The 288,358-nt window shown below is 42.5% G+C and overlaps 11 protein-coding genes across 20 annotated transcripts in view; 7 read left to right on the forward strand and 4 right to left on the reverse strand.

Moving 5' to 3' along the window:
• The first annotated feature begins 26,362 nt into the window (after positions 1 to 26,362).
• On the forward strand, positions 26,363 to 57,754 carry lnx1 (ligand of numb-protein X 1). Of its 2 annotated transcripts, none has more exons than XM_084548686.1 (11): positions 26,363 to 26,633; positions 31,839 to 32,354; positions 46,749 to 47,002; positions 49,048 to 49,203; positions 50,954 to 51,162; positions 51,248 to 51,670; positions 52,730 to 52,864; positions 54,278 to 54,455; positions 55,506 to 55,752; positions 56,406 to 56,564; positions 56,660 to 57,754. In XM_084548686.1, the coding sequence occupies exons 2-11, from the start codon at positions 31,900 to 31,902 to the stop codon at positions 56,793 to 56,795; spliced, it is 2,352 nt and encodes a 783-aa protein (XP_084404812.1). In that variant the 5' UTR covers positions 26,363 to 26,633; positions 31,839 to 31,899; the 3' UTR covers positions 56,796 to 57,754. The 2 variants fall into 2 exon arrangements, with proteins under 2 accessions (XP_084404812.1, XP_084404813.1); XM_084548687.1 differs by having other exon boundaries at positions 46,749 to 46,996.
• Positions 57,755 to 57,877: 123 nt separating this feature from the next.
• Positions 57,878 to 74,689, reverse strand: fip1l1a (FIP1 like 1a; the record flags this gene model as incomplete). Its single annotated transcript, XM_084549036.1, has 10 exons — positions 57,878 to 58,038; positions 58,182 to 58,301; positions 65,418 to 65,574; positions 66,062 to 66,117; positions 68,588 to 68,642; positions 72,092 to 72,200; positions 72,312 to 72,342; positions 74,226 to 74,302; positions 74,421 to 74,536; positions 74,641 to 74,689. The coding sequence occupies 10 exons, from the start codon at positions 74,687 to 74,689 to the stop codon at positions 57,969 to 57,971; spliced, it is 840 nt and encodes a 279-aa protein (XP_084405162.1). The 3' UTR covers positions 57,878 to 57,968.
• A 2,985-nt stretch (positions 74,690 to 77,674) lies between these two features.
• scfd2 (sec1 family domain containing 2) lies at positions 77,675 to 168,827 on the forward strand. Of its 2 annotated transcripts, XM_084548642.1 has the most exons (9): positions 77,682 to 78,672; positions 78,749 to 78,917; positions 88,586 to 88,713; positions 96,946 to 97,121; positions 120,163 to 120,457; positions 154,573 to 154,718; positions 158,795 to 158,929; positions 164,477 to 164,596; positions 168,487 to 168,827. In XM_084548642.1, exons 1-9 carry the CDS (start codon positions 77,859 to 77,861, stop codon positions 168,577 to 168,579), a joined length of 2,076 nt encoding a protein of 691 aa, XP_084404768.1. In that variant the 5' UTR covers positions 77,682 to 77,858; the 3' UTR covers positions 168,580 to 168,827. The 2 variants fall into 2 exon arrangements, with proteins under 2 accessions (XP_084404769.1, XP_084404768.1); XM_084548643.1 differs by lacking the exons at positions 154,573 to 154,718; positions 158,795 to 158,929; positions 164,477 to 164,596; positions 168,487 to 168,827 and adding an exon at positions 120,538 to 120,952 and having other exon boundaries at positions 77,675 to 78,672.
• A 652-nt stretch (positions 168,828 to 169,479) lies between these two features.
• rasl11b (RAS-like, family 11, member B) lies at positions 169,480 to 172,295 on the reverse strand. The gene is made up of 4 exons (XM_084547654.1): positions 171,984 to 172,295; positions 171,814 to 171,870; positions 171,626 to 171,702; positions 169,480 to 171,086 (listed from the first exon to the last, which is right to left on the reverse strand). Exons 1-4 carry the CDS (start codon positions 172,096 to 172,098, stop codon positions 170,589 to 170,591), a joined length of 747 nt encoding a protein of 248 aa, XP_084403780.1. The 5' UTR covers positions 172,099 to 172,295; the 3' UTR covers positions 169,480 to 170,588.
• A 15,066-nt stretch (positions 172,296 to 187,361) lies between these two features.
• Positions 187,362 to 199,286, forward strand: usp46 (ubiquitin specific peptidase 46). Its single transcript, XM_084548592.1, has 9 exons — positions 187,362 to 187,727; positions 190,295 to 190,375; positions 190,698 to 190,911; positions 193,493 to 193,731; positions 194,185 to 194,261; positions 194,376 to 194,459; positions 194,546 to 194,743; positions 196,162 to 196,240; positions 196,340 to 199,286. Exons 1-9 carry the CDS (start codon positions 187,692 to 187,694, stop codon positions 196,439 to 196,441), a joined length of 1,110 nt encoding a protein of 369 aa, XP_084404718.1. The 5' UTR covers positions 187,362 to 187,691; the 3' UTR covers positions 196,442 to 199,286.
• Positions 199,287 to 210,485: 11,199 nt separating this feature from the next.
• On the reverse strand, positions 210,486 to 214,644 carry spata18 (spermatogenesis associated 18). Its single transcript, XM_084547672.1, has 12 exons — positions 214,526 to 214,644; positions 213,625 to 213,730; positions 213,426 to 213,541; positions 213,179 to 213,297; positions 212,979 to 213,074; positions 212,745 to 212,879; positions 212,409 to 212,640; positions 212,125 to 212,283; positions 211,840 to 212,015; positions 211,451 to 211,574; positions 211,276 to 211,350; positions 210,486 to 211,020 (listed from the first exon to the last, which is right to left on the reverse strand). Exons 1-12 carry the CDS (start codon positions 214,610 to 214,612, stop codon positions 210,964 to 210,966), a joined length of 1,482 nt encoding a protein of 493 aa, XP_084403798.1. The 5' UTR covers positions 214,613 to 214,644; the 3' UTR covers positions 210,486 to 210,963.
• A 1,959-nt stretch (positions 214,645 to 216,603) lies between these two features.
• sgcb (sarcoglycan, beta (dystrophin-associated glycoprotein)) lies at positions 216,604 to 220,432 on the forward strand. Its single transcript, XM_084547655.1, has 6 exons — positions 216,604 to 216,626; positions 217,674 to 217,883; positions 218,018 to 218,203; positions 218,314 to 218,505; positions 218,970 to 219,101; positions 219,180 to 220,432. Exons 1-6 carry the CDS (start codon positions 216,612 to 216,614, stop codon positions 219,378 to 219,380), a joined length of 936 nt encoding a protein of 311 aa, XP_084403781.1. The 5' UTR covers positions 216,604 to 216,611; the 3' UTR covers positions 219,381 to 220,432.
• A 3,030-nt stretch (positions 220,433 to 223,462) lies between these two features.
• lrrc66 (leucine rich repeat containing 66) lies at positions 223,463 to 232,931 on the forward strand. Its single transcript, XM_084547730.1, has one exon. The coding sequence runs from the start codon at positions 224,596 to 224,598 to the stop codon at positions 232,828 to 232,830; it is 8,235 nt and encodes a 2,744-aa protein (XP_084403856.1). The 5' UTR covers positions 223,463 to 224,595; the 3' UTR covers positions 232,831 to 232,931.
• Positions 232,932 to 235,144: 2,213 nt separating this feature from the next.
• Positions 235,145 to 240,911, reverse strand: dcun1d4 (DCN1, defective in cullin neddylation 1, domain containing 4). 2 transcript variants are annotated; one of them, XM_084548013.1, is made up of 11 exons: positions 240,023 to 240,911; positions 238,640 to 238,710; positions 238,500 to 238,539; positions 237,793 to 237,880; positions 237,501 to 237,589; positions 237,324 to 237,394; positions 236,368 to 236,459; positions 236,117 to 236,225; positions 235,628 to 235,732; positions 235,429 to 235,531; positions 235,145 to 235,329 (listed from the first exon to the last, which is right to left on the reverse strand). In XM_084548013.1, exons 1-11 carry the CDS (start codon positions 240,039 to 240,041, stop codon positions 235,274 to 235,276), a joined length of 843 nt encoding a protein of 280 aa, XP_084404139.1. In that variant the 5' UTR covers positions 240,042 to 240,911; the 3' UTR covers positions 235,145 to 235,273. The 2 variants fall into 2 exon arrangements, with proteins under 2 accessions (XP_084404139.1, XP_084404140.1); XM_084548014.1 differs by lacking the exon at positions 240,023 to 240,911 and adding an exon at positions 239,039 to 240,007.
• A 1,852-nt stretch (positions 240,912 to 242,763) lies between these two features.
• Positions 242,764 to 245,747, forward strand: ociad2 (OCIA domain containing 2). Of its 2 annotated transcripts, XM_084547674.1 has the most exons (6): positions 242,764 to 243,257; positions 244,270 to 244,323; positions 244,440 to 244,487; positions 244,566 to 244,704; positions 244,873 to 244,948; positions 245,182 to 245,214. In XM_084547674.1, the coding sequence occupies exons 1-5, from the start codon at positions 243,152 to 243,154 to the stop codon at positions 244,937 to 244,939; spliced, it is 414 nt and encodes a 137-aa protein (XP_084403800.1). In that variant the 5' UTR covers positions 242,764 to 243,151; the 3' UTR covers positions 244,940 to 244,948; positions 245,182 to 245,214. The 2 variants fall into 2 exon arrangements, with proteins under 2 accessions (XP_084403800.1, XP_084403799.1); XM_084547673.1 differs by having other exon boundaries at positions 244,873 to 245,747.
• A 12,258-nt stretch (positions 245,748 to 258,005) lies between these two features.
• Positions 258,006 to 288,358, forward strand: part of fryl (furry homolog, like) — a 53,712-nt gene continuing 23,359 nt past the window's right edge. For 2 of the 6 annotated variants that reach the window (XM_084548425.1, XM_084548426.1), the window contains exons 1-34: positions 258,007 to 258,578; positions 260,441 to 260,506; positions 272,253 to 272,461; positions 272,890 to 272,943; positions 274,517 to 274,656; positions 274,785 to 274,881; positions 275,528 to 275,607; positions 275,937 to 276,017; positions 276,128 to 276,296; positions 276,897 to 276,989; positions 277,098 to 277,196; positions 277,580 to 277,681; positions 279,613 to 279,657; positions 282,068 to 282,171; positions 282,303 to 282,411; positions 282,519 to 282,605; positions 282,688 to 282,859; positions 282,950 to 283,082; positions 283,175 to 283,282; positions 283,400 to 283,637; positions 283,713 to 283,889; positions 283,986 to 284,072; positions 284,164 to 284,432; positions 284,565 to 284,772; positions 284,972 to 285,096; positions 285,301 to 285,358; positions 285,446 to 285,537; positions 285,632 to 285,804; positions 285,913 to 286,073; positions 286,177 to 286,287; positions 286,902 to 287,056; positions 287,154 to 287,253; positions 287,346 to 287,514; positions 288,107 to 288,358. The exon at positions 288,107 to 288,358 is cut by the window's right edge and continues 17 nt beyond it. In XM_084548425.1, coding sequence (XP_084404551.1) covers positions 258,350 to 258,578; positions 260,441 to 260,506; positions 272,253 to 272,461; positions 272,890 to 272,943; positions 274,517 to 274,656; positions 274,785 to 274,881; positions 275,528 to 275,607; positions 275,937 to 276,017; positions 276,128 to 276,296; positions 276,897 to 276,989; positions 277,098 to 277,196; positions 277,580 to 277,681; positions 279,613 to 279,657; positions 282,068 to 282,171; positions 282,303 to 282,411; positions 282,519 to 282,605; positions 282,688 to 282,859; positions 282,950 to 283,082; positions 283,175 to 283,282; positions 283,400 to 283,637; positions 283,713 to 283,889; positions 283,986 to 284,072; positions 284,164 to 284,432; positions 284,565 to 284,772; positions 284,972 to 285,096; positions 285,301 to 285,358; positions 285,446 to 285,537; positions 285,632 to 285,804; positions 285,913 to 286,073; positions 286,177 to 286,287; positions 286,902 to 287,056; positions 287,154 to 287,253; positions 287,346 to 287,514; positions 288,107 to 288,358 — 4,552 coding nt within the window. In that variant the 5' untranslated portion in view covers positions 258,007 to 258,349. Of the gene's footprint in view, positions 258,579 to 260,440; positions 260,507 to 264,108; positions 264,856 to 272,252; positions 272,462 to 272,889; positions 272,944 to 274,516; positions 274,657 to 274,784; positions 274,882 to 275,527; positions 275,608 to 275,936; positions 276,018 to 276,127; positions 276,297 to 276,896; positions 276,990 to 277,097; positions 277,197 to 277,579; positions 277,682 to 279,612; positions 279,658 to 282,067; positions 282,172 to 282,302; positions 282,412 to 282,518; positions 282,606 to 282,687; positions 282,860 to 282,949; positions 283,083 to 283,174; positions 283,283 to 283,399; positions 283,638 to 283,712; positions 283,890 to 283,985; positions 284,073 to 284,163; positions 284,433 to 284,564; positions 284,773 to 284,971; positions 285,097 to 285,300; positions 285,359 to 285,445; positions 285,538 to 285,631; positions 285,805 to 285,912; positions 286,074 to 286,176; positions 286,288 to 286,901; positions 287,057 to 287,153; positions 287,254 to 287,345; positions 287,515 to 288,106 lie in introns of those variants that run through there. The other 4 variants (XM_084548427.1, XM_084548428.1, XM_084548429.1 and 1 more) reach the window with 4 other exon arrangements.

Below are 288,358 nucleotides of genomic sequence, written 5' to 3' on the forward strand. Positions count from 1 at the left end.
TAAAAAGTAGTCAAAGATTTGGCAAACAACTCAGAAATCAGGCCAGACATCTGCAACAGGCAGTTATCAGTTAAAAGGCAACAGGTACGACTAGAATGACTCCATCCCTGCAGCAGCGTGGTAACTTGAACAACCCAGCAACTGCAACGCTAACTGCCCTCCATATATCCCGAGGAGCTAATGAGCAGCCAGCAGCAGCTGTGCAGGCAGGTGGCTGATCACAAGAGCAGTCAGGTGATTTAACAGAGCCAGGGAACTTCTGAAACGGCCTACTGGCAGGTATGGCATGACTGAGTCTTAAAAACAAAGTTGAAAAGTGGCTGTGTCACAGTTTATGGGATGAATACTCAGACATAAAAACTTAGCTATCCATTTCTGAGCCTCCTTTTGCCTGGATTGGACTGACACACTCTGTGTATCATCACATTTTAATGATGGATTAGCAAACATTAAATGACCACATGGCACCTGAAAACTGACTTCAGGTGTTCACCCGGTCACACACAATGCACAAAGGTGTTTCTCGTTTTTGATTTGCTGCAGGTGTTTGCCAAAAAAACAGTTAACAGGACACATCTGGAACATATGGTCAGCAGTTGAAGTAATACGGTATATGTCTGTTCCAGGCTGGAACACAGCCCCTGTCAAACAATAGCCTGTCATTTCACTCTTCTGTCTTTGTACAGATTAAACCAACAAGGTGTTAATTATTTACCTTTAGGGGTGCTGCTATGTGGTTTGTTTTGGTCAGAGGTAGGCTAGCTGTTTCCTCCCATTTCTATAGTTTGTGCTAAGCTAACTTGCTGCTAGCTGTAGCAAACTTCTCATCTAGCTAAAGAATATATATATATATACCAAAAATGTTGAGTTATTCCTATATCCAAAACTCAGATTAGAGCATAAATAATGATAAATTGTATCTAACAAAGGCACAATTGGACTTGAAATGGTAGAAATTACTCCAGATTAAAGATGTAGATAAAACTGCAGTTCACTGAGTGACCACTTGAGACTGACTCCAAAAGTCAATCCCAATAGCCCAGATTTACAGCAATAAATAAATGTTTACAGCCCAATACAAAAAATATTTTCCGTCTCTATAGGTAATTTTGTTATTCAGAACAACTGTACGGGTGATATGTTTTTTAAATTTGAGTCAGAGTCAGTCGTCACTAGCCGCTAGCTTTGGTGTCCCGTCTATTCCTGGCCTGAACTAACGACCTCTCTGCTGTGTTTATGGTTTAGCTTCCTTTTCGATATTTTTAAATACAAATAACACATGTATGTTTTGCTGCAGTCACAAACAGAATATCCAACAAATTTTCCTCTAGGTGTGTGTGCCCAACATAACAAGGCTGGTAGCTGAAGTGGTTAACCAGCTATTTAGAGAGCTAATGAATTAGCCTTAGGCTAGCCTTCCAGCAATGTTCCGGTTGTGTTAACGAAGCTATCAGGAGCTTTCCAAGTTTATCATACTGGCATGCACTGAAGTCAAAATGTAATATAGAAGTATTAGAATTCAGGGTGATGATACTTTTGGAAAATATTAGTCCACCATGTATGGTAGCTAATGTGTATGTTTTGTTGACGTTACTTTTTACATACCATCAATGGAATGATAACATAATGATTGCACATACACTGATCAGGCATAACATTATGACCACTGACAGGAGAAGTAAATAACATTGATCATCTTGTGACAATGCAGTTGTTCTGCTGGGAATCTTTTGGACCTGGCATTAATGTGGATGTTACTTAGACATGTATCACCCTCAATCCATAGGATCCAAGGCCCCCACTAACGACATTCTGTTGCCAGACACCGCAGGACACCCTCAGAAGACCCATGTCCATTCTCTGATGAGTCACAACTGTTTTGGAGGCACAACGGAGACCTAGACAATATTAGGAAGGTGGTCATAATGTTATACCTGATCGGTGTACTGGGTATGACTTAAATTCAAGCTCCAGAATGGAAAAATACCGAAGAAAAATTAGTGGTCCAGTGGAAGAACACTGGTCCCACCTAACCTTCACTCTGACCCAGACTATCTTCTGAAGCTCCTACAGCTTTTCGAAGCTTCTGGTTTGTGGAGAATGGAAGCTGCTGACAGGTAGCTCCCAAGAGCGCCATTAGTGCTGTCAGCAGCCGCTCAGCAGGAAATGCCCAGGCTTGAGCCCTATCAATGAGCCCTTTCAATATTCACACACCCGCAATGTCCGAGCCAGGTAAACAGAATGTGATTCACACCTCCTGTATAAACCAAAATGTACGCTCTCAACACTGCACATTCAGTTACTGGTCCTGGTCAATTGTTTTATTGGAAGGTAGCAAAAACAGAACTGTGATTTTATATGAAGTTTTTATAACTGCACATTCTGCATGCAGCACATGAGAGGAGGATTTATTGTATCTGAGCAACAAAGCCAACTCCACATATCAAGGAAAACATACTTGCTTGTGAGGAATGATCTAATTCAGAAGTCATTTCAGCTCTCACCTATTTTATGCAGAATCAATTGGGCAATTATATAATCATAATGAAGGTAGTGCTGAATTAAATGAGGTAAGGGACACAGAGAGAAGGAGAAAAAGGGAAGGCAACGAGAGAGAAAGGATAAAGAAGAGAATTAATTGAGAACCTGAATTGACAGGGATATACGTACGAAGGTGAATGAACTGATTTAGAAAATATGGAGGGATGAAAACACTTTAAATTCAGTTCACTGTGTTTTTACTTTGTTTAATGAGGAAATTAACACATGGGATCCGAGGGCTTTGAAGTTAGTGTTGATGAAAGTAAAGAGGAATAAACTATGTGTTTACAAGAAGAAGACAAGAGACAGACAGAGGTGAAGGGAGAGAAAAAGGGAGGAAAACATCTCCTCCAAACAGCTGTTTTTCATCATTCTGCTTCATGCTCGGTCCGTCTTCCTCGTTAGGGGCAACTTTCATCAGTGTTTCTCACGTCTCAGAGGTTGGAAAAGGCATTTCTCTTGTGTGTACGCATCCCACCTTTTCATGAGTCACCTTCTAGAGAGTCGTTCACATTGCCTTTTACCCGGTTGATATAATTCAGATCCAAAAACAGCAGAGAGCGACCTTAACAGAGGGTTTGCGTCAGATAAAATATTAACCTAAAACATGCAGGTGGACTTTGAATGTTGCATAATGTAGCAAACCTGTTGAGTTGGTGAGCCTAATGACATGAAGCAGGGCTTTCAGATGGTCTGATTATCACACTGATTCATTCCCCTGTAGGCTGGGAGCCTTTCACATAACCTTGTCTAATCACTGAGCTCCCACATCAGACGTGTCAAGCTGCTCACATGCATTCATGGTAAATCAAAAGCTGGCTCTGGACTGTGTGCTGAATTATAAGTAAAAGTTGCTGCTTCTCCTGGAACAAGGTGTTCTCTCCTTCGTGTTTTTGTCTCTGCCCCGCTTTCCTCTTGTATGCCTGCACCTCACTGTGCCCCCACCTCTCCTTGCAGCTCTGATAAGAAGACAAAAGATAAACAACCCCTCCAGCATCAGCCATCGATCGCTCTGGGGTAAAAGCTTAATGGCTTGGCTCAAAGCAATAACACTCCTGGAGTTCTCACAGCTGATGGGAATGATAGATTCTCTTCTCTCAGGCCAGAGTTGGTAAGCACAGGGAGTATGAGAGAGAGGGTGAAAGCAGGGGCATGTGGGTCAGTACTGAGAAAGATCCAAATATGCATCTCAAATAAATTCTTCAATGAACATAAGGCAACGTCTGTTCTTGATGCAGGGAGTGTATTGTTAGCCGTGCCCTCCTTGATCCAGGTGGTTCCGGTCGCGCTCTAGCATTGTCACTCATCTTGATGAGCCGTCCACGTTGACATGGTGTATGACTTGTGTCTGAGGGAGTTCTTATCTGCAGATGTCTGGTATCTTTGTCACTCGTTTTCAGTTTTTCTATAGATTACTATGACCCAGTTTACTGCCGCATACATGTACACATCCTGAGAGAGTCTGTACAGAAAAATATCTAAATAGTAATAAAACACACATTTCAAGCAAACAAAGGAATCCTGGGGACACAGCCTGGTGATGTGAAACATGATTTCATGGTCCCTTTACTGTAATACAATAAAGACGTTTGAAGGCTCATTATAGAAGACAAGCATAACATCTAATTCAGAAAAACAATTGTGTTCAAATATGCTTTTGTTTGTCGTATTACAGGAAGTCTCTCAGTCCTATTGTTGTTAAGGCCCAGACACCTCACCTCACTTTGTTTGTGCGTGGGCCAAAAAGTTGCACTTTAAACACACTGCAAAGATTAGCATGTGCGTTACATATATGTGTGCATGAGAGGAAATAACATCAGCCATACCATGGCAAGACTAACAACAGGAGACAGCTCTGTAGGTATTTGTTATTCAAAAAAAGAAACTGGAGGACCATACTCCATACTAGCCTCAGCTGCTCTTCAGTTTCTTTTATTGCAGCTGTCATGTCCTTGTGCAAATATTTGCTTATTGGAGTTTTCAGATGTGATAAAAATGGAAAATGAGATTGAGTTTTTGCTTGATTTTGTCACTTTCAATTCTCTTCTGTTGCACTGGTTCGCTAAGCTGAACATCCGATCAGAGCAATCCCTCTCATCAACCACCTCCACTGACAATTCAATATTCTGAACAGTTGCTGACAGAGGTCGGACAAGTACAAACCTTGCGGTACACACCACAAAAACTTGGACCACAGGCGCTCACCAAAGGCCCGACTTTGGCCCACAGCCTACCACTGGCTTTGTGTGTCAGCACCCTTTTAAGTCATGCCTGACTTTTTTCCCTGGCCAGTCAAGTTTGGCAAAGCCAGTTTCATCAGTGAATAATATGTGATTTTTGGCCTCAGACTGTCACTGGACCAACTGTATGTTTACTGTAAGCTAGATGGCAACCGATAAAACCAGCTGTGTGTTCAGAGTTGATCTAAACTGTAGCACCTTTGTTCGTTTGCTTCTCGTCTCTTTAGGCGTATATACTGTAGGAAGATGTTTTAAAAAGTCTCAGATTACTTGCATTACTTTTTCAAGCTGAAATATTGTCAGTTTGTCGGTTAGTGCTCCTGCAGCAGTACTGATCACAGCGGAGTCAAAAGAGTATGCTAATGCACTGAGCTGTGCTATGTCCATGGTCATGAATCAATTGAATAAATTCTCAAAGAGATTTTATAAATAGTTTTATAAATTTATTAAAACTGTCAGGCAATCCAAGTTCTGATCATTATACACCTAAATGTACCTTTAATATTAAAGCCTTTAAGCCAGCTGCTGTGTTGCTGTAATGTCCCTCACAGAGAATCCAAACACTGGAATTAACTTTTATTCCAATGTCCCACCTCTAAAGTCACAATTGCGTTTGTTAAATGATGCTTAAAACAGAAATAGTGGCTGAGTAATGATATTTCTTTTTTTCGAACAACTCTGTCTCTCAGGGGAGGCTGAAAGAGGGACAGACATAAAGGACACTTCTGGTGGTCGGTCCCCTCCAATTTAATGCCTCTGTCTTTTTCCTTCTACATTGGCTCTGACTCTTTCTATAGCTTTGCCATCCAGACTCTCCCACGAGGGAGTGACTGTTGCTGCTGCTCTGCCCAGTCAACATCAGCTTACATGCACTCTGGAGTATTTAAGACATTTACTGGGGTCCCAGCTCACTCCCAAACATATGTCCGACTCCATCATGCTCACATCACCATTTCCCATGTGGTAGTCCAGGCTTAGAGCTGGACCCTTGTGCAGCCCGAAGCTTTGATAGTGACACATTTCTTTGGGATGCAGTCGGTAAAAGTGAAGCTCAGCACAGAGTTTTGGTAATTTAGACAGCCAATTAGGGAACTAATTAGCCATTCAGTCATTACAGTGACTTATTAGATTGAATGGTGTCAGAGATTGAAAGCGTGTCATCTTCAGACTAAAAATAACAATCTTTGCACTTCTCATGACTTCAGCAGTTCATGCGGGCTTACGCAACTTTCATGATCCAAACTGTAACAACTGTCCTGTTGGAGTTAATCTGCTTGTGTTTAGAAGGCTTTCTGTCACTTATTTTTCATTGAATCAAGGATAACTCTCAATGATTCACATGGGTCAAATGCCATGAGTGTGTTGATGAGGTGACAGTGAACAGAAACAAGCCCCCTCTGCTACTGTGGGAACAGGCGGGACCTCTGACCTCTGACCTCACCGCTGAGCTCTCCACGGTCGGCTATCTCTGCGGCTCCATGTGCTGCCTGATCACAAACACTCACCTTGGGCATGAAGGACTGTGATGGATGGTAACCTGTGAGCCATGAGGTCAGCTGAGTCAGCCCCACGCAGAGTCGATTGGCTGACCTCAAATTGTTGTGTATATGCGGGTGTGCATGCCAGTGATTCATTCAGTGATGTTTGAATAAGCGTCTTGGTGTTCTGTTCAAGTTAGATGCATTTAAAAAAAAAAAAAAAAAGAAAGAAAACTTGCAGGGATGGATTTGAAAGCTGAAAACTGCAGGTGTCAGGTGGTTATTGCTTAGCAACAAGCAGAGGCTGCCAGCTGCTTCAGTTCCATTTTGAGGATACTCCTTAATGAGAGTTGATCTTGAAATTTAAGCTCGACAAATCTTGTTAAAATTCAGCCATAAACAAACACCCACGCGTGTCTCAGTGTGTGCTGAGCATTCAGCTGATGGCCTTGAGCTCATCCTGCAGAGCCTCACTGCAGTCGCTCTAGTCTCCCATGTGCATGGTACGGTGATAATATCTTCCCTCTTAATCTTCAAAGTGAGTCCTGACACTCAGGAAAATGTCCCTCGGCGGCAGGCCCGACACCTCCTTGTTCCATCATAAGCACGTAGACGCACGTATACATATGGGAGATGGGGATGTTACATAACTGTTCTATGATAGATGGCAATGGTAGATGCTGGCTTGTCCTGTCTTTGATATCAGCAGGAGGTGGCTTAAAGACATATAGATACTGAGACAATAATAACGAGGAGTTCAAAGAGCTGGAACTCAATCTTTACTAATCTGTGAACATTACATTATTAGGCAGATCACTTTGTAATTTACATTTTCTGGAACCTAGTGCAGTCTAATACAGATCGAGTGTATGATTTCATAGCTGCAGCCATGTAGATAAGTCAGATAATGCTCCCACTTAGGGATTTCTAATGGAGTACTCGTAAATAGAAGGCAATGTGTCCCTCTTAAAGTCATTGAAAGTGTTCCCACTAATGGCAGCAGCTGTCACGGCATAGCACGGCTTGTGTGCAACTTTGTAAATACCCCATGTCAGATAAACAGCAATGAATCCACCTACCTTTCATCGTGAAGGGCTTTAAGGTAATTGCTGATATTTACGGAGGTAAAATTAGACAGTAGGCTGCTCTAAAAATCCTATAAATGGAAGCAGTCCCTTTGTTCTTCATCCAGAGAGAAAGTCACACAGTCAAACAAAGGAAGACAGATGAATTGTTTCTACTGCCAGATTGGATGGGCTTTTATTTTACTGGGCCCTTTGACAAATCTTTATTGATGGCTTCCTGTCATGTGGCCGTCATACAGGAGCTCAGAGAAATGATGTTTACCTACAACGAGTTTAACGACTGTAGACTGAAGGCATTTTGTTTTTATTTCACCTCATGCCTTTCAGGCATCCAGGCTCTACAATCAAAGATGAGCAACCCTGGTCCTTATGTGCTGGCTGGCAGAGGAGTTGTTCTGGGTGGGGGAAAGTCACTGGAGTTAATTATGAGAAAGGTCTGTTCTCTGTTTGGGGAAGAGACTGCAGGCCAACAAGACATTGTTAAGATAAAAGCGGAGGGTAAGACCAAAAAAACAGAGACAAGCAGACTTGGTCTTTACCTCCCTTCAACCTGCAGTGAGTAGCCAGATGAGCCAGAATTGGAAAATGCTGTTGAGAAACAAAGAAAAATATTACTTACAAGAAGAATCTGTAGTGGGAGGTAATCCAAGCGTACAGATGTAGGGAGGAACAAGAAAGACTATCATACTGGTTGCGCAGGCTGCAGAAAATTACATTTTTCTCTAACTTGTAATGAATCTGATGACTAATGATGTACCACAACACTCTGGCCTGCATATCTTGAGATTAAAGTTGTAATCCCTAAGATTTCCGTCCTAGATAATTTGACAGCACTCATGGTTATCACGGCAACAAGTCAAACTCCTTTCTCTGAATAGCTGTGCATTTTACACTAACATGCTATTAGGTACTGAAACCTGTATGTGAGATTTTGTTTAACGCCTGAAACCTTTGTATGACACCGGTGTGAACTGCCTACTATTCCTGGGCAACTATTGTATGATGCAAACACTGGCCACTGAAAATCTCACAGTGCAATGCAGTGAGGATGAGGTTTGCAGGGTACCATGGTTAAATACCAACTGATAAGGGAGCTTTCAGTAGTAATGTGCAGACCAGAAAAATAGAACTGCTTATTCACTAAAAAGTATGTACAACAATGAGTAAGTATACAGCTCGTGTCTTGTTGAGTTTGCCGTTAGTTCCAAGGCATTTGCAAATAACATACCGTATGTGTCTCTCCAGCCAACCTGCGTTTCCCTGCTTCAGTATGAGGCAGCAGACGTAGAAATGTTCAGTTTGCATTAGCAGTGAGGCTTAGTACTGCTCTGGCAAGAGAAATATAAACACTAAAGTTGATATTGGTGAGATAAATTGAAAAGAAAAACATGTTTTTTATTAGGTTTTTCAAGAAATACAACTATTTAAATAGTTTAATGGATGACAATTGTTAATGGATTTAGGGTAAAGGTTACAATTAGGAAAACGTTAGGGTTTAGGGTTACGGTTAAGGGTTACGGTTAGGGTTTGGGGTTTGGGCCGTTTTTGAATCAGTCATGATCTAGCCAACAGGAAACTGAAAAAACACCACAAGAAAAACAGTAGGCAGGTAGGGAGCACAGCAACACACGGACCAGTCATAACAGGTTAGGGTTAGGGGGTTAGGTGTTTGGAGTTTGGGGTTAGGCTTAGGGGGTTTGGGGTTAGGGTTAGGGGTTTAGGTAAGTGGCTAGAGATTGTGTTATGTCAACTGATGGTCCTCAAAACTAACAAAAGACTAACCATGTGTGTAATAAAAGGCGAGTCCTCGTATTGCAATAATAAATGGAAGAGAGACAAATATTTCCTTCCTACCATAAAATGGTGCTGACAAGACAAAATTCAAATCTTTGATCCATTGGATCAATCAGAATAGTCTGTAGACTCCTCAGTGGCAACAATGCAAACCAAAGCAGTTGTTAACTGGACACATTTTTATTTTACCTTTTGGGTGGATATTTCTGGAAAAGTGTTAAACTCAAATAAGACTGGAGAAAGTTCTGAAACATATTTACATGGTGAGTGGGTGTTTGGAGGGAAAATCATTTCACTCGTGGCGTGTCATGCAGTTAAATGAGGTCAAAGACAGACACAGGTATCAACTCACACTCTCACACGCTCACACACATGCAGGCACATCCAGGAGAATAAAATGCCGCTCCAGGGTCCGAGTTGGATCAAAGGTCACATATTGAGTCTGTCCTCGCGCTGATGTTCATCTCTTGACACCTTTGAAGAGGGGCCGTACATCATGGTGGGGAGTCCTGCGTGTCAAACGAAGACCTTGTGTAACAAGGACCATCCTTCCTGTTTGTGCACTTATGTGTGTTTCTCCAACCTCAGTCCTTCCCACATCCTGGATTCTCTCGATATATATCACACAAGCTTTTGACTTTTATGATGTTTTTAGTTGATTTAATGATATTAAGCCGGCGCCAATTTGCATGTGTGTCTGCCAGTGTATACAAACACCCACATTTGTCTTACATCCAAAAAGAGACAAGATGTGCGAGTTTTATTTTAATCTCATGGAGGATTCTTGTTTCTGTTTTTAACATGCGATGTTTTGTGCGTCAGTAAAATTGGCCAGAAACACAACACTGCAATAATGAGAGAATGTAGACATTTTGTATTGATCAGATATAGACAAGACTGAATAGTCTAATTGTAAATAATAAATATTGCTGTAAAACTAAAAAGAAAAAATGAAAATTTAGAGCAAAACTTTAACAGATTTATTTCACAGACAAAAATGTGATGGAAAAAAAGGCTTCTCCAAGTGGCTGTGCCAAATAAATGAAAGCAATAAAACAAAACAACTTTCTTAACTTATACATTTTTTTCTCTTTTTTGCCCACTAACCTAACCAGCTGCTCCATTCACATTACAGGATAAAAATAAAGCTGCTACTATTTTATCATTTATCGTAAAGAAAAGACTGGTCACATGGTAAAATGTTTGTATTAAGTCCAACATCATTGATAATAGTGTTTATGGATGGATGTGCAGCAACACAATCTCTCCCTAATGTTACTCATAAAGGTTAAATAGATGCAAATAGGTCACAGAGGGGAAGAAATATAAACTAGCATTATTAAAATGCAGCGGAGATGTGATAATGGTTGTGTATAGAGGGAATGGATAGTGAAATCAATATTCCCTGCGTCCTTGAGCATGAGTAAAATGCTCACAGAGAGAGATCCAGTCACCAGATGTATGCACATGCATTGTTGCTAATGTGTATTACTTTGATTTGCATCACAATCTTTGGACCAGTACCTACGGGCATTTAATTAGGAGACGCCAGATTATGAGGTTGACAGTAAATATTTTTCGGAAAGAAAAAGTCAAAAGCTGTTAAATCATTGATTCTTTCTGCTGTTCTCTGCTGCAGTAAGTAAAAAGATTATCCCTGCGAGAGCATCAGCCCACTTTCTTTTCCCTCTACTATGTGTCTGCAACACATCAAGAATCCCTGTGAACCAAGGATGAGACACAACAATAATGATGGAGTAGCGATAGCTTCTTCTTTCTGGCTTATTTTCATCCTTATGATCTATAGCACTCTTTTGCAGTTGTCCAGATTTCTGCTACTTCCTGACAGATGAGCCTTCTTCTCTGCCATAGCTGACAATTCTCCAACCCTTCCCTCTCTTCCTTCATCTCTTTTGTCCTCCCTGCGTTTTCTCCTTCCCTCCCGGCTTTCCTCTATCTCCCTTCACACTCTCTCTGTCCCTCCCTCTCAGTGACTTTGTGGATTTTTGCATCTCTGTTACATAATGGCTCTCAGGGGGACGAGGGCACTTCAATCAATACTTCAAACGGCCCTGCCCCAGAGGACTCGCTGCAAATGCCACGTGACGACATGAGAGACTGACATTTGTGGAAGAAGGGGAGAGACAACCCCCGAGATACCTACTGCTACCAGCCGTGCTCAGACTTAAGGATATGACTATGACTGGGAGGACGAAGGAGTGGCGAGAACACTGATGAGAGAGATTAGAAGCCGCTGGAGAGAGGAAGAAATTTCAAGAAAAGTAAGAACAACAGACAGATAAAAACACATTCACTTGGGGAGACAAGCCCAGGGTGATTCATATGTCTCACTGAGATAAAAGCTGTTTGAATGAATAGAAATAGAATAATTCATACTGGAGCACAAGCTGTAGCACAAACTTTATTTTAAAAAGTAGCACGCACTTTGGAAAAACACAGCTTTAGGGACATGTGTGCATGCCTCATCTTGCATGTGATAAACAATATAAAGATGTATCATACATGCAATAATATTTGTCTGCAGATGAATGAATCACTCTGGTTCTGTGTTCCGGTCTCTGGGGCCCGAGCGAACATCATCCCATTGTCGAGCCCTTCATCTGAGACCCGCTCTGCACTCTCAGCCCAGAGGAAGGTGAAGGACCTGGACTCCATAAATCTCCCACGGCTGCCTACGCCACGCTATTTCAGGCCCAAACGGTCCAACAGGTCACCTGGCTGTGATTGTGCGACTCTCTTTGTGGAGGCCTATATTTATTCAAACCACTTCATGTGAAGGCACAGCGTCCTCCACGCGGATTTAATCATGTGTAACACTGTTGTATATTTGTGTGAAGGGCAGATAGAGAGATGCTTGGTGAAATGCATGAAGGCAATCTCATTCGTCCATACAGAGTTATTACAGTAATACATCTATGTGTTATTTATGACGCTAACACAGAGAGAGACATTTTGTGCTTCAGCTTAAATGTCAAGATAATTATATTCTAATGGATCTTTCTGGTAGTGAAGCAGAGGGAGTGGGAGTTAATGTGTGCATGTCACATACAGAGTACATGTGAGAATAAACGAGGCTTCACAATCTGCAAAATGAGAAACAAATGTATTTAATGAAACGTCAGTGTAAGTCATAGGCTGAATTAAAACATATGTTTAGAGGGAGTTCTGCAGTGATGATGACTTGACCAGTTTATTTTCAGGAAGCGCCATCTGAGCATCTCTTTTTCTTCCAGTGTGTTTCTGATTCAGACCTCCGTGTTCCATCGGCAGACCTGACCTGAATCTCTCCTTGACTCCGGACAGGGTTTTAGAAAATAGTCGTGTCCCCAACGATCTAGAGGAGGTTACAGTACCAGAACAGCAGTGTGCTGGGTCACAGCCACCGGGTGGCACACAGCCATGTCTTTGTGTGTACAGAAGAATTTGATCAGGGTAGTTTAGTGAATCAAAAGAAAATCTCTTAAGCAGAGTTTATGCCTCTGCGGGACCTAGACGGTGCAACCTACGCACGTAGCCAACGCTGGTGCGAGCCATTTATACTTGTGCCTTGTCGGTTTGGCTCGCTCTGTAACAACGCCACCCAATCGCTAGTTGGCGCTGTGTCTTTTTCGTCAGTCCGGTTAATTTTTGTTTCTACGTTCTGATTCACTTTCTACAATGGTGACAGAAAGCAGCCGGAAAAATACTAAAGCGGAAACACAGTACTACCAAGTGGAACAATCACAGCTCTTGCGCTCTACATCATCGCTGCACATAGTTGCATTTCTGGCAATGTATAGCCAGAGACATTTAAATAGAGGCTTTGTGAGGTCACTCTTCAAGTTGGTACGCTGGCAACTTTGTTTCATCAAACCTCTCACAATGACGAACCTGCAGCGTGGTCCAGCCTCGGCCCAAGTTAAACGCACTTTACTGCGGCTGATGAATTACTCACACCGAGCTGTTCTTAGAAACATAACATTTTAAATTGCGAATACTTTTAGAGCAAAATAACAATTACCACAGCAGGGTTGCCATTTCTAGAGCTGTTAATGGAGCAATTTTACCTTTCTCCCACAAAGTAGGCGGCGAGTTTCAGATTCTTAGTCACCGCCGTAAAGAGCTCAGGTGGGTGTGATTGAAAAGCGAAGTACAGGAAAAAAGAAAAAATGTCTCGATTGCTTTGCGAGTTTTGAATAATTACACAGTGCTTCAAATGTACAAGGCATGTAGATCAACTACAACGAAAAAGTCAGAGCATGAGTTCCTTGGCTTTCTCTAACGATTTCTCTTTGGTGAATCCATAGGGTAGGATTCTGACTTTCAACGGCCAGAGCAAATTACTATATTATTAAAAATATTCTTTGAGCTGCCACCAACAGAGATCAGTAACCGAGGACGCACATTTTTGTAAGTGACATTTGGTGGTGGTTTATTCAGCAGCAGCGCAGCTCTGGAGCAAAATATTCTGCTCAGGCTAGTCATGTATGTTTTTATCTGTCTCCCAAACAGGCCAATGTACAACAGAGGTAGGCAGTAACGTCACTGCAATGTTGTGTACTTTAAAAAGCTGAAATTGTTCGGGCATTATGTCACACAAACCAACGCATAACCTGATGAGGAACAAACGAAAAAGGAAACAAACTCCTGGTCATTTCCGTGTGACTGTTGCGTGATGAATGCTGTGTCTTGCACCTCTCTGGCTTTTCTACGCCCGTCTGGCCTCATCTCTGTCACACTGACTGAGACTCAGATCATTGGCCTCAGAGGCTGATCAATCACCATCAGCGCTGACCTGCACGGATGCTATCCATCACAGCTGCTTCGAAAGGTGTTTGGGACGGCCTCTTCATCGCTGCACGGCCACATTCAAGACCTGGGGGGGGGGAACGAACCACTTCCTAGAATTCATTTCATTTGGACGGGGACTATTAGGATGATGATGATAAACACTGCTAATCCCCCCGTGCACTTTGTTCCAGGTATTAGAATTGCAAAGTCGATCCATTGATCATTTCTCTGGGGATTAAGAGAGAGTGTGCAGCAAAATACTGAATCTATTTTAGGATCCTCAGGGCACTGTAAGTTGTCTGTTGAGTGAGATAATTTTTTAATTGCAACGTGTTTAATTAATCCTGACTTTGTCTCCCACAAGTCTTAGATTGTTATTTCTTGGGTCTTGAGGGCTGAATCAGCTTGAGATGTAATCATTTTATCTTTTACTCACGGGCATACTGGAAGGAAACTCATGTTGTTTGTTTGTTTCTTAAACTTGATTCTATCAGAGTTTGACTCACATGCCGGTCATATTTAGTGGTCCTCTATGGACCTAAATGTCCTGAGTCACATGTCAGTTCATGTGTGTCTTCGGTGTCTGCTAAACTACCTCCAGAAGTCAAGACTCTGGATTTTAGTTGTGCGGTTAATTATCACGGCCAGTGCTCACAGAGCTGAGGGAGCAGACTAAACTGTTTGCCTGCATTTGGTCCCAGTTCATTTAGCTGCTGCCCGCGGGACTGAAGCTTTTTATTATGAGTGAGGCGCCTCATTGATGTGCCTCAAAGTCAGAGGCTCATTAGAGCTAAACACTGTGTGCTGGCTGTACTTGCATCTTGATGACTCCAACGCAGTGCACTACCACTGTCCTAACTCCATCACTTCAGAGCGTCAGCACCGACGTGTCTGCTCACTACAACAGGCACAACTAAACTTTAGCACTCTGATAGATAGTTATGAAGAACTTTATCAGAAATTCTGCAGATATCCTTTTTATTAAAACCCCTGTCTCTTAACAGGGGAGGGGCACTGAGATATACTGCCTTCCACTTATGACACAGTCTACTGTGGTTTAGGCTACTAATGAATGGTTAGAGCACCACCCACAACTCTCCACCAGTCATTTAGAACTGAAAAAGCTACTTGGATGAGTAGGGAAACATCTTCAAGAGACTTTTACAAGTCCAGTTGCTTTTGTTTCAGCTTTGTGTTTCTGGATACGCCATGACCTGGATGACTGAGAACATCCACAGACATCCACATGGCTCATTTTACATGTACGTCTACTCCTGGGCCTGAGTTTCAGCTGTAGCTGTTGTAAATGTTCCAAACTTTGTTAAACCCTGTGCCATAGAGCTACCACATGTTAGCTCTGTGTGGTTGTCACGTAACTGCGGCAATTTGTGCTCAGTGCTTCATGTCAAAAATCACTTTTTAGCCACATTCACATATTCACCTCCTGGTAGTTAGTTAGACGAGAAGATCAATACCACTCTCAGTAGCTATGAGGGTACAACGGCTATCTGGCTCAGCTCAGCACACTGAGACTGAAGACATGGAAACAGGCTGCCTGGCTTCACCCTAAGGTGACAAAATCCACTGAACACCACATCTAAATCTCACTCTATATTTCATTTGTTTAATTAGTACAAAAGGTGTAAAATGTTTAAGCTAAAAAAATAGTTTAATGCAAATACACAATATGCTAATTCTGCAAAATATCCAACTTAATCTTAACTTTAAACTAAATATCAAAGTTAAAAACAGCAAAGACGGTGCAGTCTATTAGTTAAATAGATGCGGCCTAAGAGACTCGCAGGCTGCATCATTAGGCTCATAGCAGCTCAAATCCATTTTTACTGCATACATTAAAACCTGAGACCTCACCAAAGCTTTACTTACAGCATGTGTAACTCCAATCAATAGAAAGCAATGAGACTTTGCACCGCTAACGAACCACGGCCCGTGTTACAACTGCCTGTAATGTGTCACGCTTTCACCACAACCACTGTTACATAATCAGTGTTGCTCAGTGTTGTCAGTCTGAACAACACCGTTGATAACACTCCATTATTAAAAGACTGAAGCGGAGCATTTCACGACCCCGATTCCAGATGCTCGATTTGAATAATTTAGCGTAATGTGTGTAATGACTAGAAACAGATGCTTTTTTCTCGCTCATAATAAAAGTGACAAAAGAAAATGAATTGAATTGAGTTCTGTACATCATTTCCCACCTCACCAGTTCGCTGCCTCGTTTTTATTAGTCGGTGGCCACTATTTCCTGCTGCCAGAGGAAAAGTTCACTTGATTTCTGACTGCCTAGTGCGTAATACTAATAAACAGGGAGTTGTGTGTACATGTGGGAGAGAAAGAGAGAGAGGGAGGGAAAGTGTGTTTACGGTGATGAAAAGAGGCTGCATGCACACTGCCCTCTTGGGGGTTGTTAACATGTTTATGTGTGAGCTATGTCTCTGTTCTTCTTTCTCCTTCAATTGACTTATCGATCCACTCTTAATTATGTAACAATTCAGTTTAAATATAGGCCCTCGCCACAGCCTGTGTGCTCTGTCATTAGAATCAAGTACAGTTGCGCAGCTCAGGCCATCTATACCACAGGATTAGGAGACACCTAAAAGGGATTACCACTGGTCCGAGGGCCCTTTTGTTGCTCAGTCTTTCACCCACTCCGAGATAAATGAACCACTTAAATTCCAATCCAACATTGGGTCAAAGGGAGAAAATTTCATCGCACACAAACTCTTACGTCGACATGCGGTCATGTGGGTGTTTACTCTCTCTTTTTTGCCAGTGGTTTGGTTAAATGGTTTAGTTCTGCACCAGTTTTAGTCTGTCTCTGTGCTGTGCAGGACTCTTGGCGGATAAAGCAGTCTATCATCCTGGGCAAATCTGAGAGTCTGATTATTACACTTCCACTCATGGAGAGGGAGAGAGACTAGCAAGAGAGTAGCCATCTCAGGAGAGGACATCAGCTCCCTGAATTATCAGAGACATCATCCTCAGCTAAGCTTACAGTAGTTGGCATTGTATTCTAATCCTGCCACGAAAATACACAGAAAACCGATTATGCTAATGCAGTTTGTTGCTAAATACAGAAATATGTGCTTTTATGCTAAACTGTCCATGTGTCAATGTTTGGTAACCATGTCTAGCAGTGTGTGATCATGATAGGTCAGTTTCTATTTATGTCTCCAACCCTCAGTCCCCCCCCCCCCCTTGTGCCTTCAACTCCATCCTCTCTGTGATGCTAACCTCCACGTCTGCTCCACGTCACAGGACCGCCGCAGGGGAGGTCGAGGGATGTGGGGGAGGGAAAGGGATGAGGCGGAGAAGGGTGAGGGGAGCTGGTGATGGAAAGAGCACAGGAGAGGGAGGAGATAGCGAGAGGGGAATGAACGGACGGAACGAGTGCGCAGCTCCAAGTGTGACCTAAGTGTCACTCATGGCCTTCTCCTGCCAGAGAGTGGAAGAGTCTCATTTTCCACACATCTGTTAATCCCTGGCTCTGTTTTCCCCGCACTGGTCTGACCATTTCCTGTCTTCTTCCTCTATATTCAGCGAACCAGCCATTTGGCTTAAAAGCTTTCTGTTTCTTGCAACTCCCCCCATCCTATCCTCCGCGCCTCCATTTATTGCCAGTGTCAGCCTTCTCTCTGCTTTGTGTTGTGAAAGCTTTCTCTTACATTCACATGGCAGCTCTCCACCTCAGTCTCCCCTGCATCATAGTAACTTCAGATTGAAATACTGTCTTTCTTTATCTGAACACGACCTTGTTTCTTCCAAGCCCTTCTCAGGAGCTTGGGCAGCGCTGCTTGAATATCTTATGTCGCCCCTTAGGTTAAGAAAACCATATCATTTCAGTGTGTGTTGCAGATACTGGTAACACCGCATACACTGCACAGTATGGGACACACAAGAAGACAAAGATGCATTGTTGTAAAAGCCTGAGAAAAAGCAGAACAGTGAAGAAACACAGAGTATTTTTATTTATTTTTTTAAGATGGAAGCTGGATTTGTAGAAATCATAGATTATGCTCAGTGGGGACCGATCTGGCTTCAGGTTTACCAAAGTGGACACAGTACTGTGAAAACCTTTACATTATAGCGCCATAGTATGCAAAACAAAACTACATATGTAAAACATATGTTATATTTTTAATTTGACCAACCTATACTTGAGTGTTTTGTGTGTATTTTATTATATATTTCTTCTACAGTGCAATTAACACTGAAAATGCTTTTTACTGTACTGTACTCCAGTTAAAGTAGCAGAGATTCAGATTTCTCAGCAAAGCATGATGGGCTAAATGCATTACAAAAGACTCAAGTACTTAACACTGTGGAAGCAGTTGGCATTTACTACAACTGTGAAATGCTGTTTAATGTAGTCATTAAAAAGCAGCTGGGGTCATTTTTAACAGTGATCTCCTTACGCTGCAAATTGTCACCACTAAAATTCAGCTAATTGTTTTTCCTTTTAAGGCTATACAACTTTCTTTGTTCACTCTAATTGTGTTTTCACCATTTTTATTTAAGAAGAAAAAATGAATTTTACTGCACAGCATCAAACAGCTGACACTGGAGCAACTAACAGCTAAAAAGACAAATATTTCTCTCAGGAGTTGGTGGAGACCCAAAACAGAGCTAAAGGGAAAGTGATAATCATCGCGAGTGTGAGGACTAGCCAAACTCAATACTTATCAGGTGACGCACAATTTTGGATTTCAACCAGTGCGGAGAAAAAATGACCTTTGCACGAAACTGGATAGTCCTGCAACCAGTCGGAGCCATTTTGTTGTTATCAAATTCTCTGTGGCGCTCAGATGACTTGTCTCTGTTACTCTTCCGTCCAACATTGTCCAAAACAAATTGACTGGCCTGGCAGATCTTTGCAGGAGTATAATCAGTTCCCGACGGAGTAACTCCAGACCCCTCCAGGCGGGATGCTGGATTATGTCACAGATGGATGGAGAAAGCCCATCAATATACCCTCTTCTTCAAGTCTTTATGCTGCCCTAAATTAAAAGGCTACTGGCTGTAGCTTCAGATTTTCTGTACAGACCTGAAAATGTTTTCAAACCTCTCAACAAACCCACATGTTATATTGATAGCATTTCCTTAAATAAAAGATTTGACTTCTTTTTCCATAGAAGAAGTGCTTTGTCACTCTCTCTCTCTCAAATATTTGTTTTCCAGTGACAGCTTCAGAATTGAATTAAATTAAACTTTAGAATGATGCCACAATTTATTCATTATATTGTTATACGATGTGGAACTATTCAAGTATAGTTGACCAATGAAAATGTAGTATAAATCCAACAAATAACTCATACCCGTAGCCAGTGTAGTGCTAGTATGAACACAGTAGCTGTTGTAGTAATATAAGAACAGTTACTACAGTGTACAAACAGTTATATCTTTACTTATGCAATATTTCTCTGACGTTGCAGTTGTCCGGGTCAATGTGAAGCTGTAAAGCTGCACCCTGAGGCTGAGTGAGAGCCATAAAGATGTTTCACATCAAGGAATGAGTTGCCCACTGGTGGTCAGCTGAAGAGCAGAGCGGCTGCTGCGACTGGAGCAGTAAGGAAAATGGCAAGAGCAACACATCAGACTCCAGTATAGCAACACAGAGAGACAAGCCCTGTACAGTGAAAATCAATACAACGGGGAAATACTGCAGCAGCGGTAGCGAGGGACACTAAGCTTCACAGACATTCAAAACAACCTGTCAGAAAACAGGGGAGCAAAACACAAACCTGCACTAGGTATCAGTGTGCATGAAAGTGGAAAGCCATTTCCATAGCAACGGACAGGCTCACATAATGACAGTCATAAGTGAATGTAAGGACAGCCAAGCAGAACATTTACACTCTAATATTTATACGTTTCATATTAATGTGACACGGCGCTGCATTTCATGGCAAGGATTCATGCCTCGCGCTGAATGCATAAATATTTTTACTCAACAAAGAAGCATTTTGAGTTTCAGTGTATTCACAAGATTTCCGAGCCCCTTTGGAAATTACAAAGATCTAAGGCTTGTTGGGATTGCAGCTGAGCAATCACAGTAGGAGGAGAGATTTGTGAATATTTATGAAGCCTAATTTGTTCCGCGTTCAACAGTCCTACCCAAAATGATGTTTGTTTTCACAAACACAAAACAGAAACAGGCCCTCGGTCCCCGTCATCTCCCCTCGAGTGTCATAAAGCTTATGCGTTTGCACGTGCTTCCGTGCATTTCTGCATCATCGCTGGCTACATGTTGTTGCCATGCTAGGTTCTCATGCATGTGGATGCACAGTTGCACGGCAGCTGAGCGGAGTGACTGTCTAATAAAAGGATGGGAGGATTACGGCTGTGATGAATGACTCCGTCTGTTCGCATTCTTGTAAGTCCTGGTCATCTGGGCTGTTACATCATAAGCCCAATTTAATCACTTCGAAACACCATGAAATGATTGGAGGAAGACCAACACAGGCCCTAACAGGCCTCTTTTTACTGTACACCGCTACCTGACTCTAGTCTTTATGCAACTATGGAAAAAGGGCAGAGGGGAAATTTGAGGGCAGAGCATGACATTTGTCAGGTGAGGGTTTAAGGTGCTACAGAGGAGAAGTCTCCACACATATCCTGATATAAATGTCATAGAAAATTAGACCGTGGATGTTCTCCAATTGCTATCTATTCCCAGTGGGTTTTCACAGCTCTTCAGTGGCACCGAGGTCCTGCTTTGATATTGAGGACCTGTCTGGGGCAGGGATATAGGGGATTTAATAAATGCAGTGACTGGTCTGTATAGTTTACTGTACCTGCAGGTGTTAAAAACAATGCTCATTCACATAATCCAGTCATTTGTTCGTTGTTGCTTCTAGATTAAAACCGTATCTTTTTTTAATTGTGCATATGCTGTATCCTTCCTCACAGTAGAGGACATGTTAATCTGCCTTCTCCTGCTCCAGCACCTGCAGCCAATCAGGCTTACTGCGTAGTAACCAAAGGCAACTTGTGAGTGACATACGAGGTTGGCAGGGGTCATTGATAGCCTCTCACACCGGACCAGGCTAATGAGACTATCCCGCTGTCAAGCATCTGTGGCCCTGCTCTAGTTTTCCTTCGACACACACTTCCGTCCACGCGTACAAACACATGCACATTCAGGCTTTGGCACAGGGTCACACAGTAGATTTTATTAAAACGAATGTTAACATTTTAGCAGTGGAACCGGTGCTGGATTGATGGCTAATGTGTGTGTGTGTGCGCGCGGTGGGGCTTTATTATGTGTCTCAATGCTAAGATGTAGTTTTGGCAGCAGAGAGATTAAGTGCATTCATCTTCATTTGCTGCTTGGCGTTTGCTCCGTTACCTGCTGGAACAGCAACGCTCTGCTTCCTCCCGGGACCCAGACCACCGATTGAACGCTGAAAACTGAACCAGACACACCACTCATCTCAGATCTTGCCCTCTTTCTCCGACTCTCTTTTCTTTCGCTTCTGATTCTGTATTCTGCTTAGCACCCATCCCCTCTGTCCCACATGTACAAATGTCTCCCTTTTTTTTGTCACAATCTGTCTCGGTGTCACTGTGACATTTGACAAATAGCATAACACATGACACCATCCATCCCCTGTGCTATGAATGATGATATGCACACCAGTGATTACTGCTTATAGAGCGGCTGTCAGAGCTGCACACACACAAACACATGCGTGTTCTGCACTTATGCAAGGCACTTTTCCCTGAGTCAAAAGCAGAGCCTCTTATGACACCAGACTAATGACTTATTGAATACGTCGTTATTTCCCTATATTACATTATCACGGCTGGGAAAATTAAAATCGACTGGCCTACTTCATCACAATGCTTTTTTGTGCAAATGAGAGTAGTAGTAATAAAAGAGAAGTGCAACACTTAGATGAAAATGCTCCAAAAACGCAACATTTCTGATGTCTTGTCTCATCTCCAGACTGGAGTGTGCCAGAGGAGGGAAGGTGGCAGTGGGCCAGCGGTGTCAAGGCAGAGACTAATAGATGGGCTCCCATCTGATGTGTGGCATTTTAGTGCGTATATATGTGAAAGCGAAGTGCGTACGTTCGCATGTGTGGCTCTCAGAGTGATGGAAAGCCACATTTTATTACTGCTGTGAGTGAAGGGCGAGGGAAACAATATGAGACAGGAGCACTTGTGTATTTCAGATGCCACCTTGCATTAGGCAGCTGAGGATTATGTGGAGAAATTGAAAAGGTTTTCTTCGGAAAATGTATTCCTGACAAAAGAAGCACAACTGCAGGTCTTTTTTTTTTTTTTGTGGAGTAAAACGAGCAGAGGTACAGAAGAGAAAAAGCGAGATTAGAAGCAGCTTGAGGGTAAACCAGCAAATTAAATGGCAAATTGGAATGTCACAAATAATGATTGTTTCTCTTTTCTGCCGTACATAAATCACAGACCTGCAGTGCAGCAGCTTGTTGTGTAATTACACAGAATATGACATTCGGACCAAGTCTAAAAGGACCATCTAAAAATAACCACACTTTGTCAAAAAGTCTGAACTCCACAAGATGATTGAATCAAGTTTGTCTGGGCAGAAATCAGGGATAATTCCAAGAACCACAAAGATTTTTTCCATCAGTAACATTTGTAATAATTTCTCCTCCTCACCAATTGTTTTTTCATTCAAGAGTAACATTCATCAGAGCAGGCAGCCCTTTAAGTCTCTCCAAAAACGCTCAATTTACCAGAAATGATCTGACACTTTGAGTCAGATCAAAAGAAAATTAAACTAGATCGCAGCTGTAGAGCTATTAGACTCCTCTATATTATATCAGTGTCAATAACAAGCGTCTACTGCTGTCATGCTAGCAGCCCTGTAAGTTGAAATCATCCACAGTCGCTGCTTGGACTAACGCCTAATGTCAGCATGCTAACATGTTTGTAGCGGCAATGTCGACATGCTGATGTGAGCAGCTTTATCATGTTTGCATCTTAGTTTTGCATGTTAGCACGCTAACGTTTACTAGCAGACACGAAACACAACATTGAGGCTGATGGGAACACAACTCAGATTTGCATTCCCATTTCCTGGTTAGGACAAAATGAAACATTTAACTCACGGTGACACAGTGGCAGTGCCATTAGGATTTATTATCTGGAAATCTTTTGTGCCAATCAGTGAATTAATTGAGACATCCAACTGCCTAAATGAACAATGTGACCGGATGGAAGTGATGGAAAAAAGGTGAGGGGTTTATCAAAGCCACTCTGATTAATCAGCAGTGTACCAAGGATGTCTGCACAGAGCTTTATGTTAATCCACCCAACGCTTGAGATTTTTGGTTTAGACCACATGTTGCTAACTAAAAAAACATAGTTCTGCAGTAAAGAAACTTAACCCATATTCCTAACGCTTCCCTTCTGTTCACACTGGCTAAAATGAGTCACACCCATAAATGAGCTCTCATGAATGCGGCCGGTACTGTAAGTCGTCCTGCAAGTTTGGCAGTTTGAGGTAGATGCGGATATTTCGAGGGGATTTTGTGTTTTGGTTGGACTCAAAGACAGGTTTATGAAACGGTTTCTTTTCCAGTAAGGTGAGTTCCGCCCTGATCAGAGCATTACCATTTTTCCCACGGGCTGCATTTCTCTAATGTAAAACAGTAAACATAGTCACTGCATTTATCCTGTATCGTAGTTCTATTTGTTTATGCAGCAAGGTCTCAAGGTAACGACTTATGTAAATAAAGTCAGTAAAGGATGGCTCAGTCCAAGGTATTGCTCTTTTGGAATCAGCAGAGGAGAACACCTTTAAAAAATTAGCATATGCTGCTTCTTATATTTGCCCAATTCACAAATCTTACTTGTCTCTCGGTCGGATCTCCAATTGTTCTCACACGACACACAGACACGTGCACCCTCTAGACTCACACCTGCACCCACGCACCGTCTGTACAGGACGATCACGGTGGAAAGACAAGTAGCGTGTCATATCTGTGGTGATGTTAGAGGCAGCTCAATTGCGTCGATATTTGATGATCTCGCCTCTGCTGTTTCCCCCTCTTCAATATTCACTCTAGGTAGGGCATTTGCATTGGTAACATGAAATATGGATGCTGTGTGGAAGCGAGGCAGCCGACCGACCTTTCACTGCCACATGAGAATGGATTGAAAAAGTTACCCATACTGTCTTTGTATCAACCAGTTCTTTTGCATCCTCATCCGCAATTTGAATTCAAATCATTGACAGGGACTGTCAAAGGAATGTGAGGCTCAGCTAAACTGAGAGGACATGGAGCGAGCAGGAAAAGTGCGTTCGGTGCGCGTGTGCCTGTCTCAGAGAGAAAGAGAAATAAGAGAAAGGCGAGAAAGCGTCCTAGAGAGACGGAGGAGATTGGTTTCACCTGCACTACAGTGTTTAGATAAACTCCAGCAGCAGGGAGCTGAAGATTCAGCAGAAATGAAACAGGATGCAGGTTCTACTCAGCACTTCAAAGAAAAGAAGTACGAGCTCAAGAAACTCAAAACCTCTGAGTTCACTGTAGCAAAGCACTGTATTTTTGTTTTCCACTGACGAGTCCTGACTGTTAGCACATCCTGCCATTATGCCAAATCAGAGGAGAGAAGAGAAGAGAGCAATTTTTGTGTGAAAAGAAGTAGTGAGCTGTGAAGGTCATCAAGAACCGCTCCACTGTTTCTTGTTTATCAGCCCTCACTCATGCAGTGACGCAGGTATGGCTTACTCAGCCCGCCTTTTCAGTGAAAGTGAAACATGGGCTTGACAGCTATTTTTAACTTTTAGAAGCCAAACAAATTCAACAAAGACACGTTTTAGTTCCTGTCATCAACGCGGATTGTTGCAGCAGATAAAAGAGTTACATGGAAATGAAGAGGGACTAATAACCTGCACCTTCTATGAACATCAAGAAAATGTAAAAAAGGCAAGCAAAACAAACTGAATGTCTTTCTTACCTCATGTCTTATTATCTTTAAATACGCTACTCCTGAACTGCTGTTTCAACCACCTCGCCATTTATTAACTAATGCTAAATATAAGGCCTGATGACAGCACATTCACTAAAGCAGGATCAGTTTTTAAAATGACAAATGTCGTGTAAAATGTAGCACCACGGTTACACAATTGCACTCCTATGACTACAGAGTATAGAAAAACAATACAGTGTGCATTGTACCTTGTGTAATTCATCCCACAGGGAACACAAATGTCCAGCTTTGTACAAATTCCTTTCTGGGGTGTGAGATGCTGCTGGTCCAGCAATAAATAAATAAATAAATAAAAAATACATTGTATAAAATACTCATAGTGTACCTAAAACAAACAATGGTTCATTGATTCGTTCATCTTACTGGAGCCTATCCCAGCTGTCATTGGGCGAGAGGCGGGGTACACCCTGGACAGGTCTCCAGTCTATCGCAGGGCTCACACAGAGAGACGGCCAATTTAGAATCACCAATGAAACTAACAAGCATGTCTTTGGACGGTGGGACAACGGTTATGCAATATATTTATATATTTTAATTCAGTTCTCATCACTTTAAATATTTAGCCAATCGTCCTTCCACGTATGCATTGCACTGCAGTGACAGATGTTGCGTAGCAGAGTAACACATAGCCTACAGTATGTTTGCATGTAGTCCGACCTGTCAAAGCAAATTACAGATGATGACAAAAATGCAGCGAAAGTGCTCCGCGATCAGTGCAGACTAGCGGGTACAGCTCTCTGCGCTCTGAGAAAATTTCCATTATACCGGGTAAATGATTCAGTTCTGCTTGCGTCACAAGATGAGTCATGAGGAATTGTGTCCTGTGGCTGATAGACTATGGTTTTTAAAGAACAGTGTAGGGTAGGAAAGGCAGACAAGGAAGCCACATCTGAAAACGAGGATAACTGCAGTTCTTGTACAAAGCCGGAGTCATGCGCACGGCTTTATATAAGTGGCTATTGTCAAAGAGAAGCCACAACAAAAAACAAAGCCCTGTACAAGTAACAAGCATCACAGTGTGTGTATTGTACACATGTTTGAATCCTCGCTGCACATTATCTAAATTTGAAACATGTCATTTACTCAGATTATGGGCTTCTATTAAAGAGCAGGGCACTGTGCCTCTTCTTTCAGTAAATGTTTCGGTGAAAATCTAATATTTGGCTGATTCTTTAATCTTTATTGTGTTTAAAATGGGGCCTTTTGATTTCCATTTAAACATTTTAGTAAAAAGTAGTTTTGATTCTTCATGATACATGTTTCAGCTGCTTTTCATATAACCATCTAATCTTCCGCTTCCTATGTCCAACAAGAGACTCCAGCTTCTACTGAACCCATAAAGCAGGTTTGGGCAGTTCCCCTTGTTTACCTTTTCTCTAACCCCGCCCTCAGCTCTGCTACTTCCTGATCACCTTGGCCTGTTAGGGGTAAGCAGGTCCTGAGCTCGCAGAGGAGCAGTCCTTCCTGCTTTGGGAGAAAGAATTCCCTAAAGACCGGCAGCAGGGTAAAGTTTCTCTGCTTGAGAACAGGCAGCCAATTGGCAGACTCTCTGACCGGGACAAAGTCCTTTTTGCGGAGTCATTTAACTCTCCTGTCCTTCCCCTCCGCCTCCTCTCTGAATGGTTTAATGTTACTCCCTCTGCGAGACTTTACCTGTCCAGGTGAACTGCAGTGTAGAAAGTGAACTTCGCAAATGAAGTCATGTAAGTATACTTTCCCATTCAAGTTTTAGTCAAAGTGCGGTTGTTGGTTTCTAAAATGCTTCAGTGGTTAAACTGTGACTGACTTTAATGTTGTATAACATTGTTGCAGTGCCTGTCCTGTGGTATTTGCATGGACGTCATTTGGATCAGTTTGTGAGAATGGTTTCACCTTCACTTTACGTGTGAGTGAGACGTAGATCATAACTATACTAACGCTGTATGTGTAGTTTCTATAACCTTTGTGTGTGGGGGAGTTCAGTTCGGTCTGTACTGTCCTGCTCAGCCATTCTGATATTAGAAACACTTCGCAGAGCTTCACATCTGCCTGCAGCTGTTCTCCCTGACTGAGGTGTCGGGTCTGGCTCAGAGTCACTGTGGAGACTGACCTCATGGAATAAAAAGTAATATATACATTTTTGAAAAATCAGATGTAAGATGCATAAAATTCACACATTCGTATTCACAATATACAGAGATAAAATGGTTACAAATAAATTGAAAAGAGTCTGATGTGTTAAAAGTTAAGAGTGACCAACTGTTATAAAGTTTGATGGCCACAGGCAGGAATGTGACATTCTGTGGTACATTTCAGAAGGATAAGTCTATTACTGAAGGTGCTCCTTAGCCTGGCCAGTGTGTTGTGGAGTGGGTGGGAGGAGCTGTCCAAGACGGTCTTCACTCTCGCCAACATCCTCCTCTCTGACATTGTGTTATGACATAAACATTTTTTCCAACATAACATTGAATCAACCATTCTGTTTTGTTCATTTTTCTTTGGAGTTTCCCCACAACACATGTAGAGATGTGTGTGACTCATGGTGAGTCATATTACAAAAGGTTACGGTCACTAATTTGTCCTATTACACTGAAGTGCTGCTTGTTGTTTTGTGCGGTTCCAAAGAAGATGCTTGCAGAAAATTGCTTTCGGGAATTTTTCTGTGTTTCAGGTACGTGTCTGAACACAACAGACGGCGTTGGATTCCATGCGTGTTGGATCCGACAGATACACCTTGTACCTGTAACTCCAAGGTGTCTCGTGTTTATCTGTGCACGGGGCTGAGGTTTATAGACCTATGTGCAACTATTGTGCTCATATCAGCAGGTTATCATTGTACTTATGATCAAATGATTAACTGATTTGACCATGTGCAACGTCTTCCTCCCACTCATTGTGTCTGCACACTCTGATTGTGTGTCTCTTCTTAACGTGAATCACAGATACATTTATGGCCTTGACAATGTGAGACTGCAGGTGTACTCCCAGTCATTTAAAGTTACATAGTGCCATGAGTTGGGGTTATGTCACTATGTTGCAGCACAAATTAAATCTGCAATGATTAACGAGGTAGCGGCGCGAAAGAAGGCTGTGTTTTACGTACATTCTGCACCCTAGTTTATCTGATTTGGCAGAAATCAATCTTAGGGTGTGTATTGTTTGATTGATAAGACATTATTTGATTTCTCTGGTCGAACATGAGGAGTGGACATGTACATAGCAACATGCTAGATCACTGGGGACTGAGAATGCTGATGCAGATAAACCTACGTTGTCACTGGGTAGTTTTTCAGACTCAATTGTCAGCAGAAGGAGCTGACTTGGCGCAGGCTCGCGTCATTATTAACTCGTCAAGTCATCTCAGATCAAAGGAGAGTGAATCAACAGCCCTATTTACATAAAATGTGCAATGTGTGAGGAAGAAGTTAAAGGCTATCGTAAGCAAACAACTCTCCCAGCTCTTAATAGTTGAAAAGGATCAGAACAGCCTATTGAGCCGAGGCTTGACAAAGGAAATACTTTGACCTGTGCTGTTGTGTTTACAATCTAAACACAGCTTTTCTTTGACTTTGAGATTAAAACTGAAAGAGAAATTTAGACTGAGTAAGAACTATGGGACTTGAAAGCTTCACCTTTCTCTTGTCTGGATGTTGGATTGCAAGTGTAGTCATTAATAAATCAGTGATATGTAGTGAGGGTTCAGCCACTCAGCTCTCTTGTATTGTCTCAAGAGAAAAGCAGCAGTCCAACAGGACCGCGGTGGCTTTATTGTCCTGTCACTTGAGGGATTAGGAATGAGCAAGAGAGAGACGATGCTCCTCCAGCACGGGTGTGTCCTTGTTGAATCTGCTTGCCCATAGAAGAGGGTGTGTAGCAGCATACGTCAGTGTGTCTCTGCATGTAGGAACATGTATTTGTATGCAGGAAAGCATGGTTGCTTGTGTGATCCTCATTCCAAACAGGCTGTTCGCGCGCTGGAGATATCATCCATGTTCTTTTCAGACTAGAGAGCAGTGATTTCTGAGCCCTTTTGCTACAGCCAAGTGACACGTTTTGGCACTCAGTGGACAATTATAAGTTATTTTCACAATTTAATATAAAAAAGTCACATTGAAAGACATTTCTCAAACCATCAGATCAATCGAATCAGGATTTGAGATTCCAGACTAGGTGCCAGAGGCAGATGGGACCTGTCTCATTTAAACCTCTGATGTTTTGGCTCTGCTGTTCTCTTTGCAAATGAAACGTGCGGTGTCATCGTGCCAACATCAGTTATTTGAAGTAAATCATTCTACTGGAAGGAGGATCACTTCTGTGTGGTGTAGATGTCCTGCATACCAATTTGGCAAATTGGTAAATTGCAAATTCAGCCCAAGAGCAGACAGTCTGATGCAAAAAAAAGAGATCTCAGAGAAACCCAGGATTGAATGACTCTTTAACTGTTTGGATCAATTATCTTCATTATTCTACAATCTAAAACAGATTCCACAAATTTGCATGGGAGGCGTGCCGTCCAAAAAGAATGTAAGTGCAATATTACAGTTTTTCTCCAGTGAACATAAAGGCAAAGACTAGGACTTCTGGAATAATGCGACCAAAGACAGCTTTTTAGACAAAGATCCCCGTATTAACTTTGATGTATGGTTGCGAAAATGTAACAGTTTGGGGTTGCTCTGTTGCTTCAGGGACCCGGCAGAATGCAGTCACTGATTCATCTGTGAATTCTTCATCATATCAAAGAGTGCTTGAAGATAATTTGAGGCCGCTTGTCTGAAAGTTAAACAGGAAGTGGACATTTCAACAAGATAAGGATCCTCAGAACCCCCAGAAAACCTCCAGGAATGAGTCATAAAGAAGAAAGATTCTCATTAAATGCAAGAAAAACTTCGACCCTCTTGCTATTGCATGGAAAAGCGGTCAATATTCTCAGCGAGCCGATGTCAGAGACTCGTGGACAATTATGCACAACTATTGCTGCATTTTCTGAGGCCAGGGGCGCGCTTACTTTTTCCACAGAGGAATGTTACATCTACTGATATGTTTGTTGAATACATAATGGAGAAAGAAGGCATACTTTTGCTTCTGGTGTTTTACAAGTGTATCATCTTTTTAAGATAATTTGCAGGGACCGTTTCAAAGAGGATTATTCTGTATTTGCTTGTCCAAATATTTCAAAGTCAACAATTTCCATGGGACGTCTGTGTTTTTTCAGAACTGCGTGTTCTTGCTGTTTCTCTTGTAACACCAGTTCCCCAAGAGAAGAGAACACACTTAAAGGATATTTTGTTGGAGAGAGTATCAAAGCGTCTCCATTTTTCATTTTCTTTAACCGTGAGTCGTGTTTTTTTTCATGTATTCGTTTCCATTTTGGTTTCTCTCCGTCTCTCCCCTTGTTCTTTTCTCTCTGTCGTTTTTTCCCGTGCAATGATGAGAGTGCTGTGCCCCATATATCAGGCCAGCCCACAGGTGCCACAGTGTATGATGAATCAGTCGTGTCACCTCAAGTTCTCGGAGGGAAAGTTCATCTTTGTTAAGAGAGCTCAGCCTCTACTTATTAGCCTCCTCCTCCCAGACACTCCAAAGGCTGCCGCACGACAACTTCATACGGATTATCTAAAAATAAATGGTGTCAGCCTGTTTGTTTTCACAACCTGGTGGTCACGTGGCAGATCTGTATATATTCGTACGTGGGGATTCACGTCAGACTCTGTTTTTTTGTTTGGATTATATGAACACTATTTGGCATGGGAGTGCATCGGAAATTGACAATTAAAATAGAACTAGCGCTTGTGTTCTGTTTGCGGTCTCCAAACACAAGTTTTGTTGCTGGTATTTTTTAATAAGATCTGGTGTTTAATTAAGCAGCCAAGACCCAGCAGTGGGTCCAGAAACAAAGCAAGTTGAGCGCCAACGAGATTTCTGTTGCCAAGGTGACGTGTGCCTGACTGAGCCCATCTGTTTGTGTCCATGTGCTCGAGGAGCCTGCCTGTACTGGATATGACGCCATCACTGGCACACTCGCAGCGTTGAGCACAGTGTGGACGAAAAAAAAAAAAAAAACAGATAAATTGGCATGTTTGGAAATGTGTCGCACGCCACGGTGGATTAACAGTGGTGTGTTATTGTCATGCAGCACACCGTGCAGGGGGCCGGAGACTTATCTGTGTCTTTCTGTCCCTGCACTTGCTGCTGAGATGAGTAGTATTGACGCTCCCGCATCCAGAGAAGAAATCTCACCAGCTCGATATCTCTTCTCCGTGCCAGTGGAGAAAATCAAACAAGCGGAGGGGACAAAAGTTTTGGGGGAATGCTGCACACATCGCGCGCCGCAGTCATTTGTGTGTGTGCGAGAATCTCAGCGTTCACACAACTCATGAATAGCTTCAAACTCTGGTTTCTTGAAATGTTAACCGTGGCCGTTGTCTCTCTTTCTTCACTGTTGCAAAGTACATCACTCAAATACTGAGCCGTAGGTCTAATTTGGATGTGTTTTATGTCAATTTAATGCTACTTTATACCTCAAAATAATCACATTTTCACAGTTCTTTCGATGTTGATGTTTGTAGTTTCTACTTATTTTGCACAATTATTAAAACATTAATTATTACTGTTTCACATTCAAAACATACCATCATGTTCAGTTAGCTGTTGAATGTTAAAGCCTGTGAATGCTTACTGAAACCAGTATCAGATGTCAGACGTCAATGATTTGTCACCAGTTCCACCAAACAAAATAACAACAAATATGTAAATTTAATTCATAGTTTTACAAAGAAACTAAGATTATCCAAATAAACAGAACACATAACCTATCCATGAATTATCTCAAGACATTAAGTAATAATATAGTAGTAATATCTCATTACATTAGTTGTAATGAGGTCTTTTTATGCCGTTGTATTTTTACACTGGATTTCTTTTCTTCACAGATCTTTCCTTCTAATGACCACCTTACCTGATCCCACATGACATCCCAAGTTCTGTCCTAAAATGAGCATCCAAGAGGAGAGCGAACAGCCAGAAGTTGCCGTGGCAATGGCTGAGGCAGCGGCCCCACCCCTTTCCCCATCACACTATGAAGTGTTGTCTCCGACTCCTGACCTTTGCGCGTCGTGCGGCCACAGTCACCTGCTGGAAGAGAACCACGAGTACCTTTACCAGGACGAGGTGGACGACGACCTCGTCTGTCACATCTGCCTGCAGCCGCTCATCAGGCCTTTGGACACGCCCTGCGGACATACCTACTGCCAGGAGTGTCTCACCAACTTCCTGCTGGAGAGTGACTTTTGCCCCGTGTGCCGTGCGCCCCTCATGCTGCAGAGCTGCAGGAAGCCCAGCCTGCTGGTGCACAAGCTGCTGGACAAGCTGATTGTGGCTTGCCCCTTCGCTGACCATTGCACTGAAACACTGCCTCGCGGTGAACTGGAAGACCACATCAAGAGCAGGTAGGATGGAGGAAACACTGTTTACACCACTGAAACTAAGGAAACTAAGACATAATCAGTATTCTTATTAAACAAATAAGAACATGCTTTGTGATATTAGTTTTCTTTACCTTCTGATATTAGTTTTCTTTATTTTTTTACCCTTGCTCTCTTCTAAAAACTACAGTGACCTGCAGTAAACACACACTCCAAGTATCCCGCCCTGCGCGGCCTGTTATTAACCCACAGCTCCAGTTCTTCCCCCAACCAGGCTTTCATCTAAACTCCTCTGTTTATATATCATTAAAGGCGCTACTTTGGATTCCTGCAGTCTGGGTCTATTTTCATTAATGCTCATTAACATCCCCATAGCCCAAAGGCCGCTGGGATAATTAGTGCATCTCGCCACACATCACACACGGGCAGCAGAGTGTTTCCTATTCATTTGCATTTAAACTTGGAGACCCGAGTTGCTTAAAACTCCTTTAACTCCAAAAAGAAGCTGTGGTCCTTCTTTCCTGCTCCCTCTTTTTCCCCACCACCCACACATACCCTCATTTCTTATGCTTCTTCTCCCTTTACACGTCTCTTCCACTCTGTCCTTCTGTCAGATTTTCCCCAGTCTCCTCCTTCGCAGTGTGAAAGTTATAATGAGGTGTGGATCTCTGAGGCCGGCTCCCAGAAGGATTCAGCTGCTCTCCCATAGTTAGTTATCTGTAGAGGTGAGAGGCCACGTCCAGAGAGATGACTCTACACACTGTGTGCAAGGATGAGAAAGTGAAATATCCATTTGAACATTTCTATTGTGGTCTGGTGGTGAGGCTTCTCCATATTCTGTGAAGTAAATGTGTCTGTGGTCAAACCGTTTCTGCTGGTTAATATTATTGACCTATTGTTTGCTGAGTTTGTAACAGATTTAACAAACTTAATAATGTGATGTAATTATTGTCTGCAGGCAGGGGAGGCTGGGGTGGCTGAGTGGGTCAGCCAAATGTCAGAGACTAATAATTGCATCTGATTTCTTAATGAACTGTGTCTTTTTACCATGGCCACAAGCTTCCCCCTAAAATTAACCAAGCGGTTATTATTTGAACCACGACTGCAAAGGTCTTGCAACCATGACAGAATAGTAATTAGGACCCAGACGGTGATACTTCCGTAAATTTCATCAAATCATTCTTGTTCCCAGACAGAACCAGACCTTGGCCATGGCATAGAATATCAGATTAGAAAACTGTATCATAGTTTGGTGCAAGGGAGCTACTGTACAGTATATATTTCATCATTTTATTTGGAGAACGATGTGACCGAGCAGATCTGTTCATATTAGTTTAGTGCGCATCGAAATATTCGGTGGAATTCTAAGATGTTTTCTTCTGCAGAATCTATGCATGCATTATATTTAGTTTCTTTCTCCAGATGTGCATGATGCACCTATGATACACTGCAGTGAGAGATAAGCCGCCTGTGCTTCCTGGTTGAGTCAGATTTTCCATCTCACATTTAACTGAACCTTGAATTTAATGGGTATTATTGGGATAAAGAGCAGACTAGCTACTACTCTTCCCTCTGGATGTATTTTGGTGCTAGCAATGGCGGAGTAGACAACTGTTAAAATCTAGCAGCGGGTCAGTGGTTGTAAAAAACTGAGACAGCCACGCCATCTGGTCCGAGCTGATTTCATGTTAATCGAATCATTCGTGACCTTTATTGGCCTTTGGCGCAAGAAATTGCCATTCTGGACACATTCGCCACAATCAAGACGACAATCTCAACTATGTGAGCAGCGGCATTTCTTGCTGGCTTTGTTTCCTGTAAGGGCTTGCTCAGAATTCAGCTCATGGTATTTTCTTTTCTTTTCTTTTCTTTTTCTTCTTCTTTTTTTTTTTTTTTTTCAGCCAGTTACAGGCAGCTACATGTGCATTGCTGTTTGCAGCGCTTGAACTGGTTGACTCACTTTGAATGCCTCTCACTCTCATGTTTTCAGCATTAGTCAAAGTAATTAATCCAGATTTTCATGTGCGTATTGTGTATAACGATGCTCTGCCTTGAGGATGACGATGTTGTCCTCTTCTTTGTTTGAAACGACCTTGTTTTTATTTTTTTTAGTACAATTCTTAAGCTCACCGAGGAGTTCTTCAAAGCTTGCATAAGCGCTTGATGGGAAAGGAATTCTGGCATGCCCTCTAATTTTATTCTGTCTGTGTCTAAATGTGCCAGTTACATCTGAGTGTGACCTTGTTTGTATTAGAGATACAGATACGGACTGAGACAGGGAGAAGCAGATATGGTCTATTTATATTCAAAGCCATAGTGACAAGAGGGTAAGCAAACCTGTATGGACCTGCCCAGAGAGGGGTGTTATGGGTAACGTTAGGTTGCAGAGAGTATCAACAATACGCCATGCAGTCCTATGCTTCTAAACATTTAGCTCTAGTCATGAATCGGGTTCGAAAAGCACGTGGGCGAAAAACTACACGTATAAAGAAACTGAGCAGACCCCATACATGATCGAGTAGATATTCAGAGCACAGACACATACTGTACAATTCAATCTTTAGACCTATGAGTCCTAGCGCAGTTAATGGGTGCGGATTCTGTTCACTCCTCTGACTGAGTCAGCGATATGTTTTTAGGTGTGTTTAGGTGTTTTTTTGTGGAATAAATAATGTGGAATGCGACCTGTCACACCTTAAAACGGCTTCTCCTGCCGACGTGTGACCTTAAGAAGTGGCCTGTGGTTGAAACAACATACTAAGTTAGTTGATTGTTGCAAACATATTACAAAGGCCCCAAATAAGAAGATAAATCCAAAAGAATTGTCTCTGTTTTCTTTTTAAAACAGACAGGATTGTGCCTGTTTTTTTGTTTTGTTTTGTTTTTTGTTTTTTTTAATCAAAACCAAGTTTTTCTCTTCATTATCTCTAACATTTGAACCACTTTAGGGCTATATTACTGCACCTCCAGCTTCTTCAGCTGCCACACTTTTAGCGTGCAGAAATACATCAGTGATTCCACATTATTCATTTCCCCAAACTAGCAAAAAGACAATATTAATGGGGGCTAGGATAAAGATGGACAGCCTTTATGAGTCTTATTCCACCTAGTCATTTCCAGTGTGTCAATCCCTTTCTCTTCATGTCAACCATGGTAATGTATGTCCAAATAATTCCTTTATTTTCTTTCCACAATTGTTAGGTTGTCTTTCTAAAGCAGAATTTCAAGAATATGATTAAATGTGTTGTATATACTGTTTATTGGGGGGGAACACTGACTTCTTGTCAGTATGAGGAATTGGCTCCTGTGAGCGGGAAATGAAAAACAGTAATGAGAGCGAGAGTATGTGTACGTTGGGATGCTGTTTTTGTGAGTGTAAGTTAATGTGGAAGTGTATGAAATGACTCCTGTGGGGCAGACTGGCTTCTGTTCACAAACTGCATCCTGTCACAATCCAATTACTTTTCCATTTCCTGCGTGCCCTGTGGTCTCGTTGCCGTGCGCACTGTTCAAATACCGCAGGACAACTTATGCCTCAGTATGCACGCATGCATGCATTAACACACAGATGCACACACACAGACAAATTCAGCCTGTAACCACCCTACCTCCATCCATGAAATATTCATTCAGACAGGGTATTTACACCAGTTAAGTGTCTTTCTTGAGGGTAGCAGACGGCTCAGCGCTATGAAAATTGGATAACACTGAGAGAAAAAGGTAAGAAGAGGTAAATACGCAGTGGGAAGGGAAAAGAGAAAGAAGATGTTTATAATTTTAGAAGATACAAAGAAAAACAGGCTTGGCGTGAGTGGAACAGCCAAATAAATAATACAGGAAAGGGGACTGCAGGTTGGATCGAGACAGGACGGAATGAAAACAGATGAGATGCTGTGCAGTGTTTTATATTCAAAGTTGTCCTCATCATCTCTCCTTCTTGCTCTGCCTTTACCACGGGGCGATGAAAGACACAGTAAAGGATAAAGCGTGTACATTGGCATCAGCAGCTGAAACGTATCTGCATTTCAAATGAAACCACACCTTCAAGTCAATGCTGGCTGCCGTCAGAAAACACCTAACACAGTCCGTCAACACACACCTCTACCCCGAGTCACTTCAGTTTCCAGCGATCCCTGCACAGTCCCGCTCAACATGTGGTGGTGACAGATGGGTTTAACCTTTGCGATTGTGTCGATTACCTGGCCACCTTTATCTTCCCCTCTCTCCTTGTGTATTGCAAAATTGATTGAATGAGTGACTGAATGAGTGGCTGGATGAATGAAATGTTTACTTGGGCAGTGGATCAGTGAAGACCTATTCCAAATCCTCCCCTTGTTTTGTTTTGCCCATCATTCTCATTCACGTCAGGCAGAATAACAAGCTTCCATCTCTGCAGAGAATATTGATTTACCGGTGTGTTTTGGTCATGCTCTGTGTTTTTTTTTTGTTTTTTTTCTCTCCCCACACATGTAGGCAGATTCTTTTGAGCGATCAGACCAATCTGCTGCACTGGGAATAGTCCATCATTGGAGAAGAGGGGTGAGGGTTTGGAAGGCAACATATTCAATCCCTCCCCCTACCCTCCCCTTTGCTGGCCTGTGTGTGTGCAGGCAGGGGGGAGGTGAATGCAGAGGTTGTACGTGTATGTATACATGTCTGAGCGTGTGCGTGTGTGCGCACTCGTGGAGATGGCAGAGCCAATCACAGCAACACCAGGTACCTCTCCCCCCGTCCTGTCTGGTTTTTGGTCCGCTCCATCCCCCCTCCCTCAGTCGTTTCTGCTGCAGTATAAGTCACAGCCTGCGCCGTTCTCCCTGACATACACACGCACACACAAACACGCACACACAGAGGGAGACAGACATGCACACACGCGCATTCGAGCGCAAATCCTCTTACAACTCACCAGTGCCCAGAGCAGATTAAGGGGCTGCACATCTCAAATTGTATTCCAAATGTGCCACCTTAGTATGGGTCTCCTTCCTCTTCTTCTTGCACTTTCTCCTCTTCCTCTTGTGCCATAACGGGACTTCTGTGCACCTGCTACTGCCGCTGCTGCTGCTTCTTCTTCTTCTTCCTCCTGCTGCGCTCCGTCTTCAACCTCTGGCAACTGGCCCGTTTGCCTCTGCAGCTGAGATGACCAGGCAGCCAGCCTGAGGCAGAGGAAGAAAGTCACACAGACAGAAGTAGAGAAGAGGGGAAGAGAGAGGCTGAAAAGGTAGGGAGTGGAGGTTTAATTCAGGGTCTGAGAGCATCTCTGCAGAAGGAAGGAAGGTAGGCAGGCGAAGGAGAGGGGGTCAGCACGGCCAGGTTTGGAGTATTGGAGGTGGAGGAGGAGGAGGAGGAGGGGGGGAATCGGAGAGAAGACATCTACAGTTCAGAGAGGAGCGGAGAGGACAGGAGGGGGAAGAGAGTGGGGGGAGAAGAGAGGAAAAAAGAGCTGAGCGGTGACCATGAAGGCTCTGTTGCTGCTGGTTCTGCCCTGGCTCAGCCCGGCCAACTACACAGACAATTTGGGTAACCTGCACATCCTCTATTCTGAACTGTGAGTACGGCTCTCAGCCTCCCCCTGCATCCTTTCCACCAGCATCCCCACCCCACCCCCACCACCCTCCATCAACAGACCATGCTGTCCCTGTGCATTCCTTTCACTTTCATCAGCCATTTGTTTTGTTTGTCCGTGCAGCGTCTTCCGGCGTGTCTTGGTGTCACTTGCAGTGTTTACATTTGGATCATCACGTGATAAGAGTCAGAGTGTTCCTCTGTGTCGTGAAGTCATGACCGGCCGATTGTTTCTCTGATGCTTTGGTCACTGGTTGCTGTGGCCCTGGGATGCAGCAGAGCCAGCAGGTCGGGGCTCTGCTGTCCAGGACAGTTTGGATGCTACAGAGCAGCACTGCACCATGGCATCTCTCCCTTTCTCCCTGTCTCCCTCTTTAGTAGCATGTGGGAATGTGTATTGACTGGGGCAAAATGTCAGCGCTCCTTTGATCACAGTTGTAGACTTTAAACACTTTGCGTGTATGTATGTTGAGTCTATTCGAGCATATGGATCATCGTTACTATGGCGTGTTTGTTTGTGGAACAGTCTTCACCTCAGCGTTAAAAATTCATGAGTGCCTGCTCTCGGTTCGCATCTGGTCAATACACGCTACACAATCCTTAATGGAAACGCTATCTTCATTATATCTCATACGAAACAAATCCATATGCACTTAGAGTTGCTCGTGATGTATAAAAAAAACACACCTGTTGGCACACGCTATTTTGTGTCTTTAATATTGCATCTGTTACGTCTCCATTAACACAGACTCCTTATCTGTGTGTCAACATTATTCTTTCCCTTCACTGACAGACTGGTCAGCTATTTTTGTGATTAATATTAATTGTAAAGCATGTCAACAACAGCTAGACCTGCCAACAGTTTCTCAGAGCTCACGCTGACATCTTTAAATTGCTTGTTTTGATGAAAAGTGGCAAATTCTTCTTCTTGCAAATTCACCTAAAGGAATGACCGGTTCATTTGTTTAAAAGCCGGCCAACATTTAATTTAAACCAGTTGTCTTTTTGCTCGTTTACACTTAACATTGCACTGTCTCTCCTCTCCCTCTGAACTGTGCTCTATATTGGCCCCCAGACTCTCCTTGTGTGGGAGTTCATGTTGACTACATTCAGCAGCTCTGTGTCCCTGAGCTGTGCTACTGCTCCTTTCTCCACTCTAACGGAAACGTCCCATAATACTCCATGAACACATGGAACAATGGAGCGCCTCACAAATCCCCTATTTCATTGTACGCTCTCTTTTCACTGAGTGGGGCTTTAGCTTGGTCAGATACCGAGTTGGACAGAATTGGATGCGAAAGACGAGAGGACAGGGGAGAAGGGGGATGAAGAGTGATATTGGCAAATTTTACGAGAGATAAAGTCCTCACATTTGTTTATATACTGAAAGGATGGGAGGAGCAGCAGCAGCAGAGTAGAGGGGAGATGAGAGGAGACAGGGGGGTATAAGGTCACTTCCTGGGCCTGCCTTCCATCTGGACATACATACGGCTGCCATGGCGATGGCGCCCAGAGCAGCCACTGTGTGGGTCCTTCCACTGAGGGCTTGTCTGTAAATGAAATCACCCGATTTCTCTCTGATGCTCACCGAACCCACTAAGTGAGGGATATTGACAGTGTGCGATGGAGAATGTGTCCGCGCTGGTGACAGTCAGGTGGTTTTTGCTGATTATGACATGACAGAGAGAGAAACCAGGAGCAGACAAACGCGGACGTGGTGTTTTTCTGCCTGGCTAGAGAGCAGTGGCACGCCATTTGTCTTTATCCATACTGTTGACAGGAGCAGCCTCCAGCGCCTCCTGCGCCTCAGCCTGCCTCCGCTTTCTATCGCTCCCTCTTTTTTTTCCCGAAGTCTTTCAATTTATGTGATTACCGCATGGAGTTTATATTGCGTGGGAAAAAATGAGAGTGGCTGTAATCTGTCTTACTCACACATCAGTGTGTGTGCGTCACCTCCAAGACAGACTGTGCAGCTTGTGCTACCCTCAGTGTGTAGGGGTAACGTTTGTCTGTGATGAAACTCTTAATATGGTCACGGCCATTGTACTCTGTCAGCACCAGCCAATAAAAACATAGCACTATCACATACAGGAGTAAACTGGATTGTGACAGTTTGCTCCTCACCGCCTAATACACACACACTCACACACAATTAGAGCTAGCTGATTCCCTCCCCCAGCCCACTTGGCCTCCCCTGATAATCACAGTGCAGTTCTGTAGAGCATTAATGATTAATCTCCGTTCATTTCTGAGCCTAGGCTGAGACGTCTTAAACACTATGATTAGCTTAGCTTCCGTCCTTTCAGCCCTCATCTAGGAGGTGTTTGATCACCACGAGCTGAGCGCGCTCCCAGTGCTCCGGACGTCTTCAGCATGGACGCATCCTAACAGGATCAGCCACCCGTCCGCAGCACACTCGCTGGATCCCAGCAATACGAGTCATTTTTTTTTTTTATACGGGGTCAACCTCGAGTCAGAGGCAGCACGCCACGCCGCGCCCTCTTTGGACTCGTGTCCGCGTCAAGTGTGGGGCAGGCTTCACTAATTAGAGTGATTTGTTTGGATTAAATATTAATCCCTGTTTTGTAGTCAGGCAGCTCCCCCTGTCTCATTGTATCTGACAGGCCAGAAATACAGTGAAGACCAGAGGGAGAGTGGCTGAGAGATAAAAAAAAAAAATCAGGCTAAGAGCCCTCTGCCTACCCTCTTGAACAACTCGCACTGCTCTCCAAAAGAGATAACATTAAACCAGCTTAATTATTTCTTTTCATGCGATCCAACATGAAGCGTATCCAGGGAATCCATCATGGGACCATTCGTATGCATGGGAAGACAAAGTCTGCAAGCAGCATCACAATCAAACATGAAAGCAAACACGGGGCAAGGACACATGTAGAGGACACCATGCTGAGAAACAAACAGACTAATGCATAAGTCTCACATTATGCTACACATAAAACGAATATGTGCTAAACAACACGCGAAAACACACATCTGATGGCGTATAATTGAGGCATGCACAGTGCCTGTGTAAATACACAGCCACGAAAGAACAGATGAAATATGTATGCGCTCCTTTATTCATGAGAAAGAATCAGTTGCAGGTCAGAGTGTTTACTTTAGCGGAGCTTCCTCTCAGATGAGTCTCTGTTGGAGCAGAAAGACAGCGCACCGGAGAAGTGTCAGAGTGCAGAGAAGGCTTCAATATGAGTTTGGTATTTCATTAGAAAAGCATTTTAATAAACCAAAATAGGTGTTATATGTTTCCGCAGTGCAACACCCTTCCATGTCTGTGCTGAATCATTTACATCAACTGCCCTACTTTCTTATAGGATGAGCGTATTGTGAAAACGGGTGTCTGTTAACCTTTGCCCCTGACTGGCTCAAAGTCTGGGCCCCCGTCTACGGCTTCTGAGGCTTGACGTGTTTAACATGGAATATTTTCGTGCGCCTCCTGTCTCCGGCAGGCTAATCTGTAGGAGGCGTTCCATCTGAGTGGCCCGCAAAACAGGCAGCTAACAGAGTGGAACTGACAGCAGAGTGGAGAGCTGTGTGGAGTTAACCTCTCACGTGAACGGTGCCCCGCTGACTGCCAGGGCTTTGGGTTGGACTGACCAGCGCTGGCTGCGTTCCAGGCAGTTGTACCGCGTCACGTGGGGGCAGAGAAACCAGGACACTGCCAAGGGCTAGCGTGGCGTAGAGAGAGAAATATAGGCTAAAAGGCGCCAAGAGCGATGTGTGGGACAGCAGCCTGGTGGGGATTCTCTGTGATCATATACTGTAGAGTGGAGGGGATTACAGTGTGCTGTACTACATCGAGATAGATGTACACATAGCATTTGACTGCAGGGCTGGAAAACAGCCACTGTTGAGGTGGACATATGTAAGGTGCATTAGTAAGCTGAGATCCAGCTTGAGTCAGGGCAGAGGATAAATCAGCTCTAGTACTTCCTCTGCTCTTTTTCTGTGTTGACAAAAGGAGTGTGAGATTGACCGCTCGCTTGAAACCAGACTCTGACACAGTAAACACTGCATAAATATTCTTCCAGCCCGATCATGGGGGTCACGGCTCGGCTGATGATCGCACATATTGATTGGCCCGAAAAGCCATGACTCAGAGTTTGGACTGTTTCTAACAGGCTGACTCGACTGACACTGTGCTGGACGGGAGGCCTCTACTCGTCTCGTAAACACTCAGACGCAGCGAGCACGCCAAACCTGCCGAGCCACTGCTCGCTGCACGGTAGCACAATGGGGCTGTTCAAACACAAAGGCAGGATTAATCGGCTGCCGTACTCGTTTACTTTTATTTTTCGGCACGCAAACATCTTCAAAGGTGGTAAGGAGTCACGCCCAATAGAGCCTCACGTCCTACTTGGTGTATTTAGCAGATCTTTTTTGGAAGCCAAATTTTCCTGCTGCAGCAGAGACTGTCCCCTGTAGCTGTGGCCTCACCCCCTCCCCACGCGGCAGATGGGATTACCCCTCACAGCAGGCGGATCCAATCAACACACCGGCGCATCCTCTGATTAACACTCCTCTAGTTCATCATTAACCGGATTACTCTGTCCGTCTTTATGTCGCTCTCTCCTCTCCCGCTCTATGAATCTATCTATCATTCTGTCCATTCTCCCCCAATCAAACTTAACTTTATGTGTTTGGCGTGTGGCCCGAGAGCGTGGTAAAGAAGACAATTGATATACTAATCTAATTAAGGCGAGATATTCAATTCAAGCCTTCATCAACATAAATTCAGTTAATGACCCCCACCCATCCCCACACTGCACCAGAATTTTGTCTACATCGTCTGCGTGCGTTTTTACTAACGCAATACTCAAGTTATTCTTGGGTCATTCTGAATAAGGAGAGGTCCTACACTGAGGTTTTTCTTACCAATACTTAGAAAAGCCAAAACAGAATTCTGTTTTCTTCTTCGTTCGTAGTTCGCAGTTGATTAAAATTATATTTTTTTTTTGTTCACAATGTTGCAAACGTGTATCCAACGTTTAATCTGAGTAAGAAGTTGAATTTATCACCACGTTCATCCTCATATGCATTAGCGCACTCCACGCTCAGCACTCCACACATGCTTTCACTTTTAAGCTTCTCACTCTTCCTCTCTGTACAATATATCACACGTATACACACACACACACTTGCTGTAATCCACATATTCTTCAGTGAGAATAATCAGCACGAGCTACGATTCTTTCCTTTTCTCTGGGGTTCTTGCGTGTCAGGTGCTGCTGGTATATTTTCAGAGTCAGATCTTCTAGGGAGCAAGAATCTGCTGCTGTTTTCACCTTAATAAACAAGCTGGAAGAAGAGAAAAGAGGCGCTTTAACTAGGCTAAGTCAGTCCAACTGTGGGCCACACGCAGGTCGACCACAGGCTGTGCCCGCCCCACACACACATAGAGCTTTACGTTCCAAACCATTTGCATTATTACAATGTTACAGACATGGAAATACACACAGAGACTAAACCCAGTTTCTGTACCTGCCTGCCTGACCTGGAATTGTCGCCTCAGCTGAGGTAATTTGCGCTGCATGCAGAGTGTGGCCCAACACGATTGTCCGTGGCAGTCAGGGAGCGGAGAGAGTATTTGGGTTAGGAAGGATAATCCACTCACCCCTAAAGAGGATTGGAGAATCTCACGGGCTTTGATGAGTCGTGAGCTGGTGTTTATTTCACATCACAAGAACAGGGCTGTTTGTGTCACAGCCAGGGCGCTTCGGCACGACCACTGTGTCACCGAAAGCATCATGGGTAATTGTTACTTCGAGGGAGAGAGTGGAGGAAAAAGAGGAGGAGGAGACGGAGAGAACTAGGGAGGATGAGAGGATGAGAGGATGAGCGGATGAGCGGATGAGCGGCGAGGATGTTTTGCTGTCTTCGCTCTTTATCTCGCCACAGATCCCTAGGTTTAGAGAGATGATGTGATAACTGAGGCTGACCGAGACAAGGATTCTGCAGTGCTAATGAGCCCCCTCTAAGCTTGGTGATCATCCCCTGGAAAATGGCACTTTACAATCGCTTTGCATAAGCACTCAAAGTTCCATCATTATGAACAAAAAGATGTTTGTGCATGTACTGTATGTCTCTGTGGATGTGCAAGCACTTCACCTCTCCGGTGTGCACACTTAATTGGCTCACTTACCTTGCCACTAAAGCTCCAGGACCACCCTGGTGAGAGAGACAAGGGCTTTCTGTCATGCTTCCCTTCCCTTTAACCTCACACAGCGCCGACTCCGGCCTTAACGTTCAAACTCACACATTGAAACTCTGAGCTGCTGAGACATGGCTACGGTTATAAGGCAGCTCTTGTCCCCTTGAGGAAGGAGATTTTAATTAACGGGAGACAAAGTCTTTAATAAACCAGACGCGTGCTAAACAATGGCAGTCTCAGAGACCATGTGTTGTGATGGCCTCTGTCTGGCTGGGACTTATCAAGAACTCTTTTGTTTCCCAAAGCGCTTCTCGCGGTATATTTTTCCTTTGATTATTTTTATCATCTTCATTCAAGCTCTAAAACGCACAGCACAAGAAATGAAGCCCTTAAGATCTTCCACACTGAGACAGCGGCTCACACTCTGACTCGTGTGTAGAGTCCTTTCATTAATCCTTTGGCTGACATCTGTCTAAGATTTTGGGTGGTCTGCGAAAATGTATGTAACTGAATGAACCTGTATTCAACGGTATTTGCCCACCTCTACTGACTCACTGTGGTTTTACATTTTCCACTAGCCATGGTGAAACGGGGGGATGTTGCCTCCAGTTCCATGTAGTCAGCGCGACCCGCAGTTAGGCTATATACGAGGAACAAAAACAAAAGGCAGTGTGCGTGGAAAAAAAAAAAGAAAATAGAGGGAGGAAATGTTTCAGCCAGAAACTACAGTATAGCCAGTGCTGCCACACAAAGCTTTAGTAGGAAGTGACTCTATATATAGAGGAAGATCAGCTGGGAGGAATTTAAGGAGGACATAGAAATGGTCATTAAACATCATTTTTACCAAATAGCCTCTTTTTACATTTCTGTCGGTGTGCAGGAAAGTTTTTCTCGACAGGGTAATTTTTCAGTCAATGCACTGGTGACTTGGCTTCAATTAAAACCAGAGGAACGCAGATCATTGTGCAGGTTTCTTTGAGCCTGCATGTACACAACCCATGCGCACACTGGTATTTGTTTAGGGAGTTTCTGTTTTAACGGCGCTGCATTTAGTTTCAGTTCTTCTTAATGACAGTGAGTGACACGAGGAAAGCTTCTGCTGCGCCCTCCACACCGCAGTGCTGCCCTCTCCTCCGCTGCCGACTGAAATATTGCTCCATTCGCCCACTTCACTCAGATAATTGGCATGTCGCTGCATGGACATGCTTGATAGCATTCAATTTACTAACTGAATGATCAAGTATAACTCACAAGAACAAACCGGTGCACACAGGTGCAGTGTTACTCTGTCACAGCGAGATCAATACGTGCTTCAGCTTTGTGTAAGGCTATATCTGACTGAGAGGCTTGACTCGTGGCTACAAGCGAGACGCAGAACCCACTTTGGGATGAAATGATTTTCCTTGTGAAATATGACAGAGTGCACGAGCCACTCAGACAGCTCTGTTATTGAGACAAAATGCTGCTTCTGGTGATGTGGTGCCATAAGGCCGACAGGCTCAAAGGGCTCACCGGCATGTAATCTTGTTTTTATTTTGCTGCTCTGCAGTGATGTCCACCATTTTACCTCGCTTTTACTTAACCTCCTCCTTTTGGCTTGACAGCCTCCATGTAAGACCTCTCAGCACAGGAGAATGGACGCCGCTCCTCTTGTTTTTCTGAGCTACTGTTGAAGCAGAGCCTGGGCTGGATCCAGCTCATTAAAACCCAGTTAATGTTTGTGCTGATGGCTCCACAGAGACAGCCGGAGAAACAGGCCAGAGTTATTCCTGCCTCTGATGAAGCGTCAGCTCAAAGCCTTTATGGCTTACAGATGGAGGAAAATTCTCCAACAATACAATACCCTGCTCTGCTGGGATATCTTTAATTCACAGACAAACATTCCCAATTTAATATTGTCAGTGTGTAAAGGCTTTTATGGCGCGTACCATGGTACGTGCATGAGTGTGTCTGTGTATGTGAGAGAGAGAGACTGTGGAGTTGTGTTGTGGTTGTGCTGTTGTTGACAGCGTGAAGACATCTGGAACTTAGGAATTACATATAGTTTTGAGAAAAACAACATTCAAAGGATCTGTTTTATATTCTAATGTTGTGTCAGTTACCCAACCTCTCTCCTCGCTAATGGGTGTTTCCTTACATTTGTATTCAATCATCTGTCAGTGATGTTCACACACAGAGAAAAAAAAACCCGACAAGTGATTTCAGATACTGTCACAAGGAGGCAACAGAAACCGTTTGTTCTCTATATTTGAGTAAATATGACATTTCTGGTACATTCTCAGAGAGACGCTATGTGAATTCTAAGTGAAAGCACCAGAAAATGTATTTTGCTTTGGCATTTGTTGCTGTGGTTTATCTCAGAGAGGTTCCTGTTTGAGTGTTAAGGTTAGATAAGCGGGCTTTGTGTGAGGTGGTCCCAAAACAGATAATACAGGTCAGCGTGCAGAAGCTCCACGCTGGAGGCGCCGCTGAAATCTGCTCACATTACTCTTGAGATTCTGACCTTTTCAGTAGATGTTAACATAAATTTGTTGACGCTCGCTCTGACTGCTTCAACATTTAGTCCATTACAGAATCTGGTCATTCATTAATGTCACCATTTCATCAGCACATCTAGTATTAATTGCATCCGCTCTGTAGTCTGAGTTTGAAACTGACCTTTAGATGTTTTTTTTCCGTGTGTGCAGGTGTAAAGGGGCGTCTCACTATGGGCTCTCAACGGAGAGGAAGAGGCGCTCACAGGAGGGCGAATGCACCGACAGCACGTCAGAACTCACAATCGCCACGCTGCCCAACGACGGCCCCACGTCTGCCGCCGTGGCCCTCCTGTCAGACGAACCCGGTCTGGTCAACCCCGCCTTTGACCCCAGCATGGAGGACAACAGTCAGTCAGGCAGCACGACGAGCCTGACTGCTCGCAGCAGCTCCAAGAAGAGTGAGTGTGAGTGGGCGAACGGATGTTTGTGTGTGGTCATGTTCAGTCCTGCATGACATTGCCCTGAACTTATCTGATGAACGAGAGAGGTGGAAGGAGTTTGTTTGGCAGAGTGACCGACTGAAAATCAATATCAAGTAGAGAGCTCTCCAGTTACAGTTACATGGTCTCCCCCTCAAAACCAGATGTGAGTTATGTTCAGATGTGCATTTACACCTGCACACTCCTGATGCATAACCCAGGCGCTCATTCAACCTCAAATACAGTCTTTGTTTTGCCTAATGGCCTCTGATAGAAATACTATTAAGCAATTAGCTCTGCTGCCTTGTTTTCTCACCAATCTATAAAATCTCTCTTTGTGGAAAACAGTAAAGAAGCACAGAGAGAGAAAGTCATAGTAGGGCAGCCACATTATGCAGTCAAGGAGAAATGGAAGGAGAGGTAGGTTAAATATAGCCAGTGCAAGTGTGTGTTCATGCCCGATGACGTGATCACAGCTCTCCCTCCATCTCCCCCACCTGTGAAACCAGGAAGCAGTCACGAGTGTCCCTCTCTGCCCCTCCATCCCTCCGCTAAAGTAAGCGCACAGGCAGTGGGGACACCAAATGACGCTGCTGCACCAGCACTTTAGGCCTGGCCGGCTGAGCACACACCACCACAACCACCACCACGAGCGCCACTACTGCTGAACAAGCTGTCAGCTCCAGAAGCGGCTGGCGCTTTTAAAGAATAATGTGGCTGTCAGGAGCCCTCGCATCTCCCTGGGCCCGCAGAGGGAGGGAGGGAGGGAGGGAGGGGCGCTGCAGAGGCTCGCTGCCCCATTCTCGGTGCAGCCTGGCTGGGGCTGCTGCCTCCTCACTGCAGCCTCCTGTACCTGACAGGAGTCTCTCTGGGAGGGTCTTTTTTTGACATGGTCCACTCAAGTCCACAGTGTGTTACATCACTGCTGTAGTTATGTAATCGTGTAACTATACTCTTAGCGGATTGCATTTATTAATTAAAGACTTGAGAGTAGCTCCTCTACCCACAAAAAATATGCTTCATTTGAGTTTGCAGTTGCCAAACAAAACTTGAAACAAAAGGATAGTCTGAAGGCAAGAGACACTGTCTCCTTATTCATTTCGGTAAGAGACATTGGTTGTTCCGATACACAGGGCAAAAACAAAAACCTGAACCCAAAGATGCATGTGTTTCACACCAAATTGCAGTGCATGGATTCTAAAAGTCCCAGTAGTCTGTTTTGCACATGAGTCCTCATCCTTATATGATCCAAAGAAAATTGTGTACCCATGTAAAAAACTTTGCTCAGCAGCCTTAGGGACACTTTCTCTTTTCTCAGAGTTAGTTCTTAAGATGTACTGTCCAACAACATCAGAAATGAGAGTTTATATTTATGCCAAGTGGCTACACTTGAAGGTCAAGAGGAAAGCCAGTCGTCATTAAATATGGTCTCTAGTCTCGCCAGGAGGAAATTCATTGTCAACAAATATAACTTGTTGAAAAAAAATAATGCTGCACTCCTCGCTCACCCCCAAACAGCTGGCTAGTGTCAGGCAGAAGTGGGTGGTTTGGACAGCCATCAAAAGTCAGACACAGGTCCTCCTAATGCAACACTGGAAATGTGTGAGGGGACAGGGTTTCCCAAGCTGTCCAACTGTCCGACAAGAGGAAAGATGTATAAAGCCTGCTTTACAATAGGGTAATACAGGAGTGCACTCACAGTAAATGTTTAGGTAATAGCCTAATTCGATTAGATTGTTAAAAATAACAAACCAGTTTCAAATTTTTGTTTCATAGTATCACTATGTGACATTTAGAAAACTTAAAAAACTCATGTGTCCTATTCAAACGGGACATCCTGCATCATACAGGTGTTTGCTCTTCTCACCAGCGACTACAGAATCAAGACAACACAGGACATTAATGTGTTTTTAGGCAGCTCTGAGGAGGCTGTGGATTGGCTGAGAGGAGCCAGATCCAGGCATGTCTGGGCATGTTGAAGGTGATGTAATCTATAAAGTGCCTCCCTTTCTCCCCTGACTTCTATGCAGTCAGAAATTTCGACCGGTCTTCAGTGAGGAGCCGCTCCTTCAGGAGGTTGAACCGGGCCTTCAGTGTCCTGCGGAGGACCAAGAGCGGCAACGCAGTCAGCAATGAGACGTCTGAGGAGAGAGACAATGCCAGGAATTCCAGTGTCCCACAGGAAGGTATGAATCACAGCCTTTCTATCTGTTCTTTCAGATCCCTGAAGAGGGTTCCAGAGAGACACGGCTCCATGTGCCTCTGTGTTTCCAAATGTGTATATTTGAGATGCTCCCTCCGCTGTACAAAGGTGGTGACATGACTGAGAGCCCACAGTGCAAAACTAGCATATGTTTCTTTATTAATTCAGCTGCAGATTGCGTAAGTCCTCTGGTGCATCGCTAGACACTGATCAGGATGGAAGCTGGTAGCCTGAGGCACTTTGGATAGGATGGGATGCCAGAGGTCACTGGAGAAGAATCTGATAGAGTTCTCCACCTCCTGTTCTACTCTTTTATCTCATACTCCACTTCCCAGTCTTCCCCTTCCTCATCTCCTTCTCCACAAACCCTATATCCCTTTCTCCTCGCCTTCAGCTTTGCACCAGTATGATGGAGTAATCCCCAGAGAAAGCAGTGTTCTGGACATGATAGATCCATAAGATGTTAGGCAGTGAGGAAAACGTGCTCTAGTGATATTCAGAGTAATAAGTGGAGGAGATATATACAACCACAACAGAGCATAACTTTAAAGTAGCACTGCAGCCTGATGGGAAAAGGAGAAGGAACGTGGTATTGCGTAAGAATGAAGGATGACGAACGATCGGGGACTAGATTATTCTCCGAGGCCATCACTAAGGAGGCTGAGAGAATAGATTAAATATTCATTGCCTGCCGCTGGAGAGGCAAAGATAGACGGGAGGATGGAAGAGTGAAGTGGAGCTAAATCCATACAGAACAAATGGAGCAAAGAGTGGCCACAGAATAAAAAACAATGTAAATAAAGAAATAAATAAAGCCACTATAATGTCCCCATGGACGCAGGAGTGGGTGAGACGTGACAAGCTCAAGTAAGACGAGAGGCTGCAAGGGCGTGTGATGGAGAGAAAGGAGGGTTACGTAACAGCTGCAGGTCTCTGTTAATGTGCTCTCCACTCTTGAAGCAATCTGCTGCGATAAAGACAAAATATTGACTTTGGAATGGAGAAACTGCAGCGTTCAGGCTACGGAGCTAGTTTGCACAACACAATGAAAAAAAAAATAGAAAGAAACAGAAAATTACTTTTTCCTCAGAAACGTTGAGGTTTGTTTGACTAGAAAATGATGCATTTATTGTCACCACAGGGATCTTTGTACTGGTTAAATCGGTTTAGTCTTGAGGTGACACAAATCTGTCACTAATCCGACACATTTTTGTAATAATCATTTTGTGACATTCTTTGAGAACAAATTAGTTTTACTAGTATCAAGAAAAAAATCTGATTTATGCCTTTTTCACTTGACATTTTGCTGTGCAGCAGTTGGACTGTGTACAAAGCTCGTCCGTGTTTTTGTTTTTTTTTCTTGCATCCCCACCCAAGTAATAACTTGGTGGAAATTCGAAATTGAGGGTTTTCCCAAGCATACTTGCTACAGATGTATGTGACTAATGATACAAACATCGCACAGGATAATCAGCCAAGTAAATTTTCCCTCTTGGCTTGTACAAGTTTGTTTAAGTAACCTGAGGGAGTAGAGACAGCTGGTTCCACTGCTGAACCCCTCCACCACGGTCTACCACTCGTTCTCTCTGCTGAAGTGTCTCTCTTTCCCTTTGCAGCTCCCGCCCACTTCTCCTCCTGCTTTATTTGGCTGCTTCTCAAATTAGATTTTTTCTTGTTATTGTACAGTAGAACTAAACTCAGCCTTTTTATTCTTCTCCATCTTCTCCCCCCAGTGCTGTCTCTTCCTCAGCTGCATCACCTGATCCCTGATGGTGAAATTACCAGTATTAAGATCACACGGGTGGATCCCTCAGATCCTTTGGCCATCAGCATTGTTGGCGGCAACGAGACCCCCTTGGTTCGTATCCTGATCCAGGATATCTACAGAGAAGGCGTCATTGCTCGGGATGGACGCCTGCTGCCTGGTGACATGATCCTGAAGGTAAAATGAATTCCACAAAACACCAAGGAAAAATCAACCAAAGTTCCAAATCCCCTTTAAAGCCACATTCCTCTTCCCGCCTCAGGTAAATGGCATTGACATCAGCAATGTACCCCACTGCTTCGCCGTGGCAACCCTCAAACAGCCATGCCAACTCCTCCGGCTAACCGTGCTCAGAGAACAGCGCCATCGCTACCGCTCCCACTCACATAGCCACATGCATGGGCACGGCCATGATGTCGCCGGAGGCCACCAATCTCACGGCCTACCCCACCATCCCATGAGAGATGACAGCATCCACGTGGTCCTGAATAAAAGCACTCCAGAGGAACAGCTGGGCATTAAGCTGGTGCGGCGGCCCGAGGAGCACGGAGTCTATATCTTCCACCTGCTGGAGGGCGGCCTGGCAGCACGTGACGGACAGCTGTGTATTGGCGACCGCGTGCTGGCAATCAACGGGCACGATCTACGTTACGGGGCGCCAGAACACGCTGCTCTGCTTATTCAGGTCAGTCAGCAGGGGCCAAAGGAACGACAGCAGGCTTTAACATCATAGAGAAAGTTCACAGTTGTGACAATTTTTGTCCTCATGTTGTTGCAGACCATAAACAACTGAGCTCTATTCTTACTCCCTGAGGTATTAAACATAATTGTGGTGATTCAGGCTAATTGTGTTGTGCTGTGCTGTTGTGTCTGCACACACTGCAGTTAATAGTATTTAATTGTAGTGACTCCCTGATGGACCGGGCCATGCGTCTGCCTCTGGTTCCTGGTTGATGCCAGTCAATGATGGTGTGTTTTTGGTTAATAGTGGTTAATTGCAGTGTGTTTGCGGCTGTGCAGGGTCTCTGAGCTCAGAGTTCCTGTCTGAGCAGTCTGACTGGCTCTGCTGGGTCTCTGTGGAGCCAGGATGGCCTCTCAGAGCAGGCGCTTTCTGTCAGAGATTAAGAACTGGCAGGGAAGAAATTAAATTAGTCCAATTAAAGCAATAATGGGCTGGACTGGCTAATTCAGGACTCAGCTCTATGCTAGAGAGACCTGCAGAAATCTCCAAGGAACGAGAGCACGCAGTTAGCCAGTCTGTTAGACCACTTGCATGCGAATGTGTGAATGAGCGAAGCTGGACCTGCGGTAGAGAAGTAGGAGTTTGAATCAAAGAGGGAGGAGAATAGGTTACTACTGCGTGGAAGTGAATTTCAACTATCCTGAAAATTTCACCTAAAATAAAACAAACATATTTTGATAGATATATAAAAAGACTGCATTGAAATACTGAATAAATTTCCACAGATTTTTTGTGGGGTAAAATTGGCAATTTGATGAGATTTGATTGTTTTTTACACTCATACAGTATCTGTCAGTTTAGCCTAGCTAAGCATAAAGACTGATTTTTGAAAGGATGAAACAAATACGTACGTTTGTGTGAAGTAAAGCTAAACTAACCTGTGGCTGATTGCAGCCTCATATTTAGCATATAGCCGTGAGAGTGGCATCAATTAACATAAACTTTGAAATTTTCAGAACTGCTACCTTAATACACATGCCAAAACTCTGTTGTTTTCTTTAGGCGAGCGAGGAGCGAGTTCACTTCATAGTGTCTCGTCAGATCTGCCTGCCTACCCCAGACATCCTGCAAGAAGCTCCGTGGGGCATGGATGGGCCCCCACCATATTCCCCTGTGGATATAGAGCAAACACTGCTGGTGAGCAGCACACACAAACCCATATACTCAAGAGAAAAGAACAGTGCTGATACACAGAGCGGAGCTTTGTTCCTCCGTCACCCCTTTCCCATGATAAATGCTCCCTTTCAGGTGCAAATGATCCATGGAGGTATTATTCTCCCCATCAAAGCTGAGCGTGTCATTCAAGAAGTACAGCGGGGAACTCTTCTCCTCTGGCTGAATTTTTTAATCTGTATCGGCTATCTCTGTTTTTTTTTTACATCAGACTGAAAACATTCGCACTCCCCAGAGTTTTTTTCCACCATCCTTCCCCAAAAGATTTTTTCCAGCTCCATCGTGATCGTGATTTCTCGTGTTCTAATTGAAGAACTGAATTTTTGTTTTAAACTGAATGTGTAAATTTAAATTAACTACGTCTGTAGATCATTACTCCTAAAAACTGTCTTTTATGTCAACTGTTGGAAAATGCACCATGTCTGGACGGTAAATATGACAGTGTAGCCAGCCTGTTAGCCTAGCTTAGCATAAAAGCTATAGAAACAGCTACCATGTTGAAAATTTGAAAATCAAATCAAAAATAATCAACACACAACTGAAGTGCAGTACATTGTGTAGGAAGGCGGCGAGTGTGGACATGTTCCACGCAGCTATAGTCAGAGCTGTGCCCTGAGGTCGGTCATGTGACTGCAAGTGATCTCCTGCTGTGAGCGCAGCAGAAATGTGTGAATGCAGCACATTAGTGAAGCAAGCTGCATCGCACCAACCTCAATGTGTCCATGTGTTATTCATTACTACTCCACTCTCCCTCATCTGACTCACAAACAAACTCGCCATAAATAAAATCTCACTCACTTAAGCCCACACACAGCCTCCATCACCCAACCAAATGATGCATCGCGACATCCATGAATATGTCAGCTTCTCTATATGCTGTGGACACAGATTGAGGAGGCACTCGAGCTGCATGATGTCCTATCCCTAACAACCTCCATATATTATACATTACCAGTTATGCTAATTAGGTCATTCATCAATTAGCTGTTAACTAATGTCTCTGTTATTGGACTCGTGTTCCCATGCCACAGCATGGATGGCATTCATGTGACTTATCCTACTATTATCGTGAGTCTCAGGAAAAAAATGTCTTTATTATTATGCAAATTAGCTACTCAGAAATTTAATTAGGTTGTGCAGTCTAGAGAAGGTGCCCTTGGTGTAAGTTCATATCATGTTTGGATATATTGTGTCCATAATAACTGGCAAAGAAAATACGCAATGATAATTTTCATAATTTTCAAAACATGATACTGGAGCAAAGAAAAAAAACAACCCTGTTGCTTTTAAAATCAGGCTCTTCAATCTATTATTAATGTACCCCACGCTCTCTCTCTCTCTCTCTCTCTTTCTCTGTGCCTTCTGTGCCCTGTGAAGGACTCTTGTCAGAAGCCTGCATGCTATGAGAAGACCGTTACTCTAACGAAGGAACCCTATGACTCCCTGGGTATGACGGTGGCAGGTGGCATGTCCAGTCGAGGGTGGGACCTCCCCATCTACGTCACAAACGTAGATGCTGATGGTGTGGTGGGACAGGAGGGCTCCATCCGCAAAGGTAAGATGAGTATCTAATTATGTAATTATTGGAAAATTACTCATATCCTCTATTGCAAGGAATGGACTATTTGTAGAATGAATTAGTCATTTTTTTTATTGTTACTAATCAGTGGAATGTTATGGCAGGCATACTGCTGCAGATTTGGCTTTGTTGATGAATACTTTGTATATAACGAGAGTGGTGACTGATGAACACTTGAGACTTGTGTTTCATTATGAAGGTTATTCATCCAACAGAAAACCCTCGTACTGCTGCGGTACAGTGCTCCGCAAATTGGCTCTAACACACTTAAGTAACGACACAAACAAACATTAGCATAGCAATGCTCAGGACTTATCGTGTTCCAGAGGAGAATTTGTCAAGTACTTAATTATTTTGTTATATAAAATCAGTCAGGTCTGAAACGGCAAAACATGGAGAGGCACACAAACTGAGTGCAAATGCAGCAGTCTCGATATCCTATAATGCAGCTGAATGCAGGGGAGTCAGACATTTTCATCCCAACTGCTGATTCCAGCATATCCATCTCAAAACATAACCATATTAAACATGCCATTAAGCTCACTCTGTTTATGATAGGATTGAGAGAATTGTGTAACGGTAGTAGATCTAAAGACTTCATAAAAACAGAAGTAAATTGAGTCTGTTATTCCTGTGTATGGTTCAAGGTGCATATTACTGTATTCATGTGGGACACAGCAGCAGCAGCTGTCTCTGTTTGTGAGGTTATGAAACATGTTTGTGTATTGTAATGGAGTATTAATTGGCATTTGCATATTCTCGCAGGGCAAACGTGTCCTTTGAGTTGCTTACTAGCAAGCTGGACCGTGCTGTCTATTTATCTTTGCAACACTTTCATCACTGGGAGGCTTTTTAAAGCACAGGTGGTGCTTGGTTTCCATCCTTTTGTGCTCTGGCAGGGAGGTTGATGAATATTAAATAGGCACATGATGAGTCCCTGTCCTGTGAGGTCTTTTATAAAGCTATTATCAAGCAAGCAACCCCAGGGCAGAGAATGAGCTGAGGTGTCCACCTCTTCCCCTGCAGGTGACATTTTGTTAAACGTGAACGGGGTGGATTTGACGGGGGTGACGCGAGGCGAGGCCGTGGCCAACTTGAAGAACACCTCCTCTCCTGTTGTGCTCAAGGTCTTAGAGATGCGTCCTCCTGAAGAAAGCCCGGAAGAGTGCACGTTGCCACCTTGTCTCACACCATCACCCACAGATAGCACCAAGAGCCCGGTGCCCAATGATGATTACTCCCCACTGTGGGTGTCATGGCTGCAACTACCCAGGTAAGCGCACACGTGTGTCTTTGTTTCTTAATTTTTACTATTTTCTGAGCCCAGTATGATTTATACCCCTCACATTGTTCCCCTTGACCCCTGCCAGCTGGTGCAACTGACATTTTGGCAGAGCCAGCTGGGATAAGAGTGCTCATTATACTTTATAAACTTTTCAGCATAAATATTGATTCACCACTATTCTATCAGTAAAACTCCTGAGAATGAAAAACTTCCTCTCTGTTTGCAGCATTTTTATATATTGCGGTGTTCTCAGAAGACAGCAGGTCACTGACAGCAATAAACAACTCCTGCTCCTGCTTTTATGAAATAATGGAAAATAAAAATGCAGCAGTGAGTTGAATATGAACTGAAACATAGTACTAAGTCACTGTGGAAATGTAGACCAGCAGTGCAACTAAAAAGATTTAAATGCAGTTTTCATTCAGCCCAGGGGTATATGTATGAGACGAAGATAGATGTCCAAGATCACATTCCTGGAGATATCCACATCTCCAGGAAGGAAAAATCCTTCACAATCTTTTATCTCCTGAGCTGGATGGGCTACAGCAGCCCAGCTACTGCACTTATATCTAGAACAGATATACAGTACATGTCATTTATAGATGAGAGATAGTGTGGTTAATCTCCCTCTTGGCATGCAGGCATCTCTACTGCTGTAAAGACATCGTCCTGCGGCGGAGCACTTCAGGCAGCCTAGGCTTCAGTATTGTGGGAGGTCAGGAGGAGGTCAACTGCAATCAATCCTTTTTTATCCGCTCCATCGTGGAGGGAACACCAGCCTACAATGATGGCAGGATAAGGTATTCAGCCAATGAAAAAAGACAAATATCGTGGTGCGTGTGATGGGTGAAACAAGTTGATTTCAGTTGCCATCTCTCTTCCTCTCTTTGTGCAGGTGTGGTGACATCCTGCTTGAGGTTAATGGAAAGAGTACTTGGGGGATGACCCACACAGCCTTGGTTCGCCTTCTAAAGGAGCTTCGTGGCAGAATCACCCTGACCATCGTCTCCTGGCCAGGCAGCCTGCTGTAGCAGCGCTCCAAGCCGTCCAGCACAGCTTCAGTGGCACTGACCAAGGAATGTGAAAAGCAGAGCTTTAGACTGGCTGACCACCCTAAGCTTGCTGTGTGGGAGAAGCTTAGAATAGTGCTGTAGCTGTTTGGATACCTCACTTCTGATGGACAGCTATGACTTTGCCAGAAGTTTGGAGAGGGGAAGGACTGGATTGTAACCAGAGGTTAACATGCCCCTCAGAGAATGCTGAACTGGGAGGATTCATGTTCTAAATAACATGCTAGGCGTTATCGGTTAAGAAGATGCAGACATTCTCTGGAGCAGCATCCAGTGAGTGGGGTGGGAAGAACGAGAGGAGACACAACACGTTGCCAATTCCAGTAGTTAAATATTAGGATATGCGTTAAGTTGGACTCACATTTCTTTACTGTAAATGTTGGGTGTCTAAAAAAGTACCGATCCAAGCACTTGTAATACGTTTCTTTTGTTTGTCGTATGGCCTTTAAATGTAGGCTTTATTTTGTTTGTACTGACAGTGGTTGTCATGTTCATCTGTTGACCTGAGGACACGTTGCCAAGTAGTAGTCTGTGAGGTTTTTTTCAGTTATTTCAGAAGCTATGGCTAAATTATGAAACCACTGGCAAAGAAAATATATGAAAAAAAAAAAATAATAATAACAGATAGATGTGTTCATAACATATTAAAAAGATAATATTTAATTAGGTGACATTGTGGAGGCCTTACTAATTTTCTTACTTTTAAGAAAAAAAAAACTGACTTGGTTTCTGTGTATCAGTGGATGGTCTGAGGCCCATCTGCTGTGGTTCTGTGTGTCACGCTTCGGCCTGTATAGTATATCTGATGGTACATTTGGTTAAATGATCAATAAAGTCATTTGAAAAACAGAAAAGTCTGAGAAAGCTGATTAAAAGCACAGCTGAGGCCTTCCTGCACCTCAAAAAACACTAAAAGGGATACAAGACATATTGTACAAATGATGAAAAAAAAAACAGTAGTTTTTCTAATAAAATTAAACTCCAGCTTTGTAATAAATATGTTCAAGACCAATTTATTTTCTGATGCAACATACTGTAAGATGCCAGAGGGCAGTTATTCTCATTAAACGGAAAAGTCAGTCAGACTTTAATTTCCTTTTTTGGTCAGCGGAGAACATCTTGTTGCTCTACTTCTTACTTCTCTTGGCCTTTATGTTTGTGTCTACTGTCCCTGTCCTCACCATCATCTTTCCTATTCCTGCTGCTGCTGCTGCTGCTGCTCCTGCTTCTGCTGTTGCTGTTGAGGACATACATGACAAACAAATTGAAAATGATAATCCTGTTGGCTTTTTTTGTTTCAAAAAGTGTGTGTGTGTGTGTGTGTGTGTGTGTGTGTCCCTGTTATACCTTTGTGATGTTTTGTGCCATCCCTCACTTTTGTGTCTCTTTTCTCCACTGATTTTTTCAGAACTACGGCGTTTATGCCCTTGCTCCGCAGTGTCCCTGTGCTTCAATTGCTCCTCCCCACTAAAAATATACATACAGAACACACATGCAGTAGGTTTTTTTTCCCCATTTGTTATTGATAGAACTGGGTTTTTCATTGGAAATAAGAAAAAAGAGCATGTGGCTTAAAGAAATTAGACTCTTCCCCTTTATCCACTTGAAGAGAGATAAGTCAGGACTCAAGGGACTAAAATCTCAGCCACAGTGCCTGCTGTTTGCCTGCCTGAGCTTTTGTAGCATTCCCCCTGGTTTAGACTTTGGATAACAAAGAGTCCAACACAAGTGGCATAGCATGCCCTCTATGTTAAAGCCAAGCAGCCATGCACAGATATCCTCTAACCTACAAAAAAATCTATTACTCACTGTAGGACCTGCAGTCCTGTGAGACTACAGGACTGATTCGTCATTACTTAACATCTTTTCTTTTTCCCTCTCTCCCCTGACCTCTGAAGCACACATGCAAAAACATATTTATGCAAACAGGTAAGGTGACCGTGGAGACATATTGGTTCGACTGAATCCCTGCAAACACATATAGTGCCAACTATATTTCACTGTACATTTATATAATATTTCACTTTAAGATTTTCTTTTTCAGTTGTTTAACAATTGAACTGACAGCCCCAATGATTCTATGATTGCTGTTAATCCATCAACACCTTACTGTTAGCCACTTGGGGGACTGCTCCCTAACTACCTCTATGGCTGACTATATTGAGTATATTGATCACAAAGTGTCATCTGCTTTTCCTTGCAAACAAGCCCTAAAGTCAGCCATGCTAAACTCCACCTGACAACATAACACGCAGAGCATGCAAATTGACAGTGAAAACGCAAGAAACTTTACAAAACTGAAGAACAAGACTACCAGCTGCTTAATTCACAACTTCACAAATTACACAAGTAGACTAGTGAAATCTCAGAAGGCCTTTGGTCTCAGATTAGGTTCCTGAGAAACTATTTTCTACTCAGCTGGACGAATCAACACATGCAGCTATTACGGCTCAACTGATTGCCTTTGATTGCCATCCAGAGAAAGGAAAAATACTGTAGGATTTTTTTTTTTCTTTTGCAAAGACATGCCTGGAACTACCTTAGGTGCTGCATTCATGAAAACCTTGGACTGTGCGGTTCGTGTTCGTGTGTAGTGATCATGTGGCAGCGAAGGCAAGGAGTGGAGTTATTGCAGGGATAAAGTCTTTCAACCCAAATGTCACGATGTTGTCCTTTGCCAAGCACTTGCATCCAAAGTTTTGGAGCCAGTGCGTCACTCCATATTGAACACAGTTACAAGCTATCAACTATAACTCAGAGAACTGAGAAACTATGTTGTAGCAGATGCATGGTCCTATAATTTAATTCCACAGTTAGGGGGGACAGTAACACTTAGTAGCTACAGTAGGTACTTAAAACTGCCTACTGTATATTGCTCAAAAGCATAATCTTGATGTTACATAATGCACATTGTGTTAACTTTTCAAAGGGAGCAATAACAGTGCTGGTGTTTTTAACCTTGTTCAGTCAAATACAATTTGAGCAGTTTATGGTCCTTCCTTCGCTTCTTCTCAAAGTAATACACACTCACGTTTGGATGATGCTGGTTCAGACTACATAGTCATAACAGGATGCACTGTCGCCCATTCACAATATGCTGAATACTGATCACATTGTGGATAGCTTGTTAGATCAAACAGATAATCTTACCCACTGCTGAGGGTGAATCGGTAGTGTTTAAAAAATACTCTTGTTTTTTTCCGTTTTCATCTCTTTCTAATTTGCACACCTCACCACCCTGGCACAGCTTGCGGTTTGAAATTTTAGAATAATCAGCCTGACCTTTAAGATCCTCGCACTAAAAGCATCTCTCACAGCCTCTGTAAAAGTGTCATCTTGCTCAAAAAAGTCTAGAGGAAACAGTGAAGAGACTGCACTGGTTATGCAGACACTCAGCTCACACATGGCTGGAGTAATTATTGCCATTCGCTCCCTCAGCACAGAGACAAGAGAGAGCCTTAAGGGTCCGAGTACAAAGCTAAATATATTCAATATTTGGAGACAGCTCTTCTGTTAGCAGCAGGGATTAGAACCTAAGGCCCACATTTGTTCTTGCTCAGAGCCATTAGTTTTAACATAGAAACCACCAGCTCACATAGCACCAGTAACAGTCTCCCAAAGAGACCGTGTTAGCAAGAGTAAATTATAGTACAGAAGCCTCAGGATTTGCTTTAACATTTTATAATTCTATTTGGTAGTGTCCAAGCTAGCAGTATCAAAGATTTCACTACCTACTTCAGTGTAATTTTGCTGTGGATATATGTGAGCCAATTTTGCATCGGACACAATTAAAATGAAAATATTATCTACAAAAATAAATGGGAAGTGGAGGGAGGGAATGTGAATATAATGTTTAATGACCCATGAAACTAAATTATTGTGAAGCTTAATTCACCAAAAGAAATGTGTGCCGGTGAACTTTAGAGTGCTTTTCTATAAATGCAAGTGTTTGTTCTTTTTTAAGATTATAGAATAACAAGCGTCAAACAAGAGTATGACCCAAATAACATAGTATACAACCTTGTTTTACTCTATTGTCTTGCCCTCTGCCTTCCCTATTTATTTTTGCCATTCTATTCTGTGTTAAGCATACAGGATATTTACATATTAGAGCCAATCAACACGTGACCATGTCTGATAACTAACCCTAACCCTGACAAATCCCGTGGTGCTGTATCTAAAACAGCCAATCCCACTGAGAATGAATTCACCTCATTTGTATTACGCTATCTTTCTCTATGCATGTCCAGACACCACATGTAAAGACAGTGTTGTTTATGGTGGATGCCAAATATTAACATGGAGGCATTTCAGTTAAGGCACAAATGGGATTCCACACCTGCTCCCGTGGTGCCACGAAAGGCAGTGACAGACTGGCATGTTATGAGTCTCTGTTTCTTAAAACCCTTTGTTTCAGTTCTTGGAAAGCAACAATGAGAAATGACTGTTTTTGGATGTAATGCGCAGGATTGCTTAAATGTGCCTCCCTGGATATCTGGCATTACAAAGCTGGTTATAAATTGGCTTAACTGTGGTTTTGTGGGTCTAGCTATGAGCACGCTCAGAGTTAATTACAAGTGGCGTAATCAGAACAAGGAACGGAATAGGAAGAAACAGCGACATGCATGAGAACATTCTCTTGAACTAGAGGTTTGTTTTTTATCCCTAAACAAATACAGTGTTGTCATTGTTTTGCTTTGTATCAGCAGCAGTTCACACAGCAGGTCACCGTGTGAACTGCGGTGGTGTAAAGACCCCAATTCCAATTCCTGTTTGCACTCGAACAGAACAAAGGTACTACTTAGAAACAAGCATATCCATGAACAAAGAGTAAGTGAAAAATCGTAACAAACTGAGGGCTCAGCTCAGTCTAAACCTACAAAAAGAAAGAAGAAAGAAGTGGAATCTGACGCAGTGCGTTTAAGAAACAATCACACTTTGTAAAATATATCCAGTGTGTAATACCTTTTGGAAAGGAGAATTAACCCATACAAATCAAGAGAGTGTTGCTGGTTATCTGCAAATAAGAAGAAAAGAAGAAAATGCAAAGAAATGTATGGCTGCTATGCGTGTAAACTGTAGAAGTAACACTGAAATATATGAGGGAGAAGAAATTAGTTCCTTGCATGATGTTGAGGCAGGAAGACAAAAGTATGTCACATCAAGGGCTAAAAAAGGTGGAAAATGAAAACAGATGTAGGTGGAAGAATGTACAGACCCCAAGACAGATCCCTAGGCCAGGATAAAAGTGGATTCAGGCACAAAAGCAGATGAGAAAAATCAAGAAAAATATGGATTTCACTGTGCCCCTCTCTGCCTACGGTAGAAGTGCCAATTTGGATCATGCTGTGCTGCCTAAGTCTAAAACAAAAGTTTGCAAGCAGACAGGGCTGTTCCCCCAAATCACAAAACTGTCATCAAAGTTGCACCTAGAGTTATTTTTCTCCAAAACCCAGGCAAAACTTTTAAAACTAAGAAAGGGAATCACTGTATTGTGCATTAATGAAAACTCAATGAAACTGTTATTGTGGACTGGTTCAAATTTGTTTAAAGCTGTAAAACGTTATTGCCACTCTTGCTGTTCTGAATTAGTATTTCATTAATCTGGGTTCGCTGCATTATATTACAACAGCCTTTTTTCAATTATCAGTTCCTAATTCAATTCAGAGACAGCTACACCCTTTGTATAACTGAAATTAGACCTACAGCATTTTCTAATGACACATTTACTGCAAGATGAAGCAGGAAGATAATTGGTGTTTTAATTTCCCCATCACAGAGGGATTTGGCCATTCAGTTATCATCCAGTTAACCGCATCTTTTGTCAGCCTATAATCAGACTACCTGAGGGGTCTTTCAATCAGATTTACGTGTGTTTGAGTGAACTGATGCTACATGTGAGAAATGGACCAAGACAAAAAAGTGTGCATGGAAATGGAGATTATGTCTGAGCCAGTGCTCGCTAGAAACTGCAACATTTATCATCCAAAACTGAGATTTGCAGTAAGGGGTAAAGTGTCGACCAACCGATCAATCAACTTTTCAGCCTGCACCCACTAGAGAAGGTAAAGGGGATCTGAAATGTATGGTGTATCACTCTGAATAAATACATGGGTGGAAATGTGACTGCCTCATGGAATCTATTAGTGGTGGTGGTGGTGGTGGTAAATCCAAGGCATGCTTTCCCAACCACAGCTGATAACCAGTAGCTGATGCCTAGAGGGCTGCCCTGCCGTCCTCTGATTGTGAGTGACTCAGCTCAGGACGTGTGGGCTAGCAAGTTCCTAAATGAACAGCACAAATCACAACGACCTGGTCAAGGAACAATAGGAGCAGCCAGGAACAAAGCTATGGAAGGCTCCATCTGTTTTTCTCTCCTTCGCACACACACTAACAATGAATCCCTCTGGTTCCAGTCTAAAAATAGTCCAGGGCACAGTCATAAATCAGTGTGTAACAGAAAGCATATAACCTGTGCATATGCTTGTGTATGTGACAAGCACAGTGTGAAGCCTGATCATGTGATCAGAATGTAGGGCAACACATCAACAGAGCCCAGAAGGTGTGAGCAGCACACACTGGGCCACTGGAATAAGTCCTTTGTGACCATGGCGCACAACAAATCTGTAGTGTGAATAGCTAAATCTCCAGTGCATTCCCTGTGTGTCTGTCACACACATGTGATTCCTGTTCTTCCTATCTGCTGCAGTAAGCTTACAGTTTCCCAGCTCCCCCCATGTCCCACTTCCCTCATTTGACCCATAGGGCAGTCAAGAGCTTTACATATAAACCCAAATTCAGTCATCTAGTGCATAAATAAACCAGAAAAAGCTCACCACTTCAAGTAGGAAAAGTGCTGAAAAGCAGAACAGTGTATGAGGATATTTTAAAAGAGCACAGTACAGTAAGAACTTCAGTGTGTCACTTTTGCCTTTTGCACTAACTTCTTTGCAAGTTAATTAACAGTGAGGCTCCAGCAGTAGCTGATACAGGGATTCATTGCTATCAAGAGCATAACAGCTTTCAAAACCACAGGCACAAATTGGGAAATTAGTTCAAATTTCCAATGTGCCGTTGTGTCCATGTACGTATTTGAAGTTTCAAGTCTTTAGGGGCAAACGGCAGTGACAGTCTAATGTAAGACCCAACACCAGATATGAGACTGTTGTATTGTTTTAACTCAAGGGTCGAACTATGCTCGGTAATGTAGATTTATTTTGGTGAGAAATGCTTAGTCACAATAAAATGGGCAAACAAAGTCTTACAGTATGAGCCTCAGGTCACCTGAGAAGTATGTGAGGAGACGAAAAGAAGTGCCTGTGTATATTATAGTTGGCAGCTGTCTGAGTTGATAATAATTAAATAGACATCTGGCAAACGGTCAACACTGAGCGTGCGGAGGAAATGTAGGGCAGGATTTGGCTTGTGCACACATGCGATGAGTGTCTGAGTACACATACAGTACAACAGCAGTGTGGCTGTGAGTCTGTGGGCTACTGGGGCACTATGTGAAATTTGGAGTGGAAATCAGATTGGCTCTCATGATCTGTGAGCTATGGGAGGAAGGAACCACTCAATTATTTTCTGGCAATAGCTGGGAAATGCATCGAGTTACTCCCTCATCTCACTGCACCAGAACAAATAGTTCTGCATATGCTGGCAATAATTTATTCTGGTCTTGCAATAATCTTGATTTCTGTCACAATAGCCTTATGCACTTTTGCAATAGTGTGCATTTCTTCACAATAGCTGTGCAGTTTCTCTCAACAGTCATAGTATTTATATTATCAACTGTCGAGCTGAGGGGGAAACCACGAACAAGCACAAACCATTTTGTTTTGCTATATGGAAATAATTTGGATAAACTCATACATGCTTGTCAGGCATTAGATTTTAGAAAACCACATGCCACATGCTGAGATGCAGACTAGGTTCCAAGTTATTTTGTGGACTGTTAAATTAGTGCAAGGCAACTCAAAAGATATCCATCTCAATTTCAGTCCAATTGGACCTAGTGCTTTGGCTGGCAGCCACTTGAGACAATCAGTATAACAGATACTGCCATCACATGTCTGATGTCAACAGCATGCGCTGCACTCCACTCGACTCGTCTCACCTGGCAAACAGACTGTTGGGCAGCTGTATGCCCACACACATGAACGTTCTTTGTTCTGTTTTTGTTTTTCTTTTCTATAAAATGTTCAATCAAGCAACAGCAAAACTTAATTTCTGTAAATATATCAGTGTATCAGTGTGTATGAGACAGAGAGCGAAGGCTATGAGACATATTAGTGTGTGGGTGGGATGAATAGGGTGTACGCTGCAAATCCACAATCTGAACAAGGCCAGAATAGGATGAGTAACTGGACTAAGGCCAACATACTACTGCCTACTACAGAAGGCCACATCTGCTCGGCAGACATACATTTATGCATTGCAGGGGCACCCAACAAGGGAAAGAAGGATCTGTGAAGGGAAAGGGTGCATTGTGTCCTGTTTCTGATCAACGTAATGTATAAAGGGCACACTAACTATTTACATGCATATGTTAAATAAACTCATCATAGAGCCACTGAGACCAACCTGTTGTGTGAAGAGGAGCTGCTCTCCTTCTTTCTATTTCTGCCTTTATCACGACCTTGTTCTCTAGATTTGTCCCCGCACTTGTCACACTTTTGCTGCCACATGTATTCCCAGGCCTTGGCAGCATCAATCATTCCAACACTGACAGCCATACTCTCTTGGATTAAAGATGATACAACCAAGGAAAAAGAACAGAGACAAGTCAGACAGATGACTGAAGAGGACAATAAACAACAGCACCTGGCAATGGATAGATAGATAGATAGATAGATAGATAGATAGATAGATAGATAGATAGATAGATAGATAGATAGATAGATAGATAGATAGATAAAACTGAGGCTGTAAATGTGCATTGACCTGTATAAGTCTAAATCACATATAGATCATAAGGAAACCTCTTGCTATTAAAAGACCTAGGCGAGTTGAGATATACATGCAAGCAAATAAGGAGTAAAGAAATTCCCAAAATGGTTGACTAAACTAGATGACTCATTTAACACACAAGCTAACCAGGTCAGTAGCAACACAAATTCACAAATGTTTATAAAATCCTAATGGTGTAGTAAACAGTACATGCACTGAAGCACCCTTATGCAACTCGTGAGTCATTGTCCACTGTGGTCTCAGAAGCACATTCTTACCTGAAGATTGTGGGTGTAGTGAAGTTAAGGCGCTATCCATGTCTTTTAAGTGTCCCCTGAAAAAGAAAAAGAAAGACATGTGAATTCACTGTCATGACATCTTTACAGACAAGACTGTATGTAAAGAACCCTCACATTCAAAATCCCAAGGTAAGGTCCAAATATCTGAACTGAAGGGGTGTCATAACGCAGTGTTTGAGAAATTTCAACAAGGCAGATTACAGTTAATGAGCAAAACCTAATAAAGTAATTAGTACATCTGTTTGTGGAAATCCTGCATACAAGTTGGTATACAAGTATTAATCAGCTCTCTTGTTAACAGTCTATTCCTGGCAGACTGCATCACTAAAACTCATTCATCTTTGTGTAACATTTAAGGTCATTCATGCTAAGAAATAATGTGAGCAAAAAAAAATAAATAAAAAATTTACGGCTGAATCAATGAATGAAAAAAAACAAAACAAGTGGACTATTCTGCAACATGATCAAAGCACTTGTCTAAATGCACAGCTGTGTTTAGAAGTGTTTGAAGTGAGTGGCTCATTGTCAAGCCTCTGTGTGCGCTCGCCAGGCCATGAGGAACGGATAGAGGGCATATTACTGATCCTATCTGGATCGTTTGCCCATCCACGTGGCTTGGACACACACCCACTTCCAACTGAAAACTTCCGAGTGTGCTGAAGGTGAACTGAGTGTATGCAGCTCATCCAATGGAACTGCTTTCCAAGACATTGTACTATAAATCCCACAATAAACAGTCCATCACTCTTGAAATGTATTTTTAGTCTAACAGATAGCGATAAAGCACGCTTGTGAATGGAGAAAAAAAAGTGAATGAATGGGAGAGAGAGTGGTATAGTGACCATGCAAAGCAATAACAAGAGTATAATCTCATGCACTCTTAATGGCTCATCAAAGTACTCATCAAAGACCACCATTTGTGGTTTCATTATTTCATTAACATTAACACTGCTGATTAGAACTTATCTACAATGCCACATGAGTGCCTTTAATGCTCAATACATTGTTTATGTCAGTCTGGACTGGGTGCAGCATCATAGCAGAATAAACATGTTGATCTGTGGGGAAAATCTAGGGGCAGGTGATGATTATTCATTTTATTTCAATAAAATTTAACTTGGCTCCTTTAATTTGTTGATCCCAAATAGAGTTAACGGTTGATAATAAATTAAATCCTAATGTAATTCTTATAACAAAGACAATAAACCAGTACTGTCAGTGATTTCCTTGCAACACTTCCCAAGTTATTTTGTGATAACCAAGCCAAATAGCATTGGGTTTTAACTGAATGGCATCCTAACATCTGCTATGATAATTATTCTCAGTGTTATTTTAACTAATACAGTTCCGATTTAGGATTTGTAATTTGAAAAGATCAAACAATCTCAATTTTGAGTGACCGTATAATATAATTATTCTGCCCATTGAGGCATATTATTATAAAACTAACATAATCTTTTTCAGACACTAAATATGGATTTTGAGAGCCCTATGGGCCCTTGGCCCTCCACACAGCATGGGATGCCAGGGCCTAGATCACGCCAGAAATACCTGCTGTTCCTAATATCCCCAAGGGAAAGGCTGAGCAGCAGGAATTATAAGTGTAGACACTGCACATGTGTGTGCTAAAAAAAAAGTTAAAAAGGAAATGATTCATAAAGCATACAGGAGATGGCTGGCAGAGTTCACAGGAACAGTAAGTCCCTGAAGGATGTGAGGATTTGGCAAGTATACTGAGACGTGAGAAAAACCACCTTTCAGGACTGAGTACAGAGTGAATTCAGGCACACATCAGACACAGCAAATTAGGAGAAAGAGTAGGACTGAGAGAAGAGAAAAAAAATGAAGGGACAGGAAGCTAGGGAGACAGACAAACAGTTGGTTGGATTGAGTAAGGTTGTATACAGACAACATCCAAGGGAAACAAGCACACCAGCAAACAAAACTGGAGGAGGGCAGCATTCATAGCTATGCCAGAAATGCAGGAGAACCTTGGGGACAGCGTGGCCCACTTGTGATCTAAGTTGTGTAAATTAGAGCTGAAATGTGGGAGTTTGGAGACAGGTTGTGACATAGATAGGAAGAGCAAAGAGGGAGATGACTTAGATACTGATAAACAGAAGATGAGGAGGCGCAAACATCGTTGCTGTCTTGGTTTCTACCTTATTTGGCTTTTGATTCAGATGCGCAACAGAGCACAGTGCACCGCAATAATAATAATAACACGAGTAGTCTTTTGGTGTAAAATGAGCTCCACAAACTCTGCTTAAGAGATTTGGCAGTTGCTTCTAACATCAGCACTCATGCACCTTTTATAAATTATCTCTAGTCCATTCTCTGACAAATTAATTTCTTTACACTCCCTTCACACAGTTTGCTCATCCTGAGTCAAACCTTCCTGAATATCGATCAGTGTATTCTGTCCCTGACACTACTACCATCCCACCTGTGCTTTCTTGTACTTTCTTCTTCGCTGCAGCCAATACATTTCTGAGTTGCACTCACCTGTTCAAAACTGAAGTAGGGGAGGAAGCAGGGGGTCCTGACCGGAAGAGGATCACTGCACGATGAAAAAGAGAAGTCTTTAATTATTGTGTTACCATGGTTTTCCATGCTGATACAAATCTCTTATCTATTTAGTTATCTTTATCTGTTTATTTATGTACAAAAGTATGTTCACCGCACTGCCACAGAGTTGGTGAGGGACATAATTTAGCTTCATGTGTATGTAGATATTATGAGAAAAGACAACATGAACAAAACACAATGTTGTTTTAGTACTATGAGACATCTTTCGTAACTCATTAGTCATTACCAGATCAGTGACCTTTGCTTAAAAGGTGTTTGCTCAACAGTTTATGGAATACATTAAGTGCAGACTGAACAAAAAGAGTTCAGGTGTTTTAAGTTAAGACAGGGTTTAATAATAATTGGTTTTGGAGTATATACCTTCATATTCATATTTAAAACTGAATACTCAAATCCCTTGGAGTGATTTAAAAATTTGTTTTGCTTGAATATCCAAAAAAAAGTAGCTACAAGGCATAGGTTGTGAGAATCAAAAATGCAAATAGAAGATATGATGCACACAACAAAATGCAATGTAGAAGTAGCACACCAAATTTTGTCCAGAGCAAATGCATCAGATGGATATATATGGAAATGGTACAAAAGTGCACATTCAGTGTGGGAATATGTGTTAGCATCAATTTGTGGAACAATTAACACGAGCTAAAAATTCAAAAACCCATTACCAACAACATAACCCAACAATTTATGGTGTGACTCCTTTGAAGGTAGAGAAATTAGATCACACTGAAAATGTCAGCGCAAGAAAATGTAGCAACTCCTACTTGCCTTTTCCTCCATCAATAAAACAGAACAAGTCAAACGCTTGAGTGCACAGTTAATGGTCCCACTCGTCATAATGCTCAAATTTTACGTGACCAAGCAACATAATCAGGTCTGAATCGCACACTTAGGCTGCACTGAGTACACGCACACACAGACTGACAGACACATACACATACAGTATATAGAGACTCCTTTGAAGAATCAAGGCACAAACACGCTTTCACATCTGGATACCATCCCCTTTTGTTTTTTAAGACCCCTAAAGTGAAAGTGGCTGCAAACAGTTTTCTGGAACATAAAGAACACGAAAATGGTTGAAACTAGAAGAAGAATAATATAAGCTGTGCATGTATGTTGTACCCATAAGCTGCCTTAAAATGAAAAAGAGCAGAGAGCTCCCCTGCTTAGTAAGCTAAATACAGAACATCTTCTCTCCGTTTTAAATAAAAGTTCCACAGAGTTCACAGGGCCTGAACTCCTCACTGCGGACGACTGACCCAGCGAGGCCTTCGGTGCCTCAGATGCCTGGACACACGAGGGACCAGCAGTGTCAAACTTCTATCAGTTAGCGACAGCAAAACCTAAAAGTGTAGTGTAAAGAGCCTTCAGGCAATTTTTACAAGAAAGTAAAACAATACTGTGATTCATGGAGATTACTGCATGCAAACAAACACCTGTCACAAAGACTCATTACCCCAAACAGATGAATTCACTGCGTGAGACACCACCAAGAGTTTGTAGAAAGAATTACTATGTGGGGAATATTAGATATTAAAAATTGATTAAAAGAAACTGTAACTGTGTGTACTGCATGCACAGTCAGACACATGTGCGAGCACACACACACACACACACACACACATACACACACACACACACACATGCACATACCAGCTTGTCCACACACATGTCATTAATGTTAGCGTGAGTGAGTAATTGTTTCTACCTGTGGTGATCTCAGGCGAGTGTTTGATGAGGGCTGGAGTTCCATGCTTGGCAGCATATAAGAGAGCTAATGTCTGAGGGCTAATTGCAGCCGATTGTGTTTGCGTGGCTTTATGTCTCATGCTAATGCTTCACAGAGCTACCCGCTGCAGGGTTTAGATGGAGCTGATATTTCACATCAGACCAATGGCTGCTGTTCTGCACAGCAGGAGAGGCCCAAGTGTTCTTTGCTAGGGTACTGGCTACTGTCTCCCAAACCCTTTGACGCAGCAATCTGCACGGCATGTGCACAGTTCCTCTTGCAGTGATGGCAAAAATGGCTAGCATTCTCAACTCCAAACCTCAAAATCAATGCTGATCACAGATGTTTGATGTAATAAAAGCTAAAGCTAAAGCTTACTTGTCCTCTAAATATTACTACTTTCTGTTCAGTGATTCCTGTAGTGATACTAACTATAGACATGATCAGAGTTTTAGAGCTCAGGGCTGATCATTGTGTGTTCAGAAAGAACTGCGCAGTTGCTCAGCTGTGATCTTTTGTCAATGAGAACAGTCACATACAGCTGAGCTGCAACAGTGACTGTAGCGACCTACTAACCAGCTGTAGGAAACTTTAGCTGCAGTACACAGCAGCAGGCCGCCTCACCTTGACTGTGTGCTGTGCTGCACTGATAGATGACACAAGTAAAACCCTGTAATGACACAGTTCCACTCATGCACCAAACACACATCTAATGTGATCTCTCAGAAAAACAAACAAAACATTAAAAGAGCCCATTCTTTTTCTCTGACCTATTCCCCACAGTTGGTCTGTTCAGCACATTTCTCCACAATCTGCAGACCGAGCACTTTTTTTTTTTTTTTTTTTTTTTTTTTTACCAGGGGCTATTTTTATCATGTTACACATTTGCATCACAAAAGGAGGCAGGACCTAGAAGCTAAAGAAAGGGGAGTAGCCCACAAAAAAAAGCTATGCATACACTGTACACTTCAAAGCTGTTATTGACCCTTCAAAGCTGCAGTCGGCAGGATGTTTTATATTTTGATTGTATTAGCAGCTCTGGCATGGGTTTTCTGGGCAGTATGGGGCTCACAGGGTGAGGGGTAAGAATGAGGCCTAAGCCGGCATTTCTATTTTGGAACCTTTGAAGATGAAGATATGGCATATGTTCAGCTGTGTGCTTGCACCAGGGGGCCTTCCTGGATCTTTAACCGATTCACTACAAAGACCAAGTGGAAGTCCAAAGACTGACAGCACTGATGGACTTCCACCTGGATGGCATTGCAGACACATGGCTGCAGGAGGGCATATATCCATACAGTGCCTTCAAAAGCATGCGAGCAGCAACGCATACACACAAATATACACATACCCCCTCACCAATGTTCACCTCTGTCCTTCAGTCTCCACAGGATTAACTATTATGACACGTGCTGCTGCTTCACAAAAACGTGGTCAGATTGCCATTAGTCATTTTTGCAGCTGTGTGATGAGTGATATGGGCCACAGGGGGTTCCTCTGGGGCCCCTTCCACCTGAAAACTTGTTTAATCTAAATATTCTCCCCAAGCTTCTTAAATGAGAACTCATCCACCCAGAACAATTGCATCAATATGTAAGGACATCTACCAATTAGGTCTAGAGAAATACAGTAAATGAGCATTAATATAAATACATGTGTAGCCTTTGCTGGTGGTGTGGTTGACTTACGTGGTGGAGAAGTAACTGCAAAGAGTGAGTTGGTATTGGATGGAGGTGACAGATCCGCCTTGTGGGACATTTCAGTAACCACCTGCAATGTAAACATAGCTATTAATAGCTGTGACTTCATTCCTCACACACACACACATCCTACCTGAGCACTGTTGCCATGACTGAGACATCGGCGCCCTTCCTTTCTGCTGCTCAATCCAGGTTGTCCTACACTCACATCAATGGTAGCATTTGACGCTATGTTGATCCTGTAATGAGAAACAATTTACAACTACATCACACTTCCACAAAAGGATTTATCTTTCTTAAAGATACGTCCTTTTTCATAGTCATCTTAAAAGATATTAATGTGTGCTGGTGTGCACTTATGCAGCATTAAAAAAAAAAAATTAGTTTGTCCTAATCTCACACCCCATGTCCCTACTTCAACCCCCTGCAGGTCCATTAACGCATTAAACCTCCTTATCTGGGTCATCTCGCCTTCTTCACAAAACAACCCTTTACAGTCCTGAGCCCCCCTACCCTCACCCTCACTGAGCATGCACACACACATACACAGATGGGACACTAACCTCTTTCTGTCACTAGAACTTAATCAACAGTGGAGAAAAAACACTGAGGAAAAAAGGAATAACAACTACACTAATGGCAGCTCAGCAGAAAGGTGCTTGTCACTCCTTAGTGCCACAATTTACTTCAGAAAAGACACACATTTTAGTGAACGTATCATCTGTTGGATGATAGAGTGTGTGCATATGTATATGACATGCTATATGATTTCCTAGTTCCCTCTGGTCCAGCTCTGTCACGTGGGGAGAGGGAGATATGTGACGCCACACAGCACTCACATCCAAATGACCTCTCCTGAAGAGTAACCTTGCTGATGGAGGAGAGCATCATCAAGGGACGGATCTTTAATTAAGTGGACAGTCCTGTCAGTCGGTCAGGACATTCACTGGGCATCCTCATCAACCATTAAACTAAATGCTCAGATTAATGAAAAAGATGCTGTTGTGTATGGGGAAATTCACTCAAAGACAGAAAATACCTGGTCCATGAATAGAAGCAAATGCATGCTGGGACTAGATGCTTTATCTGCTAATATGAAAAGACACTATTGTTACACTTCTAAGTGTAACAATAAAGGGTCTGCAACTGGGTGGAAAAGAACGACGGCTTAGTCAAACACCACAGTCTCCCACTGAAAATCCATCTAAATTAATCTAGACTAACTGTACACATTATAAGGATACTAATACACACATTGTAAAAATGTGTGATCATTCTAGTTTGTGAAAATAAATTCAATACAGTAGTTTGTTTTTGCATTTGGGATGTACTGCGATCTTTTACTTCTGCACTTATGCAAGTAACAGTGCAAAAGTACACTAATGCACAGATGTATTTCTGCAGTCCGATTTTTTTTTTTGCACTGAAATAGAAATATAGAAGTATTATAAGAAACTGTGTAAATATTACTACAATAACAAAAGTAAAAGTACACAGCAGATTGGCCAATAGCAAATATTTACACTACATATTGATCAGTATTAGGGGGTGCATCAGTTATGTATGCTAACTGTTTGAGGTCCATTTACTCTAATGGAAATTTTAATCTATGACAATGCCTTACATTTTAATGCATGACTATATGTAATAATTAGAACTAAAGCTATTGATTAATGGTAGTGCAGTAACAACATGTCCTCCTCTAAGTATAGAGAAGAAAATTCTCAAGTAAACTGATTGTACTACTGTGCTTTTATGAGCGCAAAGAGCTGTGGCCAAACTGGCAGCCAAAAATGGGAATGAATGAAATCTAAAACTGATAAGTCTAAACACAACCACCTTTGATGAAATTTTACTTCAGCCCTTAGCAGATGAGCATGAGTCTGTATTTACCTCAACATTTTTGGACCCATTGTCAAAATAACCCTAATATGCTGAGCCCATTTTAGGATCACAGAAAACAGATGGCATCAACCAAATAGTTGTTGTGCAACAGACAAACAGAAACAACCAGCTGCCAGCATCTCCCAGCTCTGGGCATTGAGCTGTAGCACGGAATGGGGTATTGATTGGAGCACTGATGACACAGGCAATCATAGTAAATGGAAGAGATGTTACCAACCTGGAAGCTGGTCTGTCAAAGGAAGAATAAGCACAACAAGGCTGCTCTTCTTCATTTCCAGTGTTCCACATCTGTGGCTGGGTGAAATAACAACAGATTCTCATTAAGGCTCTGCTCTGGAGATTATTTTATCCCACTTACGTTTATGGTCTATTGTGATTTAGACTTCTGGCTAAATTATCAGTAGCATCTTACCAAGAGTTTAGGGAATAGTTTTCCATTAACGTCACGCAGTGTTGCCTGTTTCTTGCAATAGGCGTCCCAGCTTTCTTCATCAAAACCATAGTTAAAGTAATCTGAGATGTTAGCACCTGAAATATAATAAATGTCAGCACCTGAATAGAATCAATAAATGGACACTGAGTGACTTTGCATAGAGAGTATACTGTGGCAGGCATCAAAAACCAATACTTACCAACTTTCATCCACGGCTTATTTTTTTCAGACTCTGAACTCAGGCTCATTTCTTCAGTTCCTTGGATAATTTCTAATGCATCCACATCTTGTTCTTTTGAAGCACAAAAAGAAATGGCATAGACTTTAATGCAGAGGTTCATTATCTGTGCAGACATTTTTTCTAGTAAAGATATCATTCAATTGATCTGATGTGCATCAATTAAGCCTTATATTTAAACTGAGCTGTATTGTGTTTCTTGGCATACTTGCCACTAGAAGTCAAATGCTTTCTGTTATAGTTGCCTCATCTTGTCTTTAGCGGTTTACCTGATTACCTACTTACCAGATGATTGTGTCCTCCTTTCAGCATTAGTTTTAAAAGGCTCAGGTGTGGGCCCAGAACTGCAAAAAATCAAGGGGCATTGTCATCACCTCTGTAACTGTATTTCCATCATCAGAAACACTCCTGTTTGGGTTGAATGCTGATAACCTAATTTCAGATTGCGCCTCCCCACACAGGAGTAATACATCATCAAAAAAGGTATGAACATATCTCAAAGCTACATTCTGACAGAACTGGGTTCCTGACAAATAATGCACGTTCATATTATACCCAACGGGCAGAAAAACACAATAAAAAAGCTGAAAAATTCTACATTCTTTTCTCAGAAGATGAATGGTAAACAGTTGCAAGCACACAGCAGCATGATTGCACAAAAATCACTGTATTCATCAGCACTGTCATTGTGTTCAGCATGCTGGACAGCTTTTAAATTGTTCCATAATCCAAAAGAAACATTTAAAAAATTATAATATCCATCTGCATGTTAAAACACACAAGAGGTGTACCAACAAAGAGTCTTTACAGAATGACTTTGGGTTATTCAAAAAAAATAATTGTTACTGAAGGCAAATAGTATAAGACAGATGAAAAACAAGATTTCAGATTTCTGTGGTCATTCAGCCATCAACAAATCCACAACTGTTGTCTTTTAAATTTCACTCACAAATTCACGTTTCACAAACACACACAAAACACCCATTGTGTGTATGTCAGTAAATTACTGTAATTGGCAGGTTATGCTACATTTATTCTGAGGCAATAATGCCAGAGAATGCAGACTGGCGATGTCCTCCAGTTTCTCCAGTTGTGTGATTTCTGACATCAACATTTCCCAACTCACAAACAAACACTGTTCTCCTGGCAGCAAATTTAATGAGCATCAAATACTTCTTAATGTTCCACATGACTGGCTGCACATTTCGGGCAGCAGCCACTGTCTCATCACACGTATTTTGTAACTATAATGATCAGGGTCCTTGTTGTACTGTGTAAACTATATCATACCTGAATGCTTCATCACTATAATGCGGTCGGCTCTAATTGGAAATGAGCATGCCTGCACGTTCAATCTGATTCTGTTCACTGCTCCCTGCTTTTTTTGGCCTCTGAGAGCTGTGTGTTTAAATTCTTAATATAGCCTCCTGACTATCAGGGGGAAAAACTCCCAATCTTTGTAAGGTAATCAGAATACTGAAAACATTTTCTTTGAAAAAAAAGTTTTTATTTTTAAGATATCATTACTGATGGATATTTTTCTTAATGGGAAAGAGAAAGGTACCAAATTTGGTGTCATTGAGAGGCCTTAATGTTTTCTGTAGATAGCAAAAGGAGTTAATTCAGTACTATGCTTTGGGTGGGAGATATTCAGGTTTACAAATGTCCTCCACAGAGGACAAATTTGAACTACTGGTAGTCAGGAAGATAGGCTACTGTACATCACAATGAGTGAACATCAGAGAATGACGTGAATGAGGTCAAATAATTTTAATAGCGTTTATTATATCAATGCAATATGCATGCAAAATACATGTCTTATATACTGAATGTCAGCGGTTACAGAAGATGAATGAATGAATGAATACACTGGATGTCATACTTCTCTCATGCATAAGTAAAGGAAAATGGATAACTTACACTCACTTGCTTCGTGAAGGTTATGGTATTCAGTATTTGTTTCAAATAACTGAAAGAGCTGTTGATTCAACTATGTTCTCATTCTGGAGGCTGTGGTTTGTAGTAGTAGTGAATTGCATTGTGTTGTACTGACACACATTTATATTATTTTGAAAACCCCACGGTAGTCAGTGGGCTAGGCTAAAAAACAAAAACAACAGTTTATATCATATACGATTATACAGCTCAATTACCACCTTTCTTATACTGTTTTAACACAAACTGACCATTATAACAGTGGCAAAGGTGAGATTTAGTGCTGGACTGTTATCTATCTAGAATAACTTAGTTAGCAGTAGTGTGAACTGGCAAGTGAGTGTTTGTCGACATTATTTATTTGGTTTTTAAAGACACAAAGCAAACATACCTGGATAGGGTTTGAATCATGTTTGTCCCCTCCCTGTCTTCTGTGGTGTTGGTGTCATTTGACCCTGCAAATATAGGCTACATGAACCACTGAAGTCAAACATTTTGTCATGTGTAGTGTCGCACATTTCCCAAGCTACTTGAGGTAATCATGACAGCCACAGTTTCTATTAAAATAAAATGCTGCTGCCAGCATGTAAAATGGAGTGAGATGCTCATACATTAAGATAGGGCAGTTGGCCCCTTAGCTTACGCATATTTTCCTCCTTTTCATCTTCGGAGATAGCTTTAATAATGTCCAACTCCAGTACAGACATTTTAATGGAAATGGTAGTTTAAAATACTCTATACAATAGAATATGTAGCTAAGTCATATAAATGTTTACCTAGTTATAAACGGGAGCTAATTAACCAGTGTACCAACTGCCAGTCTAATGTATTTCTATGGAGGCAGCTCTTCTCAGAAAAATGTCTCGCGCTCGGTTGACTAACTGAAATTAGCTTAACCGCTGACGTTAAAGTGACGTTTTAAAAAATAAACAATTAAGAATTAAGTCACTGCTTTTGTTTGGTTTTGTTTTTCATTTCATGTTAATACTCTTAATGAATTCTAAACACTATAATATCAAATACATGGGAAAAGGTTCGTGTTCATCAGCACCGTGGCCTGTACTACATGCTGCTTATTGCCATAGCGACGGGTTAACGTTTGGATGACGTCATCGGACTGCGACGCGGTATTGCCACGTCACCTTTGAGAGACTCGTGTGTATGTTTTCCTGGAGCTACTTCAGCTGACATTTCTCATGTCCCCCTGATTTCGTGGCATTTAGCTAACGGTGGTAATTAGGAAAATGTTAACGACTGAGGACTTTACGCAGTTCCCGCTGCGGATGTGGGAGAAGGTGCTGTCGAAGGTAAAGAAGGCAGTTGTTTTTATGGATGACAAGTGCGCAGAGGCTCTCCACTGGAGCGGAGGGGCTGCCGCCTTATTGGAGGCTGGAGCCAGAAATCTAAAGCAGTTTTCAAGCTTCGAAGCCTTCGGCGCGAATGAGCCTAAAGCTGTGTTTGTGGTGAGCACGTTGTTGAAGGGGAGAACAGTCGATATCATCAAAGACATCATATCCCTCAGTCACTTCCAGTACTGCGTTGTGTTCACAACCGTTGCCCACTCCGTCCACCTGCTCGCCAACAATGTCTCGACAGAAATGGAAGGTAACCCTGTATTTGATCAATTTGAAGAAAAGCTATGTGAGTGGATGGGGAACATGAACTACACGGCTGAAGTCATGCATGTTCCAGTGGTCTTCGCCCCTGTGTCACAGCAGCTGATTCTCACACCCACCTTTGCACACCTGTTCCCCCTGCTCTTACCAGACCTGGAGACAATAAATGCAAAACGACCGGAGAAGAAGAGATTTGGAAGCCTGAATGATATAGACATACACTCTCTCCCTGCTGAACTGCAGATTGCAGTCAAATCCTTGGCTTCTGCATTAAATTCGATGTTTGAAACTACAGGTACAAGGGAGGAGAGCTTTGCTGTCGGTCCAATGAGCCGCATCATTGCAGGGGAACTGGCTAATCATCCTCAAGCAAAAAACCGAAGGAAGACAGCCCCAAATAAAGCATCAATCATCTTTGTTGACCGAACAATGGACCTAACAGGTGAAACCTCAGATTCTGTATTGGATCACTGTGCATTTGGTCTTCTTCTAAATACCACCCATTTCTTGATTTACAGGCGCTGTTGGTCACCATGGCGACAACCTGGTGGAGAAGATTCTGACTGTGCTAAAACTCTTACCTGGTCATGTGACAGACGTGCAGGTGGACATGCTGGAGCTCACAAGTCTGCAGAGAACCCCTCACTCCAAGGACACCCTGGCACCTGGCTGTCTCGCACAGATCCAGTGAGTGCATCTGAGTTTTATAATATTCATGTACACCGATCAGGCACAACATCAAAATAACTGACAGGAGAAGTAAATAACATTGACCATCTTGTGACAATACAGTGTTGCTGGGTAACTTTTGGACCTGTCATTCGTGTGGATGTTACTTACACATGTAGCACCCACCTAGACCAGACCAGACCAGGCACCCCCACCCCATAGCAATGACACTACTTGATGGCAGCAGCCATCCCCAGCAGGATGCAGCCTGACACACACACACAAAAATGGTTTAGGAACAACTCAAAAAACATGAAAAACAGCACAAGGTGTTGACCTGGCCTCCAAATTCACTATATCCCAAACTGATCAAGTGTCTGTGGGATGCACTGGAACAAGCCTGATCCGCAGACGCCCCTCCCCTCAACCCATATGACCCAAAGGCCCCCACCAACAACATTTTGTTTCCAGACACCACAGGACACCCTCAGAAGGTCCATGTCCATTTTCTGATGAGTCACAACTGTTTTGGAGGCACAAGGGAGACCTACACATTATTAGGAAGGTGGTCAGAATGTTATGCCTGATCGGTGTGTAGAGTGTTGGCAGTGACTTAAATGAATTTAGGAACCATTCATCTCACCTCTTATGAGCCGTCACTTTCACAAAGATTGCAGTGTTCTCTATCTTTATGCCCATACTGTACCTATATCTACAGCTCCACTTAAAAGTATATGCACCCCTCAGAATGTTCTGCATTTCTTCACAAACGGTTACTACAAGGCAGATTTTCACATGAGTCATGACAGTAGACAGAGGGAGCTCACATGTTTAGAATGGAAAAAAAGAGATCAATTCTTTTGCTTTGCAGACACAGTTCTCATTTGGATGGAATTCATCTGTCTAGGAGAGGTTTGGTGATTTTTAAATGACATGCACTGATAAGTATTTTTAATCCCATCTGGCTCACATTTGCATGTGGCCTTTCTCCCTCCCTTTACCATGGAAATAATTTGAGTCAGGATTTTTTGGCTCATTTTTCTTTCATTTGGAAAGCAATATCCCACAAGTTCATTAAAAGGGATAAGCAGATAAGAATCCCGTCTCAGAAAGTCCTCCTTCTCAGTGCTGGTTTTATATAGCTTACAGACAGCAACCACGTTCTGATTGAAAAAATGTTGATAACTGATTTGATATCTCATAAATTATGTGAAATTTAAAAAAGAATAACAATTAAGTCTGAGTTTGAGCTTCCGCACGTAATAGAGCCCCTCTCTCTGGAGTTTGCATGTTCTCTCTGTCACATTGTGTGTTTCAACAGGTGTGCTCCAGCTTCTGACACGCGGGTTCGACTGATTAGAGACTCTGCACATTTACATGACTTTCCGACGTAGCATATTCCTTTTTTTTTTTTTTTACATACGTCTTTAGCAATTTGTCAGTCGCTTAAATGTCACCCAGAATTAGTTCAGTTACAAATGAGAACGGGACATATAACCTTAACCACTTCCCCGTAGAATATTAATCCTATGTTACCCTCTGACACATGCTTTTTCCCACCTGGCCAGACACACACACGCACAAACACCCACTTACCAGCCAGAACCCTCCCACTGAGAGATCTAAGTGGCACATGACCAGCATGAGGTGCCGGTGGTTCAGTGAAGCTTGCCTCTAGTCTTAGCTGTCCACATGCACGTGTTGGACGCCTGCGGTGGGGCTGTTGTACATGGCAGGGATTAGCCCAACATCATGTGTTCCACTCCGGCTTTGCCCCTTCATGTGGTTGCCCGGAGGAAAAGACTTTGACTGAGAAGAAGAGTTTTGTGGCCGGAGCCATCATGCGGCATGTCTGACCGCAGTGACTTTATGACCAGGCTCACACGTACAGTGTACTGAATGCAGCAGTGAAAGTTTTGAGCTACGGAGGAGGTTCATTTGTAACGGAACCCATCTAAGATCTTTCTGATCAGTGCTGTTTAGACAGTGTGCACTGTAGCAGGTAGTGTGAGCACAACAGGGGCAGGTTGCGCTGACCCTCTAATGTAGGGCTCAAGTCTGTGGGGTGTCAACCAGATACCTGCAGTACACAAACATTTTAGCATGATCCAAGTCACTGTAGTTATGAATCTGGATATCTTGGTTGCTTAAACACAGCTGATCAGTCTCTGGAAATGGATCAGCTGTTTCATAATTCTTGCCACATGCTGTAGCAACAAGCCCGGCTTCTTCCTCCCCTGTATGATGATGGATGGAGGTATGAATCCTGAGCTCCCAGGATTAAAGTTTGCAATCATTGTTCCAAATTTTTTCACCAAATAGCCAGAGGCTCAGCCAAACACCCTTATCTCACAACATGCTCAACCCCCTAACACACAGGTGAAAAAGTGTAGCTGAAGGTAATGAGTAGTAATAGGAAAGCGGCGGCTGCGCTTAAGAAGTACGTGTCTGATTGGGACCAGCCGGCTCAGCAGGAGTGTTATTGCCTGTGCTATCTCTGAGCAGATGGCCCAGTTGAGCCTTATCGCAGATGTTTGGGAGATTGAAGGGCTGCCGACGCGGAGCAAGAAAGAAGCCCAGAGTTCCCCCTTTGTTTAATTGCCTTTAAGTGCGAGTTAAATGCCAATCACTGTAATGTGCTCAAGACGGCGTTCTGCAAATGTTTTATAGGTGTACTTTTCTTATATGTTAAGCTCTTCTAATTCTACAAAAGGTGCATAAACACACACGTCCGAAAAGGATTGTTTTTGTTGTATTATGTGAAATGTGCAAAGCACTCGACCCAGCTGGCTCTGTGTGGTTTGTCTATATAATGAGTTCTCTCCCACTGGATGTTTACACACCTATGATTTGTTGATCTATTTTTAGCCCGTTTAGTGTTTAGTTTGGTTTTGTTGCGTAGACTGGTTCAAACCTGTAAATATTAGGTACCAACCCTAATTTGGACCCTCTGTACGACATTTACCTCAGTAATTCCAGGATATTTTTATAGATTACTGTGCCTTAAACATTCTGTGGGTGGTTGTTGATTCTAGCTCTACAGGCAAGACCCCACACTTACTTTGTAATTACTGTTGTATTGTCTTTCATAACCTGGTGTGAATTTTCCTTATCCTGTAACCTGACTTTCACTCTGTGGTTCTAGTAATCGTGCCAGACAGAAAGTATACTTTGTCTGGGTGTGTGTACCTACGGACACACTTTTCTAGTGATGTTTTTTTTTTTGCTACTCTAATCCTGCACTGTGGCATTCTTTTTCGTCCATTAGAAAGTGTCAGGACGTCCAGTCTGCTGTATGTAGAAAGATGCTGAGTGAAAGTGGCAGTGGAAGTGTTATTTTGTGTGCCTGTCTAATGTGTGTTTGTGGTCAGGTACCTTCCAGCACAGTCTGTGTAATTTGCTGTGCTTGGCTTCACAGCCCTTTTGATCCTAAGTAAGACACATGAACCCCATTGGCAGAGGGCACAGAGTTTCCCTCAGTGTCAGACTGAACCCTGCACCCCCGTCATCTGGTCGTCTTGGACCGTGGTGCTGTGGTGGGAGTGTGTGCGGTGTGGGCAGGGACGAGTATGGGTGGCCAAGGTGCTCTGGGTCTGCCTCAGGAGCTGCCGCGATTGAGCCAGGCAGAGTAACCAACCGCACCCTGCCATGAGAAAACACTGAGGGGCTGCCATCTCCTCAAATGTGCACAGCGGATCCTGCATGCGCACCACCAAGAGGGAGGGAAAACACCTATTTCTGTCCCAGCTGGGAAATACGAGCATGGATAAAAAGGCCATGCACGCTGATTTGAGTTCAGCCTGTTATGGGAAAAGTAACAAAAACAGCGGAGATAGCAGAGTGTGGAGAGGAGAGCGCAAATGACAGACAGCTGAGGATAGACAGCTGCCCCTGTTTTTACCCCACCAAGAATAAGAACAGAGTACGAAACTGGCCACACTCATTGTATGGTGCTTCTTTATAGGGTAGACATTGTTTTGCCATTCTATACTTAAGACAGTTAACAGTGGCACAAACTGAATGAAGTCTTTCAAGAGATTTATAGGTTAAACAACTCGACTCCATCATTACTCAGTGAGTATGAGTTCCCATGCAGGGATGTCTGTAAAGTATATAGTAGAAGGGTTGTTTAAACTAGGGACAAGAACGGGTTGAACCGTGCAACACATTATACTGATCACCCTGGCCAAACATCAGGTTCCTGATGAAGACTTGGTTTCCATGTTCCACTTTCACCATGGCTAGACCTTCAGCTGATGATAAATGTTACTCTGTGAACTGCCAGCCTTTATAAAGAATACGTACAGGGGTGGTCAAAGAAAATTGCTTTTTTCATTTCAAGGAAAACAATTTCCATACCAAAGTGAGAAGTTTTGCTTGTATCTTTTATCTCTGGAAGATTAAGTGAACATCAAACTGAAATGGCTACTGAGTAATTTGGATGAAAATTCTCATCCTTTTATATACATAAAAAAAAGAACCAGCTCTCTGTCTGAGCCACATGCAGTTATCTGCAAGAGCAGCATAGTTTGGTTGCTTTGATCAGAAATTTTTATCAGGCAGATTTTATCTGATTTCCCGGAAGGTTCGATGACAGCTGCAGTTGCAGAAGTTGATATCAGTCAAAGTGGAGTATCAGAGATGTCGAGATTTAGCCATATCTGTGGATTCAGTGAGCGAATGTGCCCGTTGGTCTACCTCTGATGTTGAGTGTGTTTCATTCACTGCCTATTTCTGTTTTCTCTCCCACTATAGAAGGTATCTCTAACTGAAAACCATAGCACATCCATCAAGTAGATTACTCGCACCTGAACAGCTTGTACTCTGTGTTCCCATCAAGACTGAGATAACATAACCTATTCTGGCTTGTAGGCTGTGTTCTGCTCCGCAGAGAACTACGATGTGTGCAATGTGTGTGCGTTTATTCACCAAGTTGATAAAACACCCCCAAAGATGGTACTTTACTTCCTCCAACCCTTCTCCTTCAAAGAACCCCTAGTGCTGGCTTTCATTTGAAATGGAAAAGGAGCCAAGACACATGGAGAGGAGGAAGACCCATCCCACATCCAGATCCTCTCATTTCTCACCTTCTTCCACATGCTGTCCACAGTGCCAAAAAGGAAAGTTTCAAGCGCTCATCTTGTTAATTGGACATTTTCAAGCATTCACTATAAATATATTCAGTTTCACTATAGTGAATGATGTATACGCATTTATTCACCTTGTAAGTGTGATTACAGGAAACCTGAAGGAAATTTTGAAGTGCTTTTTGTGCCACTAGCATCAAGCGGAGATGAGGAGTAGGCTTCAGACGTCTGGGATACTGACTTCTTACTAATTCCACACCACTAGAGCACATTTATCAAATTCCACCTGACTCATCAGGATCTGTACTCCCCAAGACCTGTAAACATCCTCTGAATTTGTAAAATCCGGCAAGTTCCCCTTTTAACTGCTATGACATTATTACTCTTTTACCGTTCTTTTTTTAAGTCAGTACAGGGGCACATTAAGTTTAGTCTTAGTATACATAACATTAACGCTGATTGACAGCTGGCCGGAGTCAGATCTCCTGTTATGTCTGTGTCGGGGTGTTTCATTTTTGGTACGACTCTCCCATCCTTTCTTCACTTCCTCTCCCTCTTTCTCTGCCCATAAATCCGCTGGGTCATTTGTCCCTCTTGCCAGAGCACACAGACTCTCAAGGCCAGGTCTGGTTTTGGTCCACCCCCTCCTCCCCGCTTCCCTCTCTCATGTCAAGTCCTGTGCTGCATGGTGATGTTTACAGGAAACTGACAGTGTTTTTTTGCCCCATTAAAAACACTTCATAAATTAACGCGCCAAGGAGTGGTGCTGACCTTGCACGATTCTATTAGGCTGAAACTGTTACATTCAGTTCTGTTGGAAAGTACATCTGTATTACGTGCAATTGGAAATTGATTGCAGTCTGGTTTTGCAGCACGTGCCGAAGTTTCTTATTGTGACTACAGATGCTCACACACTCCGCTAAGAAGTGTCAACTATTTATGAGCTTTGGTTTGTTGTGTGAAGTTTCCCAGCTGACCAAGTGTGATAACTATGTAGAAATGCTGCATTAAAGGAAACAGGTTTCTTTAATTACCTCTTGCTGCATCTGGCCGAGGAGATTTAGTTGGTAGATATTTTTAGATGTCTGTCTCTAAAATCCGATCACTCAGACCACATTTGGAGGTGGTCTGGGCCACTTGTGTTCACATTCCTGTACTAGTGTGAACGCACATGCGTCCTTGGCCACATTGACTGACCGCCTACTCAACTGATGTCCTCTTACATAAGCTCAGTCTTGAATCATTCATTCAGAAAAAAAGCGCACAAGTGCTAACTTGAATGAGCTCCCGAAAAGGAAAATGCACCATACGTGATGTCTGTCCATTTGTAAATGAGTGCCTTTTAAATTACTTTGAACTCACAGCTGTTAACTAAGTAAATATTAAGTAAGTCTAAACAGATATTAACACACAAATAATTGAAATGTGCTGGCTTTCATTTGAAATGTTATTTCCTCATAAAAAAATGTTCAAGTTTTCCTTGGAGCTACTTTTATAGACTAGAAACACTCAGAAGAACTGGAGAGTTTCTTAAAATAAAAGTGTTTTTTACCACTTTACTTATTCGGGGTAATGTGCATGTATAATTTTGGGCCCTGCAGTAGTCAATTCATTTATTCTTCAGTGTACTTCTTGACTAAATTTATAAGTGTAGTCCAGCAAATATAGAGTAACAGAGTTCTTCTTTGCCATAATTGGCATCTTGGATCTCCAGAAAGTTATCCACAGCGATGAGGATGCTGTCGTCGTCACTGCCAGAATGTCAATCACTTAGTTCCCTTTTCCTGAATTTTGTATCCTACATCTTCACCATGCCATAGGGAGGGGTTCTCTGCTCAAGTGCTGCCACCATGTCCTCATAAACCCCCCTCCGGAGATAAGCCCTTGAGGATCGAGGTATTGCAGATGACTGCACAAAGGCCGATGTTCATTAGACCCGCAGTGTTCAATTACCTGAAACAGAAATACCACAAAAATAATTAACTTCAAACGTTCTGCATAATCACTCAAGGAATTAAACTGCACAACTCATCTCCTTTTACCTTGGGCCACAAACGTATCAATTGCGCCTTGTATTTTACTTTCAATAGTGCTTTGAGCTCAACAAGCAAAATTTGATTCAACTCTGCCATACTGTGGAGACAGCTGAGATCTCGTACATACTATAAGCTGACTAAATGGTTCCATGCCTGGGGGGTTAAATGGGAAGCGTGTGTGTTTTCGTTTCTCATTTTTTATATAATTTGGGTGAACTGAGCCTGTAAGACTCACTTCTGAGTCATGAACATCATGAGCAGTGAATCACACTTGATTGTGTGTGTGTGTATGTGTGTGAGAGAGGGAGTCAGAATAAAGAAATAAACATTGTAATGTGCGTACACACACACACGCATGTTCTACAAAATGATGAGGGGGCCACAGGAGAAAAAAACTTAAGAAAAGTCGTTCTTTTCTGCTGCATCATACACTTCCAGGAATACTCTCCCCCTCCTCACCCCCACAGACATTAATGACTTGGACATGGCAGGAGGTATTGCAGCACTTTAATGGGCACACGCTGGACGAGTGCATTCTTTAACGCAGTACACACATCGTTCTTTAACACTATTTGATGCTTAACTACCTTTTAATGGCCCGGCATTCATTTTACATCTATTGGAATTTAGGTTTGGGCACAAACACCTACACTCTACAAACACACTCAGCCTGTCCCAAGCAATCACTACGGGATCACTACGGTGGACACAGGACAAGTGCAAGAGTGCCCCCTTCAGTCAGAATCTGAGCAGCCCTTTCAACAGAGAGAGCCACTCTACGCTTTGCACACATGGCCAAACACACGCACCCAACATTCCCAGCACCCCCGCCGTCCTCCCTCCATAGTGGAGTAGTTACTCAACATGGTTATGGACCCTGCCAATATAAACCTCACCCCTCACCCCTCACCCCTCAGCCCAGCTCAAACCCCCACCCTGGTCTGACCAAATGGCCCGGGGAAAGCTTTGAGGGAGTGGGCCGTCGGTGACGGTGGTGGTGGAGGGGCCGAGTGGGCAAAAAGCCAAATGAGAACCATATTTCATCCACACTCTTCCAGGAACACACACGGATGCACGAGGTTGTGTGCAAACATATACAGATGCATTTGTACACACCCTCAGACACACTAACACAGTCATGGCTGCTCACATATGGCCTGGTCACAGTATTGGTATTCCAGCCATGACAAGCATGCGGGACTTCATGATTTGCATGGATTGTGGCAGTTATAATACATCATCGTGTAATACACCACAAGTACATGGGAGGTGTATCTCTGAAAGATTAAGACAGGCGTTTTCCTGAAATGACGCCCAGTCTAGATCTTGACCAATAGCTACAGTTAACTCTCGTATTCTTGTCTTAGTCACGACTTTAGCAATGCAAGATGTGTATTTATGTATTTATTTGTTGCTTTTCATTCTGATCAGTCTTTACAGACTAACTCTTGTCCTGGGCTGAGTTGTATTTGCTGGTCTTTGTGTCTAGTTCTAGTGTGAATACGGCCGGCGTCCCTGTGTGAGCCCCTCTCCTCTCCATCGAGCCCCAGCCCAAGGTCTGGAACAGATTACATCTGATATTAAACACATGGCAGCAGTTAGAAAGGAGAAAAGGCGAGAGGAGGAAAAAAAGACTTTGAAAAAAGACAAGAAAGAAAAGAAAAACAGAGTGGATTTGTCAGAGAGGTCCCTCCTACCTTCCCTCTCTCTGTCCTTAGCCCATTTTTGCTCTGGGTCTCTTTCTCTCTTCAGTTTCTGGACATTCCTGACAGTGCGGAGACGATCACGTCCGCTGGCCTGACTAGCTGACAAAGGCACGGATGGAGACTTAGACATTTTAGGCTCCTTTTATGAAAAACTGCAAAGTGTCAGTCGCCTTAACGGGGCAAGAAATCTGAAAGGATACCAACTAATACAGAAACATGAAGCATGTCTTTAGCTTGAATTCAGATGCAGAGGCCGTTTTATAAGAAAACAGTCTGTCTGTGAATTTAATGATGATGAAGCTCCTCAGTGACACTCTTTGATTCTTTTGTGGAAAGACTTGAAGCGGTCTCTGCACGCACCAGATGGTAATAGTCTTATACACATGCCTTGTCGCCAGTCTCCCTGTAGAGATGTGGATCAGTGTGTTTCGTAACCAAGTGGGTAATGAGACGGGGGACTGTGATGTGCCTTGAGATGGCATCAAGAGGAATCCTGGTCTCTAGGCTCTTATGCTCTGGCGCTGATGTAAGGACTGCACTGATCAGTCCAGAGGAATGTTGGCACACAATGTTTTAGGTGGACGGAGAGCAATTCGAATGTTCCTTCCGCTAATTTGAGCTTTTTCCTGCGAGGGCTCCCAATGGGGAGTCGCCACTTCCCAACCAGCAGGCTCTCTATAACTGAGACGAGCACTCAATCACGCTCATGTTTTCTCTTTTTGTTTGTATTCAGAAGTTCCCTGAAAAAAATTAAAAAAAAGGCGAGAGAAGCAGTTTCATAGCTTTTTAGTATGGAAAAAATTCAGTACAACTACTTCTGAACTGTTTTTCCTCACCTATTCAATTGTTTATTTCAGGCCCCCTGCAGCAAGGTCACTGTGGGAGGCCATGCTGACCAGTAAGCATAAAGAGGGGGTGATGGAGGTCCGTCGGCAACTGGTGGAAGCAGCCAGCAAGGAGAAGCTGCCAATCAAGATGAGCATGGGTAAGAAGCAGAAAGCAACAAATGAAGCTGGAGTACATAAACCAGTCAGCCACAACATTAAAACCACTGACAGGACAAGTGAATAACATTGCCCTTCTTGTGATGATTCCATTTTCTGATGGGAAACTTTTGGACCTAACACAGACACACACACAAAAACGGTTTAGGAACAACTTAAAAAACATGAAAAACAGCACAAGGTGTTGACCTGGCCTCCAAATTCCGAAGATCCCAAACTGATCAAGTATCTGTGGGATGCACTCGAATAAGCCTGATCCACAGAGGCCCCTCCCTTCAACCCACAGGACCCAAAGGCCCCCACTAACAGCATTCAGAGTCAGAACTGTTTTGGAGGCACAGGGGAGACCAACACAATATTAGGAAAGTGGTCAATGTTGTGTCTGGTCTTGTTTCCCATCAAACAAAAAACAAATTCATACAAAAGGGAAAAATGCAAAGTGCAAACCTTCATTCATAACAGGACCATGTGTAGAAATGTGCTTAAAGTGAAGCATGTGTCAGTGATGTAGTGCTCTGGAGCAGAACCATAGCGCCTCCTACTGAGATCCAACTTTTCTGCCTTGCTGTGTATTTGCCCATGTGGCCACAGAGGAAATCTGAACCACATGTTGGCTCTGTTACTCACACTCACACGCGTACACCCACACACACACACACACCCACACACACCCACACACACACACCCACACACACACACCCGCGCAGACGCTCCCTAGCACACACGCTGCTTTAGAAAACTTTTGTTGTTCGTTAATGAAGCAAAGGGGGCTGAAGCGAGGGATAAAAATATGTGTAGGCACGCAAAAAATAAAGTCATTACGTGCACACGAATACAGTGCCCTCACGCACGTTCACCTTTATGCTACCCTCTGACTCAAAAGAGCTAATGGATGTAATACACTCTTACAAACACACACGCGGCTAATATGCAGGTTAGCATCTGGCAACAAAAAAAAGGGAGGGGGGTTAAAAGGGAGGGGCAGTGTGGTCCCTTAGCTCCTATAATCTGTGAGGTAAAGAAGGTCTTGTCTCGCGTAACGGGCGGGTTATAAGATGTTGGAGGTCACACACACATATGCACGCACTCAAGCGTCTGCGTGCACATGGAGGTCTCCTTTCACACATTTGTGCTAAACTGCGGTCCTACTAATTGTGGATAGCTGCTACCTTGTGAGCTTTTTTTAACAGATGCACAACAACTAGAAGCAGAGCAAAAAACATAGAGATTGAGTGACTTTAAATGCGAGAATATATGGAGAAGATGAAGCCTTTAAAGCTGCTTTTTCCTGCCGACTGACAGTCTGTTGACTCTTTGCTTTGCAAGAGAAAACAAGTAAACTAGGGAGACTAGGTGGCACTGTAAAACTTCTCACACACTGAACCTTTATACCCTGCTGGCAGAGGACCAGACTCCACGAAAGCCCCCTGAGCTCCTGGCGAACCCCCACACAGTTCCCACCCTGCCCACCAGCACCACCAGCAGAGTTCCCAATCCATCATGCTCTTCTCATATGAGACCCAAGTTACACAAATCTTAGCTTAGCATTAATACCTTTCTTCTTTCTCAGTGCCCACTCCCGCTCTAGGAGGGTAAAAATTTCCACTCGCACTCGGGCGCATACTCACTCTGGTTGGTTAATGCAGATCAGCAGAGAAAATACTGTATCAGTGTACTGCAGACCGTGTATTCTCACATACACACTGACCCGGCTTGGCTTCTTTTCCTCTCAACAGGATAAGATCATCCAGAGAGAGACAGAAAAAATAATCCATTTCTCAGAGCCTGAGTATAACCCATCAGGTTTCTCATAGCAGAATGGGATGATGAAATTCCCCCACTCTCTGTGTGTGTGTGTGTGTGTTGATCTGTACAGTATGTGGTTGCGCAGAGTCCTGTGTTTATCTTGGGTGTTTTTGCTCTTAGCAGGGAATTAGTGAGGGGATTTTGGTTTCATCGTTCGAAAATGTGCGTCTATCTGTCCATCTGCGTGCGTGTTTGCATGCGGGTATATGTGTGCGTCGCAAGATTATGCAGTTTGTGTACATACTGCGTGAACCGATACTGCAGCGCAAATGAGATGTGTTGACAGGGTCTTTCTTCTTGTGGTGCAGCCTGGGCTTTTAACAGCAGATGAGGAGTGAGACTCATGCGGACAATTGATTGCATTCATAATTTCAGGCAGTGAGGTTTGGAGGGTGGAGGGGGATGAAATGGTGTTATATCGCAGAGGTTTCAAATAACTGTTTGTATTTTCTAGTTTCAACTCTCACTTTTAAATGGAAGTTGAAATGTCACCTACAATGAGATTTTTGTAACAGCAGAAATGTCATTATCTGTTATTTTGTCATTTATGAATGATATTTTGGTGTCTTTATATCAGTAAATAAATACATTGCATCTTATCATTTGTATAAGCAAATAAAAAAAAAAATGAAAAGATAGAAACATACTATTAGGAAATGTTTTTCCTTCGTGTCATTTGTTTCATTTTTCTAAGTGAGAAGTCAGCCCATCACTTTGCTCCAGACTGAAAAGGTTTAAAAACTCCTGAATGGATTGCTATGACTTCTTGTAGCGGCATTCGTAGCATCCAGAGGATATATCCTTAACATTTTGGTTATTAACATTTGCTGACCCCCTGAATTTAACGCTAGCACAACCATGAGCTGACATTTATGTTTTCTTTTTAAGTGTCTCAACAACTGTTAGATGAATGGGCATCAAATGTGGCTCACACATTCATGTTCACCTGAGGATGAATTGTCCCTCCTCAACTTTTGCCCTAGCGCCATTAGCAAGTCAAAATTTCATTTAGTCTAATATTTAAATTTATGCTCACATTTTACATATGTATTTAGCTATTTTGTATGATTAGTAACTGTTAGCACGCTAACTGCTAACTGCTAACTGCTTACACGCATTAGCATTCAGCTTCAGACATTATTATGCTTAAGTACAGCTTTGTACTGGCACATAATGTTGTTAGTGGGTGCCTTTGGGTCCTATGGGTTGAGGGGAGCGTCCTCTGTGGATCAGAGCATCCACAGTGCATCCCACAGATACTTCATCAGTTTAGAATCTAGTGAATTTGGAGGCCAGGTCTCTGTGTCCCTGTGTCAGGATGGCTTTTTTTTATATAGCCATATATTGGTACTCAAAGCCCTTTACAGTCACAGAAACATCTACCCATTCACTCACACATTCACACACCAGAGCCAGGCAGTGTCTTGCTCGAGGACATTCGGCACATTCCGAGAATCGAACCACTAACCCTCTGGTAACCCTCCTGTTCATGGACAACCTACTGAGCCACAGCCACCCTGGGTGCCTGGTCTGGTCTAGGTGGGTGGTACATGTCTAAGTAACATCCACATGAATTCCAGGTCCTAAAGTTTCCCAGCAGAACACTGAATTGTCACAAGATGGTCAATGTTATTTACTTCTCCTGTCAGTGGTCTTACCGTTGTGGTTGATTGGTGTATAGCTGCAACAATGTCTGTAGATTCTTTGTCTCAGTTATGTTTAATTACAGACAACAACACCATGAACACAAGAAAATGTCCTCAATACAATTTCGTGATCATAAAAACTATAGTGACTGGAGACAAATAATTATCTTGGCCACATGCCTCAGACATCCTTCATATATACAAAATGTATTTTCTTCCCAGCAGATATTTCAGTGCCAGAATAACTCATACATTTTTAACTGGAGAGGAACTGCAGATAAAAGCTTTCTTTGACACAGACGTTCTGAGTGATGTGGCAGTACAGCTGCCCCGTTGTAGCCTTTGCTCTAATGTACAGCGGGGTCTTGAACGGGGCCCCAACATGCGTCTACAAATAAAAGTCGCAGGACGTTCCACCACTTGGAGCGCGTAAATAAAAGTCTCTCAGCCTTCCTGTGTCCCTCATCCATGTAAAATTACTTATGAGGCTGTCCAGCTGCTGAGGCAAGCCACCACTCAGCCTCACTCTGACATCAGACATCACTTAGCCTCTGAGTAACCCTGTGCACCTAGAATTCAAGTCATCTTCCAGTAACAGGGCTAAATCATCATTGGGCCCTGCCCCCTTTTTCACATTGTTGGAGACTTTGATCATGGCCAAATCTCAATTGCCACTTCTGTACATCGGACTAAAATGGGCAGCGGCTCAAACACTTTATAGCAAGGGACTGAAAATGTGATTTATTTTATGGCTTGTCCTGCAATTAATGCACTCAGAGGAGCATTAAAATGGACAAAAGGTTGAGGTGAGCAACAGAAAGTGCAAAAATGTAGCACCTGACACTGTTGTGTACATGGTGATTATGAACAAATGGATATGCTGCTGTCGCTGTAACTGTATTTCAAGTGCACATTATCTATTTGACTGATCACCTTAACAGAAATATCTATATAGTTGTCTAAATAGTTGCTTGAATACCTTCACTTTAAAATAATATGACAACAACACCCAGAAATGAATGCTCTGCCTTTACATCCATCGAAATTTAAAGAAAAAAAATGTTTCAAAGAAGTCTGAAAAACACATGGAGGAGGTCAATTCAAGGCTCAAGTACAGCACACTCTAACATATATTTTTCTTACTGCACCCCAGTTTGAAGCGAGCGCTCAGCTGACAGATCATCTCCCCGAGATTGATTCTGCATCTGGCAACAAGATGGCTGAGGAATCGCAGAACTGTTTTGAGGGAAGTTTAGTGACATAGATAAGCGCCAAGGCTCGGCCAGGATTGTTTGATTGTGTAATGGAGAGCAGGCTTTTGTGTGGCTTTCCTAGCTTAAGTGCTTTTTGTCCGTTTTTTTTTTTCGTTTTTTTTCCCCAGTCTTAAATTTTCTCACTCGCTCTCATCTGGTCCGCTGTAGCTGTAAAATCAGATTACATTTGGCCTACAGTGTACCATTCTTCGTTGCCTATTCTTGGGTGATATTATACTCGGCCCTCGCTTTGGACCTTTTTCCTGGTTCTGCGTTGAATTATGTTTGGCACATCAAACTATGTGAACTTTAGTTTTGCTGCCAGGAGTTTTATGGCTGGATATGTTCACAAAAGCGCTTTTCAGGATTCTGAATACGTCTGGACTGAAGCTTATTCTTCTGAAATACTTTTAATTTCGGCACAAAACTCGAATCCATTTTGTAGACACTCGCTCTCTTCGCCCATAAGTGCCTCATAGCACACTGACTCTCTGGTTCATTATATGGAAAGTATGCTTCCCAACAGGCTCACTTGCAGAGATGTGTTTTGCTTTCAGGTTTAGTGATCAGCTGCTGCGAGGATGAGTTGCTGTTACTAGATTCCCCGGATGATTCTTCCCAATTTTCCTCCTGAAAATATTTCACATCCACAGATTTGTCATCCAGCTTAACATGTGCTGCTTTACACTTCTCGTCCATCTAGTATTTAGTATTCTGTTGCTTTCCGCTCCTATTTTTCTCCTGCCTGTCTACTGCTCTTCTAGTTATGTGTTTGGCCCCACTAAAGAAAACACTGGCCATGTAGTCCAGCAGGAAATACTCCCACATCTGGTGCTGGTTCAGAACATCAACATGAAGAAGTAGGTTTTATGGAGAGTTAATGTGTGCCCTCTCTCTATCCCAGCCCCTGACACAAACCCTCGTACCTCTAGGCCACCCTGCACACCATCCCCCCCGCTAGCCTTTACGTTCTTTACGCTACTTTTCCTTTGTCTCTGTGAATCTGGGTGGATGGTCGACGGAGATTCAGGGGATCCGAAACAGTCTGAGGAGTTTTTTCTCTCTGTCTCTGCCGCCTCTATAAATAATCGGAGAAAACCTCAGATTTACACTTATTAGTCACACTCAAGAGCTCTTATCGGTGTAGCTGCACGTTGGTTATATGTAGACGTGCTCACAGGCGCACTCAGTGACTCATAAACATTTCACTGACAACTGTGACAGTAACTCTCCACGAGAAGCTTGCACATACAGAGAATGTTGCTTCGTGACTATCACACAAGGCACACACATGCACACCTGCACGGCTCTTGCTTTCCGTCAGCCCATAGAGTTTTTGCTCGTTAATCAGTCCCCTGTGCTCCAAGCTGAGTGTGTGATGGTTATTACACAGACTGTTATTCTTGAGTAAAGGATTTCTGTTTATTTCGTTTCCATGTTTCACTTTCCAAACCATTCGCCCAGTACAGTTGTGTGCATATACTGTATACAGACATATGTATGTATGTAGACATAAAGGAATTTTACCCATTCCTTGGTACAAAACCACTTGGAAGATATTGGTGGGTTTCCTCACATTAACTTCAGGTCCTTCCACAAGATTTCTATTGGATTGAGGTCAGGACTTGGACTTGGCCGTTCCAAAACATAAATTATGTTCTTCTTTAACCATTCTTTTGTAGAACGACTTGTGTGCTTGGGGTTGTTGCCATGAATATGTGCACTGATCAGGCATAACATTATGACCATCTTCCTAATATTGTATAGGTCTCCCTTGTACCTCCAAAACGGTTGTGACTCATCAGAGAATGGACATGGGCCTTCTGAAGGTGTCCTGTGGTGTCTGGCAACAGGATGTTGTTCGTGGGGGCCTTTGGGTCCTGTGGGTTGAGGGGAGGGGCCTCTGTGGATCATCCCACAGATACTTGACCAGTTTGGGATCCAGTGAATTTGGAGGCCAGGTCAACACCTTGTGCTGTTTGGCGTGTTTTTTGAGTTGTTCCTAAACCGTTTTTTTGTGTGTCCCTGTGTCAGGCTGCATCCTGCAGGGGATGGCTGCTGCCATCAAGGAGTGTCACTGCTATGGGGTGGGGGTGCTTGGTCTGGTCTAGGTTTGTGCTACATTTCTAAGTAACATCCACACAAATGCCAGGTCCAAATGTTTTCCATCAGAAAGGTGGTCAATGTTATTCACTTCTCCTGTCAGTGATATTAATGCTGTGGCTGATTGGTGTATATTGATGGTATTCACATCCAGACTGAAGGAAAATTGTTGAAGGTACAACCATTTTATTCAGAGTAGTCCCCTTTTTTAGGGGCTCATATGTAATAGGGATGTGCGATATTTCATCGTTCACTATATATCGTCAAAAACATTCCCCACGGTAAGAATATGTCATCCTGCGATAAAAACGATAAATTCCCATAGATGACGTATGTATGTGCGCGACACACTCGCAGCCCAACACGTATAGAATATTGACAAATTGACAATGGCGGAAGGCGGAGCAGATACACCGGGCAGCGAGGAGCTCGTTCCTAAACGAGGCTCCACCTCCGTTATCTGGAACTGGTTTGGTTTTAACCCCTTAACGCCTGAATTGATTTTTCAATTATATAAAGAAATGAAATATTTGTATTTTTGCTTACCACTCCGACCGGAGAAACTAGTGCTTGCAAAAGGTTTCTAGAGTTTTTCTTTGTCACCGTCGCCTTCATGCTTGCTCTGGGGGTTTCAGGCCGAGTTTTCGTAAAGCATCTTGAGACGATTTGTATTGTTATTGACGCTGTATAAATAAAATTGAATTGAATTGAAACCGACATTGGAGTATTAAATGCGTTATTTCGGCTGCAGTCTGAATGGAAACAGTGCGTCGCGAATTCGCGACACTAGGCATGAAGGGATTAAAAATTGTGACGCGGAGCAACAAATTACAACATGCAAGGTTTGCAAACAAATAGTGCATAAAAAGGACAGTAACACCACTAATTTGTTCCACCACCTCAAACACAAGCACAAACCAGAAATGAAGAAAGCCAGAAAATGCGCAAGGATGTAGAAACAGCGTCGACTTCATCCAAAGAGTCCGGTAAAATGACAACTCAAATAAAACTTGCCGATACATTATATTCAAAAAGATTAGGCTGAATTGGTGTTTATTTATCGTCATTTTTATCGTTACCGTGATAAATACCAGAAATTATCGGGGTAAAATTTTAAGTCATATCGCCCATCCCTAATATGTAATTGGACAAATTAACCTAACCATAAATAAAACCTTAATTAAACCTTATGGCTCCGTTGTGTTTTACAAATGATGTTGTATACTTTGGGTCATGAATCTTTTCAGCTGCTGTTTTCTTCCTGTCATTATACAGGTTGATCTTAGTTTCATCTGTCCGAAGAATACTGTTTCAGAATAGCTCTAATGGAGAGATGTTTTTAGTGAAGTCTAACCATGTCCATCCATTCTTGGGGCTCTAACAGTCTTGTTTTCTCTCCTCACAGGCCGGGTGACCCCCGAGCAGCTGTGCTCCTACGTGCAGCTGTTCCGAAGTAGTTGGGGGGCGCTAGAGAGTCACTGCGGGGTGCTCCAGCTGGGCCTGGCCACGGCTCAGACGCTCCGACACCCCGGCTTGCCCCGCTGGGACGCCTGCTTGGCTTTCGAGAGGCTGCTGCTCCAGGTGTGCACTCATCTTACACAAGCGTATCATCCATATGTGTTGCAAGCAATGAATGGGATATCATAGTAAATATGATACCACCTACGGGAACTGACACATTTTTGCACTGAAAACAATATTTCAGACGCCCTAAATTCTTTTATTGAATATAAATAATCATGGATTTAGTATCTAAAACAATGCACACATGTTACTTTTAAATTATACCTCAAATAGTTGCACACTGAGAGAATTAACAAAACAGGAAAACAGCATTTTCTCTGGCAGTTTGTAATTACTATAACTTGATAATTATGCTTTCACTTCTATCCTCCGAGCAAATATTTAGTTGCGAGCGCTCTGCAGGTAAGTGGGTGCTTGTGGTTCGAAAAAAATGGTGGCCAGAATGTTGTGTTAAACTGACAGCGACAGGAAAAAATGCAGATTCTTCATAAACAAGGACAGTTGTGTTTGCAGGGAAAACATTTGGATCCAGTAAACACGGCAGAAACGCCAGATTTCCATCGTGTTGTTTAGAGGCTTTGAGTCTAGGGGAGGAAGAGGTCTATTTTACAGGGGGCGGGCTGAGGCGGATGTGCACGTGTGTTTGACTTCTGAAAGGTCAGAGAGCAAAGCAGATGGGGAGACGGAGACAGAGGGGAGACAAGGAGGTGGGAGGTGGAGTAATAAGAATAAATCAAAAACCAGCACGCTCTCAGTCATCACTTGCCGACCTCTTCCTTCACCTCCACAGCACTGATCGGCAAGTATTTGGTACCTTCTAACGCACGGAGTACAAAGCTCAGCGGCGCCAAACTATGAGCTTACTAATACTGAAGCCATTTCCTCCTCGTCTTACCTTGCTATTTACATTGAGTCTCTCCATATTCCTGAAGCCGTAAAGCAAGCAGTAGGACAGCAGAGCGTTTAGGAACTTATTAAAGTAGATCACGGAAAAATAAAACAAGCTCTCAGCCATGCCCCATGCCAAATTGGAATTTGAAAACAACCTCATAAACCTTGGTCCTCAGCTGGGGCCATCATCGTTTATTAAATAAGGGAAGAAGACTTTAGGGCTTATAGTTCCAGTATCCATTTGCTTCTTTACTCCACTTTGATCCACTCCCCCACTGCTGCCTGCTGTACCTGGATAACTCAGAACAACATTCTCACTAACCTGTTGTTTTAGCCTCTAAGAACTAACTCGACTGCGTCCCTACATAGGACTGGGTCTCATTAAAGTCATGGTGCCTGTGTTAATAATGGTTGTATTTACCATCCGTGTAGTGTATATACAACTGAGCCTGGGTTCAAAATAACATTCTTCAAGAATGAAATCTTACAGTCAGGCCTTGAGCATGATGCGAGAGTTGGTGTTTGCAATCAAAACGGGCCTGAGTTTTATTGAGGTATTAAGGGAAATGAGTTGTGTGTGTGCACTGTGCCCCCCCGTTTATTTAATTTCCATGCAAGTTTTTTTTATTTTTTTTATTTTTTTTAACTTTGGCTCAACATGGACACAGAAAAGTCAATTACACTACAAAATGGCGGAACGAAATGCCTTTCAGCTCTGCCCGGTGGTCGGATGTGTTTGCTCTGCCTGAGTGTGTGAGGGCCGCTGTGGGCACGACTGGCCAGAGCTGGACGCCCCATCGCTGGTGGACAGTGTGAGGTCATTCAGGCCGACTCCCCTGTGGTGAACTCGGGTCCTCGGACTGAGCAGCAGCCGTAATGGGGCCACTGAGTTCAGGGCCTGGCCTAGACCGTCCCTTTCCCAAAGGTTCCTCACACACTTTGTCCATATAAAATAATGTGTAATAGCTACTTTGTGACCTAGACAACATTTCCTCTGGTGAGGTTTTGGTCATGATGTAATGCCTGAAAAAAAGCTGTAATAATAAATAAAATCCTAATGGTATCCTTACCTTGAAAAGCAGTGTAACCATGAGAGTCATGCAGCTGGGAGGTTAACAAGAAAAGGGCAGACATGTGGTTATGGAAGTTGACATGTTTTTTGGACTGTGATATAAAGGAGGTTAGTGTGATACTTACTATTTGTGTTGGCAGAGGATTTATTACCTCTTCATTATATAGTTCATATATTTGTGTGAAATAGCCAGATATCTTCTTGGCTGGCGTTGCCACCCTGGCTGCACCGTTACCCCCCTGGCTGTCTGGCATGTAACTGGGTTCTCTTCTGAATGGGCCAGATTGAGCAGTCTTGGCCGAGCTCCAGCCCTCAGAGTGTGTATGCTAGGTGTGCTCAGCATTGGACAGGGGTAGTGCAGCCAAGGCAAAACTCAACAGTCTCACTCTTTCACCACTTCCCAGAACATCACAGGCTCACCACACTACCTTCCCATCAACAGCACGGCCGCAGCATTCTGCCTCACCGCACCAAACATGTACACAGCTAAACACGCTCAGAAAAAGCAGATTTAAAGATGTTAAAGCTAGATTTTAATGATTTTATCAACGGCAGCGTTTTTTAGACCAGCATTGTCTCGGAGTGAGACGAGCAGTTGATTATTCTGTCACGTCACTAAGCATCGCCGTGATGACAGCAGTGCAGTAGAGAGGAGCTAACCTCTCTCACCCCGGCCTGTTGCTTTACTCTGCTGGGATTACCAGGGCATGCCTCTGCAAACATTCAAACTCAGAGTTATTACTGGTCACAGTGCTGCTGCTCTCAGCTGTATGTCCCCGTCTCCCATGGGTCACTAACACTGGCTGCCTGTTTCTTATCTCCGTCTCTGCTCCATGTTTGTGTTTTAGTCTTGAGTAGGGTATGAACTAAACTATGAATTCAAGCCCTTGATATCAATTTACAGTAGTCAAATTGGGGGTGGCTGTGGCTCTGTAGATAGAGCGGAGGGTTTACAGTACATGGATCACATAACGGAGTGTTTCCGATCAAGCCGCTGAACCCTGATTCCCTCCCAGTGCTTGGCACCGTTGTGTGAATGTGTGACACTTGTGTGACATTCAGCCTGTAACGTGCTTTGAGTACAAAAAGGTAGAAAAGAGTTTTATACACCGATCAGCCATAACATTAAAGCCACTGACAGGAGAAGTAAGTAACATTGACCATCTTGTGACAATACAATGTTCTGCTGGGAAACCAGGCACCCCCACACTGACAATGACACCCCAGCTGCTACATAATCGGTGTCCTCTTTGTTTATGTCTCTTTCAAACTAAAGGTGTTTTGCATCAGATCTTATCCTCTGATGTATTCAAATTGGGATCAACCAAACTCTGGTTTTCAATGGTGATTTATGAATGAATTTTTTGTGAATTTTCCTTGGGTGGAGTCCAAAAATTCAGATCTGTAAGGACCTCTGCAGTTCATCTTGCTGTATATGTATTCCATCATGATGATCCTTACTCAGACAGATGTTTTATTCTGTTTTCTGTTTATGTCCGTGTCAGTGTTGTGAATTATTATACTGTTACTCTGGAGCCTGGTGACCCCCACACTCCATTAACAACCCCCAGGACAGTGTCATTGTGTGTTCTGACCTAAAGACTCCTGACCCTTCACCGCTATCCCTCGACCCCTCCTGGACATACACTGACCTGCGGAGGCTCAAACCTAGCAGGTCTGCAGTGTGTTAGTAGCTTGACAATAAAACCCATGTCATCTCTTGTTACACAAAGCTGTAAGAAAGCACACCAATCCCCAGAATACTTATGTTCATGAGGTTGTATGTGTAACATCTGGATTGTATCATTTCTTATGGCGACAGAGGGAAAAATGTTGATATTGGTCCCGAGTAACTTTCATCTTATCTGAGCTGCATGCCACAGACAGACAGGGGGCTTTAAGCCTGTAATTGGCCTTTCCCCAGGGTATGGAGTCTGTCCCCACATCCCAGACATTCCCCCATCTCTGCCGTGTCCCTGCCGCTTGCTGTGTTTTGCTGGAGTTTGTAACAAAGGGCTGTGAATGACTTCGGGGCGCTGCCGTGAGATGCCCAGCATTGACCTCCTCCAGTTCCCCACTGTTTAACAGCCTCACATCTGGACTGACCTGGACTGACCGTCTCCCCATCTGTCTAGTTTTCTGTATGACATTCTCTCTTGTCCAGCCCGTTTATCCCCGTCTGTCATTTCGTCAAGCCCGGAGCAAAGAAAATCTGCTCACAGAAACGAGCCACAGGAGGTTCAGGATCAACTCCTGTCTGTCTCTTGTCAAAGTTGCCTCTCTGTCTCTTAGCTGCTGTTTCTCCTCATCCCTTTTTTTCTATACCAGACTTTTGCTTGCACTATGTTTTAGTTACGCACCCCCAACAATCATATGCCTCACTATAACATACAGTACGCATACTTTGTCAACATGAACTCTTGTGCTTCTCTAAAATCCATGCCTCTGTGTTTTCAAGCATAACAAACCTTCTAAAAACTGGAGGGAAAAGTGGAGCTGGGAAGAAAAAGTTTATCAGAAGAGTGAGTTATTTACCTATCTCTTCCTTCCTGTGTTTAGTTGGAAAGGATTACAGTTGGAGAGAAGAGCAGTGATGGAGTTCACTCCCAGGAAGACCCAGGAATAGTCCCCATCTCGATCTCTCTTCCTCTCCCTCCTCCCCCTCTCAGCGCGGGTGCCCTGAGACGGCTGTGTTTACATTGTTCTGCTCAGCTCAGGCCTAATGTACTATCTGTTTAATAGGCAGAGAGAGGCCTGTTTATAGAGGGGGACCTTTTTAACAGAGGTGATGGCCAGGGGGCAACGCCAACTCATCTCACTTCCTGTTATCATTACCTCTCTTCTCTCAGACAGATAGGTGCTTGGCTCGCTCCGCTTTCTGCATTACTTATCCTTAATCGCCTCGCCATCCTGCTGGCTATGATTGTGTTCCATTTGTCTCCCCAGGACAATCGAGGAACACAAAAAGGCTCAATCAACTTGCCTCATATCGAATCTCTCTGGCCTCACTTATCGGCGCGGTAGTAATTTGCATGTGCTGCATTTTAAGTGTTCTACTAAGCATCTTTCCACTAAATCTATATCTCAGCCCACTGAACTGAAACTTTACAGGAATTGCTTTGGTGTTAATAGCTGTGGAATTATAGCACCGCAGCTTTCTGGATGTTAAAGGTGAGATGAATAAGTTGGGCTCGTAAGGATTTAATATACTAAACATTTTCTGTCTTTTTCTTTCGCCCTCTATCAAGTCAGGGTTGCATTCACGACATGTGTGCGTCTGCGGGTAGTTTTTGAGCTGGGCTCTATTGTTTCCTGCGGCTGTTAAACTAAAAGTCCAAACCCTTAATGTCAGGATGATTTTTCATGTGGCTGCGAGTGTTTTTTCTTGAGTGTTTTGAGGGTTGTGCAGGATTTAAACTGAATATTTTTCACAGCCTCCACCAAATGAGTCTCGTTTTTCTCACCCTTATTCAGACCACTTATTCAGACCAAACTTGTTGATCTTTCTGAGTGATCATCCACCCTGCTCTCTCCACTTAAGTACACTTTTGAACACTGTTGTACTGAGCTGCATTGTCATCTCGCAGTGTTTGGGTGAGGTGGTCTTGGGAACACGATCAGAGTGGACTCTTGAAGCTCTCCATCCGTGGTACCTTGGCAGATCCGGTCAGTGTGGTCTGCTGACTTGGCCTTCTGGCGTCAGACATCATTTGCGTATCCTCCAACGAGACACCACAGACTGGGAAAAACCCCACAATGCCCAGCATTCAACCCTTGGATTGTTAAGAGGTAAGGCCGTAGAAAAAGCTGACCATTAGGGAAGATGGCGGGGGTTTGCTGGAGACCCAACAATGACCCACTGTCCCAGATGGAGCTGGCTGACGAACCATTTCTTACCGTTATATTCCTCTGACTGGCACAGGGCTCCTTCCTCCAATTTGACATGTCACGCTCGCTGTTTATATTCCATTTTCTGCCTGATGTTCTGCATCTGAAACTATATCCAGATGTGCTTGCAAGTAGGTGTGCTTGTAGCTATGTGTGCATGCAACCATTCATGCATGTGCATCCTTTAATGTGCTTATTCTGGTAACATTGTCTCGACTTCCTGTTGTCACAATCAGCCTCTCTGTTCCCTGTAGAAAAGCTCCACCTCAGGACAGATTAACTATCAGGTCATTTGTCACTACCTGCTGAGCACAGGCCAGGGAAGGTCACAGCCCACAGGACATGTGTCTTTGTGTCTGTATGTCTGATCTGAAATGGAGACAGAGGAACATTCCAGGACCTTTGAGCGTCCTCTTTGGATGTTCTTTGACTTGAAGTGAGATGCATGATTTTTCAGCAGGTTTCGTTGTGATTGATCAGTGATCGTTCACCCCTGCAGTATCAGCTTGTTCTTAGAAATCCAGGTGGATTCATGACAGTTCAGTGTTTATATGCTTGGTTGACTGTGAATGTTGAGCCTTGTGACCAGTGGACAGTGAACTCTCATGGTGTGCTTGGCCAGTTTCCTGCTGACCTACACATATGGGGACACAGCAGATTGGTAGTGCCCCCTACTGCCATGGAAGGGCCAAAACAGGAATTCTGTAGGCACAGATGAATGGGGTGGAAGAAGGAGTGACCCCCTTAGGTCGTGAAGCAAAAGCGGGACAAGGACCTTTCGCTGCTGTAGTATGTAATTCTACCCACCCCCTTCTCTATCCCGACCCCTCTGTTCACTCATACCCACTCTGCAGTATACCTTGTTGCCCCAGGGATTCGCCAAGTCACCCAAAGGTAATGAGACTGACCAATCACCGCGCTGAATAAACGGCGAGGGTCACATCAGGTCAATCAGAGACAGACTCTTGCCACCCTTGCTCTGTAATTAATTACCCATACTTCCCTGGGGCACCGCTCCACGTGTAATCACATAGCTCAACAGGCTGGATTTAAATGGTTTGAGTGCATGATCAGGTGAAGCGCACCATTTGTTTCATATGCATATCCGTGACAGGGTCCGTCTCGTCTTCATTACAGACTAAGTTAGGGCGCCACATCTGACAGTGTTTGGGAACTAGTGTTTCAAATGGATGTGTCATGTTAGCAATAAGAACTCAAATCTATCCTGGGACCTGTGCTGTGTTACAGAGACCTCTGACTCTAAAGGAAGGCTTTATTCGATTAAATGTTTGACAGGTTCACAGGAGAGCAATCTAAGACCAGTCCAGCTGTATCTCAGTGTCATGGGAGCCTGTTCTTTGAGGGCATTGTGTTTGATTTGAGGAACCAGAGCGTACAGCCCCGAGTCTGCTCTAACTTTAAATGTTTCACTGTTTATAGATTGTGACAACATTAGATGTGTCTGGTTTTGAGCTCAGCTTTCCACTTGAACTGGTATTTGAATTTGTTAGTTGCTATGAGAATGGGGGGAAAATGCATACTGCAGAGCATCGCTTCTTTTTTTGTGTTTGGCGAGGTTGCCTTTTGTTGTTCTTGGAATCATCCTGTATGAGCTGGGAATGAAACTCATCTGTGGAGGGATTTTCAGGGAACTAACCACTGCTCTCCCTTTGAAACATGATTGACATCACGGTGCAGAGAATGGGGAGATGCCTACCCCCCAGGCTCTCTGCTGGGGTCTGGAGGTAGTTAAATATCATTCCCTCCTCCCCTTATTCCACATTATTAGCATTTTCTCCCTTGGTTTAAAATTGCTTTTTTTTCTTCTAGCTTATCCTCATTCCTAAATGTCTGTCTCTCGCTCTCCTCCCCTTATCCTTTTATCTTTCATTATTAATATGATTGGCCTCATGTTGATTTGTACAAATGTGTCTCATTATATCTTTCTAGTGTGTATCTGGAGCAGAAGGGAGTATCTGGTGCAGCAGTCAGGAGGACTGTAGCCACATACTAAAACATCTTGTAGGAGACTAGAACAGAGCGACCAGCGTGAACATGTTCGCATTGACAAAATATTTGTAAATGGATTTGGTAGAAATGCCTCAGAACGTTTGCCAAAATGCTGGATATGTTTAGTGCAATTATGAGAAATGGAGATGATTGCCCACATGTTCGCTAGATACAGCTCAAAGAAAGATGGATATTCATTGAGCTACACATGATATAAATACATTGAATGTGCCGAACTAAGTAGAACATATGGGCTGTTGGACAACACTGCATTTCCACTGTATGCCAAAAGAGTCTTGTTGAAAAGTTTCCACTGCCTGTCATGGTGTATACAAAGCCAAAAGTAAGCCGTTCCAGTCCTCCTTCCTACATTTTATCCAATAGGAAAACTTGATTTGGAAACATGTGAGACAAAACCTCACTAATTCCTGGGTTTTCCTGCTCTAGCTTTCATCTGGATTGAACTCATATGCCCCGTTTTTCTTCTTCTATTGTTTGAGCGTACTCCGAGACACATCTGCGCCTGTTCACACCACTGCTGTTTTCATGGAGATGCAAAAAAGCATAAAAGTAACCCAAAACGAGCAATGACGCCGAACCGCTAATTATGAGTGTGGGGAAGGGTCTTGGAGGAGGAGGAGGGGGAGGAGGAGACTGGTTGCTCATACGACTGCCATGTGCCCCCTTCTCCAGATCTCCTGCCCCTCAAGTCTCCATCTTCTCCACCCTACTTTTCGTTTTGCTTTTGTTGTGAGTTATTTAATATGCTGTGTGCTGTCTCTTTCATGTTTGGAGTTGGGGTGCCTCTGTGTTCTGAGCGTTGTGTGTCTGACATCACAGCAGAGATGTCTGCATGATGGTTTATGGCTTTTACATGCTGAGTATTGTGTGCTTCTGAGGGACAATAAATTGCACCACGTATGATATGATGAATGTGTGTTCTGTTTGGGTGGTCGTATTTGTGTTAAAATTTTCTTAGGCTTTCAGATAATTTTTTTGTTGTTTATTGTGGTTATTAGAAGTCAACTGTAAAGATGACACATTGGACACATACTGCACATCTGGCTGTGAGGATCAGAGGTTCAGACGTCCTCATTCGCACTGCACTAACCCCTTGTCCACATCCTGTCTAAAACATTGCAGAGGTTAAACGGCAGAATCTAATTTTTATTTTTGCAAGTTTGCATGACTGCAGTCTGTGCTTGGCTGACTCTGCCCTCACTCTACAGTTTCTTCTTTTACTTCTTTGAATATAGTACCAAACTTTTGCTAAAAGCACTTGCTGCGATGTATCACATTGTGTTACAAAACACAGCAATTTTGCGCATGACTGATTATAAAAAACATAAATTTGTAAAGCCACATTGTGTTACCAGTTAGATACACCTATCCAAATGTAATGTTATCCGATACAGAAGCTCTGCAATAAATCTCACATTTATAAAGCTTATCATATTCTCATTGTGTGCAGACTGTGTCAGAGAAGCGCTGACTCAGCTCTTTGGTAATTTTGGAGGCTGTACTGCTGGACTCTCCATTAAATTATAGCGAAAGTATAGTTGCAGTAGTGTTTCCACTCGCATTAATGTCAGTGGAGATGGACGAAATTCGTTCATTCATCTTCTGTAACTGCTTGTCCTGTGAAGGGTCGCGGGGGCGGCTGGAGCCTATCCCAGCTGTCATTGGGCTAGAGACGGGGTACACCCTGGACAGGTCGCCAGCCTATTGCAGGGCTCACACTGATAGACAGACAACCATTCACACTCACATGCACACATACGGCCAATTTAGAATCACCACTGAACCTAATGAGCATGTCTTTGGACAGTGGGAGGAAGCCGGAGTAACCGGAGATAACCCACACAGACACAGGGAGGACATGCAAACTCCATACAGAAAGGCCCAGTCGGCCCATGGATTCGAACCCGGAACCTTCTCTGTATCGATTCCAATTTGAGACGGACGAAATATTACATATTGTTTTATTGTTTTATTGTTTATTTGGATCCCCATTAGCTGCAGCAGAACTGCAGCTATTTTTATATAATTAATATAACAAAACGCATTGTTCAGTTTTGAGCTTTTGCTCATTGTGCCATTTGTATCATTTTCATTTGACTTATACTAATATGTTTAAATAATGTGTCATGAAACTGACAGCATTACACAACCTTTCTTTTTTATATTGTTACTCTTATCTAAACATCATAAACTATTTTTAATAATAACCTCTTCTTCTTAGATTCTGTTTAATTCTTCCTGACCACCGGAGACAGTGTATTCATAGATCCCTGGTTACATTCGTAACTTTCGTCTTTAATTTTGTGACTTTTGTTATTTTCACAACAGGTTTGCCATAAATACAGAAACTTTTACCTGGTACTGATGGCTAATTGGCAACAGCATAAATGCCTTCCGTTCATTTATATATAAGTATTATCAGAATAGCACACTTAAGGTGTAAAGTAGTATTTATGCAGCACTTCTCAGTCTTCTCATTGGTCCAGGTTACTTCTGTTTAACTTTTTATCTTGTTTTGTCCAACTGACCGTTCACACCTCATATTTACTTTTAGTTTAAATTAAGTCGAGGAAAAGCGGAATATGTTTCTGAGGTTGAAAGTGTAAAATGTTATTTTTTTTTATGGTGAAAATGATCAAAACCATTTATCAGTTATTAAACCAGTCAACGAATAATAGTCTGATAATCAGTAAATCACTTAATTATTTAAGATCCAATTATATACTGGATACTTTGGGTGAGTTGTAATGTAAAGTGTATGTGTATAAAGTAAATAGTATAGTAGCACTAACATTTAGGTAACATTCAGGTACAGCAAAAATGGTGAGAAGTTGTGGAACAATTTAAACAATAGAGATAAAAAGATAATATTAGGTAAGTGGTATACTTGGGGCACTTTAGCACTTAGACCATCAAGCGCATAGTGACATTATAATTCTCACAGCCTTAGTGTTGTTTGGAGAAGCGGTACCTCTTTGCCAGTGTGATGTGTTTAGCTCTTGTTTAACGGCGAGGCTCTGCGCTGCATCACAGGATAGACAAACAGACAGACAAGGCATTAGTGATGTGTTTACCATCTGTTCAGGAAGGATGAACATGATGGGAGAAGACGAGGAAGAGACATTTTCACGGTGTACGCGGAGACGTCGGGTGGCGGGCGGGGGGGTTCATCTGAGGATTTACTGCCAGACATCAACCGTTACTTATCAGAAAGGTCATTCAAACATTGTCGTAGCCTCCGCGCTACATCTTTAATGTGGAATTAAGGTCTGTCAGTGATCGTCTTATTTAGAATACCCGACTGGGTTATGGTCCCTAAAGGTGGCGGGGAGAATAATCACACTTAAATCTGCTGCCAACATCTCAACAACCCCCGCTGATTGAAACCCACCACCCAGAGAGGACTCACTTTTTCTTCTTCGCGTTAGGCACACTCATAGAGAAATTACCCACACAAGCAGTCAGAAAGTGTGAGAAACATTAACAAGCTGTTGCCCTCAGTTGTTAGAGGATGCTTTGATGTGTGAGGGGAGCACAGTTTGTGACCAAAGAAGTCTGGGAAGTGAAGGTGATCCATAAGACCCCAGGGAGGTGTAAGGTAAGGATTCAAAGTGGATTGGAATAAGGCAGAGAAAAATGGAGCTGGTTCAAGCCTGAGTTTGATCAAGGCATCCATCCATTACTCTACTTCTTGTCCAACACCATCTCATCCCCCAGTCGTATAAAACTTTCTTGCAAAAGCTCTCTCATTTGATTTGTGTTATTGTACTTGTGCGTTCTGGCAGTTGAGATATTGTCAGAGATAGCGTATAAGTTATGATAGTCTTGGAGTTATTAGCACGTCAGGAAAGTTTAGGAGTTTGTGTGATTTGGCCCAAGCAGAGATATGCCTTCTCATGTAAAGCAATGAGAAGAAGAGAGTGGGATTCAAGGGGGAATGGGTTAAGAAATCTGGGAAATGGGAAACAATAATAGCGGGAATGAGGTATTGAGTCCAAGACAAAGGAAATAAAAAGAGGTGTTCAGCTGTATTAATGGTTTAAGCTTGTCTCCATGCCCCTCCTGGTAGTGTTTTTTAGCTGAGCTGTGGGCTTACGGTCTCTGGGAATGTTTGTGCAGTAGGAACCCTGGGTGATGTTGTTTGTATTGTTCGGTTTCCGTGTGTGTGCTGAACCAGAGTCAGCAGACCAGGTCTGTGTTTTGTTTTCACTCATCGCTCTGTCTGTCTCCGCCCTGACCCCAGCTCCTATCTCTCCTTCAGCCCTGTCCTTGTTTGTGGCTTTGTGGCCGTCTTTGCCCCTTTTCGTGAAATGTGGGTCAGCGCTCTAATGAATTGCCAAAATGAGATCCTGGTAAAGCCTTTCGATACCCAAAGTGTTATAACAGATGGAATTCATGCAGGGTGATGGGTGTTAGTGTGCAGACATGTAGTCTGCGGACAGATCGCTGTATGTCTGTGCTCTCTTTCATTCCAGCCTGCATTTTTGTGAGCAGCCCTCTCCACGACACTTCAGCAAACACGAGCCTAACACATACCGCTTCTGTTGCCTATGTTTTGGCGCATGTGCTTCAGACTGGGTTTGTAAGGTGCAGTGTGCTTCCATACTACCTGTACTAGCAGTGACATGCTAATATGTATGTGTAACAGAGGACTGTTGTGTGTGTGCAGAATGACACCCTGTCTCGGGTCTTAGATAGCTCACAGAAAGAGTGTTTGTTTCATAGGACGTGTCCCTCTTGCTGTGCATTAACTGTCCAGCAAGGATGTATTCATGAGTTTAGCTTGAAACCGAAGGAAAGTTCCAAATAAAAAAAAAAAAGTTGTCTAAACTTTTATTTTGAATGTTTTCCTCCTGCCACCACTACCCCTTACTGTGGCTTCTATTTCCTAATTGTATTTTCTTTCTCCTTCATGTGTGAACCTTGGGTTTCCAGTAAAATGCGGATGGGAGAATATGCCTGTAACTGTTTATGACGCGGTCAGTAATGTCTTTAATTTAATCGTCGTGCATGCACACAATGAAATGCAGGTCTCATTTAATCCTCTGAAGGTTTTCGTTGGCACTGAGTCCTCTCAGATTAGCCCAATCTCGTTGATCAGAATTGACCTGAGTCACATCGCAAATGTAGTCATCGGATAGGATCGTGTGCCACTGCGGCGATAGCAGCTCTCAGTGGAGGTCTCTCTCCGTTCTCTTCCCATCATCCCAGACTACTCCGCTTTTTTTTCTAATTATTTGTCCTTATGGATATTTTTCTTGTTTTGTTTATGAAATGTTAGTTGAAATGTTCCAGTACGTCTCAACATCAACCAGGTGTGCGTATGAGTGCGCATTTGATGGGAAATGGAGATTGGTTGTTTTCCATTTTCCGTGTCTGTAATGAGTGTTTCTATAAATGTTTAGGGAAGAGCAGCCGCGTGTGGGCGTGTTTGTCAGTGTCTATCGTAGAGATATGCACAGGTTGGCGGGACAGTCCAGATTGGGATGTAGACCATATTTACACACAGAGAAAACACATGCAGTACACAGTCCTCCCGCTTTAAAGCAGATGTGCACATCACCTCTTTTTCATCTAGAAGAACTCTTCAGAAACACAATGAGACCTGTCTGTCAATAAAAGAGGACCTGCCTGTCCCCATATGTAACTCAAGAATATACGCTCTCTTGCCAAAACATTAGGTACACTAGTGAAAAAAAAAATGCATTCAGATATAACAGTTTTGCACTAAATGCCCCTGGCCCCATGGCTGTTGTAATGTTCAGTTTATGTTGAAATAGCATCTGTTAAACCAGCCCACTGACTACAATAGGGATGTCAAAATGATGAAACATCTGCAACACAATACAATTCAACACAGCCTCCACAAAAACACAGTTAATTCAAACCTCTCGTAGTTATTTTTAACTAATGCTGACTACCATAACCTTCATGTAGATAAGATTTAGTGCAGGACTGTTATATTAGAATGCATTTGTTTTAACTAGTGTACCTAATGAAATGGCAAGTGAGTTTTATCTCCTCAACACACACATGCACACAACCCTCCTTCTTTAAGAGATGCACCAGCTGCACCTCAGAGTAATGACTCACATCAGAGATCACCAGCCAGTGACACAGCTCTCTGTCTTCACGATGAGTCCCATGTTTTATTCAAACTTCATCACAGAAACTCACCCGTGTCAGAGCTCAGTGCAGCCCGTGATGACACAGGTCAGCTGTGCAGAATTCACAATCGGACAGCTGTGAGCCACCTAGCATGCACATAATAGTTTAAAAATATCCAACATTTCAACTGCAGCCCATTTCCTGCCTACTGATGGAGTTTTTGGAGGGAAAAGGAGACAGGATTCAGTCCGACGCGTGCAGGCTGTGGGCAAGGACTCGCCGTGGTGCAAGAGTGCCCCCTAATGTTTAAAATCCACCACCGGCCCAAGAACAAATAAAGGAGCAGCATTTCTCATTATAGAAAACTTGGTCCCTCTCTTATGCAAACAGGCTCATATATTCTTAAAAATGTGTTATCTTTTACATAAATCAAGCTCAAAAATGTGGTGGGATCACACTAAATTGCCAGCACAGATTTACAAATTTGCATCTACATGCTTTTATTTTGAAACAGTCTCCTTTCTGCTTGTCAAAAGTGTTTAACTCTCCACCTCTACCCTCTACACCCTCCCCCTCCGATGTGTTAGTCTTTCATACCCCGCGTTTCTCCCATAAGCAGCGTTAGTAGAAAAAAAAAGTGATCTCACGGGCTTAAAAGTGAAATTGAGCAACTGCAAAATATCCAAGCCAGTTGTTTTCCTGTGTATCCCAGCGGATACATTGCGGTCGTTTCATTCTGTCTAGAAACCGTCTGTTTACCTCAGGATGTTTTCTCCCTGCTGGAGCCTCCTGAGTCAATTAGCAGTGGATGTAATGTACTATCCATGGCAGTTTTAGAGGGATGCGTGTGTGTTTCTCTGTTCGTGTGTGTACTTGTGAATGCATATGATTCAGTTTCTCTCGGTGTGAGAAAAGTGCGGGAGGTTTTACATGGCCCTGGGGTTTGTGGCTGCACAGCAACTCTCATCTGGTGAATTACGCCATAATCTGTTGCAGCCTATGCAGCAACAAAATAGCCTCATTAATTCCCCTTATATTTCCAAACACTTGGAGTGCGCTGCCTTAATACAGATTTTTACGTTTAAAGCCTGCACGATTTCTATCTCGCTCTTTGTTTTCCGAGCGGTAGCATACCAGAGGAACTGCAAGTCTTGGTCTAAGTGAGATAAGCAGGCAGGGTGTCGTGTGCCAGGCAGCCAGAGTCCAGCCACAGTGACCAGCATGTGGCTGGCTGGTGGTGACAGGGCGGAGTGCGGGGACTGTGTGTTTGTTTCTGTGATTGGGTCCCATGTCTCCTCTAAATTATAGCCCTCAAGCTCTGCGCCAAACCAACCTTTGACACACAGAGCGAGAGATAAATGCAGATGAAAGACAGAGAGATGCATGTGCAAGACGGTGGATTAAAGAGGATGGAAGGTGATGTAAGGACTACTGAGAGGCGCGCATGTGATGACAGGGAAGCAGCTGCCCGTCCATGCCTCCTCCAGCGAGCTGACCTTCAGCTGTGGATTCCTGTGTGCTGAATTTCATTGATTTCTCTCGCAGCAGTCCAGGTTGCAGATCTGGCCGGGTCACCAGACCCAGCTAACACACTGTGTGGTATTTCAGGCCTCATTGAAAACAAAAGATTTACGTCTCTGTGTTCCCACAAGCATAACAGACATCACGCTGATGGAGCCAGACCAGGGGTCACCTTACCTATAAAAGCCTTTCCGTCCACTGTGCTGTCTATCACTCCATCTTTATTGTGGTCCTGAAAGCGCAATCCACTGCATCTTGGGAAAACACAAGATGACCAAATGCAAGCAAATTAAGCATTCATACTTACCAGTCTAGCAGTTTACGACAACCTGTCCCATTAGTTCCCCCCCCCCCCCCCGCTCCTCTGGTCCTGTGGTGTGTTTTTGTTCTACCTTTCTACCTTTAATCCTCAACAATTGATGTTTTCTCTGAGCAGAGACATGAGGCATGAGATGACTCACTGATGAGCATATAACAACAATTTATAATTCATTGGGTACTTATAGATTAGCTGAAGAAAATCCTGATTAGTTTTCTCTCTGCAAATACTGCATTCAAGTGGTGCTCTGTGTACGATAATTCTGGAGAAGAGAGTGTACTACTACACAAACTCTCCCCCGTGCAGCTATTTTCCGTCAAAAATATCTGCAAACGTGATCTGATCTGATCGCATGCTGCATGCGGTGCAAATAGTTGTAAATGGTCCAAATAACAGCAGGTCATTTTCCAGTCAGTTACCTCGCAGAGAAGTTGGAGGTGTAGAGCCTGTTGCATGCTGGTCTCTTATTCTGTTGCTGTGCATAACAGAAATCCCTGAACTACATTTGACTGAAAGATTTATGTCAATTTTGTGACTGCTTCGCAATAAAAAAACACTTGTGTTGACAGTGGAATTTAGTTTAATGTTAAGAAGCGGTAAAAAAAAAAAAAAGCCTGTCGAGAAAGCCTGTCGGATAACCGCTCTCGCACACTTCCAATCTCTAACCTCCTGTAGCATAATGTTATCACAATAGTATAACCCAATCAGATTGTAATTCTGTTATTTGAACTGAAACAGCAGACAAATTCTGTAAATTTCTTGCAATGCACACATGCAAAAGCCCTGATACGCACTGATAGTTCATCTATTTTTATTAAAAGCTTGATGGAAACATAAGGGAGGCAAAGGAATAACATTCAAAGTAGTTTTGCACAAAGTTGAGCTCTTTGATTGGGGGCTTTCCGGTGTTCAGAAAAAGGTGCACTTGCGCTTCTTTGTGTTTAGAGTCACATTTCCGCTGTCCTTGTTAAAGACCTGATACATTGTCCACACCTTTCACACAAGACAGAGTAATGACCGTAAAAAAGACATCCAGAGATAAACTTTATTTTTCCATTCCTGCTTAAGGCGAATTTCCGCCTTTTAATAAACAGATTTTTTCCGGTGAGCCCGTTCTCCTATTTGTCATTGTCATCACCGCAGGTTACAGTGTGTCCCTGCAGAGATACTGTACATGTGCGATTGTGCTGGCAGGCTGAGATAAGAGGCGCGCTCATAAACCTAACGTCTGTCTAAGCTTTTGTGAGTTTTGTCTGAGTTTTTTGTGTTGTTTACTTGTTCAAAATCCTGCCAGTCTTTCTGAGGGTGAAAACATACTTGTTTGTCTTCCAGCTGTTCTACTACAAATCAATAGTAAGCTTGCAGTACATAATTTTGAGTCAGACTTTAGTTGCTGTTTTCTAGATGAAAGATTTATGTATTTTGCTTTTAGAAGTTTGCTTGTATCCCTTCCAGCTTTGCATGTTGTTATTTGTGAATGCAAATTGGATGTGATTATATATTCGCAAATGAAGTACATGTGTGCATCTCTAAAAGAATGCCAATGACTTATTTTTGCGGTTTCTATGGTAATGATGAACTGTCTGACATCCCTTTTAGGTGACTCCTGGCTAGAGAGTCTTTGGTCAAGTAGAACAACTGACCTATAGCCAACTTTATTCCCGCTCCCACAAGGACCCACACCTCCAATAACCGCCCCTCCCCCTGCCCTCGGGCCCAGAAAAGGTTCATTGTGCAGGCAGGGAGCAATGCAAGTGAGGCCTGGTTCTGGTTAGCGTGCTGCACTGCATCTGAAACACTCACCTTCCTCCAGGGGTTGCATCTGGAGCTGGTTTCCTGTTCAGGCTGTGCTGGGCAGGGGCGGAGTTTGGCCCGGCTCTGTGATTGGGCGACATTGAGCCTTTGCGAACCCCAGGATTGTAGGAATTGCCAGCAATCTGTCAATCACTGGCAGACAGATTCAAACCAGAACATAATGCAAGAGAGAGATTATGGTTGGTGCAGATTTCTGAGTAAGAAGCCAATGGTTCTTCAGTCTCTAACAATAACACCCAGGCAAATTAAGCGTCGGCCAATCTGCAGAGCCTGTTCAGAGAACAAAGAAGGGTACTATATTTTTATCCAGTGTGAGTTTTTCATTTGGAAATATTGTGTCGTGATAAAAAAAACTCTCAAGTTATTTAAAGTAATGGCTTTGTCTGAATAATTGCGAGCCCTAAAATTAGCATTGTTTTGATAGAGTAATGCCATTGTTATTCTGTAATTGTGTGTAATGGTCACATTAGAGCATGGCAGCAAGGCTGGATTCAGTAATTGTCTGTAATAATAATAAGGTTAGCTTCCTGTTATTATGGCAGTAAGGCTGAAGTTCAGGCCATGAGCTACCTCAGTCTGTTTTTAGAATAGGCATCCCCATGACTGTAGCAGTCTTTCTGTCACTACGAGTATTTCTTGCAGGGTTTCTTTAGGAAATGATAGACAAATAAACGAGGAAAGTAATTTTTTTAATAAGTAAAACTTGTATAAACATAAGATGTACTTGTTTGGTCCCTTTCAGTGCATTAGACTCTTGATGCATTAACCTATTTTAGTGTTAGACTTACTGAAACAGTTTCCTAATCTTATCCTGTTTTGTGTATTTATTCTGAACATTAAGCTGCATCAGAGCTCACATGAATTGGAAAAAAATCAAATACATTCCTGAAACACTCTGATTGCTGTAAAGTGCTATGGGAAGCACGCTGTATTCCGCTCCGTACAGTTCACAGAGGTGTACAGTACACCACCGCCTTTCCAGTGAGCCTGGGTGCCAGCGCCGTGACTCGGGCATTGTTGGGTTTAGCTTCAGTGCTGGAAAGAGCTTTAGTCAGTCTTCCCACTTGGCTTCACCCTGCTCAGTCTCCATTCTGTACCGAAGACTTCCATTTCCTGCTGTGGCGCCATGGCATGCAGCTGACAGTAGCTTTTATAGATCTCTTGAAGGGACACAGTTACAGTGCATGCTTCCTTGCTTCCTGAAACCATATGCACACACCACATAGTACACAGTTTATACACACAGTTAGGGAAAGCAAACTATGGTGCATTTGGATATTATATGCAAAGGATATTATATGCATATGTCTGACTCTATACAACTGTTCTCAGAGAAGGAATATGGAGCTGGAAAGATACTAGAGGAAATTACTGCAATGTTTGGGCACAGTATAGTAGGCATTAAAAAGTCACAACAAATTGGATGGATTAAAAAAATGTGACTTAAATTTCAGTTCTGGTTCACCTTCATGCACCACTCTCAACCTGATTAGCCTGTAGCAGTTTGCTAATCGAAAACCATCCGTCTCTGTCAATGGTTTTCCCAAGGGTTTTTTAGATAAATCTAGGCGGTTAAGCCTGATCCACACATACACAGTCATTCTCTTGTTGCCCATCGCTTGATGCTGACAGCTGGTCGACGGTGAACATTCTGGACTGAGGTTGCCTAGGTACCCCTTGGAAATGTTTAAACAAGCAGAACATAAGCCGACATTTTGGTTGCCAAGAGCTAGCTTTTCTTGGAGTCACCACTCTCTACTTGAAAATAAAATATTGTGAACCACACCGCTGCTCTGTCAGGTTTCTCTGGCTCCCCAAGCACCTATCTGCATGGTGAATTTCATGAAACCAGAGTCATGGATGTTTTTTCCTTGTAGTTAACATTTGGCGATCTTTGCATTTTGCATCATATGTCAAGTTCAGTCAACCATACCATCAAGAAAAAGTGTCAGTCTAGTAAACCAAAACATACTCAAGCTCACACTGTGTCCATAACATGTGATCAGCCTGTCTTGAGTGGACATTGCTTAATTTGAACAGGCCACATCAGCAAGATTCATCTCACATTGTAGCTTTAATACTTAAAGTGAAATTTTAACCAGTCGCCGATAAATATTCAACATCTCAGTGGTTGATTACAAATGACAACATGACAGCTTCGCTTGTCAAGCAGAAGTTTCGACCCCAAGAGCAAACTCTGAAAAACACTGGATGTCTGTTCCTTGAGAACATGTAATGTTGAAGTACACAGAGGCCCAGGAGGTAACAGAAGTTCAGGGTTTGACTGAAGCAATTTATGGCAAATGATGGGGGCCCAGAGTCCCTCCAGATCTCTTCTTTCAGCATCTCCTCTCTCCATTGTCCCATGCTGAGAGCTTCTGATATTTCTGAAGCTAGCTCTGGTCAAAGTGAAAATGTGACTTGCTGACAGTGGCACGCCTCTCTGACAGCCTGGACGATCAAATGAATGTCCTCCTGGACATGTGCAGACAGAAGCGTAAGTAATCAGTAGTTATTCTAAAGCGAGGGATGAAAGAGAAAGTGCTCCACAGTTTGCCTTTCAACAAGAAACACTTAATGTTCTTTGCCTTTCTCTCCTCACTGCTGTCCACAAGCAAAATGAGCTAGGGAAAGATCGCAAACATTGTTTGGCAGTTCAAATGAGTGCAACTTGCAGAGGTATTTGATTTCACAATGGTTAAGAAGAAAAATGTGTGGCGAGATTGTGCTTGAATGGTCCCTAGGGCCGGGTGGTTGGCTGGGGTCTGAGGCAGGAAGGGGGCCTTGTTGGACTGGACAGACCAGAGTGTGTTCCTGCAGATGTCGCCTTCAAGATTGTCTGTTCTTGACACTTTCCATTGACATTAAGTATATTTATTATACGGGACATTGGACATTATCGGAACTGCTGAAATCAATCTGAGATCTACTCTCCAAAGTAATTCCTCAAAAATGAGTACACTATAGGCCCTACTTGTAGAGGGACAGTAAGTTAGTCCTGTGGCTTTGGCTCACCATCTCAAGCCTGTATTGTGTCTCTTCTGGGTTAGCCACAGGATCCCCCCAGTAGGCCCACCACAATGTCCAAAGCCCCTCATTCTTAGAGTCTGTCTGTCTTGGTGAGAGGAACACAAAGCTCTTCACAAAGGAATCCCTGGTGAAAATGAAATCCACAGGGGCATTGGTAACTCCATCTGATAAAAACATACTTTCCTCTGTCAACAATCATTCCCTTCATGCTATCATCTGAAGCTTAATTCCTCTTGTAATATCACAGTGTCTTTCTCAGCTCCTTCCTTCACGTCCATTTTTCACTTCTCCCTCCACTCTGTGGCCCTGTTGCCTCTTATTTTACCCGTCTCAGCCCAATATTTCATTTGAATTTCATGCTGTTCGTAGGACAGATTGGCTCCACACCCTCGTTTTATTGGTCTGTGAGCTCACCCTTGTTGTGAGAGTGGCCAGTGTTCTGTAAATCGTCCTGTGATCTGCAGCATGTTGGGCTGGACCACCATCCAACTGTTGTGAGGGGCTATTCAGACCTGCTCAGACAGGCTCACAAAAACAGGTCACTGCACCTAAACATTGCCCCAAATGTTGGCTCTGTGTGTATGTGTGTGTTTGTTATAGAGACAGAGAAAAAAACTGTTCAGTACCCGTACAAATCTAACAAAAGGAAGAAACCAAATTAAGCGTTACCTCAAGTACTCACAGAGCTGTAAAATTAGCGAATGGAACGATGAGCTCATTCACACAGTGCACATGATTTAAACACTTACAGTATTTTCAGGCTTGCAGTAACGGAAACGCCACTCTTTAAGATTTTATAGTGATGGCTATTATATTAACTGATGTCAATACTATGCAACCTTATGCAATATACTCTTTCTCTCTCTTTTCTTTTGCCATTACATTGCACTGAGAAGTGGAAAAGAGGGTGCATGTGATGAACAAAAGGGTGATTTGTGTAAAAAGTGACTCACAGTGCTTATACCTGCAAGATGTCAGACAGACAGAGCCATAGATGTAAAGGCTGGTAGTTTTTGGTAGCCTGTCTAGACTGTCAACTTATAATGTATGTACAGTATATATACACAACGATCAGCCACAGCATTAAAATCACTGACAGGAGAAGTAAATAACATTGACCATCTTGTGACAATTCATTGTTACTTAGATATGTACCACCCACCTAGTCCAGACAAGGCACCTCCACCCATACTATATGCAATGACAATATCGTTGAATCTAATCTAATCTAATTAGCCATTAGCCAACATTCAAATAAAAAAAAAATCACAAAACAACAATGAAAAGCATAGAGTAAGGGTTCAAAATCCATTCGTTAACGTGCTAACAAATTAGCTGTTTAGTGGCAATGTTCCTTGGCGACCACCCTTGGTCATGTGATACTTGCTACTTCTTCTTCTTCTTACAACTTGTCCTCAACAGAAAACCAGCAGTAAGGGTCAAACGTTTATCACGATTGAAACAATGGGTGATTAGGTAGCTATGGGCTCTCCTGCAGACTCATCACTGTGGTCTACAAGTAAATGGCAGCTTGTTGCAGATAGCAGAGTTTTGCCTTGTAACATAGTTTGAAAGGGTAATAGGGGCTGTTAAATTAATCTCATAGTTTGGTGCCTAAACCTAATGAAACAGCAACTGAAAATAAAAGGAAAAAAATCCAAAAAGGGAATAATCAGTAATGGTCCCACACGAACCCCAACCAAATATGTAAACAGCCATGCATGTTGTTCAGGTAGTCATGTGCAAGTAACCAATTCTATAGTTTATGTATGGAGATGTATTTTGTGTGTCTCAAATTAGCTGTTTTAAGCTGTAAACAGCTATTGGCTTCGTAGCTGCAAGTTAAATGAGGTTGATTAGCTTGTATAATGGAAATTTACTGCTGAAGGAAGCTGAAGGCTTAAGTTTCCACAACACTTGGGATAAAGACTGTAAATGATGGAAAACTGTCACTCCAGTTATAGCCAACGGTAAAAAATAAAATTCCTTCCAGCAGTTAATAAACTTCATTAATTAACTCATTTTGTCTCGTTTGTTTCATTCTCTCTAAATGGACTTCTCGGCTAGTGACTTCTCATCACTGTGTGGTCACCATTCCACATACCCCCCCTTTAAAACCATTACCTATTAAACACACATACACGTGTCTATGCATACTGTATAATGTATTTTGTTTTTCATCTATGCTAAACTAAAAGGCTTCTTCTAGTAGCTTCACGTTTAGCTTAAAGACATGAAAGTGGTATTGATCTTTACTTCTGACTGAGGCAAGCAAGCATGTCCAACCATTGCTTTAATCAAAATCAGTCCCCTGGTCATTTCTTTGCTCTGATCAGCAAAAATAACAAAACTCCAATTGACTGTACAAGATTAAACAAAAAAAATAACTAGCCACGTGTTTTTCATGTATTTGTGTGTCACAGGCTCTTGGAGATTCAGATTTCCCTGCTGTGCTGAGGCAGCTGCTGCCCTTGATGAAGCCTCGGGAAAGCAAGGACAGTTCAGCCTCAGGGTCGAGGCTCAGGGAGGACGAGTGCGGGCCTGAAGAGCTGATCCTCCTTCTGGTCTATCTGTACTCCCTGTCTGATGAGGCACAGCCTGCAGACCGGGATACGGAGGAGGAGGAGCTGGAGAAGCTGGAGAGGGAGCTGATAGGAGCGCTCACTCTGGTCATCACCCAAGAGAAAGAACTCAGCCCCTTGCTCCAGAAACTTACAGGTGAGGGAGAGTTGCTTGCCATACTTGCAGTCATAAAGTGAGAGCGGCTAATTGTTTGCTTCCCCTCTCTTTGCCTCCAGTGCTGTTAATGGGGAGGATTCTTATCAGTCTTCACACCTCATCCTTCTCCTACACTCATCCACTTTGGTGCACACACACACACACCTACACACACTTTCTTGTCAGTTTTCCAAGTTGCACAAATAGTCATATGTGGAAAAAGTCTGGACGTTTTGCATGTCGATTGGTGTGAGAGAGAAATCACCCTTCATTTCAGCCCCTACAGACGCTCAGTGGTGACACTAAGAATTACAGATTACTGGGGAGCTAAAGAAAACCTTTTTATTTACCCTTATTATATATCTAATTGGCATCAGTGAGTGCACGTGTATGTGCTGGTTTATTTGGTTCCTCTACCCAACAGTAGCCATTTTGCTGGTTCAGCTGAGCTGGTAAATGTGTGGTAGAGCGGATCAAGGCCGGCTCTTAAGATGAATTAACGGTCTACCTCCACACCACAGCCAGCCGTACCTCCCTGAGTAATAGCATCTTTAACCTTGAGCCTCTACACATATGGTCTCCTCCCCTGCCACATAGTTCATAATTAGTCCTACTTTTAGTTTGGGCTCAATCTGTACCTTAGCACACACCCTGAAATAATAAACTGCTGTTAGGGTTTTCATCTCATATCACACATACGGTCCTATAGTATATATAGGTTTGGACAATCTATCTAAAGCACTAATAAAGATTGCTGATCCTTCTTGCGTATTTTTACACTCTCTCACTCTTTTTCTTCTCATGCTCCGTCTCTCTCTCTTCCTGTTCCACTTGGCTAAGTGCAGCTTGGAATCGAGGGGCCTCTTGGCAGGCGCAGGCTGAGAGATGTGGCTCATGTTAAAAACCTGACTCTCTGTTATAAACACTTCATTGGAAATTAGCCTGTCGTGGTGTGCCAGGTGTGTTTTAGACAGAATAAACAATGTGTGTGTGTGCACACGTTGCACATGTCTTGCCTTTTCAGAGGTATTTGGGCACTGCGTGCGCACATCTTTTCAATTCCAGCCTGTGCACGCGCACGCACGAGCGTCTGAGAGAGAGGTTTTATGGCAGCCAGCGAAGTGCTTGGCTGGGGTAACATGAGGCGGGAGGTCGTCTCTCTCAGCATCCAGAGCAAAACATTGATTGTGACATTCTCCCCAATTAAAGGACTCAAATGGAAACCAGACGTTGAATGAAACCTGGTCACCATGAGAACAATGTTTTTACAAATTCTTCCATTTTGTTCCCCTTGGCTACAGTAAGCAGTCCAAGCGTAGCCAACACACTGCAGATACACAGATACGCACAGTGCATGCACAAACAGGGCGCAGAAGGACAAGAACAATAAACACAGACGAGAATACTAGGGGGAAAAATAGGGTAGAAATAAGGACAAGTGTGTTTAGGACAGTCAACAGGACAGCTTACACACCCCGACCCTGCTAACTACCTCCTTCTGGGAACTTAATTAAAGAGCATCTTCAGGAAGTGGTGTTTCTCAGGCTACCCTACACTGAATACACTGAACACTTGGTTTCTGTTACTTGTTTCCTGTCGTCCCTGGCGGACCTAAGCTTCTTTTAGTGCATCATCAAACTTCAGTGAACTTTTAAATATAGTTCAGACAGCTGCTGCATGTCTCAAAGGTTCCAGTAACATCCTTAACCAAACAATACACGACTGCATATACTATAAGGTGGATGTTTGTCTTTATTCATAGAGGGATACAAGCTCATAGGCGTGAGGTGAGATGATCATCTCAGTTATGACTCGGGTGAATTTTGACCGTCAAACTGTCGGGACCGCTATCAAGCTTTCATGATGGCACTGATCTCTGAGGGAACAGAGAGGTTGACAGAGTCCAAGATGGAGGAAAGCAGGCATAGTGGCATATTAGCTAGGACAACTGCACGTTTCACTTGTATTGAAATAACAAGAGCTTGCTGATGAAACACAGACCTACAGGCTTGGACTGGGACAACCTGTACAACCAAGATGAGGTGGAGATGAGGAAAAGGAGGGCTGCGTGACTGCGTGACTGCGTGACTGCATGACTGCATGACTGCATGAGTGCGTGACTGCGTGACTGCGATAGATGGGCACTCGGAGTGATTGACTCAAACAGATCATTGGACAAGAGTTGTGACGGTGAAATTGAGAATGAAATGATTTCGACACTGTGGGAAAGTGGAAGTGATGAAGAGAATGGAGCAGCAGAAATGGACCAAATTGACTTTAGAGGAACAGAGTCAGAACTGATATTCCTTCAGTTATCTAGCTTCCTCTGTTGGAGAATGAATTCACCCACAAAGTGAAAATGGTTTGCATAGGAATATATTGTAATCTCCTTAGTACGTTAATCTATCTAGTAAACTATAACCAACCTTGTGAACTTGCCATTGCAGCTTTTTATTGAGCGTAATTATTTATAGAATAGCACAATAAGACACTCTGATGCATTTCACTATAACACTTTTTGGTGTTTCCAGTCCATCAGGACATAAGTGCGTACCTTTGTATTCTTACCAGCTTTAACTATGTTTTCTATGGACATGTTTTTTGACTTCTGCACCTTATCTGGGACGCAGAGACCCAAGTGAGGCCCCCAAATCTGATGTTTGCATTGGATCCCAAAATGGGTCATGAACATACATAAGACTAAATTATATCCTGAAACACCTGGGCACAGCACTTTTAAGCACAATTACTCAAACTGGAGTAAATAGTGTAATAGTTGAGGGCTATTTTCAGTAGCAGATTTGGTTCATTACTGATTATTTGCAGCAGCAGTGTAGATGGCACTGATGCAAAATAAAGTGCCTGATTTTGTGGTAGTCAGGGAGCATGTTAACCAGTGCAGCAGTTACTAATAGTTTTAGGAAAAGGATGGATGGGAATCGATATGTAATGGCTGGAGAATCATCAGCCACTAAATAATGTTCTTCACCACAGTGCTTCATCTTCACATCTAAGGGGAGGACAACAAAGCAGCCAAAACAGGCCCTTCAGAGTTCATTAATGAAGTGTTTCTAAGTCTGTATTTGTGAATACGGCGCAGCATGTCTGTGTTGTATTGTCACAAGGCTTTGATTAAAGGGTATAACAGTATTTATCCAAGAAAATGGTTCTGCTTATTGCAGACTGGGAAATGAGCTCTTAAACCCAACGCTCCACAGCCAACACTGCATGTGGAAATAGTCGGATTGGTCGTGGGCAACCCTCCAGGAACTGAACAAACAACGGGATTGGATGACGAACCGAGGCCCTCTTGAAACCTCGAGTCTGATTGGCTGTTGCCAGACAGTCTGCAGCGTACATGGCTGCGGTGTGACTGATGTGTGCAGGTTGTAAATAGCTCGGAGCAGTTACTGTTAATCCCTCGTTCAGTTGTGGCAAAAGCTACATTTATGCTAGTGAGGGAGGAGTGTTCCTCAGACTGCTTTATGGATTTGTTTCCTGTCAGCCCTGGTAGATCTTGGTTTTCTTTGGTACTGAATCAAACGTCTACTTTCTAAGTTTTTCTTCTTTTCTCTCAGCATTGGGGTACAGCAGAACAAGAAGGAAGCAGGCCAAGCCAAATGTTCACCCCGTGACATCTAGCTAACTCAAGATGATGGATCATCGTTTGTCTGTACTTATGTCAGTGTGTGGGTGTACAGCTCCAATAGTGAGAACGTGAAGTCCCAGTCTGTGATGCTGGTGATTTACTTACTGCAGTGACAGAAGAAGGGAAGAAGGTCACAGAATTACTTACAGAGCAAAATGTGAGTTTTAACTGCAGTTCCAGCGGTTTCATGTCTCTTTCTCTTACTCAGTCACACACTGCATTTGTTATTCATCCTGTCAGTGGGGTGTGCATCGGGCAAGGAAGAGGGGAGCAGTGGGAGAGTCGGACCTCCCCAATGCTGTTTGGGTTGGCACGGCAACATGGGCCAGTCAAGGGACATGAAAGGGATCGCACATAACTCTAGCCACCAACTCTCTGTCTGCCTACTTTTAAAACTTTTTTTCTCTTTGCTTTTATATATCCATTTTCTCTCTTTTTTATCCACTTCTATTACTCTTTCCTCTCTTCTCTTAGCTTGGCCGTAAAGCACCAAGCTGGTTGCAGGGGGAAGTAGAGCATAAGTCGGTCTAATGGTTGCGCCTGATTAAATATATTTCCCCTGTTCCACTGTGTTTATGAAATTAGTCCCAATTATTTTTAATTGCTGGTCTTTCCTTACTTCCTCCTCTGTTACACAAACACACACCAACATGCATCCATATATAAAGTGAAAACCATAGACCCCAGGGTGACCAAAGTGGCCAGTGGCAATGTTCCCTCCAGTTCATTTCATCAGATAAGCTGATGACATTAATGAACAGAGTCCCATCAGCTCCCTCACTGTGGGCCTGGTTAACAGGCAGGGCCACACACAGTTGGGATCAGCCCCCCAAGTCTCACACCCCACCAAGTCTGCAGCCTGTGGTTGTTCCTCAGCCTTCTCCTGTCACATTGTACCCCTTTTCCTTGTAGCATCCCCCCTCCTTGTTTTTTTCTAATTTGGACCCGAGGGACAATGTGACGGCTTTTGTGGCAGGCTGAAACATAGCAACAGATTCAAAAACTGTCCTTTAACAAAAGCGAGACTGTGCTGAGGTCAATTAAACAGAGACATATTGGAAAAATAGTCTAGTGCTGCTGCTGCTGCTGCTGCTGCTTAACATGCAGTGTTTTTTGTACTGAGATGAAACTAAAAACACTTTTAGGAAGGAAAATAAATGAAAACATTTGATGCGTTTTTGAAGACAGTTATTTTCTATGGGTAGTCTAATCTTAATGCTTCCTTTCCCGAATCTGTGTACTTTTAATGTACTCTGTATTACAATTGTTTACATGCAGATATATCATGTCCCTCTTCTAATCAGAAACGCAGTAATGTTTTGATTCTTTGGATTCCACCAACATCAGGGATGCTATTTGTTTGGAGGTTTCAGCCTGATGCGATGGATTGATATGTGGATCCATGTATAATGCAGCATAGTTTTTTTTAGGTTGTTTGGAGCGGAGGCTCTGTTATACTTGATCTAAGGTCCAGACAAGAAAGGCCGGCTGTGACGTTGCCTCACGTCCCTTGTGTCTGCACCAAAAGGTTGTTCTTGAACACACAGCAGACTACGGGCAGTGGCGAACTAGCACATATGTTCAACACATGCATGAAAGGAAAAACTATATAAGTCTGTATTTGTCATTTAAAAGAGTAAACCAACCTATCCTGAATCATACTGATCAGTTTGTCTGCAGTCTACTCCAGTTTATTCCACATGATCATGTCATTGTGAAAATATTTATCTACGTCAATATTACGATTAGTAGAAGAGGTCAAAGAGAGGAGCTTTCTGTGTGTGCCCTCTTGACTTCATCGTTGTCTTTCTTGCATCAGATCTGTTTTTCTTCTCGTGCACTGTTCTCAGACTGTCAGCTTGGAGTGGCATAGCCTTTAAAGCTTGAGTCAAAATGAAACAAAAAAACTGACTCAAAGTCTTGTGAGTCTTTGACTTATGAGTGAAGAGGTATGAGTGCTTCCAGTCAATGGGAGCGATAGACTTTCATCATACTTTTAAAGACCTCTGTGCTGACACTGTTCAATGAAGTGTATACAGTTACTGTAAATGATACCTGTAGTGTTGTCAGTATTGTCAGCTCGTTCAGTCAGCAGTAGCTGATGGTTTGTCGGGTGGATTTCACAGTACTGGCCCCGTGTGTAGTTTACACCTCTGTTTGCTTTATGGAGTGTGTTAGCGTTCAGCAGAGAATTCCTCAGCTCCTTATTTATGACAGGAAATGCACATCATAAAAGGCTCGTAAGCACTTACATGTCCACCGGGAATTGGGCTTGTAGAATGAAAAAGGACACTATGACCATCCCACACAGAGCTGCGGATACATGCACACGCTCTCGCTTAACAAAGCAAAGGCAGAAATACATACCAGACACACATACAGGCCAGCTCCAGAGGGACTCTAACTGAGACAGCGGCCCCTGGCCCCTGCACACGCGTCAGTGCAGGCGGGGGTCAGCCGGTGACCCCCGGATGGAGGGCCAGCGGAGGAGTCTAGCCAACACGCTACCCGCCCGTCTTTCTTGTCCTCAGCACGGATGCTCGTCAGCTCCTCTGGGGAAAAACACCTCTCTCTATCTGCATATATATGATTTTGCTTTGCAGTGTGCTATAGAATTTAAAGGACGATTCTGAGGGTGTTTATGTTTGTGGATACGTGGGGTCTCTGTCTGCGTTTTTTTTTTTTTTTCTGTAGTCTCGAGGCTTTAGAAGCAAAGCTCTAAGCTCAAAAAAATGTTCATATGTAAGTTCATGAAGAGGTGTAGTTCACTGTGTGTGCGAGTGAGTCTGTTTTTTACCAGACCCACTTGGTTTTACGACATATCTGCGTTTTATCTGTTGGTACGGAAGACCTTGTTTACATTTTGGATTCCAGTCAGCAGTGAAAGATGACCTGTCCTAATGTACCCGCTTTCCTCCCCAAACTGTCCCCTTCTCTCTCCACCCTTCTCTGCATTAACCCCAAGGAACGTCCTACTCTCTAACTTCATTTTACTTTATGTTCATTTAGCAGTGTGATTGTGCCAAGATGATCCCGATTTTATTTATTTTTTCTAATCCTTGAGTGTAAGGTCTTCACTCTGTGTTGATTTCGGCGTCTACGGAACAGAAAGACGATTTCTGTGATAGCGCTGGGACAGATCTCGGCAGTCCTGGGAGTGAAACGTGTTCATTCAGTTCTGCTCGGTTCTGAGTGCTCCTGGGTGGAGAACTCCTCCACGGCCTCGACACCAGATGGAAGCTCTCCTGGCGCTATAAGCTGGCCCGGTCATTTCCTGTCAGGACGCCTGGTGTTAATCAAGGCCTGAGCCAGCAGGAACGCCCCCTTCTTTTTTTCTTTTTTTTCCTTTTTTACGGCCCCTCTCCTCTTACACCCCCTCATCAAGCAGAGAAGCTAAGAAATACTTTTTTTTTTTTCTTTCTTGCCCCATTTTCATCGTTCGGTTTCTGTTCTTTTGTTTTCCATGCTATACCCCTGCTTTGTTTCGTTTGTGACATACTCCATTACGGCTATATTTACGTTGTCGTAAATCATGCTTGTCTGTTATCAAAGTGTCCCTACTGAGAAGTGCAGGCCCAGCCAATAGATAGAAGAAGATAGTATGGAATGAGTAAAAAGGAGTCTTTCTTTACTGGCGGTCTGGCGTCTGGTCATTTTCTGCTGTGTGTGTTGGTGTCTTCAGGAGTGTGATGGACACAGTCACAGATAGGCTTATCTCCTTGCTCCACCTACTCAGCTGACCTCCCCACTGACCAGACGCAGGCCTTAACCGAGGGGGACAGGCAAAGGGAATGTTTAGACTCCATCCCTCCTGTCTGGTCTTCAGCAATGTCTTTCTCAATCACTTCATGGTCTACGTGCCTTCGTCTCCACGGATCATTGGTGACACATCGCTGAAATTGTGGCTTTTCCTGTGTGAATCAATTTGCAGTGTACGCAAGAAGCTTCTGGACCCGTGCATATGTTGCTCATGAATTTGAGTTTTGGTTTGACACATACAAAAACAGTTTAGTCAGAGAAAAATGTGTTGAGCTAAGTATGAAAAACAGTTGATTTGGGATTTAACATGATATTCTGTTTTGGTTTTTCACTGGTGCTGTATTATCAGATTTAATTTCGACGGCATTTCAAGCAGGCGCTCCAGAAAAACAGCAGGTCTCAGAGGCGAAGCGCTAGCAAGTTGCCAGGAAAGTCTCCTGTACACGGCGATGAGCAAATCCAAAATGTCTTGATGATTGAGGTGAACATCGTTTACAAGGAACAGCTATTACTGTTACTGTAGAATGTGTAGTTTCTCCCTTTCACATAATCGGAGCTTAAGTTTTGTTCAGACGTAGTAAAATATGTGTTTTCAACTTTTAAGAAGTAGTTTGTGGTGTAATCCTAGATTCCAGTCACACAGTGGATATAAAGTCAACACATCCCTGTTAAAACTGCAGATTTAAAGGGATAAAAGATAAATCAGATCAGAGCATTTGTACCTTTATTTTAAAAATGGCTTAATTTACAATGACAATGTTGATGTTATACACTTCGGAGGAATTAATAAAATTAAAAACCAAAGCAAAAAAAAAACTAGAATAACTGCATACATGTGCGCAGGCTAGATATAATAGTTAATTGAAGCAGCCTGAGTCAGCTTGGATAACAGTCTTGGCACATCAAGACTTGGGAATATTTTTCCACTCTTATGTAAAAGATGCTAAAATGTTCCAGATCTATGAAATTGTCAGGGCATCCCAATTAGTTTTTTTTAAATTTTTTAAAATAAAAAATACAAAAAGTCTGATAAGATGCCATTTCTAACATCATATTTGTGTTTGAATGACAAAACAATTCCCCGAATGCATCACTGTTCATGGATTTGGTCTTGCGCACGAAGCTGTGCAAGAACTTTGCTTAAACAAATAAATACAGTCTAAATTTGATATAATTGTTGTTTAAATCTGTAAGTAACTGATCAAATGATGAATAAACCAGACTGAGATGTGTTCAGGGCCAGTTTTCAGTACACACTATAGGTTCATATTAGTGTCTACTCAAAGATTTTGACAGCAGTGTTGCAACTGTGTTGCAGTTATTTTGTCCACCCCTGAGTGGAAGATGAGTGTCCCTGCTGAGACTTCTTTAAAGTACAGACTCATTCTCTATCTGCCTCTCCATCACTTCTTCTTATCTTCTCCTAGGTCGGCCTGCTTCTCACTGCCTCTTTCTCACTCATACACACTCGACTGCTCTTTGTTGTCGGCAGCCGTTTGGCGTCTGCACTCTGTCTGTGAGCTCAGCGTATCACATCCGACTCAGCCCACTCTCAGTCCAGGTACACGTCTCGTTCTGGCAGCCGGAGATGGAGGGATGAATGAACTGGCTGTTCTGAGTGTTTCATCCGCAGGCTCTCGTATTGGCATATCTCTGCCGTTATCGCCGCCGTCCGTGTAGCGTGGGCGTACAGACTGTGATAATGAGAGTCTGCAGCGAGGCTTGCTGCAGTGAGGCCAGTGTAAACGTAGCCCCCCAGAAAATAAACACATTAGAACGTGGACATATACACACACACACCTCCTGCGTAACTGTCGCCCCCGTTGCCTTAAGGCCAGGGCAGCCCACCTACTCCTACTGTATCCTGCCACAGCCCACCAGCTCCTTCTCCAGCATCCTTGACCCAGAACACACAAACTCCAGCCTCCGCTTTCAGAGCGCTCACTATTTTTGGCTCTGCTTTAATTTCCCTCTCCGTACTGTAGCGATAGCAAATCCTAAGAAAATCCACTGTAGGGGGTGTGTTTTTTCCAGGATGGGATGTATGGTTTTAATTTTCTCCTTTTCCTGTTCTCTCCTCCACACCTCCCTCCCTTCTCAATACTTTCTCCTCGCATGTTGTTGCTGGAAGTGTTCATAGTTCCTTAGTAACGTCGCTCCAGAGTTGTACACAACCTCGCTCATTTAATGAAACGCACGCTTATTTATCCCCGAGTGTTGTCAAAGTGACATTAGTGCTGTGATGTCTTGGAAGTGGATCATATGGTGCGTTAGTGTCTTGAGCATACTGAGAATTAGGCTTGAAATACAGCACAAATTGATTCTTTTTAAGTCATCATAAAATCATAATTTGCATGAGCTCATAGAATGTTAATCGACACACTAATGGGCATTTAATAGCATTACTACATCGGGCATAGCCCTGTCCCGTCCGCCTGCGTAGACACACGGACACACACACACACAGCAAGAACATCTGTCTCTCAGGTGGGAGCTGCTGTCCTCTGTTAGGCCTCCTTGCATCACTGAACCAGTCAAGAGGCTAAGCGCGCGGCACACACACAGACACACACACACACACACATCAACAGCTGTCTTGCACTCTCACTTCATCTCCATATAAATAATTCTAAAAACAGAAAGCCTTGCAGTCCACATGTTTCCTGCAGTGATGCACTGCGATGCGGCTCCCCAACCGTCCTTGACTGCGTTAGAGCAGATTAGCTCATCGTGTCTTGTGAATGACGGGATTGCAATGTTTTTGTGTTTTTCTATAGGGCTGGTGTACACGATGAGTGTGTTATATGTGTTAAAAGGTCTAACCCAGTTTTGTAAGTGATACAGTGCATCTCTGCAGAAGAAGTTATTGTGGGTTCTTCTTACTGTCAGCCCTCAGGCATATACGACACACGCATGCTTCAGTTAAAAGTCTTGTTAACATAATTTACACAATGGAAAGTGACGAGCCTAGGAATAGATGACATATTTCTGTGTGTGAAAGTTAAACATTGGGACGTTCCTTTAAACATGGGTGGTGTCTTCGTATCAAGGTCAGAAATAACAACTGGTATGTCTGCTAGCGGTCACTGCAGCGCCGGCCTCTTCCACCCTATAATCCACTTTGATGTGGACCTATATCCCACCAGGATGTGATGTTTGTGTAGGATGCCTGCCTGGACGGGTGTAAGTATATGCGCGATCCAGCTCGGTTGTGGGGATCCTCATGAGTGCTCATGTGATGTTTTCCAGCACGGGGGACTGAAGCAGGAAGTAGAGCCGCGATTAGGAGGATCTGTCATTTGCAAGAGGAGCTTCCTGCGATAGGAGGCTTCCTCTGTGTCTGTGGGACTCACCTCCTTATCTCGCCTCCTCGCCGTCTGCCAATAACTACCTTCTCTTTCGATTCACTCCTCTCTTGCAGACTGCTGCCTGAACATATCAGCTGTTTATGTGTCACATTCTATTAACAGGTGAAAAGAGTCTGTTCCCATCAATTAAGAAAGAAAAGCTCATTTTCTCACACGTCCTAGTTTTGTCTGGCCATATTTGCCTCCCGATTGTCTGGTACTGTAATGCAGATGAACTTGTAATGCTCCCGACATTGAAAAACACAGCTTAAAAACAGCAGCAGCACCAACAGGCAATATAGAAGACTTTATAACCTGCTACCCACTCGTTCACACAAGCGTGCACAAATTCACACACCAGTGCCAAGCACAGTGGTTCTGTATGATCTTGCTCAAGGATATTTTAACCTTTATTTAATTTAAGCAGGAAGATCCCGTTGAGATTAACAACCTATTTTTCAAGGGAGTACTGGCCAAGATGGGCAGCAGCAAACACAGAACACAATTACAAAATTACACAGTTAAAACACAGACAAAAGACAAATAAAAGAAAAAAGCTGAAGGTTTACAAGCAGATTATAAAAAAAGAAGTGCATATTGTGGAGTCGGCCTCAAGTTCTCTCAGTTTGGATTTAAAAGGGCTCAATTAAATGAACTCGGTTAGTTTCCAGTCATTCTGCAAAGAGAACAGAAAGCAACCAATGCATCTTATGATCGGAGAGAGTAAAGAGCAGCTCTTCTCCGTGCGACCACTAACCCCCTGATTAGTGAACAACCTGCTCTACCTACTAAGCATCAGCTGACATCTGGTGTGCGGATTGGCTGAGTTGTTGTCGTGGAGGCTACTTAGAATGGGTTTATTTTGAATACGAGCATGCACACTTTGTTGTGATCTTTCTTTTCATCCTTCTGTTGTGCTGCCGCAGCATTTCAGACATCGTCCTTTTTCATCCTCATGCTAAATGCCCCGTTAGAAACTTGGTTACACCTATACATGACCTCCAAATCAAGGCCCTCCAGGAGAAATCTTGCTGCCCCAAATAAGACTCCTGTAATCCCCTAATCTGGAGGTAGTCTTTTGTCCATGATGTTCAAGAAATCGACTTGCTGCAGACAGCTGACTAACTCTTCTAAAAGGCTCTGAATGCCCCTATTGCTTCGGATAAACCACAGAAAATTTTTCACTAGAAACTACGTGCTTTTGAGGAACTAGACCCCTTTGCAGTGGGTTCTGTGCCAGTTTTTATATTTTCAAAAGTGCAGCTGAGTGTGCAGAGGTGTTTTTAGTTCCCTGTTCTAGTTCCATGATGCACCCTGCTGCCTCTTGATATTTCAGAAAAGGTGAAGTGAAAGGAGAAGTGGAAGGTCCTGTCTTTTATAAAATCAGTGGCTCAGTTAAATTACAAAATCTACAAGTAAGTGGACCTACTCACTGCTGAAGAAACAATAAAATTGTTCATATGCTCCTTTCATCCCTTTCTAGCCTCCTTCTTCCTCCTCACAATGGGACTACACTGTGGTACAACCCATCCCTCCTGCTATGTGATACTGCCCCTTCAGTCAGAGCAATATCAGAAACTTGTTCCACTCTTAAAGCAGTTGTCTGTGGGGAGATCATATAACTTTCTGTTAGCTCCTGTAGAACTGGGACTTAAGGATGAAGTCTTTGTCTCGCTCTCTTTGTTCTCCGCAGCTTCAGTTTGCGTCCAAGCCTCGTGCAACACCTCATCACTCTCCCGTGTGGAGACTGCGCGAGTCATCCCGCTGCACAATAGTGTGCATATGAATGAGTAGATGAGTGAGTCATGGTATGACAGTGTATGAGTGTACACAAAATACGGAGGTAAAGGAGGGGGGGGTGGAATCATTTAAATGCATTACAGTAAATGAGCAGCACATTATTGTGCGTTTTGGTTTTTCTGTGGAACTTTCAGAGAGAAAAGAAGAAAAAAAAGAACATTCCAGATTAATCAATCAATCTGTGTGTGTGCGTGATGTGTACTACGCCTCCACATGTGGCTTCAATCTCTGCTTTCTGTTGCGTCCCACCCCTCTTTGCCCTTCACAGGCACTCGTGACCACCGAAGACGTCTTCGTGGTGCAAAACAAGTCATTTCATGTTGGATTCCTCGTTGAATTTGTCCTCAGTTTTGTACACCATCCTGTCTCTAATTAGCTCTCAGTGTGAGAATATGATTTCATGCAGCGATGTTCTGTGAGAAGGGGTATAGTAAGAGCGTTAGCATCAGATTAAGGTATGTCCAGGTTGAGATATGTCCGTGTGTGTATATACCCTTGTGGTGTGTTGACTGATGAGCCGGTAAACAGGCTCAGTGTCTCAGATATCAGTGGAGTTTATTGCTTGTTGAGTTCAGATCTGCCTCTTCTGAGTTGTTTGTTTGGCTTCCAGGTATCAAATGAAACCCGCAACTCTCTCTCACAATCACATCTGACACCCTCCTTCTGACTGCGCAGTAATAGCTTTGCAGAGTCAATAAACAGTCACGCATGAACTTGTTCACACAAATACGCAGCTCGGTGTCCAGCGCATATAGAAACTAATCTCTCTCCTCAGCTTTCCCACAGACGCACACTCAGAGACACTCGCTTTTTCTTTCTTTTGCGTACACACTGTGTATACAAGGCTGCTGCGTTCCCATGCTTAGCCCTGGGTCAGACTGGTGTTCGGAGGTCAGACTCCCATTCTCCCGTCCGCCCGTGTTCATCCCCCTCATCTGCAGCGTGTAATTCAGACCAGCAGCACCCAGGGACCACCACAGGGGAGAGGCTACACAACCACGCCGGCCAACATGTCACCCAGCCGTCAAACGCACACACTTAACACACACACACACACACACACACAGCCACCACCACCACTGACCTCCTCCTCCTCCTCCTCCTCCTTGCTCCATCCCTGCAGCCACTATCAAAGGATCTGAACAACGTCAACGTAATCTATCTGTGTCTCCCATGGGAGCAGCACATAGCACAGTTATCATTTGGCAAACACACACACACTCTCTTTCTCCTTGCCGCGCACGCACACTCGCTCATACTGCCTGCGTGCGCACACACACACACACACCCATACATGCGTTCTACGGAGCAGAGATCAAAGGTTAATCATGTCTTTTCATCAGTTGCACCACCCTCTCCCCTCTATCTGTCCTCCTCATGTCTAATGGTTGTGTTTAAATGTGTGTGTGTGTGTGTGTGTGTGTGTGTGCGAAGTCGTGTGTGCATGCGTACGAACAGACGTTTGTCTGCGGTTGTGGGAGCGTTTCTGTCCACACGCGGGGACATTTTGGAAAGCACACAGTAAATAAACAGTAATGTCCTCCTCCTCCATTGTTTTCTCCTCTATCTTTCTCCATCTCCTGGATGTTTCCTTCCTATAAAACTACAATTCTCTGTTTACGTTAGGTGATTTAATGGGAACCAAGTGTTTCTGTTGTAGTTGTAAAGATGGCTATTAATTTGATATATGCTCCAATAAAGTCTGTGAAAAAGAACCTTTCTATAATTTGATAAGTATGTGAGATTTCACTTGTATGTTTAAGAGTCTGCAAGTGGACTGAAAACCCTGCTCTTGACTGCTTGAGCCGTATTTTTTTAAACCGTTTGCTAAGAGAGAGAGAGCACGAGAGAGACGGAGAATATGATATTTCAGTCTAACCCCCCTGCAGGAACCCCAATCCTGGCTGTAGCAGGAAGTGCTTACTCATTCAGGGGGTGTACGTTTACAGAAAACCTTCTTCTGCACCCTCAAATGGAGACGTTGGAAGTGGGCCAAGGGCCACAAAATGGCTGTGTATAGCACTGCAACGCTCAACAAGTAAAAGAGTGTTTGTCTGTTGTTGAAACTGATGTGATTTTGCGGCCTGGATGATAAACCTTGAAAGCTCCTGCTGTTTTCTCGAATAAGTTGGCGTGAATGCCTCTGGCAGCTCGGATTCTGTGTGCTGTTTTTCTGAGCCTCTCTCACGGCAATAATTTTTAAACATCATAATTATCTCAGTTCATAAGTTGGTATTTATGAGTATTCCTCTGTGAGCGAGTTTCCACATCAACACTTCAGGCAGCGTGCTTGTCGAACAAATAGAAAATAAATTATGTATTATCTGGGAAGGAGATGAGAATATGAACCTCGGTATGTTAACAATTTCCTTTCTGGCAATGTGTGAATTTGTCAAGAGCAGTTTACAATTATTTCCCGTTTCTTTCTTATTTTTCTAATCACATGCATGTGTGTTTAGACTGCAGAAATCATACTTCACTGTAGAATATTTTATATACAAACCGCAAGGAGTTCCATTCGCTATCATTTGTTGTTCGGTAGGTCTTCACCGCGTCTGGCTGATTTTCATTGGGAAATCATGCAGCCTTGGAAGAGCAAATGATATTCTGTCATGAATTACAGCCCCCTTGCTCCACAGTTCATTAATGATAACCCCAGCAGTGAGGTTGGCCCGCAGCCATGCCTCTCCTCCATCTCTTTATTAGCATGGTGTTGTGGGCTTGGAGTAGCCAGGCTGCACTCAGGGCAATCTGGGCTGCCATGCGCGTTATCACATTATCGTGCTTCCCAGTGTGTGGGATTGGACATTTGCCATCAGGCTTCCGAGCACTTTCACCCGCTGATCTGACACCCGCTTGCAGAGCTTTAGATATGTCCGGGACCAACATGTAAAAACAGCAAGCATCTCCTTCAGTCTGATGTGATATAACGTATATCCTATATAATACGTACACTTCCTCGCCAGTTCATTAGGTACACCTTAATGAAGGTTATCGTATTTGATTCTAATAACTGAGAGAGCTGTTGATTCAACTGTGTTTTCACTGTGGAGGCTTTGGTTTGTAGCACTAATGAATTGGGTTGTGTTGTATTTCTATTATTGCGACAACTCAATTTTAGTCAGTGGGCTAGGCTAAATAACAGAAACAGTGAAATTGAATTCAGTCCAGTTTAACAGGAAAACAAACTACATCATCCACAATGATCACACACTTGAATTACCACCTTTCTGACGCTGTTTCATCATCAACTGACCGTTACTACAGTCATGTATTAGGATTTAGTGCAGGATTGTTAAATTAGAATTCATTCGTTTTCACTCGTGTACCTTGTAGTCTTTAAACGGCAGGTTTAATGTGTGTTTAGCAAACAGTATAGAGCTCAGACGTCAAACATACGGCCCGCGGGCCAAAAGCGGCCTGCCAGAAGGTCTAATCTGGCCCGCAGCATTAAGAAATTTAATTATTTTTTTTGAAGGATTGTTTACTAAATGTAGAAATTCTCCTAATTTACTTGTTCTTCTTTGCAATAAAAGAAATGGAACAAATCTGGAGTCATTGTTACTTTTGAGTTTGACACCCCTGGTATACAGCAACAGTATGTTTGAAGGTTGAATATACAATAATCGTTCGTACGTCATCACATCGTCCTGTTTTATCTACTTTAATGATTGCTTTATATATTGGCTTTTTAAGTTACATGTAGTGAGTGAAATAGAGAAAGGTTTTTTTTGGGGTTTTTTTTCTTTTGAATTTGCAACTTTTTTTTTACAACACCACACTGGCATGAATAGGCATTTGTGGGCTACACTTATTTAACAAATATAGTTTTGACAAAAAAATGTCAGACGAAACGTCTATAAAAAACTAAGTAGTTCTCCTTTGCCCAGTTTCGTCAACCTGGACGGTGCTACTAATGTAACTGGCTTCTGAAACAACTTCTGTAAAGTAACAACAACTCCTCTGACTCAGCCTTATGTTGGATTTATAGATTTTGCAGCAATTGTTTAATTATGTCATTTGATAATAAAAGTCAAATAGAAGGAGATCATCATGAGGATCTGGAAGACACTGGCACTGAGTTTATTTTGCCATTTCCAAACCTGAACATGAAGCACCAGCTAACAGTTCATGAGCTTGGCACGGAGAATATAAATAAGGGAAAACAACTAGCCGCGTTGTGTTCAAAGTTTACAAAGCTCACGTACCAGCTCCTCTAGATCTCATCAGTTAGAATATCATGTCTCACTACTTAGTTTGGGACTATTTATTGTGACTCCTAACTTTCTAAAGGTTCAGTTGGTTGTCTTGAAGCTGATTCTCCTTCTCCACACAATGATCCATTTCTGTTCAATCACACTTCTAGTGTGCAAACTTCCCAAAACATTTAATGACTAGATGTTGAAGTATTTCTTCAAAGTTGTCCTGTGGAGTCTGAAACAAAGTTACATCAATATATGTTTAATTATCTTAATCATGCATTAATTAATTAACCTCTTTGCTAACTTGTACTCCTCCTCTTCAGTATTAGTCTGTACATTCCTGCATTTTTAACACGTTACCATTGACTCTTAATCATCAGAATATCTTGGAACCAGCAGCAGGACTGTGTGACCTCTTGCCTGCATGTCCTTGTGCACAAGATAAACTGAACTGGGACATTCATAAAATCCTTACTTCTTAGACTTCAGTAGTCAGTACTCCGCAGATTTCCTTTGCGGTTTGAGGTGGTATTTTTTTTAGGCTATGTGTTGCTTCAAAACGTCAATCAGAATAAAACTTTTTTTGACATGTGCAAAGTGGTTCTGGCCGCTGTGGAGCCTTTAATCTGCTGGAAATATAACAGAAGAAAACCTTTTTCCCGTTTTTATGACAACACTGTTTTCACTGAACAGAAAACAATGACCAAGATGAGCTTGTGTTTTCAGTGGTGCTGCCCAATTCTGGCTTTGTTCATTTGTCTACATAGATATGCTCATTCAACAGGTTACATCACCCTTTCTGATCGGGCTAATCTGTTCCAGTTTAAGTAGTGACACCAGGCATTGTTGGTCTAACTGAGCTCCTATTCTGAATATTAGTGGAGGACTAGTGTCCATGTAAACACAGCAACTGTCACACAGGCGACACTAGAAACTTCTCTTATGTTCACCAGTCTCTAAGTGACCAAAGTTCCCTGCTCCCTTGCAGAGTTCAGTTTCCTTACTTGTCCTTTCCCTGTTGATCTGAATGTAAGATTTACTGGGGAGGTTGTTTCTCTTCACCTGGTTAAGTGGGTTTACAGCATGTCATTTGCTTTCAGAATGCCTCCACTTGTCTTTATTTCAGAGGGCTGGGTCCTGCTGGAATGCCTCAGCATCTCTATCTAATAGCAACCTTTGTCCAGTATGATAGTCCGTTAGTAGTCCATATGCTGTTTCAAAGCATGTCAAACCTCTATTTTAACCATTTTACAGGTAACAATTTCTGCGTGGGGCCCTGCAACTCCCAGATGTGGTTTGCAAAATGTTGTTCTGTAACCATGTAACTACATATGACGCCCAAATCCTGGAGCAGTGTAAATTGTCCCTTGGGTGGTGATTTTGAATGAAAGGTCAGTATAATAAAGGAGAAGCTGTATATACAGTACGGCTGTATTCATTTTGGTTCAGGGCCACTGTCACCCTACATTTAAACTGAACGGCTTTCTTGTCATTGGCTGCTCTACGACAGAAAGAAGTCAAATAAAAGCTGTCAATTAATAAAATTGTCAGATGTCAGTCAGTTTGGTTCGCAAAACTGCAGCTGAAACTCTTTCCATTTCTTCTTCAGCTTTACTTTTTTGTATCTTTCCTCTAATCCACCTCATGGAGCGATTATAAATTTGAATATAAATATCTGTGCTTTACCCACTTTAACTTCAAAACCTGAAATTTAACTTTAATTTCTGTTTTTGTGGTTTTTACAATGTGCAGTTAGCTTCAAAAAACAACACGCCGGACAGTCAGGACATGTAGTACAACTTAAATTAGGAAGGAAAACACAGAGAGACCAGAGAAGGAGGGAAAGGGACTGTGTTTGTAGGAGATTTAGAGTTGGTGCCTCACATCTGGGCCACAACCTCACTGTATTATCTGAGATGGAGAAGTTGGACAAAGTTTAAAAAAAAAAAAAAAAGAAAGAAAGAAAGAAAAGGGGAAAAAAAAAACAAGACGCTGATCTCCCCCAGGAGAATGAAAGAAAACAGCTCAGTCGTGGCAGCAGCCTGTTTAGAAGAGGAGGCTGAAATGTGTGTGTGTGTTTCATTCGTGAGTTGGGGTTTAGAGTTCAGTGTGCAGTGTAACAGTGCGCCCTGGTGGACGCTTTGAGAACTGCACCAGGAAAGATTGCGTAAAACTGGAAAGACTAACAGCAAAGTATTGTTTTGACTCCGTGGTTTAGGTGAAGTTGCTCGGAGCGTCATCAGCTCTGAACTAGAGCATTTCCCAGCACAAAATGGGCCTGGAGACAAAGGCCAGATATTCTTGCCAAGTCAAATATGTAAGGGCTTACACAATGTTTGCTTAAGAGCTGTTTTTGAGCCTTGAATTTCTTGGTTCAATATGTAATAACGCAACACAAACACAACACACCAATGAAGTTGTCAGTCCAGCTGTGATTGGAGACAAGCTCATATCTGCCAGGGAGACGTGTGTACACTTTCACAGCGGTGAACAGCCATGACATTAGGGTGACATTCCTCTCTCTGCCTTTGAAGTCTTGTGGTATTTCCATGTCATCTGATTATGCATGTAGTTTTTATATATTACTGCATATCACTTGTAATTATATGCCACATTAGAAGTACCGTTCATCACGTTCAGAATATCCCTCCATGTTTGTGTGTCTCTCCCCAATAAGTGTGTGCATGTGCATCTTAATGTGTCCGACAGCGCACATGTGTTTATGCGTTCTTGTCCACCGGTGCAGCTTGTAACTCTAGCCCAGCGTGTCGCTCAAAGGAACAGCACAGATGTTCAGATGTTTCTCCTTGGAAAACAAACAGAACAGAGGCCATTTTCTCCCTGGACAGAGGGACTGTCAAAATAAGAGCTGGCCCCCTTTGGACCTCTTCTCCAACAGTGACTCTCTTGTTCGGCTCACCCCTTGCTCTGTCTAACCTGCATGTGGATGTGTGCAGTTTTCCGTCACGTTCTGTTTTTTTGTTTTGTTTTTTAGGAATGTTTACATATGTTTGTACATGCATCCTGACCATGCAGGGCTGTTGTGGTGCACAAAGGAGGGGCTTTGAGTGTGATGATTCCTCAGACTGTGAGAGATTTAAAGTCCTGAAAAGGGAGGGAGAGACTGGAGTAAAAAAAAACGTAGTGGGAGAGCAGGACACTCCAAACACCCTCTCCTCCTCCTGCCTTCCTCTTTCTGCTCCACCTTTGATTAATGCCCTCTCCCCACAGTGTATGGCAGAGCTCCACAGTGGCTTTGTGGGGCCCCAGGTGAGGACCTTGGGGAAACAGGAATGGAGGAAAAGAAGAGAAGGACATGAAGAAGGAGTGCTAGCTTTTCTTTTGCATGCTTTAGGCCAAACATTTGTCTTATAGTAATGATTACATGGGTAGTTTTACCCAGACACATGTATCAGACAAGAATTGAAGCACATACTGGCACAGACGGGGCAAGTCGTATCTTGCTGATAGTGGGAGATGGATGTAATACAGTCAGAGCAGTGGGGAAGCAAACAAGCTGTTTGAGCTGTGAAATTGAAGAGGATCAAAGTGTCAGTGAGTCATAAATAAATCTGGGTCCCTCCCTGTGGATAGATGGAGTGGCTCTTGCACTACTGGATCCTAACAGCACTGTGAGACAGCTCTATGAGCATCAGGGAAGCACGCCCCAGCGTCTCTCACTGTACGGTTAACGCTGTCGCTAACTCATTAAATTGAGGAGGTGGTCCTTTGTATCCTCATTGGCCAGTACGCTTTCCCAGGACTCTCTGCGTATGTATGTGTGTGTGTGTATATTTGCTTGACGCAAAGTTGGAGACTTTCAGTGATATGAGCTTGTTTCCTCTGAGCCACATGTGCTCTCTGGTGCTGAGCAGACTCAGAGCGCAGCAGTAATGAGAAGTCCAGGTGCAGATTTCACCCTCGGGGAGGAAGTCCTTGTTTACTCATATTTAACCCTGTTTCTGACCTCCCTTTTCTTAAGGTTTTCTGACCTCAACGTTGTGCTATTGAAGTCAGACAGCTTCAGAAGATGTTAAGACACTCAACTGGTTGCCTCCACGTGGACTTTGATATTATAGCCTCGGTGATTCTGACTGAAGCAACGAAACTGTTATTTAAATGTACAAACCTCAAGAGGAAGTTGGAACAAAAATCTGAAACCACAGCTTTGCCCCAGTCACAGGCTAACACAGAAATACACAATAATGACTGCACAGGTGTTTCAGCAGCAATTTACTTTAGATAATTACATACCATGCGTTATATGCGGCAAATAATAAGGAATGGATGTATAAAAAAGTATATGGAATATGCAATTAAAAAGATTATTTTAAAGATTAGAGAAAGTTATGAAACTATTATAATGGGCGTTAACTGTAGTTTAAATGTGCAGGAAATTAAATTAAGTTAAAGAGAACATGTGACGCTTTTAATATAGACGTATTTGATTGTTTTTTGCACTTCCTACCAGAATGCATTGCATTTGAGGTGGGCATTTCAAACCAGGTGTGGACAAAAAGTAGAGGTGTCTGAAATAGTGTTGCTTTACTGTTCAACCAAAACAGTGGAAATGAATGATAAATGAAAATAAATGAAATGCAGCTGGAGCAGAGCGGCAAGAAGTCATGCAAAACCTCTGTGTTCAGCCTTGTCGTGTGTCACCACTTTAGCCTGTAGATATGACAAACAGCTTTAAGTGACAGGACTAACATTATAATAATAATAATAATACATTTTATTTATAAGCGCCTTTCAAGACTCGCAAGGTCACTGTACAAAACATAAAGACACAAAACAAGACTCACTCAATGGTCATTTCTCAGTCCTGCTGGTGTTGTCTGTCTTTTCCGATTTATCTTTTCCATCTTGAAGATGTCCAACACATCTCTGTCCCAGTGAGAACTGCATTGTGAGGCTAAATGCATTCAAGATAGACATCAGCGGTAGCCCCCAGCGAAAGCAGAATGATTCCTTTGCTTTTCTGTATTGAAGAACAATTTAAACAAAGCCACCACCTTGTTTGCGTCTGAGCGCATCCAGCTGTATCCTCTTGGAAGGCTAAGCCTCTGCTTCTCTCCACTGGATGGCTTCTTTCTCTCTATGCTGCACGAAATAAACAGTCATAGCTGGCTAAACATCTGAGTCAAGGTTCTGATGTTTTAGGATACGTCTCATCCTCATCATCCTCATTAATTAAATACCGTCACGTCCTCTGACGTCTGTTGCCATTAGTCATGAATCTACAGAGACTAAACGCCAGACTCTTAAGCTCGTTGTCATTTATTTTTTTTTTTTTTATCAAGCTCAAGGAGTTTGTTAAGCTGTTTGAGCCTTAGCTTAAGTGTTTAGAGGGAATATTGATTCCAATTGAATGATAATATTGCTGCGTAACTGCTGAATGAGCAACTATTGGGATAATAAGCACAGCTTGTGCATCAAAATAGTCAGAAAATATTAATTGCAGAAATAAAGAAATATAGTTGAAAGGGCTTTATCTGAGCAACACTGAATTATATTTATTTGACACTTGCTTTTTTCCAAAGAAGCTTTCCTCCTATTTTATAGTTTCCTCTTTTGATTAATGACTGTCCAGTCTAAGCCAGCTGTCTGACACACTGGTAGGTCAGGTGGTCTGTGTCATGTGCTGGTTTGTCTTTGACCAAAAGAGGGCGCTCTGTCAGTGAAAACATCTTTAGTAGTGTCAAAGGAAAACTCTTTACCTTAATAAAGGTTTTGCCTATTGTGGATATACTGTTCTAAAGTTTTATACTGTTGAAAGAGATGTATTCCAGCAGCCACAACTGACACTGTTCATTTAGTTATATACTGAAAGCTTAACAAGCTGCCATTTATTTTGCCATCAGTGTGTTTCATGGTCTGTTGTTCATCATCTCAACTGTTGCTCTTGTCCACTAGGGGGCAGGCCAACACTACATTTGTGTCCTGTGTTGTTGAGCCCACTGCCTGTCTTTGTATTAGACAGAGACGGTCAGCTCACCTTGATTATGCAATTATACTTGCACACAGTGACTCGTTTAAACGAGATGTGTTATCCAACGGCCCATCCTGCGGTCAGGGTCTTTGTCAGCACTTAGAGGAGCCCAGATGTTGCCAACTTCTCCTGAGAGATTAGAAAAGGGGAAACAATGTGAGCACTTTTTTTCTGTGGAATGGCCTGATGATCTTGAATTGAGGAGTGATGAAAAGCCCCCGCTGACCGGCTAGGACACACACACACACACACACACACACACACACACTCACATTCACGCTCGCGTTGGACTGTGCACATAGTGCTTATTCGGGCGCATGCACACAGCCGCAACGTGTTTCGCCAAATTAAAAAAGAAAAAAGAAAACACACTGTCTATGCTGGCACATGCAAAGCCTCAGTCATCATGGTGCTAATGACATTCTTTCACACACATGCAGATATGATTGCGTAGCAACGCTGCACAGGTTCAGTGCCTGGCCGACTGCAGAAGGGTAGTTTTCTAGATCTCTGAATCTGAACTCTCACCTTTTACATTAAAGGATATATAATATCGATTCATGTCTTTTTTTTCTTTTAATTCTTTACGTAACATTTTCACGGCCTGCCTGTTGCTTGGTGGACCACCTTTCGCTCCTAAAATGTAATCAAATCCTTGAACTCTAATCCACATTGCAGGAAAAGCCACTGCTGGTGATGAAAAACCCTACAAATTCTTATGCATGTTTATAGGCAACAGGTACCTTACATTACAGTGTGCATAAAGAGAAACCCTGAGGATTTATGAGCTATACACTGCGCCTGTTGGTTAGATTCAGCCTGTTCAGCCTCTCTGAAGGGGTTGCTATGTCAACTACGCCCTCAACCACAGAAACATAAATCCTACAAACTGGCCAGATAAGCACCTTGTGACACGCTATATGAACTCAGGCACCCTAAGTATATAAGAGCACAGCTTTTCAGAGCTTCACATGTTTAGCTGTGCTGCCTGTTTCTTTGTCAGTTTTACCACATTCATTTTTTTTTTACATTTGTTCTGCACAGTGGCTACGCTTGCACAGACGACACTTCTTCAACCTGATTAATATAATTCTGATCAGAGATTCAAACTTAACTATTTATCTGGACTTTACATAAAATCATCTAATAAGCTATGAGTTTACTGTACATGCAGCAAAACATCGATCGGAATATGATTTTTTTTGACCAGCTCAAAGGGTTTCTGCCTGTTGTGGATTATCCAATCTGCCGGAAATACTATATAACGGAAGGGATTTTTTTCCCCCCATCTTCAGTGAAAACACTCATTTTCTATTGAGTTCATTCAATAGAAGAAAATGACAAAGACTGAGACAGACCCACGTTTTCAATGGCCCACACCGATTCCTGCGTTCAATCATCTTTACAAACACTTATTAGGACAGCTCATTGTTGTGCGACCACGTTTCTGTCCCTGTTACGGGCATTAACATGGCAGTGCAATTGTTTTTGACGGAATTGTTTGTTAGGTTACGTAAATCTCATTTTATTTGCACCAATGCAGTTGCAAAGTCTGCCCTGTATCCGGTTAGATCCCTGTCTTTTTGGATGCTGTAAGCTGACTATGTTATAGCTAAAATGACAAAAACTATGTCAGTTATTTAATGGATATGGGCGGCATTTTGAAAGTGACTGGACTCTTGACTCAAAAGTTGTTTAATACACAGATGTGCGATATTTCGTCATTATTTCCTCATCGATTAAGCAGGTGAAAGGTCAGAAGCCGATGTGAAGTGTGACATTTGCATTTCAGAACTGTAGGAGGAGAAGCAGGCCCCTAAGGTGAAACGTGTTACTCTCATCCTTAAATTACAACTTTACTCTTTTGTTTCACTCCAGCATAGTACTGAATTGACAGAGCTTTGCAGTCATTCTTCTACTGTTTGTTGTTGTCCGCTGCCATTGGTATCAAAAATCGTTCCAAAATGTGAGCCGCTGTTGTGTCTGTGTTTGTTCTGTTGTTGCACCTACCATGGTAGAGATTGGACAAAGATCTTCTTTGTAGTGCCGTTTTAATATGTAGCCGGAGTCTGTGCTCTTCTCTTCTTCATGTTTCTTTCTTCTTAGTCTTTTATTTATTTTCTTTCTTGTGGCGAACCAATCGGCGTTCACACTACACAAATCGCCATCAACCAGGACCGACCCACTGTTGACCTGTTGGATAACTGCAAATGCTTACCACAAGTGCATGTCTGTAGCCTCCACATTGGCTGAATTCACATAATCCTTCAATTTTGTAGACAGAGATGGGCACTAACACAGATCCATAATCATTTAGCCAGAATAAAGCTAAAGGCACGATGGAAATTGGGCTTATTACACCAAGTAATGACTACAAACAACCACTATGAAAGAATACAATATTCAATATCTTTTAAATGCGTTGGTCATAACTTTATACAGTGTGTTTCTGCTGCTTTCCAGTCTCCAAAACTTTGTTGCTTCAGCTCCATTCCTCTTGTTCGTTACATTTTGTTCTACAAGTTTTAGAGTTTGTTCCTGCTGTACTCTTCTTAAATTACATTTTAGTTTGTCTGATGTACAAAGTCTGGACCGCATTGTAGTACCTAGTAATAAATTATGTGACTTTGCCAAAAATTAATGCATATTTCACAGCTCATGCAATATTCAGCAACTGTAATCAACATGTTTCTATTAATAGCCTCTCACCAAGGAATCTAGTATTTGTATGCATGATTTGTTCGAATGTATTCAGTCAGTCCAAGAAGAATTTGTTGCAGTAGACGTGTGAAAAAGCACCCCCGAGACGTAGTTATGTAACCTATGAGACATTTGATGAGAGAGACGCGCTAGCATATATGCCAGGCAGCCGCATCAAAACCGATGTGCAATCAGTGCACTCTGTTAGACACAACGCTCCTTTCCCATATGAAGGTGGGGACTCGTGCTGAATAGCGTGCGGAGTTGTAATTTTGTTTTTGTCTGGAATCGGTGGCTTTCTCTGCGCCTCGCCGGTTTTCACAGATCTATCTCAAGATTGTGCTTGAAACTCCGTAACCACACCAGTACACATCCACAAACGCACAACAGTATAATTACAGATGATCAAAGTCAAGTTCAGCAGGACTGATAGTCCAGTTAATGGAAAACGACAGCAAACCAGAAACGAACAATATCCAAGACTGAACAAATGTTAACTTTATTGTTATTACTATTATTATTTGAAGGTTCTACCTACAACTGTGATCATGTATTAGCCTTGTCTAGGATAACCAAGGTATTTGAAATGAAACAGGGAAAACTGTGAGTAATGGCTTTAATATGAAAAGCCTTAATGTGCCATTTACAAAGCATGTGAAGCATTGTTATTATTGTCAAAATAAAGTAGGTTAAAGTTTTGTGTCGTTTGCAGATTGTCTGGATTTGCTCAGGTTGTGTGCAGCTTTGTCTACACAAATGTGTGTGTATGTGGGCATGTACCACCTAAGCCTCTTAAAAAGACCTTAAATCAGATGGGGTTATTAGCTGCGTCTACTCTCTAATTGAGCAGAGTGACATATTACCCTATGATGTAAGCTGATGTCCCCCACTTATATCATTTGACACGTGTACCCTCATTCTTGTTAGTCATTTATTATACCCACGCATACAGGCACAAACGCCCTGTGGCAACGACAAGGTGTTCCCCCCCTGCGTGGGTCCTACATGTCTGCTGTTTGATCTCCTGTTAGCAGACAGCACAACATCTGAGGGCCCGTTTGCCAAGCCCACATTCCCATCCTCCAACACGGTCACGCAACTGACATGAAAGCACTGACAGTGTTGCAGATCTTTCTGTGGCGGGGGGGGGGGGGGGGGGGGGCTCTCTAACCGTAATAGTTTACTCTGTAAGTGGCAGAGCGGAGACCACGCCATACGCAGCATGTGATTGATCACTTCCACTGTACGCACGCTCCTGAAGCTCAGGATGCTGACATGCCACGGCCGCTGTCGGTTCTTTTCTCACTTTACAATTCTTTTTGTCCACATTCTCTCAAGAAGCAGAGATCCACACTAAGGTCTCATAACAGAGACAAAGGTTTGGAGTTTTAAGTTACTGCTTAATGCCCTGAGGTGTGTGTGTGTTAGACAGAGAGAGAGAGAGAGCATATCAGTGTGAGGAGTATTGTTGGACACTTCCTAAAGAGTCTGTAAAGCAGCCCAGATTAACAGGTCTTGTGTTTTCTCTCAAGTGGTCCACTCCAAGAAGGATTAACACCGGAATTCACACAATTAGGAGTCTGACTTCTTGTGTGCAGAAGTCAGACTCCAGCCAGCTTTCCGCTCCCATTTCCATTTTCATTGAATATCTGAGGCTGAACTTAAAGTGGCTGCCATCTTTGGCACTAATGGATTATTGCCTTTTTTGATTATTCGTTCCTTTTTTGGCATCCTTCTGCCAGTGCAGTGGGCCTGACGTCATCCTGAAAATAATGTCAGTGGAAGGGAGCTGTATAACACTGCAAAGAAAGCTACAACCTAAAGTCTTTTCAGTCTTTGCATCAGACCATGAGTACGTTTCCTTCCACCACCTTAAGATTAGAAAAAAATAGAAGTGTATTAAAAATAATCGTTTTGTCCTTACTTAGAGTGTAGTGGAAAGAGATTCAGCAAATTAATCACGGTGTGCTTGAAGCATGAGATTTAAACATTCCCTGAAGATTCAAGCTTCAAACGTCAGCTCTGTGGAAACAAAACATTCCTTTAAAATAAAACACAAAGAAATCCGATTTACATCATGTTTTCTACATTGTTATCAATCATTTTGGTTAGGTCATCTTGTAGTTGTAGTTGTTTTTAAACTGTTAAACGGCACTGGAGAATATCTTCATATGTACAGGATTAAAATGAATGCGCATGAATTCAGACTTTATTTTTCAGATTGTAAGGAGTCGTATATACTAAAGTTGTCATGTGGGGAAATATACAGTGGAATTGTAAACTAGGAAACTAGCAATAAGGATAATGTCCATCAGTGAGTTATACAATCCATCCATCTATCCATCCATCCATCCATCCATCCGTCTAGGTCTGTCTGTCTAATAAGTAAGTTTAGATCACCTTTTCATAACCTGTGCTTTCCTCATGTAAGTGCCAGTGCCATGCACTGTATTGAACTCCCTTGTTCCTGACCTAGGGTCGCATGGTTGCCATGGTGACAGCACTAGCATCATGTAACAGAAAAAGGGCATGGCAAGTATGCAGCCCTGAAAACCCACAACTTCCGTCTCTCCTCTTTCACCCAGCGATACAGTAGCAAAGAGATTTCTCCTGCCCAGCATTCCACACAGGATTACCACGTCTGATATAAACTCTTTGTAAAAACTGCTGCTTTGCTTCCTGCCCTCTCCCGCCTCTCTGTTTGACTCCATCGGAAAATCACGTACTCTCATTCTTTTCTCAGACCAGAATAGAATTTTTGATCAGGTTTCAAAATAAACCGGGATATTTATAAGCAGTCTGGACGTCTACATTCCGCTGATAAGTATGCGGTGATTAGTTCTGATTGTGGTTCCAGGCGTAGATGGTGAGCTGTTCCAGTGTTTTGAAGTTTGTTGAGGAAGCACACTGCATTTCTCTTATTTAACGTTCCCTGTGTTCTTTAGCGGAGACCGCGGTTCCTGTGTGCAGAGCAGCGTGGCAGTGTTAATGAATACAAATGCTTCTACTTTTTCTTTTACATTCAGACTCTGTTTTATCTCCACCGTTCAGTTGCACCGCTAAAGAAGAAGGATGGCAAGATTCTACGTTTTTCTTAATGTCAAGAAATATCTCAAACAGACTCATCCTTGCAGCAAAGCCTGATAAAGCCTCTAGACCTCCACTATCCCATCATTTCACTGGGTGACACGCTCCATCATTAGCAGTAGTGTTAGCCTTGTCCTGTGAGTCAGTACCGCAGACACCGTCTTGCTGCTGTAATGACTCACTGGAGCTCAAATTGTGGTTTAAGCTACAGATAAAAACAGTCCCCAACAAATAAACCATTTCTTCCTGTAAACTGGATCGAAACTACAGTACCCAGCTGTTCTAGGGATCTATTTAGCATACTTTAACTCCCATATATAGTAGCACGAGGCTTGAGGCTGAGAGACGCAGATGGAAAGTATTGAGAGACCTAGACTGTTTAGTCTATCATTGATTTCGGTAACAATAATTTGTTTAAAAGTTTTTTTTTTTATTTGTCACATGCATTATGTCCAAGAACAGGAGCAGTGAAGTGAAATTGCAACAACTCCAAACTGTGCAAATTAGGAGATAATTTAAAAGTTAGATTGGTGAAGTAAACATCAGAGATGCAACTGCTGCAATGAGCTGCAACTGAACTAAATCACCATAGTTTAGTTCCTGCAGTTGCAGCTTGTGGCAAAGCATCTCTGATATTTACTTCACCAGACTAAAAATAGATAGATAATTAAAATGATGAATAGTTGTATAAACGGTGAGGAGATTGTGATTAAGAACCTAACAATCGTACTATACGATGCAGTGCTATTCATAGTGGAGACAGGTATGCTATATTTGCAAGGGGTGAGAGAATAACGTGTCTAATACTGTCCTACATGGAGTGGAGTAAAGTGGGAACTGAGGATACTAGTAAGGCGACAACATTAATATCACAAACGACTTTGTCCTCATCTCCGTCCTCACACATGTTGTGGTTTGAAGGGTTGTTATATAAATCCTAATCTGTGCATTATTCATTGTGAAAGATACAGAGCTGAAGCAGGCCTGGCGATTTTGGTGTCAAATGACGCACTTCACTCATGTCAAGCTGACAGTAATAATACCTTAAGGATGCACATGGAGATTATGACGCGGGTCTTTACATAACATCGAGTCCTCGGCGTCTTTGATTGCATCACATCTCTGTCTGATTTTGATTATAGTTCCAAACAATGTCCAGCTCCATTCATTAGCCACACATTCTTCTGTGCCCGTCTGGTTGGTTTGTTCCACCTTTAGAGTGTCACAGGTTACACTCACGCCTCTCTTAGTAACTATTGCTCACCTCCGGCTCTGTTAGATCTAATTAAGAAACCCCTCAATCAACGGCTTCCTGCCTCGACTCTTATGTGTCTTTTGTCAGGAAACAAACTCTCGCACTTCCTAATCTCTCCGTCTCCCAGCCACGCGGTGCACTGCTGATTCAGTCTTAGATATTACTTTGTAATTTTCTAAACAAGCTGGTAATTGTTAGGCTGAGTTGTTTCGGGAAGTAAACGCGTAGACGAAAATGGCAGCTGCACTCAGGCGTGCGCGGAGCTGTTCGAATAGCATGTACACTCATCTTTTCCCATCATCTACTCAAACGGCAATCATAGGAGGACAAGGAGTAATGCTGGAACACATTCAGGCGGCACTAAAACAGACACATAAATTGAACAAACAAATATGCAAATTTTGTTTAGACATCAGACAGTGCGGGGAGTCGTAAATGGTGTGGTGCCGATACGGTGGGTGGCGTGGTAGCGTCGCGTGAGATGAATTCAGACGCAGGTGTTCAGCCTCACAGCCGAGTTGGATGTTCTCAGATCAGCACCTGGTCCTGCTCGGGATCTGCACTGCCACGATCAACATCGCAACCACAGATTGCCTCAGGGGCGGCCTGCATCCCACAGCCTGTCTCGGCCCCAGACCTAGCCCCTGGGCCTGTACTGTATGCTTTGGCAACAAGTCAACCGGCTCACTCACGGCAGACACCCAAGCGCTCGAACAGATTTACACACCTCCTTCTCCTGCTGCTTCGCCTTCATATCCAGCAGTCTTCCATGCCAGTCCTTCCACTAACAGTATGCACACATCCTCAAAAGTCAGTTTTGGCGGATGATTTCTGTCAGATTACTTACATTTACTGCGTATTTGCTTCTTGTATATTTCTCTATAAATTCTCAGAGAAAAACATCAGGTGTACTTTGTTTTGTAGGGTGCTTTTTTTTCTTCTGCGGGCGTCTGGAAAGATAAGACCCGCATCTGACTTAGTCTTCACGCTCACCTCCGTCAAATGGCCCCGCTGTTTTTCCCAAGAGTTTACCTCGCAGCCACGGCAGCGCAGGAGAGCAAGCCAACGGGCCAGACACTTTACATTCCTGAAGACAGCAACTCAAAACAAAGACTCGCCGTGCTATATTTGATATCATCTATATGGGGAGGGAATGGAATTAACGGGGAACAAAGAACAGAGACTTAGACCGGACAGAGTCGGGCCGTTCGGCGTGCATAGTCGACAGTGACATTCCTCATTGTACAGTATACAATGTGCCAAACAAAGTGAAACCAAGTGCTTTTGCAGGGCAGTTTCAGCATTCTTTAAGTCGTCTTCAGGGGAGAAAGTTTACCTTTCACCCCATCGATCTTACAGGATGTTCCTTCTAAAGACATAAATTGTATCGGTGTCCACAAAGGGAGATTTTGGATCTCATTTTCAAAACTCTGCTCGCATGCGGTATACGGTCATGTGTCTGCCTTTGCTTTCATTCCAGGAGTGGGCCTGGATAACATTTGAGCTCGTATGTCGTTATGTAATCCTGAAGTAAGAGCTTTAATTGAGTTTCTGGGGTTCGATGAAAACCCCCATGGTGGCAGGAGTCATGCCTTTTGAGTCGAGCCTAATGAGCGTAAAGTCCCTGGCAATTCTTGTATCTTAAACTAAAAGTAGGGAATTCACTATTATGTGATTCAGAGACACAATACCTGAGATACCAGAGATACCTGGGTTTCTTAGAATATTCTTTGTTCTACAATATGCTCCATGAGTGGCTGTACTGTATGGCTGTCTTTTTGGTTTAATGCAGCTATAATCAATAATAATAACGTATCAGTCTTTGGCTAATGGCCCAAACGGAAGGAATTTTCAATCAGATTTAGAGGGGTGGTGTAAACCTATGAGAATCATCACCCATCAATAAGCCTGATGACCATGTAAACGTGCTATCTGATCATTTTTCTCTGGTTGAAATTAATACAGTACTTCTGTGCGTGCTTGCCCCACATGGGGTAAACAAAAACTACCTTCTGAATATTTCTGTTCCGGGAAGGACAATAACATGGAGAAAGCATGCATATAAACACATTCACTGATCAGCCACAACATTAACACCACTGACAGGAGAAGTAAATAACATTGAACATCTTGTGACAATACAACGTTCTGCTGGGAAACTTTTGGACCTTGCATTCATGTGACATGTACCACCCACCTAGGCCAGACCAGGCACCCCCACCCCATAGCAATGACACTCCTTGATGGCAGCAGCCATCCCCAGCAGGATGCAGCCTGACACAGACACACACACACACACAAGAACAGTTTAGGAACAACTTAAAAAACATGAAGAACAGCACAAGGTGTTGACCTGGCCTCCAAATTCACTAGATCCCAGACTGATCAAGTATCTGTGGGATGATCCACAGAGGCCCCTCCCCTCAACCCATAGGACCCAAAGGCCCCCACTAACATCATTCTGTTGACAGACACCACAGGACACCCTCAGAAGGCCCATGTCCATTCTCCGATGAGTCATTACTGTTTTGGCGGCACAAGGGAGACCTACACAATATTAGGAAGGTTGTCGTAATGTTTTTCATCCACATTCTCTCCAGGCTAGCAAATTGTTTTCAATAATCTCATCCCATTCATCCTCTACATACATAATCTTTCTTCCTCATCTTTTTTTACATATAATGTATCATTTCCTTTTAAGTCTTTCATCTTTGAAGTTAACTTTCTTCCTAAGTCTGAATCATAGGCCAAGGTAAACATTTAAATAATCCCTAGCTCAACCAGGAATGTGTTAGTTGCAGTTATCTACTGATTAAGACATATCTTTCCTGAAACGTCCTTTTTCACGTTTAAGAGATCTCAGGTTAACACGCTAAATTAAAATAGTAGATGTATGTGGACTTTAACATGGATTTCTGATCTGCACAGGCATTCTACAGTCAGAGGTATGCAGGACTTTGTGGAAGAAGACCGAGACATAATGCCAACATTGTGACAAGGACAAACCAAGCTGCCTTGCTTGTTGTGTTTGGCTGAACAACATGAGAAAGTCATGAGTAGATAGTCACTGAAGATAAAACCAAGCGTGTGCTTTCTTAGTGCAGACAGTCTGTCCGGTCTCAAATATGGACATGCACACAGGCGTCTACATGGAGCCCGGTGTTCTTGGATACAGAAACTCCAGCTATCCTAAGGACCTTAGGGCTATAGGTCCTTAGCATAGCTGACACTAGCATTAGCTTGAGGCATCATAATAAAATCATGAAATACAGTCTCACATAGCCATTATCATCAGTCTTGTAGCATTATTGCTGTCTTTACAACGATTAACATCTACCTGTTTATACAAGATAAATGTGTCATTATATCACTAAGGGGGCCAGCATGACCATAAGAGGATGAAGATAGCAAGCTTACGCTTAAGCTTTTGTCCAAACTCCTGGCTCCTGACTAGGAGGAAGTGGAAGCTTAAGTTACACTCAAAGAAAATCTGTCAGAATATGGATTTGTCCTCGTACATTTATGTATTTGCTACATTGCTGTGTCAAAAGCACTAGTAAGAGGTCAATTTGCTGTGCTGATGGTGGAGTATCAATGTTGCTGATGTTCGTTATAAGCCTGTTAGACTGTGTGCTGATTCAGTTTGTGTTTGTATCATCTACATAACACAGCTGACACAAGGCAGCCACATTCCTCAGGAGAGCGAGGGGGAAGTGCAGGTGCCAGTCGACCCAGTTCGCTGATAGCACTGTGAAATGATGTCCTGACTACCATCCTCTACCCTTCTGTCTCTCTCGGTCCTCTCACGTGGTGCCTGCATGTTCTTACGAGCTTTCTCCTTCCAAACCCGTCTGTCTTTCTGTCACTGCCTCTCGTCTTTTATCTCGTGTGCTGTCATTTGGCTCACAGTGTGTCTTTGCTTCCCTACGCACTTCTCCAGAGAGGAGGGAACATTAGCTTTTGATTAGACTGCGGTGCTTTCTGCTCAAATAAAGGAGCTCTTGTCCTTTCGCTGCCATGCATTTACCTTGATAATTGGTTTCAGTGCACACCCAGCTGAGAAAATTACCCACAAAAAGCAACATGGTACTACTCATGGCCAATTTTTTTTGCAGATCCGAATATTTTCTTGCATGTTTAGCTCTCCTCGGGCCAGCTTTGAAGCGATATGTCATGTGTCTGATGTTTTTTATGAATCTGGGATACAAAACTGTGTTGTAACTACAACTGCATACTGATTTCCTCTTTTACATCACTCTTGCCATATATGGGTTTATAAATTTTTTTGACAGTGTGCGCTTATGTGTGTGTTTTGCTGCATTAGGCTGTGCAAACATTGAGGAGCTGACCACAGAGCGAGCCCATTCTGCAGTGGAGAAGATGTTCGAGACCCTCCGAGGCTTGAGCCACGCCAGGGACCACCTGAAGCAGCTGCACTCCGTCTACACTGCAAGCGATGGAGTTCACCAGGTCAGGGTCACAGGACGCTTTTTGTTTGGTTTGCTTTTAGAGGACAGTCCTCTAACACATGCGAGCTGAAATACAACCTTGTCAAGCAGTGTGGTCAGTCAGTGGGGTCCCTTTATGTTTTACATATGTTTAAGTAGTTAGAAAAGAACATGGATTTACTTTAGTACTTTAAGGCTTAGCTTATTGGCGGTTTTGGCTTCTGCGTCAATTTGACGCCAAAAACTACGGTGACAGTGCAGAGCATATGTCTACTTCGACCCTAGCGCCGCAGCTGACGTGCACCTCTGCAGAAACGTAACTATGCACCACGGCGATACGGACCGCAAGAGCTGTGATTGGTCCACTTGGTATTAGCGTGTTTCTGCTTTAATATTTCTGGCTGCTTCTCCATCTCATTGAATTGATTGTTTTGGGTCAATAAAGATGGACTGAGGAGGCTCAGAGATACAAACAATTGTATGACTCGTCTTCGGCAAAATTTCGGCGAAAGTTTCAGTCGCCATTGTTGAAAGTGAAGCAGGAAATAGAAACAAAAATTAACTCGACAGGCAAAAAAGACAGCGCCGACTAGCGTTTGGGTGGCGTTGTTACAGAACGAGCCAGACTGACTAGCGCACAAGTATAAATGGCTCACAGAGGCGTTGACTGCGTGCGTAGGTTATGGCATCTATGTCCCACAGTACCCTAAATGAGCCTTTAGTGTCTGGTTGTGGGTGGGTTGGTTTCAGGTTAGGGTTATAATTAATGTATTATTATTATTTATTTGTGTGGTGTTAAAACTGAATTCATATGCTAAAAATGCTTGACAACACCATTAAGTAATATTAATGCCACCTCTTCAAGTCTGTTGACTCCAATCCAGTCATAATTAAACAGACCAGCAGAAAGCAACACTCAGCATAGAAACTGCACATTTCCTCGCGTAATGACATGCTGTGAGTAAATGAATGCTGTTGAAATTTGTAGAAAAATACGCCAGGTGATATATGACTGATGGGGCCTAACAGCTAGAATCTAATACAGTTTATTGAGCTCAGGAGAGATGAGGGGCTTGATAGCGTAACTGTCTGAGAACCACTTTATGATGTCGTTGGGTTTTGTTGTTTGCGTTGCTATAAAAAGTTTCTTAGTTGTAAAGATGAGTGGCAAGGCAAGGTGGTAGACTTACATAACCCATCAAAAAACGCAGTAAAAGGGAAAAGAAAATGGCACATGGTTTAAGGCGCATGAGCCAGCATGCCCACCTCTGACGAGATAGACTTACCTTCCTGCTGCGTAGGTATTTGAACAGGAGACAGTTTGGCAAATCTACTTTTGGGCTCTGGCACAATGTTCGTTATTTTATACTTAAACATATTCAAGTTACAGTTACGTAATAAATAACGGCTTAAAGTGCCAGCTCTCAACCTTGAATGACAGCTCTTTAATATAATAGTCTAGTAAGAATTACAACTCTTTTTCAAGGATCTTGACTCAAAAGCTGTTTCATAGACGAATGTGGGATATTCCATGATTATTTCTTCATCAGTCAATCAGTTAAATGGTCTGAAGTTGTTTCCAAATGTTTGCATTTGTAACCCACACCAGGTACCAAAAGTGCTCTCAATGCAAGTGCAACCGGCCATCATTATGAAATGAATCCACCGTAGAGAGAGCAGGAACATTCAGGGTGGCCAAAGCAACAATTTGATACATTCAGAGGAAAAAAAAAGGGACCCACTAGTGAGTTTGGCAACATAAAAAGACCTCGATGTCCACAGAAGACACCGGCGGTGGTTGGTCTCAGGATCCTTCCCATGGTAAAGAAAAACCACTTCACAGCGTTCAGCCTAGTGAAGAACTCTCTTCAGGAGGTAGGCATGTCATTATCCATGTCTAGACTTCACAAGAGCAAATACAGAGGGCACACCACAAGGTGCAAAACATTAATTTACCTCAAAAAAAGAAAGACTAGATTAGACTATCCAAAAAAAAAAAAAACATCCAAAACAGCAGAGACGTTCTGGGGCAGCATCCTTTGGACAGATGATACTAAAACCAGAATAACTGCAAGACAAAAGTAAGGAGAAAGTTCATTATCTAAAGCATACAACATCATCTGAGTCAGGATATACATGGCTACCAATGACACTGGGCCTCTTGTGTTTATTGATGATGCGACAGAAGACAGGAGCCTGAAGCGTTCACATTCAGCTTGTTTTTAGGAGGTTAAACGAGATGCTCAGTACAACGTCATAGTATTTTTTACTGGATTACCTCTAAAGATATTCTAGGCGGTTGGTCTCTGAGCAGTGTTTGTGTTTTTCAATTAGTCACCTTGTTGTTTTGGAATATTAATTTGTTCATCCACCTCAGTGTCAATAAAACCCACGGGGGAACCTGATACGTGCATTTGTGTGTGTGTGTGCATGCACGTTCTTCTGCATCCGGAGGAATATTCAAGCGCTGGGATAATCATCTGACTAACTCCCGTGTTGTTTTTATCATGTGGGCGGTGATTAAATGGAGAGGGTGTCACTGCGGGTCGGGTTTGTTGTTTATGCAGTGCTGCTGTATATGGACACGCACAACAAGGTTGATTAGCTGGAGCTGAATCATTATTTTGTTAACCCAGAGATTAGTTTGCGCTGACTGACCCATGCAGTGAGCTCATATAGGTCAGGGTAAATGTTAGTTTACATAATTTGAGCAGCAGGATTTCCCCGAGCCTCATTTGGCGGCTCCTCAGGGACTGAAGGTGTGGGAGGATGTGATACATAGAGAGCATGCCTGTGGGCAGAAACACCTGCATGCTTTAGAAAACTGGACATTGTGCGTGTGTGTGTAGGTGTGCTTTTAATGCTTGAATCAACAGTTTGGTAGATGTTGTCTTAGCTGAGTGCTCAGATGTTTCCTTGACGCCGCCCAAATGAGCCTGCTTTGGTTCGTACTTGCCTCACAATTTGGCATGCAGCCTCGATGCGCTGTTATCCCGGACTGCTATCCAGAGTTCCAGCACTGGATTCGATGTTTATTTAAAGACCTCTCTCTTACTTAGAGTGCTGAAATAAAGCTCTGTCAAGTCTTATCTGGGTCTTTATTGTTCTCTGAGACGGCAAACTTCACTCCCATGAAAAAATAAAACATCTTACATTCTTTATTGGTTAGCTTTGAAGGCTATAAATGGTGCATTTTACCTTGGTGACTGGGCAGAAGAACCAGCACCCTTTTCTGCTGTCAAATCTTTTTTTCCAAGGATTACCCTTTAAAATATTATAATGCACTTATAAGGCTTTAGCTGGCGTTATGTAACTCACCTCCTTCAAGGTCATTTTACTGAATCCTCCGTCAGAAGAGAAATGACTTGCCGTGATTTTCACCACTGTTGAAAAGTGGGCCAGGTGTCAGTTTTAGAGGAGGAGGTTATGTCATAAGATGCTGTCTATATGTTTGTGCTCAAAGGAAGGTGTTTCTTTTTTCTTTTTTTTCCAGTCAGCACATAAACACACCGTTGTGCTGAAGAACACAATAATGTGTCCATTCAGTAGCTGCTGATACGTTTTATTCTTACGTTGTCCTGAAAAATGAATGCTCCCTAGCTCTCGCATGCCGACAACAAGGACAAGGTGATTTTGAAGTCACTGAAGTGATTCTGAACGCTCTACTTCCGTGCAGTATCTCGATCAGAGCCAGTGGTTTGAGATATGCTGGCAGATGTTGATCCTTGATTTGATTTATCCCTTTTATCACCCACTCATGATTAGCCAGAGTTTTGTTTTTAGACACATTTAACCGTGTAGGATTGGGATGGTGGTTAAGCGCCTCTTCCTGAAGTGACTCATAAGTCAGCGGCCTGTTTGCTTCGAGCAGAGCTGTTTATAACTCCACTGTCTCTCACACCCACAGCCATTCACAAAACCACTCAGAGGCTAAAAGCAGGGCACGCTATGGAAAATGCCAGCACTTCAGCAAGTTATACACACATATTCATGTCCAGATTGAGGCCGTAGCATTTCGCACTTCATCCAATTATTTGTGTAAAAATAAAACTGTGCTGCTTGGTAACCGTTGTTATGTTTTATGGTTTTGTTTTACAGGCCACCTATCGTCCGTTCCTGCGGCAGATCCTGGAGGAAGTCTTCCACCCCGACAGGCCCGAATGCCCCGACATCGAGCACATGTCCGGAGGCCTCACAGATCTGCTGAAGACCGGCTTCAGCATGTTCATGAAGGTCAGACATTGCTCACAAACATTTGTATGTAACAAGGTCAGCTCAGTCACGTTCTCTGTCTACCTGCTGTGGACAGAGGAAGTTCCTTCTTCCACTCTTTGAACATGACCCAGTTTGAGTTTGCTGACTAAGCTTCACCTGTCTGCCTGTTCTGTACATTATGCTATGTTTACTTAATTTAAAGCATTAACCTTTCAGTCTATGCTTTATACATCACAGCGCACATTTCTGCAAATAGAAGCTGAGAGAAAAACACCTCGAGCATTTGCACAAACATCACATTTTTTAGGACGAAGAGCCACGTGTCTCCACATGGAGTCACCAGCTGTTTCTTTTCACTTCCCATTTGCAGAGCACAATGTGATTTACTAGCCTTGTCTGGCATGTCTCCCTACCAAACAAAGATCCCACCTTATTTCGCCCGGTGTGGGAGTGAATTAGTAGACATTTGTGGCCGAATGTTTTTTCATCTCCACCAGCCAGTCCCCCCCCCCCTCCAAAAAATATGATTGAGGTCTTCATTTCAGCAGGAAATAAAGAAAAAAGTATGCCAAACATTTTGTGTCCACAAAACACTGTTTGCCTGGTTCCAAAGCAATTATTGATCGCTGGTCGAGAGGTTTTGTCACAAAAAAAATGTTTGCCTTAGTGCTTTATACCCATCTGTTTGGTGCAAGTCCTTAGATTCCTTGTGTTCTTTTTAGTCTGTGGCCTGGCACCTATGGGTCATTATGTGTTACGGACTCATTCAGGATCCACACATCTTCCAAATTTGGTTGCAAGTGTTTGTTTTGTTACAAAGGTAAGACACGCCTCTGGGACCAATTATTGGAAATCAGTTGGTCATGTTGAAAAGCAAATGTATGCAAACGCTTAGGTGGTCAACTGAATATTAGATTATATTTAAGTTTACAACATTATTTAAAATACTAAATAAATGAAAACTGGGAAAAAATATGCATTTGATGGATGCTGTGAAAAGCTTTCCACAAAACCAGTGGCAGTCCTGTGTTCTGGATGGATGTATATGTGCTGACCCAGTCCAAATTAGCAAAATCTGTCACAGGGTAGATAGAGGGGGGATGAGTTGTGGAGTATTGCTGATGCACTGTTAGGGTTAAGGGTAGGGTTAGGAGCATTATGGTTGCCATTGCAAAATATGCTAAAAGGTAGCCATCTGAGGCCCCTGTCTCAATTTGTTTTCACAGGGATTGCTGGTCCTGACACTGAAAAAGTAGCAGAACTATGGAAACAGAGAACAACTTCTAAACATATAGACCATAGACTCTATAAAAGATAGAACTGCTCCTCAAAAGTGAAGCCAAAGCTAGTAGAGCTCCCCCTAGTGGCTGGCTGTAAAATAAGTCCTAAGCTCCACCCCCTCCTTGTTAGTGGATGGGACTTGGCTAAAATAAAACACTAAAATACAAATACGTTTTTTTCAATGATGGTTTTTGTCAGTTTAGATAGTTAATATAATACTGATGCAAAGCGTGTTCATTTTTCATAAGTTTTGTTTTATTTATTTTTTTATTTAGTTATTTGATGCTATAGAAACAGGATGTGACATCATGATGACTACAAGTTACCATGCCAACCACTCCATGAAGTGGTCCTGTAGGACTGTGAGAGTTGAGGAAAAAAATAATAATGAGTGCAGTGTATAATCCAACATTTCTCTGTAACTGGTGCAGGTTGAGCAGCGCACAGTATTGATTAAACGAAAACAGAAGTGGGTGGGTCAATGATAACGCAGCTCTGCGTGGCTCCACTCTCAGACCGTACTGCGCAGAGTCTGGCTCCAAACTGGCAAGATGGCCCCGCCTGTATCCCCAGGAAAATAGTGTCTGTCTGGCCAACGCAAAGAAGTGGGGTCCATATTTATATACAGTCTATGGTATCGACCATTGAATTCATGAAGCAGCAGTATCCTAAAGTGTCAGCCTGGGTGGGATCAGAATACTTTCAAGGACAAGGCTTCAGCTCACATTCATTTTAAGGCAAACAGGTTGTAATAATATTTTGTCCAAGTGCTTTTTCTTCAACAGAAAAATATTTTTAGTCTTGTGAATATTGTACATCCACCGCACATCAGATCACCATCCACGGTTTGATGATCCCACATCTGGGCCTGCTTAAACCAATGATTATCCATGAGGGGGAGGAATTAGACAGGTTGTGTAACTGTGGCCTGGCTTCACACAAATGAAGAAACTTAGCCCAAGAACCGCCAACTCAGAGACTGAACCTATAAACCTGAACTTGAAGAGTTCTATAGGGGCACAGTGCACACCCTTTATGCAATAAAACACCCCTGTAAAAGTTCTATTTTTAACCACGCTGGCCTACTGTGAACACGGTTTATATTATAAAACAAGCTGGACCCTCCTGTCGAGATTATGACCCACTGAAAGCCTGTGTAGTGTCGTTTCAACCTGCCATCATAAATTGTCTGCAGCCAAACTGTTTGTGTGTCTGGTGTGCCATGTTTAGTCTTGGTTTAAACAGAGTCCTGGTTGTATAGCAGATATGGCTCATGCTTGATTCAGCAGTAGTTCTTCCGCATAAGCAGCAAAAGTCACAGGGTATCTCACACAGTTTGCTTACACTTTCACTTCATGTGAGCAATATTATAGACTGAAATTACTAAAATATCTTCCAACATGTGGATCTGACCTCAGTGGAAGTGTTTGGATGCAGTTTCATCTAAACAATAACATCCATTAATTGTTGGCAATATATATTATCAAGAAAATCCACATTTTATACACTGATCAGGCATTGTGTAGGTCTCCCTTGTGCCTCCAAAACAGTTGTGACTCATCAGAGACATGGACATGGGCCTTCTGAAGGTGTCCTGTGGTGTCTGGCAGCATAATGTTGTTAGTGGGGGGCTTTGGGTCCTATGGGTTGAGGGGAGGGGCCTCTGTGGATCATCCCACAGATACTTGATCAGTTTGGGATCTAGTGAATTTGGAGGCCAGGTCAACACCTTGTGCTGTTATTCATGTTTTTTTGAGTTGTTCCTAAACTGCTTTTGTGTGTCTGTGTCAGGGTGCATCCTGCTGGGGATGGCTGCTGCCATCAAGGAGTGTCATTGCTATGGGGAGGGGGTGCCTGGTCTGGCCTAGGTGGGTGCTACATGTCTAAGACCAAGTCCACACGTACCAAAACGATCTTTTCCCCCTCCGTTTTCCCTGGCATCGTTTCAAGAATATTTGCGTACACACGGATCCATCTCAACACGACTCAACACGCTACTTCATATTCCAGGCCTATAGGTGTCGCTGTTTCAGTTTCAGAAATTCACCAAAAACGGAGAGGAAGAGGCGGAGCATGCGCATAAAGCTTGAGCGCTGTTTAAAAGTCGGCAGTAGAACATGCAGTAGAAGAGCTCGAGGGGTGTGGCGATGACATCGTCGAAACGCAGGTAGGCCTATGCGTTTTCGCCATCCACACGAACACTCAAGGGCTGCGTTTGCGAATTTTTTCACCCTGGGACCAGGTTTCAGAAAAGTTCGTTTTAAGGCAATGCGTTTACAGGATTCGTTTGGACGATCGGCCAAAACGATGCAGAACATCTGCGTTTAAACCAAAAAGCGTCTCCGTGTGGATGGCCCCTAAGTAACATCCACACAAATGACAGGTCCAAATGTTTCCCAGCAAAACACTGTATTGTGTTCAGTGTTTTACTTCACCTGTCAGTGGTCATTATGTTGTGGCTGATCAGTGTATTTGGGTGGATTATATTGAATAGTGAAGAAATGTTCATATCAAATAACTGTCAAGCTACTGATGCTTTAACACAGTGAGACAGATCAACTAGTTGTTTAGCCATTGAGGCTGAACCAAGTTTCGCCTCACTGATGACTTGTTTAATCTTATGTCTTAGGTGGATGGCGTGTTCTCGAGCTACACGTCTTCCTCAAACATATTTCCACCTTTCAGAAACGAATAGTTCTTTTTTTAGCGCGATCATGAGGAGACTTTTTGTTTGTGTTTATCATTCCAACAGCAAGCAGAATTTCAAGACTGCCTCTGAAGAAAGTTTTTAACCATGTCCATATGGTGTCTTTTTACATGCTGGAAGGAACGCCTTGACCAAAACAAGCAGTGAATGTCTTGACAAAGCATTTCCGCCTTGAAACTGCAGTGTAGCAGAGTTTCAAAAACACAGGATCAGTGGAGAGTTTCTTCAGCTAGACATCTGGATGTTTATTTCTAGAAGAGCTGGCAGTTGGGTACAGGGCCTGCCTAACATTGGTATGCATGAGGATTAGCGATGCATAAAATACATGACCACTCTGACCATAAAATATTGTTATTACTACTATTAAAACTTCTTCTTCTTCATCCTTCTTTTGAGAATTTGTTTCCAATCTGAACATGTATTGGCTGCATTATGGCGGTAATTTGCGTACTCATAGATCTTCAAACTATGAATTGGAGCAAAAAGACGAACTGTTTTACACTGAGGGATTTGCTTTTTACAACAAAGCAATCCTGGGTCTGAATCCACTCACAGGCAGAATAAATGGAAACTGTTTGACGTGAATGATGACCTCTTGATGCTCTTCCCTGAGGCTAAACTAGTGGGAGATCACTGATATATTTTTCTGGCATCAGATAAATGCAGCTCACTTCCAGCAGTTTGCTTTTTTAACGATTTGAATCAGGAAAATCTATTGTGCGTACCTCTAAACATGTTTTTCTCACCTCACTTACACACCCTTCAGCACATTTCGGCTCACAGCCTCCACCTCCCTGTCTATCCCATGGCAGTGCACATGTTTCAGACAGTGCGTAAGCCTACAGCATACAAACAGGTTGTGATCTACACACACATGTAGATGCAAGTGGCACCAGATCTGTCTTGAAATTTAACATGCACCATGAGCAGAATTCACTAGAAAGCATTAGTTCACCCCTTTTTCCGAGAAACACATGTTAAGTCGTCTTTGACATGCTTCACGCCAGCCTGCTGCTGCTTCACGTGTACAGCCACTCTTCCTTCAGGACCACCCCCTGCAGCTCTGATTGCTCAACTAGCTTTTGCAGGCTTGCCCTCATTGTTGCTCTTCAACCAATAGCACAAAGCCATTATTCTCCGGCAGCCAATAACGCACAGCAGAAACGCCACACCTCACCCAGCTGTTAAATGACATTTTAAAATGACAGTTACTGGCAAATGAGGGCTTCTTGCCGCATGTGGTGCAGGACTGATGTTTACATGTTGTATAAGTGTGTGTGTCCACCTGCTTTATGTCCACGTGTTAGCCATCATGACACCAGTGTAAGGAGACTATTGCCCTCTGGGTCTATTGTCATCAGTATCACCACAATAACCCAGGTGTCCAACAGAGCGGTGAGTCAGCATCAAGACACAGAGAGAAGCACAGATGATACTATGGGGAGGAAAGGATATAAATTGCTCCCTAGGGAAAAAAAATGGTTGTTTCTGTTTCGGACTATAATAAGAAGCAGAATCAACAACTCTGACAGCCTAAAAATGCCCTGATCAATCACATTGTTCCATCTTAACTCCAGGTGAGCCGTCCACATCCCAGCGACAACCCACTGCTCTTCCTTTTCCTGGTTGGTGGAGTCACACCCTCAGAGCTTCGCCTCATCAAAGAGATGGTTACAACACACAAACCAGGGACCCAGGTGAGTAGATAAGAGTGGATTGGAGAAACTATGAAAAATTTAACGGTTGAACTTGAGAAATGTTTGTTGTGATGCAGAATTGGTCACTGCCAGCAAAGTACCAGGGTTTAGCAATGTAAGGAAAGGATGCTGAGTTAGCTTTTATCATCTTTTCAACACAGTCGTGTCTCTTAAAATAATGCTATGAAAATAATAGCGAGTCTTCAATGGCTAACTAAACACTGTAGTATTATATTAAAAGGTTGATAGATGGCCTCTAGATGGCTACGTAACGCGATTGTTTCTCTTTAAGCTACGACCTGCCATTGCCAACGCTGCAATGCACATCGCAGTAGCAGGAGCGTCTTGAACACTAGCTAGCTAGTTGCCCCAGCGGTCTATGAACAACAGGATAAAATGGCAAAAGCATGTTAGTTCCAGCCCACCGTGAACCAGTTCACATTACAGTGTAGAATCTAAAACTCTTAATATGAGAGTCAATAAGAATGTTCTGGGCCAGACTGAAATATCCCAAAAGGGGAAGGCCAAATGGACTATATCCAGAGACTAGAGGACAAAATGTCTACAGCAGTCTCTGACAAGAAAACCCTCTGGTGGAATGTGTTAGGAAGAAAAAAATTCCTTGCTTTCCAGCCTTTAGTGGTGCCTCGCCCAATCACCCCAAAGAACAAACCGAAGTCATGTACTTCATATAACCCTATCACTTTATTTTCATCTATTTAGTGGTAAATATTTTGCTTTATGTGGCATTGCGCCACCAATACATATCAACGGGAAAAACGGTAGTATTGAAGTTAGATATTATCCTGACATAGCTCAGTCACATGTATGGGCTTTCTGCCGTAGCTTCGTTGTCTTCTCAAAGCAATGAGAAGACAAACAATCCAGTACTTTACTAAATTACAGGTTTAAGATATTTGTACTTTAAAGTACCTCCATATTTCAGTGCTATGCTACTACTCTTTGCATAACATTGCACTTTCAAATGATTTCTACCTTATTCAGCTGTTACTACTTCCTTTAGAGACTGGGTCGTACCTGCTTAATGAGTGCTTTTAAATTTGTTATTTTAATAAATTAGCTTGTAGCTTTTATATGCTTTTCTGAACTTGTATTGTACTTTTACTCTTCGTTTTTCTATTGTGGTTTAGCCGAAGTTTCTTTAGACCTGTATATTTGTCTTACCATTGACAGAAGGTAACCAAAACATAGGAGGATTCGGTTTTATATTTGAATTAACCACTGCAGTTTTTTGAAAATGAGTTTTAGGATATGAGTCATCCAGTAGAGCTGCAACCCAACCCAGAATAGCTTACTTAAAAAGAAAGGTGACCATCTCTGGTCTCTGGATCCTTACAGATGGATAAATTATTAAATTAATTGAATAATTATTCCCTTACTCATCCCCACTGTGTAATAAGTAAAGGATTATTCTCTCTTATCCTATTCGCCTTAATTTCATTGACATTGATCTGAACTGACGATAAAGCACGTAGCAGACTCACATGGCACATTTAGGTGAACCTCAGAGGGCATTTTTCTAAACTGTCCGCCTTCAGGCAATTTCACACTCGTCCTGGCAAAGAGTATGACCTCATGAGCGAACATAAGCGCTGACCTACATACACAGGTGGCTCAGATCAGGTGTAAAGGTGAGAGTGTCATCTGATCCTTACACATATTACCGCAGTAATTGCATACAGGAGATGTTGTGTCTGCCTGCCTGCGCATTTGGGTGCTTTAAACTGCGTATTACATATGCAGCACACACTGACAGGCTAAACATGCAGATGAATGCGTTTTCGCTGGGTTAGAGGAGTGTGAGGAAGAAGACGAAGAGGGACATGAGGCCGGGTAATGTGGGTTTGTCTTAATGAAAGGCTTTGAGAATGAGGCCAGGGGCAATGAAAGGCTTGGCTGCGATCAAAGCCTCCCATCTGTAATCAGGTGAACTGAATAAAGAAGAGCTTATATAATAACCTACTGGCCCACACACGCTCACTTCAGCACACAGACACACACACACTCTAACGTTAACACATACATGTGCTATGTACTGGGTACAAGCAATTGTATGTGCGCATGGTGTCTGCTGTCCGGGTACCAGACGTTTTCCTGAAAACAAACTGCAAAGTTTTGGTCTTGCCCTTGGACTAAATTCCTCTGAAACATGCTCAGTGTGCCACTACAAACAGGCCGTCTGCCAAATTTAGGTGCTGACCCCAAGTTAAAGCAACACCGCTGCAGAGAAACAGAGCCCCTCTGTTATACAACATAAGAGAGCTGAGATCTTACTCTAACTAGAGACCAGTGCATACTTCAACTAAAACTGCGCAGTCTTTTTCTTCTTTCATTTTGTTTTGGTGGTTCATGGTTTTGAATCTGGATCCAGATCTGCATCAAAATAACCCTCCACCGAGCCGTACATAATTGGATCTGCCATATACACTCAAAGGTTTTGACAAACAAGACATGACAGGAAGGAAATAACACATATGGAATTATGTAGTAAGCTGAAAATAGTCCAAAACCCCCAAATAAGTCCAATTTTAGGTGCCACTCGCCTTATATTGCACAGTTTTGAGATCGTCTTAATCTTAAACTTCATGAGATCATTTCCTGGAATGTTTTTATTTAAAAAGCAAGCTTGGTCAAGTCAACTTGTTTGACGCCATGAGTTGCGTTGTGTTGCTCAGCCGAGCAGCAGTGTTTGAGAAAATGTCTGAAAAATGAACCTAAAGCGGCAATGCCGTTCCACACATGTCCACTTGAGTCTGGCTCTAAAAATGGGCCAATCCCCTTAGGCCTTCACGTTAAAACGTCTAAATATGCAACAAAAATAAACATGTTTAGATTATATCAAGACTCTATTCCACACCACACGTCTTTGCCCATTTTTTGAGTTGGGTGGAGTCAGACACTGCCAAGATGGCGGCTGGGGCCACAACACTGAGCTTCAAAACCTCCACCAGGACTCCTTTGGATATGTTACGAGACGCAACAGCCCGTGTTTAAGACTTGGCATTAAGTCGTAAACGATGCATTTCTCCATCTCTCCAGTGCAGCTGCAGAAACTGTCAAACACTGTGATGAAACTGGCTCTTCTGAAGACCACCTCAAGTGTTGCCCCTGCTGCAGAGAATTAGTTTATTAGCTCCCAGCATCAGAAATCAACAATTAACAGCCCCTCAGATTGGAGCAACACCAGCTGTTTAGTGTGTGATGAGGCCTTAATGGTTGAACTACTGCCAAGAAACCACTGCACTGAAGACCAATAAGAGGAAGAGAGCTGCTTGAAACAAAGACATTAGACCAGTAGAAACCTTTGAGTGCAAGATCTATTATTCTTTCAGTTCTTCATTCAACTGTTCTTCTTTTTACAGGTGACTGTAAAAGGTCTGTGTTGGTAGTTTGCCTTTTTGCATAGGAAAAAAAAAACAGCTCTTTTCAGGCAAGCAGCTTAATATGTAAATGTGTTGGCAATGTTACATCTCGGTCCCCATGTCTGAATAAACATCCAAGTTACTTTTACATATTTGCTGGGAAACGTGTATCATATTATTATTCCACAAAACTCCATAAATACACAGCTGCTATCTTTTTCCACACATGACCTCATCCTCATGCTCGTAAGATACAGTGTGGCGCGAAAGCCCGCTATCAGAAAGTTATTTTTGCGATAGAACAAAAGACAAACAGCACCTCTTCCTGGAAATGATTAAATGAAATGAAACAAAATAAGCCAGCTGCCAAGGCTCCTGATTCTGCTCCTGCTTATTGCCAATTTGCATATTACTCAGCGTGACATTCATATCTGCTTCATTTTCAAGTGTCAAGTTACACACGGTGATGCATTTTAACTTTACTGATTGCCTTGTGCTCCGCTCCAGGTGCTGGTGCTCTCCACCAGGTTACTAAGGCCGACAGATATCCCCGAGCTGCTCTTCGCCACCCAAAGACTGGCGCCCGATCTCGGTGTCTAAAAGGCCGTCACGTGGAATCACAGCCATGAACAGGTGGACGGACTCGTGCGTCGCAGGCATCTGGTTACTCAGGTGCAAGGTGTGAGGAGCCGCGTGTGTGTGTTTATAGCTGCAAAGTGAAATCAAGGTGATGATACCGAAACGAATCGACATTCCTGTCCTGCTTATGTCAGCTGTGACTGACCGCAAACTTATCACAACAATATGTCTCTGGTACGGTTTGAATAAAGTTCCTTTTCAGATTCTCACGTGTGACGCTGTGCTCTGTTTGCATTCACAACTCTGGTGTTAGCCGTTTCTTTGGCCAGGCTGCGCTAAAAGCAGGCCCTATGTGTGAACTCATTACAAGTGAGGGTGTGAAGAGGGGAAGCCACGCTGCTGTGGTGAAGAGAATACACACTCCCTGTCAGCATCGACGCCTCGCAGCACCGGATGGTGACAAATAAGAGCAGAGCAATTAACAAATCGTTTCACAATGTCTGCCTAGGCGGATAATTCGCCATTACGTAGAGCTCACCTACACCCTCCCTACTCTCTTTATTCTCTCCGACATGAATCACCGCCGCGAGAGCTCAGTAATTTCAGCCACCTACACACCTGCAGTGATTCTGAGGACCAAGAGTCTTTTCTTCAAACACTGAAGGACGCAGTCCAGTAGATCCAGTGTTGTGTGGTTCGTCTGACGGACTGGAATAAGATATTCAGGATTCACTTATTAGGTTCTGTAGAGCAAATAAACAGGGCTCTAACCTAATTACACAGTCTTTTGGTTTTATTGGAAAAGTGTTTCGTATCTTTTTTTTTTTATTCTCATTAATTCTGAGAAGAGACAAGGTCAGCTCTGAGAAAAAAACTAACATGAAGTCAGCTCCGGTTACTTGAGCGTTTTTCATTTTAGTGGAATAGATTTTTTCTGGGGTGAAGGATGGAGGCAGGCTATTGGTTTTCCACAGGTCACAAATTCTTAGAAGCAGCTGTACAGTCATGCTTCAGTTGTCTTCAGGCTATTTATCGCTGTGAAGCCTTTTATAAGCCCGGCTCATTCATGGGTCAGACTACCTTTATCTGTGTGCGTCATCTCCTTCACAATAGGAGTGATATTGATCATAGTCTTACAGAAACAAGGACATCACACAAGTGAAAGTTTATAGACTTGCTGCAGATGCAAAAATGCAGTAGAAATAATATGAGTGCTTGTTTGTTGGTACCTTCTGCAACGATCAAAAGCACACATGCAAATCTAAAAAAAAACTTCAAAGACAGTTCGTTTTAGATCCATCATCATTTTATTGTGCACAAAAAATTGAATTCATAACAAATAAATAACAATAAGCCCTCTGGACTTTTCCTTTTTTTTTTTTTTTTAATAAAGTGCATAAGTGATTTTAACCAACACATGCTACATACTCTGCTGATCCTATACAATGCTCCAAACCCCTTCCTCTCATCACAAAGATGGTTGTGAAAACTGCAAAAACTATACACACAAACTGCAGATACTGACATAAAAGAGACCGAAGACACACACACACAGCTGCACAGAACCCTGGCTAAAGTGGTTGGTATAATAATACCAGCATCTAGCGGTGCCGTGTAGTGGCAGTCTGAATAAAGAACAGCCACGACTGGCGGCACAGCTAAAAATAAGCAGTCCTTCAGAGCTGCTGTTGCCAGGAGAGCTTGATTAACAGTTTTATATGCAGAGTTTGTGGTTCAGTTCAGCCTCAGGTGGCTTTTCTGTGTCCTCAGGTTTGTGGTCTCTCCCTGAGCAGATGATGAACCCCCTCACTGCTTCTCTCCACATTATCTGACAGACTCCCGCCCGCCTAGAGGTCATTACCTCTGTAAAGATTCATCAGCCTGCTATGTGGATGCTAAGACTGTTCATCTCACACCTGCCTTCTTCAGGTATTGGTACAGGACTTAAGTTGAGAATCATCTGTTCTCTTCCTCATTCAATGCTTTCTTTCTGTGGCCACTCTGGACCACTTTTCAACTCCTGGTCGTCCTCACACTGAGGTGACAGTCCTGACTTTGGCCGACAGCGCCTGCTTGAAGCGCCTCTTTAGATCTTGCATGTTGGGAGACTTGGGCCTGGGGATGAGGGGCGAGCGCCTCTTCTCCGTGGCAGCACTGGGGGAGGTGTGCGAGGAGCTGGAGGCAGGGGGCGGCTGCTTGGCTAGCTGGCAGCACAGCCTGTGGAAAGCCTCGTGCACCTGGCTGTAGTCCTCACTGGCAGACACTTCGTAGAAGGAGCAGCCCAGCGTTCCCGCCAGGACAGGCCCCTGCTGGGAGTCGACACGCCTCAGGTGCACCAGGTCTGCCTTATTGGCCAGCAGGATTACGGGAGGCATGCTGGCGCCGCCGGTACGAACCACCAGCTGGTGCAACTGATTGATCAAATCAAAGCTGTGGCGGTCTGTCACGGAGTACACCAGCACCACAGCGTCGGCCCACTGGATAGAGCAGGTCACATGGTCGGGTAGGCTGACACCGTTATCAGTCATCTGGGAAGGAAGGAAAGAGAGAATGATTAAAACTCACATTCCTTAGAAATCTTTGTGCTAAACCAAAAAATAATAATAATCAGACCAGATTACATGTTCCCTGGCTTTCTGAAACTGATCTTTTGTAACGACTGGAATGCTGACTGGGCCAGACTGGAGCTATAGGATTACTCCTCCAGAACAGGGAGGTGTGGGTGACTGAGAAGTCTGGATCTGAATCAAGGTATCATTTACCCTGGCCCCAGACATCCATTAGCCTAAATGGGAGATTAGACAGCCAGAATGAAGGGCTCTACTTCAGGAGGACAAAATACATACACACACAACACACACACGTTCTGTTTTGGAGGAATGCCCGGCCAGGAGAAGCTCGGATGATTTTAACAGCCAGACAGTGAATTATCTTTGTGCTGGATTATCCTCAGTTTTTTTTTTTTTTTTTAACAGATGTTAATGTCTGGAGCCCAGTCTGCTCCAGCCCCTTCCAGTCAGCCCTGACTAAATAAACTGAGGAGAAGGACACTAGAAAAAACTCTTACCTCTGCACCAGGAGTGTCCTGAACCTGGATGGTCACTTGTTCTCCATCCACCTGGACTTCTCTGGAGTACAGATTACCTACACACACACAAAAAAAAAAGAAACAAAACCTTTAGCACCGAGCATTTTACCTTTTGAAAAGACACACTTTGGCTCATTTGAATCTCATAAATACGGCTGTTAACTTACCAGCATTTCGCTCGTAGTCTCCAATGAAGCGCCTCGTTAGGAATCTCACAACGAGTGCTAAAATAAAGACAATAAAGATTAAAATTAGTCAGTTAAATGACAGAATATATCACTCTACAGACAGGTTATAACTCTCAACTACGAGGCATATATTTTATTCGTTTTCTTACCTGTTTTTCCCACTCCACTGCCTCCTATGACAGATATTTTAATGGCCCGGTTGGGGACCGGGTATTCAGGTGCTGTACACTCCGCAATGGTCGTCATGTTCTGGATGAGGCGCATTGTTTTGTCCGTTTGGTTTGACAGTTCCGTCGGGAGCAAAAACGAAATGGAGACAAAATTACTTTCGCGTCCGAAAATCTTAAAGCTTTCGGATAAAGCGGGTGAAATTAATCCTTTGTCGCTCGCCAAAAAAAAAAGGGGTAAACCAGAAGGGTAAGATGAACCGCCTGGTCTGGGTGGTGATGTCTGATGAGAGGATTCAGTGAATGCTGCTGCTGCGGAGGAGCGCACGCGGCTTTTATAGCGCTCCAGCGGTGGTCACATCTGATTGGCTGCTGGTGATTCCCCCCTCCTTTCCCTCGTGCGCCCCCGCCTACACGTGGATATGCAAGTTATACTCGAGTCCTGCCGCAGGTGGGACCTCGAGCTGAGGGTGTCCTGACAAAACAGCCTTTATCTTGGATGGGGAAAGTAGATTCTCACTTACAGTGATTAGACTGAACAGAAAACAACATACTGTGGTGGAATATATTATAATAATAACCTGCCCCTAAATTAACAATAAATACTCTTCCTACCTGTATATCTATTCCATCTTATTATCTTATTATCATGAACATCCTTGGTATTCCATCCGCTACCTTTTCCTCCATATTTAATCATTATGTTGCATGTTTCCTGTCTCTCACACACACTTTTACTTATTGAGCTTGGATGCACATGGATGCTGTTCAGTTCCACCTCCCAGTGTCGTGTTGCAGCTGGTGACCTGTTCCGACATGTCCCCTAAACTTGTGACTAATCCACACAGGGGGGTTAATGGCAGCTGTTGTTACACCAGCACACCATCCACAACTCCACTGCCTCCACACTCACGTACCTTGCCAGAACTCACTCAAGTGTCTATGCTGAATGAAACTGCACATCACGTCAGACACTGCAGTGGCAACCCGGCAATGAAAACGGGTCTGTTTTTAGAAGCTGCATGCAACACAGTGACACGTTTGTGCATATTTCACCTGACAAATCAGTTCGGCAGCTGCCTCTCCGCTCTGATTTAACCCATAATACTTCTTTGTCCCACTTTCCTCCTCTGTCACATCCTCCACATGCCTCCCCCTCCCTCTCCCATCTTTCATTTGCGCTCATGTGCTCCGAGGTATTTTGGCCTCCACTCCTCCTGTGATTACAGCCTGGTATGTATTTTTGATAAGAGTGCCGATGACAGGCGACCGCGCTGAAATATGAAATTAGTGCCCGGGATTGACGAGCAGACACGGTTTCTAGCTGTGTACACACAGATGCTCCTCTAACCACATCACAGCAGACTCTGTGAACTCCACCCTGCCGGTGTTGTCCGCACAGCGTGTTTTTTCTTGCTAATGCTGAGTAAATACTGCACATTCTTGCATTTGATGACATGTAAATTGGGATTCTCTGTGCCTCGGACTTTTCTACACTTTAACTCATTACCTTTTTAGGTGTTTGTAATTGAAGCCCATGCATGCTGCAGCATATTTTTCACCCACAAAGATGAAAGGAATCGCAGTTGTGCCTTCCTCTAGCAACCAGGCAAGAAGACTAATGTTGACAGATAATAAAGGGAAGATGCTTTGGGGGGGTTTCCCCTGTTGGCCTTATGGCGGATCAGGATTCACTCCTTTATTCAACAGAAATGGTGACTCATGTCAGTTGTCAAAGCAACAGTTTATCAGCAATGTAACTTTAGACTATTTTATGACAAATGCACTGCAAAATCCATTCTCACTTCAGAGCCCAGTGAGCCCAATACACTACTCCGTGTGCAGTCATGCCTTTAGGCCGGTGTGGCCTTCACTTTGCCTGAGGGCTGGCTGGAGGTAAAGCCTCTGAGTGGGGACAATTATAGCTACTGCAGAGCAGATGAAGGCCTGACTTGGGGATCAGAGTGTTACTCGCACACAAGTGACAATAGATTGTTAGAGAGGGTAAAATGGGGGAGGTAATCCTTTAGTAAGGGTGTGGGCAATTGTCAGGGAGAATTCAAGGTATTCACTGCAAACAGAGGAATGTCAAGTTAATTGGGGCTGAGCTGGGGGCAAAGGGGCAGGTGAAATCTTGAGGAGGAGGAGGGCGTTCATAGAAGGATGTCCTTGTTGACACTGAAGTGAGGACTGGTTTCCCGAGGCAGCCTCTCTTGCGGTGGAGCTGTGCAGAGGCATACGGCCGTCAATTGCCCCAGGCCTTGAGCCTACAAAGGAGGGTAATTTGGGATATCAGAGAAACGCTGGGCAGTTTAGAGGCTTCCCCGGGGGCAAATCTTATAAGCCACGGTCATGCGTTTATCAGGATCATGACAGATGCTTATCATTCTCATTGCCTTTAATCATGGCTTGCAAAGGTGATTATTAGGAGACAATTATTTTACACTGAGCCCTGCTCTTAGATTTTATAGTAGTTACTTCAAAGCTAAAAAAAACACACACATTTGAACTGATTAATAAGTTGTCAAATGCAGCTGTTCCACATGTTTACTCATAATCTTAAACATCGTGGCGTTTAATGTCTGCTCATTCACTACTATTTTCTCGCAGCATTTTGTCCTAAGATGCACATGAACAAGCAGATGCATTCACACATCTGGTCAAAGATCTTGTTTATATCTACAAAACATTTGCATTTCCACTGGCCAATGGAAGTTGCACTGGCTTGCCTGGCCCACACAAAGGAAGAGGTCTTGTTTGCTCTTATTGAAATGTAAACCTCCCAACATGTTCCAGCATTTGCATACCCCTGAATGGGGACAGTGGCAGAGGGGGAGATGATGGTGTTTTTAGCAGGTTGTGTGCGCTACGGCCCTGACTCTGAATGACAATGGTCCCCCATCACCATTACCGCACTCACAAACACACCTCCTCACTCTAAAGGTATTATACTGAACTATTGACTTATGGCCAGGAAAATATTTAAATCTTGATTTTCCATCTCTCATTCATGCCGTCACCGTTTACATTCCACAGCAGATCTCTGGCGTAACATCGGATAATTGGTTTTCACTCTTATTTGTGAGGACTGACAAGCACGCGTGAGCAAAACAATATTTTTGTGTGTGTGTGTTAGCATGCATGGCTGCTGCACATGTAAGAAAGGGCAGAAAAGAAAAGCACTGGGTGCTGCACCAATAACAGAAGATAGCGGTGTTTTCGTCTAGTGTGCATGTGACCGTAGACATGTGCGTTTAAAGTAAGACTTTAAACTCGAGGATTATCCTGTTTTCAGTCACTGAGAAGTTGTTTTTTTCTCCTCACGTGCAAAACATGTGAGTGAATGCGGAGTCGGGTTGCATTTGATCATAGCGTGGTGTGTGTTTTTAGGCACGTTAAGTGTGTGATAAGAGAAAGCTGCTGTGAGATTAGTTGTAGGTGGTTTTTTGTTTTGATAGTCAGCTGTTCATTGCAATTAAGTGAATGCAGTTGAGCTAAGATATAATCTCAAATACATTAGAAAAAAAACACCCTTATGTCTCACTTCCGGCATCTACCCCACAATCTTTTCTGAGAGTACGATGGAGATGGAGGAAAAAGATGGCAATCTGTCCTCTATGTGTGGAGTAAATAATGGTGTCATCAGAGAAGAAGAAGAAATCAAGAAAGGAGTTAATCCACTTTCCTTCCCATTAAACCTACTACAAGTGTCCTCCACTCCCCTTCCTGACACATTTCCTATGAATCAGCTTTGTTCATGGCAACTCACGCATTCATCCATAATGTAATTTCTGTCTCAAAGTTCTTGGGAGCTAGGTTTGCAGCGTAATTAAATCAGCATCATGAGTATGACAGAGTCACACAGACGGACAGGGAGAGCCCACTCTGGACAGATCGTGTTCGGACACAGCGTTCATTGGTGGAGATTTACGGTCCGCAGCCTGCGTCGGTAATTCAGACTCTTTCCCCAGGGCCTTGTCTGGCCGTCTAGCCTGGTTTACTGTTCAGCCTGAACGGAGCTGGAGCGGCTCATGCTGGAGGCACAGTGAAATTCAGACTGCGGCCTATGTGGCGGTTTAATATAGACAAACAGCTTTCTTGGGGGCTGATTCAGGGCCAGGGCTGGAGCTCTGATCTATTTGGTTGCCAAGCACGTTCAAATACTGGAAATTGCGTGAACAGTATGAGAAGTCCATGCATAGTTGTACTGTTTGTACTGTTTAATAATGCATCGGGTGCGGGCTAGATTTTTCTTTAGTTTTTGTGTGCCACAAAGAGGAAAAGGAACAGTTTTTGAGTCTGGCTCTAACTCTGCCACATCCAGTGTGGCTGTTATCTCATCTCGTCTCTGGCCTCCTTCACAGACCTCAGCGGGACACAGTGACCCACTCAGCTCATCAGCCTACAAGTAACAAGAGCTCAGTGATGAATACATGTAGAAAAAAAAGATAGTGCCGTGTACGTGCAGCCTGATTCAGGTGCAGATTATCCTAAAGTAAACAGGACCGCAATGTGCCCATTTACTACGTGCTCCCGAATGTTTATTCCGGTTACGTTTTCAGTCACAGATCTTTGTCAGACATGTGTCAGCATCATCATCCTTCCATCATTGCCATTAGCCTCTATGGGTTAACTTAAATTATCTTGCTGTTTGACACTTTCCCCTTGTATCTGTCATCCTTTGTCTTTGTTAAGACTAAATATAGTTTTGTGTGCAAACTGACAGACAGGCTCAGTGCTGTCACTACCTCTGGCAGGAAGAATGGACTTGAATGCAGGTGGATTAGACACCTGTGAATGCACATTTGAAGGCAGAAATACACACAGCTAAACCACACAGAAACACATTAGGGTGTTGACGGTATGTTTGTGTTGCAGTCTATTCCATCAGCAGGCTGCAGACAGGCAGATGACAGGAGTAAATATAACAACACTGGTGTAGTTTAAGGTAATCTGACGTTAAGCCAGGACGAATAAGGTGAAAGAACGGCACCTCCTGGTGAATGAACCAACAAAAGAAGCTTTTTCTCCAGTGAGCAGGCCTGTTGTGAAATGATATGTGTTGTTAGTGTATTTTTTTCTTGTGGCCAGTTCAGAAATTGGACAAAGGAAATTTGTAGGCATTAGGGATCATTAATCCCTTGATGAAATACTTCTCATCTCCTTTCCTCGAGTGAGCGCCCTGCAGACACTTGAAGGAAAATCATTTCAGAGAGGCAGAGGGGTAATTGCACATGTTCCCCTCACTGATGAGAACGTCTTCACCTCGTCTCTGAGATGCACACTTGATTACCGATGCACGCAGTGACCCGTATTTGACCTGCTCGTCTTCACAGCTTTTTATGTAAACGTAAGCTTGACATCCGAGGCTCAGGTCGGGCCGTTTTGTTCTTGGCGAGGTTTTAACAGGACAGTTTGTCATGACTTAATCTGCTTTTTTTTTTGTATTAATGCTTCCCGCTAAAACAAAAGGAGCCGTCCTCCAAGCCCCTTCAGCCTGTGCGCACGCAGACAGAGATCCTCCAACATATTCGCCGCCTGACGGTATACACTCGTGACTGAATGCCCCGCTTTCATTCATATGCACATGCACACCCACACCCGTGCCCCTCCTGTGATTATGCAGCTGCGCAAAGAAATTAACATGAATATGTGTGCGTGATTCAGAGGCCGACTGAGACGAATCTCCTTCTGGATTCTCAAGGTCACTGTGTATGCAGCGTCTGTCGTCTGTGAGAGGGCTCAACAGGAAGAGTTTGAGAAACAGAGGCTGGTGTTTTCATCAGTGTGGGCGTTAGCGGAAGTGTAAGGGTAGCTGGGAGCAAACTATGAGAATTGAATCATGTTTTGCCATGTAACAGCTTAGGTGAAACACACGACTGCCAACTGGTGTTTGTTGGTATTTATATTTGGAGTAAAATCTTCCACATTGTACCAGCGGTGCTTTAGATTTACCATCAGTATGTAATGGCACATTTTACATCCTTCTGTGTGACCACCCCATTTACTCTTTACTGAGTGGACTGCAGCTAAACACGAGGGTTCATGCCTCTGCATCTCTTCAGCCCTGCAACAGACCGCACTTGTGCGCCGTCTGCCTCTGGCCTGGCTTTCAGAAACACATTATGCCTTCAGCAGGGAGAAGCTGTGGTGTAGTCGGGCCATTAGGATGCCACAGACTGAGAAGAGGGAAACAGACGGGCCAAACAGCCGCCGGCAATAATGGAGGATACGAGTCAGTGTTCTTGAAGGGTACAAACTGTACTCTATGTGAAAATTAGTACCAAGTACGCTGAAAAGGAAAAGACGTCAGAGATCCAAGAGGAAGGAGAACCGTACAGCATCATCCATCACTCGCTTTCCATTCATTAAACCACTGAACATATACAGAAAGAACTGTTCCTTCCTAATACCTCTCACACAACAGACAAGAAAAAGAAAGAAAAAGTCTGTTGGAAACTGAATTGAATTTTTTTCATTCACTTCATGCGTTGCAGAGGGATGGATGGTGGGTGTTGACAATTTTCACAGCACAGCTAGCTCCACTCTCTGTGGCAGATACTCCTCTGGTTTGACGCAGGGAAGAAAGAAAAAGTCAAGGTGAGCGTTTTTTTTTTCTAAAGAATACTTTCATTCTAGCAAATAATAAAAAAAAAGGACTTTCACACCATGTTTTGTTACACAACTGCGTCAGAGAGGAGCTCAACGTCTGTAAAAAAGAAAACTCCTGCGCACCAATTTTAAATCATTATAATAAAGTAATGTCTCTCCGGGTACTCCAACTTCCTCCCACCGTCCAAAGACATACTCATTAGGTTAATTGGTGAGTCTATATTGGCCGTAGGTGTGCATGTGAGTGTGAATGGTTGTCTGTCTCTCTGTGTTAGCCCTGCCATCGACTGGCGACCTGTCCAGGGTGTTCCTCGCTTCAGCCTCTAGCCCGATGACAGCTGGGATAGGCTCCAGCAGACCCCACGACCCTTCACAGGACAAGCGGTTACAGAAAACGAATTAATAAAGTAATGTTTACATAGACCTCAGAGCAGGAATGTGTTTAGCACCAGCATATACTGATCAGCCACAACATTAAAACCTCTGACAGGAAAAGTAAATAACATTGAGCGTCTTGTAACAATGCAATGTTCTTCTGGTCAACTTTTGGGCCTGACATTCATGTGGATGTTAGACATGTACCACCCACCTAGACCAGACCAGATATGTTCTTTTCTGGAGCTCCAGAAGTACAGAGAATACTGGAAGTATTCTCTGTACTTCCAGTGATGCAGGAGACATTTCATGTCACATATTCGCATACTTGGCTGAGGCTGAGGGGCCTTGAGCAAGCACCTAATTAACTTGCACACTGCTAACGAATGGATGCGTTACATACAGAGAAAGGATCAATACAGGAAATAAAAAAATAAATCTGGTTTTGTTTCTTTAAGACAGGAAACTTTTCCTGTACATATGTTGAAGCTTTCTCTCCTGTTATATCACATTCTCAGACATAAGTCTGACGTGCAAAGACAGATAAGGGCCACACTGTGTTCACTAAGCAGACCTCCAGTCTCCTGAGAACCTGGCAGAATAATTAATACGGTTCACAGGACTGGAAAGTGGGTCAAGCTTCAGCGCTTTCTGCTGCCATCTCAGCTCACTGTACACATCCAGTTATACAAACTGATCTATTGTTGTTGACCGTGATCAGGGCAAGATGCTCCTGAGCCTCCAGAGGGGAAGAAGGGCAGCTCAGGAATCTGGAGCTGCTGAGAAAACGTGAAAAATATGCATGGGGTATGTGGAGTTGTCCTTTAAGTGGTATGTTGGTTTCTGATGTGCTGCCCATGGTGTTTTACACGCAATGCAACGGACAGGGTTGTGCCAATATGTCTGCAGCATGAGATATTTTCTTTCTCGTGTTTCATTGTCCTTTTATTATCCAAAGGACAGCGATACAAACTGTTTATCAGGAGTCACTTAATATCAGTGAATGCCACTGTCCTTGCGAATTGTGTGAAAAGTTGTTAAAAAGTAGGTCATTGCCTCATATTGTCTGACTCAACGCTATTATCCAACTACTCCCTGCTCTTCCCTCCCATACACCAGGGTCTTTAAACTGTCTGTTGAGTGAAGGTTGCGTAAACATCATTTGTGACTCTTTCCATTTTTGAGGATCTGCTCATTAAATGGAACACATTGTGTGCCACCCACATGTTCACATGCAATCACTTAAATGCGCACATATATAGAAGCACCGCGTTTCTGGGGCTGCCCGTATTAGATGGTCACAGCGAACCCTTCTGCTCCCTGCTTTGTGAAACAAGAACAATGACGCTTTTGTTGTCGCTATCTCACTCGCCGAAAGTGGTTGTGGAGCAGAACAGGTGCATTTTGAGGAGGACAACAGTACAGGTTCTGGGCAGGTTGTTTCATGGGAGTGGAGATATTTGGAAAGGTATATTTTTAGTTTTTTAAAGAATGTTTGTGAAAGATATGAACAAGATAGGCATACTACTTATTTGATAGTACACATATGAATGTATGTTTATATTCAGGTCAAACTTGCACACTTAACTGTATAGTAGTGCAACAGTGCACAGGAGTAACCTTTCCATACTGCAAGCTTTCCTACAATCCGTCCTTTCATTCCTGACTCTTTCCAGCCTTTTTGTCAATCTACCATGTATCACGCATCACCTGTCTTTTTATCTTGTTTGTAGCATGCTTATGTTCTGTTTGCATGCTTTATCCAGATGCATGTATACATTTATCAGCTTCTCCTGCTCTCCTCCCTTTTCTTCTCTCTAGCAGCTGTGTTCCTCTCAAGGCTGTCAAAGCGAAGTTTTTTTCCGTCCAGCATCAACTTAGTGCTTTCTGTAAAGAGTCTTGAGACTAATTTGGATTATTACTGATGCTATATAAATAAAACTGAACTGAATAGGACAGCTAAGACCTAAGGTATAGTTCGGCTAATGTTAAACTTTACGTACTGTATATACAGACAGAGCATTCTAAACAGCATGTACAGGTACACATAAACACATCATTTTTAAGTTTGTACAGCCAACTACGCAGACACACTGTGACCTACTTTGTTTCTTACTCATGAAATGAAACCTGCAGGAAATATATGAGTAGTAAATAGGATGACGTGGTGCAACAAAGTCACTTTCTCTGGTGCCAAAAAACTGCAGTTCTTTGATTTGAATGTATCTCTTTGGAAACTAAGAAGTTGTATTGGTTTTTTTAACTACTGTGTCCATAAAAAGTAATATTTTGGAGATTTTCATGTTTTTCTACGGGGGGATTTAAATACTCAGATGTCTGGCAGGGTGCACAAACAGAACATCTGAGCTTGAGCTGTTCTGCAGAGAGGACCACATGCAGTATTCAGATGTGCAAAGCTACACAGACCTTTCTTCTCGAGGCTGCACAACTATACAGACAAGCATTTTTATTTATATTATCTGTTAATTTACATCACTGTGTTGTTTGATTTAGTGTTGTAAGAAGCATGTAACCTTTTAAGAGACTAGACAGTCAGTCACGAACAAAAACTAGATTCACAAATAACAAGCATCATCTTTTGCCCGTTTATGCATCTTTCAGAACATTACGTTGCTTCTTCCTGATATTTCAACACTTTCGGTGATGATGACACAGAAAACAGTATGCCAATGTGCCAATGCGAGCGAGCGAGTGCCAGTCCCCAAATATGCCCTGCTGCTCTGTTTATAGAAGCAGGGGTACTGTACAGAGACTGTTTGGAACAGGGCGTCCTGAAGCCAATAAACGTGCCAAAGCTTGTGTATGCAACAAGTAATTCACTCTGCTGTTCGCTCTGTACTGGCCGGGATCTTATTGTTTTCCTCCCCATCACCCTTGTTATTACACATGCAGGGTTTATTCTATTAGGTTTCATTGTGCACCGTGCAGTACGGGATACTGACAGGAGGTCTCGTCTGATTGGACATAAGTTAATGCTGAATATCCTTGTGCTGGAAAAATGTGTGTATGTTTATATACTGAGAAAGTGTTTTACATATAACACATCAGTTTTAATAATCACATGTTCTAAGTAATGACATTTTTTCCACAGTGCTATTGTATTTATACAAAAAGGCCGTGCCGAGCTAGGAAACTAAGAGAAGGAAAAAGAAAATAAATTAGACAAAGGCTTTCTCGTGCTTTTAATAGGGGACATAAGAGCCAGACCTCTGACGTACTGTATAATCAGAATGACACACACATTACAGCATGTCTTTCCTTTTGCAATGCCATGCAGCTCCAGAGAAACACTACAACTTGCTTTCTGTATAACTCCAACTCATAACATGAAACCTGCTGAAAATAAAAGGATAACAATCTACGGTGCCAAAAGCTCACAGTGGCGAGGTGGTTCGCACTGATGCCTCACAGCAAGAAGGTCCTGGGTTCGAATCCATGGTCCGACTGGGCCTTTCTGTGTGGAGTTTGCACGTCTCTCCAAGTACTCCGACTTCCTCCCACCATCCAAAGACATGCTCATTAGGTTAACTGGTGATTCTAAATTGGCCGTAGGTGTGAATGTGTGTGTGAATGGTTGTCTGTCTCTCTGTGTTAGCCCTGCGACAGACTGGAGACCTGTCCAGTGTGTACCCCGCCTCTCGCCCGATGACAGCTGGGATAGGCGACCCTTCACCGGAACAAGCGGTTACAGAAGATGAATGAATGAATTATCTACAGTGCCACTTAAAAGTATTTGCACCCATCAGAATTTTCAACATTTCTGCATAACAGTGGTTCAAAACATCAGCAGATTTTCACACATTCCTGAAAGTAGACAAAAAGCACCTAATCAAACAAATCAAACTGAAATAATATGCTTTGGTATTTGTTTGTTCAGGAAAATGACCAAATATTACATATCTGTGAGGTGCAAAAGTAAGCTCAGTGCTCAGTGTGTTTTTTTGTTTTTGTTTTTTAAATCAGAGCTTTGTCACAGTCTGATTTTCACAACACATGTTTATTAAAGTGTATGATAGCACGGACAAAAGAGCTTTCTGAGGACAACAGAAAAGGAGTTGTTGTCAATAATCTGACTGGAAAAAGTTATAAAACCATCTTGAAAGAGTTTGGATTCAACAAAAACAGACTATTGGGAAAATGTGCTGCGTCCAAAGTACAATTTTTTGGTTTAAACGAGAAGCGTTATGTCTGGATATGAAACAACACTGTGTTCCAGCTTTAGAACCTCGTCCCGTCCTTGAAATTACCATGGTGGTGGTAATGTCTTTTTTTGGGGGGGGGGTCTGTTTTGCTGCATCTGTGAATTCTAATAGAAAATGTCAAGACATCTGTCCATGAGCTGAATTAGAGAAACAGTGTCATGCAGCAAGACAAAGAGCCCAAACATACACAAGTCATAAAAGAATGGTTAAAGAAGAACAAAATTAATGTTTTGGAGCGGCCAAGTCAAAGTCCTGACCTCAGTCCAATAGAAAAGTTGTGGAAGGACCTGAAGCAAGCAGTTCATGTGAGGAAACCCACCAACATCTCAGACTGAAGCTGTACTGAGGAATGGGCTAAAATTCCTCTAAGTCGCTGTAGACGACTGTAGAAACATTTAGTTGCTGTTTTTGCAGCACAGGGGGGTCACACAGGATACTGAAAACAAGGGTTCACTTAATTTTGCACCTCATAGATACCTATGTACAAATAATTAATTTTCTTGGATAAACAAACACAAACATGTAATATTTTTTTCCATTTTTTTGTATGGGTTCTCTTTGTTTACTTTCAGGACTTCAACTGATGTTTTGAGTTATTTTTATACATAAATGTATTTATGTGTTTTAAACAGCTCTGTAACTCACCTGTTTAAAGTAAATAGGAACCTGGCATCTTAGGGGAGCTGGGCGGAGTCAGGCACTGCCAAGATGGCGACGGCCGGAGACACCACGTTGAGCTTCAGAAGTGTTCTTCAGTAATCCTATAGGTGTCACAAAGGGTGCTTCGATCTTCACAGCAGGTAATTAGTGCAACCAGTGCAACATCAACTGAAAATATGGCTTCTGTATCAGACCACCAATGTGGTCAAGTGACATCAGACGTGGATATTTGTTATTTGTATGCCCATATTTGAAGAACGTAGGGATGATAATTATTAGTTTGTTGCTATGTAAGTAAAAAATTGTGGGGCTTTAAAAATTTCCATCAAACAAAAGTGTGCCACCCATTTTTCACTTACACACAAATAGTGCACCTGGGTAATTGAATGTCCCAGAGGAGGACTCATTGTGTTATTTGAACAGGTAGAAACTGTGTAAACATTTGGACTGTGACTCATCTTGTATTTGGAGCCATCATGATACACTTAGTGTCTGGAACATGCAGCACACCATCACTGTCAGAAAGAGTAGAACAGTCTCTCTGTTGCAAGTGAACGCCTGTACATATAGCAATCTTGATAAACTGTTCCTAACCTTGACGTTTCAGAAGCCTGAGCCAGATGTCACCAGGCTGCTGTGAATCACACAGTCTAAACTGGAGGATTATTTTCTTAGCGGCATGGAATTGATGCATAATTCATTTGCCTCTCTTTGTAGCAGCTGAATGGCAGGAAGGCCATCTGCGCTTTTAGTAGTGCAGCCAGCCTCGTTTACTGGAAACATTTTCTGAGCACTTTTTTTTCTCTTTGGATTTTCATGTCGGTGCACATGCTTTACACAAACATTCAGCCCCACTTCTGGTTTCAAAGAAAGCGCTCAGAGAAGGTCCTCCGAGGTTCACCTCCTGGCTGGAGAAAAGACGTGTTGTGAATACAGAAGTCCTGTCAGCTCCATCAAAACAAGAGGAGGAAAGAAAAATACAGGATGAGAGAGATTAAAGCTCCAGATAACCACCGGCTGAATTCACCCACCTTTTCTCTTCATCTGAAGCCTTGTGTCAACACATAAGCTGCCCTGCAAAGCCCGAAAAGAAAGATAAAACAGATTTGATCTCATCGAGTCCGGGAATGGATCATCAGATGTACAGAACATGCCTATTTTGGTTTCATAGAAAATCATCCCTGTACCCATCAGTAAGCACATGAAGCAATAATAATGGTGAGAAAAAAGTATGAGTCAGAAAAGGGCATCTGCTCCCAGGGTGACCCTCGTTCCTATTAATATTGACTGGATGGACTGAAATAGAAAGTAAGTCTGGGAATGTTTTGTATCTTGTGCCCACAAGCTTCCGACACGTGTAATTGTTTCCCTGCCCGTCAAAAGTATTCATAACTAACCCATGAGAACACATCAGAAACTCTCTCAATGGCCACATGGTGTATACCAATCGTCGGATCAACAATGAGGCTGTCCCATCCTCCACAGCTCACACTGGCAGCCCTATTCTTCTGTTATTTGTTGTTCTGTGAATACTTTCATTCCTCTCTCCTTTCCCGTTCCTTTTGAAGTACATCCATCATAATTATTTGTTGTTTTCTTCTCTTTCTGTTCACATTTGAATGCTAAGGAGATAATTGCTGGGGGAATGTTGTGAAAGCATGAACAAAGCCACCGGTGAATGAGAGCTCCCAGAGGGCCCTGGGACTCCTGCAGAGCTCTGCAGAGAGGACACTCACCTTAAAATGCCCTCCCTCTTCCTCATGGTTAGCTAATTGGTGGTTAGAGTGCCGAATACCTGCAAATTAAATGATTAGTCGCTAAGGCTACAGAATGTCATTATACAAAAGAGTGATGGTCAGTGCCCCACACAAGCTGCCAGCATGTAAGGACTTGTCTCCAAGCATTAAAGGGGAACTCCACTTATTCAATTTTTTTTAAATAAGATCTTCTTCTTTAGAAGTTGGACTGGGTCACTATAAGGCACTGGAGGAGCATGTCAGGCCACCATCTTTTCTCTTCTTCTATACAACACGAAACATCTGGATCGACAGCTCTCTGATAAGCAAGCTCCCTTCCCAAGGTCTGGGTTGTTGTTTTTTTTTTTGGTAGACCTCACTTGCAATGGCTCAGCCCTCTCCTATCTATCTAGGTCTGGGGGCAACTCAGTGTCGCAGGATGTCTGAAGAAAACGTCTGACAAAATGTTGTAAAAGCAAAATAAATGCAATTCAAGGTGAAGGCAATAATTGTGGGGAAAATGCAGAAGAAACACACAGGCCTAACCCCCATGTACCAGTGTGGGAGCCCTGATGGTCCCTGATTTAATTCATACTCAACGTATCTTCTTATTTAGTGTGTGTGTGAGAGTGTGAGCATGTGTGTGCAAATGGGCACGTAGCTGCACACCACATATGCCATCACCACCTACTGATACTATTATTTTCATAAGCAGTTGTTGTAATATTAGACTGAAATTGTATTACTGACCACTTACGTAAAATACTAATATAATACTAACGGTATTATGGTATTACCTGCAGGTATATTACATATTATTACAGATATTACTGTTATCATCATAGTCACTACATTCATATTCTTCATGATTATTATTAGTGTTAATTTTACAGTCCACAAAGTAACGACTGATTAAAGCACTTTGTTTTTCTCTCAGTCATGCATTTATTCCACATCCGCTATCTTCCAGACTCAGACGCAGTACATCTTTACACACGCCACACACAACCTTCTGTCTTTAGTATGCCGACGTTCTTTATGCTCCATATCAGCCAGTCGTGTACTCCTTGTCCTTGTTTGTCCCGATTCCCGAACTATTTGAGTGTGAAAGGATAATAATAATAATAATAATAATAATAATAATAATAAAAGAAATAAAACAATTAAAAGCCTGTCTGATGTGGGTGTTTTGCAGGCAGGGAGGGTCCCCAGAAAGATTCTGTGGAGATGATTCAGATTTTTCAGCATTTATTTCAAACAGTTTGTGTGTATGAAATTGAATTGCTTAGTAGTTTAAGTATCCTACTTAACTGATTTGGGGTTTTTCTTTTGTTTTTTTGTTTATTTTATGGACAAATGGCTAAATTTACTTTTTTTTATTCATAATTTCCCTTAAACTGCACATTATAACACAAGTAATTGATTACCTGTAAGATAATATACAAACAACTTTAATAATATATCAGACAAGGGACCTTTTAGAAAAGACAATTACTAACTTCAACTAACTCATTTTCATAGAGTCTCATAGATTCATTTTTTATGAATACATACAATCCTTCTAAACGCGTCCCAAAAAAATGAACCACAACTCCCAAAAGCCACCGCTTCAAATATTTGCTGGTAATTGGTTGCAGCGCACGTAAACTTCCTCGTGCTGGTCTGCGTGTGGCTTATTAATCCCGTCAATCAAAGACGCTAAATCTGGACCAATCAGCTGCGGAGTTTCCCTCTGCTGGGCGGGGCTGCAGCGCTTCCTCACACAGCAGGTTTGTTTCCTGGTCGTTGCTAACAACCTGCTGCCTGCAACTTCACCTGCCCGCCGTTCGCTCGTGCACTGACGCTTTCCAGCTGCGGTGTCCTCGGTGTGTGTGTGTGAGGATGGAGCCGTGTCGACAGTGAGCGCCAGTGCGACCCTCCGCTCCGTGCCGGCTGCATGGTGCTCCGCGTCTCTCTGCCTGCTTTCCGACGCTCGGGGTTGCAGTCTGGCCTCCAGCCGCGGCTGCGAATTAACTTCATCTCTCCTCGTCGCCTTGCTCTGTTTATTTTATAAAGATGGCGGTGAAGGGGACACTGTAAACTAAATGACTGTCAGAAACATCGCCTCCATTTGTAATATGGTGAGTAACTCGCTGCTCGCGTTGCTATCGATCTGCCTGCAGCCGCTGTGTTGAACCTGGTGTGTGATGATGTCGCCTCCTCCCACCTTGCACTCGGACACTGGCGGTGCTCGGTGCAGGCTCCTCGCGGCGAGGATGCACGGTCAACGCTCGGGTGTCCACTTTAGCATGTCTCGGTGCAGATGCAGGGCCTAAGGCTTCGGTGTGTCGCAGACCTGCTGCTTCCTTGTGGCTCTGGCATTGTGTGTTTTGCAGCCTGGCGGGACGACAAAAAAAACTGTGTGTAATTTGTGTAGCTGTCACCGATGATTGACAGGTGAATGAGGCAGCGCGCTGCATTTGACAGCTTGTTGTCATTGCATAATGTGATGATGCTGCTGCTGCTGCTGCTGTTGCTGCAGAGGGCTGGTTACATCCTGGAGCAGGAATCCGCACTAATCTGTGTTTACGTTGCGTTCAGGGGCAGTGAAGAGAGGGTAAGACCAGACTTAAACGGCTCTGACTAATGCCACTGGCCTCCGCTTTATTTAGACCGGATTCTAACGTCAAAAGCCTGCAGTGTCAGTGTCCTCACAGGGCTGCCGGAGTGCACACGTCACACTGTTGTATTATTCCCTGGTGGGTAGTGTACCATTGTGTACATTATTGCAGGTATATTGGTGTACGACACGTCTGCTCAACATATAGGACTCATTTTGGATGAATGTTGGTTGACATTAGGGTGTTGCAGTATCTCAGCTGTCCTGTAAGTGAATTGACTCATCTGTGTCAGCCTCATTGTGTTGTCAGTTTATGCGGTTTGCAGTGGACCTGTATAATATACACCGATCAGCCACAACATTAAAACCACTAACAGGTGACATAAATACCATTGACCACCTTGTGACAATACAATGTTTTGCTGCGAAATGTTTGGACCTGGCATTCGAGATATGTACCTCCCACGTAGACCAGACCAGGCACCCACACCCCATAGCAATGACACTCCTTGATGGCAGCAACTATCCCCAGCAGGATGCAGCCTGACACAGACACACACACAAAAACGGTTTAGGAACAACTAAAAAAAAAACATGAAGAACAGCACAAGGTGATGACCTGGCCTCCAAATTCACTAGATCCCGAACTGATCAAGTATCTGTGGGATGATCCATAGAGGCCCCTCCCCTCAGCCCATAGGACCCAAAGGCCCCCACTAACAACAACAGCAATTGCTTATGTAAGCAAGAGTATCAGTAGGTAGCGATGGTGTATGTGGTGTGTAGCTATGTGCAAATACGCACATATTGTACACGCACACAATATTAGGATGTCATACTGTATGTCATACAGTAATACATTTTCACACACGGGGCGTCAGGCCTGCAAAAAAAATCTGTAATTTCTCAGATAATAGTAATAATATTGTATAAAATGATACGGTGATTTTGTTTTTCATTGTTGTGCTTCAGAGAAAACTCATTTTTTTTAGCTGCAAATTTGAATATTCCTTCAGACACAAAGGTTTGTGGTCAGGAGCCAAGTGGAGACAGAAACGTTTTAATAGACACACATAATCATTTTCACTCTATTTCAGTTGTCCAGGGGTTTTCAGACATTACTGTAAAGTGTATTATTCAGGTTAACTTCAGTCATTTAAAATCAAATCAGAAGAGGTCTCCAGCTGTAGACAATCATAAGAAGAATACAGAGTAAATGTTCTCAGCATGCAGGTGTCAGGGCTCCTCATAGCTTCTACCGCTGTGCCTGATTATGCCGTTATGATTTTTTTTTTCCTTTTTTGAATTAACAATGCCACCGCCTGCTGCTTATAAAGAGGAGCTCATATTCCAAAATGTGGCATCAGGTGTCAGCGGGTTCGTGTGGATGTTCCATCAGTCCCTTGGTAATGTTTTGTTTCGATTTTTTTAGGTATGATAATTGGAAATAATTGGCGCGACAATTACGCGCGTTCGCGTGTGCATGTACGACCCAGCATCTCAGGCTGGAAGCGGCACATTAGACAAAGAGTTATTCACAGTCTGCTTTGACAGAGAGAAATGACAGTCATTAAAGCCTTCCCCGGACTAGATTGTCTCGTGTTCATTTGACAAAGCCGTGTTTCATTTGAAAAATCTTTGAGCTCTGACAAGTGAAAAGACTCTGACAAGAGATAAGTGGGCTCAGCAATCAGAACCAAATACTCCTGACTTTTGACACGGGTCCACCTCTGTAGACCGTATCATTTTTCTGCTTTGACTGGACTTTTTTGTTGTTGGAAGCCAAAGGAATGAAGAGGAGTATATTGTATTTTATGAGAATCTGAGACCTTGAAATATGACAAAAGGGTTTATTTTTATTAATTATACTGTATTAAAAAGAGGCTTCTCGTCATGTCTGCCTTGTAGCTACAGTTGGAAAGCTTCAGCAGCCTGTTGGTGCACCATTTTCATATTCATTTGGCTGCATACACACACTAGATTAAACAAATGAGGCTTTCATGTAACCCTCCGATCAGCACAATTGAGTGAACTGCTCTATGCTGCTGCTGCTGCTGCTGCTGATGTCTCTTGTTTTTATCCTCTCAGGGCACCAATGCCTCTGCTCTGGAGAAAGACATCGGCCCGGAGCAATTCCCAATCAATGAACACTACTTCGGATTGGTCAATGTGAGTATCACTAAATCCTCTCATACATTCACAAAAAGTCCAAGCCAAACAACACCGGTGTCATTTTACAAAACAAACTGCCACGGGACTGCGGTGAGTCACGGTGTCCTCAGCTGGACAGCAAGTATTGAGGGTGAGAGTGTTGTTTGGGAGTCAGGAGGCCAATCTGGGGATGTTCTGTTTCTCAGCAGTGGAGAACATTGGGATTTTCAACTAGCTTATTGAACAGATATTTCGAAATAATACCGCAGTTGTTGTTTTTAACAGTTTCCTCTTTGTCCTGATCTCAGTCTCTGTGTGTGTCCCTGGCTTCCTCCCTCAGTTTGGAAACACATGTTACTGTAACTCCGTGCTCCAGGCGCTCTACTTCTGCCGGCCTTTCCGGGAGAACGTGCTGGCCTACAAAGCCCAGCAGAAGAAGAAGGAGAACCTGCTCACATGCCTGGCTGACCTCTTCCACTCCATCGCCACGCAGAAGAAGAAAGTGGGCGTTATCCCGCCCAAGAAGTTCATCTCCCGCCTACGGAAGGAGAACGGTGAGATCACGCCACCTGATAAAACCTTTACCAAGAGGTTATTAATTACATTGATTGATACTCTCACACACAGTATACACCAATCAGCCACAACATTAAAACTACTGACAGGAGGAGGTCAAGGTGTCTTTATTTGTCTCCCTTGGGAGAAATCTGTCTTGGGCAGAGGGGTCTGCTGCACACACAACACATTCAACACATTCCACTCATGCACCCAGGCATGAATAACATTGACCATCTTGTATCAATTCAATGTTCTGCTGGGAAACTTTTGGACCTGGCATTCATGTGGATGTTACTTGGACATGTAGCACCCACCTAGACCAGACCAGGCACCCCCACCCCACAGCAATGACACTCCTTGATGGCAGCAGCCATCCCCAGCAGCCTGATACAGGAACAACTCAAAAAACATGATAAACAGCACAAGGTGTTGACCTGGCCTCCAAATTCACTAGATCCCAAACTGATCAAGTATCTGTGGGATGATTCACAGAGACCCCTCCCCTCATCCCATAGGACTCATGAGCCTCCACTAACAACATCCTGTTGCCGGACACCACAGGACACTCTCAGAAGGACCATGTCCATTCTCTGATGAGTCAGAATTGTTTTGGAGGCACAAGGGAGACATACACAATATTAGGAAGGTGGTCATAATGTTATGCCTAATCGGTTTATACATGTTCACAAACAGTCATGGGACAGGAATTTGTAACTTTGTGTCTTGTTATAGCAGTAGTGTTGGCTTTAAAGCAGTCTGAATACTGGAGGTGAAGAGCAGGTGCATGTTGGTGGTAAGGTCATTTGCAATGGAGCTGACAGAAAGCCAGACTGTTCTCTGTCCATATTGAGGAAGCTCTTTATGTGAATGAACAATGCAAACTCTGTTGGGGCCCAACTTTGGTCAGCTGGACGTTTTTTTTTTTTTTTGTTGTGTTTTTTTTCTTGGTGCCCCCTCCGTCCCTCACCCACCCTCAGTCCTCCACTTCTCAGTCCTCCACTTCTCAGTTTTCACTATACAGATCTGTCAAAACTGGAATGTGCAGGGATGTTTGTGTTATCAGCCAAGCCTGCTGATTATATGTGTGTGATCTATGGTAGTGAGAAAGGCACACGTGCAACTAGTCACTATTGATTCTGGCTGGTACCAATAATCATCTATCTGAATAATTGCATCTGTGCTTGTCAGGATGTCATCAGTGAAAAATAGTCTGTTAGTGATCCACACTGCCTTTCTTTTTTCACCAAAAGAGCATGAACCCTTTTCTATAAGGACGTCAACAAAAGCTTAGCGGACACAAACTTGTCTCTTGGAAAACCCCTGAAACGTTTAGAGTTGGCTAATAACACGTGCTGCTGTTCGAAAGAAGAGATCTCGGAGGATGTCTGATCAAGAATTGTTGATTTGCACGAAGCTGGAGAGGTTTACAGAGACATCTCAGTGAGTGTATGTATTCACCAGTTCATAGTTGTTTGTCCATGCCAAATGTCTATAAATGGAGAGGATTCAGTACTGTAGCCGCTCTTCCCCAGAAGTGTGCGCCCAGTTCAGATGGATCCAGAAGCATGCAAAACCCCAGAGTAACTGCTAAATGCTTAAAAGTAACCATGAAGCTTGTTGATCACTGGTAAATAAAGCCAAGGAGTTTATTAGAGGCCATGTTTGTGTTCAACACTCTTGGGAAAATACTTTGGGGACTGATGGAAGGTGTTTTTTTTACATATTGTTTGTCATGAAAAGGTTATATAAACATCCTCCTAAGGGTGAAATACAGTGGAGGCAGCATCATGATTTATAGCTGGTTTACTGCTGCCTAGATAGGACAGCTTCCCACCATCAAAGGGAAAATGAATTTACAAGTTGATCAGTGTGCGTTAGAGGATGACGTCGGTGTGGCCGTCCAGCTGAAACTCAGTAAAATTTGGATGATGCAATATGACGACGACCCTAAACATTAAAGTAAACTCTAACCCTGCAGAGATGCTGTGGAGCGACTGCAGATAGCTGTTCACACGATGCACTTTAGCTGAAGCAGCACAGGGAGGAAGACTGATGGAAAGTTCCTCCTAAACATGTTGCATGCCTGATCTGCAGTAGAAATGCTTGTTTTGAGTTTAGGGTTTAACATTTTCTGTGTCCTACACCGCCATCAGCCTGTTGAACAAGGGGGGAAATGGTTAGCTTGGTTCAGGTTAAAGGCAACTGCTAGCACCTATGAAATGCACAAATCTAATTTGTCATGGTTTATGTTAATGGAAGTAAGCAAACAGCAGAGACTCCAGGACGCTGTTGTTCCAAATAAGGTATAAGTTGCTTTAGTGATGCCAGTGGTCAAAATTTCTTAATATGGCTCAAGATATTTAATTATGCTTCAGTGGAAACCTGTGAGCTGGGACATTTATCATCTGCTTGATAGTTTTTAAGATGTCAAAGATATCTAAATTGTTTAATAGATTTATGAAAAGGCCTGGTATGGGCTAAAAGTGGCAGCAGTATAAGGTACAAATATTATCATTATTATTATTATTGTATTGTAATCAGAATCGTCAAATAATCCGTATTAATTTGCTCTGCCAGATCTGTTCGACAACTACATGCAACAGGACGCCCATGAATTCCTCAACTACCTGCTGAACACAGTGGCTGATATCCTTCAAGAGGAGAAGAAGCAGGAGAAGCAGAATGGACGCCTCAAGAACAACGGCACCGCTGTCACTACGGAGGCCGAGACCGAGAACAAGACAGAACCCACCTGGGTTCACGATATCTTCCAGGGCACTCTGACCAATGAGACGCGCTGCCTCAACTGTGAGACGGTGTGTGGTGCCTTGTGCATTTTAATTTGTCTGTGTTGTTATCTTCTGTCCTTGGCCCTGCCAGACCCTGTGTCACCCTGAGTAAGACATCTATCGTTAATAAGTCTGAAAAGGGGATTAGCGCTTTGCAAAGATGGTGAAAGATGCATTGAGCATGCCTGGCAGGCTCTGACCACCTACTTGACGTCAAGGCTGCCAGAGCCTTTGTCCTCACTGTTTTAAGGGCAAGAATTGGGACGGGTTGCCCTGAACAACCCCTGCCAACACCAAAGAGCTGCACTGTGCAGATACAAAAGCTACTCAGTCAAATAAGCATTTCAAAGCCCTGCAGAGTGTTCATAGGTGTGGGCGTGTGGTTGTTCTGTCACAACTCAGCAGGTTTATCCTCACTGACTCAAGACTCAAAGAAAATGACACTTGAGTTACATTAGTGTTTCCCACACTGCCTTTCAGGTGAGCAGCAAAGATGAGGATTTTCTGGATCTTTCTGTGGATGTGGAGCAGAACACTTCAATAACGCACTGTCTCAGGTAGTTTGGAAATATTATACTTTCAATCATAGCCGAAGAAGATGACCCTACTTACTTTGATCTGAGTCAGATTGAACAATTGAGGCTCCTCTTGTGGCATGTTCTTTCCTCCAGGGACTTCAGTAACACGGAGACTTTGTGCAGTGAATACAAATACTACTGTGAGACATGCTGCAGCAAGCAGGAAGCACAGAAACGGTCAGTAGAGAAGCACAGCTTACCACAAATCTTAGGCGTCATTGAGCAAAAACACGCTCCTCTAAGTCATGTATGCTTCTCTGCAGGATGCGAGTGAAGAAGCTTCCCATGATCCTGGCACTGCACCTCAAGAGGTTCAAGTACATGGAGCAGCTGCACCGTTACACCAAGCTGTCCTATCGCGTGGTTTTCCCGCTGGAGCTCCGTCTGTTTAACACGTCTGGGGATGCAGTCAACTTGGATCGCATGTATGATCTAGTGGCGGTGGTGGTTCACTGTGGGAGGTACGGTATATTGATAACGATCCTAAAATAACAGCATGTGTCATGGTGCAGGCACACTTGATATATAAAAAGGGTTGTGTAGATAATGTATCGTCAGGTTTTTGAAAAAGAAAACATAAAAAGCTATTATTATATAATATTAGCTTATTAGCATTAACGTAGCAGTCAAACATGTGCAACCACACAGTACATAGCAAGCCAGGTTATATGTCATTATGGAGAGATGAAGCGGGTGAAGAATGAACATTTGTTGAGGAAACAGGAAGGTAGCAGTCTGGTGGTTACACTCCAGTAGTGATGGTGTCATAGACGTGAATCTCAGACAGGTAGGTATATAGTATATAGAATGACAGTGACAAGAGAATAATTAGCCGGGATAAGACTGGAAAATACTTCAGCTGACCTGACCTCCAAATTCACCAGATCCCAAACTGATCAGGTATCTGTGGGATGCACTGGATCAAACCTGATCCACAGAGGCCCCTCCCCTCAACCCATAGGACCCAAATAGTGACTAAGTAATTGAGGATAGACTGATTTTCACAGCGTGGGGAAAATAGAAATGAGAGAATAGAGCAACAGACGACATTCACTACAGGGGGACAGATCTTCTTTGTTGAACTTTTGCCTAAGCTTCATTACCGACTAGTCCAACAACCAAAAAAAAAAAAATACCAGCTCAGTGTCTGTCTTGCATTTCACAAAGCTCTCACCAGCAACTAAAACCAGTTAAACCGGTTCCCTTGGATATAAAGCACATTCAGCAGCTGTTTAGCTTAACATAGCAGAAAAACCGGAATCAGCGAGCCTACTCTGTCTAGAGGTCAAGAGAACTTCTGCACCACCCTCTGTAGCTTACCAATTACACTTATCTCATTAGAAACTAGAAAAGTATTTGTTGGGGTTGTACCCGACCAGGCGTAATCACCTCCTGGAGTTTCCTGGAGATGGGTTGCCTGACAACCTCATGACTTAAATACGTTTCCCAAATGGTCTAACTATTCTTTGAATAAAAACAAAAAGCTGTATGAATGCCATGCACATAGCTCAGACTTGGTTATGAGATACAGGTGGTTGTCTTCTCTTCTGCATTGCTGCTCAACAATGGCCTGAATGTCTTTATCACAAACATTACATCATGCTAACTCCTCAGACTGAATTTGATCTGGATCTAAAGGTGGTTAGGCGTTAATCATTAAAATAAGAAGAAATACTGCTCTGCCGGCTGTAAGTACACAATATTAGGAAGGTGGTTTTAATGTTGCGTCTGGTAGACGTATATGTGCCAAAGTGTAGTTTATTTTGTACAAATGACAAGAAGCAGGAAGCTTAGAGCAGCACAGGCAGTACAATGTGGGGGTCTGGAGATCGAAACATCTGTACAATAGAGAATGACTGTTTGTCTCTTGTCTCCTCAGTGGACCCAACAGAGGTCATTACATCACCATAGTGAAGAGTCACGGTTTCTGGTTGCTGTTTGATGATGATATTGTGGAGGTGCGTCACTCTCTGCCTGCTCTGTGTTCCTTGACTCATCTGTACTGTTTGCTATTGTTTGTATCACCAGTTAACCCCATCCATACCTCTGTTGTCCAGAAAATTGATGCCCAGGCCATTGAGGAGTTTTATGGCCTTACCTCAGACATCTCCAAGAACTCTGAGTCAGGATACATCCTCTTCTACCAGTCCAGGGAATGACACTGGGGCTGGATTGGTGACACAGGAGAAGACTGAACAGAAGAAGCCCTTTTTTTTTTTTCTTTTTTTTTTAACCTTCAACCTGAAAGTCCCAGACTCCTGCCGTCTCCTTCACATCCTGCCCCCACCCTCCTCCACGTCAGACTTCTCTAACATATGTGCCAATCCTCTGCCCCAATCTCACCCTCTGGGTTTTACCGTCATGCGTCATCTCCCTCCCTCCCTCTCTCTGTCTGTTATTTGATTCTTGTCTTTTAGTCACCTGCATCTAGACTGCACTTTAAAACAAAAGCAAAAACGCTCAGCAGCATGACGGAAACGTAAAGGCGTCACATCGAGCACAGGCTTGGTGTTTGTACTGGGAGAATCCCGTAGAGGTGTTTCTCTACTACAAACCTAATGAAGTGAAGGGTCTAGTGCACATACAGACGGTTGTCAGAAATTGTACTATATCATTTATATGTATATACAGTAAGGTCTACTGTCATGATGTGCAACCCAGTCATAATTCCCTCCATTAGGGCTATTTTTCCCTTCACTGTCCAGTCCTTAGGTGTGAGTATATTCCTGATGAATGCATGAGAGGTGATTGGAGCCAAACACTGTTTTAATACCTATAGAGCGATTTCATGCATTTCTAATGGTTTTGAAGCAATATGTGAATGAAGTCACAAGCTTAAAACTACCTAAACCCTAAACTACGATGGTGTTGTAGGTCAAAACAAAACAAAACCCAAAGCTAGGGGAAATATCCATTATTAAAATATAAATTTGTGATTTATTTTCTTGCACATTGTCAAGGAACTACATGGCTTCACTTTGTAAGGATGGATCAATCGCATCACAAGATGCCAAATGCGGAGTACTACAGTACTGCAGTAGAAGCCTTTTGTATTTTCTCAAAGCAGATTTTTCTCATAAAGTGACCACTTTAATCTCAGAAAATATAATATACTCTCATGCACGGCTTTCTGTTTTACCTACAGTGACCCTCGTGCACCATCAAATTTTATCCGTCTGTTTGTGTAAGTCGGACCAGTTGTGATCTAGTACTCCAACGCCATCCAGCTGAGCCACATCCTCTCAACACTACACAGGAAAAGGAAATCCTGCTGTTTCTCTGTCAGGTGGATCTCCACTTGAATCACCTGATTCTTTGTAATATTTTTATTCACATCAGAAAAACCCTATTTATTGAACTTAACCTATTTATTACTGTTATTTGTGATGCTGACCGGTAGATAATGAAGGCGCGTGTGCTTCAGACAGCTAGACTGGCTGGCTGAGCTGTGAAGGACGTAGCGTATGTAATACACTACTGGATAGGACGGCTAAAAAAGAAAGGGTTTTATCAGTTCAGTGTTCACATGTTGAATACAAGGACAAGAGACACAACACACAACTGCCTAATCTTTTGATTGACATGAAAACTGAAAATCGTGCAATAAAAGGTGACATTATCCGATGTGAACTTTCCCTGTAAGATTATAATATAGTACATTCAGTTGTTGTTGCTGTTTTTTTAAGCAGCTGGTCTGATCCCAGTGCTGTGTTTTATCTAAGTACAGGACCCCCGTCACCACATTGAATACACTCTACCTGCTGGGAAGTTAGCTACTACGTCCTTTCATTCATCTTTTTTTTTTGTAATCTTAGATATTCTTTTTATTCCATTTCTACATTGAACTACAGCTTAGTAGTTTTCCCCCGGTTTGTCTCTGATGACGTAAATTGTGTGTGTGACATATGTAGCAACGTCCTAAATCCTAAAATCCCATAGATTTCAAATTCAAGCGTCAATGTTTGTTAATACAATATCCTTTGTACTATGGATATGTACCCCAGGGTTTTTTTGGTCGGGGCCCTGTAGAATAGCGCAACATCTTTTTCATGTGAATGACATTCCTGTTTGCTGCACATCGGAGGAAATGACCATTTCAAACACATTTAATCATAAACAATAGATAGGAACAGGATTCATTTGTTAGTTTTGGTATCTTTGTCTATAACAGAGAGGCAGAATTGAAAGTGAAAACAGTGTAACTGGGTTGTGGGTGCACTTGTCTCCGCTGTCTCGTCTGAGTAATCTGTTACTGGGTGCAGTCACAAGGAATACGTGCCAAACTGGAGTCAGTACTGATCTTGCAACGGAACATTATTTTCTTTGTAAAGATACGGCTGTACATATATATTATGTAGAAAAACACTTCTGGAAATAGGAACATATTTTTTTTAAAGTGACGATCTTAAAATGTAAAGACACTCGCGGCAAAGGTTTTAGCTCAATGCTGACCACTGACGAAGAAATACTGTGCTGTTTTACAATTTCAAAATCGGTTAGAGGACTGTGTAAAAGTCTCCATCAGTCACGTTATTGCCATGACTGGGTCAACTGAGCCAAGGTAGAAAACAGTGGCATGGATAGTGAGTCCCGGGGGAGAGGAAAGAGACTTTTTAAACGCGCTGATCTTCCATTAACACTTATGCACTCGCCCTCACTGAGACGCTCAGTCGTTGCACTTGGTCTTATGTATCTTACTGTGATAGGGTTCTGCCGAGGACAGCTCGGGTGTCCTGCACCAGGTGGGACCTGACTGAGCTCGTGTGAGGGAAGCAGGAGATGAATCTGAGTCTCCATTTGCCGGTTAACTGAAAGTGCACTTTATTAGTGATGAGCTTCAATGCTTTAACAAGACGAGCCACAGTCTAACACACTCGCTTTGAGTTTTTTCTTCTGTTCAATAAAATGATTATTAACTAACTTGCTGGAGTGTTTTATTTTTACTGCTGTGCTGCTCCTTGTTTGTGAATGATTACTAATGATTAACAGTGACATTTGGTAAAGATATTCTTGTGCCCCCTGGGATGATTTGTAATAACTCATGTCCTTCTGACTTTGTCATCTAGCTATATAATACGCTAAAAATTAAAAAGTCTTCAAAACTTAAGCTTGTGTTCTCATCTGCCACATTAGCATGCTAACATACTCAGTTAAGATGGTGAAGCTGATGAACATAACTAACATACATCCCATGGAAATAGTTTGCTTTCTTTGAAATGTTAAAACAAGTTAACACTTTATTAAAGTCGTGCCTTCATGCCACAAAATTACAATCAGGGGTTCTAGATGAAGATGAAACCTCCTTATAGAGTGACAAGAGGCAACTGTCTTATTTAAACTGACATCCAGGGTACCGGTGTTGTCTTATTGGTATTGAAGGGCCTTAAGAAAATAAGTTTGTGAGTCTTACAAAGAATTAAAAAATATTTCCATATTATTTGAAATGAATCATTCCATTGTACAGAAGTTCATTTAAAAGTGGCCCAGATTTTAACTGCTACTTCATCCAGGACTAGCCACCCCTCGAGATTCAGCCCCAGAGTAGACCACTGAATATCCAAAATAAATAAATAAATAAATTAGCTGCAATCGGAAATTAGCTGCACCGGTTTCTAGCTGTTTACACAACAAGCAAGTTCCTCAAACTTCCCACCAGTCCCCTAGAACTGAAGAAGCTACTCAGATGAGTGGTGAAACGTCTTCTCAAAAAACTCTACAAGTACAGTTGCCTTTTTTAAAACCCTTTTTGGATATACCTGGATGACTGAGAACCTTCACAGACATAGACCACTGAATGCAAAGGTAAGAATACCCAAGTTTTATCATATGATCTGCAGGTGACTCTTGGTGTCAAAGTTCATGTGCCTACAATCAGAAAGAGCATAGAAATGTGATCGTCATGGGAGTTGTACCATGTAAAAGAGGAAAGTCAGAAAAAAATAGTACACCAGTCAAAAAATAACTATTAAAAATATAGATCATAATAATAGGATGAAATAATAAAAGAGCAAATATTAAAAGTACTGTGACATGGGGTGCTGTGGGAACAGTTAGGATAACCAGTGACAAGTTTTAAATCATGTGCAACCACTAAGAGCAGTTTTGAGCTGTCATGGTATCTGATTGCTCAGATGTTGTTCCTGATATTGCTCAGGATTAATGCAGCTTTCATTCATTCATATGAGATATTACCTGAGAAGCAACACGTGTTTTCTAAGATTTTAGATTTAAAATAAAATATTTGAAATGATCTAAAACAAGAAGGTATAGTGGAGACTTCTTTAGCAGAGGTTCAACTATTGTATATTTTTAGACTGAATGGGACGGAGCCAGTAGACTATGAGGATCTGGTAATAGAGAAGATTTGGGCCAAAGGTGTGTTTTGTGTATTTCATCTTGATTGGTGCAACGTCATTAAAACTTTCCTGGCGTGTTATAGTAAAAGTATGTGGATAATTATTGACAAAAATATGGTGTGAAAAGGCAGAAGAAACGTTTTACAGAAATTGCTGGCTGAATTTGATTTAAGAGACATAGTGCATACAAGGTATGGAGAATCACAGCTTCATGATTAGGCAGTTAAGTCTTGGCCTCAGATTTGTAATATAGTCACACAGAAAAATGAAGAGAAGATAAATGAAGACAAAAGAAGTTAATTGTCCTATTGAGACATTAAATAAAAAACACAATATTCAACCTGCTGTCAGTCAATAATGTTTTGTTTGCACTTTGCACTTTCATCTGAGCCACAGCAGCCCATACATACATAATATGATGCTGCAACATTTGCAACAGAAATGTGCAGAACTGAAGATGGAGTTTTTAAAACCAAAAAATAAATAAAAAAACGAGCATATGTAGCACTCCATTGTTCTTTCTGTCTGTCGCTGCATGTGCGTCATCATTTCCACTTTGCAGAGCTTCAGAGAACACCAGTGAATTACAAATGATTTTAATAACGCATTATTAAAATAATCATCTGCATCATTAGCTCACCACATCAAGACTAATCACTACCGGCATGTTCATGCATGATAAGCCTACTGTATGTTAGATTAACAGATGAATCATCTATGACAAACATCTGACGGGTTAGAGAGATGTGATTTGTGAGTCAGAAATGTACACAGCCGTGTGTCCAGAGTCATGCACATCCATGTGAGATGTGCGTGAGGATGGTAGGAATATAAGTAACTTGGGAAGCTCACTTCATGTTACCACAGAGTTACCTTGATAATGATTGCTTGCATGTGTAAGAATGTGTGTGCCTGTATGTGAAGTTACACATATTAATATTATAGATATGACTCCTATGGGTTAGTAATGGGAGTGCAATATATTTTTGCCACACAGCTCTCACCTGAGAAACACACACATATGTGTATCTGTCGGATCTTTGGTCTTGTTGCATCAGTGACAATCATAATATAACATCAAACTGTGCTGAGCTCAGGCTTCCCAGTGGTCAAACTACCAGTTGATTATTGTGTTCTGAGGCCCAACGGGGGCTGCTTGTCTTTTCTGGTAAGTGGTTGTCAACTAAGAAATTAAGATGCAGGGAAAGCCCACATGTGGTCTCAGACATGATACTGACCTCTCATTGTGTTTCTATGAAAAGATCCCAGTCCCTTCTGAGAAACGCTTCATTTCCCACAGAGTGCTGCACAGAAAGACACAATGACACACACACACACACACACACACACACACACACATTTTCTAATCCTTTGGTCCTAACCATCTCAGCTAACCATAACCATGTAACTTGTACACTAAAAGGCCCCACAAGGACAACATGCCCCTGCAATGTTATTCTATGTATTCTGCAGGACACCACAAAATAATAAAAACAAGAACTTATACACACACTGATGTTTTCAGTTTCTCGGAAGACATTGAAGGTCTCCCGAAATGTGCTGATAAGAGGCCATTTTTCGCAAAAACAAAAAAAAGGTGTGTGTTTGCGCTAGCAACAGGAAATAGAAATCCAGTGAAAGTCCTTTGTGAACAATGAAACCTGAAGAGAAACAGAAAAAAGACACATGTATGGATAAAATATCACCAGGAAAGTAGTTTCTCATTAGGTTTATATCACTTTTCTTGGACTAGGAACTTACCTGGCCTGTGGTTTGAGCCTTCTTCCTCATTTAAAAACACATCTTGTAACTCCCAGCCTGAAAAAAACATATTTACAGATTTATACATTTACATATTTAAAGTTGTATGTGCAACACTTGTGTTTCATATATTTCACTTGTGTTTCATTTTTATTAGCCCATTTTCCAAGTAATACCAAATAAAATTCTATTATGCTGCCTGGAGTCCTTAGCTATGGCTATTTTGGTAACAGCTGCACTGGAAAAGACCTAAAATAAACTAATCATCTAAAAATAGATGTGAGGAATGCCCTCTACCTTCCACTTAGTCCATCCGGACATCTCCTTAACTAAACAACCTGCTTTTACTACTGTTACTCTGTTCATGACATGTTCATGTCCACAGTCCCTCATATATCTCCCAACAGACATAAATGTATCTGAGCTGGATGTTGACATCAAATCAAATCAGTATGCTAAAATGGATAATTAGACTGGTAGTGCCAGACGCTACATTTGGATTTTAAATGTTGAACTGCAACTTTCAGACTTTACACAGTCCTATCTGGAACATTTTTTAACCTTGCACAGCGTTCCAGATGTTTAAATAACATAGTCACTCAACAGTAAACACTGTTGTCCCTTGACCTAATTTTCTATCCAACACCTCAGTAACTGTGTATTGGTGTAAGTGTATCATGAGCAGACAAGGATATTACTTTTCTCTGTTACTCCAACAACCAGATGGCAATGCATGGTGAGTGTGGATGGTCTTAGATAAGATTTTACCATGTCAGGGACAAATATTCTCTTTTTATACAAGCAGCACTGGTATAGCCAACATACTTAAGTCCTTTATGAATTGTCAGATAATTTTTTTCAGCATTCATGATACTAACAATTTTGTGGTCATTCCGCTTTTTTTGCATTCAACCAAATGTGAGAAAACAGTGCATGCTTTCAGCTGTGTAGAGTACCAAACAACCTTTTATTCCTAACAACTCTGCTGCCTGATTCCAAAGAATTCCATTTCTATCAAGGACACTCAGAAAGCTAAAAGCAAAACATAAATAAACAATTTCCTTAAATAAGTCTGAGAATTGGGGCGGGACAGTGGCGTGGTGCTTAGCACTGATGCCTCACAGCAAGAAGGTTCCAGGTTCTAATCCATGGGCCGACTGGGCCTTTCTGTGTGGAGTTTGCATGTTCTCCCTGTGTCTGCGTGGGTTCTCTCCGGGTATTCCGACTTCCTCCCACAGTCCAAAGACATGCTGGTTAGGTTAATTGGTGATTCTAAATTGGCCGTAGGTGTGAATGTGAGTGTGAATGGTTGTCTGTCTCTCTGTATTAGCCCTGCGATAGACTGGAGACTTGTCCAGGGTGTATCCCGCCTCTTGACTGATAACAGCTGGGATAGGCTCCAGTCCCCCAGCGACCCTTCACAGGAACAAGCGGTTACAGAAGATGGAATGTCTTTTTCAGTGATGATACTGAATTGGGCTTGCAGGAAATCTGGAGGATTTCCAGAGAAATAGAGGGGTGACAATGTTTGGGATAAACAACTCTTAACTTTTAGTAGCAGTCATATTATAGAAAGTAGTAACATGTATGAGAAAGAGTTTAGCAGATGATTTGTGATGTCTCTTTTCTCTGAAGACAGTTATGGGCTGAACCTCTTTAGTAACTTACATTCAGTTCTCATAATGTAAACAAAGGTGTTCCACAGGGTTTAGTTCTGGGACAACTTTTTCACTGTGTATGTTAACAGTATAGATGTTTTTCTACTATAACTACACATCTCTGTAGATGCCACTGTTATTTAACACTACAGTTATTTCTGGACCTAATGAAGGTATTTAGCACAGACTTAAGAATTAATTGTAAATGCTTAAAACATAAATTATTGCTGTTCCATCTTCCGACTTCCGACATTCACTCTGTAGAAATAAAACCTGAGTACAAATATCTGGGATATTTGTCTTCCTGTCTGATATTGCAAAAAAATAAAGTTAAGACTTTTCTTTTGAGGCAAAAACACCCCCAAAACATTCTGACTTATCTCTTAGCACACATTTAAAACAATGGTGGCGTTACTATCTGGCTCATGTATATATATATATATATATATATTTAATGCACTTTGTCTCTGAATTTTCATAATTTTACCATTTTTTTATATATATATTTATTTGATGCTAGATTATTATATGTGCTTATCTGAAAGGCAGTGCAGTTGTATGGGAAAGGTTTTTGATAAGACTGAAGTGGAAAAATGATCACATTGAGATTCAATCCTTTGCATTGCATTTTTGTGTCATTGTCCTGTTGCTATTTATTGTTGCATAGCTGTTTTTCTGTTTGGCAGCATTTGTTTGTTTATACAGATGCACTGTTGATCTCCTATTGTTAATGATTGAGTTCTTGTTAACAACAAATGAGAACAGCTCCGGATGAGGGGCAGAGTGACAATGAGACTGTTAAGATTTGATTTATTTTATTTCAGACATTTTTACAGCAGTGACTTTAACCTTTTCAGCTGTGAGTCATTATAATTATGTTTTTATCTCTGCAACAATAATGAGGGCACAAACATATCTATAGTCCATCAGTGATTCTTGATATAACATACCAAGCTCCAAAGGTGCACACATATGGTAGCATTTCACATTAAATATGTCATTGTGGTAGGAATATGTTCGTAGCTCAGCAAATAAACAATGTTTTCTTCATCTTAAAATACACCTGTACTTCTGAAGCACTTTCCTTTCAGATACGAGGACATATTAACTGAACATTTTCTGGCCTCGAATGTGGATGGTTTCTTAAATGGACACAGGAAAAGCTTCCTTTAAGCTTTTTTAACCAAATTATCTCAGTTTATTTTATTGCCTTGTACTGATGACACTAGTCGGCACAGTGGCGAGGTGGTTAGCACTGATGCCTCACAGCAAGAAGGTCCCGGGTTCAAATCCATGGGCCAACTGGGTCCTTTCTGTGCGGAGTTTGCATGTTCTCCCTGTGTCTGCGTGGGTTCTCTCCGGGTACTCCGGCTTCCTCCCACAGTCCAAAGACATGCTCATTAGGTTAACTGGTGATTCTAAATTGACCATAGGCGTGCATGTGAGTGTGAATGGTTGTCTGTCTCTCTGTGTTAGCCCTGTGATAGACTGGAGACTTGTCCAAGGTGTACCCCGCCTCTCACCCGATGACAGCTGGGATAGGCTCCAGCAGACCCCCGTAACAGGAATAAGCGGTTACAGAAGATGAATGAATGAATGAATGATGACACTGATGAACAGAAGCATGGTGAAAGGTCATGACCTTTTTTAGGTTAGGAGGACCTACTGCAGTATTTCTTACCAGTCATGTTCTCTAATTAGGGTTTTTTCTTCTTTTTTTTTTCTGGGAAAATTTGCTCTTTCTGCTCCATCACTATGACTATGGAGAATAATTTGGGCATATGACATTGACGAGGTGCTGGACATCACTATAGTTTGTTGTAGTAGTAGTTCTATAGTTTCAGGCGACCTAAGCCTCATGCATATATCATCTTCTGGAGCATGTTTGTCCTACAGGTACATTTAAAAAGTTAGTTAACTGAGAGGTTTCCCATCAGTTAGAAGACATTCATTATTCATATGGTGCTATTAACATTGCATTAATTGCATTACCTCTGGTAGAGTAAATGTGGTCAAGTCCTGCGCTCAAATACTTCTACTCCACTACATGTCATATATTGTACATATCTGGTACTTTTTAATACACTGCAGGTTTTAAATTCCAAATATCATTCCAATACTCTACTATAATGCTCATATGATTACATAGCAATGCATGAATTGCACTATAACCCTTTGAAATTTGTCATTCCATGTGTTTTTGTTTCATTAAGTAAAATTTTGTAACATAACATACTGTTCTTCTATTATTATGCACTGTACTTTGTAATAAACTGGTCTGCACTAAAGTAAATTATAGTGTTCAACTGCCATCTAGTGGTGCAATATCAGTGCTGTTGGAAACTGCTTTTTCACTATAAACACACAAGGTTGACACATCAGCACATTCAACCAATATTCAGTCATCCATAGTTAAACATAAATTATTAAAATGATTCACAAAACACAATACCACCTTATGGACACGTCACTGTAATCTTCTAATCTCCCTATCTGAATTCAAACATCCTCTTTTCTCTAAGATGTTAAAAACACAATCTCTTCCTTTTAATTTTGCTTTTCACCAGAGACATCTTAATATCCTTGCATCACACACACAGAAATAGAGACAGCGTCAGTCAGACACATGCTAAGACAAGCTTGTATAGTCAGTCAGTACAAGTGAAGCTGTAAAGACACGTGGAGGTCAAACCTCAGTCACAAGAAATTATTGCAGCCCTCAGATCCATTATTCTTTCCTTCTTTCTTTTTTTCTTGCTTCTTTTGTTGTCACTCACTCTCACTAATGCTCCCTTTCGTCCGCCCCCTCTCGAGGGTGGGGGCGTTCATCTCAGAGGCCAGTCGAACACAAGACTGGCGCCAGGTTTGATCGCGTCTTTCCATGAGAGTATCAAATCTAAGTGTAACAAGCCCCAGCGGAGCAGTAACCCTCGAAACTCACACCTGCATGTACAACGTCCGCTCTGCCAGTGCTACTCTGTAATGTAAATGGATGGCTGCTATTCGCATTAATCATGGCATCCAGATGTGTTTTTATATGGAGCATTCCAGCATCCAGGAGAGGGCCCATTTTGGAGGCCAAAGAGCAGGTTGAGTTCGCCTTCTGACAAAGCGGGCCACGTAATTACAACTCAGATTGACATCTTTATTTAACATCTGGGAGATTCTCCATCTGAAGTGTAAATAGATTTGTCTTTTCCAAGACACTGACATCTCATTGATCTCCTGCAAGAAAAGGTCACGGCAGCCCTTGAGTCTGTAATGACGTGTTAAAAACGTTCTGTGGAAAATCATGAGCATCATGAAGCAGACCGCTTCACTCCCGTCACTGCGTTTGTGTCTTTTAAAATCATGAAAGGAGGTGGGACTCATAGAAAGCAGCTGCGGTAGTTTCATGAGGAAAATGTTCCTGTTTGACTAGAGGTGGGTGTTTTCTGCAAGTCTTTATCTCGCCCAGTGACCCCTTACGTCAAGAAATTACAAGTTAATCAACCCAATCATCAACATTTGGAAGAAGATGACAGTTTTAAACAAATGAAAATCATTTGACTTCCAGATACTCCGATTCCTATTTGCCTGTGAAACCCAGATGTGCAAAGAATGACAGAGTAAGAAGAGGAAACAGTCTGGACAAATGTCTGCACTGGGAAAAAGAGAGTCCAAATGTGAGGTCGTTTTTCTTTATTTGATATGATATCGATTATAGAGAAAGGAAGGAAGTATTTATCCATGGTATCTCTGGCAGGGGATTTGGTCACTTGATGTCTGATTTCACTGGAACTGAGAAGGAGATCAGCAGTCACGCCTGTTTGCTTCTCAGCGTCCATTGGGCTGATGCCTGCAGCAAGCCCGTTGCTATGACCTCACACACTGCCTACTGCCAAGGACATCGCCCTTGGGTGTTGCAGTGTGCCTGAAAATGGGAATAAGGAGGGTGGAGTTTGGTTGTCCATGTGGCGTACAATTATTCACGCACAACATTGCACTGATGTATGAAGCCACGATCATGAGGGCTCTGTCTTTCTCTCTACCTCTGTTTTGTCCCTGCCGTCATAAATTGTGTAGTCCTCATGTGAAAATCCTGCATCCCGCTCCATTCCAGATGTGTTTAATGGCCTCTCTGAGCCACAAATAGCATTGCCTCTGTTGGAGACACGGAGGCCTCGTCGACCTGCAGTGGCTCATTGACACCACTATCTAAGGGCGACTCCATATTGCGATCGGCTGGTTCGTATTTAGCAGTTGTTTCTTTGATTTGCTTCATTCCTTCTGCCCTCTATTTTAGTGTTACTTTTGATTTACACACCGCCGTCTGGTCACCCATAACCATGTCATCGTGTGCTGTGATATACAGCCCCATTAATATTCCCCCTCCAGCCTGGCTGTGGGATTCAGGGGTGGGCACTCATCATGATCAAGCTCCACAAACTCGGCTCTTGCCAGCGTGGAGCACATTGAAAAAAAGCCAGAGGAAATATCATACGGTCCAGCAGGGTTGAGTCAGGTCTCCGCCACAAAACTGGAAGCTTTAGCTGGATTTCCAGATGTCGGTCTGTCTATGACCTCCAACTTCTACTTCAGTTTGACTGTGAAGATTTAACCTTTGGCACTTTCTGAAAATTTGTCACTGTGGACACAAATTAAACTGCACTTTGATAATATTTGCTACCAGATGACTAAGTCTGGATGCAGAGGCTTTCTCTGTGCTCTGTCAAATGAAGTTCAAGTCTCATGACAGCAGGCACGATGGATCCCATCATGTGATGTCTACAGAGAGAGAGAGAGAAATGGCTACCAACAAGACAGTTAGTTGGTTGTCATTTCTCTCTCATCTCCATCCATCCACAGTCTGTGGTCGCTCTGTTCACACTTGACCACAGCACACCTAAGTAAGCACCCCTCCCTCCCCAACAACCCCACGCTCCCAACTGAGCTGAGGCAGTCCACTGTCTCCCCCTTGTTATATCATGGTAGCAGGACCTGGCCCGTGTCCCAGGAGCCAGGACCTGTCTGCACGGTTGCAGATCTGACAAGACACTCATTGTGTGGGATAGTGATGAGGAGGCACGGTGGAAGTTTCCATGAGTTTCTTCATATTCCTCACATTTCATTTTTCCAATACATATTCCCCAAGTCTCGCAGTATTCCTAATGCCATGACATTTTGTTTTTGTGAGCATTTAGATTTTTTTCCTCTGGGAAAATAACACAATGCTTTGAACTTTCTGTGGGTAAAACCATAAAAAGATGTTTTGCAAGCTATGTCATTTTTGGCTTTCAGGATATTTTGTTCTTGACAAAAACAGCAAACTTATGCTAATCGCTGGAGCCACAAACCCAGCATGTAATATTTAATCAACACCAGCACAGACAAAAATCACGGTCACCCAGGAAACAGCTGAGTGTTATCATCAGTGGATGAATCTGATTTCCATCTAATCAGGACGACAAATGCCCTTTTTGTCGGTGCTTTCTTTTCAGTGCACGGTTTATCTGACATTTTACACAGAGATACACACTGTTCCAGAGTACATAAAAAGTCAGAAGCAACGTTTTTGTTCTGCTTTTGTGCTACAGAGAGAATGTCTTGTTAAATGTTTGATGTTTCATATAACGCGTTGTCTCTCTGGTGGGCCGAATGTTTGACAAGACTTTGTACTGCAGCCACTTGGACTCACTTTAATGATGGAGTAACGTCCTCTATGGTTGACACAGGGAAGAAATAAAATTGTAATGAAAGAAAATGGAAATTGGGGGGAATTTTCTGAGACCACTGTGGAAAAAAATACCATAGTGGTCATTTGAAAGTCGAAGACAGGGCGTCATTCAAGTCAAGTAAGGGTTTGTTGAAATTTGTCCCTGCGTGCATTTGCACAAATTGGTCTAACTTTGTTGTGAGGGACACTATAAACTGTGTATAAAAGTATTGACTTTGTATTGCTTTACTGCTGGTTTGGTTGCAGAAAGAAAGATGCAAATAACAACAAAAAAACAACAACATGAAGGTGCAGAAAATGACAGATATGCAGTTTATTCTTTAAAATTTAATCATAAAAGGCACAATTACAGAAAAAGATTATCACACAACGAACGTCAAATCACAATGAAATCAACTTAGATTTATCCTATTCATCATTCAAGCCTTAAGGGCAAATTGTGTACAGTACAGTAGTACTGGATGCAAAGTCAGCGGTGATATACAAAACATGATTTATAAATGGGTGGAAAAAATAGAATTGTCATATTAAATGTACCATTGCTGCAGCTGCTGCTGCAAAAAAAAACACACTGCCACTACTGGTCCTGTTCTCATTTAAAATAACAAGCCATTATTTGGAGAGGTCAACCAACACCAAAGTTGTTTACGATGCAAATAAAAAAATGTAACAGCACCAATAATAATAATAAGAAAAAACAACAACACAGCAAACTGTGTATATTGACCAATATCAGTAATTCAAGTAGTGCAGGATGTGAAGTTAGCACTAATCTTTAGCACCATACTGTATGTCCCACAGCACACATGCTACACAGATTGTTTGTGAAAATATAAAGATGGCTACATGTTGAATGAGCTTCCTAATTTCAGATGTCAGACTAAGAAAGTGTGTAGGCCTTCTTCTCCTCTGGAAAATGTCACTAAAATACTGTTAGTATCTATCAAAATCAGAGTAAATATAATAAACTTAAAAGACTGTCAGGTTATTTTTGCTGCACCTATGGCGTCCACGTCTATGGGACTGAAATGTAAACTCTGAAAAGCCTTGGTCGGTAAAGTAATGAATGATTTCATTGGCCTCTTGGCGTAAGCTAAAGAATGACCATAATGTTGAAATCAGATTTAGCTCAGACTTTAATTCACAGAGATGAGGAGATTGTTGGTTGTTTTTGACAGCGAGTCCAGAGTTCACAGGCGGCTAGCTGTGAGGCGTTCAGGAGACAGACTTCTTTTGCTGTTAAATGCCTAAAAAAGATGATGTTGTTGTTATTCTTGCAATTTTGTTAAACTCTATACATATGCAAGTACATCACACTTGCATTGTAAAATACAATACGTACCCTTAGGGCCATGGGTGTGCATGCATGTCATTAGGTGGAAAGAGTGAAATTAATCTGAATAGTCACTGAGTAATAATAAACTGACCAAAAAGACCAGGACCAAACTCGTGTCTTTCTTTGTGTGTGGATGGTTAGACTATTAAGTATTATAGAGACTTACAAGAGTGCGAGATGGACTGAGAGAGCGAGAGCGCACGGGGCTGGCACTTCTGCTCCTGCTCTGGCTTCTACTCCACTGCAAAATAAGACCAGTACTCCATGAATATTGGATGTATTTTCAATACAGTAATTAATTATGATATTTTATACATGATATAGTATTATAAAGTCAATACCACAGCTCCTCTTCTAGTCACAGCCTCGCCTTTCACTATCACAGCAGTCCCTTCCATCAGTGCTGGCCACACATGGTACATCACCAGAGGAGCTGTGAACTCAGAGTCGTAGCTACGACGGTATCTGTCGGAGAGAAAAAGATAGACAGAGGGATGGGACAACTGTTAGAGAGCTGTGCGCACTCATCTGAGAGTTGAGGGTGACACCTACTGGTAGAGGCATCAAATGACGGGGCTGCATTTCAAAAAGTCACTTCAGTGATTGTTCTATAATGCAGAACATTAGTCAAGCTTCTTTAAACTTTAAATTTTCTTTAAACATCTGAGCTTTGCAGATAAATTCCTGTTAAAGCACAAAGACTGGGAGTTGCACAGTGAATTGGACTGACTTGCTGTCACTGTATAGTTCTCCATCACTTGCAAAGCCCAAGTCAAGCGGCGGATCCAGCGTCTGCATAGCGAAGGCCACCCTGCACGTCTCCCTGATCAGGGAACTGATGAGGGCAAAGTCTACTTCTGGTGGGAAGGAGATCCGAGGGTTCACATTCATGGCATTGATTACATCCTGGAGAGATGAAACACAGTCAGTAAATACTTTTTACTTTTTCGGCATCAGCTGTAAAACTAACTGCAGTTTATTCATAAATGCTGCACAGAGGAGTAGTTCAACCTACATTGACGCTGGCCTGAACATCGTAGAGGTCCAGGTTTCTGACGATATAGTCCACGGCTGCATCCTCTAGACTTTCTGGTCCAAAGTGGGATGAAGATAAGGTCTTTCTCACTCGCAGCTTGAACTGACGATAAGCCAGTTTTGCTGTCTTGAAGGATTCCTAGAGACAAAATCAGGAAAGAAAACAGATGTTTCCTCACAGCAGCCCGAAATAAACAGATTTGTTACTCATGTTGTGCACACACTTCTGCTTTCTTATATCTACTAGAATAGTTAGAGTCATACCACGACAGCAATGAAGATTATTTTCTGGACCATCTCTAAGTCATCAATGTAGCGTCGAAGTAAGGTCTGGGCCTCGAGGCGCTCCACAGCGTACAGGTCACTGAAACGTGATACGAGGCGCGCGTGGCGAGAGGAGTTAGTGAGCTGAGCTCTGGTGGGAGACTCACTCCTCACTGGGCTGGAAGAACGGCTGAGTCTGGGCAAAGGGCTAGGAGAACGACTTCTCACCAACCTGAAACAGTAAACATAAACCACATTATTTATTTAGACGCTAGTCTGTCAGTGTGTAAGTATACAGTGAGTGTTTGTGTATGCGTTCCTTATACATGCAAGTACCTCTCCTGCAGCATGGCCTTGTCTGTGCTCAGGTAAGACACTTCCTCTCTGAGCAAGCGAATCTGCCGCTCATAGTCATCAAGGGCATTCAGCTTCCTTTTATAAATCTCCACCTCCTCATGTGCGGATCGCAAACTGAAACACAGACATGCTTCACATCAACTTGAAACCACACATATTGCATCATATTGACAACAACTATAAGCTATGGCAGTATTTAACCATATCACCCACTCTGCTCTGAGTTGTAATATTTCATCTTCGGTGGCCAGCAGTGTGGTCGCTGATTTGCTCTTTGTGTCGTCCAGTTCCTTCTGAGCATCAATCAGTCTGTTAAAACAAATCAGTCGTTGCATCAACATTACTGAATTCGCCAATTATCCCAACTCAACATGGGTAATGCAAGCTGAAGTCAGGAGCTCTGGCTGACTCACTCTGCTCTGACTGAGTCCAGCTGTATGCGCGTGGAGCACAGCTGAGTCTCCATCTTCTGCATGTCATTCTCATGGGAGAAGGAAAGATCTCTGATCTTTCTGTCCTTTTCCACCGAATCCTGAGAGTTACAAATCATCACAGAATAAATAAACAACAAATGGAATATATGTTCAATTACTTTAACCGGTTGATGTATTATATATTTAAGGTGAGTGTTACATTGGATGAACTTAATCATGGCGTCACCTGGATGAGCTGCAGGCTGGTGTCATCAGTGACCGAGGGCCTCGCCATAGAGAAACAAGTCCCAAGCCATGGTAACAGTCGTGTTTTGAGAGTGTCCACTCCAGCATAGTGACCACCTGATTCATGGCAGAAGAACACATGTTTGAGTGTTTGCATTTTAGGAGCACTCAAAGTTTTGTACCGCAAACGTGATGGTTACCTTCAGCAGCTGTGAAGTTGAGGATGGCAAACAGTTGGCTCTGGATCTTGGCAGTGAGTTCAATCAGCTCACAACATCTGTTTAGATTCTGGTCACAGGAAATCACCTGGGTAAACATAAAGCATTTGTTAAGTTATTTGTGATGATATATTTTCAGATATAGCTAAATGCACTGCATGTTGCACTGAAGTTGTTTTGACAGATAAGATGAAGGCAGATTCAAGGACCAAAGAGTCAGAGGCTATCCAAGAGAAACTACAAGTGTCTTTGTTGCTAGCCCAGCTTTCTTGCAAAATACTACCACAGGAGAAAAAAAAAAACCTTTAACAAAATAAAATTACTGCGGGGTATATCTAAAGTTTAACCTGAAGACAACTCCTTCGCTTGAAGTTTAGATAAATTACTTCTGGCCTTGTTGTTCCAGTTTAGTCTCTCTGCGGATCACTCCAGGAAGTAATGTGCCGTGAACTATCTTAACAGTGTAGCAGAAGCTCTTCGGAATAGTCCGACCGTAGTCATGGCGACTGGCGTCCATAGTAACCAAACTCTACCAGGAAATCAATGTAATCTAAAGTGCATTCCTTCACTGTAATGTTTTAAACTATTAATGCATTTCCAAAACATTGCGTTCAACTGATTTATTTAGTATAGTAAAGAGAAAAATATGACTTTAGTCGCACAAAAAGAAAAATTAACCATCGACGGAAGTAAACAAAGCAATTCATAATTTTTAGAGGAGTACGGTGATATTATCTGCAACCATTAAACCTTAACGAGCACACTTTTAGCCACTAAATCAGGTGATGGTAACAATGAAACAGGTGACAACAGACAGGCTAAGGCGCACTGATGAAGTGCTTTAGTCAGATTTAGGTCGATCATGACTTATTGATGAACTTACATGGTAGTCTTTGTGCCAGCTCTCCAGCTTGTCCTGCAAGACACTGAAGGAAGATGTATTGGTCAGTCTCCTTAAAGTGTCGGCCATGTCCGTCCACAATAACTACTAATCCTCGGAGGTTAAATCTGCCCCAGGAGGAGGAACAGGGCAGCAGCCGGGGCTTTAATCTGTAGGGGAGTGCAGTTAAAATTCCTGTCCTGTCAGCTTTGTCCACCTACGACGCAGATGCCAAGCACCGCCTCGGTTGTGGTAACCAAGCGAGGGTACGAGTCGACAACCAAACCACACGGTGTTTTAAATAAATTACTCGTGTCAAAGTGTGTGCACGGCTCTGAAACTCTCCTGTTATGTAAATACGATTGTAATGTCATACTGTCAAACGAAACCACACGCCTGCAGAGGGGCTCAGAAGCACAGGTGCTGATGTCTCTGCCTGTAAGTGGCAGTGTTGGATATATGCAGTATGTGCACATGCAAGATTTTGTTTTCTGTAGCAGGTAATCATGCAAGGCGCCCTGGCAGTTGTTTGGTTTGGGGGGTTTATGTGCTTGCTAAACGCCCCTGAGCCATGAACAAGGAGGGAATCGAACCCGTGACCTAATGGTAACAAAGCTGGTTCTTTAACCTCTAGATCCTAATGGCCTACTGGGACTTCATTTTTGTCCTCTGAAGAGGACGTGAGAATTATTAATATATATAGACAAAGTATAATATAAAGATAATATAAAGAATAAATATACAAGATAGGGAGTTGTGCCATGTAGACTGTATGCTGGCCTTTCCAGTGGTATATCATTGGATGGGGTGTTACATGTGCAAAAGGAGTTCTGCATTCTCAAAATGGCCAACATCTCACTGGCCACATTTTATGGGACCAAGAGAGGTAAATAGTTGAAAAACATACATTTATCGTGGTTCCAAGTGGATATTTGATATGTTTTAGTTAGAAAAGGGTTTTAGCTAACCTTCAAACAGGTTTTATTCACATGCACAACATTTTAACCACAGAGCAGTATACTTTTTGTTGATGTCCCCTGTGGTGGACACTGGGACTCAATTCATCTGTTTTTATTTAAAATTCATGGTGTCACAGGAGACAGTAATTTGACAGAAGTAGAGAGAGTTTTACTCAAAACTGCAGATGGAATTTGAAAATTTGTTTGAAAATTGAAATTGTATCACATCCATTGTGATCCTATTTAGGTTGGGAGCAACATGTAAGATTGGCAGTTAAATACATGAATGTGATATTATTGTACTTGTTCGACAGTAGTGATGAATCTTGAGCTTTAAAGAAGAGGCAAGAAAAAAATAAAACAAGGCACGGCTTCCTAGCTTGGATGTATGCACATCATCATTCAACTTGTTCATAAAGTAGTAAGAGCAGTAACAGATAAAACAGGATCACAGTAATGTATTTAACTGCTAACATTAATTGCTCTTGGCACGATCACTTTTAATTAACTCTATAATTGTGTTAGTTGTTGTTGCTGATATTGCAGCAACAATTTGGTCGGATCAGACAAGAAAAGAAAGAATTTGAAACCCGTTGTCCACTATAAAGGACACTCTATAAATACCTAATATACAATGTTTTCCTGGGGGGGAAAAAACATTATAAGATCAGATAAGAAAAAAACTTTATTTGTCCCACAATGGGGAAACATCTATAAATGTTATTTATAGACTCAGTTTATGCTAACATATATTTAACGTTTCGATTTTATTCTTAAGCATTAACCATTAATTAAGAAGGACGTTTTGTGTATATAATTGGCAGTTTACCTATGGAAAAATGAATGGATGTGTTTTTTTCTATTTTAGGACCTTTCCGTCATTGGATGGTTGAATTTGGAATGGACCATCTTTAGATATAGTCGCAAAGTCGCCTTTTTTGTACACGCAAAGACTAAATTAAAGGTTGTGGGACTACGATAATTCTTTTTAAGAATGGGCAAGTTTCTTCACAAGTCACACAAGTCAGTATCGTGCAGTCAGCATCTCAAAACCACAACCATTTGTTCTCCTTCAGCTGTGAAAAAGTGGTACGCTCCCTGTCGCTGCGAGCAGAGGAGGGAGGGTCAACATGGCGTCCGAACAGGTCCGTTATGTTCTGTATTTGTTGTTATTCTTGCATTCTGCTTCGTTTCTTGCTAATAATTATTAAACAAGAACTGCTGTATATCTATGAGTGATATAAAATATGACGTAAAATAATTAATGCAAACGTACTGGACGTTTTTTCTTTTGTGCCCTGTGGTAATGACAGTGTAATAAATAACGTTAGTGGCCTCCGTTTTGTTAAAGGTAACGTAGAATTTGCTTGGAAATTATAAAAAAAATGCTTTTTTAACTGACCTCCTGTTTTACCTCGAAGTAATCTGACCTGTATAAATAGCATATAAGCGGTACAATAATGAACAACAACGAAGCTAATCTTTATCTGCTGCCAAGATGAGTGCAGTTTATTTTTAGTTATGGCCACAGACAGGCTGTCGCAGGGCATTTAACAGATACATTCCGAAGCAGAGACATTGGATTAAGTTGGAACTGAAACTACACGGTGGTTACAGCTACTGACACAAAACGGAGATTTGTCAAGAAATTCACACAAATGGCAAGAAAAACATGAAAGCACTGCCGTGTTTGACTCTGACTTTCTGCCTGTTTTGTCTGTAAAAATATACCAGTCAGCTACAACAGTAAAACCACTGACAGCAGAAGTAAATAACATTGACCATCTTATGACAACACATTGTTCTGCTGGGAAACTTGGACCTGGCATTCTTGTGGATGTTATTTAGACATGTACCTCCACATGCCTCCAAATTCACTAGATCCGAAACTGATCAAGTATGTGTGAGATGCACTTGAACAAGCCTGATCCACAGAGGCCACTTCCCTCAACTCATAGGACCCAAAAACCCCCATTAACAACATTCTGTTGCCAGACACCACAGGACACCCTCAGAAGACCCATGTCCATTCTATGATGAGTCAGAAATACTTTGGAGGCTCAAGGGAAACCTATACAATATTAGGAAGGTGGTTTTAATGTTATGCCAGATTGCTGTAGATTTCTGGAAGGAAATTGTTAATCTTGATGGATATGTAATTAAGATTAATTACTGATCATTTTTCCTATTAGGAGAGCTCCAATGGGCCAGTGAAGAAGTCCATGAGAGAGAAGGCCATAGAGAGACGAGGTATCAACAAGGAACACAACAGTAACTTCAAAGCAGGCTATGTACCCATAGAAGAGGAGCGCCTTCATAAGACAGGGCTGAGGGGACGCAAGGGAAACATGGCTGTTTTCATCATCGTCCTCCTCTTCCTCCTTGCCTTAATTAACCTCATTGTGAGTACTTCTAACCTTAATGTTTTCTTACGTGGATCGTCCTCATTGACACTCTTGAAATTGTAATGAAAGCACTGGGATCGCTGTATGTTGATGATGAAATGAGACTCACACTGGATTCTGCTGTCCCTCAGATCACTCTGGTAATATGGACAGTGATCCGCATCGGTCCGAACGGGTGCGACAGCATGGAGTTCCATGAGTCTGGCCTGCTGCGCTTCAAGCAGAAAGCAGACATGGGCATTGTTCACCCACTGCACAAGAGCACAGTAGGAGGCCGTAAAGACCAGGACCTGGTCTTTGTGGGCAACAACAACCCGGTGAGAAACACGAGAGAATACATTAGCAAATACAGCGAAGGCGGAGCATTTAAAGACAAAACAACCCACTGTTTGCACACTTTCAGAACTTTTCACATGTGTCGTTCCAGGTCGTGTTCCAGCAAGGCAACACTAAGCTGAGCGTAGAAAAGGACAAGACCTCAGTTGTCAGTGACGTCGGCATTTCTTTCACGGACCCTCGAACACAAAACACATACTTCAGCACAGACTTTGAAAACCATGAGTTTCACTTGCCCAAAGGAGTCAAAGTCCTCAGTGTTAAAAAAGCTTCCACAGAACGGGTGTGTATAATGGCTCAAATAAACAAGTAATTCATTAATCATGTCAGCATTTTATAACCTGTGCACAAAGTGCCGTCAGTATGCGGAAAAAAAAAAAGTAATGATAATGTGATACAATGTATTTAATAATTCAATAGCTAAATGTTTGTAGGTGGCTTAACTTAAGTACAAGTTAAAAACCTGAATGTCTGGAGAGACGTGAAGTTTGTTCTTTAGGAGTGCCCCAGTTCAGCATAGCCTGAGAAGACCTGACAGAAAATTAAGCTGATAAATACAGTTTCAAGAAGATCTGTCATCCCAAAGCAATGCTTTTAACAGGGATAAAGGTTTGAAATATTTCAGTGGAGAAAATGTGTGGTGTATTTGATGTGATTACCAGCAAATTAACTTCAGTGTTAAGCCATTTCTTTGCATTTTATTGCACTGGCTACAAACAGATCTCATATCTTTCCTCTGACATCCAGATCACCAGCAGTGCAGCATCTGACCTTAACATTAAGGGAGACAGCAAGGCCATCATTCGTGGTAACGAGGGTGTGAACATCATGGGACGGACTGTGGAATTTAAAATGGGTGGAGACATCGAGCTTAGGGCTGTAAGTAAGAAACGTGTCCTAGAGCTGATCAAGATATGAGATAGAAGATGAATGAGTTACAGATTTTTCTCTTTACAGGAGAACAGCATCGTCCTCAATGGGTCAGTCATGTTCAATGCTACACGCATCCCTAACCCTGCTGGGGATTTGTATTTCAACGACGGTCTGGAGAGGTACAAGCTCTGCATGTGTGAAGATGGGACTCTGTTCCGTGTGCTGGTGAAATTTGTCAACATGGGCTGCCAGACATCAGATAATCCATGTGGAAAAGCTCTTTAGGACTGGAATCTTAAATTACTGTATATCTCCCTACGTTCTGTCACCACTTAAGTCAGTGAAATCACTTACAAATGAGCTCTTTTTGGATAGTGTATAGTCGCAGACTATGGGGCAATCTTAATGCACATAATAATACCTCAACAGTTTACTTGGCAAATTAGGTTTTTCTTATTATGTCTGTGCCAAACACAGACTGTGCAACAGATCATTGCCACTTGGTCAAAGATATTAACTGTAAGTAATTTCATTGCTCTGCAGAATTGCCAACTCTAAAATATACACATCAGTGCACATTACTTCTATATTTATTAATGATAACTGTGGTTTACTGCCTAATGGTGATTTTCACAGTATTATTTTTTGCCTTACCATCCAGTATTATTGATACGCAAACCCTGAATGGGGCTTGTATCAGATATTATTTGCCGTTCATGGCAGCTGTGTGTTTACTCTGTCACATTAACTGACATGTGTGAGACACTACATAATGATGACGTCTGTAATAGTTGCAAGTGACATGCACAGAATAAATTGGAGTAAATTGTAATATACAGTAATAATGCTAAAGTAGAGTAGATGTCTTTTTGCACACTTTGGGCTGTCCATCATGCACGTGCCAATGGATTTACAAGGGATTATATATCATTTCATGCAAAAGCTTTTTTACAGAAACAGAAACAGAAACAGAACAGAAACACATTGAATGAGAGTGAACACTAAATTATGCTACAGATGAATGCAAATGTTTTTAAATGTCAAGAACTTAAATAATCAGTAACTTGGGGTGAAGCCTACCGTATTGAGTGGTTTGAATTTTGTGCAATATAATATAAAAGATTTGACTTGTACTTTACATTGGATTGGATTGTCTTGTCTGTTATATAACAGTAGTCATGTTGAGAACATTTGTAGTAGTTGTTCTCAGGGCACAGACTTGATGCCTGTGACCAAAACAAAAAAAAATGTCAATCTGCCTTATTTGAAAATCTGTCCAGCATTTCATTGTGATGTTTGTTTCAATAAAGAAACGTGTTGCCATGTGCAACTTCTTATCTCAGTGTCAGTACATTTCTCAAGAGTCTACATGGTTATTTAAAATCATAAAAGAAGGCTGCACCTCATCATGCATCTTTTTTATCTAATAGAATGTGACGCCATAAACCTTCAGGATCAGTTATCTGCCATACACAGTAGGAAAACAATGACAGTAAGACATTAACCAGACGTGTAAATCATTAAATGAAGCCCTGAATGCCATCTTGGGGCAGGTGCATGTTATGCTAGATGCAGCGAAATATACTTCAGACTTTGATCGGAGCTCGCTGGAGACAAAGTTGGAAGGACTGTGGGAGTGAAAAGAAGTTTTCCTGTGCTCTTGGCGAGGAGTGAATACTGAGGTGAGTTTAAAGTTTTCATCTAATGTATACACTACGATGTACTGTATTATTGTCCATCATCAACCTTTTTAATGTAATAATTTCATGTATAGGTTTGGATGTTTTAGCGCTGAAGTTAGTGATTGATCTAAACATGTCCTTGTAATAAAATGAATCTTAATTACCTATGTATTAACTCACATTTGTGATTTTTCTGTTACTTTCAGGACAGGTTGTGATGGCAGTGTCACAGGGGCCATTCCTGGCTGCTGTGCTGCTGCTTGTGTCCTCTGGTCTCAGCTGCTCCTCGTCCTCAGCCGCCTGTCCGCAGTCCTGCACCTGTCAGAGAGCTTCCGTGTTGAACTGTTCCTCATCCGGATTTTCCTCTGTGCCGCAGCACATCCAAGACTCTGTCACCGAGTTAGACTTGTCTCACAACCTCCTCGATTCTGTAACGCTCCACCGGCCGTATGGCAGCCTCAGGAGTATATGGCTGGGAAACAACAGCATCACACACCTGTCTCTGTGCATCGAGAGAAAGTTTGAAGGTCACAATCTAAGAGAGGGACCTCGCTTAGGCCCTCGGAGCAGACGAAGATGTGTATCCTGGGCCCCTAACCTGCAGCTGTTATCTGCTGAAAGGAATCAGCTAACGCACCTTCCAGAGGGTGAGTCATAGTGATATGGTCACACGCCCATAAAGAAAACACAGTCACTGCACATGAATAAACATTACTTCCATTCAACACAAAAAAATTATTCAATTCGAAAACGTGAATGCATCCATTCGTTCACATAGTAGTGTGTACACTCGGAGTAGTTGGCTGCCACTTGTATGTGCCCCTGGGGTGCAGTTTGGGGGTTAGGAGCTTACGGAAGGCACCTCAGCCATGGACATAGTGGGATGCCAAAGTTTCTTCTTTCACCACTACTCCACAGCTCCCCCACTCAATGTTCATGTTTAATTTAAACATGTTTATCTATGAGTTTGATCAAATTTGCCCTTATCCATCAGTCGCGGAGGAGCACTGACAGAAGTAAAAGTAGTATCAGTATTTGTAAAACAGGAGGACTTGTACATAACAGTCAGAATGTCTGTGTCTCCATTGTGCCTCTAAAACAGATCTGACTCATCAGAGAATGGACATGGGCCTTCTGAAGGTGTCATGTGGTGTCTTACAACACAATGTTGTTAGTGGGGGCCTTTGGTTCCTATGGATTGAGGGGAGGGGCCTCTGTGGATCATCCCACAGACACTTGATCAATTTAGGATCGAGTGAATTTGGAGGCTTGCTTAACACCTTGTGCTGTTTTTCATGTTTTTTGAGTTGTTCTTAAAGAGTTTTTGTGTGTGTGTCTGTGTCAGGCTGTGTCACTGCTATGGGGTGGGGGTGACTGGTCTGGTCAGAGTGGGTGGTACATGTCTAAGTAACACCCACACGAATGCCAAGTCCAAAAGTTTCTCAGCAGAACACTGGATTGTCACAAGATGGTCAATGTTATTTACTTTTCCTGTCTGGTTTTAATGTTATGGCTGATCTGTGTATATATACAATTCAATCTATGTATGAAGTGAAGTAAAATTCACGAAAAGTACTTCTAAACTGTACTGTGTTAATGTAGAAGTTACATTCCATTGCTGTCGTCTATACACATGTACTGTATAAGACGTTGCAGGATCAAATAACCCCAAAGACATGAGACGATCAATACAGTTGTAATATGACTAGGAACTCAAACAGGACCCTTGAATTGTGTTCTTACAGACCACACCCAGTATGTTCAAAGGTTAAATAGTTACATGACATATTTGTCCTGTGGATGTGTGTCCATGACATATGTATGTGTACTGTACATGTAAATTGGCATTGGGGTTGAAGCATCAGTGCTAAAATTATTGACTGGGGTTTCATATTTTCACTAAGAAAAAAATTATATTGAATTACTTGAGTATCAGAATTTTTATGGGGGCCCTCCCATCCCATTTATTATCTTATGACCTGCTAATCACAAGAATCACAACGCAGGAGTCTGGACGCTGTGATGAAACTATTCCCTCATATAAATTACTCATCAGTGCTTCTTTGATTAAGGGTCCCACTCTGATAGTGAAGTTGGGGCACAGATGACACCCTTCTTTAATTGCCCTCTGGAATGTCATTGGGAAATGTCCATGAGTCACACTGAAAAGATAGGTCCACCTCACCGTTAATTGGAGGTCTAATTCATAGTCCATCGAGGAATAAGCATATGAATTATTACTATGATTACTGTTTCCGTTCTTTAGTTGTATTCTGTCACCGAAACAAACCCTCCACTGACATCCTTTATCTCCAGTACTTTGCCCCATGCAGAAATGATTACACCTCCTCAGATAACAACACTGTACAGCCTGTAGTCAGTCACAGTTTTTATTGACATTCCAGTGGCTCCAATAAAGTTGTAAACATGTAACTTTTACATTTTCTCCTGCATCGGGATGTGTTTCAGTACTCCTTCTGCTTGGCTGAACATGTGTGACTCAAAGAACGGCATTCACCATGGTTCTTTTAAAGGCATGCAGGGACAGCCCATTTCCTAAGCAAGAGCTGTGTTGACGGTCATAGACTCGGCCCTGTTTGGTATTCAGATCACAGTACGTTCAGTGCCTCTCTAATGAAGCAGAGAACCACAGTGTCTTACTTCAGTCTCCGGGAGATTATCTCAGGCTACTGAAAAGGAGGAGACAGCAGAAAAATCTTTGCATCTAATTAGTCATATTGTAAGAGTGTTTGCTTTGAAAATAAGACAACATAGACTCATATTCCCAGGATGAGCTGCACATTTAATCAGAACTGAAAATACCTTAGACCTGCAAACAAATTGACATCCTAGCTAAAAATAAGCAGTGGCAAATCACAGTGAACAATATAGAGCAGAGACATTGCCTGACCTGTTATTATTCCTGAAAACTTGCAATGTTTCAACACATTCATTGCTCGTCTGAAGGAGCCAACCTGTCATGGTTATTGCTGAGTTCTAATTACAGCTCCTATTTTCTGTCATCCAGGGCTGGAGAGTATGGATTCCTTACGGGTTCTGCAGCTCTCCTTTAACAGGATCTCAACTCTGCAACCAGGAGAGCTTAGACACCTTCAGCAGCTAAAAGAACTAAACCTACAACACAACCTCATCACAAGTCTCCATCCACAAATGTTCCAGGATTTAATCCGGCTCAGGGTAATTTTTTGCAGTTTGGTGTCGTTCTTTTTATTATTTTAGCAACAATCTATACAGTATGTCTGAACTGGATGTTAATATTGTATTTCACTCAAAGGTCCTTGATCTGAGCTTCAACATGTTGACAAGCATCCATCCTTTGATGTACCTCAATCTGCGTAACATTGGAGCGGACGTCATGCTGACTGGAAACAGGTGGCAGTGTGACTGCAGCATGCGCAGTCTAAGAAGGCGGATGGTCTATGACAGTAGCCTAGGCCTGCAGGCCTGGAAGATGGCGTGTGTTTCACCTGCCACTCTCTCAGGCAGGGAACTAATTCAGCTGGAGGAGGACGACCTAAACTGCTTCAGTACTGACAATGGCCCAGACCTCCACCAAGATGTGACGATCTATAGCGGCTCTGAGATACTGCTGACTTGCTCTAAACAAGGTAACAAATTCCAAATTATGTAAGAGAGCTTCATATATACTTGTAGGTTTGTCCAACTGCATACAACTGTTGTCTTTTTTTGTAGACTCAGTGTGGTGGACGTCCGATGGTCAAGCATCTGTGAACCCTACTCAGGCTGGTCTGTTCATCAGTGACATCGCAGAGAAAGACACAGGACTGTATGTGTGTATGTCTGAAGAGCAACAAGCTGTGTCTGTTTATAATCTCCAAATCAGTAAAATAGGAGGTGCAAGAAGAAGGCCTAGAAGTGTACCCAGAGCCAGTCAACAAATAATCCCACAAGGTACTCTAAGCAAATTGGGTGAAGAGAGAAATCTGCGAGCTGCACAGTGTGACTTGGTGCTGGCAGTGTGTCTGTCTGTTTTCATCACATTTCTCGTAGCCTTTATCCTTGGCGTCTTAGCCAGACCCTGCATTGATGTTCTTTGGAGAAGGGCCACCAAGAAGAAAAGCTCTTCTGCAACTAACAGTGTTTCATCTGACGAGCAAAGACAATATGACAATGAGGCTTACTTCGATAGTGAAGAACCAGGTGAGTTAGGAGCTCACAGAGAAAGGAGAGTCACATTTACCGCTGTGGACTTTGAAGAAGACAACAATGTGGACTATTATGATACTGTAGCCAGTGGCGGTCAGCAAAGCATTGACAATCATTCAGGGATTGAAATTGAAACGGCTGAGAAGAATAAGCATACTGCTGGAGATTCCGGAAGTGAAAAGTATGAGTATGACCACATCCCAGATCCTGCTGAGCTGGAGGAGAGGAGAAGCCTGTCATCAAGCTCAGATTCCTCAGTATCTGAAAATACATTCGAAGTGGGTCAAATGACCCAGAGAGGCCATAAAACGCCCCAGTCTCCTATGCTGGTGGAGGACTCCATTCAGCAGACAGCTGACGTCTCTAAACCTAGAAAGGTTGGAGTGCCCCAAATTACAATAGACAGCAATAGCGATAGCAATAGTGAGAGCAATAGCAGAAACCCCACAGACCCAGATCTTAAGCAGGAGAATGAAGAACTATTTGAATTTAGTGATTCTGTTCAAAGCCCTTCTGCCAGGTCCAGCAGTGTCTTCGGGTCTTTTAATCTTCCAAAACGTACTGTGGCACCCACTTCAGATAAACAGAGGGATGATACATCCAGCTCCAGCTCCAGCTCCAGCTCATATATTAGTGACGATGAGCCTACAAAATACATTGTGAACCCTTACCAGGATACTAAACAGGAGGCCAGCTTTGAACAGCAAAACCAGAATGTAGATCCAAGAAGGCCTTGGCCAAACAGGAGAGCAAATCACTCCTCTTCCTCTGATTCCAGTGACAGTGATGAAGAGCTAGTGCTGCCCACAACCAAACAAGAAACTCAGCCCAGAGTGACAGCAGATAGGGATATCGGAGAGAAAATTAAACCCATGCCACGAACCAAGTGGCGCAGTGTCAATTTGGGTGTAGACGATCATAGTAAGAGTCTGGATACTCCAGTGCCTTCTCCACGAAAAATATATTCATCCTCATCCAGTGAGAGTGAAGCAGAAATCACAGACATCAAAGTGGAACACAGTAAAGGCAGAGTTGGCCAAATCAAGAAGCATTCGGATATCAATGCTCCATTACCAGATTCCAGTTCATCTTCTAGTGATGAGACTATGAAACATAAACACAAGCAAGGGGATGTACACTTGTCAAGTCCACCGACTGTAGTACCTCGCACAGTAAGTCGTAACCCAGAAACACAGTGGCCTACCATGGATCTTGAGCATACTACAAGCATCAAGAGGAGTCAGGATATCAAAGCACCATCATCAGCCTCTGATTCATCTTCTAGTAGTGACAGCGAGGATGACACAACAATAAACATAAAGAAGCAGGGACAAGGGGATGTCCATTTGTCAAGGCCTACAGTTAAAGTGTCCCAAACAGTAAGTCATGGTCCAGGAACACAATGGCCTGCCGTGGATCTTCAGCATATTCCTCACATCAAGAGGCGTCTAGATGTCAAGATACGATCACAAGCTTCTGACTCATCTTCTAGTAGAGACAGTGAGGACAAAACCATAAGATATGTGAAGACACAAGAACACATGTCAAGGCTTCCTGTTAAAGTATCTCCAACCACAAGTCGTAACCCAGAAACACAGTGGCCTACCATGGATCTTGAGCATACTACAAGCATCAAGAGGAGACAGGATATCAAAGCACCATCATCAGCCTCTGATTCATCTTCTAGTAGTGACAGCGAAGATGAAACAACAATGCACATAAAGACACAGGGACAAGGGGATGTCCATTTGTCAAGGCTTCCAGTTAAAGTGTCCCAAACAGTAAGTTACGGACCAGGAACACAATGGCCTGCCGTGGATCTTCAGCATATTCCTCACATCAAGAGGCGTCTAGATGTCAAGATACGATCACAAGCTTCTGACTCATCTTCTAGTAGAGACAGTGAGGACAAAACCATAAGATATGTGAAGACACAAGAACACATGTCAAGGCTTCCTGTTAAGGTATCTCCAACCACAAGTCGTAACCCAGAAACACGGTGGCCTACCATGGATCTTGAGCATACTACAAGCATCAAGAGGAGTCAGGATATCAAAGCACCATCATCAGCCTCTGATTCATCTTCTAGTAGTGACAGCGAGGATGAAGCAACAATGCACATAAAGACACAGGGACAAGGGGATGTCCATTTGTCAAGGCTTCCAGTTAAAGTGTCCCAAACAGTAAGTCATGGTCCAGGAACACAATGGCCTGCCGTGGATCTTCAGCATATTCCTCACATCAAGAGGCGTCTAGATGTAAAGATACGATCACAAGCTTCTGACTCATCTTCTAGTAGAGACAGTGAGGACAAAACCATAAGATATGTGAAGACACAAGAACACATGTCAAGGCTTCCTGTTAAGGTATCTCCAACCACAAGTCTTAACCCAGAAACACGGTGGCCTACCATGGATCTTGAGCATACTACAAGCATCAAGAGGAGTCAGGATATCAAAGCACCATCATCAGCCTCTGATTCATCTTCTAGTAGTGACAGCGAGGATGAAGCAACAATGCACATAAAGACACAGGGACAAGGGGATGTCCATTTGTCAAGGCTTCCAGTTAAAGTGTCCCAAACAGTAAGTCATGGTCCAGGAACACAATGGCCTGCCGTGGATCTTCAGCATATTCCTCACATCAAGAGGCGTCTAGATGTCAAGATACGATCACAAGCTTCTGACTCATCTTCTAGTAGAGACAGTGAGGACAAATCCATAAGATATGTGAAGACACAAGAACACATGTCAAGGCTTCCTGTTAAGGTATCTCCAACCACAAGTCGTAACCCAGAAACACAGTGGCCTACCATGGATCTTGAGCATACTACAAGCATCAAGAGGACACAGGATATCAAAGCACCATCATCAGCCTCTGATTCATCTTCTAGTAGTGACAGCGAAGATGAAACAACAATGCACATAAAGACACAGGGACAAGGGGATGTCCATTTGTCAAGGCTTCCAGTTAAAGTGTCCCAAACAGTAAGTTACGGACCAGGAACACAATGGCCTGCCGTGGATCTTCAGCATATTCCTCACATCAAGAGGCGTCTAGATGTCAAGATACGATCACAAGCTTCTGACTCATCTTCTAGTAGAGACAGTGAGGACAAAACCATAAGATATTTGAAGACACAAGAACACATGTCAAGGCTTCCTGTTAAGGTATCTCCAACCACAAGTCGTAACCCAGAAACACAGTGGCCTACCATGGATCTTGAGCATACTACAAGCATCAAGAGGAGTCAGGATATCAAATCACCATCATCAGCCTCTGATTCATCTTCTAGTAGTGACAGCGAGGATGATAAAACAATGCACACAAAGACACAGGGACAGGTCGATGTCCATTTGTCAAGGCTCCCAGTTGAAGTGCCCCAAACAGTAAGTCATGGTCCAGGAACACAATGGCCTGCCGTGGATCTTCAGCGTATTCCTCACATCAAGAGGCGTCTAGATATCAAGATCCGATCACAAGCTTCTGACTCATCTTCTAGTAGAGACAGTGAGGACAAAACCATAAGATATGTGAAGACACAAGAACACATGTCAAGGCTTCCTGTTAAGGTATCTCCAACCACAAGTCGTAACCCAGAAACACAGTGGCCTACCATGGATCTTGAGCATACTACAAGCATCAAGAGGAGACAGGATATCAAAGCACCATCATCAGCCTCTGATTCATCTTCTAGTAGTGACAGCGAAGATGAAACAACAATGCACATAAAGACACAGGGACAAGGGGATGTCCATTTGTCAAGGCTTCCAGTTAAAGTGTCCCAAACAGTAAGCCATGGCCCAGGAACAAAATGGCCTGCTGTGGATCTTCAGCATATTCCTCACATCAAGAGGCGTCTAGATGTCAAGGTACGATCACAAGCTTCTGACTCATCTTCTAGTAGTGACAGTGAGGACGAAACCAAAAGATATGTGAAGACACAAGAACATGTGTCAAAGCCTCCTGTTAAAGTATCTCCAACCACAAGTCGTAACCCAGAAACACAGTGGCCTACCATGGATCTTGAGCATACTACAAGCATCAAGAGGAGTAAGGATATCAAAGCACCATCATCAGCCTCTGATTCATCTTCTAGTAGTGACAGCGAGGATGAAGCAACAATGCATATAAAGACACAGGGACAAGGCGATGTCCATTTGTCAAGGCCTCCAGTTAAATTGTCCCAAACAGTAAGTCATGGCCCAGGAACACAATTGTCTGCCGTGGATCTTCAGCATATTCCTCACATCAAGAGGCGTCTAGATGTCAAGGTACGATCACAAGCTTCTGACTCATCTTCTAGTAGTGACAGTGAGGACGAAACCAAAAGATATGTGAAGACACAAGAACACGTGTCAAGGCTTCCTGTTAAAGTATCTCCAACCACAAGTCGTAACCCAGAAACACAGTGGCCTACCATGGATCTTGAGCATACTACAAGCATCAAGAGGAGTCAGGATATCAAAGCACCAACATCAGCCTCTGATTCATCTTCTAGTAGTGACAGCGAGGATGAAGCAACAATGCGTGTAAAGACACAGGGACAAGGTGATGTCCATTTGTCAAGGCCTCCAGTTAAAGTGTCCCCAACAGTAAGTCATCGCCCAAGAACACAATTGTCTGCCGTTGATCTTCAGAATATTCCTCACATCAAGAGGCGTCTAGATGTCAAGGTACGATCACAAGCTTCTGACTCATCTTCTAGTAGTGACAGTGAGGACGAAACCAAAAGATATGTGAAGACACAAGAACACGTGTCAAAGCCTCCTGTTAAAGTATCTCCAACCACAAGTCGTAACCCAGAGACACAGTGGCCTACCATGGATCTTGAGCATACTACAAGCATCAAGAGGAGTCAGGATATCAAAGCACCATCATCAGCCTCTGATTCATCTTCTAGTAGTGACAGCGAGGATGAAGCAACAATGCATATAAAGACACAGGGACAAGGCGATGTCCATTTGTCAAGGCCTCCAGTTAAAGTGTCCCAAACAGCAAGTCATGGCCCAGGAACACAATTGTCTGTCGTGGATCTTCAGCATACTCCTCACATCAAGAGGCGTCTAGATGTCAAGATACGATCACAGGCTTCTGACTCATCTTCTAGTAGTGACAGTGAGGACGAAACCAAAAGATATGTGAAGACACAAGAACACGTGTCAAGGCTTCCTGTTAAAGTATCTCCAACCACAAGTCGTAACCCAAAAACACAGTGGCCTACCATGGATCTTGAGCATACTACAAGCATCAAGAGGAGTCAGGATATCAAAGCACCATCATCAGCCTCTGATTCATCTTCTAGTAGTGACAGCGAGGATGAAGCAACAATGCGTGTAAAGACACAGGGACAAGGTGATGTCCATTTGTCCAGGCCTCCAGTTAAAGTGTCCCAAACAGTAAGTCATGGCCCAAGAACACAATTGTCTGCCGTTGATCTTCAGCATATTCCTCACATCAAGAGGCGTCTGGATGTCAAGGTACGATCACAAGCTTCCGACTCATCTTCTAGTAGTGACAGTGAGGACAAAACCATAAGATATGTGAAGACACAAGAACACATGTCAAGGCTTCCTGTTAAAGTATCTCCAACCACAAGTCTTAACCCAGAAACACAGTGGCCTACCATGGATCTTGAGCATACTACAAGCATCAAGAGGAGTCAGGATATCAAAGCACCATCATCAGCCTCTGATTCATCTTCTAGTAGTGACAGCGAGGATGAAGCAACAATGCGTATAAAGACACAGGGACAAGGGGATGTCCATTTGTCAAGGCCTCCAGTTAAAGTGTCCCAAACAGTAAGTCACGGCCCAGGAAAAAAAGTTCACAGAATCAGTCCCTCTTCCTCATCAAGCAGTTCAGATGAGCAAGAGGACAATATAGAAGTTTTACGTAACCCCCCATTAACAGTTGAACCACATGCAGATGTAGGATGGCCTGCAGTGAACCTCAGCAGTGTCCTCCATGTCGAAAGACGTCTGGATGTAAAGGCACCTTTACCTGAGTCATCCTCGAGCAGTGATGAAAGTGAACGTGGGACAACATTGGATAAGAGAAACCCTGATATACAACACATCAACAGACGCCTCGATAACAAAGCGCCGTCATGGCAACCAGATCTTGGCAGAGCTTCTTTAGGCTCTCGACAGTCTGAATCAAACTCTTCCACAAGTGACAGTGAGGATGAAAATGAAGACCACAAAGATAAAATAGGAATGGGATCGCCTGTCATGTCAAAGGCCTCAGTAAAAAAATTCATACAGTCTCCAAATGTCCCAGTGATCAACATTCCTCACAGTCCAAAAACAGAGCAGAACATCAAATTAGAAAAATATACAGTTCTGTCAGATGACTTGAAAAATAAACCAAAAACTGACAACATCCATGAAGAGATAAATCCAGAGCTGCAGTCACGCTGGGCCACAATGAATCTTGGTATTTCCCGCTTCAGAAAGCGTCTTGACATTTCTTCACACACACACGAGGCACCTGATGGGCCCTCATCACCTCCACCCAAGTCTCCCATCAGTGAAAGTCCAACTGGGAGTAAAAGCAGCACAACGAGACTAAAGAGTAGGGGTGTAGGAGTAGACTACAGCCTCCCCAGGTATAACACGGTCAGTGAAAAGGCTCCTGATTCACCGTCCGATTCCTCCTCCAGCAGCAACAGTGAGGATGAGATAGACCACCGAGTTCCTGACCTAAGTCTTGGTGTCCCTCGTCTTAAAAGGCGTCTCGATATCAAGGCACCGACACCAGAACCAAATAATTACCCATCTTCCTGCAGCAACAGTGACAATGATGTGACAGAACACACTACAACAAAAAGCAGACATGCAGCACACATGTCAAGAATCACAGATTATGACTCTCCAATCACCTACAAGCGTTTAATCATTAAAGCTTCATCAACCCCTGAGAGTTATGTCTCCCCCAGCAGCAGGATTGTTGCTCAAGAACACGAGGGAGAACAAAGTGCATCTCTTTCCTCAAAGAGAGTTCACAGTATGGGCCTCGTCGATAAAATAAAGAGAAAGATTGGACAGGACACTGTGGACCTACCACCCGAGATAAAGTGGACCGGTCATCTATCTGACCCTTCTGTCTCCACTCCAAGAAGTTTTAATGCAGCCCAATCATCTCAACTGCCTAAGCATACTGCTTTGCTACTTCCCAAACCTTACTCCTCCAACTCTGCCAGCAGTAAAAGTGATGTTAAAATAAAGCAAGACAGCAGGACATCAGATATGGCAGTACTGCATGGTAAATACTCATCTCTCAATGCTAGTAGAGGTGTTTCCCTTGACAACTCACCTGGCAGTACATACAAGATTTCACAGCTTGTATCTGAGGACAGAAAGGAAAGGAAAGGTCTCGGTGCCATAAAAGCCATGTCAACAAAGAGACAACAGTGGGATACTGAAGATTTACATGCGAGTGCATCTCCTTCATTTGATCACCGTGGTCTACAAGATGACAAAGATTTTCATTATCACAGATCTGAGCCAAATATCACACCAATGTCCAAACTGCCATCAGCACAATTACGTATTTCCTCAGCTTCAGTAGAAAAGAGAGGAGCTACAGATTTTTTGTACGGTATTCCCAGCTACAGGAGGCATGACGTTAGAAATATTGAACCGCATCAGGCGGCCCCACCTCCTATTCCAGTGACACCTCTACCAGATGAGGAGGTGGGGTTCACATGGCGATCTCTTCAGAGCAGTAAAAAGCAAGAGTGGGAAGACAACAAATCCTTTCAGCAGCAAAGCAGACACACCAAAGAATCTGATCCTTCTTCCCTTACAGCAGAAAACCTAACTCTGTACTTTGACTCTTCAAACGTGATCACTGACGTTTAAATGTCTCTTCATCCCATATACGTTCAAACAAGCAAATTATTAGCCTTATTCTGTGATCTTAAACGGGGCAATGAAAAATTTTAATGTTGTGCGTTATGTACTTTTTTCCAAGTATTACACATGAAATCAAATGAAGACACCATTTATTTTTCATTATCTTCTTTCTGTAAATCACTTTTCTAAAGGTGTCTTCTTGTTAACAATTTTAATGAGTATCCTTAAAAGTTAAAAGTTATTAAGACTAATTTAAAGACTTTAATAAAGCTGTGTTTTAATATAATGCCAATAAGAACAAAGGGAATTATGTCTTTAGGACAAACTATTAACCAAAGAGCCCAAATATAAGCCAGTAAGTTAATAAACCTTTTTATTTATGTATATAGACATAGGTTATAGTGAAAACAGACATATAGACACTTAACATAGTTTACATACATATATACAATTGGGACAAGGCTGTTCATCCTCCTGCATTATCATGGGAGAATACTAGAACACTGATCTACACAGTTTTTGGTAAGCAATCCAACAACTAATTCAATCTTATGCTGATGGTTGATGCATTGTAATGACAACAGATGTAGTTTTCACCTGCAGTAGATGTCACTGAAGGCTGATGTGTATCATCTTCTTAACAAATTTGTGTGTATTTTGACAGTATGGTGCAAAAGTTGCAAAACAACTTACTCTATGCATTTGCAATAAATAAAATTCTATCCTGTGTACTGGCTGCAGCTTGCTTGAGCTTCACAGCATGTGTGCGGATGTGTAAGATGGGGGTAAATGCAGGAGGTAACTCCTGTTCCACCGTGAGGTTACAGGTGTGTTCCAGGTCTTAATAAACACAATCATGTTTTTTCATCTGAACCAAAATGTCATGATTGTGTATATCAAATTAAGCACAAAACACTTGCACAAATTCCTGTACAAAAAAAAAAAAAAAAAAAAAAAAAAAAAACACGTTTGAAAAATGTTTTCAAAAATTCTCATCCATTCACAAAAAGGCTCTGTTGGAGCATGCATGCAAATATTAAATCTTCTGACAATTCGGCATCACATCACAGCCAAAGACAAAAATTTATACATATGTTACGAGAACATTTTACTCGGCGAAAAGAACAGCATAGCATCATAACACAGTTCCAAACCATCAGTGTCCACTTTTCTGATTACATCCTACTGGTGGTACAATGCAATGCTTTGAGCAAACCTACCATACTACTCACACCTAAGGGACCTCGTCCTGAGAGGGCCACTGGTCTTCCACTGCAGTTATATTCACACTGTCAGTGTTGGGGGAGATGCTACTGGTAAGAGGAGACCTGAAACTATCAGTGGACGAAGGAAGACAAACAGATATCAAGACAAAATGGACACCAACTAGATCAATGTCAACTTATAACACAGCCCAAACAGTCTGAATTCATCCTGAAATAATCCCTGACCAGTCAGTGTGTGTCTGTGTGCATATGTGCGTGTGTGGCATGTATTCTCACATGTGTATATACATTTGGGTTTGTTGGTATGTGTGTGGGACACACAAAGTGACTTCAATGTTTTGAGGCACGATAATACTCTTACCTACACAACGTAGATACATAAACTGGCCATCAGACCAATAAATGCTGATCAGAGCACTAGTGGCTCACCGCTGTACTGTAATAAGAGTTAGTAAGCAGCAATGCTGATTTGTTTGGTGTTGTGAGGCCTGAAGCCTTTGCAGGGGTTTGCAAATGGTTAGCATTAGCTAGAGCAAAACAGCAGGAGGGTACAAAACCTGGAGGGAAAAGAAATAACTGGCACAAATCAACAGTAAACAGCACAGGCGTCAGAAACCTGCAATCAACCTTTTGACACAGTGTGCTTCATGAAATATTCCTATCAAACTCAAAATATGACAAACAATAGTTACTGCCATCTGTCCAGAGAAGTTCAAGTTCATTGCACAGATATATAATACTTAAATGTGCCCAGGTCAAAGTGACCCTGCTTAAGACTCAAACACAATGCATGAATGGTCACTTCTGTTGGTTTCTCTGTGCTGAAGACAAGGGTGAGGAGTGGTTCTCCCACACAATATCATTTTGCCTCCGTCATCCATATATGATACCATGTTATTCCTAACACAGACAGCAATATGACAGGTCACAGTGAGAGAGAGCAATGCCACTGGGGACCGCTGCAAGCTTGCCCACTATGCAACTTCGGCAGGGAACATAAGTCCTCAATGACAGCCCTCCGCCTCCGCACTCTGGGCAGCATGCACCCAAGCTGCACACCCAGAGCCCCCACCCTAGCCCACCCACAGCCCGAATCCCTCCTTTACAAGGAAGCACCCACTGTCACTGCTTTACCGTTATTGTATTGTTTACTTATTGGTTGTTGATTCTCAGAGTCATCGTGGTCACAGTTGTATTTTTTTTCCTCCATTTTCCACCAGCAGCTATGACATCTGCCTTTCCTTGTACCATTCCACAAACTCGTCCAACAAAACTGGCCCTGATAAAAAGGATGACACGGAGGTTAGAATAAACTGGAAAACTCAACCGAAGCCGGAAATGCCGTCATATTTATGAGTCAGTTTGTGTTCACACTCACAGGCACCGTCCTCATCATAGTTACTGAGGTCCAGGTTGATTGTCCTGCTGAACTCTAAAACATTGCACCATTGGTCTTTGTTGATGACTTTGTACTTGGATTGCTGAAAAATAACACATGGATCATTTAGCTTACCACACCACGAGCTTCAAAGTACAACCGCCGTATCCAAGCTCAAACCAAATTTCCAAATGCTTACCTCTAGAAACTGATTAAACACAGGAAACAGGGGCCACGTCTTTCCCAGAAGAAGCCCCAACATACACTTGGCTGTGTTCAAGTCCAAACTCCTCTGATCCTTTTCCTGTCCAATCACAAAACACAAGAATGCATGAAATCAATGGAAAGAAAAATCAACCTCTGTTTTAAATGCAGTTAAGTTCCACAAAACAGGGTGAATTACTGCGTGACCTACTTTTCCAGTTAATGTAAATATATATAAGTGAGTTGCATGCCTTAAATGATTGAACCTATTGAACCAAAGCTACAGTATGTAATTAGGCTAAACACTTGCTAAGTGCATTCCCTCTCCAAGTCAAGGTTAATCAATCAAGGTTAGTAACAGCAGGAGTACACCAGTATTAAGTATTTCAGTATGGTGTAACAGTTTCCAAAAAGATTTATTTTTTTCATTTAGTTGAAATAAATGAATGAGTGACTTCCTTGTAGAAAAGACTGCTTGACTCACCCGAGCAAAATCAAAGGCATATCTATAAATGAGCTTAAAACTGGTGCTGTCATTCAGGACAGATCTCAGGTAGTCGAGCGAGTTCCTCAGCCTCTCTGTGGAATCGCACCTGACAACGGCAGAAAAGTTCCTTAGACATGCTCTACACTTAACCGCAGGCTCCCCTGAGAATAATGCTTGAAAAAACATGATTCAAGACAGAGAAAACCCAGTGGGGCAATAACCGATGTTGAAAACAGTTTTAAACGTACTGCAGTGAGCCCATGCCTCTCAACCACTCCTGCAGAGTGAAATATCCCATACTCTGGGCATCCAGTTTCCAAGCGAGAACCAGCATCACCACCTGGGCACAAACCAAAACATAATAAAATACAATTTAGATGATAGTTGCCAAACAAAAAAAAAAATTGCAAATAATCATGCATTTCTTTAAATGCTTGTTTTTCAACAGCTATATACTGTGTTGTTAATGTGTACCATCTATCTGCTGTAATAGCCCCTGCAATAGCCTGTTAGCCTGGAGGCCAACAACATAGGCTACGCCAGGCTAATAGACAGTCGCAAAAGCCAGCTTGCTGTGACTGTCTTTCCAAATGTTGAATGCTTTTGACTGCCACCTGTTTGCTTCAGCAACTACTCCAAGTTATTGTTTTTTTCTGTTTTTATTTGTCTTAAAAGTAAAATGTGCAAACAGTGCTGCTACTGTTTAACGGCGTAACAAACCCGTCGTGGGTTTGTTACGCATTAATGCGCAATTTATAGTACCACGCCACATAGCTATGCGTAGCTACAGCATAGCTCCTCTTCAGAAATGTATCTACGCGTCTTGGCGACACGGATCGTAACGGTCGATCCGCATTTATTAACTTCAACATGAGCTGATCAGTTCCACTTGCCACTGTGTGAAGTGTAGAGTGAAACTCAACACCACTGGCCAGTCGCAGCCTAATGTTTTGGTGGCGTAATGACGTAACAATACAGACACACCTCCGGTACTGTAAATTAAGCTTTAGGGTCAGTCGAAGTTTGGTGCCTCAAGATAAACACTTGGTAGGAATAATTCTCCCTATCTGGTGCCAAAGGCCAAAGTAGGAGAAGGGGATGATGATGATGATGTCAAAAAAATAAGGCCAGTTAACCTCAAATGGTGAAAAAACATTTTTCAGTTAGCTAAAATAACTAAATATGAAAAAGTTAATCTGCTCACATTCTCTGGCTCCACTCCAATGTCCTCACAGAACTTCTCCATGCCCTCTGGGCCCACCACATCGTCACAGCCTGTTTGAGACAAAGCGTGAAGCCACATGTAGCATCAGTTTCACATGCCGAACTAAGCAGATTTATGAATTTGAAAAGAAATTTAAAACGTGACACAACTGCTCACCTGCATATTCATAAAACCACTCCAAGCATCTTTTACTAGAAAATGTCTCCTCCTCGCGGATTTGTGACGTTTCATGTTTTCTGAAAACGCTGCAGATGAAAACACAGTTTGAGTTTTTTGCTCAGCAAAATATTGAGTCAGAACTGTAAAAGCAGTTTATATGATTTTAAAAGGCTTTTCCTATTACTGGTTTCCTAATCGGAAAATATCGTCATAATGCACAAGTGCATACAGTGCTCATGTACAAATTAGAAACCACACTTATCTCATCTTTAACAAACTGATCACACACCTGTCCTGGCGACTTTTCTTTGCGGACATGTCATCTCCAGCAGAGGGTCTCCTCTTTTTCCTTGGAGGCATGGCTCTGGAGCAGCAAGCTGGGGAAGTTCAAGAGAAATTCAAAGGTTATGCAAGTGTTCTCAAGAACAGAATTAATGTATCAGTCTAATACAGAACAGAGCAGGTTATGCATGGCTCTATGGATAACGATAGTAGTGTTTCTACAACGAGCAGCCAAAAGATTAAAAAAAAAAAAAAAAAAACACTTGACTATTGCTTTGAGGTCCCCATTGTTGCTGAAACAGCTCTGACCAGCCAGGTCACTGACAAGGGACCTGTAGGGATGTCCGGAGGTACCCCTGAAGTTGATAGCAGTGGGTTGCGGCGCTAGATCGTCCCACGGATACAAAGTCAAATTGGGATCTGGAGCATGTGGAGACCGGGACAACAACATGGCTTCTTCCCGAGCAGTTTTTGTGTTGTGGTGGGAAACACTGTCCTGCTGCAGGGGGTTTCTGTCATAGGGGAGTGCTGTTGTCCTATGTGTGTCTGATAACAATGTTTAAGTGGGTGATGCATGTCAGAGTTAAATCTTCAATGTTACCAGCAGAACAAAGCACCGTAAAAAGAGAGGATTAACGTCATCCCCCTTTCCATTCAGTGGTTTTAATGTTGTGGCTGACTGTCATGTGTTGACTATTAAAATCACATCATTACCTGAGGGGTGGCTATCCTGTCCAACGTCTTCTGTGAGATTCTGTCAAGACAGATGCTTGTGAGCAGGACAACACTGCACAGAGCCCACTGACCCACATTTATACACTACAGTAGAATACATGGTGTTAGTATGTATTTACCAGCCTGTGCAAGGTGTGGTGGATCTTATGGATGCTGGCCAGTGTATTCAAGTGGGAATTGAGCTGAAAATCTATTTCCACAGAGAAACAACAACATCAAAAATGCAAACTAAAGCGATAATAAACAAAATACACATCCCTCTGCTCATAATGCTAATATAAGCACAAGGGTACAAGAAGGTGACAGTACGATAGCACCAACCAGACCCTTAAATCCAGAGTAATTTCGGTCTCTAAGCAATAAACACTACACGACGTATACATTAGTTTCTCGTGACTTCCAGTTCAAGGGTTTACGTTTCAGAGAAACGGCAGAAAACCTCTCACGAATGAGGGAGTGACTCTCTGCATTCCTCGAAAAGACATGGGAACTGGAAAATATCCGATCATGCATGTTACCTTGTCGCCAAATGCCTCCTGTGCATTCCCGTTCAGACGCTGTCAACGATCACCGGAGCTTTTCATTTATTTCTAGAGGCCAAACCCAGACAAACCAACACACTGCCGAGCAGATAGCACTAGCTGCATACCTAAAATAGCAGTGCAGACGCGCAACTTGCACAGAGTTTACAAAGTATCTAGAGAGTTGGGCGTATGGGCGTTGTAGTCCATTTCCTTTAACGGCGCCGTTGAAAGCTCGCCTCCGCTTGGGATACTAAACTACAATTCCCATGCCTGAGCAAAACAACTATTTCTTTCAGACCCATCTACCCCCCAACATTTACCCCAACTGATTCAATGCATTTTACATTGTTTAAAAAAATCCAACATTGCATGCCGAGTAGCGCAAAAGCATTGCGCAGACATTTTTGCAGCAGCTGGTGTAGGTGCCGCAAATCCCGACAGCGCTGCTCCAGCAGGCAATGAGAGATGTTTTACACAACTGCGTCACAATTTTCATTCTCTGTAACAGTCCGCAGCTGACCAGAAAATTGACCGATTTACAAAGGCAATGCGCTGATGCAAAGTTTGAGCCGTAAAGCGAAGTACATCATCAGTAATTATGAAAATGAAGACCAGAGCCCACCGATTACCATCGAAAGCCTTCTCGTTTTGAGTAATCTCGGCTTCATTTAAGCGAGCACTGCTAACGCAACACAAAAAACGAACTTCAGAATAGCTGCCGTGTCAAATATAACCTCCTACATGTCCAGAACTACTGAAATTACACTAGCAATCCTCCCTTTGTTGTCGCCCAACACAGCACTGGCAAATACAAAGAGACCAGCAAATAGCACGGAATTCATCAAACCCCACACCACCACGGGACAAGAGGAGATGCAGAAACACAACGCGTCTGTTTGCTTGTCTCCGACACAAGCCGTGGCATCCGCGAAAGGCCCTCATTTGATGCACAGAAGCCTCAATAACGTTACTACTTACTTGCCGCATCAGAGTGCATTTTTATGAAACATACAACTGTCTGTGGGAAGTCCGCAGACCGGCCAATAGGCGGGCCTTGTCAACGCAAACCACGCCCACAGACGATGATTGAAGCTCAGTTTATTTAGTCTCCGCCTTTGCTCGCTTGTGATTGGCTGACCGACGTGTCATGTCCCGAGAAGGCGGAACAGGAAGCAGACTCCTCCCATTCAGGGATGTGATTGGCCGGAGCACCCAAACAGGCCGCGCTACGAGCACGTCAATCACCGGGATTTCCTCGTGCAGGCCTAAACCCAGCCCACGACGAAATCTGATTGGTCGTTTTAGTTATAAGTTCAACAAAAATACCTGTTTGGGTCCGTTTAATATGAGCGAAGGCTGTCGTTTTGTAAGTGTGATTTACCCCCCACTTTGCGGTGGTGCGAGGACAGGCTACCGTAACTACACCTTCTCTGGCCTTTCTCCCAGCAGTTGGTAGAGGTAGGAAGAAGTTTAGCGACCATGTTCCCAAATTGTCAGGTGACCAGAAAGACCAGTTATCAAACAAAACAAGCGGATAAAAATGCACCTACGTCGTTTTCCCAGACTAGTACAGACCAGAACTGGAGCCCCACAGATTACTACAGGTGATAGTAAGTAAATGTTACCTTCAAGGTGCAGCAGGTTAAGCCGCCTGCTTGGCTGTCCACTGCACTGACTCCTACACTGAGTGCCTCCTGACTCCTAGCTATATCACAGTTTCTACTGTATCTGCTGGTGCCTGCAGAAGTAGAGTACTGTTTGCTCTTATTATGTCAATACTGGTCAGCAGTCGCTCACAGTGGGGGCATACAACTGCAAGAAATGTTGCACCTGAATTATCAGGTAGGATTAAAGCTCACATGCAATACATATCATGATTTGGTGGGTTAATGATGCAGTGTGGCTTAAAACTATATATTACATAGTTGCTCTGTACATGGATTATTATTTATTTTTTGAGCTTTGGAATATCGGTTAAAGAAGCAGCTTTGAGTTCAATCTCCTCTCTGTTCATGGCCGAGGTGTCTTGAGCAAGGATCTAAAACCTTTCAAATGGAAGCTGTGACCTAATAAAGAAAATCAGACACCCACTACTCCAGTTTTGCCTTCTTGGATGTGCACGCATAGTAAAAAAGATTTGTGGCGTTCAGGATTTTCCACATTTCTGCACAGAAAAAAAAAAAATGCACATCTTCACCTGATACCCAGGCGCATGGAGGAAGAAAAGAAAGTGTAGAAAGGTCAAGACTCCAGCAGCACTTGTGGTGTATGGAACAACTCCCCCACAGCTGATGACCCTGATGAAGGCCACAAGACAAAACACGTCCGTCTATGTTCCATGCACTAAAAAACGCTGCTGTAGTCTTGGCCTTTAAAACATTTCGGCATAAAAATTACTCAAAATATTCCAGATAGTCCCGAAAGTAGACGGAGAAAACCTAGTCAAACAAATGAGACGGAAATGTTATACCTGCGTATATGCTTATTCAGAAAAATGAGCCAATATTACATATCTGAGTTGCAAAGGTAAGTGGGTTGCAAAGGTTCATTTCACTTCATTCATTTCAAGGTGCTTTGTGTTTTTAAAGTCAGGGCTTTGTCACAGTCTGATCTTCACAACACATGTTTGTGGAAGTGTACGATGGCACGGACAAAGGCACTTTCTCAGGACCACAGAAAAAGATTTGTTGTTGATCATCCGGCTTGCTGCATCTGGGCCAGGACGGCTTGCCCTGATTGATAAACCAATAAGTTTTGAATATTACCAGCAAATTCTAAAAGGAAATCAGGACATCTGTCCATAAGCTGAATCTTAAGAGAAACTGTGTCGTGCAGTGAGACAATGATCCCAAGCACACAAGTTGTTCTAACAAAAGGAATGGTTAAAGAAGAACAAAATCAATGTTTTGGAGTGGCCAAGTCAAAGTCCTGAACTTAATCCAATGGAAATGTTTTGGAAGCAACCAGTTCATGTGAGGAAACCCACCGACATCTCAGAACTGAAGCGGTTCTGTACTGAGGAATGGAATAAAATACCCCTAAGGAAAAGGTAAGTAATATAAGTAAGTAATAAGTAATCTTGTTCAAAAGTCTCTGTCAGCACAAAACAGACAGAGGCCTTTATATCACTGCATTTTTATTAGCGGCAATAAACCATTATTTCATGGGATTACAATAACTGTGTAGTTGTGACCTAAATAACAAAAAGAGACCTTGGCCCTAGGCTCGCAGGAGCAAACTCCTAATGAAGTAACATATAATAATTCTCTGATACTTTCATCTCTGCTGAAGCATCTGTGGCACATATTCAGATTTAGTTAAAATCTTTATGATTTATGGTAAGATTAGAAAATATTTCTATAATGGTAGAGTAACTGTCTCAGACTTCAGACAACTTCATGTTCACCAGGGTCTACTATAGCATGCAGTCCCTTCTACATACAGTCAGTGAATGCCTTCATATGACATGTTTCATGAGACCTGCCCAAATCATAAAAGTCTGAATGTCAAACAGAATTGTTCCTGTTTAATGCCAGCTTAAACAAGCTCATTTGCACCTCGAGCCACACTCACTTTTTCTAAACAGTTACATAAAAGACACAACGACTTCTCTAAACAAAGGTGTGTTGTGCAGATTGGTGTATAGAGGTCAAACTGCACTGGGAGACTGTAGACCTAGTGTGAGAAATAGATTAAAATTCATTATTTGTCTAATATAGTATATCCTGTGTGTATTATTCTAATGCACTCATTAAGACATTAAGAGCTGATTTGTGATAAAAACCTTATTTATTTCACCAGCAGTAAATGGACCGATAATCTAATATGATAGCGCCTGGAGGGTGGAGTTAAAAACGTCGCCCAGGGAGGAGCCATTACGGTTGGAGAGACCTGAGGCACCGTGAGAGGGGAAGTGTTGGCAGCTGAGAAGACTTCGTAGTAGAGGTCCCAACACGACAGCATCATGAGTTCAGAAACCACTGCACAAACTATCACAGTGAAGACGGGGGAAGTGCCAGCTACCAGTACGGCGGCAGCGAAAGAGGGCTGGAAGGTTAGAGGCATCCAACGACTTGGACGATTGTGGGCGTGATAAAGATACCTAACATGTACCTGTGTGTTTTGCAGTGCCCCTTAAGTAATCCTCACATTCACAGAGAAGATGTGAGAAAGATTTGGAAGGAATGCCAAGAGGAAAGCTTCTGGTACAGAGGTAATCTCATCCATCATTTCAGTAGATACTTGTGTATTTCACACAGATTTTGCCATTTTAGCAGCTTGAGAAGCCGACTAACCTGTCCAATGGCTCAGGGAGAGAGGCCTGACTTTGTTTAGTGTTGCTCAAGTCTTTTGTAGCAGAAGCAGCGAGGTGGGGCTCATCCATCAATCCCCTTTCACTTAACGCTGTGTGTTTACATTCTTCTTTGTGGAGGTTAGCATGGGGCTCCAAAAACGCTTCCATATGCAGGCACATTAAAACTGGCAATGTTATTCGTTATCATCATCATCATTTACAATCTCATCTTGATCATTTCTGCGCTCATTTTTTTCTTTTCTGTGCTCATTTTTGTAGCTGGAGCTGGTGAGACTTTGTTTCAGGTTACGTTTGGGTGGAGCTTGGTTGGTGTTCTCCTGAGCTGACCCAAACCCACAGACAAATGACCTGCTCCAACAAGTGTACAAAACTAAGATTTAGGGATATACCCTGCTGCAGCCAGCCTGGTTGACTGGCTACGACTAACAAACAGATAATGGGAACGCAACACTTGTTTCGCCTTTGTCTCTGTCCTTCCATGCGTTGCCCGCCACGCAGCTGCTGCTCGTGTTCTCTCGCTATACAGTTATGTAAACGTGAAATGGCAACAATCAAGACTTCCTGTGTCCGTCTTTTCGCTCAATTTGGGTGGTCGATTTCAATCTCGTTACTTCACAGGCCAAAGTTCAGTCAGGTTAAACAAAAAGAAAGCGAGGTGGGTTCAGTCTATTATCAATATTTAATCATTTGTTTTGGAGGGACTTAGAGTTTTAGCAAATACTGAATGAGTAAGTTTTTTTTCCCCATTAAAGATGATCTTTGCCTGGAATACTTTGTCTGTTACTACCTTCATCTTCATCTAAAAGAGATTGGAGCATACATACGCCTCCATGTGCCTATCACTGTATGGCTTCGATAAGCTCCAGAAACTCCGTCTGTTTGACTTGTTTTCTTTTATTTCTATATTTAGCTCTTCCATTATCTCTGGGTAGCATGGCTGTCACTGGAGGTCTCATCTACAGAGGTAAAGCACTGATAGTCAAACCACATTCTTCAATAACTGTATGTCTCTACTGTATACATTCTGTACGTCATGTAACTGATTTAAGTTGTTGTTGTTGTCTTTTTCTCCTGACACAGGCATCTGGAAATCATCAAAACGATTTGGCCCTTTTCCCAAACTAGCAGGTTTGCATCTTCATTAAATTGGATTAACAATTATTGATGACATCGGTGCTCCCTGACTAAGATTTGTGTTTCCTTTAGTTGCGGGGATTCTTGGTTTTGCAGTGGGGAAAGCCTCCTATGTTGGAACTTGTCGAAACAAGTTCCAACAGTTGGGCCTTGAGGATGGACCTGGATTTGGACCCTGGTCTCGGAGAGGTCACTCTGGTCCTGGACACAGGTGAGGCGTTTATACTTACAGTGTTAAGCTGTTGTTTGCTAACATCTTTGAGGAGCCCCATGTGACACTCTCTCATGTCATACTTATTTATATTAACCATTTACTCCACTCGGTGGATGAATTCCCACATGCCTCTGCGCGTCACCTACCAGGATGTTATCGTTACAGATCTTGTCACCATGTGTGTGAAGAATGTGAGAAAAAAGATCAAGTGGCTCCTGCAGAACAAGCTTAAAGCTTAAAGGTAAATAGATCGTATGCCAATAGATTTATGACAAAATACACTGTGCACAGCCCTGACATCATTTTAAAGTTGAGTTTATTAGTTCAACTACTTCTTACAAACATGTGCAACAGCAAATCTTAAAGAAACGACCTTTAAATATAAGACTTTCAACAGTAATAGTATTGCTGTACATATACACATTAAAACAGCCTGAATGCACTGCTCAAATATTTGCATATTCTGCTTTTCAGCCTCATCAGAAACGCTGAAGGACTGACTGTGTGTGTGGATCTAGCGGTTCCAGCATTTCCATTTATTAAATGTCATAAAACTGCATGTAACTTACCTGGAGTTTGTTTTTGTCTGCCGTCTTTCATGTAACTTCCACTAGGGGGAGCAACGATCCTTTCACTCATCGGGATGGCCTGCATTTACACTTTTATCTGGATTTATCTACCAATTCATGTGGCAGGAGTACAAAGTCTTTTTAAAAAGGGAGTGCAGCAAAGGAGAAAAGGCAGAGGTCATTTGGTTTAAATATCAACCAAACAGAAAGATAGACTCTGTGTCACTTAGTGTTTATTAGTCTTTGGCATCATTTACTCATGTGCAATGACCTACACACACATTTTAGGAAATATCACCAAATTATTACATACGTATTCATATTTATGACTAAAGTAAAATATTGCGGACACAAATCTTTAGCTTTCTTGAGACCGGTGAATACAATGGCCACAGTATTTTCCCTGTGTGGCTAAGGTCCTTGTATCAGCTGACTGTGGGAGTGAATAAAACTTCACTGTATACTCTATTTTTATATTAAATGTCCCCACCCAGACAAGCTTCATTTTAAGGTTTCCAATTACTCCAATTACTAAACAGGACATTTAATTTAGGTACAATACATTTGCTATCGTCTTCCAATGATTCAGATGATGTCTGAATAAACATCAGGATTTTGTACATACAGCGCTAAGAACCACTTAAAGCAGACCATGCTTTGTTTTCACATTTTGAGCAGTAAGAAAACTAGTACCAATTTCATAGGACAGACGAAAATCAGAGATGTGCTATATTTTGGTTCTTGACAGGCAACAGACAAAGTATTTTAAAGTCAATCCTTTTAGGTGGGTTGAGGTTTAGGATGCAGGTAGCATCAGAGAGACCACTGCTAGAGTTTAACACGGTAGCGTATAAATACACGCACAAACATGTTTTTTTTCTTTGTTGTATTTAAATATAAATCCCCTAATGACAACAGATATATTTGAGAGCACTAGATTTAATAATGGTTTGATATCTTTACTTTTCCACCATTGGCCCATATGCACTACATAAAGCAAAGTGGATCCGAGTGCCATCGATTCAACTGAACGATGTCAACTTGTCATCAAATAGGACTAGAACAACAAATTTAGTGCTGCTTAGAGCCTGTCTAATAATACAATCTGTGGGTTGTGGATACTATCAATACTGCTGAAACTAAGATTTAGCCACAGACTGACATTTAAACTAATGTAACACTTTGCTAAGAACGCTCTCAGAGCTGAGGTCTGCTTACCGGCCAGATAGCAGTTTGCTTATCTTAGATACAGCACAGGTCTCATCATAGTTTTACAGTTCACATAATGAAAGAATGCCTATGTTTGGTCTAATCTTCCAAACCGTGGAAAGTTTATGGGACAGTTTATCAGCCTATCCTCAGTGGTAAACAAATCATATGCACTGATGCCTCACAGCAAGAAGGTTCCGGGTTCGAATCCAGGTCGACTGGCGTGTTTCTGTGTGGAGTTTCCCACTGTCCAAAGACATGCTCGTTAGGTTAATTGGTGATAACCTAACGCGACCCTTCACAGAATTATTTTTTACCTCCGATATTTAGCAATCAGAAACAGTGTAATTAAAAAATATTAGTTAGTTAGTTGTAAGCAGAAAATATACTGTATAAACGCGATAAATGGTTGATAACATTGTATAGGCTGTGATATATCTAATGATATTCAATAAGAATGCTTCAAAGAAGTAAACTTTTTATTATTTTATTATTAATTTGATTTTATATTTTCAAATGGGTGTGTTAGGCGGGATTTTAAATTGTGAATAAAGACCTGCACTACGTTTAAGCACCAAAGAAATGTCACTTTTTTTCTCCTAGTACCCGCCTGTCCCTGCATTTATCGGCGTGCGCCGGTCGTAATAAAAAGTAGACTCGTGTGAATGTCACCCCCTAAAAAAGACGTCATCCAATCAACAGGTCGTTCAATAAAGATTGTCACGCGTAGTAGCCAATAGGAAACTTTTTTTATGTGGGCTTAACAACGGGAGCCAATCATAATCGAGGGGGCGGGACAAACAGGCTACCGTCTGCTCAGAGAGTGGACCCCTTCCAAAGCCGAAACAGACTGAGAAAAAAAAAATCACACCACTACGCAAATCCTTCCAATGGAGGAGGGCCAGGACGTTGAGGCTTGTTCGGCAAATGAAAAGAACGTCTGAAAGCTAGCTACCTAGCCCAACTGAAGGGAGAAGAAACTAAAGTTGTGAGTAACATCAGCTTCGCGGATACTACAATAAACGAGGGCACGGTGTTTGCTATCTAATGTAGTCAAGGCTGTCTCACGCCAAGTTCCGTGATTAACTTTGTCGCTGAGGTTAACGTTAGCTTTCCAACTGTCGTACCAAATTTGGCTGCCGTAGCATGCTAAGAAGGAGTTTGGCTGCTCCGCTAGTGTGAGTTAATCGCCTGCCTGCCTGCCTGCCTCCATGCCCTGCAAGTTTAACCGTAAGCATCGAGCAGATTCCTGTTGTCATTAGTTTTATCGCTACCAGCTAGCTAGCCGGACCGTTAATGTTGCTGTGATACTAGCATGTTAACTTGGAGTTGACAACTAGCTGATAAAGCTAAGTCAAGTTGCTGCTGCTAGCTAGCCTCCTGCTCAAAATTAGCAGTTTGCTCAGTACAGTATTAACACCAGGCTAGTTGCTAACTGAAGGCTACTATGAACCAATTTAGCCCATTTCAAGCTAGCTCTGTAATGAAATTATTGTCAGTCTTGTTTGGCGTGTTTACTCCGAGTGGTCGTGAATAAACACGCAGACAGATTTAAGCCAGTGTTTTTCCAAGGCGGTAGGTATATCTGGGACATGCAGCAGCAGCAACACAAGTGCGTTGTTTTTTCCAATTTCTGAGACAACTTTTCATTGTCTCTCTTGAAATGATGACGGTGTGCTCGTTTGAAGGGGACCGAGGGGAGTAGCGCGGTGGTCCTCATGCATCGCAGTAACAGTGAGAGAGCTGTCAGCTTCACATCTAACATTCCTCAGAGGACTTCATTCTCCCCGTCCAGTGCATCAGATATATACAATGAAGCGTTTGTTCATCTTCTGTAGAGACTCGAGCAGTGGCACTTGGAGACAGACAGAGAGGAATCTGGTCAGTCTGCTGTGTGGCAGGGGCTGGAGATGGCCAAACTATTTCAGGGGAAGGCACAAGAGAGTGACAGAAGAAAAGCTGGTTTGTGTTCGTAAGCAGACATGAGCGTGGACGATGCTCTGATAGAAACTTTGTTGTTCACACTTGCATGTAACGGTCAGATTACATATAGCTCTGTAGAGTTTTGTAGATAGGGGGTTGACACTAAATGCAGTGCCTCCTTGTCTTTTTGCTCTTTTGTTTTTGCTGCAGTGTGATGTCTTTTGGTTGGTGCGCCGTTGCTAATATGAACTTACTTTGAAGTGACACATAACATAGTTTAAGCCTGGAAGGATAAGCCTTTGATTGCGGTACAGATGTGTAGCAGTTCCTCTTGTACGCACGTCAACTACAAGGGAATCCCCCTAGATTGCAGAGAGCTGTATATCTGTGATTATCTGGGGCATAAACTCCATTGAATTAGTGTGTTTGCTTTAATCTGGTAAGACATTAATGGCATTGAAGAGTATGGGGATGAAAAACCAAGCTCTGTGAAACGCCCCCACGGTGGCCTCTCGCTAAGCTGCCCCCCCCCTACGAGGATTAGCTGTTAACTCAGCATTTCAGTGGCGACTACAAAAGTATGACATACCACCAAAACCACGACCCGGTTTCTTAATTTCTCATTTAACAATTCTGCTTATCCAAAAAGTTGGTTGATCAGCTGTTGCAAAGTTTGAGGGTGTTAATCACAGTTTTGTTAATGGAAAGGCTTGTTTTGTGTTTCTACTCTGCGTCTTTGTGCCATATGACCCCCATGTTGTCATCTGGATGTGGGCTTGAGCTGCATGATTATCTTGACTAGGCACCTGCTTCGATGCCCTTTGACCTCTCAGCTGCCTCCATATTAGCAGCTCTCACACAAAATCCTCTTGCAACTTGGCGTCTCCTTGTCATATAGTACCAGGTGTAATTAACGTGGCCTCATTGCGGTCAATGACCTCTTACCCAAACCCAGACTGATCACTTCGGATCCAGGTGTCTCTGTGTGTTTGCATTTGCGCGTGGCTAAATTATTAACCAGACACCTGAACAAATAACACAATGAGGGACGGTACATAAATTTTACTTAAAACCGTTGCTGCTCGGTTATATGTTGTGCCCAGTTGGTTTGCTGTGTGTGTCACATTATCCTGTGTTGAGCGTTAAACCCAATTTAGACTTTATTTTCAGAGCACTTAACACTTAATAGACGGCTGTGTTCTTCTGTTCTGTTGGTGGGAAATGCTACACCGAGACTTCCTGTGCAAAAGTGAAGATAAGAATATTCATGAGTTGGTAAAAAACTGAGAGGCTCTATGTTTGAAGGTGGCAGTGTTGTCCCAGAATAGGTCATAAAACAATAATTAACATAGATCGGATCGGTTTGTAGGTAGGTTGCGTAATGTTTTAGAAATGGGTTGTTGGTCACTATCTATCTGATCTTCAAAATCTAACCGGCATAGGTCTCCTCTTCCTTCTCGTGCTGTGTAGATCAACGCACAGCATTACTTACTCTGACTTGTGCATTCTTCTCATTGATTGCATTTTAAGACTTGGCATAATGCAGTGCACAATAAGGACTGAGTTTAGCTGGAAATAACCTATAATTGAGCCCTGCTGAGCGAGATTATCCTTGGCTTTGGGAAAGAGGGTTTGGAGCATAATTGATGTTTGGGTCTGCCTTTGCCAAAGAAACCACCCTGTCTTTGCCCTCAAGACGGCCTCTGCCGAATTCTCTGTGTTTTTGCCATGTTTAGGCCCACTCACTGTACATTAATGCCTCATGTTTTCTTGCCATGCATGCCCTCCAGAGCGAGGTAGAGATAAGGGGAACAGCTTTTGAAACATGCAAAAAGGTGTTTGTTTATGCACTTCCCTTCCCGGTCGGAAGAAGCCAGTGATGTTTCCATTTAAGAGGTAGTGATTACAACAGGCCAGGCCTGTCATTTACTGTTGGTGGGAGCCAGATATAGGCCTTTGCCGCTTTGTCCAATTTACTGCAGCACACTGCCTGCTTCTGACTATGAGCTGGCCCAATTTATAAGACAAGTATAGATAAAAATAAAAAACTACAGTGCGTTAGAGATTCTTGAGTTTGTTTTCTACCTTTTAATGGTGGTTGTGTAATTGTAATGAATTTATAGGGTGAACTTGGAGGCATCTGTACAGAATTACTGCAGGCTGTTGGAAGTCGATACGAGGCAGAGAGGAGAAGAGAACACTGCAAAATAAGACACAACAATCTTGTCTTTGACAGGGCTGTGTCATATTTCCTGGATAGATTATCAGCCTTCTGTTTGCAGCATCCTTGTTGTGCTCTGGACAGACAGTTGCAGGGCGATATTAATAGTTCAGCTCGAGTTAACCATTGATCAGATAAGTTCAACTTCGCTGACCTTTAACTTGTCTCATGAGTTATGGTAACATCAAAAATATACAATGTTTAAACTCCTTAAACGTACGTTATTTGTCAGAGTTAGTGAGCTGTGTTGCAAGATGAGACATTTTTCCACACCGCCAGAGAAAATGCATGTGTTTGAGAGCTTAAATATAGAGCAGCGGCTCAGTCTGTGGCTCGATTTCGCTTCAGCGTTCAGGACATGCGCAGGGCTTGGCATCAGCTTTTTTCTGTGGTCACATTTTTTGTGTTTTGGAGTCGCTGAGTTGGAACAGGAAGTCAGATATATTATTCATAGGTTTTTTTTCAGCGTGAGAAGCGAGTAACGGTGCCTGAGAATTAGTTTGAACTGTGTTTGTGGTTTGTGGGATAAGAAATGTGTAATGGTATGTAGCTGCGACTTTTTGGGCCGTTAGGAGTTTTGTTTTGACTTGCTGTCTAAGATGACCCGTTCTCACCATCTTGTCAACAGTGTTAAAGAGTGGAAGTTCTCACACGTCAACTTCCCTGTCTGGCTGCTGTGTGACTAAGTAGCTTCTTCTTCCTTCCTTTGTTTGACTACAGTTTTGTAATGATTCGAAGTTTCTAGCCTTCTGTGTTTACTCTCTCTATTTATGTCAGTCTACTGTCATCGGATTATTTCTACATACTATAGCAACTTCTCTTTTTTTTTCTGTGAAGTGACCTGTGAATATCCTGCACGCTGCTCTGAGTCAGTCGGTGATCATGAATGTGTGACTGGATTTGAGAATACTTGACTATAAAAGGAGCCCCTTTTCACCACTACAATGATGTAAGGAAAGTTTCGAAGGCTCTGAATGCTTACGTAACTTCCTCTTGGATGTAGTGGGTAATCTTCAGATTATAAATCCGCTCAGGAGGAGGAGGTTTTAATCCTGTCCCACTATGGAGCAAACCAGGCTGAGGCCAACAGTAGGCTGACCTATCACTTTGCTGTGACCGAGACCACACTGCCCAACTGCACTCAGCCTTCACAGTCCTGTTGTTATACAAGATGTTGTTCTGTGTACTTCAGTAGTGACGTACTACTGAACCAAATTCATGAACGTATAATCAAATCTGAAAAGTTATAATCTCATGGCTTTGTACTGATGCCACACTACTGATGTTAGTGTGCTGTTTTTTTTTTTGTAACCTGTCTGAAATAATAGAGCTGCCTTGGCTTGTGTCTGAGTTTTCTGAGTTTTTATCTTTTCATTAAAGATATGCAATTGTGTGCTCTCTGTTTCAGATTCTTGTGCAGTGATTTTCTGGGCCCTCCTTCTTATTCCAGTTCCAGCCCCTGATCTATGGCCTTAAGGTACGTTGCACAGGTTAAGTGGGATATATGCCACTGTGTGCCGTGGTCCAGCTTTACAGCAGCTGCAGGCTAAGTACTGTGGGAACAGACGTGGTGTTGGATTAACTCTGCGTTTGTTTTTCTGAATTGGGAAAGTAGCAGAGTTTCTTATTTTTTTTTTTTCTGGCTGGCATTTGCTTTCTTGCTTGCTTAATTTTTGTCCTTTAAAATGTCTGTGGAACAGTCATAAGGTGAAGAATGCCCCATTTTGCTGCGTCTCTAATTAAACAGCATCTCTAAATAGACTAAAGGAAGTATAGAAAGTGATTTTGTCATCCACGGATGCTACTTTACTTGTGTTAATGACCAACAGTATGGCGTAGAGACGATAAACATGGTATTAAACTGGTTTTCCTCAAAAGGCCGAGAAACACCAGAATGACATCAAAGTATCAAAACCGTACAGAGCTGGACTGGATCAGTTAGTGGACATTTTTTATTCCAGATGTCACATGTCATCGTGAAAATATTAACTTATTGCAATGATGAGATGAAGATAAAATATGAGCACACCTTTCAGTGTATGACCTCTTGACTTGTAGTTTGATTCATGTCCTCTCATCAGTGTCTCTTTTTGTGCCCCGGTTTTCTCTATTCTACATCCAGTAAGTTATAAGACGCCCAACTAGCGCCACCGTTGATGCTCGCACAGGCACAGGACAACAGTGGTATAACTGAAAGGCTCAACGCAGATGAAACCCACCCATTTTAATGTGTTAATGGTGTGAGGTTGAATTGTATTAGAGTTTTTCACTGAATGCTGTTTTTAAATACAGTTTGTATTTTGTGTTTGTTAGGGTGGTGGCCTCCAGTAGACGAGTGTCATCTCACAGTTGGTCAGAACAAAAAAAAAAAAGGAGGTTAATATCGATGCAGGGTCTGGTTAGGTCACATTCTCACATTCTTGAGCAGTGACAACCAAACTCTCTGTGGGTTGCCTCACAACAGTCATTCGCAACTGAGCAGAACCAGCTTGTTCTCTTTGTCTGAGTATCTGAATGTTAAACATTTTGCTGCTTGTTCCCATTTGCAGATGACACAAACTGCTTACGAGTTTAAGTCAGAGCAGATGAACGTAGCGGATCCATAAAAAAAATTATAGGTGATACTTTATTGTTATATGATTCCTGTTTATAAGACATAAACAGTTTTGTGTGAGTTTTCTAATCACTTGATTATGTCGGTGTTTATAGACGGCACTATAAGTTTTGGGAGCAAACCTTTGGCAAAATGAAGTGGTTATTGCTATGTTATCACTGAAGACATTCACACAAAGTCCTGCCAAGGCAATTATATAGACACTTCTCCAAAAATGTCACTTTACGGCTGCGTAATTAAAGGTTGCACTCAGAAGGCTTGTGCAGAAAGGCAGTATTGTACCTTGATAGTGTGCTGGCTATTTTAACCATTAGGGGGCAGTGCAGCATTGTTTTGGTGTTCAGCTTACCTGACAGGGACCTCACACTGTTTACTCACATCCAGAAGTGGAGCAGCACATTACTGCATGCCTACAGTGATCACAGTGACTAGTGGATTTCATGCTGACGGTGTACTGAACTGCCCCCTCAGCTGACTGCAGGACCGACCCCGACTTCTTAGCCCTGGCCCACTAGTTTTCCTGTTTTCTCCTGCTTGAAAGCAGAACATGGCAGAAACGGGTGGGACCCTGAATGGCCTAGGAACGCTCCACATTGTTCCCAGAGCTTCCTCTTCCACATTCCTGGGCTGATTGGGATCTGGGCCTCCTGTGCAGGGGTATTGTTCTAGCTCAACAGCACCACAGACCTGGCCCCAGCAAACTACAGCTGCCTCCACTGACCATTGTGGTGCTCAGACCAAGTGATGGCTATCTTTGCCTCATCAGTCGTCCTTCTCTCTCAGTCTGTGACTCATTTAGTGATTCTTACTAGGATCTGCTGTCTCGGCCTCTGTGCATCTTTGGTTAGGGCTTCAGTCTTGCACGATCCCAACAAACATCCACACATAAAACTTAAAGCATTTTTCCTGTTGTGTCTGAGGGCTTACATTTTAGGTTGTCGTTCATTTTAATAATTTGTCCAGTTTTGTTATATCCTGGTTACACTCCACATTGATAGTTTTGGTAGTTTTACTTGTCAAAGTCCTAACACTGAATAGTCATTTGAGCAAGCGGCATGATAGGTCAGACAATAACACATTCTGTGTATGATTTAAGTATTTCTACATCATATGACACATTTATTTATATAAACACAACACAATATAAATGAATTCCAGCATCAGTTATCAGTGAAAACAGAAGAGACAGAAATAGTTAGAGCTATTAAACTAACACTGCCATCCTTTGTACCACCCTTGTAAGCGGTGCTTTTTATGCCATTTTCTCTCCATTATGAAGGTGTACAATTGATTTAATTGTAAATAAAATCAAGTTCATGAGAAGAAAGCCAAGTACTTTCCATTTATCAAGAAATCGACAGGATCGCTCAAATAGAACAGTTTTCTGCAAATAAAATTAAAATAAATAAATAAAATGTGTTGGTCAGCCAGAGTCCAGGTCCAGAAAACGTCCTGGTTATTTGCCATCAAATCCTGCTGACCAAACAACCATTTGGGGCTCGTCAGTAGATTTCCACAATTTGTTTGTGCTGTTTGGTGTGTTTTCTGCCAGCTGGCCTCTGGAGGGGAGAGTTCTCACAGAACTGCTGCGCTTCATTTATTATAGATTTCCGAAGCGGGACGAGTCTTTCTGTGCACCCCTGCTCGGTGAACTATAATTTTTACCATAGAAAAATGTTACATGCTTTTCCGTTAAAGCAATTTTACAACATCAGCCGCAACATGAATCTTAACTGGTGAAATCACCGGTGTAAACGCCTAACAAATAAAATATTAAAAATATCTGGGAAGTACAACTCCAAAGGTGCATTTCTGAATAAACCATACAATTACTTAAACTCTGTCACGTCAGCTACCAACGTGAGCTAAAGATTAGAATAGGGAAAACTTAAAACACAGTCAATGTGTCCATCTTTGAACGCTGCATCATGTTTGATAGAATCCAACAGCTGTGACTCCCCGTATAGTTCAGTCACAGTAATGTTCCCTTTTAGTGCATCAGACCTTTTCTTTAACAATGGCGCCTGAACTGCATGGATATTGTAGCATTTACTGTGTAAAAAGGATGAACAAAACATGATTTCTTAGAAATGAAGTTGCGATATTTAAAACTGGTAACCATATGACCTATAAGGTTATTGCATTATCTGGGAAAGTCCGGTGTTAAGTAACAATAAAGCTACTGTTTCATGAAAAGTTGTATGGTAATATACTGAAGGACAGTGGAAAAACATACAGTAATGAAAAAAAAATGTTTGTGCTTGCTTTGTAGGCTAGGTCTGGATAAAGATAATTAAAAAATCACATTGCTGAAATAAGTAGATAGCTGTACTGCTTTTGTATTAGTGTTTTCAGATAATAGACAGAGGAAGAATTGGGAAAACATTTTTTTCTTTTACTTCCTATCGCAGGCTTTTCACATGGTTTGCACACTGAAACAATTACATCATCTCCCTGACATTTTCACACACTGCAGTAGAGGGTGTCAGCACTTCCCTGAGTTTCTGACCACACTTACTGGGCTTACACACGGGGCATTTTTTCATTAAACTAAGAGATAATTATCTGTGAAATAGATGGTTACTTGACATCCAAGCTCAATAAAATAAATGCATCTCTTAACAGAATTAACACGTTCTCAACAGCACAGTGATAACTGGTGCAGCGAAAACTGTCTTTAGGTATTTGTCTGGGAAACATTGCTTTTGTTTCCTCCTGTAGCTCCAGACCTTGTTTATTGTTGAGCTGGTGTTTGGTAAATCAGCTGACACCTTATGCAGTATTAATAGATCTTCTTTTTTTTTTTTTTTTTGACAATCCAATACCTGACCTTGGCACACATTGTGCTCTTTTGGACCAAACAGTCCTGACAACTACCTGAGGGTATCAGCCCTCTGGGGAGCTCCTGTTAGAAGTACACACTGTACCTTCAAGGGCTAACTTTTAGAGCTGCTTTTTTTCATGGCTTATGTTTGTTTTTAAATGGCGGTTGCCCGTGCAACAGACGCGTGTTTGACACAAATCACTGTACAGTTACATCACTTAAGGTCTCAACCTCTTGCCCTGGGAGAGTACCTACCCAGAAGTGAAAATAGTGATCTCAGCACTACTTCCCCAAGTAGTAAGTATGAAAAAGGCTCTATTAAACTATCAAGGAGCTTTGTGCAATCATTTAATATTACTTTTATTTTTATTAAACTTTTATTTATTTTTTTAATCCTGTAATAACTAACCATAACAACTCTCTGTTGGCATCCAAACACTGAGCAACTTGACTCCTAGTAAGGTTGTGTTTCCTGCAAGTTTTGTTTCAAACATCTTGTTTACAATAGCTCTGTTTGGTGCAGGACAGGTTGCATATACTTAGCATTTCTTGCTGTGGAATAACGCACCAGTGTTGTATGCTAGGTATTTGGTGAGAACATGGGTGTCTATAGAAGCAAGGTAATGACTCCTATTGGGATTTTTAGCACTACCTACTCGTTTACATAGCATTGCCTGTCTTTACTTAGTATTGATATGAAAATGTTTAAAGGAGTCATCGTGAGAGACAAGACATCATAAGACAAGAATTGTGCTGTTTCTTTAATGTATAACCCATTTGATCCTTTGTTGGCCTTCTGATTGGTCAGCTGACCACGAACCAGAGGGCTCATACCCTTTGTTAAATCTGTCATGTCAATTTATCTGTGTAGTCTGCTTGGATAGACAAACAATAGCAATGCGGGTCTTCAAAACTTTGCTGTGGAAATAACCATACACAAAAACTAAAAAGTGGTGGTACAAAAGTGCCAAAATTAGCACTGTACCTCACATTAGCTGCCTCAACTACCTCTAGACTATTGTTACAGGTTTTCAGCATTTTCCTGTGGGAGTACACCCCTGCATGGCTGCTGTTTGACTAACCTAGCAACAGTAACATAGGAAGTTGGGGACTTCTAAGGCCAACGAAAGGTCATTGTGGTGCATAGATAATAATGAAGCAGCAGCAAATGTTGATCTTAAAGGCATTTTAACAGTTCCTTGCACACCGGTGCTATGGTCATCTTTAAATTTTGTAGAGTGTCACAGCTTTCTATCGCTGTGGAAGACTGGCTGTGTTTGTGCTTGGAAGGCTTATTAATTTCTGCACTCAGTCGCAGAGAACAGCAAATTGATGATTTCTTTAGGCAGTGAGCTTTTATGAGAGTCAGCACAGCGTAGTCCCTCTTACTCCGCAGCTAGGGATATTTGGAAGGGTCTGAGTTTGCTGCAGGTACAAGCTGTGCAGCCAAGCAGAGCACAGCAGTCTGTCATCACCCCGTTTCACAGACACCATCAGTTTGCTTGTTCTGTTTCTCTTCATAAAAGCTCAGCACAGTCAAGCAGAAGTGAAAGCAAAGGGAGTGGTACTCTAGTTATTTGAGTAAGTTAGCAAGAAAGCAAACAAGCATTTGTGCTTGTGTATGAACGCTAACAAGTGACACCATTCGGACTTTGATAAGAGCTATCAGTAAACACAGGCGGGTGAGTATAGCGAGCTCCACAGAGCTTTCCTGCTTCTTATAGTGTCTGTCAATCTTCTTCCTCCTCTCTTGGTCTCCTTCACTGGTGAATAACACAGGCCTGCAGGGTGGGGCCAGTGTCGTCTCTGTTGTGATTGGCTGGTGGCCCAGGCTCGCGTTATCTCCTGTGGAACATGTTCTAGTCCCACCCCAGATAGTGCCTGGCACTCAAACATGGCCCTGCCCACTCGCAATTACATCACGATCCATGAAAAGAGCCATGTCTTTTTGCTTTCTCTTTACTCCGTGAACAGACAGGTAATGTTGGAGCGTAGGAAGTCTCTCACTCTGTCACATTAGCTAGCTACAGTTACAGCTTGCTAAACAACTTTGGCGATCCTGACAGGTAGTGTCTGTTCTGGTCTGTAAGGGCCCACAGATACAGGCCCTGACAGTGAGTGGATATGTAACTACTGAATATATATAGTAGCACGGCACAACGTGCTAGTCTGAACATGGGGTAGATGAGGCTGACGGATAGTTAGTGTGAGGGAATGGCATGGCACGGCACATGCTACCGGACTACTCATCAGAGTGAAAGACCTAAAAAGTTTCATCGAACATGGATTTTCTGAAGAGCCTGGTTCCAGGTGTGATCTCAGGGGAGGGCCCCACTGAACATGGGGGAGCCTCAGCTAGGGAGCCAGGTCCACGGCTCCTTCGCATAAAAAGACTGGGCCTGCTAGCCATGGGACATACCATAGAAGAAGATCTGGTAGATCCAGTGATACAGGTAGATGCAGGAATGGGCTCCTCCAGACCTACCCGCAGTAATCACACCCGCCTCAAAGGTACAACTCACTCATATGCATATTAATCTCATCTGTACTGGTTTTGGGTCTTGGCTAATAAACAGTGTTGCTTGGAAGGTGCTTTTTATAATTTGCATTGTTGGTTAAGCTATATTAACATGTAATCAATGACTGGCTTCACACCTCTCTTATTCTTCCCCCCTTTACGCATACATACAAATATATTGCACTGTATACACACTAGGGCTGCCTTTCATATATTTTGTACTAGTAGGATGCTGTGACTCCAGCTCACTTCCAAAGCACAAGTGTCAGTGTGTCAGAGAGACTGGCACATATCTTGCACTATGCTTATTTACACACACACAAACACACACACACACAAATTAATAAAAAAGATATTCTTCTCAGAGTAAAAATCATGTCCATTAGGCCTGTGTTTAAAATGGATTTTCCGATTCAGATTTGAAAGATCTAATACTGATTAATAAAATCCTTGGATTGATTTTTTTTAAACTACATGCAGTTTCCTGCTCTTGTTGGAAATCTTGCTGTGGCCTCACAGGACTGATTTTTCACAACACATCTCTTCCATAACTTATTAAAGTTGTTTCAAAACTGAAATATCTCCAAATGAATTTTTTATTAAATTGAACTGACTCAGGATATTGTGAATCAGAATTGACTGGATTCAAGAAATTGGTAGCGATGCCCATCCCTAATGTTGATTATGTTACACAGTTGGGGGAGACCTCTATCAGGCATTTTAGCCTATTTTATGTAGAGGTTTTGGTTTTCATGAATTCAGATTCGCTGCTCCCATTAACCCGATTGTCAGCAGCAGATGAAAGTGTTTTCATCAAACACACTAATCTTAAATGACTTGCATAGCTCTGTAGACGGTGTTTACTAACTTCGAGCAAACTTTAAATGGTGATATCAGTGGTGGTAAATGGTAAATATCAGAACTGTGTTTGCCAGATTGTCATGAATTCTGTATATTGGTTTAGTTTTGCATCAGGGCACGTTGAGTACTACGTTGAGTACTTGACTTTTGTCTGTTTTGTGAAAGTTCTTTTCATTTTTTCAAATACATTATAAGCAAATGATTCTTGTGTGTCATCTTGCCATGAATAATTCTTGGATTATTGTAAAATGGTGTCACGTTGCTTGGACTTTATTCACATTTAGCCACACATGACATGTAGGCCATGCGTAGTTGTATGTTTCAATTCCACCAGACAAGTCTCCTCTGAACATCTGTAAAAATATCACAAAAATTAAACAAAACTGAATATTAGATAGCATACAGTACTTGCAGACAATCAGTCTTTAGATGTCTTATTAGGGCTAGCCTAGCCTACTATGAAGCAAAAGCTTTACAGTAAAGCATGGGTTGAGCTGACAGTCTTAATCCTCTGAAGTAGGTTTTCTATTGTGTGTGTATGGATACAGTAGTTAGGGGTTTAGTAGGTGTGTGTACACATGAATATTATGTGTGCATACAGGTCAGCCAGTTTGCATCAGCAGTGGGGTGATGGCTTTTCATCAGTATCTCAATATGACTTTTTTTACAGTGCTACCTGTCAGAGCACGCTTGCTCCTGTTTACTCATGGCTAAAGCATGACTCAGCTCATCCGTCTGCTGTACTCACCCATCCTGTTAGCATCTATAGGACTAGCCAGCTAGCTAAACTAATGCACAATTTACTTTTGATATGGAGATCTGATGAACTGCAAAGACCAAAAAGATGTGTTTCGATCGGCTGACTCAGGTCGTTGATGTGTGTGTGCTTTGCTATAACCGCTTGTGATGGGTTGATGTTTAGATCAAAATGCTGCTTTTTACTGGCTACACTGAGCATATTGTTTTCAAATCTTTCATTTTTCTTTCCAATTAGGACACAGTCGTCATATTAGAAAACTCTCCTTTTTGCATCATTCTGGTGTTGGCAGGGGTCACAATGGTGAGTTATGTCATACAATGAGTGGTGTGATTGCTACAGCAGTTGGGGTAAGAAAGATGTGTTTAAACCAGAGCCGAGTGCCACTCCCTTGTTGCAGAACTGGCATAGCCTGAGTTGGCTTTTAAGGTGGTGCTGCTAATTTCTTTCTGTCATTTGTCTTTCTCTGCACACAGTGACATCACTCAGCTGCCCGGTGTATGGCTGAGTTTTTGGGAAGGGCTTGATTGGGACAGTATTTGGCTAACGGGTGGTGCAGGTTTCCGGTTTATGATTAGGGAGTGCTCGGAGCATGTGACTGAACATGAGTGTGCGCTGTTGAGTTGGCTTAAGGAAAGAAAGATGTGTATGAGTTACGTCTGAACAGTCCACTGGGTGTGTATTCAGACAGGCTGCCTAAACTTATTCATCGAGTTTCTTCGTATTTATTAGCCAACAGCGGTGGAACAAACCTCATGATGGTGTAGCTGAGTGCAGGCTGTGCACTTAGTGGGAATATGGAGTCATTGCTAGGAATGAATCACTGTTAGTGCTCTTTATCCAACCAGCTCCCTTAATAAATGTTACTCCATAGTGAACAACTTGAAGACAGCTCCTTTGAAGAAGTGCTATGAGTAATGAGCTGACCTTTTTGTACCTGTGTTAAGATGGGTTTTTTTTTTTCCAGATTTGCCTGGTGTTCTGCGCTGTCATTCCGTAGAGACTAAATGCTTCTGACCTGAGATTTAGCTTTGTAGAAATTAGCCTCTAGGCAAATTAAAGGAATGAGTTTGCTCATTCTCAGCTTGAGCAGAGGAGAAAGGTTCTGAGGGTTTTAATGTGTCAATGCAGTTATTTATAAGATACTTTTCATTATTCAATCCTACAGCTACAGAGAATCATTCTGTGGAAGTTGACCAGGAAAAATCCAGCAATGGTTTAAAACTGTATTCTTAATGTGCAGTTTGTGTGTGGGTTGCTAATTATTAAAGGGGAGTATGAAGTATCTAGTTACTGAGTAAAGGGACTGTGTAGAAGTGAGGAACTGTGCAGTTTGCGGAGTTGTGCTGCATACTCCGACTGCTGTGATGGATCTAAATGGCGTGTCCTCTGCAGCCCAGGCTTCACTGGGGAGGTCAGGGATTGAATTACAGCTCCTATCGATTATTGTTCCCACCACTGCCCTTCAGAGAGGCCAGGGCAGGAAATGCATCCTTCACCCTATGTGCTCCTGGGAGGAGCAGCTCCTCTATACTGTCTGCAGTCAGAATGGCTAGCTGTCAGTCACCGCTCTCCCACTTTGTGAATGGAGCTAGTGTAACCTGCCATGGCTGTTCATTTGGTTGAGATTATTTGATCAGTGAGCTCTTCTTTCCAGGAAGTCAGTTATAATGTTGTTTGTTTGAAGCCCTCCACTTACGTCAGCTCTGCACAGTAGCTCTTAGCTTTAATGTTCCCAGAGAGCTAATGTTGTCTGTTCTGCATTCCTTAAACAATGAAGCCGGGTTTACAGAAAACAATGCCTGCAGAAGTCTGCATGTTGTCCTACTTTGACTGCTTTGCTGATAGGGATGATAATATGAACTAGGGATGTCCTGATACCACTTGCAAATACTTCTGTGTGCAGCTTTTGACAGTTGCAGCTAAAGTCCTTCATTGGTCCACCATTGTTTTGAAGCCATGTCCTCATCTATATCTTTGGATCACAGGACCTGTCTTTTTTTGGTCAAGTCCTTACAGAAGTATCCAATGGTGAACAGTGAGCTCATACTTGGACCCAAATTTCCCAGTATCCGCTTCTGGTCTATTCATGGGTATCAAACCTATTATTAGGACATTCCTGAGATGAACACTAATTTTGTTTTAAACATAATTTAACCACATTAGGTTTCTGTCTTCCTCCTACTGCCCATGACCTTGAGCTAAAGTATTCTTCTATCTTTCCATATCTATATCCAAGCTTGTTTTAGGTGCCCCAAAGCTTATAGCTGCTGCCAGTTATGGTATACTTGATGGTATTTGAGGCTTGGAAGAGGGGACTTCTTAGTAAGTTACATTTGAAATTAACCAAATCTGACTTGACTCTTGAAGCTTATCAACTATCCAGCCGCTTTGTCATGACCCAGTATCTTTTGAATTCTAATGGTCCAAAGCGCTTCTTCTTTAGGCTAAATGCAAAATAATTTTGATAGAAACAACTCATACATTTGACAGTTGAACCAAAACCTACATTACAAAATGTTTAAAAAACAAACATTTGCTAATACCGTCAGGACTGACTGCTAAATATGGCTTTACATCTCCAGCTGCAGCCATTATTCACTGTAAAGCAGCACTCAAAGGATATTTGGGTAATTTGACTCAGTATTTATAAAGAAAACACTGTTAAAGATGTTGCATGTACTAAGAGTGGCCATTCAAAGTAATTCTTTGACTTTTACTTTGACCTGTAAGCACATTTCCCAATATGGCAAACTTAAGACCAGTTTTAAATGACCTAAAACTATACACAGCATAATTACTGTAATCTTTCAATGGCATCTGTGCTTATTTATTACAAGGTTTCACTGTGGAAGCCTGCATCAGAGCAACACCAGCCAGGGCTTGACAAAGCGTCTGCTTGTGTTGTGTTTGTTTGCAATGAGCTCTGCCTCATTTTGCATAACTTGTGTAGTGGAGGGCATGTGACAGAGGGAGAGACCGAGGGCGAGAGAGAAATGAAGACTAAACTAAAACAAAACAAAGAGCGTTTGTCTTTTGCAGCTTTCCCACTGCTGTTCCCCTCAGAATATTTTGTTAACAAACTTAATCCTGTGCTTGACTACAAATTGCTTGAAGTCATGTGGATCCGTTTCTTAAGTCACAGCAAGGGTAGAAATAACTACCATCAACACAAGATTAAAATATCCGATAAATTAGGTATGTGTCCGACAGTCATGTAAGCACACTTGCCATGTTATCTTATTAATGCATGTATAATTGGTTTGTGTGTCATTCTGTGTGTTACTATGTCTGGTAGCTTTTGGACAGAGCAGTGATGTAATGCCTGTGACTGCACTGGGTGTGAGCAGTTACCAGATGAGCTGTAATCATTATCATGCCACAATCTGAGACTAGAAAGGGGTTAGAACTACCACTGAGACTATCGGGTAACATGGTCTGGTCAATTATACTCTCATATAACTCATATGACCTTATACTTTACAGCTAGAGTAGTTTATGTTGTTTTGCAGATGGAGCTATATTGTACCTAGAATATATTTTTTACTTTGCAGGGCTGCTTGTTGTGGTGTGTTTAGTGCATCCTCCCTTTTTTCTTTCTCTCTTCCATCCTCCCATTCTTTCTCCCCCCCCTCCCCACTGCAGTCAGGAATGACGCATCAGTATTGCTGTGGAGCTTACAGGAAGTGTCGCTTTGATAGGCCAGCGGAGAGGCAGCACAGTAGCAGCTCTGACATGCGTATGCATTGCTGAACCACAGCCAGGGAACACTCGCAGCATTTTGATGACATCACCCACCCCCACACTCTGCTCCCGCCCCCTCCCCTCTCTGTTTGCTGTTGAAACAACCTCTCTCTCACTCCGAGAGAAAAGAGCAGGCATCAGTAAAAGAACAAGAGCCAGCTCGGAAGAGGAGGGGCTGCTCATGAGCGAATGGAGAGGGAGAGAGCTTTTGGGGGAGGCGGAGGGTGGCTGACAGTGCTAGCGGGCTAGGACTGGCATACACACACACACACACACACACACAGGAAGAGGAGAAGGAATATAGCGATGCAGTCTTAAGACTTGTAATGTTTACTGTTCCACTACTGTTTTCCCTCATATTGGGAGCAAAAGTTCTCAATTAGTTTTATCCTTCGTCTTTTTGGATTTTTTTGTGCTGGACCAGGGATGAGGGACTCTGTGGACTGGCAAGTGGGCAGCAGGAGCTGGGGTGGAATACTTCTCTAACTAGCTAGGCTATGCTCTCTCTCCTCTTCTTCTAGCGCAGTTTGACTCTTGGGTGAACTAGGTGGAAGAAGAAACAAGTGGTACCACTTCTTGGATCTCTTTTCTCAGCTGCTGCTTGCGCCGTTGTTCGTGATGCTGCCTCTAACTAGCACCTGTGGAGGGTAGTATTCAGCCGCAAGTGGAGGAGCTGCAATTGCGTTAATTGTGTTAAAACATTTTTTTTGAAACTGTACGATAGGGGTGTATTTTTTTTCGAGACGAGTGGAACGATTGGCTTTGGTGAAATGAGAGTGACAGGAACCCAGTAAACGTTGTGCCTTTCGGTGAAGCTTAACTTTTGAGAGCCGCCATGCTGAGCCTGCAGGATTCGGTCTTCTTTGAGATCAGCATCAAATCTCTCCTCAAGTCTTGGAGTAGCAGCTGTGAGTACCTTGCCAAGCCTGCACACATGTTTACATACCACGCTCACTGCCACCAGACTTATCTACCACAGAGCCAGCAGACCCTGTGCGGTACTGTACATACTTGCATGCATTCCATCCTTGGAGTTTTCCTATTCGTCGTGTATCCCTAATCGTATATGTAGAGGTGCCATTAATGGAGTTGTCAGGATGACTGATTGTGTTTAGTTCAGGTTTAGTTGCTCTTGTTTGATGTGTATGCAGGTAGCAGCAATTAAAAATCTTCCTTCAGCAGAGTACCCTCCTCCCCCTTTCTCCTCATCGTTGTACTGGCTCTCGGTTGTCCCACAGATAATGCTTCTATTGATGAGCCTCTCTACTGATACATGAAACACAAGTGGCCTTGAAGTCCACTCTAAAGATGCTGGCAACTTCCAACTTTGTCTTTCTTTAACAAAGAGATCACTTGTTTTAGTCTTCCATAACAGCTCTCAATACATCTTTACCGCTCGTCATCATCCTACTTTTATAACCCCCCCTCCGCTTCCTTTCCCCTGGGTCAGCTAATGTTTCCCTACTATTGATCTGTCTCCTGGTTCCCTCCTATTATTAGCTGCACATGCAGCCCATAATACATCGGGAATCAAAAATGCACTGCCTCTTCAGTCCCATTGAAATGTAGCGATAGACTAAGGTGAATGGTGAACAGCAATTTGCATTCCTCTGCTCCAACTTTGGATTTGTCCCGTAATTGTTAATTATCACATGCAAGAAAAAAAAACTATTCTCAATGTTTTTTTATTTGTCCAACTTGACAAACTTGACGTTTAGAGCACACAGAAGTACTTCACATAGCCTACAATGCATAGCTTTGCTGCGACTGCAGTAGCTCAGCCACTCCAATTCTAAGCTTCCATTCCTTTTGTGTGAAAGAGGGAGTACGTAGTTTGACCTTTTCAATAGATCACCTGCTGCTCCCTCATCACCTGACTCCATCTGCTAGGGTTAAAATTCATATTTGGGTTTGGCTTCTTTAATTATGACCATAGAATGAACAGGCAACATGGACAAAAATCTTCTATCTTGAGTCAGATTATTTCAATGTCACAGTAGTATAATGCACCATGATATAGAAGTTTTTATGGAAATATCAGTAAAGCTACCCCTGGATAATAGTAATAATTAGAGACTTTTTGCAAATTAAATTCCTGTTGCAGACACTTAGTCACAGTAAAGGAATTCAATAGTGCTGTTCACATTACTTAGAGCTTTTCTCACAAGGGCTGAGGAGACCCAGAGATGTTAAACTGTATTATGAACCTCGTTCATCATCATCATCATCATCATGATCGCTTTGGTCAAGCCCGTAAGATTATTGTAAATTCTACTGTCTTGATAAAAGCCCATAAATATCTACTATGATGCCATCCTAATAAAAACTATATATTTAGTATATGAAATGTTTGCACATAGAATACACCTAGTATTTCACTACCACAAAAGCTGTTTTGAGCATTCTGCCAGGGGTCTGTCTGTGACCATGCGCTTTGTATCACTCAGTCTTTAAATTACCGCAATAGCGTGGATATTGGATCTCGCGACAAATAGCAGGAAGCCTGTGCATTTCATATACAGGAATACTAAACATAATACTGTTGAGTCATGGCATTGTATGGATAATTTTATGTAAGATTAAATGAAATATCAGCGAATACTAATTTCTAATTCATAGTAAACGGTTGACTTTCAATTTAACTTTGCTAGCTACCTCTTACAAAGTAAGGCTAGTTCACGTTACGTCTGGAGTCGTTTCCTTTAAATAATTTTAAATCTCCATGGTCTAAAACAATCAAGACCCTAAACTTCGGGTTTTAAACAGTGACGGTAAAATCCACCTTTATTAGTGAACAACACTAGACAGCTAGGTTAAATTCAGTACAGAACAGGTGAGTGACCCGAATGTGTGTGGAGGGGGTGTGGGAGATGATCTAACTAATGGGGAGAGATGCTTTCGGCAGCAATGGTTTCCTATTGCACAACACAACGTTGTTAAGAGACGAGCCAAAATATTTCCAATTCATTATGACACCATGGCGGAGTAAATTAGACCCTGGCGGCCCGTCATAGTATTAACATTGTTTGGGAAACCCTGTGTTCTTGATATGAATGTTTACTCCTGATATGCATCGGGTAGTTGCAGATCGTCAATGAGGCATATCCATAAACAACTACAACATTATTATTTGATTGCACCAAAAAGTCCACTCCAGTTTCCAAATGTATGGCAGCAGGCTGTGATTACAGTAGACAGCATTTAATCAAGCACTTGAGTCTAATTGGTGAAATCTTTTGTAAAGATATAGAATCAACACAGGCCTGCACTTTAGGGGACGAAGACAGCTGAGGCCGCCTGTGGTTCGGTTGAAATGATGAATAAAGCTGTTTCTAGTTTACTATGGAGGTGACAGGAAATCTATTGACCTTGAAGTAAACAAGGGCTTGATTTTCTGGATTGTTTTGGTACTTGAGGAATAGTTTGCTATTAACAACAAATGATGTATGCACATACAGGGTGAGTCCCTGTATGTGTCAGGATAAGTCTGAACCCCATAAGCTTTAACAATATACATGTGGATAGTACAGTCACTGATGAATCCCTGTTACACTGATCAATTAGTTAATTTCTACTGATACACTTATAGCAACTCATCTTTGAACAAAGCAACATTCTTTATTTTGTCTCCCTCAAGGTAATAAATAGTCGAAATAGTCGCACCACTGCTTCTTGCAATGAATTAGTTTTGAGTTTTGACTTGTATGTTTACTAGTTTCTCTACTAGTTTCTCTTTAATTTCGAAGTAGTAATGGTGACACACGAACCAGTAGTAACTCGTCAGAGGCTGAGCATGTTGAGACATAATAGCAGAACACCGCACTGACATCGACATTGGCAGTGGTTCTTTTCTGTTTCTTTTAAAAAACAAAACAAAAAAGGACACACTGCTCTGCATTCCAACAGTATGTGTGTGTGTTTGGGTTGTTGTTTCGGGTTGTCCTGCCAGGGGAAGTGAGTAGACGATTGGGAGGGCTTTCTTTTTTTTTTCTTTTTTTTTAACTGTGACAAGGTGGAGTCAGTGCTGTAATAGTTGTGTAATCCTGCGGGGTGCTCCATTTCTTAAGGACAGCCATGAAGCTCTGGCAAAGTGCTTCTTGTAGTTGCCTCACAATAAAACATGATAAGCATTTTCTCATTCAGCATTTTAGCATAAACTAAATGTTCTGTTATTTCTGTCAGAAGTGTAGCTGTAGTATTGAGCATCTTCCTAGGTCTATATATGAAAACCTTGGTATACTCTTGGGCAGCAGGCCTGAAGTTCTTCACACTAAAAAAATAATTGAGAAGTATATGCCTGAATAATTAAGTCAGTTATGTAACTTACAGATTAAGCCTTTCTACAACCAAGTTACTTTTACTTTTTCCATTTTGAATGTTGTAAATATAAAACTGATGATGGCAACCACAAAATGACTTGGTACTCATGAGGTAACACTGAAGTAGCGAAACAACACAATCTTCCCAATCAGTGGAACCACCCAAGTGTTTTACATATTATTAGCAAGGTAAGCTTGAACTTTTGCATCTAGATTTGAATGAAGCCTGGAACATGACCTTGGGCCATTAGTGAGTCATACAATTTTCAGTCAGTTACTGCCATATAACTTGTAAAGGTTTGTAAGCAAGCCTATGTTTTTTTTTTAGTTATTTTCCTATGATTTGTGCAGTGGGGTCAGTTTCAACAAGGAACCAAAGCTTGGCACACCACAAATGAGGGAGGGGCGATTCAGACACTTGGCCCAGAAAGGGGTGCCTTCCTTTGTTTTTCTCGTTTTGCCGTTGACTGGAAAGTACAGTGTCGGGGTATTCACTTGTGTGAACCAGTCAACAACCCATTTGCCCAGAGTGGGAGAGAGAAGAAGGGTGGAGGGGGTCAAGGACACTGATTGGTTATTAGGAGCTGACTGTGTGACATCATTGGGGGTGTTGGTGAAGCACAGTAAACAAAGAGGGAAATGCTTGAAAGGCTCTCTGTGCTGCTGGACAACATGACCACAACGCAGCTAACACTTGCTACTACGCTGTCCCTGCCACCTCCCCCACTTTCATTTGCAGCGAGACTTCTGACGAGAGAATGCAGGAATTGGCATGGATTTAAAAAAAAAATAAATAAATATCTGAAGGGTTTTATGAATTGACATCGGATCTTAAAATGAAAATCTATTTGATCCAGAAAATCTACATAATGGTGTGATGTAGTTGACTGGACTGTCGACTAGTCCATGTGGATCATCTGAGCCACATGCATTCACGTACGGCAAAGATAGCACAACTAGACATCTGAGACTAATTTACATTTTATTTGAATAAATATTCATTCATTCTACAGTGAAAGTAAAAACAATTATACTTACATATTAACCTGCAACATATCTGTTGGTCCAATGCAGTATGGTCATTACATTACTCACATTACTTGATTTATCATTTGGTATAATTTGATTAATAATTGATACGTGTGAATATTTTGTAATTTGTCATTTCTAAGGACAAATCCATTTTATGATTCGATAGTAATTCATTAGGTTTTACCTTTATCGTCACAACTGTAATGCATCAAGTACCAGTTAAATGATCAACTAACTTATTTGTTTTCGCCATGCTGTGATTAGCTTATCTCTTCTTTGCAAACATGGTTGGCTGTTCCTGATGAATACAAATGTTAGTACAAGGAGCATATTTAACTCCAGCAGCGTACTACCTTGCATTGTTTGAAAACTGAAATCTTATCTCTAAAGTTCTGGCTACCTGAGTTGGTGTGGAGTATTTGAATACCCGTCTAGTCTTTAAGGGCTTTGCTTCTTCATCAACGGACATGTGTAGTTTGTCACCTCTTGAGCATATTTTGCATACCACTATTTCACAAAAGCCTCATATGCCATGTATGAGTGCTGCTTTTTGCTGCACCACTGCTCCTCAATGGTATTCAGACTATTCAGAATGCATGGGTGTTTCTGTGACAACCAGGAAGAAACAGAACAAGGCCTTTCCTGGGAGGGAATGAGGTAAAGGGTCAGTTTACTATTGGCTGTCCACTTGGCTGGACTGAGACCATTGAGCACCAGACTGGAAATTGTGTCCCGACTGTAGCATAAATCTCAAGAACACCACTGAATGCTATGAAGCAATGTGCCTTTTGAATAGAAAGCAACTTGGCTGTCTCAACCTGCACCAAGAAAAGTGTTTCATGAAGGTGAAAATGTTATCTAGTATATAGTTTTATTGTTAAATAGCAAATCGTATGGAGCTTGTACTTAAGTTACTTTTTTGGGTAGTTTGTTGTTGATGTGTTCAAAAATACCTGAATAATGACAAGAGACAGTGAGTGAATGAGGTGTGATGTACAGTATATACATGTAATATACATGAGGTGAATCTTATCTGCTGTAAAATAGATTACTTGAGAGGTATAGATGTATTTTGACTTTTAGTAAAAGTTTTAGATTTAGTATGTACTGTACATGGCCAACCAGGCTCTAGCTGCTCGTCCATCGCTGTAGGCACCTGAACCAAAACTCTTAAAATTTGCTTATACTATTTGAATAGGAGGACTGAATAATCTATGCCACATGTAAATGTGCAGGGAGCTCTCAGTTTTCCTCGCGACCCAAGATAAATATGTTGCACTCTACACACTACTGGGGGAGCCCTGTGGAGATTCAGTTTTACAGTGTTTTTGCTTTCCTCATAACTAAACGTTTCCAAATGTTCAGTTTCGATTTTAAAAACATCAACTATTTGTTGTGTGCACAGTTGATTGGGGCTGGATCTAATTTGGTGGGAGTTATAAAAAGTCAGTTTTAATATTGAATTAAAAAAAAAAAGATATAGATATAGATATATATATAAATGCAGGAGGAATATAATAATCAGTAATATACGTTTTACTCAAGGGTTGAGCTTAAAATCTAAATCTCTTAAATCTAAAAACAAAAGCCGGAATAAAGCCTTAGCCTGACTGGACTGCTGGGTTGATCTGTCATTGTAGACGCATTTCTAACACTTTCACCATCATGTCAGACTCTTCTTTCTCAGCAAGCAGCCGGGTTCACCAGAAGTTTGATGGTCTAAGCTACCCGTTGCTGGCATTGTGCTGTTCAAACCAGAAAGGCCTTTTAGAAAAGCCTTTCAGTAATTAAAGAATTGGATTAACTGTTATTACCCTTTAGTTCTCCATTTTAATTTCATCATTACATAACAGATTTAATCTCAGTAGTAGTACATATCAGGAATATATTAAATGCCCTTTTTAATAAATCTGAACTCAATAAATTCACCCTTTTAACAGCAGGGCGTTGTATTTGTTAGTGTACAGTAGCATAATGTAGCGTAGCATAGATTAGCACAGGAATGGATAATAGAATAGTATAGCATGTTATTGTATAGTAGCCTGACATTAGGTTAGTTTTAAGCTATGCTTTAGTTTTTGTAAGTTTAATGATGACCATCATGACTCTCTTTTAAAGGAATAGTAGTTCAGCGCTAGACTTATTCACTTTCGATTAGTATTTGAATGGATGGATGGATTTGTTTAAGGTTAGCTGAGCTGTAAACCACGAGCCTTGGATGGTTCAAAGAGCATAGCTCAAGCTAGTCTGACTAGTGCAACCACAGCATGTTGTTTTTATTCTTTGATTTTGTCTTGAACACGTGATCTAGATAACATATTCATTTGTAAGCCGTACAGGTTTTAATATGTTAATTTTGTGGGACAGAACTTCTTCTAACTTTCTGCTGGCTAAAGCTTTATGTTCCCAAGATGTTGAACTAGTACAAAAAATATTTCCCTACCATGTTTAAGTGTGCTTGCATTTTTACCACAACTTTGCAAAAAAATAAAAAATAAAAGTTAGGCAATAGGATCTGTATACTTCTTGCAGACTAACAGAGCAGAAAGAGCTGCTGTGTAATATTTACTTTTCTAAATTTAGTCCTAAGTCGTTAAAACAAATTATGGCTGGTAATGACATGGCTCATATAGGAGGTATGATTATCCTTATGTTTGCTTTTACAGCTGATTTGAGATGATCACGAACAATGTTTGTTTAAAAAATAGTTTATAATTGCGTACCAGGAATCAAATGAAAATTGTATGTTTGCTGTAGTCAGCACAGCAGTGTCTCGCTTTTGCTCACTCATCAATTCTGTCATTTTCCCTCCTTAGGAAATGTCTGGTCTCCTGTTTAGATTAGAACTTGGACATGACCTTGCATACTTCACTAGAGTGTTGTTCTCATTGTTACTCCCTGCTTTCACTCCCACTGTATTATTTCCTAACCTTTACCCTCTGCCCTCCCTGCAGCTTCTGCACCAGTCAGCAGCAGCGTGAGTAGACGCCGTGCCCCCTCCTCGGTGACTCCCCTCTCGTGGGAGAAACACAACATCGCCGCCATGTCGAGCATCACCATCGACCCCGAGCTCAAGCCCGGGGAGTTTGTCATCAAGAGTCTATTTGCTGAGTTTGCTGTGCTGGCTGAGAAGAAGATAGAGATGGTGATGGCTGAACCGCTGGTGAGTCCACAGGGGGTGAGAGCTGGTGTCTAGAAACACAGGAAATGAAATTCAATACGCAGCACGTGATGTGGCACACACTGTTGTGATAGCCTCTTCTCTTTTGCAACCAACTGCCAGGCCTTCAACCGCCTCAGGAATAACCGAAAGATGTTTTGAGGAAATTGGCAGGAGAGGCACATCATTTTTTGTAAATGAGCTCCATATGTGATAAAATAGTTTAACAGATTTATTTCCTTCAGTCCTTCACACAGATGCTCTCGGAGCATTAATACTTTTAACCTCAGAGTCAGAAAACAATACACAGCACAGAAATTTCAATGTATTTCTCTTGCTTGCTTATTCATCATCAAGCCTGACATTTGACTGACAGCAGTCTACTGTTGACACTTATTCATAGTCTCTTTCTTTCTCTCTCATTCTAACAGGAGAAACCGCTGTCCCGATCCCTCCAGAGAGGGGAAGATGCACAATTTGACCAGGTCAGTCCAGCCATAGTAATGATGAAATCATGCACAGGTGTATAAATGTCTCTTTTCCCCTAGCCAACAACACCACCCCCCAATCTCTGAATGCGTGTCCAGTATTTGAATCCCCAGCTCCCCCCTATCACTTCCCCCACTCAATGGCTCGTCTGTCCCTCATCTGTAGCTGGTGCAGGACTCTATACAATGGGCCGGCCCGCTGCAGAATGCTTTGTTCAGCACAACACAAAGCCAACGAGGATGTGGTGGTATAGATCCAGCTGTCCCCATTGTGAGTGAGGGAGAGAAAATGAGTATAGAGAGCGCAAAAGTGAGGGCGTAGAATCGCTGTGTCATCCTCGGCAGTAAATCAGCATTGGGTAGTGGAGTGTATCTGCCTGGCGCCATAAGGGCAGAAGGAGCAATTGCATAACTCTCCTGCCTAGCATCCATCATCCACCTCCCTCATCACCCTGCGCTGGTCCTTAAACACACAAACACACACGTACACCTAAATCGTTTATGCATACTGACCAACTCGTCTCATGTTTTATGTATTGGCTAAAACTTGGCTAACACTTGCTGAAGTACTGATTTCTTCACCCCTGTATGTACTTTCTCACAAAATAACCAGTTATTGTACGTCAGCATGCACGCATCTGACAGTGGGTTTGTTAAGCATAATCAAGGCACCATCTGACATTATCACTGATGCAAGCAAAGTGCTGATGAGGTGTTTGGAGCGCGGCCTATTATTGCTGTGGTCTCACACCTGGCCGCCACAGAGGCATGTGTGTTGTGGAGCTGTTTAAGTCATTTATCAGCCCTGTGATGTGCTCAGCGTTTCATCAAATACCTTGTTTCACAATTTCCATCTGTAGCTACAGTAGCAGTCCCTAGTTCAGGAAACGTTTGTTCCGTGCACACTGTATATGCTACTCAGTAGTTGACGATACAGTTTTCAGTACTAAACAACTACAGCAATTTTATCATCTTATTTGGCATTTTAAACTTTTTAAAGCTACAGTGCAGAACTTTTGTCTTCCTTGTCTGGTTGTGAGATTGATTATACAAACTTGCATGCGTACAGTGTATGCCTAAAAGCTACAGTCCCTCAGTTGCTTCTCTTCTTTCAGCGTTCTCCAACAAGGAAACGCCACACCTCTGAAAATTCATGTTTGTCACTGCACTTGATCAGTTTCATTTTTAGACTGCAATCTTCCTCAGAACACTGTATTTCTTTTAATCTCGACCATCAGAAACTTTTCTTAAATGGCCCAGTTCAGTTTCACAGACAATAAATTCGTAGAACTGTAGTTCTTCTAATTTGTAACTTTCGTTTCACCAACTCCACCATAACCACTGTTGCTTTAGCTTTCGGTCTCTATTGCTACTGTTCCTCCCCTCTTCAGCTCCTGGCTATAATATCAGCATTGTGTGAACTCATTTGGAGGTGGACTTGAATGTAGCAGATATACACCTTTATGTAAATGTCCTGCACTATAGCTTTAATTTGCATGTTACAAAACTTTGTCATGTAGTATTACTTGTAATAAGCAGATATTTAACAGGCTTGTTGTTGTTTTTGCAGTTAATAAGCTCTATGAGCTCAATAGCAGAACACTGTTTGCCCTCCCTCCTGCGCACATTGTTTGACTGGTACCGGCGGCAGAGTGGCACTGAAGACGAGTCCTACGAGTACAGGCCTCGCTCTAGTACTAAGTCCAAAGGGTAAGATTCTCAGCTTTGTTTACTTCTATTTGTCGATCCTCTTTGTTTTAAATTATTTTTGTCTCCTTAATGCTGAACCTTGCTCTAACTGCACTCGTTTACAATAAGTTTCTATCCTGCTTTTGTAGGGATGAACAGCACCGGGATAAAGATTACCTCCTGGAACGGCGGGACTTAGCCATAGATTTCATTTTTTGTTTAGTTTCAGTGGAGGTTCTAAAGCAGGTGAGTGATTTGAATTTTCTCTAACTGCTTCTGTATAAGGATTTACAGTGTCTATACAAAATAATTATTATTAGCAGTTGCTGAATGTTGACATATGGAAGGGGAAATGCAGTGCTCGTTCATTCTTGGCCTCATGTTGATATTATCTCGCCCAAGTGTCTAGCAAGCGGATTTAAGTCTGTGTTACGATAGGTTTATTTTTTGTAGTGATATCTGCCTTCATTGACAAGTACTTGCTACACTCAGCTTCCCCTTTCCTCCTGCCAGGAAGACTTCTCACTATAGATGATTTCTGTAACAAAAGTTAAATTCATAAATTGTTGGAGTCTTTGCCCACCAGTACTACCAGTCATTCAGCATATCAAACATTCAGCACAGCATTCACCACTGATACCAGATTGTGGGTTTTCGACCCAGGGGAACAAAGTAAATAAATGCAGTGGCAACATACCAGCTCCCGACTGAGTGTTTCTAAAGTAGACTGTCCAAATCCCACATTCTGAACTAAAAGCCAATCCCTGGAGAGCGGAGCTGAGTTGTCCTTGGCTTTGCTCCTGTAGGGAGGGTAATGAATGGTAGCAAAGATAAAGAATGAGAGCCATCAATGCTTCTTAATAAGACTAATGATTCCTTGTTTGCGTCACAGATTCCTCTTCATCCAGTGCCAGATGTTTTAGTACATGAAGTTCTAAACCTGGCATTCAAGCACTTTAAACACAAAGAGGGGTAAGTGAGCACCAACACTCAGAAAAAGATTTGACTTAAATTGCTGATAAATATACTCTGCTGTGGCATTCTCACTTGTGGGTTTGGCTTTGCAGTAGAGTCAGTCGTTTATTTATATCTGTTTCAATAGACTGGCTCTGTGGTCATCGTGTCAAATTTATATTTCATTTATATTTAAACAAGACACTGTTGCCTCTTTTTTAGCAACACAAGTCAGCCTTAAGTATGCACACTTGTGAAGTGCTTCCGTTGTCTTGCTCATTATTATGATGTATGATAAGTATTTGTTTAAGACTTCATGATATGGGAATATCTTTATTAATTTACAGCTACTGTGGCCCCAACACTGGCAATGTGCACATCATCGCAGACCTGTATGCTGAGGTCATTGGGGTTCTCACACAGTCAAAGTGAGTAAGCTTAAGTGTGCCTTTTTGTCGTAACAGTTATTTGCAGCTTATCACATTTTCAGTCACCTCATAACGGCCTGTGGAGACAAACTATATTTCTGTGTGCACAGGTTTCAGGCAGTGAGGAAGAAATTCATCACTGAACTGAAGGAGCTCAGGCAAAAAGAGCAGAGTCCTTACGTAGTCCAGAGCATCATCAGTCTCATCATGGGCATGAAGTTCTTTAGGGTTAAAATGTATCCCGTGGAGGACTTTGAGGCTTCTTTTCAGTTCATGCAGGTAAATCATATGTCAAACCCGTATGTTCAAACTCAGCAGCTTTCCACAGCAATGGCTCATAAAGCTACATGAGTAACGATCAAAGGTGAAGTTTGCCAAGAAGAGAGTGGACCTTTCAGGTGTTGCTAGGAGCTGTGAATGGAGCCGCGGCCTTTTCATTAGTCTTTACACAGTGTTTTAGAAAAGATCACCTGTCCTCTTACCATCATTTCTTAATGTGTTAATGGAACATGCAGGAGTTTATGTCTACCAGTGTGTGTGTTTCTGCACGTCTTGTTTTCTCTGCATGTGAACTTTTAGAGCCAGGCGAACATTGAATATTTATATTTTGTACTGATATTTCACACAAAATCCATTAGTTATGTTTTTCTCCTAAATAATACTGATATCCCAAATAATATAGATATTTGACTGATTCAAAGACAAATCAATGCAAAAAAGCATGCTGCAGGAATGGTGTTAAAAACCCTGATTGGAATTTGTAATATATCCCCTGTTGTTGTCTGAACACTTCCTGTTTATCATCCCTGTGTGTATGTGTGGTATGTATGCCCTATATTCTTACATGTGTACATGTGTGCCTTCGGTATCCTTTCCTAGGAGTGTGCCCAGTATTTCCTGGAAGTCAAGGATAAAGACATAAAGCACGCTCTAGCAGGCCTTTTTGTTGAGATCCTCATCCCTGTTGCAGCTGTGAGTGAACATTCACAACAATTCCCACTGTTCCACGTTCCATATAGGTGAAAGTATGAATGACATTTGGTCACTTGACACTCTAAGTAATGTTTTGTTCGTCATCAGGCGGTGAAAAATGAAGTCAATGTGCCGTGCCTGAAAACCTTTGTGGAGATGCTCTACCAGACCACGTTTGACCTTAGTTCCAGAAAGAAGCACTCATTGGTAAGAAATCCGCTACTCTAGTTTGTTTCTGTCGTCCTCTTCAGTCTTATCACTATTTATTCTTCATTTTTGACATTTGTCTTTCCTTGTGCGTCATTTGTCCTGTATTATGTCATTGTCACAGTTGACCTCAATTTCAACTGTGAAACTAGCAAACAGAAATAGATCTAAATAGAACAGTTCTGCAGCGCAGATCTCCACTCGTGATACTGTTGTTGCTCTTGTCCTTTCCATAGTGTTCAAGTTGTGTGCATAGTGTGAGCATGGCGATTGTGTTTTCCAATGCTAAATTGCAAAAAGTGTGTACAAAACCTCAGACCTAGTTAGCAAAACCACTTATCACTTTTCTCATTTTGATGCCGACACTGTTTCTCTCCCCCTAGGCTCTGTATCCCCTGGTGACATGTCTGCTGTGCGTCAGTCAAAAGCAGTTCTTTCTCAACAACTGGCACATTTTCCTCCAGAACTGCCTCTCACACCTGAAGGTACTGCCAGCCACAGCATTCACACTCAGTCCATTTCAGAGAGGTTGTGCCCTGTAGCTCTAAAGAGGAGCACAATGACTGTATTCTTTCAGTGAAGGTATTTTTAGGGAACCGCACTTGACCTGATAATGCCTAATTCAGTTTGAGTCTTATGACTTGTTATGAAACCTAAATTGAGATTGTGGTGTTCTTGTTGGTAGTATAACATGACCTTAGTACAAGCTCATAACTTAACCCTTTCTTTATGAAAATGAAGTTGATTAATCATTAGTTATTTGCATAATGACGTGTTTAAATGACTGATTGAAGTTGGTTTTGAAGGGTGTGCTCTGTGGTTCTGTTTGAATATCATAATGTACTTCCCCTCCATTACCAACAGATCTGAACAGGAATAGCACTTGATTTTATAACACAATAACAGAGCCATTGTTTGGAAGATTCATGTTCAAAATGAACAAAATGTTTATTAGGCCTCACTTATATTTACTAGCAAATAGCAAATACAAATATAATACACCATGCATATAATACTATCAAGTGCTGTTTTCACTCAGGTCTGTCGATGACTCCCTGTGAATCAATTACAAACAGATCAAAGCTGTTTTCCTTCTGATCCTGACCGTTAAATCCAGAGCCTAACTGACCAAATCGCTGACTGACCGACCGACCGACCGACCGACCCAATGGCTCTCTCTTTTCCGTTCTGCGCTGATTACCCTTTGTGGAGACTGTTTGATCTTGTGGTGGATATATTTCCGTTTGCGTCTTTGTGGTGGTGATTTCCCATCGTTCTGATCAGTATTTTCCGTGATTTCATTCCAGCGTTCTCTTCCACCAATAATGGTTGTTTTAGATTCCATTTATTCGAAAATATGCAATCGGTCAATTTTCCCCTGAGCGGTGATGCTGATTCTTTGATTGAGATCATTTTGCGGGTTTGAGTGATGACTCGATTGTAGCGATGATTTGATCAATTTCTGGCTTTTTGTCCAGCCTGTGATTTTAACCGTGTGGCTGCTCTAGTGTATTGCTAATGAAAGGGCTCTGGTTCATTCAACAACTGTATCATTTGAATACCCAGCAAATTAAAGTCAGGATGGAGAGGTAGTTAAATAAATGGAAACAGTTTATGGACCATTTTTTAGGAACAAAATTGCGAAAAGCAAAGTCAAGAAATCATTATGTGATTTAACTGACCTGTTTTAATATGAACTACATGACTATGAACTAAGAACTTGAACTTGCTATCACTAATTTTGGAAATGTTGTATCTCAATAATATAAAATAATAGTCTGACTGAAACTTGATCAGATCTGGTAATAAAAGTATTTACAAACGAACAGAACAGCCCTATTTTGAATCATGATCACCACATGGTTAAAATACAGCGTTTTGATTGTGCTTGACATGGATTTGATTGGATCGCTGAGTTGGATGTCGCTGCTTATCAGCTTTGTGGGTGAACCAATATTGTGTTGTTTTTGTTTGTTTCATCTTATCCTTCTGTCCCTCTTATATCCCTTCCTCTGTGTGTGTGTGTGTGTGTGTGTGTGTGTGTGTGTGTGTTTTTGTCTATCTCACTACCTCACTGTCTGATTTCCAGACCACAGCACACCTAATTTTACTTTGGTGCATTTAAATTCTGATCACCATGTTAAAATATGAAATAACACATCAACTACAAATGGACTGTGACCTTTTGTCAATGGCATGCAACTTAAATCCACAAGTGGCACGTCAAACAGTTCATTATGTTTCATTTCAGAAACATATGGATCACACTGACAAGAGTAACGATAGTTTAAACTGCTCTTGTCTATTAGTTCAGACGGTGTTTTTGTTTTGCCTATAACTTGCATGTGTCACTCCCCAAACCCTGCATTCTTTGTCTTCTGTCATTTGATCTTTTTCTCACGTTGACTCGCTCCAGATGCCGTCTAACAACAGCATCCGAAAGCAGATTGAGACACTGCAGGTGAGTTGTATGGTGTCAGCGACTAGCGTGGTGCTCCCTTCCTCTTAACGGACTAGGTCACACCCAGGATGTAGGGTAGTACAGTTCCACTTGCTTGGCTTAAGCAGTGAGCTGTTCTTTGTGGTGACGCTGAAGTGTTGTTCAGTGGAAATAGTGAAGAAGACCACATGAACTGCTTGGAACTGCGCAGAGATCTTGCTGTAGGCTTTGTGGTTGAAGATGTTTTGTGGTTAAGAGCAGTTCTGTTGACTGTTATCTGATTTCTAGCTAGTTATTTAGATTTGAACTATAGATAGATGTTTGTTTATCGGGGTGCACAGTTGTGGATGAAGTACTTTAACTTGAAGTGGCATTGTCACAGCATTGAAATACAAGTACAAAATCCCTGCAGAAGTATTTGTATTGGAACTGAAATATATTGTACAATACTTATAAAGTATCAGAGGTAAAGTACTCATTATGCAGAATAGCCTGTTTCAGAATGATGTACATCATATCGTTGAATTCAAATTGTAGATACATTTGTCACTTTGCTGCTGGTATATGTGGGGCTATTTTATAGTATAGTGAATGCCCAGTATTTATTGCCAGAGGACAACACCAGCTTTCTGTGGTATTTGGTGTTTAGTAGCAGTGCTACATTTTGTTTGTCAGTCGGGGTTGGTAATATTTTTGCACTCAGCTAGTAGTGCACTCTTTCTTCACACAATCAAGAACTTGTCACATTTGCTGTTGTCAATAGTCACAGTAATGTTTCTATTACAAAGGTGAATGAAGTTTTAGAAGCTACATTACTGCAGACTATATTAAAAAGAGTAAAAAATCGACAAAAATTGTGTCACAGTGCTTAGTGTCAAGTTTAAGTCAAGTTTCATCTCAGTTGTTTCTTTAAAAAAAAAAGAAACTTCATTATTAAGTCACCCTTTTATTTACCAAGCGGGCTGTAAAAATGCAGACATTCTGCAGACCTGTTTGACGGACTACATGTCAGTGCTCATTTTGACTACCATTTTTGATTTAGTCGTAGTCACATTTTAGTCATTTTTATCTTTTATAGTCTAGTTTTATTTGACGAAAAGTCATTACATTTTTATCAACTTGTCAACTTAAGCACCGTTTAAATATGTGTCAGTAAAAAGTCAGCAGAGGGTAAGTACTTAGATGAGACTTATTTAACTTCATATTTAGCTTACTTGCCATGATAGAGGCTATAATAGCAGGGTGATGCGCCTTCAAATGCTGCATTCGTCCCACCTAGTTTGTAGGTAGGGCTTGTTGCAGCTAGCTGCAAGTATTGGAGGCTACCGTCAACTGCCTGAGATCAGATAGACAAACCCCTCCTTATCCAATCCCATGGCAGGGATGCACATTTTGAAACAGCCAGCCTGTACGAAGACATTGTGTGTTTTGAATGACCGATATTCAGATAACATCTTATCATATCAGATAACATTCTGGTCCTGTCTTGTCTCGTTAACAGAAAAAGCCAGACATTTCATCATAGTTTTTATCATCAGATATTAGTTGTAGCTCGTCAACGTCTTAGTCAAAGAAAACAGTGGTCGTTGACAAATATTTTTCGTCATGGTCTTCGTTAACGAAATTAACACTGCTACATGTGTGTTTTTACTGTGTACCTGTGTTTTATTGAGTTGCAGGCGGAACGATGAAAAAGAGACTAATGGACTGTTGTTTGCAAACCAGAACAGAACTAAGTGACGGTTCATCTGAATCACAGAAACACTGTTGTTATATTTAACCCCACCTCTGACGTATCTGACAGCTGCTCCTTTTGTGGTAAAGGATGGGCATTTGTGCTGATGTTTAGTTTGTTTGAAGAATGATAAAAATCCATAAAGCCACAGACACTAGGCAGAGTGGTGGAGACGTATGGCCCGTAAGCACCTAATGCAGTTTGGGCAAACAGCAAAGCTCCATCAAGCCAACGCTTGAAAAATCACTCACACCACAGACTGAGAGCATAGCTGCTTTCAGTATGAACCTGTCAATGAACTACCGTTATATGGATGTTTTTATATACTGGTAATTTGCGTTGGTAGTTAGAAAAGAAGAATTGTGAAATATTGACTTGTAATTCAACATTAAATGGTTGATGACTCTTTGATGACGCCGAAGACTCTCTTCATACTCTGTAACACTCTTTTGTTTTTACTGCAACCATCAGTCCATGTGGACGTTTATTGCTCAGACATCAATCAGTGACTCGTTAGAAATCATGTGCACAGACTGGAAAAACAATGGTGTCATTAGTGCTGCAGAGTTTTTTGTGTGTGTGTGTTTTAATCAGAGATTCCCCAGACATCAACGAGCTGATCTCTGGAGTCTCACAGGTGAGTAATGAAAGTGTTACAATGAAGTGGTTGGCTCATACTCTCCTTTTCATCCACAGAATAAAGACCCCAAAATGTCCCGTGTAGCACTGGAGTCGCTCTACAGACTTCTCTGGGTCTACATTATCAGGATCAAGTGTGAGAGTAACACTGTCACACAGAGGTCAGTTGAGGAGCCAGCCCAGATTTAACCTACAAACTACTCAGAAATGATCAAGTTAAAGTCTTTTTATAAGATCATTTATAATTCAGTACCAAATATGCTTATAAAGTGTCCCTGTTTTTTCTTCCTAGTCGACTACTCAGCATTGTTTCAGCACTTTTCCCCAAAGGCTCTCGCAGTGTGGTGCCCAGAGACACGCCCCTCAACATCTTTGTCAAAATTATCCAGTTTATAGCTCAGGTAACCTTGGAGCATGAGCCTACAAATCTGGATTTTACTGCTTAACTAAAACTGGGAATATACCACATAGAAGACATGGGTTAATGATTGATGGTATGTTATTACAGGAGAGACTGGACTTCGCTATGAAGGAGATTATCTATGACCTCTTGTGTGTTGGCAAGTCTCACAAAACCTTCACCATCAACCCAGAGGTAAAGTATAGACGAGACTTAAAGCTGTTGTGGGAACGTTGGTGTATTCTCTCTTACTCCATGCCTCTGCCTACCCTTCTAGAGGATGAATATCGGTTTGCGGGCCTTCTTGGTGATTGCTGACAGCTTACAGCAGAAAGATGGGGAACCGCCAATGCCTACGACAGGGATCATCATGCCATCTGGTAACACATTACGCGTCAAAAAGATCTTCCTCAACACCACGCTCACAGATGAAGAAGCAAAAGTCATAGGTGGGTTGGGTTTATTCTTTTAAGTTTGGTTATATAGAAGTACTCAAGGAACTGTGCTCTGAATGTAATAACGCTACTGTGTGTTTCCAGGCATGTCATTGTACTACCCACAAGTAAGAAAGGCCTTGGATAACATCCTACGACACCTAGACAAGGAAGTGGGGCGCTCCATGAGCATGACAAGTGTGCAGATGTCAAACAAGGAGCCTGAGGACATGATCACGTATGTACCCACAACCTGGATCCATGCCGTTACTCTGGTGCTCTGTGTATGTCCGACCCATAACAGGTTCTTATAAACTTTTTGTGCCGTAGGGGAGAGAGGAAACCAAAGATCGATCTTTTCCGAACATGCGTCGCGGCGATCCCAAGACTGATACCAGATGGCATGAGCAGACAGGACCTGATAGAGCTTCTAGCCAAGTAATTCACCCTCTCTAACCTTACTGCAGACACATGATTACATTATACTCTAGCTCTAGTGGTGCTCCTTGTGTCTTTTAATATGTCTCTGACTGTTGGTTCCCTTTCTCCCTCTAGACTAACCATCCACATGGATGAGGAGCTGCGTGGCCTCGCCTTTACCACTCTTCAGGCGCTGATGGTAGATTTCCCAGAGTGGCGGGAGGATGTACTCTCTGGCTTTGCGTACTTCATAGTAAGAGAGGTCACTGATGTCCACCCCACACTATTGGACAATGCTGTCAAGATGCTGCTACAGCTCATCAGCCAATGGAGGCAGGCAGTGCAGAGCAGCAACAAGAGTCATGATGCACAGGTTGGTCAAGATTATGCTTATGTGATGAATGTGTATAAAAGGAGATTTTAACTTTTAACTTTTTATCTTTAACAGGTCTCTAGCAGCGGCCATTCTCTGTCCTTGGAGCGTACGCTTCCCCTGGGTGTACTGCATGTGGTGGAGGGTTTAGCGCTGGTGGTGCTTTGTAGCTGCCGCCCTGCCACGCGCAGGCTTGCTGTTAATGTTCTCAAGGAGGTCCGAGCTCTGCACACTGCACTGGGCATTGGCAAGGTGATTACTTAACACTTATGATCAAATAACAGTCAAATATGTGGATTTTCATCTCATGTACTATTTAGTGACATGTCTTCTCACGCAATCTTTTAGGGAGATGAGGAGCTGGCCATTGATGTAATGGACAGATTAAGTGCATCAGTGTTGGAGAGCTTCATTCATCTTACAGGAGCTGACCAGGTATGAATTTATTTCCTTTACTCTCCGCCTTTATGAATTTTTCTCAAACACTCTAAAGGCTCAGCTCACCATCCTCTGTTCTTCCCTGTAGACCAACCTGTTGTATTGTCCCAGTGGGATTGATCTTCAGACGCTAGCCGAGTGGAGCTCGTCTCCCATCAGCCACCAGTTTGATGTAGTGAGCCCCTCGCACATCTGGGTGTTTGCCCATGTTACTCAGGGCCAGGACCCCTGGGTCATCAGCTTCTCCAGCTACCTGCGGCAGGAGAACCTGCCCAAACATTGCCCCACTGCTCTCAACTATGCCTGGATGTTTGCCTACACCCGCCTGCAGCTGCTGTCTCCACAAGTTGACATAAAGTATGTTTCCTTAAACTTCTCTGATAACTGTGTGCGGTTTTCTGTAATTGTGACTGTTATTATAGACTGATATCAAAGGCCAGGTAAGGCCAGGCCCTTCATCTCTGACCTTTTCTCTATGTCCACCTACAGTAGCCCCATCAATGCCAAGAAAGTGAACAGTCTGAACAGCAGTGACTCCTACATTGGACTTTGGAGGAACTACTTGATCCTCTGCTGCAGCTCTGCTTCTTCCTCCTCCTCCATGTGTTCCTCATCCTCCACCTCTGGCTCCGTCCGCAGCTCCCCGCCTGAGACGCTGGCGTCCACGCCGGACAGCGGCTATAGTTATGATTCAAAGGTCAGAAGCAACGGCACAAACAAAACTTGAGGCCATTTTTCACCCTCATCGATAAGCTTTGAAGTTTTGTTTCAAAAAGTGTGGGATATAGCAATTGCATCCCAATTTAAATATATTTGCAGATTATGTATGTCTGTGCAGTCAGAGTATAGGAACCACATAAAAAGATAACAATGAATATTCCTATGTGTGTTCATAGATTGTTGGCACTCCGTCCCCCTCCTCCCTGTTCAAACACATTGTTCCAATGATGCGCTCTGAGAGCATGGACATCACAGAGTCTCTAGTGTTGGGGCTTGGCAGGACCAACCCCCTGTGCTTCAGGTAAACAACACCACATACAAACTATGTACTATATATAAGTTTTTGTACTTACATATTCTTACATACTTTGTTTTAACCCGTTATTTGCACATTCGGTAGATGCTGCAATTTCATTTCACTGCTGCTGTACCTACACATTAAGCCTTTGACAAATAAAAACCTTGAACCTTTTAATTATTTAAATGTACTCTTCCTCTCCTTTAGAGAGTTGATAGAGGAGCTAAATCCCATCATAAAAGAAGCTCTAGAAAGAAGGCCTGAAGTAAGTGCCATTCATTAATAACTTTAAAAACCTTTCTGTGAGAGTTCCTGAACACTGTACTGAGTTAAATTGCACTTTCCTCCGCAGAACATGAAGCGACGCAGGCGTCGTGACATCCTCAGGGTCCAGCTGGTCCGGATATTTGAGCTACTTGCTGATGCTGGTGTCATCAGTCAAATGTATGTAATGCACTAACACTGTATAATTAAAAATTGATTTGTTCTCTTCTATGAGAAGTTGGTTTATAAAACAAATGAACTTTACTTTTTACAGAGCGAGTGGAGGGTTAGATGGAGAGAGCCACTCTCTGAACAGTACACTGCTTGAGTATGTTGATCTGACCAGGCAGTTGCTTGAGGCTGAAAATGACAAGGACTCTGATACATTGAAGGACATTCGCTGTCACTTCAGTGCACTTGTAGCCAATATCATCCAGAATGTTCCAGGTATATCTCTTAATATCAGTCACATTCTTACTTGCTTCAAATGTCCATCTAAAGTTAAAGAAATAAAAATGTATCTCTTGTATATGCACCTTTAATTGTTCCGTTCAGTACACCAGAGGAGGACCATCTTCCCTCAGCAGTCACTGAGACACAGTCTGTTCATGCTGTTCAGTCACTGGGCCGGGCCCTTCAGCATCATGTTCACTCCTTTGGATCGCTACAGTGACAGAAATATGCAGATCAACCGCCATCAGTACTGTGCACTAAAGGTACACACACAGCCACACGTAAAGACCTACATGTCCAAATCTGCTTTCTACATACAGCCTCATCCACACTTACTGAGGAGTAACGTGTGTTTTAATGTTCCAGGCCATGTCTGCCGTGTTGTGTTGTGGACCTGTAGCTGATAATGTTGGCCTTTCCTCTGACGGCTACCTCTACAAGTGGCTGGACAACATCCTGGACTCTCAGGACAAGAAGGTTAGAGAAATGTTGACATTCTTGTCTACTTTGATGGTCTGTGGTGGTCTATTTAAGGCATGTGGATGCTCAGATTGTAGAACAGGAAGTAAACATACCATATTTAAAAAAGAAATGGTACTTCTTTTTCATTGGGTCACAAAACGTCTAGCAGCTTCAGTTTAGAAATGTGGTTATAAAATACTATTTCCCACGCCAGCTAATCTCACTGGAAGCAACACGCGTAAGGCCAGTATGTCATCATATTTTCTCTAGTAGTGAAGTCAGAGTAATGCGTCATGTTTTCAAAAAGCGAAGTTGCTTCAGTGTGTCTGTGCTGTAACACTTCCTTAGTTCAAAGTTATGTAGCACAGGCTTCCTCGCCTTGACGCCAGCACTACGCAGTGGTGTTCAGAAGTACTGCAAGAGGGCAACACATAACATTTACCTTCACACCAGCCTTTTATGATATTGTGCACTCCTTTTTGTGTGATTCTGCAAAGTATAGGCCACTTTATGTGGTGATATTTACCTTCTACAAGGTGTTTTGTCATTGTCAAATAGCTTACATGGTAGGCTGAAGTTATTTGAAGAAGTGACTATAGTTCTAACAGTTGCTGTGTGGTCTCCTCTAGGTTCACCAGCTGGGTTGTGAGGCCGTGATGCTACTGCTGGAGCTGAATCCGGACCAGAGCAACCTCATGTTTTGGGCTGTGGACCGCTGTTACACCGGATCCCGTCGTGTGGCTGCCGGCTGCTTTAGGGCCATCGCCAATGTCTTTCACAACAGGTACTGCACAAGTCCAAAACTCATTTTTGTGGATTTGTTGGTCCCTGTGAAGCACGCAACTTGTGACTTCAATAATTTGTGTGTATTTTTCACTCAGGGATTACCAATTTGACACTGTGGTGCTGCTGAACCTGATTCTGTTCAAGGCGGCTGATTCTTCCAGGGATATCTATGAGGTTGCCATGCAGCTATTACAGGTCAGAACTTCTTCCTCACATCTACGCAACTTTATGCTTCACTGGCAGTTTAATTTGTTTAAAATATTGCGAATGTTGACTTTGTGAAACAGATCCTGGAACCCAAGCTCTTCCGTTACGCCCACAAACTGGAGATCCAGCGAACAGATGGCATCCTGACCCCTCCCTCGCCGCTGCCACACCTGTACTCTGTGTCTTACTACCAGCTGTCTGAGGAGCTCGCAAGGACTTACCCAGAGCTCACCCTGCCCATCTTCTCAGGTTTGCTTCATTGCAGTGTGGTGCTTCTGTTTTTATATCAGTGGGATTTAGTATGTTATTTCATTAACACAAAAGTCGCAGTTTCATTTGCCTCTGACATCAGTTACTGTATTTGCTCTTTCTGTTTGTGAGCAAACACTGAGATCTTTCAAATGTTCTACATGGCATGATCCAGGAAAGAATAATAAAAGACTGTAAAATGAAAGTTAAACACGGATGTTCCATGTCTGGGAAGGTTAATAGTCACCTAGTTTATGGTATAACCAAAAAAAGCAGATGCAATACTTTAGTGTGCTTTCAATAGAGCATCGGGGGAAGGATACAAGTAGTCTTTGAGTCTGTTGTTTGTTCCTGGAATCACCAGGGAGTAGAGTCTCTTGCTGTTCATTTCTAATGATGCTTTGGTGTTTGCGCTCCAGCTTTTAAAGACTTAACACCACCTTGCAAAACAGGGTTTGACTCCCAGGTCATTGTCACATAGCTTCTACTTAGTTAGGTCGGCTGTGTTATGATACTTATGTCATGAAACATCCCTTTATTTTTTTCTAAAATTATTCAACCACTATCCAACTTCCTACTTTATGCGTTGCAGAGGTGAGCCAGCGCATCCAGACGGCACATCCTGGTGGTCGTCAAGTAATGTTGCACTACCTCCTACCTTGGATGAACAACGTGGAGCTGGTTGACTTCAAATCAGCCGCACGGCGACCAGAGGACTGTGGCGGTGGCGAGGACGAGGAGGAGGTACACGACAGGGAGATCATGATGGTCAACAGCCGACGGTGGCTCCGTGGAGAAGGGTGGGGATCCCCTCGTGCAACAACCATGGTGCTAAACAACCTCA

The sequence above is a fragment of the Chelon labrosus genome (assembly GCF_963514085.1).
Source record: "Chelon labrosus genome assembly, chromosome: 7".
Classification (NCBI taxonomy): domain Eukaryota; kingdom Metazoa; phylum Chordata; class Actinopteri; order Mugiliformes; family Mugilidae; genus Chelon; species Chelon labrosus.

Bases quoted from the DNA above. Each gene is read 5' to 3' on its own strand.
- lnx1 (XM_084548686.1), top strand. From the start codon at position 31,900: ATGAGCATCCAAGAGGAGAGCGAACAGCCAGAAGTTGCCGTGGCAATG. The intron at 55,753-56,405 runs GTAAGCGCACAC...CTTGGCATGCAG, and splicing joins TCATGGCTGCAACTACCCAG to GCATCTCTACTGCTGTAAAG. The intron at 56,565-56,659 runs GTATTCAGCCAA...CTCTTTGTGCAG, and splicing joins TACAATGATGGCAGGATAAG to GTGTGGTGACATCCTGCTTG.
- scfd2 (XM_084548642.1), top strand. From the start codon at position 77,859: ATGTTAACGACTGAGGACTTTACGCAGTTCCCGCTGCGGATGTGGGAG. The intron at 78,918-88,585 runs GTGAGTGCATCT...TGTTTATTTCAG, and splicing joins GGCTGTCTCGCACAGATCCA to GCCCCCTGCAGCAAGGTCAC. The intron at 88,714-96,945 runs GTAAGAAGCAGA...CTCTCCTCACAG, and splicing joins GCCAATCAAGATGAGCATGG to GCCGGGTGACCCCCGAGCAG.
- rasl11b (XM_084547654.1), bottom strand. From the start codon at position 172,098: ATGCGCCTCATCCAGAACATGACGACCATTGCGGAGTGTACAGCACCT. The intron at 171,871-171,983 runs GTAAGAAAACGA...TCTTTATTTTAG, and splicing joins CAGTGGAGTGGGAAAAACAG to CACTCGTTGTGAGATTCCTA. The intron at 171,087-171,625 runs GTAAGAGTTTTT...CTTCCTTCCCAG, and splicing joins AGGACACTCCTGGTGCAGAG to ATGACTGATAACGGTGTCAG.
- usp46 (XM_084548592.1), top strand. From the start codon at position 187,692: ATGACTGTCAGAAACATCGCCTCCATTTGTAATATG. The intron at 193,732-194,184 runs GTGTGTGGTGCC...ACTGCCTTTCAG, and splicing joins GCTGCCTCAACTGTGAGACG to GTGAGCAGCAAAGATGAGGA. The intron at 196,241-196,339 runs GTGCGTCACTCT...TCTGTTGTCCAG, and splicing joins TTGATGATGATATTGTGGAG to AAAATTGATGCCCAGGCCAT.
- spata18 (XM_084547672.1), bottom strand. From the start codon at position 214,612: ATGGCCGACACTTTAAGGAGACTGACCAATACATCTTCCTTCAGTGTC. The intron at 212,880-212,978 runs GTGGGTGATATG...TCTGTGTTTCAG, and splicing joins ATATTACAACTCAGAGCAGA to TTTGCGATCCGCACATGAGG. The intron at 211,351-211,450 runs GTATTGACTTTA...CTTATTTTGCAG, and splicing joins TGACTAGAAGAGGAGCTGTG to TGGAGTAGAAGCCAGAGCAG.
- sgcb (XM_084547655.1), top strand. The intron at 218,204-218,313 runs GTGAGAAACACG...GTGTCGTTCCAG, and splicing joins TTGTGGGCAACAACAACCCG to GTCGTGTTCCAGCAAGGCAA. The intron at 218,506-218,969 runs GTGTGTATAATG...TCTGACATCCAG, and splicing joins AAAAAGCTTCCACAGAACGG to ATCACCAGCAGTGCAGCATC.
- lrrc66 (XM_084547730.1), top strand. From the start codon at position 224,596: ATGTCTGAAGAGCAACAAGCTGTGTCTGTTTATAATCTCCAAATCAGT.
- dcun1d4 (XM_084548013.1), bottom strand. The intron at 235,733-236,116 runs GTGAGTCAAGCA...GTGATTGGACAG, and splicing joins ATGCCTTTGATTTTGCTCGG to GAAAAGGATCAGAGGAGTTT. The intron at 235,330-235,428 runs GTGAGTGTGAAC...CCTTTTTATCAG, and splicing joins CTATGATGAGGACGGTGCCT to GGCCAGTTTTGTTGGACGAG.
- ociad2 (XM_084547673.1), top strand. From the start codon at position 243,152: ATGTACCTGTGTGTTTTGCAGTGCCCCTTAAGTAATCCTCACATTCAC. The intron at 244,324-244,439 runs GTAAAGCACTGA...CTCCTGACACAG, and splicing joins TGGAGGTCTCATCTACAGAG to GCATCTGGAAATCATCAAAA. The intron at 244,705-244,872 runs GTGAGGCGTTTA...TTATCGTTACAG, and splicing joins CACTCTGGTCCTGGACACAG to ATCTTGTCACCATGTGTGTG.